Raw genomic sequence first — 288358 nt, 5'->3', positions numbered from 1 at the left:
AATCAAGAGGAACCCAAAGAGGCCCACTTCAAGACATATCATGATTAAAATGGCAAAATACCAAGACAAAGAGAGAATCTTAACAGCAGCAAGGGAGAAATGAAGTAACATACAAGGGAGCCCCACTAAGGTTAGCAGCTGACTTCTCAATGGAAACACTCTAAGCCAGAAGAGAATGGCAAGAAATATTCCAAGTAATGAGAACCAGAGGCCTGCAAGCAACGCTACTTTACCCAGGAAGGCTCTCAATAAAGATAGAAGGCCAAATAAAGAGCTTCCCAGATAAAAGAAGTCAAAAAGAATACACCTCCACCAAACCAGCTCTGCAAGAGATGCTAAAGGGACTGCTTTAAGGAAATGAAGGAAAGGCGGGGGGGTGGGGGGGAACACAGGTACAAAAATGGCAATGAATAAGTACCTATTAGTAATAACCTTAAATGTAACTGGATTAAATGCTCCAATCAAAAGACATAAAATACCTGAATGGATAAGAAAGCAGGACCCACACATATGCTGCCTACAAGAGGCCCACCTCAGAATAAAAGACCTACACAGGCTAAAAGTGATTGGCTGGAAACAAATATTCCAAGCAAATAGACAGGAAAAAAAAAAGCTGGGGTCAGCATCAGACAAAATAGACTTTAGAAAAAGGGCCATAAAAAGAGACCCAGAAAGTCACTACATAATACTCAAGGGAAGAATCCACCAAGAAGACTTAAACATTGTAAATATATATGTACCCAACATAGGAGCACCCAAATACATAAAGAACATCTTAGAGGACTTCAAGAAAGATATTGACAGCAACACAATTATAGTAGGGGATTTTAACACCCCACTGTCAAAAATGGACAGATCTTCCAAACAAAATATCAACAAAGATATTGTGGAATTGAACAATGCCCTAGATGAAATGGACCTAACTGATATATACAGAGCCCTTCATCCCAAACAAGCAAAATACACATTCTTGTCAAATGCACATGGAACATTTTCCGATACGCCAGCAGATAGGACACAAAACAAGCCTCAACAAATTCAAGAAAATTGTCATTATACCAAGCATTTTCTCTGACCACAAAGGACTGAAACTAGAAACCAACCCCAAGGGAAAAAACCCAGAACACTCAAAATCATGGAGATTGAATAGCAAGTTACTAAATAATGAATGGGTCAAGAATGATATAAAGGAAGAAATCAAAAAGTTTCTGGAAACAAATGAAAATGAACTCACAACAACTCAAAACTTAAGGGACACAACCAAGGCAGTCCTGAGAGGAAAGTTCATAGCAATACAGCCTACCTAAAAAGATAGAAACATTTCAAACAAACAACCTAACCCTATGCCTACAAGAACTCGAGGAACAACAACAAAGACAGCCCAGAGGAAGTAGAAGAAAGGAAATAACTAAGATCAGAGCAGAATTAAATGACATAGAGACTAAAAGCACAATTCTAAGGATCAATGAATCCAGGAGCTGGTTCTTTGAAAAGATAAACAAAATTGACAAGCCTTTAAGCAGGCTCATCAAAAAATAAAAATAAAATAAAGAGAGAGAGAGAGACAGAAAGGATCCAAATAAACACAATCAGAAATGAAAGAGGAGAGATTACAACTGACACCACAGAAATACAAAGGATTATAAGAAATTACTATAAAGAACTGTATGCCAGAAATTTGAAAACCTAGGTGAAATGGACAAATTTCTAGAAAAATATGATCTTCCAAAACTCAATGAAGAAGAAGCAGAAAGCCTGAACAGACCAATAACAGCAGATGAAATTGAAGCAGTAATCAAAAAACTCCCAACACACAAAAGCCCAGAACCAGATGGCTTCACAGGAGAATTCTACAAAGCATTTAAGGAAGAGCTAACCCCTAACCTCCACAGACTATTCAAAGAATCCAAAAAGATGGAAGACTCCCAAACTCTTTTTATGAAGCCAACATCATCCTAATCCAAAAACCAGATAAAGACACAACAGAGAAAGAAAACTTCAGGCCAATATCGCTCATGAACATAGATGCTAAAATCCTCAACAAAAATATTGGCAAACCGCATCCAACAATACATTAAAAAGATCATACACCATGACCAAGTGGGATTCATCCCAGGGATGCAAGGATGGTTCAATATTCGCAAATCAGTAAATGTAATACATCACATAAACAAAAGCAAAGACAAAAATCACATGATCATATCAATAGATGCGGAAAAAGGATTTGATAAGGTACAGCACCCATTTATGATAAAAACACTGAGCAAAGTGGGAATAGAAGGAGCATTCCTCAACATAATAAAGGCCATATATGAGAGACCTACAGCCAACATCATATTCAATGGGCAAAAACTAAAATCTTTTCCACTCAGATAAGGAACAAGACAAGGTTGTCCACAGTCACCACTTCTATTCAATATAGTATTAGAAGTTTTAGCCACAGTGACCAGACAAGAAAAGGAAATAAAAGGCATCCAATTGGAAAGGAGGAAACAATACTCTCATTGTTTGCAGATGACATGATAGCATACATGAAAAGTCCTATAGACTCCACCGCAAAACTGCTTGATCTAATAAATGAAGTTGGCAAAACAACGGGATACGAAGTCAATATCCAGAAATCAAAGGCATTTTTGTATACCAACAATGAAACAACAGAAGCAGAAATCAAGAAAAAAATCCCATTCCATATAGCAAAAAGAAAAATAAAATACCTAGGAATAAATCTAACCAAGGAAGTAAAAGACCAGTATACAGAAAACTATACAACACTGAAGAAAGAAATCAAGGAAGACACAAACAAATGGAAACATATACCATGTTCATGGATTGGAAGAATCAACATCATCAAAATGTCCATATTACCCAAAGCAATTTACAGATTCAATGCAATACCTATTAAAGTACCAATGGCATATATCACAGACATAGAACAAACATTTCAAAAATCTATGTAGACCCATAAACGACCTTGAATAGCTGCTGTAATTTTGAGAAAGAAGAGCAAAATAGGAAGGTATCACAATACCTGATACCGAACTGTATTACAAGGCCACTGTAATCAAAACAGCCTGGTACTGGCATAAGAACAGGCACATGGACCAATGGAACAGAACAGAGAGCCCAGAAATAAACCCAAGTCTCTATGGTCAATTAATATTTGACAAAGGGGACAGCAACATAAAATGGAGTAACAATAGCCTCTTTAACAAATGGTGTTGGAAGAACTAAACAGCTATGTGCAAAAAAGTGAAACTCGATCACCAACTTACACATACACAAAAATAAATTCAAGGTGGATAAAAGATTTAAATATAAGCCGTGACACCATGAAAGTCCTAGAGGAGAACATAGGCAGGAAAATCTCAGATATTTCATGCAGCAACATTTTTACTGATATGGCCCCCAGAGCAAGGGACATAAAGAAAAAAATAAACAAATTGGATCTCATCAAAATGAAAAGCTTCTGCACAGCTAAAGAAAACACTATTAAAAAAGACACTGTATGGGAAATACATATGTATTTGCCAATGATACCTCAGACAAGGGTTAATCTCCAAAATATATAAAGAACTTACACAACTCCACTCTAAGAAGACAAGCAACCCAGTTAAAAATGGACAAAGGACTTGAACAGACACTTCTCCAAGGAGGACACACAGAGGATCCAGAGACACATGAAAAAAATGTTCAGTATCCCTAGCTATCAGAGAGATGCAAATTAAAACCACAATGAAATACCACTTCACACCAGTCAGAGTGGCCATCATAAACAAAGCAACAAACAACAAGTGTTGGAGAGGTTGTGGAGAAAAGGGGACCCTAGTGCACTCTTGGTGGGATTGCAGACTGGTACAACCAGTATGGAAAACGGCATGGAATTTTCTCAAAAAACTAAAAATGAATCTGTCTTTTGACCCAGCAATTCCACTGCTAGGATTATATCCTAAGAACTTTGAAACACCAATCCAAAAGAACCTATGCATCCCAATGTTCATAGAAGCACAATTTACAATAGCTAGATGCTGGAAGCAACCTAGATACCCATCAGTAAATGAATGGATCAAAAAACTATGGTACATTTACAGGATGGAATTCCATGCAGCAGAAAGAAAGAAGGAGCTCCTACCCTTTGCAACAGCATGGATGGAACTGGAGAGCATTATGCTGAGTCAAGTAAGCCAGGGTGGTGAAAGACAAATACCATACAATCTCACCTTTAACAGGAACCTAAAGAACAAAACAAAGAAACAAGCAAAATATAACCAAAGACACTGAAATAGAGAACAATCTGACAGTGTTCAGAGGGGAGAGGAGAGGGAATTTCAGGGGAATTTCAGGGGAAAATGGGAAGGGTTTACAGGAAGAAGTATAAAGGGCACATGGATAAAAACTAGGGGTGGGTCAAAATGGGAGGGAGAAGGGGAGGGCTGGGTGGGTGGGTTGGGATGGGAGCAAAAGATAGAAAACTGTACTGCAACAACAATTAAAATACAAAAGATTAAAAAAAGAAAAAATTAAGAAGATAAACAAAAAATAATTTAAGCCCTCCAAATACTGAGCAGGGTGGTACTATTTGAAACCACGACTGACTGAAGAAGTTTCTCCCTTCAAGAAAGCAGAGACAAAAAGACCTAATTAGCCCTACACATAAGTAAGAATTTGAGTTTTCTGAATTTCCTTGGGAAAAGAGGAAGCTGTCTTTCTGGATGGGCAGCAAGGTGGCTGAGGAAAAGCATGGCTAAACTCAGGGGATCCTGAACTGTGATCACGGTCACCTAGAATGGTTATGAGATTTTTACAAAACTTCAGTATCTAACATCCAGGATTTGGCTATATATATATCCCATCAGTCACCCTAAAAATGGAAAACCTGCTATACTCATAGTGTTATGTTCTGAGTACTCTAGACAGAGAAGAGTAGATACTCAATGGGCTTCAATGTTGCCTTCTCCTAACTGTATAGTGAGGGAATCGTCACTAACCTCAAAAAACGTCATTTTTCTGCCCTGACCAGTGTGGCTCAGTGGGTTGTGCATCATCTCACAAACCAAAAGGTCACTGATTCTATTCCCAGTTAGGGCATATGCCTGGGTTTTAAGCCAAGTCCCCAGTTAGGGTCGTGGTGCACGAGGCAACTGATCATTGTTTCTGTAACAGTGATGTCCCTTTCCCTCTTTTTCCCTCCATTCCCCTCTCTCTAAAAATAAAATCTAAAAAAAAAAAAAAAGGTCATTTTCCTCAACTCATTATCTAGGAAAATTCCCACACAGTGGAAAGGAGGGCCTGCTGAAATTCCAGCCTGTGGAAAGGAACTGGTGTGCTTAAGGGATTCTGTGATCAGAGGGCTGGCAGAGTCCCAGAGCCCTCCCCTCTCCCCCACTCCTAGCTCCCAGCAAAGAACAGGGCACTCAGAACCTGGGACAAGAGGCTGAGTATCTTGGGGGCATCAGCATTCACCACACTCAAAAACAAAACTTAGGGACTGTTCAAGGACAGTAACCTCTTAAGAAGTAGAAATCTTCACCATTTTTTCCTGGTTGCTTCCTAGGCAAAAAGCTGGCATTTTTCTTACAGAAAGTTCCAGAACCAAATATTAGGAACATAGACTTGAGTCATCATAGTGAGCAATCGTCTTAACATACACTTTTGGGTGTTACCAGGGTATCAGAATTAATGACAAAAGTCACTGTGGGGAAGTGGGGGAGGGTGATAGACAAGAATGTCCCTAATGCCCTGAGCTTTGTTAACACACTGATCTAATTCCAGCTAAGATCACCCATCCTCCTCTATGCTTCCCTCCCTTCTCTTCAGTTGTTTGAAGGGTTGTTTGTTTTTAATGTAGACACTTATTAAATTAAATCAAATACAAAATTAAGTTTAAAATAATTGAGATTTAATGTATTGATTTAGAACAAGAACTAAAATTAAAATACATTTTGTCCTTTAGTCCACTGGCTTCAAAGTGTGGTCTCCACCGGCATTCACTTGAGAACTTCTAAATGCAAATCCTTCGGCTCCATCCCAGACCTACTGAAGTCATCCAAAAATTCTGAAGCACGATAGTTTTGAAATCAGTGTTCTAGTCCAGTGTTCCTTAATCCTGGCTGCACATTGAAATTACCTAGTAAACTTAGAAGTGTCATTGTCTGTGTCCCATCCTCAGAGATTCTATTTGATTGGTTCAGGGTATGGTTATGGATGTGGGAGTTTTTTTAAGTTTCTCTTGTGCTTGTAATTAGAAGTCAGGACTGAAAGCCATTGGTCCAGCCCACCTAATGTCATCTGGGCCTTTACAGTCAAGTATAGCCACTGAAATCAAATACACTCTTAGGAGTGTGAGGGTGGGAGAGGGACTAGTCTCCCTCCCAAAAACATAAAGAACATAAAGAACATCGTGAATTTCTCATGAGCAAATGCTCAGTGAGCCACCACTGTCTTCTTCTCCAGGCAACCCAAGACAAAAGAATGGACGCAGAGGCTCTGAAGAGAATTCACTGTGTATATAAATGAGGGCATCATTTCTAACATCAAAATACCTGATCTCTTCCAACTCAACATCTAGAAAAATTCCTATGCGGCTAAGGCCAGGGCTTGTAGGAATTCTGGTGTCTGGGATGGAGCCAGAGTAGATTGCTCCCTGCTTCATGCTAATGGTCCAGAAACCATGCTCCGGGGAAAAACTCTCCTTCTTTCTGTCGACTGATTCCTTGCAGACTCCCAGAGCCCACTCCTTCCCCTCTTCCACTTCTACCTCCCAGTAATGGCGACCAGAGGAAAAGCATGGGGTGCCCAGGACACAGGGCATAGCAGCAAATCTCTGGGGATCTTCCATCAAGTTGTGGCAGATCTTCCCACAGTGGACTTTCCTTAGATCCTCAGATAGGACAAGACGAGAGTTTGCAGTGACGGCGTCCAGAGTCATATCCTCCTGGAACTTCAAGAACTTCTCTGTCACGCACAGACTTTGGTTCAGGAGGAACTGGTGCTGTTTGATGAGAAGTGAGAGTATACTAACTTGCCATTCTTCCATAGGTGGTTTCTCGTTTACTCCTCGACATATGGGGCAGATTAATTTCGGATCTTCCATTTCCTGCAACCAGTGTTGCATGCAATCATAGCAGAATATGTGCATACAGGAGAGGGAAATGGGACGGTTGAAAAGCTCCAGACAAACTGAACAGCTTGCTTCATCTCGTAGTCTTGCAAACATGGTTTCTCAAGGTCACTCCTTAGCAGTCAACTGAACTGAAATGGCCCTTTATTGTCTTCTAGGGGCAATCAGGAGCCTTCAGTACAGTGTCTGCTCTTGAACAATCAGGCCGTACCTAAATACAATACAAAAATTAAATAATATAAATCTTTATATAGTTTATACATGAAAGTGACACTAAGTCACCAGAGGATCACAGTAAAGACAAAATCTATGAGAAAAACTATGAAAACAATCCAAAATCTAGGTGGTCACAAGAGAGAAAGAGGAAAATGGACATCATCTTTTCAAGTAGGGCAGTTTACCTTGTCTGGAGACTTCGAGGGGAAGTTTTATCTGTGGAAGCTAAGTCCAGCTGGGTCTTTAATAGGTTCTAGGAGTACGTCTCTGCCCCTAGTCAGTATTCCTTTGTAGGTCACCTGCAGTTCAAGAAAAAGAATTTCCACATTTAGATACAATTATAAAGCCAATCCTACCCTACTCGTCACAGAAAAGTGCCTCTAAGGAGCCCTCAAAATTTCAAAGAAAATTACCCTATATGAGTACAACTAGCCAAAACCACTGCAAAATGAATGATATGCCCATCATAGAATCGGTTTTAAGGACAAAAACCTGGGTTACTAGAGCAACCTGGAACTCATCTCCACCCAACAAATACTTATTAGCCTTCCATGCTCCCAGCCTCAGCTAGACTCTAGAGCTACAGAGTTGTATAATGAGAGATGGGATATCTACCGAGTGTAATGTGGAATCTTTGGAACCCCCCCACCCCGTTTCCTGACAGGGCCTAGCTGAGCAGCAGCAGAGATAACCACTTCTTCAAATCCCTTATCACCGGAGAGAGAAGATGGCGTTGGAGTAGGAGGGAACAGATTCCACTTCACCCTACACATGGGAGAAAATCCTAGCCAATCTATGGAGTAAATGAGCAAACAACCAACAGTACTTCAGCTTATATGAAATTAAGAGACCAAAAATTGTAGCCGACACCGAAAAACCAGATGGTAAGGAGAGTGCTTCAGGACAATAAGGTCCCAGGGACCAGCGCAGCTGCAGCCCCAGGCCCGGTGCCCACTGGGTCTGCCATAGAGTCCTTGGGAGAGAGCCAGGGCAACTGCTCCCTCCCTGTCCAAACAAAGTCTGAGCAGCACCGGGAGAAACGTGGTTGCTTTAAGTTGCAGAGAGGGGAATAAGGACTAAGTAGCAAACAAATAGGGGCTGTGAGCACCCACCGAGTCTGTGGATGCTGGCAGAGTTGAAAGTTGTGCAGTGACAGGCCCTGACCCCAATAGTCACTGATCTGGCTGGAGAATTGGGCTGTGCGAAAGGCCAGGCCACTGTATGGAGCAGCAGGCTTGAGTAGGAGAAATTTCTCAAAAAGAAAAAGTGAAAAGAGAAACACTGTTTGGGGAATTCTCCTACAGCAATTGCTCCGGCCTCCCCTCCACCCAGCTGAGCAGTGATCCTGAGGTTGTGCAGAAGGTTGTGCAGAAGACCCTGTGTATACACCCCCATAGCACTGGGAAGGGTGTGTACCCGTGGGACCGAGGCAGCCTGGCCGAGCGTGTGCGTGCCCACACCCCAGCCCACAGCAGTAACCCCAGGGGGAAAGGCCTGGATCCTACACCCAAGGCACCGGGGAGAGGCTCCAGGATAGCTCCAGGGAGAGTACTTGCAGGCTGACTGAGTGCAGATTGGGGAGGAAGAAAAGCCATACCAATTGCCCCTCAGCCTGCTGCAGCCAGCAAGACCAGAAAAAAAGGTGTGGCCACTTTGAAATCAAAAGGCTTTTTTATCTTATTCTATTTTTATTTTTTTAATAATTTTTTATTTTTTAATTTTTATTATTTTTTATCTTTCAATTCCTTTTTTCTCTCTTTCCTTCTTTCTTGTTTTACTCCTTCTTCCTGTCTTTCCAATTTTATCTCTTTTTCCTTTCTTCTGCCTTTTTTTTAACACCTACAAATGAGACAAAAAATAAAAACCCTGGAACTGTAAAAAGACCAGAGTTGGACTCAAAGAAGGGGTATCACAATAGCTGAAACAGTGAGAAAAATTTCGCTGCTATTACAGAGAAACTGCAACTTATTGCATATTTGTATTAGTATTTGTTTTCATTATTCTTATATCTTATATTTTAATAGTATTTTTGTATTCCTCCTCTTTCGGTATAGTCTGCTTTGTTTGGCTGGTTATATTGTATCATTTGACAGGTTTCCCCTGATATCTCTTTCAGAGTATATTGCTAATTTACTGTCCTTCACAAAACTTGAGTCCCATTAACACACTACTCAAGGTCCTATACTCCTTCTTCTTTTTATCCAGATCACATAGATTCTGTCATATGAATGTTGCTCTAATATTATTGTAAATAATTGCTGTTCCATGAAATTGTAAGTACTTCACAACACCTCCCCCCTGCCCCCCACCCACAGACCTTAGGCCACTTCAGTTTCCTGAACTCTATTCCTGTAGTGGTTAACTCTATTCTCTCACACACTACACTTATTTGCTGTCCTCTACTCTCACCTTACCTCAGAATCTGACCTCCCAAAACCTCACTGCTTTCTAGATGCAACTCACAATCCTTCCCTCTGCAACAAGAGTCTTATCTTCTTTCCATCCTTTCTAAAAATCAACTAGTTGGGTCAAAGATCATGGTTAACACTATACATAGTTAAATGATCTCCTATCTCTTCTCTACTGGCTGCTACTGTAAATATCATAGAATACTCTCTTACTGTCTTAAACCATTTTGCCTTCCCCCTCCAACTGATCACAAAAAAGAGTAGGTGGAAGCAGTGAACACCAGGATACTCACTGGAAGAGGAAATCCAACAACAAAGGGACCACTAACAGATAACAACAGAAGAAGGTGAAGGAGGGAATGGAAACCACACAAATCTCAATCCAGGACCTACCTGGAAATACAACCAAATAGTGGAGAAAATACCCAGTACAAACAACTGAACAAGAGCAAGAGAGAATCCTCAAAACCTTGTACACATGGAAGAACCACCTTCAACAAAACCTGCCCTCACCAGCACAACAAAATACAAGAGGTGGTGGACATAGTGACCCTCATTTAACCACCTGGTGGGAAGGAACCACCAAAGAAAGACCCAACAACAATCAAAACACAAACACAAACACAAACAGAGAGCCAACTTAAATGACAGCCCAAGACCAGTGAGCTCAGGAGATCAAGGAAACTGCACCACTGAATCTCACAGGTATTCTACCACAGAAGTTCACACCATAAACCCAGGGAGCCAGAACAGATCAATTTAAGAAGCTGAGGATAACAAGAAATGACTCAAAAACAATGGGAAGACAAAGAAACAATCCCCAAATGAAAGGAAAGGAGGAAGCCTCACAAAGAATGCTAAATGAAATAGAGGTAACTCAACTGACAGATATTGAGTTCAAAGCAATGGTCATCAGGAAGCTCAATGAGCCCACAATGAGCTACCAGAAACTACAGGGAAGCTACAATGAACTCACCGAAAACTATATCAACATGAAAAAGGAACTACAAATTATCACCAAGGGCCAAGAGGAAATGAAGAATACAATTTCTGAACTGAAGAACACAGCAGAAAGAATGAAAAGCAAGATCGATGAAACAGAAGATCGGATCTTCGAGCTAGAGGACAAAGTAGAAGAAATCACCCAGAAGGAGCAATAAAAGGAAAAGAGGCTCAAAAAGAATGAAGAGGGATTAAGAGAAATGCAAGACAATATGAAACATAATAATATCCATATAATAGGGATACCAGAAGGAGAAGAGGAAGACCAAGGGATAGAAAACCTATTTGAAACCGTAATGATGGAAAACTTCCCTAATTTGATGAGAGAAAAAGTCACACAAATCCAGGGAACACAGAGATTTCCAATCAAGAGGAACCCAAAGAGGCCCACTTCAAGACATATCATGATTAAAATGGCAAAATACCAAGACAAAGAGAGAATCTTAACAGCAGCAAGGGAGAAATGAAGTAACATACAAGGGAGCCCCACTAAGGTTAGCAGCTGACTTCTCAATGGAAACACTCTAAGCCAGAAGAGAATGGCAAGAAATATTCCAAGTAATGAGAACCAGAGGCCTGCAAGCAACGCTACTTTACCCAGGAAGGCTCTCAATAAAGATAGAAGGCCAAATAAAGAGCTTCCCAGATAAAAGAAGTCGAAAAGAATACACCTCCACCAAACCAGCTCTGCAAGAGATGCTAAAGGGACTTCTTTAAGAAAATGAAGGAAGGGGTGGGGGGGAACACAGGTACGAAAATGGCAATGAATAAGTACCTATCAGTAATAACCTTAAATGTAACTGGATTAAATGCTCCAATCAAAAGACATAAAATACCTGAATGGATAAGAAAGCAGGACCCACACATATGCTGCCTACAAGAGACCCACCTCAGAATAGAAGACCTACACAGACTGAAAGTGATTGGCTGGAAAAAAAATATTCCAAGCAAACAGACAGGGAAAAAAAAGCTGGGGTAGCAATACTCATATCAGACAAAATAAACTTCAAATAAAGGGCCATAAAGAGAGACCCAGAACGTCACTACATAATACTCAAGGGAAGAATCCACCAAGAAGACTTAAACATTGTAAATATATATGTACCCAACATAGGAGCACCCAAATACATAAAGAACATCTTAGAGGACTTCAAGAAAGATATTGACAGCAACACAATTATAGTAGGGGATTTTAACACCCCACTGTCAAAAATGGACAGATCTTCCAAACAAAATATCAACAAAGATATTGTGGCATTGAACAATGCCCTAGATGAAGTGGACCTAACTGATATATACAGAGCCCTTCATCCCAAACAAGCAAAATACACATTCTTGTCAAATGCACATGGAACATTTTCAGATACGCCAGCAGATAGGACACAAAACAAGCCTCAACAAATTCAAGAAAATTGTCATTATACCAGACATTTTCTTTGACCACAAAGGACTGAAACTAGAAACCAACCCCAAGGGAAAAAACCCAGAACACTCAAAATCATGGAGATTGAATAGCAAGTTTAAACAATGAATGGGTCAAAAATGAAATTAGAAAAGAAATCAGACAGTTTCTGGAAACAAATGAAAATGAATTCACAACAACCCAAAACTTATGGGACACAGCCAAGGCAGTCCTGAGAGGAAAGTTCATAGCGATACAGGCCTACCTAAAAAGATAGAAACATTTCAAACAAACAACCTAACCCTATGCCTACAAGAACTCGAGGAACAACAACAAAGACAGCCCAGAGGAAGTAGAAGAAAGGAAATAACTTAGATCAGAGCAGACATAGAGACTAAAAGCACAATTCTAAGGATCAATGAATCCAGGAGCTGGTTCTTTGAAAAGATAAACAAAATTGGCAAGCCTTTAAGCAGGCTCATCAAAAAAAAAAAAAAAAAGAGAGAGAGAGAGAGAGACAGAGAGAGAGAGAGACAGAGAGAGAAAGGATCCAAATAAACACAATCAGAAATGAAAGAGGAGAGATTACAACTGACACCACAGAAATACAAAGGATTATAAGAAATTACTATAAAGAACTGTATGCCAGAAATTTGAAAACCTAGGTGAAATGGACAAATTTCCCAAAAAATATAATCTTCCAAAACTCAATGAAGAAGAAGCAGAAAGCCTGAACAGACCAATAACAGCAGATGAAATTGAAGCAGTAATCAAAAAACTCCCAACACACAAAAGCCCGGAACCAGATGGCTTCACAGGAGAATTCTACAAAGCATTTAAGGAAGAGCTAACCCCTAACCTCCACAGACTATTCAAAGAATCCAAAAAGATGGAAGACTCCCAAACTCTTTTTATGAAGCCAACATCATCCTAATCCAAAAACCAGATAAAGACACAACAGAGAAAGAAAACTTCAGGCCAATATCGCTCATGAACATAGATGCTAAAATCCTCAACAAAATATTGGCAAACCGCATCCAACAATACATTAAAAAGATCATACACCATGACCAAGTGGGATTCATCCCAGGGATGCAAGGATGGTTCAATATTCGCAAATCAGTAAATGTAATACATCACATAAACAAAAGCAAGGACAAAAATCACATGATCATATCAATAGATGCGGAAAAAGGATTTGATAAGGTACAGCACCCATTTATGATAGAAACACTCAGCAAAGTGGGAATAGAGGGAGCATTCCTCAACATAATAAAGGCCATATATGAGAGACCTACAGCCAACATCATACTCAATGGGCAAAAACTAAAATCTTTTCCACTAAGATCAGGAACAAGACAAGGTTGTCCACAGTCACCACTTCTATTCAATATAGTATTAGAAGTTTTAGCCACAGTGACCATACAAGAAAAGGAAATAAAAGGCATCCAACTGGAAAGGAGGAAACAAAACTGTCACTGTTTGCAGATGACATGAAAGCATACATAGAAAATCCTATAGACTCTACGAAAAAACTGCTTGACCTAATAAATGAATTTGGCAAAAACAACGGGATACGAAGTCAATATCCAGAAATCAAAAGCATATTTGTATACCAACAATGAAACAACAGAAGCAGAAATCAAGAAAAAAAATCCCATTCCATATAGCAAAAAGAAAAATAAAATACCTAGGAATAAATCTAACCAAGGAGGTAAAAGACCTGTATGCAGAAAACTATACAACACTAAAGAAAGAAATCAAGGAAGACACAAACAAATGGAAACATATAGCATGTTCATGGATTGGAAGAATTAACATCATCAAAATGTCCATATTACCCAAAGCAATTTACAGATTCAATGCAATACCTATTAAAGTACCAATGGCATATATCACAGACATAAAACAAACATTTCAAAAAATCTATGTGGAACCATAAACAATCCCGAATAGCCGCTGCAATTTTGAGAAAGAAGAGCAAAATAGGAGGGTATCACAATACCTGATACCGAACTGTATTACAAGGCCACTGTAATCAAAACAGCCTGGTACTGGCATAAGAACAGGCACATGGACCAATGGAACAGAACAGAGAGCCCAGAAATAAACCCAAGTCTCTATGGTCAATTAATATTTGACAAAGGGGACAGCAACATAAAATGGAGTAACAATAGCCTCTTTAACAAATGATGTTGGGAGAACTAAACAGCTATGTGCAAAAAAGTGAAACTCGAGCACCAGCTTACACCATACACAAAAATAAATTCAAGGTGGATAAAAGATTTAAATATAGCCCTGGCTGGTATAGCTCAGTGGATTGAGTGCGGTCTGTGAACCAGAGTATCGCAGGTTCTATTCCCAGTCAGGGTACATGCCTGGGTTGGGGGCCATGACCCCCAACAACCGCACATTGATGTTTCTCTCTCTCTCTCCTTTTCCCTTCCTTCCCTCTCTAAAAATAAATAAATAAAATCTTAAAAAAAAACTAAAATGTAAAAAAAAAAGAGGTTTAAATATAAGCCATGACACCATTAAAGTCCTAGAGGAGAACATAGGCAGGAAAATCTCAGATATTTCATGCAGCAACATTTTTACTGATATGGCCCCCAGAGCAAGGGACATAAAGGAAAGAATAAACAAATGGGATCTTATCAAAATGAAAAGCTTCTGCACAGCTAAAGAAAACACTATTAAAATAAAAAAGAGAACCAACTGTATGGGAAAACATTTGCCAATGATACCTCAGACAAGGGTTAATCTCCAAAATATATAAAGAACTTACACAACTCCACTCTAAGAAGACAAGCAACCCAGTTAAAAAATGGACAAAGGACTTGAACAGACAGTTCCCCAAGGAGGACACACAGAGGATCCAGAGAGACATGAAAAGATGCTCAATATCGCTAGCTATCAGAGAGATGCAAATTAAAACCACAATGAAATACCACTTCACACCAGTCAGAGTGGCCATCATAAACAAAGCAACAAACAACAAGTGTTGGAGAGGTTGTGGAGAAAAGAGGACCCTAGTGCACTTTTGGTGGGATTGCAGACTGCTACAACCAGTATGGAAAACAGTATGGAATTTTCTCAAAAAACTAAAAATGAATCTGTCTTTTGACCCAGCAATTTCACTGCTAGGATTATATCCTAAGAACTTTGAAACACCAATCCAAAAGAACCTATGCACCCCAATGTTCATAGCAGCACAATTTAAAATAGCTAAGTGTTGGAAGCAACCTAGATGCCCATCAGTAAATGAATGGAATCAAAAACTATGGTACATTTACACGATCGACTTCTATGCAGCAGAAAGAAAGAAGGAGCTCCTACCCTTTGCAACAGCATGGATGGAACTGGAGAGCATTATGCTGAGTGAAATAAACCGGGTGGTGAAAGACAAATACCATATGATCTCACCTTTAACAGGAACCTAAAGAACAAAACAAACAAGCAAAATATAACCAAAGACACTGAAATAGAGAACAGGCTGATAATGACCAGAGGGGAGAAGGGAGGGAATTTTAGGGGAAAAGGGGGAGGGTTTACAGGAACAGGTATAAAAGACACGTCGACAAAAACTAGGGAGTGGAAATTGGAGGGAGGTGGGGAGGGCTTGGGGGATGGGCTGGGATGGGAGTAAAAGACAGAAAAATGTACTTGAACAACAATTAAAATAAAAATTAAAAAAAATCACCTATCACCATTTCCAAAAAAACCCCAACAAATTGAGATAGTGCTTGCAATGTAAATGTGTTTGCCTAACCCACCTTTGAAGATTATCTAAGAAAACAATTTCACAAAAGAAAAAAATGCTACCTCTTTAAAAACTTATTTGCAATGTTATCTATGCTCCCAAATAATCTGAAATGATCTAACTATATAATAATGAAAGGATTCAGTTAATTATAACACAGCTATTGAAAGTGGTAGGTATGTTAAAGTGAAAACCCAGAAAAGCCTTGAAGAAAATGTTAGAAAATAAAAAGGAGCTATTTTTTTTTAAGATTTTATTTATTTATTTTTAGAGAGGGAAGGGAGGGAGATAGATAGATAGATAGATAGATAGATAGATAGATAGATAGACAGACATCAATGTGCGGTTGCTGGGAGTTCTGGCCTGCAACCCAGGAATGTACCCTGGCTGGGAATCGAACCTGGGACACTTTGGTTCCCAGCCCGCGCTCAATCCACTGAGCTACGCCAGCCAGGGATAAAAAGGAGCTATTTTAAAACCATATACAGTAGTTGAAAACACAGAAAAATACAAATACATATAAAAACGACCTAAAGTTAGTATGTAAAAATTTAAATGGTTATGTTAGAATGGAACATGAATAAAATTCCCTGGTATTGAATAAGATGAATTCTTTCCCTCCCGAAATCCAAAAGTAAAGGCATTGGAAAGATAAGTTGTAGGAAAGAGAGAGAAATGGGGCAGGGGAAACAGCCCAGACAGAAGCAATCCCTTACCTTGAATTAGGGACTTTCGGCTGAGGTTCTGAAGGTCTGAGGGCTGAAGGTCTGAACTCCACACCACCACCTCTCCTGGGCCTCACTTCCTCCTGAAGTGTGTTTGAGCACACAGACTCTGCATTTTTATAGTCCTCCAGACGTAGTCTCCACCCACACTCAAGCTCTGGACCCCACTAATTGGATCAACTAAATCCACTAAATCCAATCAAGTAAACTTAATCCTATTTCTTGGCCAACTTGAATCCACTGCCTGTGCTCTTTTTTTAACTCTTCAGATGCAATCAACATTTAATATTATACGAGTTTCAGGTATACAGAATAGAGGTTAGACGTTTATATAACTTATGAAGTGATCCCCCATAACTCTCATACCATCTGACATCATATGTAGTTATCTCAATATTATTGACTATATTCCCTGTGCTATATTTCACATCCTTGTGACTATTTTGCAACTGCCAATGTGTACTTTTAATCCCTTGAATTTTTTCACCCAGCTTCCCAACCTCCTCCCTGTAATATCTTAATACCCACAGTACAACATAATAAAAATGTGCACGAAGACTTTTTATTTTTAGAGTAATTTTAAATTTTCACTAATGTTTCTACAAGGTAAGATTAAATCACAAAGTAAGTTCAATTCCATAGGTTCCTGATTAAAAATAAAATGGACTTTCACGCATGCTGGTAAGATAAGAGGCTTGCAAAGCAAATTGGGCCCTTCTGGTGCTGATTCCCGGGTGGGTAGGTTTGTGTACGTTCTAGGACCCTGTGAGTCTCTCCAGTGAACTCTCCTGTGATAATGGGAGTTTCTCCCACCCCGGCAACCCCCACAGGTGTTTTCAGTCAGAGGTTTTGAGACTTTATTTCCCCACAACTGGAACCCTGGGTTGTGTAGTCTGTCTTGCTCCCCAATTGTTCCTCCTGGTTTATCCACACAAGAATGTAGGACCATCCCGTCCTCCAGCCACCACCTTGCTATTGCCACATGTCTTCTCTGCCCCAGCTGCCTGTCTCTGCCCCTCCTACCACATGAGGGACTCCACCCAGAGCCCTGCCCCCTGGCCATCGAAGACATAATCTGCTTGGGGAGGAAAGGTAGCCAATCTCTCAAAGGAGAAGGGCCTTGAGAACATTCCCAATGGGCTTTTATTGAGTTTAATTTGCATAGGAATGCAGGGAAAGATCATCAATCATTGTCAGGCAGTAATAATCAAACAATAGATAGCATTCAAAGAACTATGAGGGCTTATTCTGAGTGAGGGTCAGATAGCTAAAAGGGCCATAAAACTTTGGGAAACAAATTCATTTTATGTTTGGACCCTTATCAGAAAATTGAGGGCATTCTTAGCAAAGCAGATTTCACAGGATTTTATGCATTCTTTCTTAGGCCTGATCGACCTGGGGAACCACCCATTCCTGCCCAGGGCTATACCACCCTCTGTCATTGTTTTAGGCTTAAGTCAGGTGGGAGGAGTAAGGCAGCCAAGAGATTACGAGACTTCTTACAGACAGAATGAGTATTCAGGCTCTGTCAAAGCTGAGGGGTGAGGGTCTATCACCCCTTTTTCCTATAGTCCCCAAAGTCCTTCCCTGATGCCCCCATCACAACCATGCCTGTCTAGGCCTTCCCTTTCTTGAAGAATCTTACCAGCCATTGGCTAACTAGACACCTGTCTAGGTCCAAGCAGGGTGAAGTAAAGGGGGCAGAGGTAGTACCCCTGTTGGGAAGATAAGTTTTGTCTCCTTAGTGGCTTATGGTCCCCAGCTCTCTCACTGAGCCTTAGCCATGGGAGGCGGGGGGAGGTTACAGCTTCTGCAATCAAGCAGAGCAGTTCCCAACACTACCAGTCTGGATGAATATATCTTCTTTAACTCCTTGGTTGTCAGACTTCCATACAGTTTGATTTTATGGCAGTTCTAGTTGGTTTTTGTTTTTAAATTGTTTGTTGTCCATTTTTTTTTGGTTTCATGAGGAAGCAAAGCAACCTATGCCTCCATTTGGCCAAAAAGCCTAATGCTCATTTCTTAAAATAGCTCTGAAAGCAATGTCAGCTAATTTATGTGAAAGGAATGGAGGAAACTATTATAACCTTACTTTCCTATCTAGGCCCTCCTCCCACCTAAAACTTTTGCAATTATCTATGACTATCCATGACTATAAGAAGTGTCCAACAAAGATGAGTTGATAGTTTGTAATGAATTTATTTATTAATTCAGGTATTCCTACCACAAATAATATATCCCATGCCCCTATGATAGGTGCCAACAATACACCTAAGTGCAATGTAAGGGTTCTGTAATTCTGGAACTTAGAAGGATCTGGGCTTACAGACATGGATGCAAAAGGGATTAGCATGTAAATGCAAGTGGTAGCTAGGAGACAGAGAAGTGATTGGCATGGCCCATGAAAGCTGTACAGAGTGAGAAAGGAGGGTCTAGGGCAGAACTCTGAAAAACACCAGCATTTGGAGGAAGACGAAAAGCAAAAGAAGTTACGTCAAAGATGGTGAAGAAAAACACCCCCCAATAACCAATTGCACAATTCTGGAGTCCAAAGGCCTCCAGTCCAATGGAGACAACTCTGAGAATGCCAAGCAATGCAGCCTTACCGGCCTTGGGTATCAGGCCAGAAAAAGCCAGAGCTAGGAGTTCTAGGAGATTGTGGAATTGGCCAGAGTCCTGAAATCTAAATGAACAAAGAAGTTTGGAAAAATAAATATGATGTAGTATATTTATGAAGGGGAAAGGCCAGTCAGGCCACGCACACTGCAAAATAGAGGTCAGAGCAAAGCCCCCAATCTAAGGACACAAATCCAGACAGGAAGGAAGATTGGCCAAGGGTGAGTGTGGGTGTGGCTGCTTAAATTATAAAGTCTCAGTGTAAGTAAGGACTATACAGTTTATATATAATATCTCTCTTTTCCTCAAGAACTTATTCTAGGGAAATTCTTTTTTAAAAAATATTTGTTACTGATATCGACCGAGTTCTCCTTTGCTAGTATTAAATAATGAGCAGTACATTTGAAATTGTCTTTTTGCTTATTAAGTAATCACAGTTTTAAAATTTTTAGCAAAACTACCCAGATGCCTGTCTCTTCTGAAATAAAATATTTAACTTATTTTTCGCACCCTTTTGGGCTATTAGAAAGTGATAACTAAGGTTTGGGTGAGATATTATTCAAAAATATAAAAATGTTTTAATTTTTATTTTTTAGAGATTTTATTTATTTATTTTTAAAGAGAGGAACCTGGTCCACAACCTGTGCATGTGCCCTGACCAGGAATCGAACAGGCAACCTTTTGGTTTGTGGGACAGTGCTCAACCCCCCTGAGCCACAGCAGTCAAAGCAGAATGCAAAAATGTTTCAAAGTAATCAAAAACACAGTCGACTAATTAAACATGACCTTGCAAGTGCACACTGAAGCCCAAATTAGTGTCACTATAATGTTGAAAAGTCAAACCACAAAGTCCTGGTAGATTCAGTATGTGCTTCTGAAATGTCCAGAGGGCTATCTGTAGGTTACCCAGAGTGATCTTGTTCTAGGAATTAATAAAATATGAAGCACACGGGGTTCAGCACGTCATATAACAAAGATTATGCCAGGTATTGAAGAAAAGTTTTGAAGTACATATTTTTATACTAAATTTTAAAAGCTTAACGTTCTTTAATGTCAGCGTGGTTCAGATTACTGCAGTTTACTGTGCTGATTCAGCAAAACCGAGTTCTTCCTCTACTGGGCTGGAAAAAACATTCACATCCAGAGTCAAATGTATCTCAGTTGCCCCAGCAAAGCTGAAATGCTCCAGAATCTGTGTTGCATACAGCCATCTACCGGGTCTTTTGTGGAACTGCAGCCCCAGTCTTCATTGTTTATGATCTTCACCGTGGTGGCAAGTAGAAACCCAATCAATGAGCATTCCTTGCCTTTGAGCTTGTGGGAGGTTTTATACATATTTTTTAAAAATAAAAATGATAGATGCACACTTATGCTGTTATATTCATTGAGAGACACAGGATGATTTTAAGAATGTTAGGAATAATAGGGTAAAATTAGATAAAAAATTGTTTCACTGGGAGCAAATCAATTTATAAAATTTATAATCACCTTTCTTCAGATAGAAATCATCAGATAGAACAGACAAAAAGGTATTCAGGGTTATTTTTAAAAATCAAACTCAAAAGCATACAACTTTAATTAAGATGACTGAATTATGTATATGCGAAAGGAAAGAAAATATTCCTACATGTCTGTTTTATTTGCTCTTCTAGTATTATCAGGCATCAATCATTCAAATATCAAGAGTCTACAATTGTTCCATCCTCTCCTATTTTTTCATCAACTTCTGGTCATTTCTCGGCAGCAGTGAGGCCAAAGGAAAGGAGATAACACATAATCTCCGTGCTGAGCTGTCACGCCCAGGCTTCTTAGTCAAGCTTGTTGGCAATTCTGAGAGGTCGCTAGGAGAAGAGATTTTGAAATTCAAATAGAATTCCATTATGGATTTAATTCACTAAGTCACTAATATTACTAACTGAATACTGGATTTCTTTTTTTTTCTTTTTTTCTTATTGACGTTCAAATATGGTTGTCTCCATTTTCCCATCACCACTTTCCCCGACCTACCCATGCTCATCACCTCCCACCCTCAATCCCAACCTCCCCCCTCCTTGGCTCCATCCTTGGGTCCCTCATTCATGTTCATTTATGTCCCTTTCTCTTCTTTCCCACGTTATTTCCCTCTTCCCCGCCCCGCTAGTTACTGTCAGTTTGTTGTTGATTTCAATGTCTCTGGCTATATCTTGCTTGCCAGTTTGTTTTGTTAATTAAGTTCCACTTATAGGTGAGATCATATGGTATTTGTCTTTCACCACTTGGCTTACTTCACTTAGCATAATACTCTCCAGCTCCATCCACGCTGTTGCAAAGGGTAGGAGTTCCTTCTTTCTTTCTGCTGCATAGAATTCCATTGTGTAAATGTACCATAGGTTTTTGATCTACTCATTTACCACTGGGTTTCAATTTAATAGGCAATTATAATCTGTGCCTACTACATAGTTGACACAAAACCTGTACCTAATACTAGTGACACCTGGGTAAGACCAAATTTGCAAGGTGTTGGCTGGCTGCTAAGACGCACTGTGTATTAGCAGAGAGCCTGAAATGCCACAGTTCTAAATACATTCTTTTTCTGATATGACAGGCACGGTCTTGTAAAAATTAGGGTGGAATAACAATGTAGGACAATATCTTGAGTGGATAGGTGACAATTCAGTCCCTGGGAAAGGGAAGCAATGGGGAAGAAACAGTCACAGCAGCCCGGAGGGGAGGAGAGCAAGGGTTTGGAAGAGAAGGGAGGTGTCACTCCTGCTGGGCGATTTTGTTCACATTGGTTCTTACTCTCTTGTTCCTCAGCCCAAAAGACTGAGAGGTCTCCATTACAATTTCTTAAATTTATTATATGAAAAGGAGGAGCTGTTGCACTTTTCTTTATTTTTTGTAAAGAACTTTTATAGGAAACACTTGTTTTTGAGCCTTCAGATTGCTACAGATCTTCCAAAAACCATTTGAACTCCCATTTTAAGGAAACCTAACATTAGCCAAGGTAAGGTTGTCCCTTAGGTCATGGAGAATAAGGCCAAAAATCTGTGCTTCAGCTATTGTGGCCATTTGTTTCCCCTCCAGACTAACCAACATTTCAGAACAAACCAGCTCCCACACAGTTAGAGGAGGCTTCAGACCCCTCCCTGTGACCATCTACGGCTCTCACTCCTCAAGGGACAGAACAAAATCACCCAAAGTGAGATGATGAGGGAAATTTTTCATCCTTTCTCATGCTCTGCATATTTATTTACGTCATCTTCCTGAATCATTTTCAGGAATGGCAAAACCAAGCAAAATGTCATTTGGGCTCCTAATTTTAAACATCTGCCAGAATCATGCTCCTACAAGCCAGAAACCCTCCAAGCTTCCTGCCTTCCCCTTCCCTCGGCGTGTGCTTGCCCACATTGCTCAACTCCCACAGCCACCACCACCCCGCCCCCGCAGCTGACTCCACCATCATCCCAGGCTAAGACACACTTTTGTTGGCCCCAGTGGCCACAACAGCCTCCTAACTGGTGGCCTTGCATCTACTCTATCCCCCTTCCAATCTTTCTGTTAGACCCACCATTCCCTGCCCCTTGGTTAAAACTCTTTAGTGGATCCCCATGGTCCTTAAGATACAGGCCACAGTCTCTCCATGTAGGTCATGCATTGCCCAGTGTCTGGACATGATCTATGTCTTCCATCTTAGCTCTACCACTCTCCCCCTTCATTGTCCATGCACGATCCTGCAGTCAATTCTGTGACATGCTAAGCCACTCCTCCCAGGGTCTGAGCACGTACTCTTTGGGCCTGAGAGACCCCTCCTTCCCTTCCTCCTTGATTGATTTCTCCTCATCCTTTAAACAAAGCTTTCCCTGAGCCCGAGCCCAAGCCTCCTTCTTTTGATAAACTGCCTCATAAAATCTTACTCTTTTCCTTTGAAGCACTTAGCATGGGGTTATTATTAATATTGTGTGATTATTACCAAATAATAAAATTATTTAATGCGATTATTTGTTTGTAATCTGTTTCTCCTAGTAGATGATGAGTCTCATAAGGACAAGAGCAGATTCTGCTCACTTTTACACCCTGAGCCCCTGGCCAGGGTCAGCTTCATAGATGTGTCATCTATGCAGTTGCAGAGGAGGTCTGGAAAGACACTATACCCAGTTTAATGCTCTGCTGCCACTGTCTTAAAATTCTTAATTGTTTGACAAGGGGCTCTCCACATTTTTCCTTTGAGCTGGGACCTGCAAATTATGTAGCTGGTCCTGCAAGCAGCATGATATTTGACACATAAAAGGTACGCAATAAATATATCCTCAATACGTAAAGAATAATTATACTTAGAATGATTAATATACAGCTGACTATGCAGCCAGTCTTACAAAAGATACAGACTCATGAATTTTATGTGCAACGGGAGGGATCTTATCCGTGGATTCACAGAGCAAAATCAGTAACATATTGAAATCAAAGGCCTCCAAACCCTGAAGATTGTGTCCATCTGATCCTAGAAGAATTTATAGACATCCAGGCTTCCCGATAACCACTCACCATCTAGCCATCCATCCATTCATTTTATGTAACAATAATTTTTCAAGGCTCTACTATATGCCACAAAGTTTGATAGATGCTGAAGGTATGAAATACAATGTCATAGAATTGGCTCAAGAAACTCACACTCTAAACTGGTAGCCCTGCTAACCATAATTTTAATGTGTAGTAGGACTATGTTTGATGTGGGGGGAAAAGAACATTTGAATCACAAGAAGGGAGCCTTTCATTATGCTCAAACAATGAATAAGGAAGCTAGCAGGACACTTTGTTTGTAACTCCTGCATGCAGTATAACATAGTCTGGGTAACGTAAGAATCATGTATATGTGTGTTGTCTGTTCCCTGCTGGCTCACAGTCTCCTTAGCAACCAAGAGGGCGCATTGTACTTCTCCATCCATCTCCCCAGTGCATGCACAGCACAGTGCCCAGCAATGTGCTATTAAGGTTCCTATTGAAATGAGTTGAATTAGAGATGCTTTTTGAGAAAGAATATTGATACTTCAAGTACAAGTAGCAAAAGACTGAGTGATGGACAGGAGGAGAGTCTTTCAAAAGCACCAAAGAATTGGGGCACAACTTGAATGTTATCTTTCTTGCCAAAAAGCTGCTGAAATCAATTTTTATGGACCCGTGTACTGACTGTCAGACACTCAAAAATGATGACCCAACAAAAGAGTGGAATGGTCAATTTTGTGACTGGGATTCTTTTTTTTTTTTTTAAGTGAATTTATATCCAACTACATTGGATATTTTAAAAGTAAGGAGCCCCAAAGGCTTTAAAACCATGTTCAAAAACTGCCACATGTGAACAGACCCAGTACCCTAGGCTATTTGACCTATTAAAACACAAAGGTTCCCCACTACCTCAGATAGTCATGGAATTTTTCTTTCAAATTTATGAATCAAGGCCTCACTGTGAATAGGCAGTGAGGGAATTTTTTAATGAATCGCCTCCCTATTATCATGGTTCATGACTTTTTACAATGCAATTATTGTGGCACATATCATAACATAATTGAGATTCTAGAAATGGAAATGAGAGGTAATTGAAAGGACAAAGTTACTCAAGAAAATGCAAATGCCATCTTATTTGCAAATTAAATTAAAAATAAGATGAAGTGGGTGTAGGCATTGATTGAAAATTTAATTGAGAGAAATGAATTTGGAATAGTTCTGTGAGGGACATCTGTAAGGGATTCTTCTGCTCTGACACACCTTCTCAGATAATAAAGCTCTTCTTCCTGTTAGCTGAAACTTGAGTGGAAGCCAGACCAAAGGCAGACTTTTAGAGTGTGTCAGAATAGCCCGATTTATATGATAAGGCCAAATGGCAAACTCATGGATTTGCCTGGCTTTGAACCACAAGCAACAGGAAATTTTTCCAATGTGAGCTTCTTAATATTTAGGCTAAAGTGTATTTGTTTAACCTTTACCTGCTTTTCTCTCTCTCTCTCTCTCTCTCTCTCTCTCTCTCTCTCTCTCTCTCTCTCTCCCCCCTTTGCTGATTAAAACAAATAAGTTAAACATACCAAGACATTTTTGTCTTTAAATACTTTAGCATGTGGCTTTTAAGAAAAAAGAAATTCTCTTTCATATTCATGATCTCATCACCACCATCAAAAATCAAGGTGTAAGGGTCTACATTCTATTTGCTTGTCATATCTCTTAAAACTCTTTCATTCTAGAACAGCCCATTACCGCTACCACCTTTTTTAGAAAAAGTTTTGCAGAACACTGACAGGTTGATAAGTCTAGGCCAATTGACTTGTACATTCTTCCCCTTTCTGGACTGTGTCCTCATGATTAGGTTCAGGGTCAAACAGGATCATCGTTTTTAAAAGTAGACCACAACAGTATTTACTGATCACTGTATCTTTTAACAACACACAATTCTTAAAAAGAAATAAAAAATATGAGTTGATCTTTTCTAATATTTAACGTATCAAAGAGAAGAGGGAAAGAATTGTTGATTTGTTTTAGTACCAGACTCCTCATAAATGATTCACCCAGATTCACTCAAAAACTCCCTTTCTTCCTTTCCTGGGAGATTTTTGAACTTGAGAATGTAGAAAGTGATTGTTCAGTATCCAAACTCATTTAAAAGAGAAATAGGAGTAGGCGGCACTGTAAAGGAAGAATCTCTGTTGCTGGAATAAGAGACAAAATTTATGACTCTCCCACTGAATCCTCAGCCAAGTCTGCCCTCTGCACCCCCACTTCTCCTGAGATTAATACATGCTTGAATTGGAGTAGGCGTTTCCTTCCTTCTGCTCGGTGCCAGTTCTCAGAGGAAAACGTCCACTCTGCTCTTTGATTCTTGTAGCCCAGAGACAGCAATGAAAGAACCTGCTGCTTCCTTGAGTGTAAGGATTTTATTTGGGGGGCTGCAGGGTGTGTGTGCAACAGGCGTGGGTGTGAGAATGATTTTCCCCAGGGCCAGTTAGTTGGCCTGGAGCCCAGAGTAAACCATTCACCCCCCTAAATTGCTCGATGAAACAGAGATGGCTGGGGAAATCACTAAATGGCCCTGCCACTTGCTGCCAGTTTTCATTCTGCCTCCTTGGTGTGGGATGTCCTAGAAACTGATGTAGTTTTCAGTCTCCTCCTACAGGGGGAGCAAAAGATGTACTTCTCAGTGGGTCAGTAATCTGAGTGTAACTAAAATGTGAATAATTTTACCAAAAAAGCCAGAGTTGGATCTACTCCCATATTTCTATGGTCCTATATTACCACATGCAAATACACTCTCTGTTTTTAATCATTGGTCATATTACTAAGACCCGAGTCAATGGCATAGAGGAAAGTGCTCCTGATACAGACAGAATCTCTTCTGACATCTGATGCTCAAACGTAGACCCAACTTGACCCATTTTGATCTACAAATGTTTACTTTTCACATTCAGCATCAGGTTGTAAGAGAAAGAAACATGAAATAAAGCACATAAATAAACCTTAAACATGAAATCAGTATCTGGAACTGTTTCTAATTATGGACACATGAGTTGAAAGCCCAGGGTTGGTGGGGGGTTTGTTTTGTTTTTTGTTTTGTTTTTGAGCAAGAAGAAAATTTTGATCAGGCCACATGCTAAGGATTTGGCCAAGCCTTGGGTGGCCGACTGTCCTGGTTGCCGGGACCTAAGCAATGTCTCAGGACAAGGGATTTTTCAGGGCTAAAACCAGGACGGTCCTGGGCAGATGACGACAATTGGTCCCCTAGCAAGCCTGCAAGATGCACAGCCCTGAAACATGGACTGCTTGCCTGGTCCAATTGATCTGATGTTCAGACCAAAAAATTTAGAGAACCGAAATACTCACTAAATAGTGAGCTTTTTCGTGAATAAAAAAATTCACTAAACAATATCTTAACATCTAAAAGATTAATAAGCCTTTAGAAGAGTCTGTAAACTTCTGATAAAAAATAGTTAAGTGGTGATGATTTTAGGAAAAAAATGTTCATTAGGAAACTGAAGTATTTACACAGAGTTTTACTTTTCTAGAATAGCCAAATAAAAATAAAAGAAATAACATATCACAATTATAAGATTTTACTCATGTATCTGAATTTTGTGAACATTTGAGTGGCGATTTCTTCTAATTTATGATGGGCTCCACACATCAGTTTGAAATCAACCTGAGTTAGTTACAGTATATATTATTCTATTTGTATATAGAAGTCAATACATCTCTAGTAATTGTATTAATTGATGAGAAATAAAGTTTGAACTGACCTATTTTTTAATCTAATCATGGCTAAATATAAGAACAAGTTAAACAAAAAAATGTGAGTGATTCTAAAAATTGCAGTGCTTTTGAGATACTAGTGCAGTTTCAAATCTTCCTTTTCATTTTAACACCTTTTTTAAAAAAATTCTGTTAGTCATCAAAACTAGATATCCAGTGGTTTTAAAACAATGTTAGATGCTCTGGAACCCTGCTGAGTGTTCCTCTATAACTAAAAAGTTGAGCTGTCTCTGTCATGACAAATTCAGTAAAGTACATTCTTTCATTTTTCAAATACAGGTGCTCCTCAACTTAGAGTGGAGTTATGTCCTGATAAGCCCATCCTAAATTGAAAATATGGTAAGTTGAGAATGCATTTAATACACCTAATCTACTGCATATTATAGCTTAGTCTAGCCTGCCTTCAATGTGTTCAGAACTCTTCCACTAGCCTGCAATTGGTCAATTGTCTTGAGTTTCATCTCAAGTGTAATTGCTTTCCTCTTCTCACCAGAAGCAGTAGGCACAGAAGGACATATTATAAACATGATGGGATGCTAAAACACAAAACACAATGTGCAGAAATCGCTGGGAACACAGAACACTGCACACTGTCCGTGCTTTACCTTCATGATCACCTGGCCAGGCCGGAGCTGTGGCTGTTTTGCCGCCATCCAGAATCACAAGAGAGTGCCATACGGCATATCTCTAGCATAGGAAAAGGTCAAAATTCAAAATTTGCAGTATGCTTTCTAATGAATGTATATCACTTTTGCATGATCATGAAATCAAAAAATTGTAAGTCAAACACTGTTAAGTCAGGGAGCATATATAGTTCCTGGGACATTTACAGTGGAGAATGGGATATTGGTGAGCTACTATTGCAGATTGGAAGCTTAATATATTATTTTGGAATGCTTCTTTATATAATTAAATTAACTTGTAATGATTAAATTTTCTCTTTGAAATGAAAAATCCATACTAAACACTTTATATATATATTATCTGAGTTAATCTTCATAACAATGTGAAATATTATTAATCCCATTTAAAAGACAAGGGAACTGGGGCATAGGAGGGTTAAGAATCTATGGAAGCACAAACAGTAAGAGATAATCTAACTCAAAAATCCTCACTCTTAATTACCATTTAGTCCTGCCTGCAACAAACTTTTCCATGATGCTAGAGGGAGGAGAGCCCATGTGGGAGAGAAACACAAGCAGGTTGGGACGGAGAGAGCCAGGACATGGTGTTGGAGAAACCAGAGTAACGCACAGAGTACATTAAGTAGGAGAGAGTGGCCAACTTTACCAAGTGCAACATACAGACCCAGATAGATGAGGACTAAAAAGCTCAGTTGCATCTTGGTCATGAGGGCAGTTTTGGTGACTTTAGTAAAAGCAGTAAAGGAATGGTGGGAACAAAAGCCAGATACCTGCATGAGATAAGAAAGAGATAAGGAAGTTATGGGTCTAGCCTACTTTGAAAATTGGCTGAAGGGAGAAATGGCCTCAAAGCCAGTTTACTTATTTAGTAACCTCTGGAAAGGGAGAGGCAGAAGAGATGGAAGAATTGGGACAGTGACTGTAGGAATGAGATGCCAGCGAGTGCCAAGTGGCTTGGAGGTCATGACTTAGGTCAGTGGCCCAGAGGACTTGAACTTGAGAAAGATGCAAGCTATCCTCTGAGGCAGGAAGACAGATCGTGGAAGTCAGTGTGGGTGTGGACGGTACTCAGCTAATGGCTGATGAAGAGCTTACCTGGAACCTTAGTATCCTTGGTGTAAGGACGACAGCAAGGTCATTCGCTGAGACAGAAAACAAGGGCACTAAGAGGGGGTCTGAAATAGCCTACTAAGCATATGGGAAGTATTTGGAGGAGCTCGAGAGTGCAATAACTGTGAAATAAAAGCATTGATGGGAACTTTGAGGACCCAGCTAAGACTGGAGGCCAGTTGTTGACAGTGTCCCTGATCTGCCAGGTGACAAGGCTTTTCATCCAGAGTGTTCACTGCTCTGAGCATGGGAGCAGGGGAGGCAGATAGACTCAGGACTCAGTTTTGTGCAGAAGCAGTGAAAGGATGTAGTAATCAGAAGTAAGGCGACGGGCAAAAATCATTAAGATTATTCAACTATGCTATTCAGGCCAGAAATAAAATGAGATCCTTGTACCAGTTGTTGGTGAGTTTCTTCCTCCTTGCCCCTTAGTTTCTAATGCCCCCATTCAAGACTTACTTAGCCACAAGTGAAATCATATGCCTAGAATACTTCCTTGAGAGTTCAAGTATTTCATAGTTTGGAAGCTTGGCCTGCAAATGCTGCTCCCTGTGTGTAAGGTAATGAACTTTCAAGTCAGATCCTTGCACCAAAACATCAGAAACCAAGAAATGCGCACTAACCTCTACATATCCCACAAAGAAAACTGGTGGGTACGACTCAGAATTCCAAACAAAGTCTTCAGTGTGGTCCTCAGAAGGAATTTCTCTCCCTGCTTGTCACAGTCAAGAATGCATTGGCTTTGACAATCACTCTAAGGTAACAAGGTCCTCTCCTGGTTCACATCATTGACAGATGTGCCACATTTCCTCGTCTGAAACAAAAGAATCTTCAAGGTGCAAGAGAGGCTTGACATTATTTAAGGGACCCCTTTTAATTTCCAGAGAAAGAAACTGCAGTCCAAGGAGGTAAAGCATTTTGTATCAAGAGCGACGATAAGAACCTAATCTTGCTCTTATGTCGTCCTGTCCCTTGAGTTAGAACTCAACCACTTTTTCGGTGGTGACATTTCCTTTCTTTGAAATTGCCTAATGATTCTTAATCTGAGAAACTTAAAAATAAGCATTTTAAAACATTTTAGAAGCCACCTAAAGACATCACTCATGAAGTATTTGCAGGCACTGATAACTTAGACAAAGAAATTGTAATTTGCAGGTGTAACGTAACTGAAAGCAGGGATGTGTGAAGAGGCAGAATATCAGACTAACACCCTTTTCTCAAAACTTACTATTCGAGTGACTAAATTATTAAGTCAACCTCTCTTATCTCTTTTTTCCCCCTGCAGAATAGGTAGAAAAATACTATTTTACAAGGTTTTTATAAAAAAAAAATGTAGGCGAACTAACCAAGACTCTGAAATACAGGGAGTATTTAAAAGAACAGCTATTAGCATTGCTGTTGTTGTGAGAAGACTGCTTCAACTCTCTGTGGTTACAGAGAAAACAAACGGATTACTTCCCAGATCAAAAGCTTTCAGGGGGCTCATAGCTGGCTTCCTCCAAATCAGCAGGGAAAACTTCATCTCTGAGAACATATTCTTTCCATTTGAGACTTAAGGACAGTAAGTCTGCAACATCTCCAAATGCTAAGGTTTCAGTTAAAGATGTTTTATTTGCTTTTTAACCACCAATGGTGTGTGTGTAGGTAGTTGCTCCCTGCACTTACCTGCCTTTCCTCTCTGCCTCCCAAATCAGGAGGGAGGCACTCCCAGCCCACCTCATGCCCTCCCTGGTAACACTCACAGCTTGCCTCTCTCACCGCACCTAGCACCGTTGTTGGGTTTTGTCCATCTTCCTCAACACATCATGAGTGCCTCAAAGACAAAAAAAATAATCTCACGCCTATTAGTATTCACAGTCCTTAGACAGGTAAGAACTGTTTGTTAGTGATGAATTCACAATAGCAGGTCCCGTCCAGCCTCGCCTGTGCTTGTGCTCTTTGGAACACTCAGCTTCAGTCCTTGATTAGCTAATGGGCACTTCAGCTGATTAAACCGAGGCCTCTTCACACAGATCATTGACGGAGGTGGACAGGTGGTGGCACTCTCTGCTTCTCTTCCATCCAACGTCTCGATTTCCAGCTAGTTTCTTGAGGACAGCTAGTTCTGGCTAGTTGCTCTGTCCAGTGAGAAGAAGCCTTGAATAAAAAAGGAATTATAAAAGAACCAGGCTGCTGTTACCCTGGCTGGTGTAGCTCAGTGGACTGAGTGCAGACAGTGAACTGGAGGGTTGCTGGTTTGATTCCCAGTCAGGGCACATGCCTGGGTTGTGGGCCAGGTCCCCAGTGGGGGTCACATGAGAAGCAACCACACATTGATGTTTCCCTCTTTTTCTCCTTCTCTTCCCCTCTCTCTAAAAATAAATAAATAAAAATTTTTTAAAAAAAGAAAGAACCAGGCAGCCTAGCACATATTCCAGTAAAACTTAGGTGTTTATAACAGTGTTGAAAAAACTCAAATCCCTCACTATGTGAAAGGTAATTAAGTTATTAGGTCAATATGTATTGTACAAGCAGACTCAGGATAAGTTAGCAAAAGGGAGGGAGGGAAAAAAAAGAAAAAGAAAAATCCACTTTCCCCCATAAGTGAGAGTGTTCCCATAGAACGGAAAATCTTCGAAGGCATTGGCCTGTTAGGGTCCGTTCTGGAAATGTGAAAACGGGTCACTGCACTCATCTGTAAATACAGAGTCAGATAATAAGAAAACATGTAAGCTTTTATTCTTCCTTGAGCAGGAAAACTAAGGAGAAAGGAACCCTTACACGCCTGAGGTGAGAGAACCTGGACAGAGACGGGGACAGGAAGACCATGAACGGGGCTGATTCACAACCCTCCCGGGAACCGCACAGGGCCCTTTCCCGCCAGACGTGTGCTCCTTTGGAATGTAGCCCTTCTCCATCCCCTTTTTGATCCAAGTTTCACCCACACCCTTTCGGGTGGTGGAGGAGGATTGGAGTTGGCACAGTGGACCATGGCCTCGGGGCACAGGATACAACTGAACAAACCCAAATAATGAGGGGTGGGCGTGGGGGCTGAAGTGTCAGTGCCTTGGAGGGAGGCCACCACTCACCCTATAGGTCGCTAAGGTGGAGGGGGTCTGCTCACGCTCTCAGAGCAGCCTGTCTATGTAGTTGTTTGCTAATCTACCTAATCCTATCACCATCCTAATTTTATATTTACTTTATAGTAAATTTTAAAATCATTTTTGGTAGTATAGATCACTGGCATTGCTCAAGGGATACTTCTGGAAGCCTTCTAATGTCTCCAAAACCTGTAATACAATTAATTACAAGTAATTATTTCCTCTCTCTTTCCTCAATGAGAGGCTAAGGAGAGGCTTGCGTACCAATTTTTCAATACCACTGACAGGAGGCTGATCAGGCCCACTCTCAACTAAGAGATTTGCTCCCACAATCCTGCCTTTGTCAAAGCCCGTGAAATTCAAGATGATTACAAATTTCAGCTTGTCGTTAGCCCTCAGAGGTAACTTGTGAATACTAAAAACCTCACTGTTCCAGCCTGTCAAGGCCCTGAGTTATCTCACCCCAAAGCAGAATAGCTGTCTTTGTATCCCACATTTCAGGTAAATGCCAATATTTCTGCTCATCTTGCTTTCTGCATTCATTTATTGATTCACTGTTCAATGAAACACTTGCTGAGCCCTGACTGTAAATGAAGCCCACAAGATACAAAATTGAATAAAACACAACTTCTTGTTCTTACCAACTTTGCGATGTGCTGAAAGAAGATAGATAAAAAATATATTACAGTCTGATAACCAAATTGGTACGGACCAGATTGTTTTGTTTTTCAGGAGAATGACCTTTTTCTAAGTTATGAGCCCACAAACAAAAGAGATTCTAAGAGCAAAATCCCAGATATAAAGATGACTTCTTTCTGGAACCATGGTAAATTATTTTAGAGAAACTGAGAATCGGGAAGTGTTCACCTTTGCGGCTGTATTGCTGATCGAAGAAGCCCCATCAGAGGGCAGTAAACGTGGACTGATCAGGTGAAGGGCCTGCCTGCAGGACTCCATGGGCAGGTGCTAGTCTTCAGCCACGTCACAGACATTAATGTTCATGGGGTTTGCCTGCAGTTCTTTGGAACAAAACTAGGTTGATGAGATTTCTTTGTAAAAAGTTTACCCAAGAAAATCTTTTGATATAAGAATTCACAAGAAATTTATAGTGTACTTTTGTCTCTAGTTTAGAGCGAGAAGCTGAGAAACATTGGTGCAATGTGATGGTTGAAGAACAAATAAAAATATGAGAACAAACTATTATGATGAAGTCATAACAGTATACACAATATAGTACTTTGTAAATAACATCTTTATCGAGATATAATTCACATGCATACCATGCATTTCACCCACTGGAAGCAAACAATAGTTTTTAGTGTATTCACAAAGTTGTGCAACTATTACAACCATCAGTGTTAGAACATTTTCATCACCCCCAAGAAAACCCCGTACACATTTTTGCCCCACCCCCTCAGTTATAGGCAATCATCAGCCTACTTTCTATCTCTATAGATTTGCGTATTCTGGACATTTCATGTATATGGAATCATATATGTGCATGTGTGGCGGGGGAGGTAGTTCAGTGCAACAAGAAAGTTCTTGGCAACGTGACTTCATGGCCAGCTGCTAACCCATCCCTCATTGGCTGGGAAGATCTATAACCTGAATCAGGGATACAAACCTACAATATTCATACAAAGCCATATTAAAGAGAATTGACTTCTGCATCTTCTTTGCCTTCCTAGAGAACCCATCACTCATTCCTTCAACAAGACCTGACATGATTTGTCCATTTTCCTCAATTCTATTCTTCATTGGATAAGGGATGGTAGCTATACTTTGTTAATGACATAACTTGATGGAAGCATGTCTTTGCCGGGTAGTGCTGCCTTCAGGATTGACGTTAGGGTGACAGGCCCTGGCACATTCCCAGAAGGAGGAAAGTTTGTGCCCAGCCGACTCCCTCAAGCATAGGGAGGAGGGCCCACCATTTAGGACTCATGTCCTTTCATGTTAGGACTCAACATGAGGGACTCAGCAGGTTAATAAGAGTTTTTTATGGAACCTGCTCAAAAGAAGTTTAATATACTTCTAAAACATTTTTTGAAAAAAACATTGAACCTAAAGCTGCCCATTGACTAATTTTTACTGAAGTTGAACATTATATTATGTGTGTAGTATTTGTATTTTCTCTACTGTGATTTGTATGTTGGTGACATTTTCCCACTTTTTTATTATGTCGTTTATGTTTTTCATATTATTTATAGGCTTTAATATGAGAAAAATAACATGATTGTCAAATAAGCAGCAAATTTTTTCAAAGTTTTCATTTGCCTTTGTTTTGTTGTTTATGAAATTACTGATGCAGAGATGCCCTTCACTGGGATGTAGTCAAATCTGTCCTTCCCACTACAATCTCTTTCATTGAAACATTCCTCTCTTTCATCAAACCTTACTTCACAAATCTACTCAACGGTTTCTAATGCTCCAGAGAGGTCTGGAGGGATGAGGACTGAAGAGGAGCTGTTTGATCAAGCAATTAGAATGTCTTTGATCACATTTAGAGAACAATTTCCGTGTACTTGTGAGTTTTCATTCCATATTGCTAGAGTACAAACAGCAAATACAGACTGATGTTTTAAGAGCCTTTGAATTAATGGATAGACACTATCACAGTCTGTGGACATGGGGAACCAAGAGCTGAGCCAAGGATACTGACCTCAGTCTTTCACTGTGGCAGATTTGATGTGTCTTCTGAGACACAGTCCCCTTTCCTCATGTGGCTGTGACCATCCTGGGTGACTAGTTCTATCCTCAGAAAGAAAGTCCTTGACCCTATATTAGCTGGTATCTCAGGAAAAAAGAAGTTATGTATCATCATTAGTGGTAACAAATGAGTTTGAAAGCTTTGAACCATTCATCCACATCATTTCATTTCAGCTTCAAGTGTCAAAATAAGATAGGTAGGGAGGTACCATTACCCGCATTTTATAGAAGAAGAAGAAAATGAATTTCAGAGCATTTAAGTAATTGACTAAGCCCAGTATTGTAGGTACTTCGATGTGAAATACCAGACTATATTCCTATCTGAAGAAATGTATAGTCTTGTGAGTGACACAGCAACTAAGAGTTCCTAAGAGAATACACACCAGCATCAAATTAAATACAATAAAAATACTATAGTGCATGGAGCTAATAATAGATACTGAACAGGTAGCTGAGAAAGAGTCATATCAATGTTGGCTGAATATTACATAAGTTTTCATGGAAATATATGTATTTCAAATGAGAGTTGTATTTTGGCAAGTAAAGAAAATATTTCAGACAGGAACATAACGAGAAAGAATTAGGGTGGGAATGCAAGGCCTGGAGTAGAAGGGGAGGCAATGAAGAAGTTGGCCTATGGGAATAGCCTTATCAGAAACTGGGTATTAGGCTAGAGGGGTAAAGCCAGAATCTGAAGGACTTAGAAGATCAGGTGAAAAGTTTGAAACTGAATGGTTAAGTGATGAGAACTATTACCATTGTTTTCGAAGGGGAGGGGAATAATTAAAGAAGCACTTTTTAAGAAGAGTGGTATAATAAGACCATGCAGAGCAGATAGAAGGGAAAGAAAGATAATGGAGGTGAAAAAAGAGTTAAAGTGCTAAAACCACCATGCAAATGTGAAGCGATGACATCAGTGTGATGGTGGTGGGCTTAGAAAGCACAGGAATAAATTCAGAATCACAGAGGCTGAAAAACTGCTTCCCCAGAACTGAGTGCCAGAGTGAAGATAGTCTGATGCCAGTGAATAAGGAGCAGCAAAGAGATCCATTTTATATCTATTTTTATATTTATATTTTACGTATTATATACAGTATACACTTCATATGTCACAGAGTTTTTCATATGGTAGATACGCATTACATCATACGCACACATGCACACCCTCCACCGTGCTCATGCAGCAGGCACCCCGTGAAGCCTTGTGATCCCCCTCCAGGGCCCAGGAGATGACACAGCTTAAGAGTGTAGACATGGTGACTGGGAGTGTGAGAATTGACGAGCCCTCAGATACAACGAATGTAGTTTTTTTTTTTAATTAAAGGCCCAAGAAGTAAGAATCAAGGAGCGTTCACAGTTAACAAATAGGAAAAATAACAAAGGCAATTAAAGGAACAGCGGAGGGTATAGTTTCCAATGACAACTGCACAATTACCTCCTAAAGCATTGGGTTTAAAGCCTCAGATGCACTGTAAAGGGTGTCAGCGGTGGAGTTAATCGAGAAAGCAGAGTTATTCTGCCAAAGAGACCCATTTGAAAGTGAAATGGAGGTCAAAACCCCACTCTGACATGGAAATTGGAAACTGCCAGATGTTCCCATGCTATGGTTTCGTTCAAAAAGGGCAGAATTGACAGGTTATTAACCATAGCAGCTGGCATTGTGGAATTTATGTTTTCTTTGTTATGTGAAATGTACAATCATAACAGAAGCATTAAAAACCTGAATAGGTTCAAAGAAGGGTAAAACAATATAAATCAAAGTTTACTGTAACAAAGAAAACTGACAGCAGAGGGCGCCATTCAATGCCTGGCAAATTCTCAAGGCAGACCAACTCCAAACTGAGGAACTTTTTATTTTCTGGTAATTTCTGCTAGCAGTTGAACATTTTCATACACAGGGAGAGGGAAAAAACAACTATGCATTTGTAAGTAAATCATAAACTCAATATTTAGACTATCAGGTCCTAAGGCTCCATTCTTTCTTTAAATTTTTTTTGTGCTTTTTGCTAATGAGAAACTTTATCTGAAGTTATTAATACAATTCAGGATGGTCTAGTTATAAAATGCCTCAAGACATTACAGTGATTTCTATGACTTTTCTAATGCATTCCAGACTTTTCGCCTGGTGACACAGAGAGCCTTCCCGTGACACTGCAGTACTTTAGCCTGTGGTCTCTGCATTCAAACACACAGCGTGGAAACACAAGACTGCTGTCCTCTGCAACCAGGATTCGAACACATCAGGGCCTGGAAAAAGCCAACATCTAGTGGAACACCAAGATGTCTTAACATTAAATCAAAATCCTACTCATATTTTATGAGATATTTTTAAATTAAAGTATTTTTAATTATTTCTAAAGCACACTATTCAAGGTAGTAGATTATGTGGTTTGTCCATATTTTCAGCCAGCTATTTTCAATTTATTATGAAAAAGTATGGGTAAGAGTAGGCTTTGCCTCAGGATGTTGTCATTTGATTGGAACCTTGTCCTTAGAAAGTACAGTGATTTTTTTCAAAGGACAGTTTTGCTGCTCGTCAAGTAGGGCGCTCTTTTGAACAGGGATGTATTTCTGTTCAAATGCACACATTTGGTAGCTTCACTGGCTTCCAGAAGGCATGTCCTTAATCACACCAGGAGTCAGCACATTTCGCCCGTCCGACTCAGGGGCCAAAACCAGCTCACCGCCTGTTTTTGTATGGCCTGTCAGCTAAAAATAATTTTCACATTTTAAATGGTTGGAAAAAATTTAAATATATAATATTTTGCAACACAGAAATTGTATGAAATTAAAAGTTTAGTGTTTATGACATTTTACATTTCATTAATAGAAATTTTGTACACATTTGTCTTCTCTCTTGTCATGTGAGTGTTTACACAGTATCCTCAGTTTTGTCTCTTGGCCTGCATAGTCTAAAATGTTTTATTTACTACCTAGCTCTACACAGAAAAAGTTTGCCAAACCCTGAACTATTCCAAAGCCCCAAACCATAATTTAATGCTTTTTAGACTCTTTATAAATAAAGACTTTGCCCCTTCAATGTTAGAAGCAAACAGTTTACAGTGGTGGTTCCCAAAACTGTCTATACTTTGGAATCATCTGGGTAGCTTTAAAAAATATTGACACTTATATCCCAGACCCAAAGTGGGCAACTTCATTGGTTTGGGGCATTCCCTCGGTGTGGAAAGTTGTGAAAGATGCGTAGGTGGTTCTAACGTGCAGTTTGGGAGCCACGGAGTTGTTCCTCTTGCTGATTCCTTAGCACAGGGCTCTCCACGGCTGCTCCAGACTATTCAAACTCTTCATAAGCCTTTCATTCCCACCCCCCCACCCCCCGGGCTCCATTTCTGTGAACACGTGACCACCTCACCAACTTGACTGAGAATGTCAAAGCCAAGTCATCACCCAGTCTGCATGTATTGCTTTCTGAATGGAATTCCTTCCTTAAGTTCCTTCTCTCCTGTTTAACCCTTCTAGAAGGAGTATACTCCAGTTGTTAAAAAAGAGGTCTTGAATCAGGCAGACCTGACTTTGAGTCCCTGTTCCTCTACTTCCAAGACATGCAAACTTGAATAAATGATTCAATCAGTTTGATCATTCATTTCCTCATTCATCAGTAGTATTAAAAATAACACCCACCTCCCAGGGACCTTTGCGAGGATTACATGAGATTTGCTTGCTACTTGAAGTATGGTCCTCAGACAAGCATCATCGGCATCACCTGAGCACATGTTAGAAAGGCAGAATCTCATGTCCCACCCAGACCTCCAGAATCAGACTGTGTCTTTTAATGAGATTCACTGGTGATTTGTATACACACTGAAGTTTGAGAATCATGGTGCTAGCAAGCCTTTCATTCCACTGTACACCCAGGCTGAGTCTCTTCTTAGCCCTCCCACAATGATATCCCATAGGTATGATGCTGGGGATGCCCTTGATGGTGACTTTTATGTATAAAAAAAGATTTTCTTGAGTTAAAAAAAATGGTCTGTCAGCCATGAACAGGATAATTTGAAGTCAGAAGAAACTCGGATGGGTAGAGAAATGGTTAAAAAGTGCAGGGTTACTTTGATGCAACTTAAAAAAATGATACTCCCTCTGAGCACTCATGACCGCAGAGCTGCACACCTGGTGAGCCAAGAGTCTTGTGCAATGTAGAAAAACATATTCCTCTGAGCTCCTGCTGTCTGTTTCAGAGTGCAAGGCTTGCCAGATGCACCAGGTACTCAGCCAGTTGTCCTCAGGCAGTATGTGGCAAATTCAGAGATAAGATTTGATGAGGTCTTGAACTAGGGTGTTGTCAATAGGAATGAAAAGCAAGGATGGATTCCAGAAAATGCCAAATGGTGGAATGCAATTAGGGAAAAGGTAGAGTAGAAAGCAGGCCTGATATTGTTAAGAAAAACTTCTGGGAAGAGGTGGGATTTGACTCAGACCTCAAAGGTTTGTATAACTGAGATATGGGAGAGGTAGAATCAAATATTTAATATGTTCTAAACAGCAGTGGGTTATGAGAGAGAGGACATTTAGCCAGGGGCACCAGACAGCAAGAAGGACTGTGGACTAGAAGGCTACAGTAGGGTATTGAGGAGTCTGGACTCATTAGACTACGAATATGAAACCATTTTGTTTTCTTTCGATAGCAGTGCCCATCTATGCTAGAACAAGGCCCTTCCCCAACAACAACATCTTAGCCTACTCCATGGTTTTCAGTCACTTTATTTGATTAAGACTTAATGTTATATCTCTCACATTCTTCTCCCTTTCCCCAGCCAAGGGCATAGTCTTAGCAGGTGCCTTCCCCCTTCCTCCTCTTCCCTGTAGTGTAACCTGTCACGTAGAGTTGGGGCAGGACAGAGTGAGGTGCCTATCTGCCCTTAATCACCACCCCTGCTTGACTGTGGCTCCGACATGCTTCCTCCTCCCCGATGTGCTCCCTCTAAGTCACGCCTCTAGACGCTGGCGGTTCCTTACAAAATGGGGTCTCATCCCTGACTGACCCCAGCTGGCATTGTTGTGGCATTGTTACCTTTGTCCCTCACTGAGCAATTCCTCTGGAGACAGTTGCCCCCAAACTCTAACTTTCTAGACCAGTTCCTAAGCTTGCGACACACACAGGTGGGAACCATCTCAGTGTCTCTTGAAAAGGGGCACACGTCAAAGTGGAGGACGAGAAACCCAGCAGCCTCTGCACACAGTAGTCCCTTCCACCACATGCAAATGCTTACACATGCGCATGTGTGAACACACACACACACACACACACACACACAGCGAAGGGCAGAAACAAGCACTCCCCGCAAAAGGCTTTTCTTCTCAGTTGTCTGATATTAGCAGGGAGTGAGAAATAGTGGAGGGGTGATGCCAAGTCTGCTGGAACAACTCTTCTCAGTGAAATATGCAAGGAGATAGCAGGTCCCAGTAGATGCATTCTCAGGGCTTAGAATTTGGGGTGCATTCTCAGCATTGGGTCTTAGTAATGATTCTGGGACAATAGGGAAAATCTCACTTGGCCCTGATGTTGCACTGTTACAAATCAAGAAATCTCAGAACAGGGAAGACATTTGCCTGATATTAAAAAAAAAAAAAAGGATGAATTTAAATACCAACTCCATGCTCCTTCCACTGGTTCTTGTTAAATCAACTTACCTACCCATAACTTAAAAGCTTCGAACTAGCTGACTGCAGGCGAGTGAGAGGGAATAGCCACATAGGCACAGCCATCAGTTTTTCCCCCGTGAACACTACAAACTGATACAATTAGCCATAGTGCCGAATGATGAGCCTCATTTACTCATAAGTTACAAGGACATCAACATGCTGTGTTGGTTTAAGACAAAAAGTGAAAGTCTGTCCCCATTACCCGTCGTTACCTCCGTTGGTGGGAAAACAGCACCAGGCGTTGGACCAGTGGCATCAGACCAGACCTCAGTTCAGTGACCTTGGTACTTGAGTTCTGTCTAAGAAAGAATTCAGAGCCAAGACTCAAACTGTAAGTGAAAGCTTATTTAGAAAATCACAGAGGTGGAAGTGAGCTGTGGACGAAATGGGCTCAGGAAACAAGTTCCAGAGCCAAAAGAAGGGCCCAGGGGCTTGGGGGGGGGGGGGGGGACAAGGAAAACAGGACTGAGGGAAGGGAGTGGAGACAGGTGTCATCATGCTCCTGAGAGAGAGCTGTGCTGGGTCCTCCATCCTAAGGGCTTTTTCTTCTCTTTTTTTTAAAGATTGTATTTATTTACTTTTTTAGAGAGAGGGAAAGGGAGGGAGAAAGAGATGGAGAGAAACATCCATGTGTGAGATACATGGTTGCCTCTCATGTGCCCCCTACTGGGGACCTGGCCCATGACACAGGCACGTGGCCTGACTGGGAATCAAACCAGTGACCCTTTGGCTCACATGCTGGCACTCAGTCCACTGACCCACACCAGCCAGGGCTTCATCCTAAGGGCTTTTAAGGTCGGGGACTTTAGGAGAGTTTCCAGAGGAGGACCTTGATAGACTATTCATCAGCTTTCCAGGTGTGTCCTTTCAGGGTCAATCTCCACCGAGTGGTTGGCCTCAGGGCAGAGGGTCACTAGTTAGTGCAGCCCTGGCATCACTTGTCTGGTTTTGCTGCTTTTCTGGGCCTGGGGCTGAAACACAACTGAGGCCCAGATATATTTGATGTGGGTCAGAACTTCCTTGTTCTGGGGGCTTAATGCTTAAGGGCTGTGCTCCGGCCCCCTTGTTTGTTCCTCCCCTGAGGGCATCCAACCTGCATGACTGCCGACATACCAAGGATGAAAGGTCAGGGGAGGGTCCACACTGCAGAGCCAGATAGGGGAGCAAAGGTTACCCTGGGGGTGAGGTCCTTGTTTTCCCAGCATTGCCCATTACTAGGCACCTGGGGCTTCCTGGCCTGGTGACCTTCTGTACCTGGCGCATGGCCCTTACTCTGCTCATGTCTGTCTAACTGCCTTCCACACCCCACAGACATTGACTTGTTGAACCCAGGGCAAGTGTTAAATGCCATTAACATTTTGAGCAGCTAGTAAATGAGAAAGAACTTTCCTTGGGAACACTTCTACCTACATCAGGACATTCCAACCTATAGCCATGGACAGCTCTACGAAAGACAGCTTCCTGTGCTGTCAGAAGGGTCAAGCTAGAGATTATCTTAACTAAACATTTATTTTTAAGTTAGGCTGGCCTACAAGCAAAGGGAGAGAGAATGTTCTGCCACTAGCGAAAGCATTTGGTTCATCTCCAAGGAACAAACCAAGATCATTTGCAGATACGTTGGGAGGTAAGAAGGACACTGAGTATTTACATACTTAAATCTTCAAGTTACTGAATATTTATGCAATGTTTCATTTTATTGGGGATTAAAAGGTTTCCCTGCATGGGAGACACTAGTCTGAGAAAGCCAGTGCATGGTGGTGTTCACAATCTGGCCCACAAATACCACTGGGTCAGATGAAGGTGCTTTAGAGGCGATGCGAGTCAAACGTTATTACTTCAGCGAGCAAGTATTTACTGAGCACCTCCATGTGCAGCTCTGTGTGGGGGCTGTGCTTTATTACTCAACATAGCTGTACTTTGAGCCAGACATATTTTCTCCCCATGTTTTCTAAAGGCACACTGGAGAGATATGGTGGTTCGGCCAGATCCTCGATGCTTTGTCCATCCCTGTTTCGCACTGGTCCGTGCTGAGTACCTCTGATCTTCGGTGCTTGCCAGATAAAAAGCCTGCTATCTCTTGCTTGATCTAATTCATGTTAAGTTGGGAAATTCTTGTTTGCTTCAATTAATTCAGTCCAGTCTAGATTTTTTAAAAAGGAAGGAAGGAAGAAAGCAAGGGAGCAAGGGAGGCTAAGGTTAATTCAGCCCTTAGGTTTATAGCTTAACACATGGTTTTTTGAAGTGGAATTAACATGCCATTCTACAGATACTCAATTTTGTAAGGGAAGGAGCCCCAGAGAAATATTCAAGCATTACTGTTAAAAGAGCCATCACTAAGTACCTCACTGTGGTTAAATGGTGCATTTCCCTCATTTTTATATGTGTCCTCTTCCCCTTGACAAGTGGTGATCAGTAAATATGTAATGGATGAATGAAAAAATAAATGTCCAAAGGCACCCTGAGTGTTTACATGTCCACCTGCAGGCACAAATGATCCGTGACACCTGGTGAAAGGAGACAAAGGCACCAAGAAAAGGCTCAGCAGAGTGCTGGTGCTACCCAGATGAGACATGTTTGGCATTTTAAATGTACAGCAGACACAATAGAAGTTGCTGTTGCTAGAAGATCTTTCTCGTGACCTGGACTAATGAAAATTTAACTTGCTTTCTAGAAATAGCTTAGCCCTGTTTAATACAAAGAGCCAAGAAATCAAGCATCTTATTGGAAGAGATTTTTTTAATGCAGAAAGTAGCAGGGAGAAGACAGGCAGTGGGGAAAGAAGAGAGAAAGATAGATTTCTTCCTTTAGAGCTAACTGCGGAGTACAGAGACATAAAATAAAGAATACACCTCTTACTTGAGAGATGGTGTTACATTTGAACTAATGCCACCTATAAGACATCAACTTTCTGCTAATGTCACAGAGAAAAGATGAAGAGCTTCCAGTGGTTTGGGGGCAGCTCAGCGATGACCAGGAGCCTGCAGTCCGTTTGCCAATTTTGTTTCAGAAATGGGAGAAGACGGAAGTGAAACAACAAAATTTATGTTCCCCCTTGGCCCACAGCAGAAACATCAAGCTCCAGTGTGAGAGAGTAATGCAGCAATATCATCCCCTCAAGTGTTTTGTTTCCAAGCATGTGTCTTCCTGCTCCTAGGGCACTCATATGTACCAGACAATGCAACCATAGATAATCCAACTAATGGGCCTTGTTATGGCATCTGTGTTTCCCTTTAAAATAACTCAGCATAAACAGCATGCGTCAATTTAAGTAAAGCCTCAGGTGCAGTCTGTTGTCCAAAACAGAAACTCCCACCCCAGGGATGGTTAGTAAGCTGGTTAGTTAGTAGTGAGTTGGGAGGCCCACACTCCAGAGGCCAGCACTGGTCTTCAGGTTTCTTTTATTCTATTCCTATCAGAGGCCTGGGAAATTAACACAAAGAGTATTAGGAATAAGCTTTCTGTGATTAACTTAATGACACTCTAGATATATGGAAGAGCTCAAATAAAATAGTTTCAAGAAACTTCCTACCCTAAAATAAAGACCTAAGGTGACCTCTGGCCTGTGCCCCCTGTCCTACATCGAGCTGAAATTGGGTCAGAAGACTTCTGTTTGCCTGATATCTACTCTCAGGGTAACAGAATCCTGCCTCCAGGAAATGGTTGCACCTGCCTCAATTAAACCTCCCATGTACCATGGAGTTGATTCACCTAAAGACAGAGAGCTAGGACCTCCTCAGCCTTTAAAAGGAGAGAGAGGAGCTAAACTTCACCTGCATCACACTATTGGGATCTCCTATTGTCTCCCCAAAATAAATTCCAAGTTGTGTTCCTCCAAAATGGCCCGAGTCAGTTTACAGCAGATAAATCGTTAACTTTAATAGGAAGAGCTGCCACTGCTTTCTAATGTGCTTTTTGAGTGTTGAAAAGTACAGCTCAAAAGAGTGATCCTTGAGCACCAGGCCCCTCAAGCCTGAACGTCGACCATCCCAGCTGCTGATTGCAGGGACTGTCGCAGCTGTGACTTTGGCCTCATCTTCATGATCCCTGACACAGTTGGCTTCCTGCTGTGAATGCTGCTTTCAGCACTTCAGCCTCTACTGTGATTTCCTATCTTGCACTGTTTATATGCTCAATATATCTACATATTTACACGCCTAGGATATTAATATGGAAGATTAGCATAACGAGGAACATTAATGAACATTTTAGACAGAACGTATTCCACTAACGTGAGCCTTGACTTTCAGAAATGTCAAATATGCCATCAACAATTCGACTTTAAGCCATATTAAGCACAAGGCATCAATGCAGTTGGTGTTCAGCAAATTCACTTTCAGCTGAGACCAAGTTGTCTCAAGTGGACCAAAACTTTGGGATAGAAAAAACTTAGGCAAACAGTATTTGATTCAATATTTAGGTTTGGTGATGGCAAATCGACTCAGCACAACTAACATTTTTAAGCATATTTCTTGAGAGCGTCTCAAAACATTTAACCAAGGGATTTTATTTCTTAATTTTTAAGGCATTGCTGTGCTCACTTAGCAGATGAGTAAACTAAAGAATAAAAATCCCTACGCTCAGTCTTCCAATAACATATGAAAGGACAAAGACCTATATGAAAGTAGGACTCTAAATGTATTTTGTTTAAAATACAAATCATAAAAGTAGATATTCTTTAAAAAATCATTAGTGCTACAGAGATAATAAAGAAAAATATCACTAAACTGCCTCACCCTTGCCCTTACCCATTTCTGCTTTCCAGTGTCACCCAGTTCTCATTCTTTTAACTATTTTTTCTAATATTTATACACATTTAAAAATAATATATACATGCTGCTATTCTTACTTTATGCATTTTACACAGTAATTTATTGGTTTTCTATTATGGAAGTTGAAGTTTCTACCAGACTCTTAAGCCCATCAACAAGATTAAATCTATACAAAGACGTTAGAATAAGAAGGGAAAGGAGATTTGAGGAGAATTCTTTGGAGAAATTTCCACTTTGACAACCCATTTCTTTTCCACCCAAAGGGCAGGGATGCAGTGTCAGCTTCAACTTCCTTTGCTTCAGGTCAAAAGACGCCAGGCTTCAAAGTGGTCATCAGAGGAATTCGCACATGGGCCCTGCAGTGGAACACAGAAAACATGTCTCTACAGTCCAGGAAATCCTGAAGGAAAGAGAAGCCAGCAGGCTGCTTTGGTAGCAAGACACAGAGAAGCTGAGCCTCTGTTAAGAAGAAACTGTGCTCCTCTCTGACAACAGGTCAAAGGTCTGTAAAACTCAGGGGTCGGGTGTAGAACCTGTGATGGTATCGTGGATACCACCTAAGGTGACCTCCAATGAGTCATAGTCCTGTACAATCCCCTCTCACAGAACAGGGGCAGAACCTGTGACTTGCTCCTAGCTGATAGAATATGGTGAGAGCAACTAGATGTCACTGCCTTGATTATGTTGCACAGTATGCCAATGGAATGGGAAGTTACCACCTTAATTAGGCAAAGATGATGGGATAGTCACTCCTGTCATTATATCACATTATATGGCTCCCTCTTTGCAAATGGCAAAGAGAGATTCTCCTTCTGTCTTTGAAGGAGTAGCTGCCGTGCAGTCAAAGGGCCTACAATAAGGACACATGGCAAAAAGTTGCAAGTGCCTCCTAGGAGCTGAGAATGGCCCTGGCTGATGGGTAGCCAGAAAACAGGGACCTCAAATCTACAGCTACACAGAACGTAATTCCACCAACAATCACCTGAGCTTGGAAGAGGACCTCGAGCTCCAGAAGGGAACATGGCCCATCTGACCCCTTAATCACAGCTTTGTGAGACTCTGAGCAGAGGGCCCCATTTCTGACCCATGGAAAATGAGGTAATAAATGTATGTTGTTTTAAACCCCTAAAGATTCCAGTCATTTTGTATGCATCAATAGAAAGCTAATATAAGAGGAATGCTATTCTGAGGTGATATCAGAAAGGATCCTGTCCAGAGAACAATGGGCCCCTCAACAGCAGGAGGGCTGTGGGGTAATCATCTAAAACCAGAAGCTCATTAAAGAATCTGAGTGTCCTGCCACAGGACAACATGCACTTGCCCATCACCTCAGTGGTACCTGATGATGGGGTCTCCAGGTCAGGGCAGGAGAGGTGGACTGTCTGACAAGTACAGAGACCTCAAAGCCACTAAAGGCCATTGCCTAACCCAGAGGATGTTAGTAAAACAGTCGTCCAGAGGGGGGAGAGTCCATTTATACAGTATTTGCCTATCTCTGTGATGTAGATACACCTTCCTTAACTGATCTCAAGCTGCCAACCATTTAACAACCAGCTGATTATTTTCCTGCTGTTTCACAATTGGCTCTAGGAGCCAGTGCTCTAGCACCCACTGTGCCTCGACTTCCTCCAGCCTCTCCCTTTGACCCTGGAGGGCTCAGCCAGCCTAGCAGAGGAGGAGTCGGGGAGAGAGCAGACGTCAGACCATGAACAATAGGAACAATAGGTCTCCAGTGGGGGAGGGGGCAGGGGAGAAGAAACTTAACAGTGAATGGAGATTAATTAATGCCTCTGACTTGTCTGTTAGAGAGTTGAGACTCCATATTTGTGACCTAAAATGTAGAATTGCCTGTTACTACAAAGGTGGGCAAAAGGTCATGAAATCTACCCAGATTTTTATACACAGGCTCGCATGTGCACACACACTCATACACAGGCACTTAAAATGTACGAACAAAGTAGATTTTCTCTGCAGGTTAACTTCAAGACAGAGATAAAAATAGAGTGCTATCATTTTCTTTTTGCTTACTATTTCTAAATAGTCTCCTCTTTTCTCAAAATGAATGAGGTCACTCATAAATTCCAAAGTTCTAAATAGACGAATGAATGATTAAATGGAAAGTCAATTTCCTAATGTGTTTCTCTTTAAAAGTGCTGTCACTGTGCCAAGAAGCCCCCTGCCTAACACTGTTCCCCCAGTTAAGCCCAGCCCGAAGGCATGCTGCTGTGAGACCTCTCAGGAGACTCCAGGGAAAAAACCATCCGACTTTAAGGCAGTGAGAACTGAGTGTCTTTGCACACCTAAACAGACCTGGCAGCTACGTGGGAAGACACATCAGACTAAACACGAATATTTGCTTCAGGAAGCTCATCAGATGCAGAAGAGAAAAGAGACTTAAACACTGCATGAATCTGGAATCAAGATGAATCTGTACTATTTCCACTCCTAAGCTCTCTGGTGAGTTATCTGGGAGCAGTTTGTGCAGTTACCATGGATTATGCTCCTTTTAGGACACCCACCAAGGAATCAAAGCCCTGAGATTTCCCTCCTTGTTTGCCAAGTTCTGGAAGGACATCATTTTGAGTTACACATCCAACAGCTGGGTAGGAGCTGCACATGGCAGGTGTTCTTTGTACACATGATGATGGCACTTCTCACACTAAACCCCTGCCTCTGTCGATTCCACTGCTAGATAGAAGGGCCTCAAAAGTAATGAGTTTCTTTGAAATACAGGGGTCTGGCACAAATAACGCCCCTTTTTAACATAAAACCTTTTATTACAAAATCATAAGCGTGGAATTCTGTAATATAACAATATCACACTCAAGCACACCATGTGACATTTTAAATGAATTTTCAAATTAAAACTATAAATTATTCCACCCATATTGCCCTACTAACCACACTCAAGCAGGTGTTACTTCTGCTGGACTCTCTGTTTATATCTTCATAGAATTTTTGGACTATCCTTGCTTTCAGATGCAAACTTTAATTCTCACTTCACTAATAAAATGGAAGCAATTAGAAGAACATTTCCGCAGGCTTCTACCAAAATATATGCTGCCCACATTCTCTGGGTCCCCACCTCCCCCACAGATGAAGTTTCCATTCTAAGGGTCAGCCCCTTCCTCTGTGCACTAGACCCCTCCCTCCCGCCTAACCAAGGATGTCAGTCCACCAGTTCTTATGTCTATATCCTCAGTCATTAATTTTTCACTGACTTTTTGGATCATTTCTAGCGGGATTCAAACATGCTATTATTTGTCCCATCTTAAAAAGAACATCATCGCTTGTTTTGATCCCACTTTTCCAACCAACACTCTTCCTTCACCCTCCTTTGCAGCAAATTTCCTGTCAGTCTCTACCTGTTTTCCTCCTTGTGTCTTCAATCCACTCAGTCAAGCTTTTGTCTTCACTCTTCTAGTGAGACTGTTCTTGACAAAGTCATCAGTAATTTCCAAGTTACTAAGTCCGATGGTCAATCCTACTGTCAGCCAAGCATGTGACAAGGTTGACTGCTCACACTCCTCTACGTGGTTTCCAAGATGACACACTTCCCATTGTCCTTCTTTCTCACTGGCCACTGCTTCCCAGTTTCCCTGATTGGTTCTTCTACTTTAGGAAAAAGACTTAGAGTTGAAGAGTCCCAAGCTCAATCCTTGACCACTTCCCTTCTCCATCTACGCTCACTCCCTTAGTGATCTCGTTAAGTCCCAGGATGTCCTCATCATGTATATGTGGATGACCTGCGAATGTAGATCTCCAATGCAAACTTCTCTAGGTTCACACAGCCAACTGCCTCCTCCATATCTTCACTAGGATGTCTAACCTCTCCAATTTAGTAGATCCAAAATGGAGCTTGACCTTGTCCCCAAACCTGCTCCACCTGCAACTTTCTCTATCTCACTTGGGGGTAGGGGCAACTTTATTCTTCTATTTGCTAAGGCCCAAAACATTAAAATTATCCTTGGCTCTTCTTTTTCCCTACTGTGCCTGATACAACCAGTCAGCAGATTGCACAGGCTTTACTTTCAGAATGTATTAACATTCTGACCACTTCTCGTCAACCCCACTGCTCCTAGATGGATCCAGTCACTGTCCTCTCTCATCTAAATTATTGCGGTAGCCTCCGAAATAGCCTCAACAGGCAGAGTAATTAATTTGAAACATTAGCTTCATCAGTCCTCTGTGTAAAGCACTACAGCCCTCGGCATTCCCCTGCAGAATAACTGCCTAAACAGAGACATTGCAGGTTCTCTAGGCTGTAAGGCCAGCTTCCTGAGTCAGAGAGGAAAAGCTGCTTCTACTGGTAAAGTAAGCAGAATTTAGATGTTCAGTTCTTCAGCTACATTAGATCCACCTGCATGTTTCTATCCCAGTTTTCAGGGTCTACTACTTGCCCATCCATGTTATAACTTTAACACAAGAGATCCTAAGAGGTTTGGAATTCAATTCACTGCTTGTGGTTAGCATATTGACTGTGTCACATAGGTTTCATTATACAGTGTTTTTCTTGTCATTAGTTGTTGCCTAGTTTGTAATTGGGTTTGATATCCTTGTTAAACCAAGATAGCCTGGTTAAAATCCTTGTTTGAAAGAGTGCTTTTAAATGCTAAATGTGTATGTATGTATACATGTACATTTATATGTATATATTTACATGTATACATGTGCATATATACATACACACATTTTATAGGTATATAAAGGTATAATACATATATACACATTTTATAGATATATAAAGATATATATATATATCTTTAAATTATTCTATTCTTGTTAATGTCTGCTTTTATTGTCCTGTTGTGAGATGATATGTATGTTTTCTTCTTTCTTGACTATATTAAGGTTTATTTACATGGTCTCTCTCTGAGTTCAATCTTTTTTCAATATTTTTTTTACCAGCACCTTTTTCTTTTTTAAACTTGCTGCCATATGTGACTAACTTGGTTTGGGTTTGAAGTGTTGTGTTTTTTTTCCTGTGTATTGAAATAACTCTAGAGTGTTTCCGTTTCACAAGAAGCTTGCAAGTACAGGATGGCCATATGAAAATCTTGCTGGAAATGTATCATCTGTAAATTTTCACTTCAAAGCAAAGGGAATGCAAAATGAAGATGTGGAAATAATTCCCTCATCTATAAATATTTAATAAGCTTTGGGGTTCATGGTTGTCAAGGGGAAAGAAAACTTACAGTATTGTATTTATAAATAAAATGCACAAGTTTTATGCAATTGTCTGTGTGAAAAGCTGCTCAACCTAACCATTACATTCCTTATACTCAGAATCATTTTTGCCTTATTCACTAGTATATTGTTCATTGTAATTATGAAAGACAATTCTGGCTATGGTCCCTGAGCAATTGTTTGTTAAAAAAAATTTAAAACTCTATGTAGAAGAAATGTCATAGGCAGAATCTGTCTGTCCTATAGAAAAGTGATTTTGCAACACTTGGAGTGTATGAGAACCTCCTAGGCCATAATTATGCAGCTTACCTGACTCATTGCATCAGATTCTCCCAGGTGGGGCCCAGGAATGTAAACTGAAAAACTTGCAAATGAGTTTTTCAAGACAAGTTGATAAGCCCTACACAGACAGATGCTTTTTTCTTTCTTAGTTTTTATTTTGGAAAGTATTTGATTTATGGACAGATTTTTAAAGAAGTACCAAGTTCCCACATACCTTGCATCCAGCTTTCCTTGATCTTAACATTTTACATATCCATGGAACACTTGTCAAAACTAGGAAATTAACACTGATGCATTGCCATTAATTTCACCAGTTTTTCCACTAATACTCTTTTTCTGTTCCAGGATCCAATCCAAAGGACCACATTTAAGTTAGTCATTGTGTCTCCTTAGTTTCCTCTAATCTGTCAAAGTTTCTTAGTCTTTCTGTTTTTTTATGACTTTGACACTTTTGAAAAGTACTGGTCAGATATTTTGCAGACCATCCCTCAGTTTCAGTTTTTCTGATGTTGTCTCATGATTTTGGGAAAGAATGCTCCAGAGCTGGCATGCTGCACTCATTGCATTATATCAGGGATAATAATGTCAAAATCACTTATCACTGGTGATGTCAGCCTTGCCCATGTGGTAAAAGTGCTGGGGTCAGATAGATTTCCCCTTCCCCACTCCATGCAGGGACAATCTCGCTTCTCTTCTAATTACAATTTGTTAGAAAAGAAGCACTAAATCTGGCCTACACTGACAGCAAAAACTAATAAGCTGATTTCCTGGAGAGGGATGTGGTATCCACATCTATTCTTGGGAATTCTTCTCTAAGAAAAATATGCTTTCTCTTCTTCATTCATGTTTGTTTATTTGTTTGTTTATCCGATCTGTTCTTTATATTAGTATGAAACCAAGGATTTTTCTTTTTTAGTTTTTGGAATTATAATCCAATATTTTAATTGCTAAAATTGTTCTACTTTGGTCATTTCAAGCTGCTTCAGGTTGGCTCCTGTGTTCTTTTTGACATGCTGTTTCTTTTTTTTAAATTTTCTTTTTTTCCAGCACTACAAACACTTCAGGAATTTTCCTCACCCAGGACTAAAAGCAGACATTTCTCCTTGTGTTGGAAAATGACATCTAAAAACCAAGGCCAAGGTGATGAGTACGCTTTCTGCTACTGGAGTTTCACTGCTTCTACGCCCTCTCATAGGACGGAGCTAGAGAATATATGTGTGTACACTAATTCATGTACACACATATTTATAATTATTTTTGTATCTATTTGTTCAAATATTAAACTAAACATGAGTTCATACTGATGTTTCCACTCCAATCCTGCACCACAGGGTTTGTCCCAGCATTCCCCACTTCCCTTTCTGTAACTGCAGTCCCTGACCATGAGAAACCTGGATCCCATCACCTACAATTATTTGCATATTTATTTAGTCCTTTTGTACTTGTAGTTTCAATCACTAATCCATAATTCTATAAGACATAAATTTACTAACTAAAGCACAGTGTTTATACATAGTTTTGTTGTTTTTAGCTTTGTGGAATCTAGTAAAAACATTATTTTCCAAAGTTTCTTAGGTCAGGTTTTTCTAACCCCATTGGTTTCTTTGTAAATAATATATTTTTTTTGCCTTGTTGCACAAGTAGCATGTACTCCATGCAGAAAATAAGAGCAGGTAAAAGGGAAGGAAATACAACTCATCTCGATACTGTGACTCAGCAATAACGTATAACCATTCCAGAGTCATGTCCTGATAAGATTCATATTTAAAAAGACCACCCCAGTGGCATGGAGAGAATACGGTGGAGGTGGAGAGAAGAAGGGAGCTATTGAAATCAGAAATGCTAGTTGGGCAGGTAGAACTATCTAGGCTGAGAAATGATATGTGACATACTGAGAGTAACAAAAGAGGACGGTGGATGGATTTGAGAGGCATGTCAGGATAGAATTGTCAGGATTTAGGTGAATGGTTGAATATGGAAGTGAGGAAGAGGAAGGAGTTGAAGAGCTCTGACAGTTTAAGATGGAATGGACTTACCAACCATAATGACACTTACCAATGTCCACATAAAACACAAAGCAGAAGATAGGTTTTTACAAAGAAAGCATTTCATTTTCGGACCTGTTGAGTTTGAGGTGCTTCAGGTCTCCCATGTGGAGTAGTTCAAGAAGTTTGTGCCCATTACCCAGAGGAGAGAATCAAGCAGTAGGCAAAACAAGTAAAAAAATAAAAAGGGTGTGGTTCACCCCAGCAGATTAGGGGGAATGACTCAGGGGGATTTGTAAAGCCGAAGACAAGAACAATTGATACGGTTGTAAATTTCGATAACATTTGGTATTTAAGCAAGAGAAAAAGGATCAGCAAAGCAGACAAATGAGAGGAGGAAGTGGTCCAAGAGCTAAGAAGAGAACTAAATGGGAGCGGTGTCTAGAAAGTAGAAAGTGTAGCAAGCTCAGAGAGTGGGGTGGTCAACCGTGTCTGTCAGCGCTACAGCCACAAGTGATGAGGAGGTGTCTTGGGCCTGGAAGAAGCAAGCAGGGATGCTGAAGTAACACATCAACTCAAGAATACAAGAGGGAAAAAGGGGCTGCAACACAGTGTGGTATCTTGAGGGGAAGTTATCATAGGTGGAAAGTATTGTTTTCTGTCTTTCTCTCCTTATTAGGATGACAAAACTGAAGGCCAAAAGGGTGGGAGATGAGAAGGCTCATAGAAATCTGACTGGGCCAGCTGAGTCTCTTGCCCTTTAAGTTACCTCTGTAGCCCAGAGGCCTAGTAAAGAATAATTGTGAAATGTGAAGAAAACCAAAGTTCTTAGTGTGGGTTAGGTGAGGGCAGAGCTGACAGAAAATATTGTGAGCCTTCACAATTTACATGTGAGCAATGCAAGAAGAAATAAAGAAGATAATTTCTTTAAAATGGTGTTTGGGGAAGCTGTTATTATACATTATTAGAAAAACAGTTAAAAATTCTGGGATTGCCCTGGCTGATGTGGCTCAGTGGATTGAGTGCTGGCCTGCAAAGCAAGGGGTCACTGGTTCAATTCCCAGTCAGGGCACACTCCTGGGTTGTGGGCCAGGTCCCCAGTGGGAGATGCTTGAGAGGCAACCACACATTGATGTTTCTCTCCCTCCCTTCCCCTCTAAAAAATAAATAAATAAAATCTCAAAAAAAAAAAAAAAAACCCACAAAAACAAAAACAAGCAAGCCCAACTGTCAGAACATCCTTCAAAAAAAAAATTCTAGGATTACCTGAAGAAAACCATAATTACACAACATTGTGCTTTTTACCTATGGTATCATTTTTTTTTACTCAGTCAATTTATAAAGCCCAGATGGTTGAAGAACAATAATACATTGTATTTCCTCTAGGTTTCAGATATGTAAGAACTTTGAGTATGGATGGAAATCCAGTTAACCAGTGTAATACTCTGAGAACCATCTAAATCACAAAGAATCTACATTTCATTTTTCACCTGGGAGTAAATGTTTTAGATTCTTCTAACCAAACAACTTCAACATTCATGCTACATTTTATAGATGAATGTATTGAAAACATAAATAACACCGAACTGAAACATGGGTGGTTTATTTTTTGAATGGCTCTTTAAGAATAATAATAAAGTTAGTCACAGAAGTTAATTATTTCCTTTGTGATTACAACCTGGAATTTCTTTTAATGTAAACAAAGATACATTTATTTACAAGTAAAATAAAAGGAATCTTTTAAATTAAAATAAAATCACTGGTTTAAATTCTACATTCAATGCATATGGAAATTCTATACTCTGTACTTTGTATACTACCACACTATACCATACGTATTATACTATACTATGCTCCATACCTATGACAACGTAAGTATATTCTGGAGAAGAGCCTTAATGGTGAGGAATGAGAGAGAGTCTCAAGTCCCAACCCAAGTTCTATTGCCAAGTGGCAAGTCACTTGCCTTCTCTGGATTTCTGTGGGAGTGCATTTTATGCATTCTTTAATTCCAGTCTCCTATATTAAACATGTTTAAATCCATTTTCATCTCTGAAAAGCAGAGAGAAAAATCTTTTGATGAAAAGATGAAGGCAAAAATAAATTCATCAACTTACTAAAGATAAAGAATAAAGACATCAAAAGAACTAGAAATATAATAGAAACTCGCAGTTCACACCAGCATAGCACAGTGGCTAATAGCACAAGCTCTGAATTCGGAGTGCCTGGGCTCAAATCCAGTCTTTGGCACTTACTCGCTGGACCCCTGGAGCATTATGTAACATCCATATTCCCATCCTAAAAATGGGCTAACAATGGACCTTACTGCCGAGGGCTGTTGTAAGGATTGAAGGAGTTAATATAAGAAAAATGCTTAAAAGAGCCTAATACATGTGAAGTCTCAAGAAATGTTAGTTGCTCATATAATTTGCACTTTTTTCGTCTTTAACCTTTAAGGGTTTGAATTCCTTAAGTCAAATACAGTGTAGAACTAGTGTTCAAAGAATCATTCAACCAGGAATAGATCCAGATTTTAAGTGGCCTGAAAATTATGCAATTTGGGAGGCCTCTTTTAAAGAACAGGAACACAGAACACAATTATGAATTTTAAATGCAGCAGAGCCCCTGTTAGAAGCCAGACATTGGAGAAGCCTGAAGTTTAAGCGTCATTAGCATCCTTATATATCCCCTGCTGCCCTCCATCATCACATTATAGAACATAGCATGTTGCTATAACTTGGAAACTCCCTCAGTACTCTTGTTGTAAAACAGAACAAATGTAAGAATTCTATAATTCAGCCACAGCATAGTCCTAACTCTTCTGAGAGGTTTTTGGATCCCCTACAGCTCAAGGCTAAGAGACTCACAGAATGCTTGAAGTTGGAAGACCAACTCGATGTTTTTGTTATTAAAGCATGCTTTATGTGCAGGCCCAGAGGCTAGCTCTGGAATTGCTGGGTCCTGAGAACCAGGAGGAGCAGGCGGGGAGTTGAGAGACTGCCAGGGAGCAGGGCCCCAAGCAGCTGTGTGTGGTGTGTGTGTTTGGAGCCAGCATTCTCAGACCGTTTTCTGGGAGGGCTCCAGTTACCAAACGCCTGGGTGAAGTTAGCTGTTACTTATTCCAAAAGAATAGAGCTGAGGAAGGAAAAGGGAGAAGATAAGGGTAAAAGAGAAAGAAAGCAAAAGGTATTTCCTGTCTTTCCTCTTGAAAGGCAATGCGGCATGTTCCCTAATGGCTTCGCTCTGACAGGGCAAGACTCCCTTGAGGATGTCGCCAGCCAGCGGTGAAGGGAGAGCCAGCCCTTTGAGAGCAGGAGCAAATAAAGGCAATCAGGGAGAGACTTTTACATGTTTTCTTTCTTTCTTTTTTTTTTCTGTTTTCCTTGTAAACCATCCATAACCCTGGCAGTTGTCATTTTTTTATGTACACTAAGCAAGCTTAATCATGAATATACTGATAGAATTTCCTTTCCTTAGGAGGGTGGGCAATGTCAGGAAGTGGGTGGTCTTATGCAAGAAGAAAAAGAGGAACATTGGAATTATCTTTTATAGCTTATCTATAAAACTCCTCCTTTGAAGAAGGCAGTGCAGTTCATGATTAACACAGACTGGCTCCGTTACTTTATTAGCTTTATCCTGGAAAATGGGTAAACCATTTTTTTTTCTTTTATCTTCACCCAAGGACATTTTTTCATTGCTTTTTAGAGAGAGGGGAAGGAAGAGAGAGATTGATATAGAGAGAAGCATCAATTGGTTGCCTCCCATATGCACCCAGACAGGGATCTTACCCCGACCAGGGATCGAACCCTCAACCTTTTGGTTATGGGACGGCACTCCAGTCAAGGAAGCCACACCAGCCAGGGCAGGTAACCCTTTCTTAATCTTAGTTTCCTTCTATGTGAAATGAGGAGAAACACGGTGCCCACTCATGGGAGTGAGGAGAAGACAATGAGAGTACAGAAGCCAAGCTCCAAGCAAGGCGCCTATACCTGCTAAGTGCAGCTATTATTTTGGTGACTATCAGGCATGACTTGATATTTTCTTAATCCAATGTACCAATTACTTCACTGATCAAGGGAAATATGGTTCAAAGTTTTCTTGAAAGCAACACATACTAAACTTTTCTTCTTCTTCTTTAATGTTGACTTTTTTCTTAAAGTGTAAACTTGTTCTTTTAATTTTTAAAATGTGAAAAGTCACCAGCTAAAGGCCCCCAAGTTGACATTTCTCTAGAATGCTAGCTATTGCTGACATTTCTTTAAGAAATAATTCCCTTGATAAGAGCATAATGCTTGGAAACTTATTGTTAACATCTTATTAAAGCAGTAGTATATGTTGAAGTTTCAGTCTTCCTGAAACCCACTCTTGGAAGGACATCCAGACCAGTTGTAAAAGAAAGTGTGGTGCTTGGACCTGAGGGGGTTATAATTTAATAGAGCCACTGGCTGTACACAGAATCACATCAATAAATGTAACCGAAGCACATAAGCAAATATTTATGCATAGCTGAGCCCAGCTGCTTAGGTTTATACAGGTGCTAAATAATGTATCAGAGAAAGAAAAATTAAGAAAGTAGTGGTTACCACAGTGCTTGGCAACTAGAATACAAAAAATATAAGTTTTTTTTAAAATATTTTATTTATTTATTTTTAGAGAGGGAAGGGGGGAGAGAGAGAGAGAGAGAGAGAAACATCAATGTGTGGTTGCTGGGGGTTATGGCCTGCAACCCAGGAATGTACCCTGGCTGGGAATCGAACCTGGGACACTTTGGTTCCCAGCCCATGCTCAATCCATTGAGCTACGCCAGCCAGGGCTAAAAAATATAAGTTTTGAAATTGCATAGAACTACACACACACAGCCTTCATGGCTGCAAAATGGCATATTGACATTCAGGAAGCTCGGAGACTAGTAAAGAAGAAAGGAATTCCAAATTATGGGAAAAGCAAGTATAATGGATCAAAAATGAGTGGAGTTAAAGTGTTGTTGACAACTATTTATGACTAACATTTGAGCACTTTCACTTAACAGGAATAGGGCTTTACGTGAATGATCTCATTGAACTCTCACGACAACCAAAAAAAGTTGTGTTATTGATACTCACATTTTACAGATGAGGAAGTTGAGGCTCAGGAAAACTGACTTGACCAAAATGTGGATGTAAGAGTCAGAAACTGCCTCTACTGGGATTTGAACCTAGGTCTGTCAGATTCCAAACCTGCCCTCTTAACCTATCCCTCTACTTCCTTGCTGAAAAGATAAGAGAGGTAAAAGGGACCATTTTAAAAATAGACAGTGGGATGAAAAACTGTTTACTGAGCCCCTTAAAGTCCTAGATGAAGATCCTGGGCTTTGGCTTATTCTACCAAACCAAAATGTATAGAAGAAGTAAAAACAGTAAATTTGGGGAAGAGGAGCCTGGGTAAGGAGAAGCCTGCAAGAGGGGCAGCAGAGGCACATACCCATCTTCCATCTACAGCAGGGCTGTCACACTCCTTTTCACGGGGGGTCACATCAGCCTCATGGTTGCCTTCAAAGGGCTGAAATAATTTTAGGACTGTATAATTGTAACTACTCCTAAACTGTTAAGGAGTTGAAATTACATTCGACCCTTTGAAGGCAACCACGAGGCTGATGTGGCCCCCGGTGAAAATGAGTTTGACACCCCTGATCTGAAGCAATACTGCCAAACTCTTCCTTTATTACTAAGAAAGTTGTTTTTACCTGAAAATGTTATCTCCCTAACAAACACTGCAGCCCTGGCTGGCGTAGCTCAGTGGATTGAGCATGGGCTGTGAACCAAAGCATTGCAGGTTCGATTCCCAGTCAGGGCACATGCCTGGGTTGCAGGCCATGGCCCCCAGCAACTGCACATTGATGTCTCTCTCTCTCTCTCTTTCTCCCTCCCTTCCCTCTCTAAAAATAAATAAATAAAATCTTAAAAAACACACACACACAAAAAAAACACTGTAGCATCACAATACCACACAGTAGAAAGTGGACCATCTCAAATTTGCATGGAGATAACCAGAGAGAGTATCAGTTTCCACTTGGTGACCTGGCCAATTGGTAACTAAACTGGAGAAATATCTGCTGCCCTAATAATTACCCTATCCTGTACTCTGCTCTCAATGAGTTCCCTATATAGCATTCTCTTACTTACCTATTAGGATGAGTGTGAGTCTCCGAGAAAGGATGGACCTGGATTCAGTAGAGTCCAGGCTTGAACACCTGTTGGCTTTGTGGCCCTAGACAAGTTTCATAAGTGCTCCAGGGATCATCTCTAACATATACATAATAATTCTATCTTAGTGCATTGGAGTGGATTAACTAAGATGATACATGTGAAACAGTATAATGCTTGGCCCACAATAAGCATTCAAACATATCAGCTATTGTTATTAAAGATATTATAAAACAAGTAAAGCTCTTTATAAGCTCTTCAAAGCAGTCAGAGGCATCCTTTCTCTTTGCTACTGAAATCAGTAATGTTATTCTTATGTTGGGGACACAAAAATCTGCCATTTAGTATTTTTGTGTTAGGTAAGCACGTTTTTGCTGTGACTGCAACTTACGAGGTCTGCCCAGAAGGTATCCAGCCATATAATGTGAAAAATAGAGACATTTATTCAAGAAGACACAAGAAACATTGTGCATTGGACAATGACACCTCAGTCCTCTTCAAAGTAGGCACCTTGGGATCTCACACAGTTCTCCCAATCTCCATCAGCTGCCCCACTGTATTTTCCTGAATCTCATCAATAGTCTGAAGTCTCTTCCCTTTCAAAAGTGATTTTTGTTTTGGGAAAAGCCAGGAGTTGCAGGGCACCAAATCTGGCCTGTAGGGGGACTGAGTCACCTGGGTGTTTTCACCAAAAAACTCTGCACAGGACATGAGGCATGAGCGGGCATGTTGTCGTGATGAGGCTGCCAGTCACCAGTTGCCCATAATTGGGGCCTTCTGAACCATCCAAATGGTTTCCATGGAGGAATGTTCAAGTTTAACACAAAACATGATGCAGATCTGTTGCTCTACTTGCTCATTTTGAATGTGATGGCCACGCAGTACTCATGCTCACTCAGTGGCGTCTACTGCCCCCACCAACTAGCACAGTGAAGTCGTCATTGTTCACATAGACACATTCCAGTCCAGTCTCCTTGGCTACCAGATCACATCGATGTCACACAAACTGATCTTGTTGTATTAGCAATGTCTGGGCTTTTTCCAGATAGACCTCGTATCGTACAGTGAACTCCAGTCACCAAATCCTGCAGCTTCAGTGGTCACAGGGGAGGGGAGTCAACCACTGCTAATTTGAACATTTCCTCTCAGGCTTTTTGTTTCCCTTTGACTTCCTGTAATGCTCACCCAGAAACAATTGCAACCAGGGTCGGCAGCACAGTTTAATGTTTGGGTGCTGTTCAGTCAAAATGATGTGGGGGTGCAGGGGAGCGTAATCTACTGCAGCTGTTCATCATTACCCCAGTAAGCTGGGGAAGCCTCCCAATTAACCTTCTCGTGTAATAAAGCCAGTCAGGACATGAAAACAAGAATTTCTCATTTGCTGAAATGATATTTAGCTTGTAATTGCATTCTGGGAATGTTGAACCAAGTAGAAAACATTAAGAAAATTGCCCTCCTCCCCACAAATTTAAGCTTGGTGATTTTTTTTTTTTAAGGAAAAAGACGAAGAATGTCATTTGGTAGTCTAAGCTATTTTGTCCTGATTTCAAGGTAAAAATAGAAATATATATCTTTTGATGCAACATAATACACTTAAAACATGCAACTTGGAACCTGAAATAAATTAATGGAGCACATAAACATTTTCATCAGTCCTTGTGGCTTCATAACTTAAATAACAGAAATGAATTTGAAAAATGTATTTTCCTTACCTATATGTTTTATCTTTTCAGAGAAAGAAAATAAATAAAATGTAGTGCTTGTATAAACCAGGGACCCGCCACACATCACCATAAAAAAATTTATAAAGCCAGTCAAACGATAGCATTTTTTGAGATCTTACTGGGTACATGTCACAGTGCTAGGCTGGATGGACAATATAATGTTAAGGGTAAGAAGATTAAACTTCATTAACTTTATCTCTAATAGGCCCTCAGATATTTATTGGAATGAAGAATTGAGTTTAATGGCACTGAATTGAATTAGGACAATTATGAGACACTGTTACTGTACTTAAATCTCTAACCTAGCTAAGGAATTAAAATACAAATGCATGAAATTTTAAATAATACAACTGATTTTGAAATAATAGTAGACACAGAGGAGCTGCAAAAATAGTACTTGGAATTCCATGAACCCTTTACCCAGCCTCTATGGTGGCAACTCACATGATGGTGGTACAATATCACACTCAGTTTTCACCTGCCACTCATTCGTGTGCATACTCATGTGTGCGTGCTTGTGTGTGCACGTAGTTCTACACAAGCTAATCCCATGTGTAGATTTGCGTGACCACCACAACAATCAGGATTCAGAACAGTTTCTTCATCATGAAGAAAACCCTTCAGGCTACCTCTTTGAAATTGGGTACCACCAGGTTGCTGTCCTCTGGCAACGACTAATCCTTTCCACATTTCCATTACTTTTTTTTTTAATAACCTCTTTATTTTTTTGATAGAAAACCACAACAGAAAATCCTTAGTATATAACTATGTAAGAATATTTACATCCATACAATCAATAAATTCTTCAAATTTGTGTTTAAAAATAGTTTGAGTATTAGTTACAGGAGGGCCCTGATGGGATTATTCTGTGACTGGTTCACCTTTATAACAAACTCAAGACATGGCCTGCAGCATTGCCCAGATCCGACGTAAGCCTTCTTGTCAAACTGTTTCAAAGGGTTTGAAGTTTGAGCATCTCCTCCACCGTGATCCTTTTCCCATGAAGACATGACAGATGTGGCCCAGTTATATGTGTACCCCATTCTGGGTGTTTTGTCATCAGATAAGCAAGTGTGACGCCACCCATTATGCAGAGTGAGGCTCCCAACCATCCAATGAACAGAGCAGCTCCTAGTTCATACTTTTGATCAACATAGAGAGGATCAAAGAATTCCATTGTGATTTTGTTTACATATAGGGAACAACTGGTCATTGAGCACAGCCCTGACAGTATGGATACAATTCCAGCCAAACAAGCAATTTTAGTTCTGGCTTTCCCTAAGCCTCTGACCTTGGGGCACTTCATTCCAAATAGGGCAATTATGGAACCATAAAAGCCCAGGCTGAGAGCGGCGGTCGTAAGTCCTCTACGTGCCTGGATGTAACCAGTCACGTTGTGCTGAGTGTTTTCTTCTGTCTGTCCATGGTTGTAAGGTTTCTTTCCAGCAGTGTGCAGTTGGTTATTCAAGATGATTTCTCTACAGTTTAGCTGTAAGTCCAGATTGGTCCTGGGAGGAGGTCAGTGTAGCTTCCACTTACTCCTCTACCATCTGGGATCTCTTTTTCTATTGTTTTTTAACTTCAATAACATTATTTAAGAATCTTAGAGTATGCAAACTTTCAAGTCTGGCTTTTTTCACTAAGCATAATGCCCATGTGATCCATTCAAATTTTTTTTGCATATGCCAACAGTTTACTCTTTTTTATTGCTGAGTAATATTCCATAGGATACACATATCAGTGTCCGTGTAACCATTTACCAATTAAAGGACATTCAGTTTGTTTCCAGCTTGGGACTATTACAATTAAAGCTGTTATGAATATTCATGTATAAGTTTGTCAGTTTAAGTTTCCACTTCTCTGGGTTAAATGCCCAGGAGTACAAATACCAGGCTGTGTGGTGGTTGCAGGTTTATAAGGAACAGCCATACATTCCTACCCTCACCGCCTGTTTGGGAGAGACCCAGTTGCTCTGTGTGCTCTCCAGTATTTAGGTTTGCTACTATTTTTTTATTTTAGCTATTATGTTAGGTGTGTAGTGATATCTCTCTGTGGTTTTTAATTTACTTTTCTTCAATACATATCTATAATTTAAGAGAAGTTTCAGGAGAGTTCATTAATCACCAAATTATGTGGGCAAATATTTTTTTATATTTTGGTAGCTCCCAATACTGACTTTACATAGATAGAATCACCTTAAAAGTTTTAAAACCATTGGAAAGCCCAAACTGTACCTTAGACCAATTAAATCCAGATCTTTCAGGGTAAAACCAGGCATCATTACTTATTTGTTAAAATTACCCAGATAATCCTCATATACGCCAATGTTGAGAACCAGTGCGGAATCTAATTACTGTGTTATTACACCAGAAATATAATCATACTGAAAGCCTTTTGCTGGCTCCATATAACAAGTACTGCAGATAAAACCCGATCTCAACGTCAGACTCCCCCAGATCTTAGTCCCTGCCTGCTCCTCAAGCCTGATCAATAGCCACTTTCTGTCTCCCATTTCATTAGCTCTGGTAATAACAAATTATTTGTAGCTTGTCATATATTATGTTCTCATAAATTATGTTTTGCATTACATTTTATGCAAAATTTCTGCAGTTAGAACCTGAAATGTGCATTTTTATCAAGTAATCCAAATAATCCTGAAAGACACTATTTCCACAAGTTACAAAGTGATTTACTTATTTGTTTATTTCTCTGTTCTTCACTTAGTCACTCATCCAGCAAATATTGAGTACCTCATATGTACCAGGCACTGGAGAGAATAGCTTAGGGTGCAGCGGCGAAAGGTCCTGGCAGACAAGTAAAGATGTAACAAGCAGGACAGGGGTTAAGGGAACTCACAAAAGTGGCACACAGGTACAGAGTCTGTAGGTGTAGCTTGAGACTTGAAGGATAAGTAGGAATTAGTCAGGCAAAGAGAATCCCAGGAAAGAAATAGAGTTTTTCTTAAAAAGCATGCTTAGCCCTGGCTGGTGTGGCAAAATGGAGTGAGTGCTGGCCTGCAAACCTAAGGGTCACTGGTTTGATTCCCTGTCAGGGCACATGTCTGGGTTGCTGGCCAGGTCCCCAGTGGGGGGGCTCATGAAAGGCAACCATACATTGATGTTTCTCTCCTTCTCTTTCTTCCTTCTTTCCTATCTTCCTAAAAATAAATAAACAATATCTTTTAAAATAATAAAAGAAAAAATAAAAGAGCATGCTTAAAAGCTAACAATAAAATGACATGTCTTATTCAGAAAAGTTTTATGACTTTTGGTATGGCTGGAACAGCCATACTGGGGAAGGTACAGAGATTAACAATGAATGTTCAAGTGCTGTAATTATATTACTTTTTCTAATAAAGTAATACCAATACATGAGAATCAATGGCTGTGATTGGGTTAAGTCACTTTTCTTAATCAAACAGGAAATGCTAATTGCAGCTTGAAGCACTTTGTGAAGATTCAATTTGGAACTAGCTCTCATTTCATTCAAGTCTATTAACAGCATTTTTTAAAGCTTCCCACACTACCCAGGGGTGGTTGGCCTCAACTTCAGGGTCAAGAGAGTTGCTTTAGGCACTTATTTCAGACCCTAACTTTCATGGGAACTAAGTACTCTCTCTTAATGCAAGTGTTCATCTCTGATGGAGGAAATTACTCTGCTCCCTAAATAACACTAACACTCCACTTTTCAGATCACTTCAGCTGTGCTGCTGAGCAGCCAGTGCAGATGTCCTTTTGCTGCCTGACTCAGGGACTCAAGAAGCTGCCCCAGGGGATTAAAACATAACATCCAAATTGAATCAGCTTAAATTGCTAAAACCACCACAGTCTTTTATGGGAACCAAAGGGAGACAATTTCTTCAAATTAACTGTTGAAAAATTTATCACGAAAACTAAAGAGGAAAATAAAATAAAATAAAATTTCATTTTCAAAGTATAACTTTTTTTTTAAGGCAAGTCTCATCTCACTGGGGAGCCTCATTGCTCCAAAATGAGTTTAAGTCACTTAGGGATATTTTAATTTGATTCATGTTTTGGCAAATTTATGAGCTACAGATCATTTCCTGAAAATAAGACATTTGTGTACAGTCACTGCCAACACTGGGGTAAATTTCACTGTATTAGTAAAACTGTCCGAGCTCACAATTTAAAAAAAAAATTATTCCAGATGCAATGGAAGGACTTTTCTCCTTCCCCTATCTCTGTGAGAACAATGAAAATGTGGTGCCCGCTTGTGGGGGCAATTCTGCAGCGGGAGACCCTGACTTGGACGTCACCGGTGACCAGCTACAACTTAGGACCTGCCTCCGCCACCACCACTGTTGACGTACACAAGATGTCCAAACCAACAAGAATTCTTATGAGTTTATTTGAGCCAAACTGACAATTGCCAGGAAGCAAAATCATAAAGGATTGAGGAAATGCTCCAGAGAATGGCAGCTTTGCACCTTATTTTATATACTACAGTCAAAGGAGGAGGCACAAGAAGGGTCACATGAAATTAATTGCTGATAGATTAGGGAGGTGGAAGAAAGCAAAGAGCAGTGAGGGGAAGGGTCTCTGAGACGGGATAAAAAATAAAATGAAGAGATAAGTACTTCATTCACGTTGGTGGGTCCAGGGTAGTTAACAATGAAAGGTTTTGTGGTCTCTTCTCTGGTGCAGTGATTATACCCTGAGGGGTCTGGAAAAAGGAAATCAGCCTGACCTTCCAAAGGTGTGTTATCATAGATGCAAAAAGACAATGGACAGGCTCAGTTAGGGTAATGATTGACCTTTGTCAACACAGACTCTGGCCTAGGACAGCACTACCCACTGTGACTCTCTTTTAGTTAGGAAGTTTTGAGGTTTTTTAAAAGATTTTATTTTTACAGAGGGGAAAGGGAGGGAGAGAAACAGTGATGGGGGAAAGAAACATCCACCAGCTGTCTCTGCAAGGCCCCCAAACGGGGACCTGGCCCACAACCCAGGCATGTGCCCTAACCCGGAATCAGAGACACTCAATCAATCCACTGAGCCACACCAGCCAGGGCAGTTAGGAAATTTTTATTTCAGACCATCCTATGTGGTTACTCTAGGTCTCTGAATTTGTAAGGCCACCGTGCAGGCCTCTCCTGAGCTTGTCAGTTTTAGTATGTGGCCTCTTTCTGTCCACACCACAGTTTTAACTAAGCACATTTCTGGACATGAGACCATGTAGACAGTATAGGGGGAGGTCTTGTGATAAATTTGAGGGTATTTCAAGAGACCACAGAGCAGGACATCAGAAGTCAGGACTATTTTAGAAAATCTAGGGCATATGGTCACTGCTGCTGCCCTCAACCAATTTACAATCTAAACCACGTTGTCGTGGAAAGGGATGAGTTGAAAGGAATATTAATCCTTGAACATGTAGTAAGCATGGTTAAGAATTTATATCCTCAACCAATTATCTTTTGCTCCCTTCAGCAATTTGCAAACCTTTGAAGGCTCAGAGCTGTAATGGACATCAAAAAGGCCCCACCGACCAGCATCTCAAGCTACTCATCTTTGCCACATTATGGAACAAAATGAAACACAAAACTCTCTTAATGAGAACTGAACTAGAAATGGGTGTCTGTGTGTTGTGTGCATGGGTGTGTGTTGGGAGACGCCAGAGCTTGAATACAACATGTCCTTATTAAATATCTTAAGCCAATTCCATCCTTGGCTGCCCTTTTCGGGAAGCAACTCTGAAAGGCCAGCCCTTGGATAGCAGAAACCCTGGCACTGCCCGGGGACAGCCTGAAAGTCCTTCTCTCCTGCTACCAGTCCCTGTTCACCCAACTTTGGTGCTTTGGTTAATATAAAAATATCTTCCAAATCACTGCCAACCTGAGGCAATTGGTCTTCCCACAACTCCTACATTTTGTCTCTTCCCCACTCATCTCAGAAATCAAATAAGACAGGCAGAGGCATAGCAAATTTCAAACTACCATTTGCCATCCTTCCTCCCCTCCTCTCTCACCCCCAACAGTTCTGAGTCTTCGTCCTCTGCCCTAGAAGTGTCTTATTCCCCCCCCTCCCATTGTCCTCTGGCAGCCAAAAAGATTGAATGTGACTTGAAGAAATAACATTATATTATGGAAACATCCCTTTATTACGACAGCTGACAACATATGTTAGTGTGTGTGTTCATTCTTTAGATTGCTATGCCATTTTTAGGACAGAGAGAGGGTTTGGATGCAGTCTTCATGCTATTTTTCAAATTGTGTATGCTCTGGAAAAAAGGCAAAGCTTGCTGTTTCCAATTTTTGCAAGTTTATGAGGATTAGGGAGTATTTTCTCCACCCATGATTTAACAACGGCTTTGAAATTTGCCTGGTAACTCCTAACAAGATTTTGATATTATAAAGCCCTAGTAATCTCTGAAAAGAAAAAGCAAAATATAGCTAAAATATAGCTAATTAACAGGATTCCTTCCAGGGAACGGCAAGGTACCTTTCCAGGGTCCAGCTCAGCAAAGATAGGAAAAGTGTTCTCATCATTGTGGCTAGTTCAGGCCTTCAAGCACCATTGTCTTTTTGCAAGTGTGAGCTTTCTTTCAAGCTCACATATGAATCCCTGGCATGTTTATAACCTGGCTGTACTTCCCTGGCCTTCCCTTCCTTTCTCTTTTATAGCCCTCACTCCTCTCTTCCATGAGAACTAAGCTGCGGGATGGTGAAAGGAAATGATTTCATCTGGGTGGAGAGGGAAAAGTTGTAACTTTCATCCCAAATTGTGTGTGTTAAATGTGCTGTGCAAGCAAAGCAGCTGCTGAGCAGCAGGCTGTCTCTGTGAGGGGCGGGGCCCTGCTGCCGCAGCTCCCTGAGGGACAGAGCAGCACAGAGTGGGGAGGGACAGGACCAAGATTCTCAATTCCCTTCATCCTGCTGTCCTTCCCCTCTGTATTTTAGCAGGAACATTTCTCTCCAGAAGAAAACATTTCATTCTCTGCTCTGGCTCCCATAACTTATCTCTCATATACTTTAGAAAGGGGTAAGAAACTACTCATCTTCTCTGCGTTGGTCTGTGCAAAGTATCTGTTTCTTAGATTGTTGCATAACGTACTGATTCTGAAAACTAATCTAGAAATATATTCAGAAAATAAGATGCTTTTAAAATCTTGGATCTGATTCGATCTGCAATGAGAAAAGCACAGTGAATCCTCAGAGAGAAAAAGTATTGCAAGGCATGTGCTATTAACTCACTCTTGCTCATGCTATTCTTTACCCGCAGCATGCTTCATTGGAGGCATACATGCAGAACACATTGGAATGGCCAGGGTGTCAGGGTCCTGGGAGCACCCACAGTAAATGTCGTAAATGTCTGTGGGCTTCCAAGGACATGGAGTCAGCCTCTGGGCTCACCAAACCAAGCTACTAGGGAGTGCAGATTTGGAAATAGCTGTGAACTTACTACTTTGAGTACCAGTTTTGTTTGTGTGTGTCTGTTAATCCTTTTTCGATGGAGATTTTATTTTTTTATGGAGATCTTTTAATATTTCCATATATCTCTGTCCTCATAAACAGGACATTTGCATTATTTTAATTGTTAATGGCTAGGGTTTTTATTATAAAAGTTTACCATCTTACCCACCTCTTTCCCTCAGTCAGCTCATTTTTTTTTTTTTTATTCTGTATGTTCCTGTAGAAGCCAGAAGAGGAGACCTGAGATAAGCTTCTATAATGTATTGATTTGAGGTGACTAGGGGCCTTTCAGAAAGCATTGTGACATTATGGTAAGAGCCATGTCTGTTTTCTTACCCTTGTGTACCCATGTCCTACCATAGAGTTTGACCCCATAGTAGGTGCTCAATAAAATAGTTGTTGAATGGAATGTTGCATTTTAAAAACATGTTGCAGAATAGCAAATATAATGTAAAAAATCACATTTGTTTTATGTGTTTATATATTTGTTTAGTATATATGCATATGTTTGTATATGCATGGAAAAAATTCTGGAAGAATACTCAGCAAATTAAAGTAGTTATCTTTGGGGAGTGAGACTAGATGGGAAATAGAAGAGAAGTACATCTGCTTTTATTGTAATTATTTCTGTATTCTTAAATTTTTATATGTTGGGAACCGCCTTGACTGGTATCAGAAGCTGAAACCCCCGCCTAGGCTAAGGCTAAGGGAACGCCCTTGGAACCGTAAGCCAGCAAGGAGACAAGGACTTGTCTCCCTGGCAGGAATGCTGCTTCTGCTGCTTTATTCATAACTGAACCCCAAAAAGCTTGGTCGGTTAGCCAAAGATGGGTAAGATTCCCCACGGGGGGAACGACCTAGGGCAGACACAATCACTTTGGGAGGCCCCCCCAAGGGAAGAATTTGGGGGGCTGCAGCAAAAGAGGGTGACGGACCCTCGCTCCTCGGCTGTGACATAGCCTGAGCTCTCAATGTCTGGGAGAAAATCTCTTGGTTGCTTTAGTTCCCGTGCTAACCCTGAAACAATGACAGGGTGGTGCAGCTCTGTGCTGAAAGGGGCAGATTCCCTGGGTGATCAGGCCTAAGAAAGAACATGTAAATTACTGTGAAACCTTCTTTGTTTAGAATGCTCTCAGTTGAATGAGAGGGGTCCAAAGAGGAAGTTTGTTCCTCAAAGTCTTACAGCCCTTTGACCCCGACTCAATAGACCAGCAGAGTTCCTTGTTTTCTATAGTTCCTTACTTCCCCCTAATGAGTACTGTACTTTACCTGAATTATTATGCAAAATGAGCTCAATAAAAGCATGTATAAACAGTAAATCGGGGCCCTCCCCACTAGGGGGGGTGGCCATTTCGTTCCTACTTCCCCACAGAAACTAGTTTGTCTCTGTGCATGTTTGTTTGTTTCTCCCGTGTTTTTCGGCGAGCCATCCACAGCGTTCCGTGGTCACTGCTGGCCGGTGACCCACGCGCAACATTTATATGCATTCATTTTTTGCTAATTTTCATGTCAATAAAAGATATAAAATCACTGGAGAAAAGGGAAGAAGAGTGCAGAACGATGAGTTAGCCTTGGCAAAGGTCAAGCCCTCTTCTCCTGAAGGATAATAGTGAACGATGATAAAGTTACACAAAAGAGAAAAAACTAGGGAAACCAACTGTGTGTCTCAATAAAGTAGGAGCCAGTGTTGTCCATGAGACTGAGAGCAGAGGTGATGGACTGGCATCTGAGAGAGGTGGAGAGGGTTCAAAACATGGACTCAGCTTTAGAGCCAGGGAGACCTTGGAGACCATTCAGTTCAGCCACTCACTTTACAAAAGGCTTTGCCAAAGGACACACAGTTTGTAAGTGATGGTGTCAGTCTAGTACAACGGCTTTTAAAAATAAGCAAAAATGATTCAAAATGGATGAATAAACGGATTGCTAAGCATTTCTGAGGAACCTGGTAAGGTTAAAAGGAAGGACTTGTGGTAAAGAGTCTGCACTAAACTCTGGCATTCCAGATCAATGCCAAGTACCCTGTGAGCTGGGGCAGAGGAAAGGAGAAATAGGAACTGAATAGGCAAGCCGGTAAGGGAAGGTTGTGATGAGTCTTGAGAGGCAAAAAAGTGTTTCACAACAATAATTAAATAAACAGATTGAGGAGCTGGAACTTGTCAGCTAATGAGAAAAATTCTGAGCTTAGGAAAATGACAGCAAAATGGGAGAATGTTGCATTGATGATTGACAGATTGGTCTTTGGACTGATTGATTCAAATGAGTGACAGGCCACTTGGTTGCTCCACTTTCATTAGAAGAACCATAACTATGCTAATGTTATGATTGGAAAGTGGGAGGAGGTGTTGCTCCATGTAAAGGAAGTACCCACCAGCTTAATAAGACATGAAATAACATCGGTGAATCAAAACGTCTGCTGGTTCCCAGAATCTTCGGGATGAATCCTGACCTACTACTTTGAGCAACCTTAGCTGCAGTCTCAGCCCTCCACCAAGGCAGTGGCTGGTTAAGGCTAAACATCCTGGAAGTTGTTTCTGGAACAGAAGCTCAGCCACCTGACCAGCCTGTTGATCACCCTGCTTGCATTGTGCCTTCTGCCCAGCTCAGCATGGCTGCTCCCAGACTGATGTCCTGCCACCATGTCCAGCAGGACGGGCAGTAGACCACAGCACATGGTATTGTCTGGAAAGGGATCGGAGGCAACTGTTTAAGTTACTAGAAGAGTTGGGACTAAGGAGACAGAAGACACAGAGAATGTTCTTCTGATCTCTCTGTGATTGCTTTGTGTTTTAATGCTCCCAGCCTGTTGCTTTTTATTTGAAACTTTCTTTTTCTTTTATAGTTTATCTACATGTCTGCATCACATGTAGATCTGAAGGGCTGAGTTTGCCTGTGTTCTGCTTTAGCCGTATGTACTACTCAAAGCCACCTAATGGTCTCAGATTCCTTGCTGTTTTATTGGGTTAAATAAGAACATTTTTTGTGAAGACTGAATTCTACTTAGTCTACTTAGCTTTTATATAATAGATTACATACAATCTGTGAGTAAATAAGGAGTCCAAAACCCCAACTTTCATAATAATAATTCAACGTGTTCCTCAGCATCTTGCACATAAGCAGATGTTCTTTGTTCTATTCAATTTAGTTGGGCTTGTTTCTGCACTTGGCCTTGGGCTTATGAACTTCACATACATTTTGTTGTAGTTTGCCCTTTTATTTTTGCCAATTGTATTTATACATTTAGCATCTTCACATAGAGCAAGGATGAAATGATTCACAGCTAAGAAAGAAATAGGGGCTAACAGAAATGAATGGGATTCAACTTTTTGAACATTATAACTCAATAAATATTTTTTTGAATGCACCTGCAGGTGAACTAAGGACTAGAATCCACTACCCTTTTCTGCCAGTAGAGTCACAATTTCCTGTTGCAATGTCCGATGACGTTTGCCTGGTCTTTTGCCATCTCCAGAACTACCAGATTTGATGGCCTATTGTTGTATAAAGGGCCAGTGAAATGCTGTATAATAGAAGGGTGAATCAAGGACAGGAGACATAGTTCCAAATTCTTTTCCTTTTGTGGTCTCCAGCAGCATTTATTATTTTTTTTCCTGGGCTATGGTTCAGTATCTGGCAGAGTTCAAAATAATAACTCAATTTCTTTTCCCTTGGTTGCATTTCATTTGTTACATGACAAAGCCACAGGTTTTTCTAAGGCACCTAAAATATCACTTCAGCCACAAATTACCAGACCCTGGACTTAATTATTCCAGCATGGAAGGCCACAGAATAGTCTTCTTGGTGTTGCTTTCTCAACCATCCATCTGCTCCTGGCCCTGGCCAGAACAGTCAGAGCATCTGGGGATCTTTTCTTTCCTAGAACAGGAGAGCTTGATGCTGAATGGGACCCCAGGCTAATCTTGTCTCCCTTTCCATTTTATGCAAGAAAAGCTGGAAGGCCAGAGAGTTTAAGAGACTAGCTCAAGGTTGTGACTAGCAAGGGGCAGCTCTGGGATAAGGACACCAGGTGTCCTTTTCTCCACCTTGTGCTCTTTCCCAGGCCTTCCATGGAGCTGATGGTCATCACTCATCGGAATACCAGGTTAAAAATCACAGTAGACATTTCCCAAAGGATATCCAGCTGTATTAAGCACAGTAATGTCAGAGGGCCCATCTCTACTAGCCAGCTGGAAGATATGCTTATTTCAAGGTCTTTGGTACATAATCCTATTTACCCAGGAAATCTCTTCTCTTAGAATACAAGCCTGAGCCATGGCAAGCTTAGCTCTTCAAGTGTCTGTGCTCAGGTATTCTAATTAATAGTAAGAGAGAGAAAAGAAGGCTTCTTTTTTATTCAGTTGTGTAATGAATTAAATGTCTCCTTCTATTCCATGCTATTTCCCATCATTCACACAAATGAACTTTGCGCAGTGCTTCAGTCAGTCTGCCCTTGCCCTTGCCTAAATATGCATGCGTCTTCCCACTCATATGCTTATGTCTATGTTGGTCCATTTGCCTGAAATTCCCTCCCCCAGCACTCTCCACCTGTCTTCCCATACCTAATTCCTATACCTGTGTGGAGATCCAGGTCCAGTCTATATGCAATGCCTTCTTTTCTCTCTGAGCTCAAAGAGATCTTGTCCTGCTTCTGCCCCCAGGAGCAGTGGATACGTGCCTATCTTGAGCACTGAGTTGAATTGTAGATATTGCTAATACCTACATGTTATACATCTTCCTTGCTTAGTTATAAGGTTATCTCGTAAAATTATCCATAGCATTATCCACAGTACCTTACACAGTGTATGCGTATGTAGTACGGATGTTATGATTTTTCAAAACAAGTCTTTAAAAAAAAGTAAGGGATACAATGAAAGAATCTGATGTAAAAGGAATCTCAAAAAAGAAAAACTTGTCCAAAACTAAACTCTTTGTTGTCTCCTTTCCCCCTGACCTGCTCTTCCCATGTCCTTCCCATTCTAGTAATGGCAAATCTATCGTTCAAGGTTTGCTCAGGCCAAAAACGCAGACATTAGCCTTGAGTACTTTTTTCTCTCATTCCCCATATCCAGAAAATCTCATTGGTTCTACATTCAAAATAAATCCAGAATTTGATGGCTTCTCACATCTGATGTTAATATCCAGGACCAAGCCACCATCATCTCTTACCTATATTATTGCAAACACCTATAAATGGTTTCCCTGCTTCCTGCCCCCTCTCTTTCCCTGTAGTCTATTCTTCACAGAGCAGACAAAATAAGTCAGATCATGGCACTCCTCTGCACAGAACCTTCTGAATATTTCCCATCTCACTCACGGAACATCTTTATAATTATCTCAATGGTCATATATTATTTAACCACGCAGTCCCCTATCTTTATAACTTTATCTCCAACTACTCTTTCCCTCTGTCAGTTCATCCAGTTCTTCTTCAACAAGGCAAGCACCATCCACCCTCTTCAGGCTCCATTCTCTATCTTTCTTACCCTGCTTTAGTTTTCTCTATGGCACTCACCATTTGACATATTTCTCTTCCCTGAAGATTTATTTCTACCTCTTTCCTTCCCTTGCCTCAACTAGAATGTAAATCATGAAGACAGAAATTTTTGTTTGATTTTTTCTTTTCTGTATCCTCAAAGTCTAGAACAGTGCCGATCAGCAAAGTAGACTGTTGGGAACCACCCTGCCTGGTTTCAGGAGCTGTAACCGCCCCCCATGGCTAAGGCTGAATAAGCAACCTTCAGACCAGAAGCCACTAAGGAGACAAAGCTTATCTCCCTGGGAGGAGTGCCACTTCTGCTCCTCTTTTCATAACTGGCCCCCGATGCTTGATCAGCTAGCCAATGACAGGTAAGATTCCCCAAGGGGGGAGTGACGTAAGACAGGCATGATCACGTGGAGACCCCAGGGAAGGACTTGGGGGGCTATGGAGAAAAGTGGTAATGGACCCTCATCCCTCGGCTTTGACAAAGCCTGAGTCCTCATTCTGCCTATGAGAAGTCTCCTAATCTCTTGTCTGCCTTACTTCCCCTGCCTGGCTTAATCCTAAAACAATGACAGAGGGCAGTACAGCCTTATGCTGGAAAAGGCAGGTTTCCTGGGTGATCAGGCCTAACAAAGAATACATAAACTCCTGTGAAATCTGCTTCACTAAGAATGCTCTTAATTAAATGATAAAGATCCGGGCAGGAAATGAGTTTGCTTCCCAGAGTTTTGTTGCCCATTAGCTAACAGACCCTGACTCAGAATAGGCCCTCAGAGTTCTTTGTATGTTATCTATTGTTTCATCCTTACTGACTGACAATGATTAATGAATTTTACTTGTATCCCTGGGCAAATTTAAAGCCAATAAAAACCCTGTGAAGGAAGGATAGGGTTGCTCTCCTCTTGAGAGAGTGGCCAGGCCACTCTGAGGCACCCTCCCCTTGAGAGAGTAGCTGTGCCATCCCTTTTCCTCCACAGGACTCAGTAGTTCATGTGAATGTCTCATGTCTCATCCATGACACTGTGGACACTGTGGGCTGGTGTCTGCACCAGTAGACATTAGAAAGGGATGATGAATAATGAATCTTATTTAGCGTGTTAAGTATTCAGGAGCTACAGGCCACCTAAGGGGTGTGGTAAACAATCATTGAGAATCTTTCCTCTACAGGCCTGAATCTATACATTTGAGCTCTTAGAATGAGATCAGTTTCTCATTCATTAGAGAAGCAATAACTGTATATGCTTCAACTCCAAACTGTTAAAGTTCTATACAAATTCAAGGTATTACTATTGTTATGCTCTCCCTACATCTAATTTTTAAAATATATTTTATTGCTTATACTATTACAGTTGTCCCATTTTTTCTCCCCTTTATTCCCCTTCACCCTGCACCCACCCTACCACAAGCATTCCCCCCACCCTTTTATTCTTGTCTGTGGGTCATACATATAAATTCTTTGGCTTCTCCATGTCTTGTTGGGAAATGCCCTGCCTGGTTTCAGAAGCTGTAAACCACCCCCCCCCACCACCACCCCACACTCCACATATGGCTAAGGCTGAGTGAGCGACCTTTGGACCATAAGCCACTAAGGAGACAAAGCTTATCTCCCTGGCAGGGGTGCCAATTCTGCTCCTTTTACTTCATTCATAACTGGCCCCCAATGCTTGATTGGTTAGCCAATGGCGGGTAAGATTCCCCAAGGGGGGAATGACCTAAGACAGGCATGATCACATGGAGGCCCCAGGGAAGGACTTGAAGGGCTATAGCAAAAGGGGGTGATGGACCCTCACCCCTCAGCTTTCACATAGCCTGAGTCCTCATTCTGTCTGCAAAGATTAGAAGTCTTCTAATCTTTTGGCTGCCTTACTTCCCCTGCCTGACTTAAGCCTGAAACAATGCTGGTGGTGGGTACAGCCCTGTGCTGGAAAGGGTGGGTTCCCTAGGGAGATCAAACCTGAGAAAGAATACGAAAAATCCTGTGAAACCTGCTTTGTTTAGAATGCTCTCAATTAAATGATAAGGGTCCAAGCCAAGAAGTGAGTTAGTTCCTCAAAGTTTTATGGCTCTTTAGCTATCTGACCCTGACTCAAAATAGACCCTCAGAGTTCTTTGTATGTTTGATTCTTACTGCCTGATAATGATTAATGAGCTTTACCTGTATTCTTGTGCAAAACGAACCCAATATAAGCTTGTCCAGGCAAGGGTCTGGGCGCTCTCCTCTTAAGAGAGTGGTTAGGCCACTCTGAGGCACCCTCCCCTTGAGAGAGTAGCCATGCCCTTTTCCTCCACAGGACTCCATAGTCAGTATGAATTTGTCTCATGTCTCATCCATAATATCATGAACACTGCAGGGTGGTGTCTGCATCAATTTCTTATACTATTCTTAACCTCCCCCTGTCTATTTTCTACCTACCATTTATGCTTCTTATTCCCTGTACCTTTTCCCCCATTCTCTCCCCACCACCTCCCCGCTGATAACCTTCCATTTGATCTCCATGTCTGTGATTCTGTTCCTGTTCTAATTGTTTGCTTACTTTGTTTTCATTTTTGTTTTTGTTTTTAGGTTCAGTTGTTGATAGTTGTGAGTTTATTGTCATTTTGCTGTTCATATTTTTTATCTTCTTTTCTTAAATAAGTCCCTTTAACATTCCATATAATAAGAGCTTGGTGATGATGAACTCCTTTAACTTGACCTTATCTGGGAAGCACTTTATCTGCCCTTCCATTCTAAATGAAAGCTTTGCTGGATAGAGTAATCTTGCATGTAGGTCCTTGCCTTTCAGGACTTTGAATACTTCTTTCCAGCCCCTTCTTGCCTGTAAGGTTTCTTTGGAGAAATCAGCTGATAGTCTAATGGGAACTCCTTTGTAGGCAACTCTCCTTTTCTCTTACTACATTTAAGATTCTGTCCTTATCCTTAATGTTGGCTAATGTAATTATGATGTACCTTGGTGTGTTCTTCCTTGGGTCCAACTTCCTTGGGACTCTGAGTTTCCTGGATGAAAAGTTTTCTTAGGCTCCGCCGAGGAATAAATACTAGTCAGCCACAAAGTTAGGCAGTATAGAGCTTTATTGGGGTTTGCGCACCCGGGTGAGGTTCCCCGGCCCACACGGTGGGGCCGAGGAAGTTGTGCCCAAACAGGGAATATGGCGGGGTTTTATTTTGGGTTGGCTCTCTCCGTGGGAGCTGGGGATTGGTCCCTTTTGAACAAAGCGACAACATATTATTGGTGGTTCTCTTTGGGCTCAGGTTGCCATGCATATATCTGTTTTGGCAAAGCCCGCCATTTCGGCTCCCTGGGTTGACGTCAGCCGTCTTTTCCAGGTTGTAGTTCAGCCGCCATTTTGTGCTACCCTCCCCATCCTGACACTGGACATCCTGGGAGTCTATTTCCTTTGCCAGATTGGGGAAGTTCTCCTTCATTACTTTTTCAAGTAAGTTTTCAATTTCTTGTTTTCCTCTTCTCCTTCTGGCACCCCTATGATTCCGATGTTGAAACTTTAAAGTTGTCCCAGAGGTTCCTAAGTCTCTCCTCATTTTTTTGAATTCTTGTTTCTTCATTCTGTTCTAGTTGACTATTTACTTTTTCTTCTGCTCCTAATCATTGATTTGAGCCCCGGTTTCCTTCCCTTCACTGTTGGTTCCCTGTATATGTTGCTTTATTTCACTTTGCATAGCTTTCACTTTTTACTCTATTTTGTGACCATACTCAGCAATTTCTGTGAGCATCCTGATTACCAGTGTTTTGAATTCTGCATCTGATAGGTTGGCTCTCTCTTCATCACTTAGTTCTATTTTTAGAGCTTTGATCTGGGCCATATTTTTTTCTTGGTATGCTTGTTATTCAGTAAAGGGCAGAACCTTAGTTATTCATAAAGGCAGGGCAACCTACATCACTGCATTGTGGCGCTCTATGTGCAGGAGGGGTCAGAGAGGGAACAATGCCACTCACTGGGCTTTTGCCAGGCTTTCAGTCACTTCCCCCACTATCCATAAGCAAATTGAGCCCTTCTGGTGCTGATTCCCAGGTATGTGGTCTTGTGTACTCTCTAAGACCCTGTGCATCTCTCCAGTGAACTCTCCTGTGAGCCTGGGAGTTTCTCCAGCTGCCACAATACCCACAGGTTTTTACAGCCAGAGGTTTTGAGGCTTTATTTCCCTGTGCTGGAACCCTGGGTTGTGCAGTCTGTCTCACTCCCCAGTTGTTCCTCCCAGTTTATCCATACGCAAATGTGGGACCACCCAGTCTGCCAGCTGCCACCTCACCAGCTTGGTCCTCCAGCAGCCGCCTTGCTGTGTCTTCTCAGTCCCTGGTAGGAGGGGCAGAGATGGCTGCCTGTCTCCTCCCCTCCCACCAGTCTGAATGAATATTTCTTCTTTAGCTCCTTGGTTGTCAGACTTCCATACAGTTCAATTTTCTAGAAGTTCTACTTGTTTTTTTTGTTTTTAAATTTGTTCTTGTCCTTTTGGTTGTGTGAGGAGGCAAAGTGTATCTACCTACACCTCCATCTTGGCTGGAAGTCATCTAATTTTTTTTCTAAAATCAGTTGATTTCCTAAAGTGAGCACATCCAGCATGCATTTTCAAGAGGATAATGGAAGGGATGCAAAACCAGGCTATAGAGCTTTTCAGTTAGGATCTTACAGACTAGTTTCTGCTGCCCCCTACACAAAGCAGGTTAGAACATATTTAACCCTCCATTCTGATTACATATCCACTATGATGACAGCAATTCTTCTCTTAACCCTTCTCTTAAGTAGTCTTCTCTTCCCTTTGTAGTGCTATTTCTAAGCTAGTCTTTCTTGAATGTTACACAATTCTTTTTTTTTAAGATCTTATTTATGTTCATAGAGATGGGATGGAAGGGAGAGAAACATCAATGTGTAAGAAAACATCGATTAGCTGCCTCTCACACACCCCTAAACAGGGACTAGGTCCACAACTCAGCATATGCCCTGACCAGGAATCGAACCAGTGACCTTTCAGTTCACAGGACAATACTCAACCACTGAGCCATACCAGTCAGCGCTGTTGCCCAATTCTTAATTGTATCATTTTGTTATCAAATTCTAGGAGCTCCTGTTTTATAGTGATCTCATCACTGAGCTAATGGATGTTGACACATCTGTTCTCTGTTGGTTATATTACTCCTAAGGATCAATCATTTCCCTTCAGCTTGATTAACTAATTATCCTAGTAGATGGAAGAGATGACCACATCTGAGGTCATCAATAATCCTGGTTAGGGCCATTCTCTTTCATCTGTTTGTTCCACCTTTTACTCCATCAAGCTGAACCACTTAGATTGGGAAGCCCTAATTGCAATTATTATTCCCAAATACTCCTTGAGTGCCCCCAACAGTTTTTGCCCCTGACTTTGGGACAATCAGAGCTAGTGTGAGCAAAAAGGGCTTCCCAGCTTCCTACTGGTCTCACTGCACTGCCCTCCAGGCCAGTCCCCACCCACACCAGATGATCCTCTCAAAATCCAAATCTGAATGCTCAGGGCTATTCACAGTAACATATTATAGTTACATTGACCTGGAGGAAATTTTTAAAATATTATGTACATTTGATTCATTTTTCTAAGAAACTAATAGATTAAACACATAAGATAGACTATGTAAATATATTTTGTATATACAAAATACATAAATGCATGAAAGTTAATGAAACACATGCATACATTGATGTAAGAAGTCCGAAGTATTTACATTCACACATTCTCAGTGTTGGAAGTCGTTGCCCCCAGTGTGGTGTGACTCCCAGTGACCAGTATTTCCCACTTCTTTGGTATCTAGAACTTCTGATTATTCTATGATTAAAATATCTAGTACATTTTAAATTCTTTAAATACAGATATGATCGGGTCAGTCCTGGGCTTAAATTTCTTACCTTATAAAAAAGTGATGACAAGTTTATGATGAGATCGTCAAGGAGGCAAGCAGGAGCAACCCCTGCTGGGTGGTCAGCCGTGAGGTCCCTCGCTGACCGCCCAGCGGCAGGAAGCTAAGGTGGAAGAGGCCATTTCTTTCTGCTCCCACACGCCTCCTCTCAGGCTGAGCTTCTCCTCTGTGAAGGATTCTGGGGGATGTTCAGGCTTTGGGGGAGGAAGAACTGCAAAGGTGCTAGGTGAGGATGGGGACCACCTAAAAGTTGTTCTCTGCTGTACACATTGTGCCTATAAATAGATAACAGTACCGTATTGTGCACTTCAAAACCAGTTAAGAAGTTGTATCTCATGTTACGTGTTATGTGTTTATTTTTTAATTAAAAAAAAAGTTCCTTCATCCATTCGTTTTCTCAGTTTTTTGTTCAGGATGTAAATATGACTGTGACTCGCTCACCAGTATTCAGATTTGTATTTGGGAGGATCCTTCTATTGCACAGGGGCTTGGACTGCAGGGCAGGGCAGAGGGACCAGTAGGAGACTGGGAAGACATTTCTTGGCACACAACTCCCGTTGCCCACGCAGCCCTGAAGGCGTTGACTGTGCACTGTGAACAGGGGGGCTCAGCTAGCATTTGGCAATCACATAGTTTCCTCGCCCCTCCTGTGGCACCTAGTCTCTGATGCCTTTGTTCTCTGCATTAGCGGTTCTTCCTGGAGCACTGTCCTTCCCTCCTCCTATCAGATAGGACACAGAACAATTGCCCCCTTTTTTCTGAAACTTTTCCTGACTCCCCCTAATCAAGTCTAGGTAAAAGGTTTGTTCTGTACATTTTGTTAGCAGCATGCCTAGACTTTCCTTTTGAACTGCTAATCACTTTGCATTCTTTAGGATCTACTGGTCTACTACCAGTAGGGTCTACTTATGGTCAGTCCTACCAGACTCTTCACTCCTTGAGAATTAGGATCGTGATTTTAATAATTTTACCCTCAACATGTAACATGCCATACTGTGTTTAATAAGAGCTGATTAAGTAAATGGATGGATGGATGGAATGAATACAGGGAGCACATGCTAAAGACGAGGCTGTGACGAGTGCCATAATCAGGAGAAAAGACATATACTATCAACCTCCTGAACAAAAGCCTGAGAAACGAATGCTCAAAAGAACAACTTTTAGGCATCCTTGCAGCTGCTGCCCTTCAGATCGTCTGAGCTATCTGAGTCTTTCACAGAGGAGAAGCTCAGCCTGAGAGGAGGGGAGTGAGCTGAAAAGGAGACATCCTCTTTCACCCTCCTGCAGCTTGATTGTTGGCAAGAGATTGCAGGGCAGGGGATTGCTCCTGCTTGCTTCTCTGACCACCAATCTCATCATAAACTTGTCACTAATACACAACCACCCCCTCAACAATCCTCTGGCTAATTATGTCCAAGATTAGCACCTAAACATCCAAAATAGCATCTGATGTGACTTTCTATTTACAGAAGGGCACACGGGAGGCATTAACAACACCCTCACTAGATTCCTGGATGCTGTGGACAAGCCCAGCCACCAAGTGCTGAAGGGAATGGGCAGACTTGATAGTCATCTGCTGATAACTGCACTAGGAGACTCAAAAGGGAATTCCAGCAACTTCTTTTGATAAAGCCTTCAAACCACCAGATCTGCTGCTGCCAAAAGTAAAAATAGCTTGGTCTAGCAGGAAAAGCATTGGTCTGGGAGTGAGAAGATGTGGGGCCCTCGTTTTGCATGAACTGGCTCAGTGTCCTTGCCATTTAACCTCTTAGCCTGTCTGAACATCGGTGCTGTCTTCTGTGTACTGGGGATGACGGGGCAGACTCTTTCCATCCTGGAGTAGGTGGGAGTCCCAAAGGAGATAATGGACATGAAAGCACTTGGTGACTGCCTGGCCCCAATCTCAGGAAAGCAAGGGAGGGTCATGATAAGAAAGCAGCCACAGTGGAGACACTCCCCAGTTGTTGTTTTAGCAAAAATAAAATCCTCCCACATTCAGGCCTCTGATGGTCTGGGAGTGGCTCTTTGCTGTAAAACAGTCAGCCATGCTGTCCTTGTGTGCGTGTCCTGGGATCTGTGGCTGCCTCATTCATGGTTAGCACAGGGGAGGCCCACGTAGCAGCCAGAAATACGAACAGCTATTCTCAGCAAGTGGGAGGTTACCCAAGTCACAGGATAAATAAACATGGCTATTTTTCTTCTTTAAAAATAGTTAGTCTGTTCTTTTTTAAGTCTTTAAAATACAGTATGTTTAAAGAGTATATAATGAGCACTATTTGTCAACCTGTATTAACACTTTATTTATATTATTTCATTTGCTATTCATAATTAACTCAGTGAAAGAGGTATCATTATCCCCATTTTACAGATAAGGAAACTGACATTTAGAAGAACTAAGTCATGTGTCAAGGTTCCAGAACTTCTGTAAGCAAATCTAAGATGTATTATTTCATTTAAAAAAAAAAAAAACATGCTCCTGTATATTATGCTGTTTTGCCTCAAAAATAATGATAGTATCTGCAGGAAGAAGATGAGGAGGAAGAGTTAGAAGCATATACTTAATCAAAAAAAAAAAAATCCATAGGTGTTGGACAAATATATTGCTACTCACACCACCCAAGCCTTTCATATAACCGGAGCTCACCACCTTGAGCAGGAGAGGTGGCCCTGGGTCAGATTTAAAAAGTGTGTGATTGATTGACAGTTAACAAAGAAAAGGACACAATCCTTCAGAAAACAAAAATGAGAAGAGCTTTTCTGCACTACAGAGGTCTATATCTGAAGTCATAATATGATGTGTACAATTATCATCATCATTATTACCACTTAAAGTTCTTTCAAAGGGAGAGTGGGACAGGATGATTGAGAATCATTTTTCCTCATCAGAGCCTGGCCATCTGTCTCCCAACAAGTGTCTCAGAGAACCAGCAGTGGGTGGAAATGGGGTGACGCAGTAAACCTGACAAGCTCAGGGGAGCCCTTCATGGTGGTCTTACACACTCCACACTGAAAGTAACCACACAGGATGGCCTGAAGTAAAAATTCTTACCTGAAGGCCAGTCATCAAAATTTAGGCTTGTAGCTTCCTTAGCAAAGGTCAATCTTAACTAGATGAGACTGATTGTTATCTTCTTGCATCTAAGATAACATGCATACCTTTGAAATGTCAGTACTCTTTTCCAGGCCCCTTAGGGCACACCCCACCCAAGGTATCAGAACAGAGACCACAGAATCCTTCATTGTTACCTTATTCCCAAATACCAGCTCCACGGGATGTAAATGTTAATCATTAACTATCCTGTACCCACCCAGGTAAAGATGTAAAACAAGTATCTCTGTCTCTCCACTCTACTTTTTATCTGATCCCAGAAATCTCCCTGCTTTGCTTTCTCCAGCCCCTTTAATCAACCACCAATATATGTCATGTAACCCTCCCTCCGTCTTCTTTGGTTTTAATGTACAAAATAAGCTGCAAAACTGACGCTCTTCAGAGCATTTTCTCAATCCACTGAGATGTTTGCTTCCCAGAAATTGTTGTCAGTTTGGCTTCAATAAACTCATAAAAATTCTCGACAGGTTTGGACACTTCTTACAAACAAACCAAACATATATTTTTAAGTTCTTTTATTTAACTTAGTGAATTAACCAGTTTATATGGAAGAAAATCATCATAATTAGGCTTACTGCTTCATTGTAACACTTTTTATATATTAAAATGACTTTACAAACATTTTGGGATATATGGAAACTTTGGGCTTGTTCCAGCTTTGGCACTTTTGTATCATGCCATTTTATCATTTACCACAGGTGACTTTAGCATCAGATTTACCTGGGTTTTACTAAATGTGAAACAGTACCTATCGTGGGAAATAGTGGAGATGGAATTAAATGAGGTAATTTATGCAAAGTCAGGGTCACATAGAAGTAGTCAAAAATGGGAGTGCCATTTCTCCTCCCTCTGAATTCAGGGCCTTTGTTTTGCGAGTTTCCAGCATTGCGGATGGAAAAGACAGTTATCATCAGTGAGGTCTGCATTCAAACCTCCAGTCAGCTTTCTCCCAGCTGTGTGACCTTGGACAAATGTCATAGTCTCTCAGAACTTCCCTTTTCTTCTGTGAAAAGGAAATCATAGTCCTCTTTCACAGGAATTTTGTCAGATACTTGGCATATTTATTTGCCAAGTATCTGACATGTGGTTGGTACAGAATAAATGGTTGTTTCCTTTATCCTTAGATAAAATGACTGTTGTCCTATAAAATAGAGCTAATGATTAGGTTTTCTGAAAATGCTTTATTGCATAATTGCGAGTGATTTCAAACACCTGGAAACTTACTTGGATATCATTATATGTTTGTCTCATCTAATCCTTTTCGTCAGGTTTGGGTCTGGTGGGAATGTTTAAAACTCCATTAAAAAGTCAGTGTAAGCTGAGATACCTATCAGCTGTAGTGGCCACTGACCCATCCACAGGGGTAGCCAATTTCTCCCCAAAGTCTTGGAAAGGTTACAGGACTCAGAGAGATGTAGTAGGCAAGAGATTACAGGCCAAGAGGAAGAGGTAGGGGCTGTGGGCAGTATATTTGACAGGCTCATACACTGCAAGCCTTGTTCCAGCCCCTTACAAAGCACCTCTTTAGGATGAAAACAAGATGTTCTTTGTAAATAAAAGTTCATGCATTTAAGTAATGAAGTCATTTTCCAGCACTGCAGTGAAAGATATTCTTCTCCCAAGTCCTCTGGGTGAGGACTGTTAGGAGGAAGAGGGGTAGCCTGTCAGTCTCAGGAGAAGATATTTGCACAAAGAGTGCAGAAGCCCATCTCTAAAAACTGAGAAACCTTGTTCAAGAAAGTGAGTGTCGTTCCGCTCTGCATCTGAAATCATCTACCTCTAGCTCCTGCCTCCCAGATCCCTTTTCCACCTATTTTCCTGCAAACTAGGGGTGGGGGTGGGGGGACATAAAAGATCTATATAAATATAGATAAGACATCCCAGGCACCTTGGATAAATAAATAAGAGATGTGAGGAAGCAATCACAAAAAGCTGAATATTCATCTGGGTTCTTTGGAGGGGCTCCAAACTGACAGGGGAGGGGAGGCCTCAAGGGAAAGCCCGACCTCAGTGTGTGAAAGGCCAAGTTGGAAGGGGAGGGCCTGGAAGTAAAAGGTAAAAAGGGAGTGGTGAAAATGGGTGTGGGACGGGAGCCAGGACAGCGCAGCCCTCAGTCAGACCGCCGCCCGCCCCGCCCGGGGACAGGAGGTGGCCGGCGCTGGCGGGGCTTGCCCAATTCAGTCTGCCTTTTGATGCTCAGCTTTTGAGTTCCATCCATCTGTATGTTCTTCAGCCAGAACCTCTGGAAAGAGAGAGAGGCAAACCGTAGGGAAAGAGAGCAGAGAGAAGGAGGGAGGGAGGGAGGGAAGGAGGGAGGGGAGAGAGAGGAAGGGAAACTCACAAGCTTACTCTGCTTACTCTCTCACTCCCCCACCCCACCCCCTTTTTTTTTTCCTAAGTTGGTCCTTGGGCTGTCTTGCCTTGAGTTCCCACATCTGGATACTGCAAAGGCAGAGGAGGTAAAGTTAGTGAGGCATCTTCGGACCACGGAGGGTCCCATCGAGGACAGTTGCCGAGCCCCTGAAAGCCCTGCTGGATGTCAGTGGACTGATGGCTTTGAGCTCAGCCTGGTGCTTAGTCCTGCCTCTGGGGCTCCTCTGGGGCGCTGCCGGCTCCCGCGAGGCTCAAGGGGACGACAAAGCTTTTCCTTTTGACGTTGAAGAGAGCTCAGCAGTTGGCAGACACGACCCGCCTGAGACCAGCGAGCCGCGCGTGGTTCCCGGAAGGCTGCCGCCTACTGCAGAGGTACGGTGTTCCTGCCATTGTCACCCCGCGGGGCACCTGCGCCCCGCGGGCTGTGTTAGCCGCACTCCCGTCCCTCTCCTCTTCCCTCTCCTCTTCTTCCCTCCCCTATCTGCCTTGAGTTGCACCTGGATCAGGTCAGTTCAGAAACTTGAAATAAAGAGTTTGACTTTCTAAGTTGGATATAGACCCTATGAGTTGAGAGCTGAGGCTTTGGAACATGTCACCTTTCAAACTGGCAAAAGTGCGTATGTCCTGTGTACTCTGAGTCAGCCTGCTAGACTGTCACCGGCGGCTGCAGTGGCACCTCCAGGGCTTTCTGCTCCTCGGGTGCTCCAGGAGAGCCATTTTTGTCCAGCCCTGGTGCGTACTGCCCGTGCCCTGTCACTGGCTTCCTGCTCCTCTGTGATGTTAGGATAGAGCGAACAATAAAGCAGGACCAGTCCTTGTGTCACAAAGTAAACAAAAGATCCCCTGCAATGGGGGAGAGTGAAGGGGTGCCTGTGGGTGACAGGGCACTAAAGAAGCTATTAGGAAACTGCAGAGCAGATGCCTTATATAGACCTGAGCCATTATAGTCCCAGAAACAGGACTTACACAGAAAATTGAGCCCTATCCCAAAAGATATGCTGTTGATGATATGCTTATTTAGAGTTGTTTATTGTAACATCTTACGAAAGCTTTTAGATTGAAAGTGTACACAAAGTGTACATCCAAGTGTACACTTGGGTAAAAAGATGAACCCAGAGTAAGTGATTTAAGAGTCCCTGAGGCAAAACAGACAATGAACAGCACCTCCAGGGTGTGGGAGATGCTCAGTAGGAGGAAAATGAAGTCACCTAAGTTCATGGGAAAGGAAGGAACAATTGATCTAACACACACACACACACCCTATAAGGATGGTTACAACAAGGGTAGAACCAAAGCTGTTATGTGGATTGACACCATTTCCAACAACATAGAAGTCTGGATAATTGCTGTTAATTCTACTAATTGTTAGTATAACTGTAGTTATTAATTACTACTGATAAAATAAGTTGCATGAAGATGGTGCTTCTCCAGGAGTGAGCTCTACCCACGCCCCAAAAAGAGGAGATGTGGGTAGGTCCAGAGCACAGCAACCTCCCACTGTAAGGCTGAGCACAGCCTCCCCGAGAAAGGGGGCAAGGCATCTGGTCACCTTAGCGCTCAGACAGGGGCCCAGCCAGAGGCTCCTGGGAAGTCCTGAGAAGGCATCACTTCTCTTTAGCCTTGGGTGCCACCCTGGGTGGCATTGTCTCCACCTGTAGCTTTGAGCATAAAATGTCCCTGAATGCAATGCTTGACTTAAGAGTAGAGAGTTGCCAGAAACAATACAAGCTGCTCAATTAAATTTGAATTTCAGATAAACAACAAATAGACTTTTTATGTTACAAATATCACATGGGACATATTTAAACTAAAAATTATTCGTTGCATATGTGAAATTCAAATATATCTGAGCATCCTGTATTGTTGTCTGCTAATTCTAAAGAGACAGGCATGCATAACATTTTGTAACTTTCTTCCCGTAAAACATAACAAAATAATTATTAGGGAATGTTGAATTTATTAAGACCCTGAGAAATTTCTTATGTATTTGTGTGTTCAGTGAAATGATAGGAAGATGGCACACTGGAGAATTTACTTGTAGATTTTGCAGTCTAATGATCCCAAGTTCAAATTTCAACTTATCTGCTCCATATGTCGGGCAAACTATAGATGCACAAGTTACAGATTAAAAAAGGTGAGGAGTAATTAATGTCTACTCCACATTTCATACAGTTTTTGTGATGAAATTAGCTAAAATATAGAGTGCTTAACACAGTTCCTGACATAGTATAAATGCTTTATAAATCCTAAGTATCATTATTATTATAAAATACATGGATGAGTGGATAAAAAGAAACACTTATCTGGGAATATTTCTCAGAACTTAATTTTTTCCATGCTGTTTTACTTAATATTGCTCATCTCAGTGTCTGTCCTTCCAGCCAGGAAGAATGTCCTATAGTGAGTTAAATTTGTAATACTGTCAGAGTCTTACAGGTTCAGAGAATCAGTTGAGGCCTTTCATTTAGGGAAACAGAAAGACATTATTAATCATTCCAGGAAGGTCAAAGTATATGATGTAGAATGGGTTGGATTGGGTAATTATGTTCCCACTGCATAGTTTCACACGATGCCTCCAGTTAGCCTGCAGTCCCACAGGATCCCAGAGCCCCACCGTTGGGTTTCCCATGCTCTTTATAGCCAGTGTGGGGACCTTAAACCAAATACATTCCAGAGGTTTAACAACATGGTACAAGCATCCTACTGAGTCACTTCAGGAGATTGTATCTATTATCCATAGGGGAGAAGAACACAGACACATACAATACATTATCTGTGAGAGGCTGGAGATGTGAATGGAGGGACATTCTAAAAAGACATTCATTTTATTTGAATTAGATCTACATGAATGGTTATTCCTCAACTCCCCTTCAAAGGGAAGGAAGAAGAGTACTAAAGCAAACAGGCAGCACTGGGAGGCACTTGGTGAAGGCCTTTTAAATTCCCCAAGCTCCTCGATAGCAGGGCTTGTGTCCTCTTCACCCTGGTCCTCAACCTGTGACATGGACTTCGGCACACTGTGGTGCACAGTGACAGTTAGGGGAACAAACACAGGAATTACGCATTGAATGGAAGGTTGAAAAGCACTGTCTGTGCAAGGAGAAAGCCCCCTCCTTTCCTTCCGAAACAAGTCCCAGCTCCCCTCCACCCTGCTGCCACACAAATAATTTAGAAACAAGAGTACATGGGTAACTCGGTGCTCACTGGGATGATGTTCTCACCTTCTGCTTTTTTACAAGCAGTTTGTTGAGTCCATTATTTGCTGAGTTTATGGTGAGAATAGTGATTCTTAGGAGATGGAGGTAGGCAAAGGAGAAACTAGGCAGTTTCAAAAGTATATTCAGTGTTCTGATACTTCACATTTAAGAAAATAAAATCTTTATTGTGTCATAATCACTATAGCAAGTAAAACTAGGCAAACGTCTTGACCATATGGATGTGCAAAAGAACTAGAGGGTTGGAGATGGAAACAGTCCCCAAGGAGAGGCTGTCAGAGTGTTCTTGGAAGGAGTGACATTCTGTCTATCAAAATGGAGCAGGACTTAGAAACAAGGTCAAGAACACTAGGCTGGAGGTCCACACTGCATGGCTGCAAAGAAGCTACACAGAGACTCAGAAGGAGGGTGTGGGGACTCCGCTGGAAGGGCAAGGTAGGAGGCAGGCGGTGGAGGGCCGAGGTGCTGTTACTGGCTTTGGCAGATAATTGAGAAACTAAGGGATGTAACTGACAATATGAGCAAACTTCCCCAAGAGGAGAAAACTGGAATTTATCTCTTGGTAATCTGATGGGTGTTGCTGTTGTTGTTGGCTTCCATCCAAGAAAAATCTATTGCCTTGTGAGCCAAATGTGCCAATGTACTCCATCCACACTGGACAAACTTACCTACTAAATAAAAACAAAGACTATGAACTAGACTAGTTCTGAGGGACTTTTGTTCTGGACTCTTTCCGTAGTTGATATATGAGTCCAGTGCTCCAGCACAAACATGCCTGGCCGCTAAAAGGTTGCAGAACCTTTCTTTATTGAAAGCCCAGTTTAGATCTCCTTCACTCTCTTCTTTCCTTTTTTGTATCCTGGCCCCTTACTTTGAAAAAGGCCATGTAAGGTCATACTAAGACCTCCAGTCACTGGCTTGCTCAAAACCAACAAGCAGGTTTTGACCCTTACCACATGCAGAGCAATAAAGTAGGTGCCAGGAGGGACAGAAAGCAGGCAGTCACATCCCTACCCTCAAGGAGTAAGCATTCTGAGAAAGAAAAATATATACAGAGCCACTATATAAAGCAGATGAGTCAACATTCTGTAAGAGAGGCTACAACATAAGTTCCATGAAGGTAACAAGGAAAAGTATTACTCCTAAACCACACCAGTAGGGTACAGTTACCTACTCACCAGACAACCAAGGAAGCTTCCTGGAAACATTATTTTAGAATGATCAGAATATTGTCGTGGCAGTGGTAATAATAATAGCATGGCCTATAGCTAACACTCATTGAGTATTTATCATGTACCAGACACTGGGCTAAGCACTTTCCACGAGTTATTTCCTTTAACCTTCCTGACAACTCAACAGGACTGATACAGTTATTTTCTCATTTTGCAAACATGGAAACTGAGGCACAGAACTTTTGTCCTGGCACCCTACCTGGTGAGTAACACAACTACAAAAGGGTTTATGAAAGTAATTTTTACTGTGTAGGAGTATCTAGGAAAAGGTAGTTAGGTAAATAGAACTCTCTACAGTTATAATTTCAGTCAAAGTTTTAGGAATTTCTTAATACGAAGATATACAAAATGCTATTCAAAGAACATTTATGTTGTGCTTGCTGGATGAATAGCATTTAAGTAGCATAAATCTTAGGATGACCAAATAATTGAGATAACTTCCCTTCCTGCCCTATTAACTACTTCTTAAACTACTACTCAAATAAAAAAGGAAACAATGAACACTTATAGACTTCTACTATATCCCATGGACCTACATGCATTATCTTATTTAATACTCACAGTGAAAATTATACCCATTTCACAGATGAGCAAATTGACAGGGATGGTCTACAGCATGGATTATTGGTCTAGTCTGAAAAAGAGACTTATTTTAACACAAGTGTTATTGCTATGGGGTTTCCGAACTCCATTCTCGTTTTCCTAGCCTATCACTGGGTCTCCTTGATAGATTTTTCTTCTTTTTTAACTATAGAATTTTCCTATATCTTATTTTCCTTTTATAAGCATGTTCTAGTATGTTTCCCAGCATAATACTACAGTCTATGTTAGAAGCTCAATTCAAAATAAAAACACCTACAGCAATATATACAAGGACTATCTTGCAGAATTTATTATAAAATTCCTAGAAAATAAAGAACAGCTTTTGCTATTTTCAGGGTCCTCTGATTTAACATACACACAAAAGGGTTTTTTTAGTTGTCATAAGTACATATAACATAAAATTTACCATTTTAACCATTTTCAGTGACATTAGGTACATTCACATGGTTATACAACCATCACCACCATCCATCTTCAAAATGTTTTTCATCCTTCCAAACTGAAACTTGGTCCCCATTAAACAATAACTTTTTATAAACTCTTTCCCCCAGGCCCTGGCAACCACTATTCCACTTTCTATCCCTATGAATCTGACTACTCTAGGGACCTCATATAAGTGGAATCTACAATATTTGTCCTTTTGTGCCAATATTTGTCCTTTGCTTCATTTCACCTGGTATTCCCTTCAAGGCTCATCCATGGGTTAGCATGTGTCCAAACTCTTCTTTATTTATTTAATTGTCAGTATAAATCCTATTTTGTTTATCTCTGTACCTGCCAATGGACATTTGGGTTGTTTCTACCTTTTGCCTACTGTGAATAGTGCTGCTCGGAACATTAGTGCACGTGTATAAGTTTGAGTCACAGTGTAAGCCCTTTTGGGTATACACCCAGAAGTGGAATTGCTGATCATATGGCACAGAGAACATTAGAAAACTCAGATTCTTAGAGAGGCCAAACAAAACACATCCCATGAGTGATGGAGCCAAAACAACAGGAGAGGAAGGGGTGCCTCTTCCAGAGGGGCAGCGACCTCTCCATGTTGCCAGCTCTTCCGTTTTATCCAAGAGAAGACAGAATCTAGATTCTTAAGGGAAATTGTTGACTCAATTTTTTTAAAATGCTCTGTGGGAAGTACATCTGATGGCCCAATTCAGCCTGAGGCTTGTTTATTTGCAGTCTTGAATTAAAACGTTTGGAACTCACCTTTCATCAAAGGCACAGTGTGGGCATCTAGCCAGATGAATGTGCTATGAACCCAGCTCCACTACTTTCTAGCTGTTTGACTTTGGGCAAATTTGTTCATCTTTCAGAGGCTGCATTTGTGTGATTGCAAAATGAACAGGAATGTATTTGCCTTGCAAGATTGTTGTGAAATTTAAGTGAAATAATATGTATGTAAGCTGCCTAACTCCAAGTCTGCCCTCAGTTCTTTCCCCCTTCTGTCCTTCACACCTCACCTATCTTTCTTCTACTTTGTTTTTATTGCTCTGCAAGTTAAGATATGTAGTATCAGTCTATTTTTATTTATTCTGTAAATTGATTCCTTCCCCCTCCCTTTTTTTTTTTTTTTTTTTGCTTAGAAATTTGTGGATTATCCAGCATTGCAGAAGAAAGACTGTAGTTTTTATAATCATTGTATCCCTAATGGCTCTTTGAACATAGCCTTGCACAGCAATAGGGAGATCTGAGCAGTTAAGAGAAATGAGTTTTTCTAAATCCTCAAAAACCAAAAAACAAACAAAAATAAAAACAAACAAACAAAAACTATCTTTGATATGACAAGGACTATAACTTCTTTTTCTTTCACAGTTAAGTTCTCGAATCTGACTTGTCCCAGTTTCCTGGAGTATATAATGCCAAAAAAACACTTCTCTCCTTTAGGGTTTTTTCTGCTCAAAGTAATTATATAAATATAATGATAGCAAGACGTAATTTTGAGACATCTGATCAATTAGAAACCATTAAAATCAGATTGCCAATACATGATTTGAGTTCCAAAACTTAGCATTTGCAAACAACTACTTACTTGTTTTCTAAAACAAGTAAATCTGCAAGTTCATCATGATACATGACCACAGAGAAGAATAGTTGTATATCTACTCCAGCATTTGCCAAAGCAGAGCAGCATTTTTTTCAGTGGTTTCTCTTTTTGCTCCTAGTGTGGTAAGGTTAAATTCTGGGAAATGGTTTACTAAAGGGAAGTTTAACCACAGATGTTTGTAATTCCAACTTAAGCTTCCCATCAAAGTCTTAATGAAATTCAGCTGCCAGCAGTTCGGCTCTGCGTCGGAGTCTTTTTATCATGAGAAACTTGGGGAAAACGGCATTCCAAGCCTGAATGGTAGTGGGAAAATGTTCATATACAAACCCAAGTCCTCTGCATAAAGAAAAAAGTACATAAATAAACAAATTCTGTTTAAAAAACAAAAGGAGCGAGGGGTGGTTAGATGTACTTTGAGTAATATGCAATATGACCCTTTTTTCACTTCCAGGACTTTCTTAGTCCGTGTAACATATTCAGGTGGAAGCTAGTGAGCCAGTGTTTACCTAAATGCAGTCAAGGGTCTCCATTTATGACCGCATGAGAACTGATAGTTGGAGAAATCTCATAACAATAACAGCTACACTAGCCCAAGACTCTTGCAGCCTAGACCCGTAATCCATGCTGTATACCACAGTTAAAAAGACCCCTGAGCATAGTGCAGATTTTGTGTATTAATATTTATTTGGAAATTATGCCCTCCAATAGATGAAGTGGCATGATTACTTCAACGGAAATCAGGGAGTCCAAAGATCAAAGGTGTTCTTACTAAAACTCACTTCAAACATGACTGTTACATGCAGTACTGCTGCCTATTTACAAAGTGAACTGTAGCATGGCATACTGAATGAAGCAGCTCTGTAAAGCCACATATCGGCCCCCCAAAATGCACAATATAAACAGCAGCTGAAGGCAACAGAAATGTCTAGTGAGCCTCATACGCTGGGGTGCTAGGGCTGCAGAACCATCTAGAATCACGAGAGCCAGAGTACATATCCAGCATCTTAGACTTAAAATTGTGGCTGGCCCCTTCTTCCAAAGCAGTTATTCCACACTGCCTTCCAAGCTTCACGGCCACATGTGTGTGATTCCCCTAGGCCAACAGTGATATAACTTGACAAGCTAAGAGTGCCCTAAGTGTAACCTTCCTTCCTGTTGATATGACATGAGTCCTGGGAGCATCAGAGTGGTTCTGTCATCTGTGATTCTGTCAATCTTCAGACCACAGGTGAGGGGTGAAATGCCCGTCATTTGAAGATCGAACAGAATCTGAATGCCTGGAGACAGACGGGTGTTTCTTTGTGGTGCACAATGAACTGCCTCCTTCTGTTTTGTTCCCTTGGAATTGCTCTGTCAAGGTCAATGCCAGTAGAAACCCTGAAGTTCCATTCATAAGAGACAAGCCCTGAAGCCTCTGCTGCCTCACAGAATTCAGCATAAAGGGGGCCTGTTTGAATGCAGAGCCAGTGGGTGGTTATTATTGGATGTATAACTCGATTATACCCTGCAGTTTAGAGATCCCATCCCCTCATTTTGTAGGTGAGGAAACTGAGTTTCAAGAGGGAGTTGGGGTCCTTCACTCAAGGAATCAAAGCTCATTAGCAGCAGTGCCAGGAACTTCCAGCCTTATGTTCTTCCACATGAAGAACTTAATTGTTTCAGTGAACTTAATCATCCTTAGCTTTAGAACTGGAGATAATTAAGGGAAAATATATATTTTTTAAAGAGAAAAATTGTTTACATCTAATGTACCATTATTTACTTTCCTCTTTATTGTTTCTACTTGTCCCTAAGTTGATTCATCGGTAGGAGAGTCTCACAGGATGGAGTGAAATGAGACAAGCACTGCATTGTGAGTCTGGAACTGGCTAGTCTGGCTCCTGGCCTTGCCACTACCAACCAGATTGCCTTGACTAGTGAAGGGAACCTTGGCAGGTCCCTTCACCTCCCAGGGCCTCAAATTCTATAGATTAAAAACAACAAAGAAAAACAAAGGTTACTACTACCAACAAAATTATATAATTTAATAAATAAATCAAAATGTATACTAATTAAGGGGAAGCTGGCTTAAGGAGCAGAATCACTCAGAGTCACAGCTGCTATTCTAGTTAGAACCTGGAGATTTGGGAGCCCAGAGCCTGAGGGAAATACTGGCTGATATGGAAGGGCTGTGGGGTGTGGCTGTTGTAATGGAATAGTGTTTCCTGCTTCTTCACAACCCCAGGTGCATGGCTGAGGATGGCTTGTGGGCCAGAGCAATGGCCCAGCCATAGACATGAGCCTTTCCAAGGTGACATACCAAGAGGCATCCCAGATAGCATTAGCTGCAGACACCTAAGGGTATCCAATGAGTGTCAATAGTCTCCCACACCAGGGTTCCTAGGTGCTGTCACCTGCCCTATCCAGACCATTCAGGATGACTCTGAACACAGAGAAACAGGAAGGATCTCAGTGGAAGAGGTAAGGGACATGGAGAACTACTGAGAGGAGGCTCATGTCATGCATCTCATAGCAGTTAAGTGGCATATGACAGAAGGTCAAGAGAGGAGAATGTGTTTTCATGCAGTGCAGAAGAAAGAGAAGGCTGGTGACGATTGATTCATGACACACATCCACTAAAATCGTGGTATAGCATTCCCAGTCTGGCTGTCCACTGAGCCTTCATGCTCTAGACTGGACAGAAAGCAACATTTGGAAGCAAATATTTTCAGGAACATTTCTGGATGTCAAAATGGTCACGGAATGAGGGAACCTGCCCTGTTGTGTGAATGCTCCAATTGCTACTGGCTGTGGGGAAGAGGAGTCTAAAGTGTAGTGGCTGGAAGTGTGGTCCAGGATGGCAACATCAGCAGCACAGGGCACATGTTAGAGATGCAGCCTCTCAGCTCTCCCAGATCAGAACCTGCATTTTTTAAAAGATTTTATTTATTTATTTTTAGAGAGGGAAGGGGGGGAGAGAGAGAGAGAAAGAGAGAGAGAAATATCAATGTGTGGTTGCTGGGGGCCATGGCCTGCAACCTAGGCATGTGCCCTGACTGGGAATCGAACCTGCGATGTCTGGTTCGCAGCCCACACTCAATCCACTGAGCTATTCCAGCCAGGGCAGAACCTGCATTTTCACCAGATCCCCAGGTCTTTCATATGCACACTGAAGTGTGAGAAGCGTGAGCCTCTAAAATGCAGCTGGGTTTGAATTTTAATGGATTTACAGGAAATTAAGAATACAGGAAAGGGAAGCTGTTTTGATATACTGTAACTATAGGAAGGCCTAAAATATAAAACGAAATCAGGGCTGTGTGAGGCTAGTGAGGGACTCACAGGCCCACCCAGGTACTAAGCACTAGCCTCTGGCCTGAAAAGTTATACTTTAGAATTTAAAAGAAAAAAAAATGCTTCAAAGCAAACTGTTGCTTCAATATCTCTGAAGAATCTGCAAAGGTTGTATCACTCACTGGCCTACCCACAGTAGGTACTCAGAAGCGGTTTTAAGGATAACATGAAATGATAGGGAAGATTTCCTACTCCTACCTACTTCCCCTAGACTAAAATACAACCTCTGGACACCATGTGTCCTTGAGGAGAGGGGAGGGGAAGCAGGGGAAGAGTTTATTTGTGGAATCTGCTTGAAAATAGGGTGTTGCTCATACTCTTCAGGAAATAGTGGGATTGTAATGTTTTTCTTCTTAACAAGGGAGGCTTCCTGATCAGGTTAATGTATCTTCAGGGAGTGAGGAGTATGGTCTGCGGTCCTAGACTAGAAAGATAATGTTAGAAGATAAGGAACAGCTAGTTTCCCACAATGGACATTGCCCAGGCTAGTCCTCAAGCTGGTACTTTTCTAGAGGAATTGAGATCTGCAGGAAAGTGCTCTGAAGTCAGGGTCTGGGCCTCCCCAGGCAACAGAGGAGGCCTGGTGATCTCCTGGCACACTCCAGGTCTCCTTGACACAGCCTCAGCCCTGAGAGGGCCCCTGGCTGTTTTATAACAGCCTTAAAGAACAGCAACTATCCCTGAACCTGTTCAGAATCGATAACTGGCTGATTTCGAAGATCCTTTGACCTTTAATTCCTAAATCCTTCATTAGCACTTGCTGTGTCCAAGGCATTGTTCTAAGCATTTTGAGTATTATTAGTTCATTTATTTCTCATAACATAATAAGGAAGACACTACTATTAGCACCATTTTACAGATGAGAAAACTGAGTTATGTATAAGTTGAGCAACTTATCCAAGGTCACAGTTTAGGAAATCTGGCTTCAGGATCTTAAGCTTTGTCCTGTAAAGACTCCAACAGCTGTGTTTTTAAATCTCAGGGTGTCTTAGACTCCCAGCTCACAAGACTCCTCACCCAGGAATGCCAGTGGTCTCAGTAGATCAGGAGTCTATGAAGAACATTTAAATTAGTGCTAAGCATTAGTCATTTCAGTGGAATCCTGAGTTTACTTTAGGGACCTACTACTTAGAAGAACTTGAGAGAAGGATAAGAGAAGAACTTGAAAGGGAGTAAGAGCAGCACCTCAGAGGAAATGATTGGACAGAGTGTGTCAATCATAGAAAAAGTGAGTGAAAGTTTAGAAACAGTTTACTTTTAAAGTTTTTTTTCTATAAATGACGATATTTTTTGAAAAAAGGAAATTTAGCAACAGAAAGGATTTATCAGACCTAAAAGAAACGGGCTGTTAACTCCTTTCTTGGAAATTTTTAAGCACTGTATGAAACAATGTGTCTGAAATAAGTGAGTTATTGGCTCATTGCACGCTAAGAGCTGAGTGCCGGAGGCACCACCCGAGGCACCCGTGATTCCATGTGGCTCAGTCCCAGGTAGTCTCTGCCCTCCTGGACTAGGAGACCAGCTGTGGGAGCGGTGAAGACCATTGTTAACTTGGGAGGGGGAATGTATTACAGTGGGGGTTCCCCCAAATTCTCATGCCCAAGAATCTCTACTATTTCTTCTAGTCCTCTACCCTTATGTTTTGAAATATTTTGCCTAATGTATTTGTTTGCTAGGGTTGCCATAATAAAATATCACAGAGCAGGAGGCTTAAACAACAGGTTTGTATTCTCACAGTTCTGGAGGCTAGAAATCCAAGACCAAGGAGCTCCCAGGGCAGGTTTCTGGCGATTGCTGTCCTCCTGACTTGCAGATAGTTGTCTTTGGTCCAAGGCCTCCCGGGGCCTTTCTCCTGTGTGTGTGGAGAGGGAAAGACATCCCTGGTGTCTCTTCCTCTATTATGAAGATACTAGTTCTATCAGAATAAGGTCTTACCCTTATTTATGACCTCACTTAACCTTTATTCTTTCTTTATAGGCCCTATCTTGTATATTGGGCATTAGACTTTCAAGATAGGAAACAGGGGTGAGAGGATGTGCATAATTGAGTCCATGCTGACAAAGAAAATTATGCTAATCAATAACTCATTTTTTTAATGAGGCAAAGTAATTTATAACTGCAAAAGAGAGTTTCTGGTAAAATAAGATAATCAGTGTTTTCTTTCTGTATTAACTTCAAACAAAAAGCAAAAGCAAACAAAACTTAGCATTTCATCTAAATATGAAAATTTAGCATTTCATCTTAGTTGTATATTTTCAAAGGGTATGTCACAATTAATTCTCGTTAGATATTTTAAAATATGAAAAATAGGGGGTTGGGCCCTATATTGTCACTTCGTATTCCTGAGGTGACTTGATTAATTAGCATTAATATATTCTCTTATTTTAAAAAAAGTTACCCACTACCTTTTTTAAAGCAAGTGCCATGTATTCTACAAAGGTGAATAAACATGATCAAAGAGATAAAACAAGTGCATTGGTAGTGTAATACAACTAAATTGGTGTGTTATTAGAAAACATTTAGAGGATATAGAAGGAAGGTCCACTCCTGGTGGGAAGTTCACAGGCGACTCATGGGAGAGGTGGCATTTTAGTGGAATCTTTAGAATGAGGAAAATTTAAGCTGAGCAGACTGGATCAGTAAAGACAAAAGATGCGGGATTTCTTCTCAAGAGGCATATAGTCTCAGTGGGACTGAACAGCAGGAAGCCATGGGAGATTTCAGAGCAGAAAAGAAACTCATGAGAATGGCATTTCATCAACATTGATCTGGGAACAGGCTGTCTGATGGACTGGGCAGCAGGCAGCAGAGAGCGTGGCATCGGGGTAACCTGTGCCGTGCTCCAGAAGGGAAGAAGCAGATCCCAGAGTCATTGAAGAGATTCTATCCAAATGACTTGCCATGTATTTGGAGAGCAAAAATGATGGAGAAGTCCAGGTGTTTATAGAAATATATTACATCATGGGGCAAAAAAATCTCTTAAGAGAAATTTTAACATATGTCCTATTAAATCACTGGCTTTCAAGCTAAGATTTCATGCAAATGACTCAGGTATAACTTGGGGTGGGAAGGCTGAACACTAGGAAGTTGGGGTTCTGCTTCCTTCAATCAGAGGATCTTTTAAAATATGTTTTATGGATGAGTTCCATATATGGTTTCACTGGGGTGGGGTGGTAGCGAGGAAAATTTCTCTGTTCTAAAATGTTCAAGAACCATTATTATGCTGGGATATCTCAAGCTGATATCCTAAATCATGACAGTTCTCCAAATTGTTACTCAAAATCTTGTGCAAACCAGTGTCCCCCAGGCCATTTCCCACAGTACACGCACCGCCTCAGGCCAGGATTTAGCGCTGGTAACTCAGAGCTGCCGATCCTCTGAGCTCCTCTGTTGTGGCTGCAAACAGGAGCTAGCAATCTCCAAACAATTGTTGCTCTCCGGAGAGGTATTTTTATGCTTCCTGTTCCCTGTCTGAGGATATTTTTGGCCCTTTCTTAGGAAATTAGGAGATTCTATTTTTTGTCTTACTTATTACCTGGGAGGGCTGAGCAAAACAACAAAGGAATTTTGGAAAAAGGATAGGGTGGTAGTGAGTAGACCAGACAACTGTTATCTTTTGATCCTCATAGGGAGTGTTAGGATGTTCGCTTAGCTCTTGCTTTTCTAAACCAATTAGTCCATCACCTTTAACAGCATCTGATCCTAAGACCTAAACCACAGTTTCTTACCTGCACCCTGAGCTAAAAACAAGGTTGTTCCTAGTCTCTTTCCCCTCCATCAACACGGTGTTATACCTGTCTGTGGTCCTTTATCTCCAAAAGTCAAAATGCTTCCACTATAAATGCTATGTCTATTAAAAGGGAGAAAATAAATATTAAAACAGTATTTTATCTTTTCTTTTTCATTTGAGTGAAAAAGTAACACCTGAACATTTCAGTGTCGTGAAGGCAAGCTGCAGCTTGCTTTGTTTGGCTTTATGACATGTATGCAGAACACCAGGGGAGAACTGATCTTTTGGTGGATTAGGAAAGCTTTCTTTATGTCTCAACCCATAGCTTGAAGTATTTAGCATTTAAAAAGCTATTGATATTGGACAAATGTTATTCACAACTGCCGAGTATTGGAATTTGCATTAACTACTAACTCAGTTAAAAATAATGTTAGTACTTATAAAGCTCCCATAGATTGTAAGGTATATTTCTACAGACTTCCACCTTCATTCCTCACAATTGTCTTACAAACCAGGTGATTATTAATCTAATTCATGAAACCATGGAGCTGTTAAGTCATATGCCCAAACTCTCACAGCACGTAACCTTATTGATACAGAGAAAATTTTATAGAATTCTAGAATGTTAGTGTGGGAAGAGCCTAGAAATCATCACACCACTGACGTCATTGAAAGAGGAGCAAACCAGAGCCGGAAGTGTAGTCACTTCCTCGAGGTTTTTAGAATTGGAAACAGAACCAAGTTTCCTGGCACTTAGGTTGGTCTTCTTGCCTTTGTGCACCATAGCAGGCTTGCAGAACAAACAATAGGGGTGAGGACCACCCGGTGATCTGTGTGTTGGGACATTGAACAGGCTAGATGAGACAACAGTATATCCGTGTTTACCTTCTTGTTATGTCATATGGCACCATCTGTGCCTGAGTCTTAAGTAACTTAACTACTAACATATTAGAAGTTCTCTAGGCCTTTGGGTCATTATGTTTATCCCACTTTTGAATTTAATTTATAACCACATTATTCATGCCTTTTCTTTTATTTCAGGGATTTTTGCTTTGGCCTCATATGGTTATTGACCCCTGAAACTATGCTTTCAGCATATGTACTTAGAAAGCTTTCAAGTACAATAAGATTTTAGAATTTCCGGCTAGAGTTTTCTCTTGGTAATGTAAAAATAAACAACACGTACTGGACCTTAAAAGGAAGAAAGAAAGAAAAAATAACCACTTCAAAAATGAACAACAATGTTTTTGTTTTAAAACAATAGGAAGAACTAATTTCAAACATTGCCTAATACATAATGTCGGTTTTTGCCCCTACATACCATCTTTTAGGTTTCCATATAACCTCAGAAACTTTGCAATCATGTACCAAAGAAATTGAAACATGAGAATTAATGAAGAATATGAAATATGTGATAGCACCAAAGTGGTCTACCCTGGCAGTCACAGCCCACTGAAACCTTCCCAACCAGCCTTACAACCATTCTCCATTGTATTTGTGGAGTTTCTCCATTGTATTTGTGGAGCTTTTTCACTGCTGATTTCAAAGCCAAATCCACCAACTCTTCTAATAACAAGGAAATACATTAATACCTGTTTCTCAAAGAAAATCTGCCAATTCCCAACAAACCTACTCACATAGTTCATAAAATCCAGGGACTGCCCCATGAATAACATCTGCTTAGACGAGTCCTGTGTCTAATAAAGGGTAAAAAACAAGAAGGATTTCAGGGGGTTAGGGAAGCCCGCATAGGGTGAACAAGATAAGAAGGACTTTGGAAGGCTGGGCAGCTCTCACCGGCTGCCCACTCAATGATTCGTTTTCAAAGTGTGGGCACTGCCACCCCCGGCCCTCTCCCCTAGTCTCTGATATGAGGAGGATCCTTGGTATGGTGAGAGTAATATACTGTATACAAGGCGATATAAATGTCTTCATAAGATCAGAGTAATAATCTCTGGAGGGAAGGAGAATACTCTTTGTAAGGCGCTTAAAATTTCTGGGTTTTATTAAAGGGCTGGGCACTTTTCTACTCTCAAAGAGTATTTGTGATTATTTTGGCAGATGAAGCACATTTTTTCTGTGACCTGTGTTTTTAGACTTGCAATATATCAAAATGTTCAGTGGAAATAAGCATTTTGTTGGTTTTATTCCGTAGAACATTTTTTTTCTCTGCTCTTCCATTTGATTATTTTGAAAACTAACAACTGTTGGATTTTTTTTAAGCTTTATGATATTATATCTTCATCTCAGGTTATTTAAACTGTTTTGATTTTTCTTTGATCACACTCTCTTTTCTTTTGATCTGCTAACATGAACTCATGTTAATCTAGAAATGGGCTTTCTCCTCAAAGCTGAGTCAGTATGAATTACCTATGAGATTAGTTCAAATCATCTAAGAAATTTACAAATTTTGTACTGGCTGATGTGGCTCAGTTGAGTGAGTGTTGTCCTTCAAACTGAAAGGTCTCTGGTTTGACTCGGGATCAGGGCACAAGCCTGGGGCATAGGTTCTGTCCCTGGTCAGAGTGCCATCAAAAGGCAACCAGTCAGTGTTTCTCTCTCTCATCAGTGTTACTCTCCCACTCTCTCCCTCTCCCTTCCCCTCTCTCTAGTAAATAAATAAAGTTTTTAAAAACTTTTACAAATCTCAGAAAAAGGAAAAAAACTGAAATAGTAGATGAAGCTTTAAATGAGAAGTGTTTTTGCTCTATATCAGCTGTTCAAGAACTGGGCTATTGACAATAGACTGTTGAAAAACCCAAACACCAGGTTCTTGCTTTAATTCTTGGTAGGTGCTAAGTCAACTAACTCAATTTTGTAGCTACTCAGAGAGCCACAAAACTAAGTATTTCCACTACCATTCTTTTGCTCATCTCACTTTGGACAACATAAATTAAATAGCAGAATAAAAAAGGATAAAATAAAAATATTCTCTTTTTGTAGTTGAATGACATTCTCCCTATGCATAAATTATAATTTGGAAATTATGGCCGATTTTCAAATTCCTATATTTTAAGCTGTTGGAGAGTCACTTATAAATCCTGGTGACCACAAAGAACTAATGTGGCTTCTAGGCACACCTAACTCTTATTTCAGGAATTAGGCCATATCTTCAATATTATCTACAGAAGTATAGAAAGAGAGGGGTGGTATCTCTTCATGAGCAAGCTGTTAAGTCGGAAGGTTGCTAAAGACAATAAACAAGTGTAATCGCTGATATTAAACTAATCCTTCCAAAGAAGATGCCAGCAAGTAGGAAAAAAGTAAGTCCTGCTGGTGCCTTTATTGAAGAAAATTACCAGAAAAGGAGAATGCCATTAAACAATTAAAAATGCCTTATGTTTTCCAGCCTTTCAGCTTCAGCTTTCCTCCTTCCAGAAAATCCTGCTCCCATGCCACTTCTTCCAAAGAAACATTCTTCACTCCACCACCCCCACGTTAAAAGTAACCTATCTTCCTTCTTAGTCTCTCAGCATTTCTCTGTGCCTCTCTTATATGATCATTCTTAGCACTTTCTACTTCATATTACACATGCACCTTAAATGCCCTGTAAACTCCTGGAGGCCTGCAGTGTCCTTAACTCATCTTCTCATTCCCCAGATTGCCTGGCCAAGTGCCTTCAGTATCAGAGGTGCTCCAAAAAAATAAGTTATGCATTCTTCAGTTACTTGTTAAATGCCTGATGTGTGCCACACCCCGAACCCAGCCCTAGGTAAACAGTGGTACGTGAAACAAAGAGAGAGAATGAATGTGTGACCATACCAAGTACTGAAAGCCAAAATAGTGCCGGGTATTCTGCTGGTAGCACATACACTACATATGGACATAATTTTGTCATACAATTCTGATGAACAAATCGGCTTTCAGCTTGACATCAGTAGGGAACCATGGTGTTCCTAAGCTATTCAGTCCAGGAGCTCTGCACCCCAGGCGAGAATGCCTTTTAAGCTAAAAGTGTTGTCTTTCCCACTGTATATGGAAAAATTGACCGTGCACTTTCATGGAGAAGATCTAGCTAAGAAATGTTTATATTGGAACAAGCCCCATCTCTAAATCTGGGCTTGTTGCTGAATGGTATTTTGTTTCCTTGGATCAGGGAAGGGGTCTGGAAACATCTGTAACGAGAGTATTGTTTTAAAATCAGCATACTTTCCCCCCCTCAAATGACAGATAACAGAATTGCTTTAAATCAAACATTCTCAGCCTTCCCCATCCATTTCCTCTCGTAAATGTGTATTATTTTGTTGTCATTAGAGCGGCAGTGCGTAGAACAGACCTGTAGTGCCCCAGGCGCTGCCACCTCCTCTGCGGTCATTTTCCCTCACTTCGGTGTGTGCACTTTAGCTGCCTTTTGTGAACACTCTGTAACACAGCGACTGTCTGGATCCCACCTTTACTTGCAGGAGGCGGGGCGGTGGGGGGGGGAGGTTTTAAAGCTACAAACAGATAACACCACATCGTGAAGTGATTCTGAAACTATGCTCCAGAATTTTTACTAAAAAGAAATTTGCAGATTATATATGACATTCATAAATGTAAAATGGAATGCAATAAAGGTGTAAATTAAATAGTATTTTACCAGAATCATAACATGAAATCTTAGCAGAGGGAAGTTAGGGAGAAAAATTGCAGGAAATAATTCCAAATAACAAGCAAAGAATGGAAATTCTGTGCCAATTTTGAATATCACTCGTGTTCTAAAAAAAATAGAAGTAGCTTACAAACACTTCATGATATTTTAGTTAACATTTTGTTAGTATAGATTTACACTTGTTGGAGAAGCTTCTTTTTTTTTCCTTTCTTTTTTTTTTTTTGAGAAGCTTCTTTTTTTAATTGGTCCCCCAAGTTAAGGAGCTAAATGTTCAGGATGGTAACTCATTTGCTTTGCTTTCTGTGAGCAGTTAGTGTTTGATATATTTATTTATGAGCGATTTAAAAATGGGCCTGTCAACAGAGTTTCTGAATAGATAACCCCTCAAATATGTTGATCTTGGTCTGAAGTTTCATTCTTCTAGACTTTTAAGCCTCAGGAGATGTAACACATAATAAAGATGTAAAATATTTGTTTAATGAATTCTACTGCTCATGTTTTACACAGAAGGACACTTAGAGTAGAGTCTTATTGTCATTTGTCTTACAAAATTTGCTCATAAAATACATCCCTGGCAGTGTGCAGGGTCAACACTCCTGTCTTGAGCCCATCGCCAACCCTCTGAGGGATCTAACCTACCTAAGTGTGGAAGGATGAAGCAGTTGGTTTCATGGCTCAGTCAAAATTGGAGTGATGGCATTTTATTAGTGCATTTGTGGGCCCTAGTTTTCCTGTTAGGTGGGACGAGATATATGTCAAGCCGTCATACCTTCCGCCCAACCAGACATCTGCTTCTGATTCACAAGGGGAAACACCTGCACACTTGCTGGTGCATATTTCACAAAGGGGCATCCTTTCCAAGACTCATTGTCAGATCCCTTAGCAGAACAAAGGAGGTGTCAGGAACACAGCTGGATGGCATACAGTCAGCTTTAATAAGGGTTGCCTTCTCTAATGACTAATCGGTATTACTTCCTTGCTGTCCTCTATATCTGCCCTACACAGAAACTGTTAAAAATGGAAATATCAGTATAAATTATTATAAATTAAGAATAATTGCCATATGTCAAACCAAGTAATTACTGAGGAACAATGTTTCCTGCCTTGACTGAGACACACACACAGAGCAACCCTGAAAAAGGCTTAAAAGTTTTTCCTCTCCCTTTATCCACCCTTGCTTCTTTTTTTTTTTTTTTAACCCTCAACCTAGGATATGTTTATTGCCTTTAGAGAGAGGAAGGGAAAAAGAGCGAGGTACAGAGAGAAACATCAATGTGAGAGGAAAACATTGATTGGTTGCCTTCTGCACACACCAAGACCTGGGAATGCACCTGCATCTTAGGTATGTACCCTGACTAGGAATCGAACCCACAGCCTTTCAATGTACAGGACAATGGTCCAACCAGCTGAGTGATCTGGCCAGGGCAATCCATTTCCACTTCTCCACCCCATTCCACTACTCTTTCCTTATCTCTGTCTGAGGAGAGGTAGGTACTAAGACCTTTTGATGATCATGGTGGCACTCATCTGTAAAAACAGGGGAGATGGTACTAATGGAATAAATTGAATGATTTTGATAAATCTGATAACCATGAGCGAGCTGATTTTTATCCCAGATGTACCTGGGAAAGGCAGACATGGACAGTGTGCCTGCTTGCAGCCCAGAAAGGATGTGAGCTATAGCATGACCCTGACAATTCTCAACATCATTTTCTTCTTCTTCATCATCATCAAAAAGTGTGGTTTAGTGGAAGGAATACTAAGGGTGGCATTAATCTGCTGTATGTAGATGACTTTTGGTGAGTTCCTTACTTCTCTAAGTCTCAGTTTTCCCAAATTCGAAATGAAGGGTCAGAGGAGGTAACCACTAAGATCCTGGCCAGCACCGGAATCCTGCAATTCTGTGATGCCAAGATACATTCCACACATATTCACTAAGTACCTGCTATGCAAGGCACTGAGGATATAGTACAAAATCAGACAAATTTAGTTTCTGTTCTTTTGGAGTTAAGTCTTCAGAAGAAGAGAGGCAATAAGCCAGTAACCTCAGGGGTCATTGTGAAGCTGTGTGCCATAGAGAAAGAAAGAGTTACAGCTCACTGAAGAGCTACCAGTTAAAACAGATGACCCTGGCACAGAAACATCCAAAAAGAAGGGAAGAAACTAAGAGCTACTGAAACCTTTCCAGGCCTTTCTTTTGGACTGTAATTGCACAACATTAGTTGATCCTCACAACCACTCTAGGAGATAATATAGATCACTGCTGTCTTTTCAGAAAGGGGAACTGAGACCTAGAGTTAAATTACCTGGGTAAGGTGGCCCAGTGGTGAGCTGGAATTGGAATCCAAACATGATCTCATGTTTCCCCCTGTTCCAGTTGTCTCCAAAGGATGTAACCCTAGGGAATGATGGCTGCTGTAAGGAATAGATTGTAGTGCATCCCATCAATGCACATAGGAGATAAATCAGTGAGGTCTAGAAACTGAGGATATATCCTGAATTCAAGCATATTTGGAGAAGTTTGATTCATTCATTCAAATATTTATTGAATGGCCAGATGCATGGCTGACAAATGGGGACTTGAATATAAACACACATTTGTAGTTTTCTTAAAATGCTAAAGAGTAGGTTTTCATTATATTCTGGCAATTTGGGCTGCAAATTCTTTTAAAAAATTACCTGAAGGTATGTTTTATTGGGGCAGGGAGGTAGAGGAGAGGATTTGTAAATTGTTAGAAGAATAAGGAAAAGAATACATCTGAAAGGCAATTCTCCTCCTGCCTATGAAATGCTCTTAATTTCCTTGGCTTACCAATGAATTTACCATATTACATTCAGAAACCTATCAGAATTGATTATTTGAAAGAGATCCCACCTTTAGGTACTCTGTCAACTGAACAGGGGGAATAAGCAACTTTTTAAAAAAAGATTTTATTTATTCATTTCTAGAGAGGGAAGGGAGGGAGAAAGAGAGAGAGAAAGAGAAACATCAATGTGTGGTTGCTCGGGACCGTGGCCTGCAACCCAGGCATGTGCCCTGCTTTGCTTCGGAGCCCATGCTCAATCCACTGAGCTATGCCAGCCAGGGCGGAAATATGCAACTTTTAAAAAAAGATGTTACAAATTATGATAGAAGAATCCAAATATGTGAAGTGCAATCCATCTTTAGATCCTGCCATTTTAATCCCTAGATGGATAGAATTCAATTTGTTAGCTCTTTTCAGTCCCGTACAAGCTATTCCAAAAATATGTCTTGCAAGGGGCATATATATTCATGCTTTTTACTGACTGTGGCCGCTAATAAAATTACTTAAAATTCTGTTGTCACCACCAAATTAATGTTTGGAATAATTACAGCTAAAAAAAATCTTTTTTACTTCAACAAAGAATAGTTATTGCCCAGGAGTTGATTAAATTTATACGAAATGTAAAGTTCAGTTCAGGCTGTTGGAGGAAGTGATGGGTATGGTTATGATTTTGCCTGTTTTTGGAGGCTCATGCCTGAGGAAGGCTGAAGAAAAGGCTCCCCAAGGAGGTGAAAACCACAAAGGAAGGTCACTGCTCTCCACCAACAAAGATGGTGGTGAGAAGTGGGGCCATAAGGAAGTGCGATTAAAAAGAAGCAGGGTGTAAATAATCCTAAACTTTAGGCCTAGTTCTAGCTCAATCCACACAACCACAGAAATGTCTGGTATCACCTTGAATAATTTCTAAAAAAAATTGACTTTGCTTCTGTTTCAAGGTTTAAAACCATCCTAATGGTAAATTAACATTTTTTAATGAGCCTTCAAAGATTTGATAAAAAGCAATTTGATTATTTGAAAGAGGCCTTAGCCTAGGACTGTCCGAGAAAGAAAGTCAAGCAGATGTGATTTCACATATCTACCAGACCATATGATAGTCCCCAGATAAGGAGCTGGCAGGTCCTCTATTTCCTACCATTACTTCAATACCCGCTCCTGCCACACCCCTGAGAATGAGGGTATGCTGGTTATTCTGCACCTGCCCGGGTCCATTCCCACTGCATTTGAGCTCTGCCTGCCTGACTACATCCTTGCTCTGTCTCCAGAGACTGACCTGTGCAGACTGCAGCAATCAGGCTCCCTTGCTGAGCCAGAGGTGGGCAGTCTGCCCAGTTGCCTCTCTGCCTCAGCTCTGCCTCTTGGGCAAACGTGTAACCTCCCCAAGACTGCAGCTCCCATGGCAGTCTCTTTTCCACACCTCTATCCTCTCCCTGGGTTAGTATAACAAGCTTTCTTTGCTCCCTGGGCCCCAGGGGTGATAGGACTTTGTCCCCTTTGCCTCTCCATTCCTTGCTGCTTTAACCTGCCCATGATTCTGCAAACTATCCATTTGTTCTTTTTCATCACTCTCTTCACTTAAACCGTCTGAAGTGAATTCTCTTTCCTAATGGGCCACTGACTAACTGACTGACTGACTATGTCAATGACAACTCCTCGTTCAAAATCCGTGACTTTTTCCATTTCCTTTCTGGTGGGGAAACCCTTTCCAAAAACGCCTGCTGCAACCAGCTGTTTCAATTCACAAATTATTTTAACTTTATGTAAGGGAATAATGGAGAAAAGACTATGCCAAAAACAATTAGCAAACTATAAGAACTAAATCTTAAACTCCACAATTCAGCTTCATTTGGTTTGAATTATTGCATAATATTTCCCTGTTCCCCCATTTCAGCTGCAAACCAGCTGGAGAGGGCAACCCTTATTCGGCGTTTGCGGGTCACTCTGCCATGTTCTGCCAGTGCAACCAGGGGTGGTTGGGGCTCCCATTATACCTGTCTTGGTCCCTGAGGAGACAGGGGTTTCTGTGTTTGGACCCCAACTCCCCTCTTAGGACAGAAATCTAGCCCGTAAGCCCTCTTGCTTGGATTTTAACATTTTAGTTTCTCAGGCATCAAACAATGGGAATATTGTGCACTGTTTTACCTTTGCCTAAAATTAGTACATCCCAGCTAGAATGAATAAGTACCCCAGACATCCCCCAGGTTGCACAGGTAGCCTGATACACGCTTTCATTGAAACAGATACAGACATGCGAAAGGCTTCCACAGGGGATGTGGTCGCTGCTGGCTGTTAAAATGAAAAACAAAGGAAGAACAAATTAAGAAAGGAATGTTCTCATGCTTGTTTTTTTTAGCTGTGTGTAATGATAATAATACATAAAATGAATAACAAGGAAGTTAGGGAAATCATACACAACATCTGAATCTATTGTCAAGACCACATTAGTCACTTCCTAGACTTGGTGTTTTAGAGACCTCACCAGGTCTAGACATGGAAATCCAATATCCAGCCAACCTAAGTGGGATCTTTTGTTTTCCTTTTCTCTTCTCTTCCTGTATTTCTCTCTTGCCTTCTTTTCATAAGCATTTTGTCCCCTCCATGTAACTTAAGAAATAAAATATTGCCCATATAATTAAAGCCCATATACCCTTCTTCAATCTCATTCCCCTCTTCTGCCTTCAATTGGCCTGATTTCTCATATTCCCATTCATTTCTTTATACTTTTTTATATGTGTGTATCTATATACAATGTGTTGCCTGTGTATCTGTATACAGTGTGTTGCCTAGTATTATTTTGCATGTTTTTGAATGCAATGTAAATATATTGTTTTTGTTCTGCAGCTGGCTTTTTCCCTCAACATTATATTTAAAAGATTCATTCATAATTGGAGATCTTCATTTGTGAAATCTACCAAATCGCTCTCCAAAGTTTATACATGATTTGCCCTCACTTGGCTCACTCTTTACAGATTCAAATCTATTTTGTCAATGTATTTTCAGTATCTACTTGCTATTTGCTAAGCACTGTGATAGGTGATGAGGATACAAAAATAAATAAGACATTGTCACTCTTCTCAAGTTGTTCACAGTGATTTCAGAGAGTCAGGAGTGTAAATTAAAAATTGTAATAGCATGTTCCATGTGCTCTAATGAGGTGTGTGCAAAGTACCATGTGAGCACAGAGGATGTGCAAGTGAGTCAGCGACCAAGGAAAGTGTTCATAGGTGTTAGAGGGGAGAAAGACACCGTAAGTCTCTATGAAAGTGTGTGCAAAGTCAGGGTGGGCAAGATAATGGCATATTTGGGTGGGGGAGGGGAGAAAGGGTGGTTGTACTAATTAGAGCAGAGGCAGTAGAGGTTGACCCTAAAGAGATAGTTTGGTTGGATTAGAAAAGAGGAGCCTTGTAAGTCATGCAAAGAAATTATATGTAGTCGTGTAGTCAATAGAAAACCAATGGGAGTTTTGAAGCAGAAAAGTAGCATAATAAGGACTTTTCTTTAATTTGGTACTTAACAGTAGACTTGGAAGAAAGAAAGTCTGGTGAGTAGAGGCGATTATAATAATACAGAAGCCAAACACCATTGTCCTGAACTCGACTGTGTATTGGGAACAAGGTGCAAGAATTATCTTGGCAAACATCTCGAGGTAGAGGGTAAACTCTATGTGGCACTGGTTTACAAAGGATCACCACAGTCTAACCTGCCTGGAGGGAGTGAGGAGCACATTGTGTGTAGAGAATTTAAAGGCAATAATAAAATTTACTAAACTCCAGTCTGCATTTCATTATCACCCTGTGTCAGCAATTCTAAACAATGTCAGCAACAAGATTCTCCTCCCTGAAAAATCATTTGTTGTCTAAGTTCTAAGCAGTTGTGGTTACTGCTCAGCTTTAATAATATAACAAATATATAAGTTTCAAATGAGCATATTCTGATCACTTAACCTTTAATAAACATCGTATTCTACACAGAAATTAATTCAATGAACTTCTAGTCCTGCCGTTCCCCAACAGAGACAGAGGTATTAGTTTAGAAAGTAAATTTATAACAGCTCAGAACTACATAAGATTATTTCTGACTTAAAACTCTACCATTTAAAAACCATAGATTTGAAATAAACAATGATAGCACCATATTGTGAGTACTTAAATTTTGTCATTCTATATGCACAATGTTCTCTGATTTCTGCAGGGTTCACTCTTTTGGAAGTATTTTCCAAAACTACAGTAATGCAAAATACATTAATAAAATTTAAAATATTAATCTATTTTTCCTTTTATGTTCTATACTATTTATCACTAACTGGGATATCATATAAGGAGAAAATAGATTGGGGAGAAAATACAGAAAGGTCAATAAAGGACACATTTATTTCCATATGCCTATAAAAGCAAAGATGGACTTGTCTACATAACAAGCACTGTGAACAAGAATGTGGCATGAAAGAGCAAGATCGAGGATAGTGGAGAGATTTGAGAGTCCCCCAGAGTATATGTGGAGGGTGAAACCATGGGAGAGGTCAACAGCACGAAGTATGTACCCAAAATGTATATAGAGGAAAAAAGGGACATGGAGCTTATCTTGGAGAACAACAAAAGGGACAACTGTGGAAGAGGAACAATCCTCTCTTCCTCCTCCCACAACTCCCCCTAGAAAAAAATACTGAAAATGATAAGCAGGAGAAGAAACCCTAAAGTGAGACTTGTCCTAAAAAACAAGAGAAGGGAGAATTTTATGGACGGACTTTCAATAATGTTAAGGACTGGAATGGTGACAAATAGTATTAGAAAAGCCAGGCCACAAAGACACCAGCCAACAGTTTGCCAGGGCAGTTTCAGCAGCACGATGGAGGCAGAAGCCAGACAATAGACAGAGGTGCAAATTGACATGCAGGGAACACCGCCAGTGTGACTGAGTTCTTACTCAAGAGGCTTGGCTGGGCAAGAAAGGATGAAAACAAAGGGCAGGCGGAGCTGAGGAAAGGTGTTTTTAGTATCTGAGCCCAGAGGACAAAGTCAAGACTCATCCAACACAGGATCCAGCACCTAATTGTACTCTGCCTCTTCTCACCCCTGTGGGTGCAAAGAGATACATGGATCCGGGTCTACAGACCACAGATATGTATGTCCCAGGGCACAGAGAAAGGATTAGTCTTTCCTAAAATGAGAAGCACTACCTTGTCTGAGGTGGGCACAGGACGTTAGAATGAGTCAAGGTGAATTTTGAGACGAAGAGAGATAATGTGAGATCTTACATCCAATGGCCTTATTGTCTCACTAAAAGAGGAAGCAAGGTTATCTCCTAAGAATAAGTTGGTGCATTAGAGGTTGGGGATGCATTTCTCCTTCCCTACTAATGCACAGTAACATCTCTTCAGTGATGCATAAACCCTGAGGGAGAGCATAAGGAGACAAAGACTCATCCTGACACTCACTTTTGGCCTTGCATCTTGTGTGACCCAGGATGAGGGTAGCACTGAAGTGCATGTGGGTTCCACAGGACAGAAGCAGGTGCATCCACTAACGGAAATGAATGGAATACCCCAACCAGAGAAGCCACCCAAGGAAGCACCGCTGCTTGCCCTGGGCACACTCAAGAGAATCCATTGTCAATGGACATATAATTAAACCTCCCAACTTCTTTCAAAAAGGAAAGGTGATTTAAGCAGATTTTTACAAGAATATGGGCCACTTAAGGGTCATGATCAAATTAGAATATTTATGAAAGCACTTAGTGCCTAGTGTCTGTCAGTAAATATTAGCTGTTATTATTCATCAAAACCCAGAGGAAGGTGACAGAGATGTCCATCATCTCACAACTTTGGTTCCTGCTCTAAGTGGTTAAAGAGTCATAGCAAAATCCCCTGAATGCCTGAGGCTCTGAAGCTGCAGCTCTTCCTTTCTTGGAAATGTGTCCAGGGCATTTGCACTAGTAAGTTAAATTAAACTGAGTCACTTTTCAGATATAAAAAAAATCTGGCAAAGGTTATGTTGTGTAACCATAGCTTGGAAGGCGAGGAGTGAAAAGAACAAGCCAGTTATGTGGGGTAATGTGAGGAGGACCTGAAGCTCAAAGCCAGATGTTCAAGGGAGATTTTCTTTTTTTTTTTAGGAAAATAAGACACCACTAAAGCCCCATTATGTTATATAAGTGGCAATCATCACTATAAATGAGCAAGTTAAGTGTTTTAAGTAACTTTTCAAAAAGAAAGTTTTAAAATTTTTTATCATAATTCATGAACATAATCACCCCAAATTCAATATTTCATAAGGAAAGTCTTTATGGCTTTCTGGCCCTAAACTTTCTCATTTGATCCTTTTAGTTACACAACTAAAGGTAGCTATTTATTAGCAAGTATGGTAAGTACTTCATCACAGGCTGTCTGTTGGTATCTATGGTCCAAATAATCATTTGATTGAGTGCAGGATTTGAGAGCAGTTGAGATCTCTGAGCAAAACACTGGTTTTCATGCCTGAGGGAATATGCCCAGGGCCCATTAAAAGTGCTGAATAATGTCCATGTAAATACCACATAAATGCCATGATAAATGTCTCCCTACTTTTCAAAGGGACCTAGCTTCACTGTCAAGACAGCTCTGTACTCTTCAGAATTCCCCAGGACCTGGATTATTCTCTATTTCATTCGGTAGTTATATTGAGAGCTGGAGTGTTTTTGCAAGATTGCCCAAGGCCTGGCAGACACAAATCTGAAGCAATAAACCCAAAGGAAGATCCCAGAACCAACTAGGAGAAACAGGCACCATAGTTTGTGTCCAGCTGATGCGCTAGCTTCACTCTGCCAATCCTAAGAAGAAATACCTTTGAACTGGATAAACCTCTGAGAAATGTTGAAACTACTTTCCTCATAAAACTATGCTGAAATCACTGTCAAACTCCAAAATTTGACATCACCTACTGAAATGTGGGGAATTTCAATTTCACAAACAAGAGCTTAAAGAGACCCAGGGGAGGCTACATGGGAAATTCCCTCAATATCCAAGTAAAATTAATCAAGAAGCCAACTTTTTGCTAACTAGAGCATGTTGTGCAATACATTTAACTTATTTTGGCACTTTGAGAACAGCTTTCTATGTGAACAATCAGAGCTTGTTAAGCCCCACTTCAAAAAATATAGAGAGCCAAACTTATCAATAGCTTAATTCAGAACTGCTTTCCATCCCGCTCTGTCTTCTATTTTTATAAACACAGAAAAAATGGTCTGTGAGATGCCAACCCATGTAATAAATGCATATGTTCTCAGAAGTCACTCCTCTCCAGCAAAGGCTAAACTGATATTTTTGAGATTAAATTGAACTATGGATCCCTACTGGAAGATTCCCAAATGCTACCTAATTCTTACGTCTGCCCACCTTTAAGCAGATGGAAGTCAACGTTATGCAGGACCCATGGACTCTGAGTAAAGGCACAAAGCTTTAGCTCCTAACTGAACATAATATTTATATTAGGGTGACTAAATTTTAAGCTGACTCACTTAATAAAACAAAAATTGGAATTCACTAAAACTAGAGCCAAAATCATTGTTTCCTAGGAACAAGAGGAAGTGGATTCATTAAATACAAACAAAAACCTAAGCTTGAAAATGAAAGCTCCTTGAATGTGTGTTGTTAAATTTGAAGAATACTAATTTGGAAAGTAGCAATAACTCAGACACAATCGAATGAATTCAGAGAGGTTTGTGTTTTTCAATGCTTTCCACATTGAGCCTCAGTAAATTAAAGCAAAAGTTGATGAATAAAATTCTAGAAATCTAATTCAGAAAGCAAAGTGAGTTGATATTTATAAAGTGTTTGTAGATCCTTGGTTGAAAGCACAATGCAAATATCTATTCTAATTATAGGTCAAATCCTACTAGAATGGGCACCAGGACTGTAGCGTGTGCTCTTTGCAATGGAATTTCAGTTTAATTCATTGTTGTCTGCTGAAGCTGGAGATCAGGGTCTGGTTCTCTAGGACACGAGTACCTTCTTTTAGAGATCTCCAAATGTGGCTCACACCCTCAGAGGGCAACTTCAGACTCCTCCTAAATCCAGTCAGTTTTTGCCACTGTCAGTTATTGGCTACTTTGTTTTAATGAGTGATTGGAGAGCATAGATTTCTAGAGAATGCTATTAGAACATTTAAGTTATATAATCAATCAGACTTTTTTTTAAAAGGAGATTTTTTAAAAAACTATATTTTATTGATTATGCTATTACAGTTGTCCCATTCCCCCCCACCTTTATTCCCCTCCACCTTGCACACCCCCTCCCACCCACATTTCCCCCCTTTAGTTCATGTCCATGGGTCATGCATACAAGTTCTTTGGCTCCTACATTTCCTATACTATTCTTAACCTCCCCCTGTCTATTTTCTACCTACCATTTATGCTACCTATTCTCTGTACCTTTTCTGCTGCTATCTCCCACCCACTCCCCCACTGATAACTCTCCAAGTAATCTTCATTTGTGTGATTCTGTTTCTGTTCTAGTTGTTTGCTTAGTTTGTTTTTGTTTTTGTTTTAGGTTCAGTTGTTAATAGCTGTGAGTTTGCTGTCATTTTACTGTTCATATTTTTTATCTTCTTTTTCTTAGCTAAGTTCCTTTAACATTTCATATAATAAGGGCTTGGTGATGATGAACTCCTTTAACTTGACCTTATCTGGGAAGCACTTTACCTGCCCTTCCATTCTAAATGATAACTTTGCTGGATGGAGTAATCTTGCATGTAGGTCCTTGCCTTTCATGACTTTGAATACTTCTTTCCAGCACCTTCTTTCCTATAAGGTGTCTTTGGAGAAATCAGCTGATAGTCTAATGGGAACTTCTTTGTAGGCAACTCTCTCCTTTTGTCTTGCTGCATTTAAGATTCTGTCCTTATCTTTAATCTTGGGTAATGTAATTATGATGTGCCTTGGTGAGTGCTTCCTTGGGTCCAACTTCTTTGGGACTCTCTGAGCTTCCTAGACATCCCGGAAGTCTGTTTCCTTTGCCAGATTGGGGAAGTTCTCCATTGTTTTTTCAAATAAATTTTCAATTTCTTGTTCTTCCTCTTCTCCTTCTGGCGCCCCTATAATTTGGATATTGGAACATTTAAAGATGTCCTGGAAATTCATAAGCCTCTCCTGCTTTTTTTGAATTTTTGTTTCTTCATTCTGTTCTGGTTGAATATTTCTTTCTTCCTTCTGCTCCAAACCATTGATTTGAGTTCTGGTTTCCTTCCCATCATTGTTGGTTTCCTGTAGATTTTTCTTTATTTCACATAATGCAATCTTCATTGCTGCCTGGGTCTTTTTTATGCTGCTGAAGTACCCAGTGAGTTCCTGGAGCATCCTGATAACCAGTGTTTTGAACTCTGCATCTGATGGTTTGGCTATCTATTTGCCGCTTAGTTGTACTTTTTCTGGAGCCTTGAACTGTTTTTTCGTTTGGGCCATTTTTTTTTTCCTCTGGACATGCCTGTTCCATAGTAATGGGTGGAGCCTTAGGTATTCACCAGGGCGGGACAGCCAATGTCTCTGGCTGTCTGTGGGGGAGGGTTCAAGAGGGAACAGTGCCACTTGCTCCACCCTCTGCTGGTTTTCAGTCACTTTCCCTGCTTCCCACAACCAAATTGGGCCCTTCTGGTGCTGATTCCCATGTGGGTGGGTTTGTGTACATTCTGTGAGACCCTGTGGGTCTCTCCAACTAACTCTCCTGTGAGGCTGGGAGTTTCTCCTGCTGCCGCCTCAACCCCCACAGATGTTTTCAGTCAGAGGCTTTGAGGCTCTATTTCCCGGAGATGGAGCCCTGGGTTGCGAGGTCCATCTCGCTCCCCAGTTGTTCCTCCCAGTTATCTGCACATGAATGTGGTATTGCCCAGTCTACAAGCCACCACCTCATCCGGTCTGTCAGCTGCCACCTTGTCCACCCCAGTCCTCCAGCCTCTGCCTTGCCCCAAGTCCTCTCCATTCTGCTGCCTGTCTCCACCCCTCCTACCAGTGTGAATGAATGTTTCTTCTTTAACTCCTTGGTTGTTGGACTTCCATATAGTTCTATTTTCTGTCAGTTCTGTTATTTTTGTTTTTAAATTTAGTATTGTTCTTTTGGTTGTGTGAGGAGGCACAGTGTGTCTACCTACACCTCCATCTTGGCCGAAAGTCCTCAATCAGGCTTTTTGATGGAAATTCTGAAGCTCTCAGAAATTTAGTGTCTATGCAAAACTAATGGCTTGTGGCCAGTTAAATAACTCCTGTGACAACATTTGCAAAACACAAAGAGATTTTTGTGAAAGTTTTCCATGTAAATTGATATTACATAGTTTGGTACTATATTTATTTAATTACCCCAAATGCCTTTTAGAGTTTTCTACACCTAAAGGGTGCATACTATACTACAAAAGAGCATGTGTTAAAAAGGATGAAGCAAAAAAGAAAAATGAGAGAGAGAAAGAACTCATGGAACGAACTACAGTGTGCTTATTGCAGGGAGGAGAGGAGTGGGTAGAGGTAGAAGAGGGTATAGGGAGGATAAATTGTAATGGAAAAATACAATAAAATTTTTTAAATCTAAAAAATGAAAATACAAAAGTGTTCAGTACAATGAGAGTAGTATTGGTTTAAGTCTATTGTTCTCAAGGGGACTTCAAATGAAGACAAAAATGATCAATCAGCTACATAAATGTCATTCTCTTTGTTAAAAAACAATTTTACTTCATTATAATGATATGAAATAATTAATATTATGACTGCATGATAGACCTCTGGAAATAATGCCCCCTGCAATGATATGAACATATATGTGCAATGAACATATATTGTCACTCAGTTCCTTTAAATATAAGTGGCACATGGGCATACCACACTGATTTACCCTTGAAGTTTCATCTAGTTCTAATTTCTATAAATATAAAATTGGTCAAGTAAATATACATTGATTTTTACTCCAAGCCAGACATCACACGAATCATAACCAAGTAAGCAAATGGCAATTTTCATTCTTATTCTTCAAAAGTAGAAGTAAATATTTTTGATTAATCCCATCTTAGTGTTAGAGCACAAGGCAAGCTGTAATAATAAGGTGGCTTAATAATGGAGAACTGTAAGAGGTCTGTGAATGACTTAGTGGCAAGTAATTAATTGGTCAAAATAACAGTTTGGCTGAAATAGTTTAAAAAGTAAATATTCCAATTCAATGGTTTTCATATATTAATAACTATATATTTTTAAGCACGTATCTATTTTTAAGTGTTTTTTCTGGGGCTTGTAAAGGGGAAATTTTATATTTTTTATTCATTTCAGCCTGTGTTGGACTGTAGCACCTAAAAACTGATTGTAAGACTTTTTCTCTTGCTCACTTACAAATATGTAGGTATACACCATCTTTGTTTAGTAAATTCTGGAGACTATTCCAAAATAAAGCAGACACTCTTTTCTTTGTGGGGGGAAATAGTCAGCTTTCGTGGGCCTCTAAAAATACAGGTCTTAGAGTTACTTACGAAAGACACTATTAACCAGGAGCAAAGCTAAAAAGGTCTCTGCTATTATTCCTGAAAATATCTACCTTTTAACTAACAAAGGTCAGTTTTGCCAGTTCCTAGAAAATTTCAAGAAGAGATTCAGTAAAAATTAAAGAACTTTCTGGAGGAAAAACTAACAGCATTTCTAAAAATAAAAAATAAATAAAAAAACAAACTTAAACAGCTCTTCCTAGAGAATACTCAAACATTCTTGAACTACTTAACAATTTACCATTCCAAGGAACACTAGAGTTCCACAGCACAAGGTTGTGGGGATTCAGAAGAGGCTTTCCCAAAATGTGGCATTTGGGCACGTAAATTTTTTTGAGCCAAAGGCAATCAAGATACTTCAAGCTCATAGCCACATTTTACCTTTTCATTAAAGAATTTAAATTAAGAACCTTGCTCATAGTAAAAGTTATAAGCAGAAAGACCGTTTTATGGCCTATCTAGAGGGCAGGGCACACTTCTAATTGCTGAACATTTGCTCTTCTTTTTGTCCTGTGTATGACCTTCCTTCCCTGTCAAGCCCCAAGGCTCTCACCTCATTCCTTAGCTCAGAATATCCTTATTACTCCATTTCTCACTGTCTCTGAACCTCTCATGCATGTGGGGTCTCTGACTCTCTTGTGTATGTGGGGTTCCCATATGTATGAATGCAATTAAATGTGGTTATTTTTCTCTTGTTGATCCATCTCATGTCAGTTTGGCTACTAGATGAGCCAAAAGAACCTAGATGTATAGAGAAAACTTTCTTCCTCTCTCACAAGGTCCAAGGTATCTAAGTGTGTGATAGATTCTAGTTTTGGTATCAGAAGCTTCCCATGACTAGGGTTTCCATTAGTCTATGTGGTGCCTTTATGTGAGTTTAGAAATGGTGACTTACCTTTGGATAGATGAGTTAGAAAATATGGTACTTTCAGGTGTGCAAAACCCAGCAGGAAACAAGTTGGCCAGGTTCCCACCCCTCTACCTCACCCTCTTGGCAGAAGTTGTGTGCTTCACACAACCTTATTCCTGCCTCCCTTTTTCTTCCCATCTAATACAGTATAAGAGACCGGAGCCATGTCATCCTTCAGACAAGGTCAGAGCCTTAGGCTGGGGAGTGAATAAGTGGATAATGTCAGATTCTGAGAGTGAAGTCTCCTCCTTAACTAGACATAACATAGAGATTTCATCTTGCACACAGTCCAGTCTATGCAGTGGCTGCCTGGACTGTGTTGAGAAAGACTGGAGACCAAATCCAGGACAAGCAGTGAGCAGTGGGTGGATTAGCTGTATAAAACATTGGTTTCCAACAGCGCATATGCTTCCGTTTTCCTGTCCTGATCCAAACCATTAAAATAGCAAGCATTTATTGAGCAATTAACATATACAAGTCACTGTGACTGATGCTTTGAACCAGTTCTTCCAAATCTGGTCACACACTGGAATCTTTGAGGTACTTTTAAAAATACAGATCCTTTGGCCGTGACCAATGTGGCTCAATTGGTTGGGCATTGTCCTGCAAAGAGAAATGTCATTGGTTCAATTCCTGGTCAGGATTCATGCCTGGGATCCTGGATGGGTTCAGTCTCAGATTACGGTGTGTATGAGAGGCAAACAATCAATGTTTCTCTTCTTTTTACCCCTCCCTTTCCCTCTCTCTAAAAATAAATACATAAAATCATTTAAGAAAATACAAATCCTTTGTTTTATTCAGAACTTCATGGAGTTAGTTTACATGTTGGATAGCTTAATTCTCTCACTGTGAAAGCACTGGTGGTACTGGAGTCACAGGCTCACAACACCTGCATCTGCACACATTTGTAGCTATTGTATTCCTGATGATTTGCTGGGCTCTGTCTTCTATAGTCACATTCTAGCACTGACATATTGAGTTATGATGCAAAACCAAACAATTTTCCCTTGCTTTACATGGTATTTTTGTACTTGGAAAATGCACTGCCTGTTGAAAGCTTGCAAAAACATTTGTGTTTAATATGAAAAATAAAGTTAGGTTGTGGGTTCAGAGAAACAGACTTTTAAACTAAAGAAATACTCTGTCACCCGACATTCCCAAATATTGCAGGATGCAGGATAATTCCTTATTGTGTGGGACCCTCAAACATTGCACCATGGCCAGCATGCCCTCCTTAGGACACGCCAATGTGTCCCACATTCTTCCAGAAGGTTCCCTAGGGCCTATAGAAAACAAAAAGGTCCTGTTTAATTTTCTGTAAACTAAAGCTATTCTAAAATCCAAAAATTACCAATTACTTGGTTTCTTTTCATCAGTTTTTTTAATGTTGTGACAATTTTATTTTTATTTTTTAAAAAATGAGTCTTGACTTAGCCAGGGCCTCAGAGATATAAGGGATTAGCCACTGTCATATTCAAAGTGATGCATTTATTCAGGGCAAGTTTTAATTTTCTATGTCTTCTTCAGAAGAAAAAGCCACAGGAATGCCTAAAAGACTGTAAGTATCATCACTTTGAAACAGCTTTACAGACACTTGATTCCTTGAGCCAAAGGAGTTGATGGGTCCTCACTGTAGTTGGTGGGACAAGTAGATCTCATGGACTGCTCCCAGGCATCACCACCAGACTCCCTGACACCACAGTGTGCTTTTCTCCTGCAAATTCACCTCCGATCTCTGCCCCACTCATTGGAACTCATAGACCAGAGACCAGAACGGTGCTTACAGAAGATGGGGTAGAGGAAATGGACAGAGGTTGGTCAAAGTGTACAAGCTTCCAGTTGTAAGATTAAAACATCGTGGGGATCTAATGTACAGCACTGTGGTTAAAGTTAATAATACTGTATTAATCACTTAACAATTGCTAACAGTAAATCTTAAATGTTCTCAAAACAAAAAGAAATGCAGATTATGTGACATGGCAGAGATGCTAGCCAAAGCTGTGATGGTAATCATTTTACAATATGTATATCAAATTTACACATTGTACACCTTAAATTTACAGAATTTTATATGTCAGTTATATCTCAATAAAGCTGGGGCAGAACAATTAATAAAAATTTTAAATTTTAATACGATATTTATTGTATTGAAAAATACTGATTCTTTGGCTTTAACGTCAGAATTACTGAACCAGAGGCTCCCTAGATACCTGTAATTTGGTCACTTAGAGAGCTCAAAAACCACCCTTTGGCAGCGACTGAGATGACTAATTCAAAGTTCCTCACTACTTCCATTCATTTCTCTTATAATTACAACTCTCCTAATGTCAAACTGCAAGAAGAAGCATAGTTAACATAATCACATTAATTTTATGTTTTATGAGCAGGATATATTTTTAAATAAAATAAAGAAGTTTAAGGTACACACACACATTCAGAAAAATGATACATATGAATGTATATATATTGCATAACAATGAAAACCTGTATTTTTATATTTTGAAACAAAAGTAAAAAATGTGAAATTAGATAGTCTAAATTAAATGCTTCCAGCTACAACTTTAGCACCTTTCCCCCTCTTTTGTTCTCTAGTGAAAATTAAGAAAAAGGCTTACTATCACCCACAAACTCTCCATTATAAATTATAAATTTGTTGTCCTCTGCCTTACCATTATCTCACTTAGTAAAATGGCATTTCTATGTCTTTTCTTTATGAGTTAATATCATTATACTGTATTAAATTTCTCCAAATGGAATACATTACATTTTAGTTTTAGGATCCAAACTGGTGGTGTTTTTATACTGTGAATGGTGTCCAGTGAAGTTTTTTTCTTTCTTTACAGAGGAAAAAAGTAAGAGGAAATGGGTTTGCATAGCAGTCAGAGGGCCTTCAGCCAGATATAATGAAAATTTCCTGGTAGCCAAGACAGTATACAAACTACAGCGAGTCGATGGGGGGCGGGGGTTTGGGGGGGGAAGTGATGTGAAATCTCCTACTTTGTAAGTTTGAGGAAACAACCCAGATTCTTATCTGTCTGGAATTCTTTAGATGTAAATCTGTCTGGCGGGTAGGGAGTAGACTTCCAAGACTTTAAGGCCATTTCTGCCTTATGTCATCAAGACATTCCAAACAAACATAAAATACATATCTATAAACCATTGCATAAACCAGGAACAACTTCACAAAGTCTCAGCCAGAGCACTAGTGTCATTTGGGGAGGGCAATTCGTGGTCGTGCAGGCCGAGGGGTGCGTTGGAAGGTGGTTTAACATTGTCACAACCCAATCAGCACCTCTGGGTCTGATTGTCTCTTCACTAGAATGAAGGAAGACAATGTGTTCCTCACAGAGTTAAGAGGATAAATGGAATGTGTGAACAGCACCCACACAGGATCCACCCTCTAAGATTTTAGGACCTGAAAAGATAAAAACTTTAAGAGCACAAGCTTGTAAGAGAAACGGGTCTCAGTTGTTACACCATAGCCAATAATTTCTGAAAACAATTTTTATAGGGTGCGTGATGCTATTCCTCACCCCAATAGTCGTGGTTTTGTTTCCTTTTTTGTTTCATTTTGTTTTGTTTTGAGAGAAAACACTAACATTTCTTCTCTTTCACTGTTACCCGAAGTCTTCTGATTCTCCCTTGCAATGATGGAATACTGTTGAAGTTATTCCTGTTTTCCTGCAGAGTGAAAGAAGAGATGAAAATATTTGTAACAAAGAAATTGAATATATATTATCTGTCACTGAATGTTAGTATATATATTTTAGTATGTTTTGTAAAGAAAGGTTTGGATGGTTTCATAATCATCTCCCCTTATTACTCTTAGAACATTGTGACCAAAATTGATCTTCTCATAAGGAAAATGCTTGTCCTGTGTCTGTTTCAGACCTGTGGCGCTGGATTCTTCCTCGCCCACTCAGGAGAATGTTTGCCCTGTGACTGTAACGGGAATGCCAACGAGTGCATGGACGGCTCTGGACTCTGTGTGGTAAGTTCGGGCCCCTCATCATGTCTCACGTATTTCATTGTCCCTTTGCATCTTGGGTGGGAATGGAATATTCCTCCCGGACGTGCAAGCTACCTAGGAACAAACCGCTGCTAATCAGGCTCTTTTTTTGTACTTTTCACCTTTTCCTGTAAAACACCTCATATAAACTGCTTGGGATTGTAAGTGGCCACCAAGACGTATGACTGAATGTGCACTGTGCTCCTGGGGCAACTGCCTCACCACCCTCTGCAGCTGGCTTCCTGCGGTGGGCCAGCGAGCGACTGAAAATAACACTCCTGGGAGGAAGCCACCCATCCAAATTCCGCTGTAATAGTATAGTTTGCCATATGTTTGGCTTCACTCCACATAAACTGGGAGAATAAAACAGTTGTTTCATAGTCTATTTTACAACTTATAAAGTAGTCAGGTCTATAGATCAAAATGTTAAAAAATTAGGTTTGAACCAAATTACTACTAAAAATGAAAGTTTTGGCCTTGTGGTATTTGCAATTCTTTGATCAAACTCCCAGAAGACTTTTTTTTTTTCTCTTAACTGAAGTGAATTCTCCAATACACTATTCTTCAGTGAACTATAATAGAGACTTATGAAGGAGACCTAGAAGCCTTCTAGCAAAAAACTACTTGCTACATATTTCCCATTTTCCCTGAATGGACTGATATATAAAGTGGAAATTGAAAATTTTACCAGACTTAGCTTCTGTAGAAGTCACAGGAAGCATTTTTAAAGACCTGTGCCCTAAGATCGTATTTTCCTTTGTGAGCCAGGCTACACAGCAGGAAAATTAGGTTCTTCATGTTCCTGTGAGGCAAGAGGCTTTCCAAAGCTGCAAGAGCATTTTTGCATAAAATATAAGAATAATTAATTGAATATACCTATTTACCTCAAAATTAACATAATTGCTCTGTTAAGCAGATAATTTTGATTATAAATGGCCTCTGAGGTGTGTACATGAAGGTGTTATTTTACCCATGATTTGCATTAAGATGTAAATGAAAGCATTTTCATTTATTTTAAACCTAGCAGTTACCATTTTTCTAGGGACAGAGAGAATTAAGTGGCAAACCCTCACCGTCGCTCTCTGTGTGGTGCTTGTCTAGTCCTGGCGTTTCTGTTTTCCCCCTCCCCCATCTTCCTAAATAACCGTTACATCCAGGATGTCCTCTGTAGCAGTGTAGGCACATGCAGCTGCCAAAATCGACCCCTTTCTAATGCTTCCATCTCCGGTTTCCTGTTATTTTAATCCCAGTGACATTTGAAAAGAAAATCCCATGGATGCACTTGAACTATTAATGTACAGCTCTGATAGTTTGACTAATTAAAGGCTCTTTGTTATCTGGTTTATTAAAATATAAGGCAATAGGGACTGGCAAGTCCATTGTCAGGCAGTCAATAAGATGGAGGACAAATAAATGAAAAGGAAATAAGTTCCTCCTGCCAGTTCTTTTGGAGAACTATGATAAAGCCACTCGTAACTGACAATGACATGGTCAGAATAGGAGCTATCATGGTTTTTCTGTGACTGGACATGACCTAAGGGGACAGTTATCACGTGTTTCCTCCACAGCACCTGGGGTATATGGGTCCTAATAAAATTTGAGGATGGGCAGGGTTATAAACACTTTTATGCACACTCAGGGGAGTTGCCAAACTTCCTGCAATTTGTTGCAAAACAGACCATTTTTTAAAAAAAGAAAAGAGAAAGAATAACCATCCTATTCATCCTAATGGTTGTTCCTCCACTCCACACTACCTGGAGGCAAATACTTTTTCTTACTAGTTAAGTAATATATGCTCAGTGTAGGAAACAAACAAAACAATAATACAGATATATATTGTACATGAAATTCAAAGGGAAAAATCTTATCTCCCAGAGCTGAAATATTAATATATTCTTATTAATTTAATTTACAAGGACTGAGAATATAATTTGTGTTTAAGCACAAGTGAGGGAGCAGAGGAGGTTTGCCAACATAGAAAAACTATGTTTTGAAGTTTTTTTTTCTTTTATTGATTCTAGAGAGGAGGGAGGGAAGGCAGAAAGAGAGAGAGAAACAGCAATCGGTCGCCTCCTGCACACACCCTGACCAAGGACCTGGCCCACAACCCAGGCTTGTGCCCTGAGTGCTGATGGCAATTGAACCAGTGACCTTTAAGTTTTCAGGATGATGACCAACCAACTGAGCCACACCAGCCAGGGTTAGAAAGAATATGATGCCATTTAGTTGACAAATACATTGTCCATGATACCCGTTTCCTTTTGCATCCCTATTGGGTCGAGCTGGGCCCATTTCTCAGCTCCTGCCTTGTAGCCCCTGCTCATCTCAGCTCTCAGGGAGCCAAATAAGCAACAGCTCCGCATGGACACTTCCTTGCAGCTCACTGGGCACCAGAGTTTCACTCAGTTGTTGCAGTTCGCCTGGCCTAACTATGTCTTCCATCTTACATAAGCAACTAAAATTAAAAGGCCTTCTTTTATTTCATTTTATTTTGTTTTTATTTTAAAGGCTTATAACGCCTCTGCTCTGTCCTCCCTCAAATGTTTCTAATTCTTCTTCCATTCGAATGTCCAATGTCAATTTGACCTTATATTTTACAGACTGATTTTAAGGAACTCAGCCATTTGACAATAAAATTTGTAGTTACTATTTTGGACATATGAAAAAAGCTTAGAGATTTTTTTTTTTTTTTCAGAAGAGGAATGATAACTTTTCAAATACAGAAAGGTGGCTAAGTAAAAAGAGGCTGAACTAATGAAATCCAGCTTGCATGGAGTGTCTCTCCAAAAGGCCACCTTTCATCTTATCAGAACTGGAGCATGTTGGGCTAAGTCTGGTAGGCAGTGCCCCCAAAGCCAGGCAACTCTAGTGGGTATGGCAGACTCCCCAGGAAAGCTTCCAAAAGGATGAAGGAATTAGGAAGCAGATAGATGGCTCGTGGTAGGAATGCCTACTCCAGACTTTCCCTTCCCTGATGTGTCTTCCTCACTAGCAGTGGAGACACCTCTCAAAAACAGAGCCTAATCAAGGCACCTGCCTTTCTAAAATTCTTCAGGAACTTCTATTCCAGCCCCACTGAGCTTCTCTCTCAGGGCCACCTGAACTCACCCTGTGCTCTCACACTCTGTGTTGAAACTTGCTCCCCTGTTCTCTGCCTTGGAGTTCTTCCTCAACCTCCAAGTCCTAATTCAAATGTCACCACCTTTATTAACCTTTTCCAACTTCTCAGGAAAAGCTAGAACCTTTCCCTCTTTGTCCCACAACAAGAATGTACTTAATACACACCTCAGTCTGAGCACCGACACTATATTATTCTTTGTTATCTCTGTTTCCTTCACAAGTCTGTGAGCTGATGGGAGGAAGGAACCAGCCTTTCTTCATTTTAGTAATAGTCACAGCTTGTTATCTGTCAGGATATCTATCAGCTTAATCCAGGTTTGTCAAGTGAATGAATGAATTGGTTGATAGAATAACTGAAGTTATTTTAAATCAAAGAAAAAGCCTTTGATTTTATAATTTAGGAGACACTTGGGTCAATACTTCAGGAAAAGGTACTGCCTGTTATGCTAGATACTCAGGCTCAGGTTCAATGCTAAGGAACTAACAATGTTACGTCTGCTAGGTGTTTCTAGCCAGACACTTGCTTCTCAAAGTTCAATCTAGGCCAGAAGCATTGACGACACTTTGAAGCTTGTTAGAAATGCAGGCACACGGGCCATAGCCCAGACGTCCTGAATGAGAACCTGCATTTTCACAAGATGCCCAGGGCGTTCGTGTGCACACTGAAGTTTGAGAAGCACTGCTCTAGACAGAGCAGCATTTCTCAGATTTTGGGGACTGATGAATCCTTTATACTTATAAGAATTATTCAGGTCACCAAATGGCTTTTGCTTATGTGAATTATATCTACCTATATTTTCTGCATTTGAAATTTAAAACGGAAAATTTTTAATATCTTCCTATTAATGTATTTGAAAATAATAATAATATACCTGTTGCATGTTAGTATTTTTATAAAAATAAATGTATTTCGCAGATTGAAAAATATTTAATGTCTGGTTTAATGGAAGGCAACTGGATCTCGTGTCTGCTTCTGCATCAACCTGTGGTGACATCTCCAGTCTTGCAGCATCTGGAGAACTCCACCTTATACACATGAGGAAACTAGAGTGCAGAAGAAAATGAAATCTTAGTATTATTATAAAAATAGTCTTCACCTCCCTGGGCATACCTTGATAACCACAGATCTGGATAGACTATTGTTTTGCACAAAGCATGTGACAAACCACACCAAGGCTAACCTGATCCCTCAGGCCTTCTTCCTACATTATGCTGGTATTGTGGCCAAGCCAGCAAGAAACATCACTTTCCGTGTGAAGGAGACACAGCTAGTATCCAAATGTCATTCCTAATACTAACGTGCAATCCATTGCCTGGATAGTAGCTTTCTTAACCACTGGCCAAAGATTAGAATGCTTTTTTTTATGTTTAAGTGAGGTCAGTTTTATTTAAAAATAGCTGTTCTCCAACAGCATACTTGCTGCTTGTTGTCATTTTGTTTTCTGGGTTTTTAAAAGGGAGAGCCTTGAAGGTAAAGGGGTAATTGCAATATCAGAGTAAAAAATTTTCAGAACTACAGGAAACATGATAGGCCATCTAACCTAGATCCTCATTTTACAGCTAGAGAATAGAGACCCAGCAAAGGTCTAGTGACTTGTTCGAAGTCGAACGGCTAGAAAATTGAACAGCTAGGCCCTGCTTCTGGCACTCTCCCTGCCCATCTGCCAGGCTGTGCATCAATGCCTTTTAGGGAATTTTGTTACAAACCCTTTTAAAGGAGGCAGATGAAGAAAGTCAGTGTTTGCACACTGAATATTTACAGGTTGGGAGATTTGGTAGCTTTGCTCTTGAGGGTAGCTGCCTCCTGTGGCTGCTGTGGCAGGATTAGAGCCCTGACAAGGAATCCAAGGCATCTGCTGAGCCATAAGGGACAGAATTGGGGATTAGCTCATTTTTTGCCACTTAATAGGCATTTCAGGCACCAAAAAAAAAAAAAAAAATTCCCTGCACAGATGGGCTTCATGTGTCCAACAAGGCCTCAGACAAATTTGACCCTGGTTACGAGTAGCCTGGTCGGATTGCTCACGGCATAGATTCCTGGCAGCTGGTCAAGGCTCGTTGGTTTTCCCTGGGATGAGAGATTGCCACTGGTTTTCAGTTGCCTTTGGGTTTATGCTAATTTCTTTTATTTGTGCCAGGCACTAATTGACTAATTTATTCTTTGTCACTTTTTCATTCATTTTTTCCCCAACAAATAAATATTTACCGACAACTGACTTACCATAAGATACAGTATTAAGAACTTTGAGGAAACGATGTTAACATCCTGTTGTTTGCACATCGTACTTTATTTTTCAGAGTTTCTAATTGATCTGTCAGGCAATCTGAACTATCCCTTAAATTCTGTTCTAACATACTTCTAATCAGGAGCCAAAGATGACCGATTTAGTGTGCAAAGGGTGTTCAACCAGGATGGCTTCTTGCCCACATTAGGACTCCTCTTTTTGACTGGTGTGTTGTACTTCATCTGAAGCTCAAGCTGTTCATATAATTGTGTGACATCTTCTCACATATTCATTTTGTGACACTTTTGGAAAGGAACGTTTCTCTAACACACTGGAGGAGACGTGTAATGTGGGAACAAATAGCCTCACCTCTGGAGCCAGATTGCCTGAGTTTGAATGTCACATTTGACACCTGTCATCCCCATGACATTGGGAAATGTACTTAACCTCTCTGTGCCTCCATCTCTTCATATGTATACTGGTGGGAAAATATAACTTTCCTTAGAATTATTGTGAGAATTAATCTCTGTAAAATGTTTACAGCGGGGCCTCACTATTATTCTATTTTGAACCTCAACACATAACATAAAGACAAAAGAGCTCAGAGTTCAGCCTCCTACTACTTCATCTTGCCTTCCCCAGGCTTCCTCCACAGAGCACTGTTTGGAAAAAGAATTTCTTTGAAGCTCTCTGCATAGGTCTTACCAAATTCCTTACCAGGAATTGCTTAAACAGGAGTGTGTCTCTTCAATGGGATTCTGATTCTAATAGTACAATTTTTCACTGAATACCCTATTCAATCTCTAGCCACTCTGATGACTATAAGGATGAAAATGCTATAATACAAATGGCATTGCCTTGTGCAATCCCAGCCAGTCCAGTTGGAGAAAACTATCAGTGAACTAGCATCACTGCCTCTTATGGAGAAATAGTCAGAAACCAATCCACTGTCTTGACAAAGAGCTATGAGTACCTACCCACTCAAGCTGATGGCAGTAGTGGTTAAAGATTAGGTGGGAGCAGATGATAACAGTACAATGTAGACAGTGGTAGGAGAGGAGTATCAGGGAGGAATTCCTGGAAGTTCTGAGACCAGGTAAAGATTTTGAATAATGAACAGGCATCTGGCAGAAGAATCAGCCTGTTCTGTTCTTTCTTTCTAATGACCCTCACAACAAATGGAGAAATCATACCAATAAACAAGCTTACTATTTCTTATATGTCACTATCCAAGATACCAATCCATTAGCAGAAAATTCTTTATCTACCTTCTACTCCTTTTATGCTTCACTATGACACATTTGTTCTTCCAAGCCCATAAATCCTTAAATTGTTCCCACTGTCATGGGTAAGCACCAGAGAAATTTTATTTTATTTTTTCATTTCATATTCATTGCAAGTCAGTAAGCTGATGCTACTACATCATCCAGAGTTTGATCATTCTGATTATCATTCTGAATTGAAATAAGTAACTCAGGAGTAATCCCCTCTCTCACAAACTCTAAAGAGAGTCCCAGGCTGCCAGCACACACACGAAGTAAAGGATGAAGCCATGCATCATCAGGCACGCTTTGTAGCACTGACTGGGCAATGCGGCTCCTTTCCAATGACCCGTACCAATGCACACCATCTCTTCTGTCAAGCCTGCCGTCATCTTTGCTAGAAGTATTACTTGGTTCCCAGATTCACTGTCTATACAATTTCTTTTATGTACTTTTCAATTTTCCTATCTTTTGTCTCATAGAACTGCCAGCGGAACACGACAGGAGAGCACTGTGAGAAATGTCTAGATGGTTATATCGGAGATTCCATCAGGGGACCCCCGCAGCTCTGCCAGCCATGCCCCTGTCCCCTACCACAACTGGCCAAGTAAGTCCTAAAGGAAGATGGTTTCTTCTGCTGCTCATCCCCCTCTTTTTGGCCCTGTCCAGAGTTCTGAGGTTTTTTCCATAGTTAAAATTGTGTACCTCATGTTGAGATGAAACTGGAAAAAGTACTGAAAGGGTCTTAGCCTTAAATACACCTTCAGGAAAGCTTAATCACATGCAGTATAGGTGATGACTCTATTCCCAAAATATTACGATGAATAATAAAGTTAATGAAATGTCCCAAGTTTTATAAGCAAAGTTAGTCTCATCTTTTCTTGATTATGCCTTGACCTAGAGAGATCACAACTGTTAATGCCAACAGATTTATTATAACCCAGTATTTTCAATGGGAGTGTTTCTTCTGACTCTGACAAAGCAGACATTCCCTACATAGGCTTTTCAATAAGAATTAAAACACAGATAAACAGAATGCATGCTTTAGGCTAATTACTTCATAGAAGATCTCTAAGAAAACTAATTTTCAACTCTGGTTATGTTTTGATGTGAGTGAGAAATTAAAGAGAATAGACATGTATCTTAATGGAAATAATGATTTTTTTCAGGTACCTAATATATATATAAATCCACTAGTCAAGTCATGATTGTATTGGCTTTAAAATGACCAAATGTAGAATTAAAATGGTGTAGTAGTGTTTCATTTTCCAAATATTATCCAATTCTCCAGCTTTTTTAATGCCAACTCAATATCCTACAATCAATTCAATCCTGCCGCTAACTACCCAGAGTTAGTGCAGACCCCAGAATTTAAGGACTCAGCCCCACTGCAGAAGCCAGCCAAAATGAGGTCCCCAGGCTTTTCTCATTTTTTCCAATTAACTACAAATTTGGGGACTCCTCAGCCCCACTTAGGTTTGGCAATTATCTAGAATGAGTTACAGAACTCTGGAAAGCGAGTTTTATTATAAAGGCTATAACTCAGGAACAGCCCAACGGAAAAGGTGCATAGGGTGCGGTATGGATGAGGAGATGGGAGGGACTGGAGCTTCTGTGTGCTTGCTCTCCAGGGGCACCACCTTTCCAGCATGTCAGTAGGTCACCATCCCAGCAGCTCCCCAAACCTTGCTTAAAGAGCTTTATTGAAGTTCTATTACATAGTCCTGATTGATTAAATGATTGGTAATTAAACTCAACCGTCAGCCCCTCTCCCCTCTCCTGAAGTCGTGGAGCGATGGGGTTGAAAGTTCCAACCTCCAACAGTGTGGTTGGTTCCTCTGACAGACCAGCCTCCATCCAGGAGCCATCAAGAGTCACTTCATTATCATCAACTCTGCTATGGTTGAAAGCAACTCATTATGAATGACAAAGACAGTCTTGAAATTCCAAAGTTTTAGGAGCTCTGGACACCAGAATCTGAGTCAAAAACTATAAATATAAAGTACTTGAGGTAGACAGAGTAATGAAACTAGTTTAATAACTGTGCTCTGGCAAATAATAGCTATGTGATCTCAGACAAGGTCTCAATTTCCACGGGATTTGGGGTCCAGAAAACTAGATTCAGATCTTTTTCTATTCATTGATGTTTTCAGCCACTCACATAGAGCTTGGACTAGGATAATATGTGTGGACCATTTAGGTTGGTGCCTTACACATGGAAGGTATATGGTAGGTGTTGGATTTATTAAATTCATACTTTATATTTTTTCTGACACTTATATTCTGCTTCCTCCATGTCAGGCACTGTTCTAAGAGTTTGGATGTAATATTTACTTGGTGGCTGTTGTAAAGATTAAATTAAAAAATGCATGTAAGATAAAGAAAAAAGGCCTGAATAGCTGCCACACATGTGCATGCATACACACACTTTCTTAAAAAGAGAAAAAAGATGACACCAAATATTCCCTAATTTTTTGTCCTTAATTGAATACCAATATTGACGAACATTTCACCTAATAGCTTGTAATTTGTTCAAATCCTCCGATGGCTCTGACAGCTGGTGAGGAAGTCAGACATTTTGCAGCCCCACCTTACTTTAAAAATCATTAAACTGTCTCAGCTGTGCTTTGCAATTTTTCATGTCTGATGATATTAACAATGTGTGCAAAATTGATGGTACTGAGAGTGAGAGTAGAAAACTCCAGCATTAGATGTTCTGTTATTTCCTCTCAAGTGCGACCAATTTATGAGCTCTCTTTGCCTCATCTAGGGGTATTGTTTCATTGTTCACTGATATTCTGTTCTCAAACATCAGTCTTAACCACACCTAATGACATGTTTAGCATGCTGCTCTCTTACTTATATAGTCATTTTGTTAAATATATTTACCTCCAGCTTCCCAATAACAGGTTTCACTCATTTGCCATGTAAACAAAGAGGCTGTATAGCATTAACTGTTCAAAACAAGTTTAGAAGCTTTGAACTGCAGTTTATTTAGAAACAAACAGATGATTTAGAAAGGCAATCCCAAATGCTAAGTGTATTGTCTGACTTTTGCACTTCTTATCCCATTTCTATGACAAGACTTTCTTATCTAAATTATTTGATGTCAAAGTCTTGAGACAAGAGAAGAGACTCTTGAACCCTTACTTCTGTGGATTGAGAAGTTTTGTCTGCATGCAATCAACAAATATTTATCAGCCACTGAAGTGCCAGTCATGTACCAGTCACTGGTGACGGCGGTGAAGAAAACCGTCCAAAAGTCCCGCCTTTATTAAGATAGGTCAGAATACTGCAGCGCAATGAAGCTCCTAAAGCAAATGACCTTTTCCCATTTGAGCCAGATTATCCAGTATTTCACTTGATTAAGAAGCTATTATGAAGGCTGCTAACTCGTTTAAATAATTGAAGCAGAAGCTTGCCAATTGGGTAAAACCTTCTTGCCTTGAAAGAGGAAAGTTTCCATAGGCATCAAGGATCACCATTTTTACCATATTCTTTCTCTCTGTGAGTGGATCCCAGTTCCAAAGAACAATCAAAAGTCTTAGAGAATGTGCTGTGCAGTTGGGAATGTATTCATAGACATGAAAACTGAAGTATCCATAATGCAGATTTAAGATCGGAAAACCTGCTGGAAATTAACACAAAAACAGAAATACATCACCCAGAAGTAAAGGACATATGTGGGGATGTGGAGGAATTGGGAAGGGTGTGAGAGGCCTGCTTGTGTTTTGTTTTGTTTTTTGTTTTTGTTTTTTGTTTGTAGTGGCAATAGTTCTGCTTCTTGAATCCCTTGTGGTCAAAAAACTGGCTACAAAAATGGGGATCGGAAGGTAGTCTGTGATTGTAGAACAGGACAAATCCGCCTGTATCCTACGAAGTTCTAGCCTTTGACCTGGACTTGTTATTGACTTAGTTAATGGATCTCAAATGTTAATCAAATATATTATCAAAAATCAGCTATACCATTGCCTCCTTCATATTTTTTAAAATTCATATTTCTACTTTCTATAAAAGTGAAACTGCGAGTACTGTTATTTAAACTCTGAAAGGCACCAAGTATGAAGTCTAGATTACACTTTCAAAGATCTGCTGTTTGAGCCTACAGACCCAGGATTTGGATTTCAAGTTACAATAGCCACATTGGAAAGCAAGGAAATAATGTCTGAGGGAGTTTAGCAAACAAACAGTGCTGCCTCTATTTTTCTTTAAGTTCCCTGTGGGTTTTCCGAGAGCAAAAGGCTCCCTTCCTCTTTGAAAGGGTGCCATGGTTGTTATTGTGGCTGAGAAAGGTGCAGTGTTTTCATTTCCTTAGCTGAGACAGACTTTACTCTGAAGAAAATACAAACAATGAATGCTGATGAAAAACAAAAAGAGGAACCCTCAGTATCTGGTGTTGCCTCTGAGTCTCCCACCACAGACACAAGTGGTCATGCAGCTACTCCCAGGGACCATTTGCACAGAATTCATTTATTTATTTTGGGGTTGGCCAGACATCCTCCATGTCTGCTAGTAGCTATGGTAATGGCTCCAATTAAGGGAAATGTCATCTGTATGAAACAGCAGGACATTAGCTCAAGGCAGACGACTCCAGACACCAACAGATGTTTCAGTCCTTCAAGCAGTAGGCAGGCTGCTGGGTGAAACATCTTCAAAGAAGCCTGTGTGAGGGTTTGTTCGTGTTCTGGACTCTTAACTGACAGTGTTTCTTTAAGCAGGCTAAGGAATAAGAGCAAGCAAAATAAAGAGTAAAGACCAAAGACATGTACTTTTGTGGGAATGTTTTTAATCAAACTGTTAGGGAAAATAAATTGTGGGTATTACCTTTCACTGAGAAGCACATATTGTTTTCTGACTGATTGTATAAATATCTTCAAACAAAGCAAACACATCCATTTGCTTTCCTCCAAAAGCCCATTAGGGTAAAATTGCTGAGACATGCAGGAATGTGAGAACAGCAGATCATAGCCCATTGATTGCACAGCACCTAGGCCAAAACTAATTTAAAAGTCTTTAAAGCTTTCCCACCCACCTCATATGGGTGGGTTCATGTGTCGATATAGAATTTTCCAAACATGAGGAGAATAATATTTTATTTCTCCTGCCTCAATATTTAAGATGGTTATTTATTCTGCTGAACTAATATTTTTATTACTTTTCTGTCCTAATTTTTATTATCTACAACAAAAAAATGAAGATGAAGAATTAAGAGAGGGGTTTCATAGACTAGAATACTTTTACTGTGGGTCCTATTGCTTGAGTACTTGCTTCGTGACTTTAATCAACTAAGCCCGTCCCTCCATTCTCCATTTCTAATCTTCAAGGTACACATAAAAGAAATTAAGGTTCCGTGAAGATTGTATAGTTTAGAATTGGTTCATATCCTTGAAGACTGGCAGAGATCTGGGGAAGAAAAAAGGGTGGGGCAGACTTCCAAACTTATATACAAAAGTGACCAGAATAAGAGGAAATTCTCATATAAATCTAAAGTTGCAGGCAAAATTTGATTGTTTTATTTGTCTTTGGAATATATATGGTTTTCCAATATTCCCACTGCTCCAAGGAAAAAATAATGAAATGCCCCTATGAAACCTGGAAAATGATTTCACAAATGGAGTGGCACTTTCTGGCTGAGACTGTTGGTCTAAACTTTCCTGAAAGCAAGAAGATTTATTTAAATAAAGCAAATGACCACGCTCATTTGCAGAATGTCTTTTCAATGATTTATGGAATTGACTTCTAATATTCCCTTACAATTCTAGTTTTGCAGAATCCTGCTATAGGAAAAATGGAGCTGTTCGGTGTATTTGTAAAGAAAACTATGCTGGGCCTAACTGTGAAAGGTAAGCTAATAAAACATACTCTTTTCTTTGTGGGTCAAAGGAGGCCTTCCGTTTCTTGCACTTATCACCTCTGCCTTGGTCCCCTTCAGTAGGCCCTGAAGTGTGTGCTTGAGAGAAAGGAGTGGGTGATGGTGCTTCAAAACCCTGTGGGGGCGCTTTCTTAATCCCCTCCCCCAGATACAGATATAACAACATGCTCCCTAGGGGTCCAGGCCAGGGACACATCAGGATACATGCATGTGGAAAGATGTAATGAGTATGCATATTTTAAAAAGATTTTCTGGGTGGTTTTGGTAACACTTACCTCTCTATCACTGAGAACCAATAGTATAATTAATAGAGATTCCTCAACATATAAAAAGTGAATCCAGTTCTCTATTAGAGCAATACATTGAAAATACATTGAAATGCACTGAAATAAAATGGAAGCTTGAAAATATATCCTCTATCAGGACAATCTACTGAAATATAACATTCTTTACACCACTTCCTCTTCTGAAAAATGAACACATTTCATGAGGCTTTGTTTCTGAGTCCCTGTTTGGTATTTACACTAACTCTTTTTGGGGACTTGCTCTGGGCTCTGCTCAATCAAGAAAGGCCTTGGTGGTTAAGGACCTGAGGCTCCCTACTGAATTATTTCTTGGCAAGACATTTCCCATTCTCCCTACCTGTCAGCTGTTCACAGTTTTCTATAATAAAGTGGATTTCACTAAAAAAGCCTCACAAAGAGGTCTTATAATTTTTAAAAGAAACACCGTTAACGTTGGCCTCATCATTGTGTTTAGGCAGCACAATGATATGTGGTGCCATAAAGACAGGGAGGGAAGAGTCAAGAGGGTCCAGTCAGACTTGTAGTCCGACATCAGCAGTGTGGTCTCCTCACAACAACACACTCCCTGCCGCCCTGAAGGTGACTTACTTGGCCTCGGGCTCAAAGTGTAAACCTTAAATTATAAGCCATCTCACTTCCAGAGAAGAAAAATAAAATACCTTCCACCCCTCAAAAATTAGTTCTGCAACTCTTAATAAAAAGTCACAATGTCTATGGTACAGGGAAAATCTCTGTACTCAGAGGTCATTGCTATTATGATTATTAAATGTGCAAAATGTGAATAATTCTTTCCCTAAAGAGTTGTGTGGGAATTTTCTTTTTCCTTTCTTTCCTTTTTCCATTTTTTCACTCTCTCTCTCTTGCTGTAAAGTGGGGGGAAATTAAAACCTGAGGGCCCATATTAATTTTATCCTCTAGAGATGATCAGATTACCTTTGGTTGATTGTTTGTGACACATTCATGCTGTATTTCCTTGGGGACCCAGTAATATGAGGCACTTGATTTACTCATTTCCTGGCTCAGTGGGGGTCTGAGAGGACTGTTAATCAGCCAGGGATGGAGCTTTTACTCCCTGATGTCCAAGGTTAAACTTGATTTAGTCTGGTAAGGATTGAGCTGTATTACCAGATAATGAATGTTCAGTGGCTCCTGTGAGGGGAATTAATGGCCTTAAATAGATCCCTGCCAACCTCATGCAAGAACTTCCAGAAGTGAAGTAATCTTAGCCTCAAAAGCTCAGTCCTGCAAAATCACACAGGGGTGCAGCTAAAGGTTCTGTCAGCAACAGTGGTGGACCTGGCACAGGAAAACATGCCCACCTGAGAGGTAAGACTGTAGATGACAAATCTCCCAACCCACATGAGAGGCTCCTGGGACCTGCCATTACCAGCAAGGCCAAGTGGGACTTGGTGCTTGTGATGGACCTGGATCAACAGGCGGGAGGAGGCAGCACTAGTTTGGGAAGTGGAAGTGGACCCTAACTAAGTTGGTATCTCAACTCTAGCCCTTTGTGATCCTCCTGGGCAAGTTATCTTGACCTCTAAGTTATTTCTACATCTCCAGAATGGAGAAAATGAAAATACCCACCTTCTAAAACTGGTTGTGGGGTGATACTGTCAAGTTTTTAGTATGGCACCCAGCACTTAATAAAGGCTCAATGAAAACTAACTGGTGACAGTACAGGTCGCTGTGGTCCTTCTCCAGTTCCCGCCACTGGCACAGTGTGTGCCTAGGACATGTTGGCTCATTTCCCTGAATCTCAGTTTCCAGAGCTAGAAATTATGGCTTTGGAGTAAATATTGCCTTTTACTGATTGTCTCTTGCGTCCCCATTGCTTTACATTCCTCATCTCTCAGGCTCACAACCCTCCTAAGAGGAGGCATATTTTGTCATTTGGTAGATGAGAAAACAGAGGGTAAGGGAGGTGATGGGACTTGTCTTAAGTCACATTACTGCTATGTGGAGGAACCAGGATTTGCACAGTTTAACTTAAACATCTGGACTCTTCCCTTCCCCCTATTGCTTTCCCCAAATGTCTTCCTATTTTTAAACATTGACAATTAATGAATTAGATGACTCTCTGATATGCAGGAGAAAAATCGTTGGTCTGTTACTAATTTCCTTCTACAGGAGGCTATACCTGCAAAGGTGCTAGAAGTAAGCGTCCCTTCTAAGTCCTTTTACCTGCGTTGGGGTAGGATCAATTCGAGCAACTTTTTCTTCTCTGCTTCTCTGTCCACCCTTCCTCACACCCAACACTTCTAAAGAGAATGTACTGAGGTCTTTTACATCAAAAATTGACTTTACAAACCAGGGGATTCCTCCTAAAAATGGAAATGACCACTCAGCAGATTGGTGGAGTGGGTAGGGATGCAGAAACATCTGAGACATGATTTATTGTTCTCAATGAAAGTCAAGGCTAGGGGAGGAGACAAGCCTGAAAACCATCCATTACAAAGACAGAAAAAAGAAAATGTTAAATAGAAAAACAAGCAAAGACTCTTCAAGAGTGTAGTAGAAAGAGTGAATTCTTTCCCATGGAGAGCCAAGATCATTTAAAAAAGGTGGTCTCAGCTGCTTTTGATTTGTGTTTGACCCTGGAGAGGAGAGAGAGTATCTGTTTTGAGTTTAGCAGCCAAGTTGCAAAGTTGTCCCAGTTAAACTTCACCTAATCTATGCTCTCAATGTACTTGTGAACTTGGACTTGTCCACAAGATTGTTTCAAAATATGCAGCTGATTACATGGGTATCTATTTCAAACAAAAATAAAAGTCCAAACCAAGAACATTCTGGGTGTTTTCTGTACATAGAAACAATTTAATCAAGTGTTGATCTTCAAATCTGACTGTGTGTGAGTATCTCCTGAAAACCTTCAGATTCCTGGGCCCTCCTCCAAATCTCTCCATGCCCCCACTGTAAAAGGACCCCTAGAAGTGAGTCCAGAGGCCTGTATTTTGACTGTGCATTGCATTCTCCCACCAGTCCTCCCACTGCACTGTGAACTGCTGCCACGTGTCAATCTTCAACACCACACCCACAGAATAAAACAGGTTTCTCAAACTGTGGCTCCAGGACCCTGGTATCCTTGAAAATATTTGTGAAGTTTTATGGGTTCTCAGTAAATATTAATTTTGTGTTTAATTTCAGTGATAATCTTGATTAAAAAAAGTTAATTGAACATGTTCTGAACTTGCTGTACAATTTTATAATAAACAGCTGGGAAGAAAATAATAGGCCTAAATGTGTCAGTGACACATTACAGACAACGGAGGCTGAAAGGCATGACATCAAAGCAAATGGAGTTATCACATAGCTCGGGGCAGCATATGTGTGCTGAACTCAGACAGTCCCGCCGTGTCATATCACAAGTGGCTATTTGCTTGTAACAAGACATCAGCTATTATATTGAATTAACACTGTTAATTTGAATTTGATTAACTTTACTTTTTTTGTTTTATTCAGAAAATTCATCTTGGATTTCAAGATCTTAAAAGCCACAGACATAAGTAGTTTCTACCTATGTTTGAAATATTTAAATATTTAAAGATAATTTAAATGGACACAGGACAAAGTATTCTATAAAATGTTTGTTGTATCACAGGGATTCCTACCACACACAAGTTTGAGAAACGCGGTCTAAAGCAAAAACATGAGCCTCTCACTGTACCGTGTAAAACAGCTCAAACACTTGTTTTCCCAGTGAGGTCAATGTTTCTTAGCCTGCTCTGGCCCCTGCCTGTCTCTTCCCAAAGTCCTTTTCCCACCTCACAATTTAAAATTCACCTGTTGCACCTGCTGCTCTCGAAATCCACTAGACCAACGGTAGAGCTCACCACATTGTATTCTGATGATGATGGTAAAAATGATGGCTAGCATGTATTGTATACTGTCTGTCAGGCCCTAATGTAAACACTTTACATACAATGATACATTTAAGCCAAAAAAGATCCTATGAGGTCCATTTTTATTCTTTTACAGAAGATAAAAAGTGAGATACAAAGAGGTTAAGGCATTTGCCCAAAAATCAGAGAATTTTTAAAAGATCTGGACTATTAAACTATGAGTTTTTCAACAAAAGTAGCATCATTTCTTCAGCCACTCTTTCCCCATCACAGTATCGTGTGTGGTAGGCACTCAGTTATATTTGTTTCCATAATGCTTTATTTTTTTTACTAAAACAACAACAGTACTTTTAATGTCCATTTAAAAGACACTATGTAGTGAAAAGTCAGTCCTTTCTTCCCCCATGTGACCCCTCACTTCCTACCTCATGCCAAGAAGTAGAAAAGGGTTTCCCAAGTTACTGCCCTCTAGCTGAACAGAGGTTCCAAAGAGAAGTTATCTTCTGATACAAACAACCTTAGAATGTACAACCTTAGAGATAAGAGATTTTCAATTCTCATCCCAATGTGATCTTTCCTCTGCTCCTAAATAGTACATTTCAAAGATGATGACCCTGAGGTTGAGAGCCATGTGAAGGTTTAATCGGAGGTCACAGAGGCAGTTAGTGGTAAACCTGAAAACAAACCCACAACCCTCCATATTCAATCCAAAGTTTTCCATCAGTAAAGGTATATGATGTCAATGTCTCATTATTCCTCATTGTCTCTGATGGCAGCTTTAATAGTATGCCTTTATCCGTTCGATTTTGCAGTGGAGTGAGAGACATGCTAAGACCAGGTGAGCATTTATTATGTGGATCATGTTGTTTAAGGATCAGAAGAGAAGAATGGGGCAAATTAAAGCAAATCCCAGTGGACCTTACAACCCTAACAAGAAAGGTTAATCATAACATCATAAGAGATGATGATGATAACAGTGACAATGATTTTGATGTTGGCTTTGATGATAGAAGAGTAAAGAAGAGGAGGAGAAATTTTTTTCTTTTTTCTTTTCTCATTTATCAAGGTTATTATGACTCAGTGATTTATTTTGATTCTTTCTATGGGTACTAAGTTTTTCAAAGTTCTGTTATCTGTAAAGAATGCTTCTTATGTTTCCCTACTCTCTGCCTTGCTCCACTTCTGGATTCCTATCTTGTGACCTTGATGGGTTGCTTACATTTTCCTAGTCTTATGTCCTTGTCTTTCATAGAGAAGCAGAGAGCATTTATATGCCACCTACTATGCAACAGGCACTTTTGTTCATCATTTAATTAAATCCCAGTGACAGCTACAGAGAAAGACTTCTGTGCCACCTGTGAGTTTTGGCATCCTCAGTAAAGGCATTCACTGACACCTGTGGGGCCCTGGGAGAAGAGGCAGAGGAGAGGAAAAGAGCTCCAGAAATTCCCAGAACAATAATTATTGGTAGAAATTTAGTGTGATTTCAAAAAAATATCCTTTTGTTTTCCATTTTGCCCAAATAGCATAATCACTAACTGAAATGACAACATTCATATGCCACAATTCTTTCATTTAGACTCTGAATTTCTCAGCTCTATTTCCTCTGAGTGAATCAAGTCACTAATAAAGCTAGAAATTAGGTTATGGAAGAAAAAAAAATAAGTGGGACCAAGATTCTGGGTACCAGAGCTCCAATACTGACTCTAAATCCAACTATTGATCCTTTCATATCCTTTCTCATTTTTTCTTTGAAGTCAGGAATAGGATGCATTGATATCATTTGATTATTCAACTGTTATAATCATTAATTGATCACTTACTTAATGTATATGAATGCCAGACTTATGGAGTAGAAAGAGGATTAAATTGGGAGTCCATTAATTGGTTTGAGCCCTGTAGCAATGAGCAGATTTTTAGCTTCTCCACGATCTAGTTTCCTTATCTATAAAAGTAGGGAATTCTATGAGACTGTGAGTCAGAAACCTAGCTATGTGAGCCTATAAAATCTGCAGGGTTGAACTTTGGACTATGACTTCAGAGTTGCCTCTGAACTACCATCAAAAACTGTTCTCAAAACGCAAGGTAACTTAAAGTAGGTTTCCACTGTGATTGAGATTCTGACTTACAGGATAGAGAATTGGGTTTTTCTCTTGTGCAAGACCAGGGTACAATCTATGGAGATCAAATACAGTGGAATTAAACAGAGAAAAGAAAGTAACTGCCATCTGATTTCTGTGAGCTTGAGCAAGTCCTTTTGCTCCTGAGACCTCAGGATCCCCAGCTACACATTAAGGTGACAGATCTGGTCCCATTTCAGTGAGCCCAAGAGTCTAATACTCTGTTTGGTGAACTGTAGCAAAGGTTAGAAATTCAATCCAGCCTCATGTTCCGTAGAGGAATGATTTATGCTGGCTTGAGGACCAGAGGGCCAGTAAATTAGAGATGCAAAGACATGAATGAGTATGAATGCAAAACTAATTAAACATTTTCTCTTGGGGATGTCTCTTTGTAGGTTGTGTAGCACTTAAATACAGTCTTATCTTTATCATAGACTTTGATTTCTACAGTTCATGATAGTATGTATAATTGTGCTTAATTTGTTTCCTGTTCTTTCAGTGTATGGTCTATGTGGTTTTCCCTCTTCCTGTCTCTCTGTGCCTTTCATAAAATAGCCATGAATTGTCCCTCTGTTGGATGAATTCACTCATTCATTTATAGCAGCAGCGCTGTGATCCAGCATGGAGTGAAGGAAAGAACATGAGGGTCAGAAGGTCTGGGTCTTGCGCTGTGACTTCCTAGCTATGTGAGCCTGGGAAACCAAAGTAATCTCTCAAGTTTAGAATGTCAGGCCTGTGTGGTCTACCTCCCGGTTGTCTGTGGTAACTAAGGAAACTCACCTAAGTGAAGCTATGAGTTACGAGGCAAGTTAAGGATGTAGAGATTGAACATACACAGTCATTACAACTACACCAAAAACCTGAGACATAGGAATAAAGGTTGGAAGATTGTATGCAAAATGCTGAACAATGATTTTATTAGGGTCTTGGGATTACAGGTGTGTTTTGTTTTTGTTTCTCTATTTTTCAAATGTTCTTTTTTTGTGTGATGTGGTTCTTGTTTTTATTTCTTTTTTGTTCTTTTTTTACCTTTATTTTTTTATGCTTTTTTATGCTTTTTTATTGCTGTTCAAGTACAGTTGTTTCCATTTTTTCCCCGCCACTCCTCCCCCATCCCAGCCATCTCCACTTCCCACCCTTGATCCTAACCCCCTTTGGTTTTGTCCACGTGTCCTATATAGATGTTCCTGAAAACCCTTCTCCCTTTTCCCCCCTCTATCCCCTCCCACCTCCCCTCTGGTTACTGTCAGTTTGTTCTTAATTTCTTGATTATGTTTTTATTACTTTAAATGGGAGCTTTTAAAAATGTAGCATCTTATTACTACTGGCCAGGTGTTACTAATTGCCTTGGAAAGCTCTCCCTTCCTTTCCATTTCCAAGGCCAGTGCTCTATCCCAGGCCCTCCACACCGCAGCCAGTCTCCCCAGAGAGACTGCAGTCCCCCTTGCACCCTGAGGCCAACCCTGGCTTCCTTACTTTCATCGCATTCAAAAACCTTCACTGGCTCTTTCTTTTTCTCTCCCGTGTCAGAACTACCTCCTGTGCCTGAACTTCAGTCCCATGATAATATGATTGCACATTCTTTCCAGCCACTCCCGGAGAATCTTCAGCTCCAGTTGACCAATCTTCAACACTAGGTTAAGGTCTACAGCAGAAAGGAGGCCACAGCCAGCCAGCAAACATGTATAGTTTGGCTCATACAATATTGTTACAAAGTTTGAGCCAACCTTGAAAAGTTGAGATTTCACATAAAATCCAAATTTTAATTTCTCTCTTTAAAAAAAGAAAGGCATACAGGTCCTTCCTTCCCTCAGGGCTACAATCTGGCAACAGTTGACAGGAGCCAAGTAGCAGCTGGCCCTTAGATGGAGTCTGCAGTCCCGCCACCCACAGCAGGGCCTTTCCTGGCCCACAGAGCACCTTTGGGAAAATTGAGAAAGGCATTTCTTCCTCTGAGCAGAGGCAGACCCACCCAGAGTGCACAGGTTGACAAGGCCAGCAAAAGTGGGATGGGTTTCAGTTACCGCTCTCCAGCAGGGCTAGGCTGTCTTCTTAAGGGCCCAGCCAGCGTGACCATGGGCACCAACTGTGCCCCCACAACAAATGCAGTTAGGTGGCTGGCCTCTGTGGGCTCAACGATATAAGATGTTCAGAAGAATGGCTACCTAGGCTCCAACTCTGTTGATCTGTGGTACGCTCTCCTATGCCCTCTGCTTTGTCTCCACATTGCCTTCCCTCAGTCACAATATGACTGTCAGAGCTAAGAGCACTACCTGACTCCTTATTTACCTGCAGATGAAAAGAATGCCATCCCATAACCCTCAAACAAGAGCCCTGAGCTTTACTCCAGTTGAATCACTCTTGAGCCAATCCATTTCATGTTTAGGTTATCTGATCTACAGCAAGGCAAATGGTGACTTTAACCAGTGTTTCTCAACAAACATATTATTAACATTTTGAGCAGGAGAATTAGCTGCATACTAGTGGTGGATCTCATTGCAGTCTATTAACATACCTGGCACCACCAATCATATGCCAGCTGTGCACTCCAGTTGTTGGGATGACCCAAAATGCCCACATACTAGTCACATCCATACACTCCTGCATCTGGAGGTTTGGCCAAACTGAGTGGACTATAACTGAGTAAGGAGGGGTGGTTTCTTAAAAAAGTCTAGTCTTATTAGAAGATGAGAGATGTGGATAAATTCTGGGAAAGCAAACCATGAATATTAAGTACCCTTTTTTCTAGGTGGGAAAGATAAAAAGGAAGAAAAGCTGTGGCTGCTAAATTTTTCACATGTGATTCCCCTTCAGATGTGCTCCTGGTTACTATGGAAACCCCTTGCTTATTGGAAGCACCTGTAAGAAATGTGACTGCAGTGGCAATTCAGATCCCAACTTGATTTTTGAAGACTGTGATGAGGTCACTGGCCAGTGCAGGAACTGCTTACGTAACACCACCGGATTCAAGTGTGAACGCTGCGCCCCCGGCTACTACGGAGATGCTAGGATAGCCAAGAACTGTGCAGGTGAGCAAGTCAAGGGGAGAGCTTAATCATCCTTCAGTTTCCTCAAGTTGTCAGAGCAAATATCTCAGGTAGAATATAAGAATTGACTCCAGTTAGACTGAAATGTACACATTTTATTCATACTTTTTCTAACCCATTTGCCACATAGAGTGAAGCTCTTCAGAAGTCAAGTTAAATTGCCTTCCTCTAGAAATAAAGGAAGGCTGAGACTGAATATTTCTTACTCTTTTGTGACTTTGAGGGGAGGAAGCGTGAGGAAGAGATATTGTACCCTTGTGGCATGATCTTTTTGGGAATCCCCTCACTAAAACAGAGTCCCCCTTAAATAGACTTTAAGAAGTGAAAAGTTTCATACTGAGAAGAAAACACATGTGAACTGCAGAAGTCACAATAAAGCAAACATGTCTACAAGAAAGCAGTGTGCACAGAGGCACAATACCGGGATGATGCAGGGAAGAAAGGAGCTCTGTGTCCAGCCCGACTACAGAAGAAACGCGGGCGTCAGAAAGAGTGCTGGCAAAATCAAGGCCTTAGACACCGACGTTCTCATTCTCAAAACATTCCTAAACTCAGGCTTAAACTACATAGAAGCAGAACAATCTCAGAAAAGAAGCTAATGTTTGAAGCAATAAAGCATGATCTTGCTGAATTGTTTAATAAATCTACACTTTGTGACACATGAAACGGCTGAAATATAATAAACGCATTGCCCCTTAAGCTAAATTTTTATGATTTTTCTGTAAGGACAGTTAAGAGGTAGGAGAGAATCACAATTCTATTTCAGCTTATTTTAACATGGATAGCTTAGGAATTCCTTTTTAAATATTATGAATTTATTTCTACTCTGAAACACAGTGGAAAATGAACAGACTGATGAGATGGGGGTTTTGTTTTTGTTTTTTCCCAAAAGGCTTTCTTGGAAATCATCAGTAAATGAAAAACGGGCCCTCGGGTCTTCTAAATTTATGTAAATATGTTCCTAGTTCTTTCCCTGATATTATTCTTGCATCCCACGGATAGCTCTCATTTGGAGGTTTGGGCTCAGCCTTGCCAAGGGTCAAGCACTGTGGAAGCCAAGATTCGCTCTTGGGCCTCCTCACTCTCTCCTTGCTGGGCTGCTCCTCCCTCACACCTGGCAACGATCAACCCTGCAGTTGGATTAAACTGGAGAATCAGTCTGCAATGAAAGGCCGGCTTTCAGATTCCAGTTGAATAATGGGCTCCATGACTATCTCGTACCTTGTGAAATTTACTCAGCTCTTTCTGGACTGAAGCAGTTGCACAGTCATGTCAGAATGCCCCCCAAATTGGGAAGGGGGTCCTAGGAGTTTTAAATTGCTTTTGCCCCATGGTCATCTTTGAACATCTCACAGGGCTGGGGCTTAACTGGGTGAGGGGCACAATCTCTATATTATAGAATAATTAATCCCCATTGAGTAGTTATATCTGATAGCCAATATTTTTAGAAGCCATGAGAATGCTGCCATATTTTAAGCATTAGGAAATAATTCCCTAATCTTTTGTTTTTGTTTCCCACAGTGTGCAATTGTGGGGGAGGCCCCTGTGACAGTGTAACCGGAGAATGCTTGGAAGAAGGTTTTGAAGCCCCTACAGGCATGGACTGCCCAACCATAAGTAAAAATAACAGTACATGATTAACTAACCCCACTTTCTCTAATGTGCTGCAGGTGTAGGATTAAGGAGAGCTATACAATACCTTCTCTCTAGAAACTGTCTGAGTTCCACCCGACTTGAACCCTGTCTGTGCCTCAAACAAAAGGACCCTAAACAAAAAATATTCAGTCGTCTCCTTGATTTCAATTAGCACATAGGTGATTTATATTTAAACACCTCTATTTTACAAAACTTATTTTCTCAGGTCTTTAAGGTTAGCATCTTACCTAATGGGTAAAGGCAAATTCAGAAATACAATTCCCAATGCCTGAGTTTATTTTAGCTCCCTTTCCTCTTCAGGCCACCAGATAATACGATATACAGACAATGCTTTACAATTCTGAGAAAATGAGATGCCAAGAGATTTCTGTGGCTTTTCCCAAATCACTCCAAACCTGAAGTGACACCAGAAATAAAATTTTCAGGCCTTATGAAAAGGATTATGTCCTGGAATTCTCCTTTACTCCTGTCAATCAAATCATGAGCAGTCCTGATGGTATAAGGATCTGCCAGAACATTTCAAAACAGGGTCCCAGAACTGCTCTTAATAACTTTTCAAGTATCCTTCAAGCCCTTAGTCTAGAATAGTCCATTATTGATTCTCAGAAGGATTTAAGGAAAGCTTTGCCTTAGAAAGCCTTCTATCAAGAAAGTAATTAATATTTACCTTTACCTAGAATGCTTTAAAGACTGTCTTAACATTAGGTATCCCCTCCCCCAAACAAAAGTCTCCCAACCTCTGAGTCCCCCTGGGCACAAGAGATTAATATTACACATGAATCACACAGTAGAAGATGGCACAGACTGTTAGGCACAAGCAGGGCAAAGTTTACACACTCATGCCGTAGGTGGTCCCCTAAGCAAGGCCACTTTAAGGACATCAAGATGCCTGCCTGGCCCATCATCCCCTCCTACCCGATGTTCCTCTGAGAATGGATATGAGTAAGACCGTGTTAAACTTCATGTAACAAATTAACATATTAACGCCTATTAACACTTCAGTCTCCATTTATCGGTTCTCTGGAAGAAAGCACAATCTCTTTCTCTCAGTCTGGGAGAAAGAGATTGAGAACAGGGAAGTTTCAAAGGGTATCCCTGTGAATGTGCCCAAGGGGGCCCTGGGTCCCTGCAGGGCGATGGCAGTGGTCAGAAGAACTCTGTAGGGAGCAACAAGAAATTGCAGTGACCCCAACAGATAAGAGGTCAGGCCATGGGGAGGCACAGAGTCACCCGTGGGGTGAAGCCAAGAGGTGGTGCTAGAACCTGAATCAAGGTGAGGAAAGGTGACAGGGAAGGAGGAGTGCCTAGCAAATAGCCATCTTCACCTGCGGCACCAAGCGAAAGCCCAAAGCCGACATGAAGGGAGTCATCACAGAGGGCTGTGCAGCACCGAAGAAAAGTGGGCGGAGCTCTGCCCTGCCTGCCCACCTCAGATGGCTTGCCCTTTTCTGCTTTCTTTCTGTCTCATTCAGCACTCGGAATTCGTGTTAACCTGCTTTCCCTGCTGCATGTGTCATGTGCTTTTGTCATGTTTTAAGTGGCAGCAGTGCTTGGTGTGAAGTTTGGCTCATCTTGGGCTCTTCTCCACTTTGAATACAAGGACTGGTTCTGTGGCCCAGAATGGCACCTCAAAACGCAAACATGAAAATAGCATTAACTAAGGGAGTATGTAGAGTGATGTACTTAAAGCAGCCTGCTTCGCAGCCAACTCTTGATTCCCAGGAAATGACGTGCCCGTCCTACCTCCAGGCTGTGATAAGTGCATCTGGGATCTGACAGACGACCTGCGGTTGGCGGCGCTCTCCATCGAAGAAAGCAAGTCTGGTCTCTTGAGTGTGTCCTCTGGTGCCGCTGCCCACAGACATGTGAATGAAATGAACTCCACCATCTACCTCCTCAAAGTAAGCAGCGAGAGTGTACCTTCTCCGTGTTTTCCTTCTGCTTCCACACAGTCGCTCCTGCTAACTCCTCTCCCTTTTGGTATCTGAGCCTCAGGGCTGTATGACAGATTGTGAGACCTGGAAAATTATGAAAAGTTAATTGTAAGCATGAGCTTCAGCCTAAACCAAGAGCTGCCATCTATAAAAGACATTACTACAGACAATGAAATGACTAAAAAGCTAATATCAATGTACAAAGCTACTGAGGAATGTGAAACACTCATTTCCTTGGTGAAGCTGTACGTTGCTCATTCAAGTAATTACCACAAACTTACCATTACCTTAGCCTCAATTTTCAATGTTTTGAGGAGTTTCTCTGGAAACGTCTCTGTCTCTCTGTTTCTGCCTCTATCATTATTCTTTCGATCTCTATCTCTACCCCCTGCCCTTAGCTCTCCTTCTCACTATTATACTTCCTCTCATTTTCCCACACTGCACACACACTCTGTTTATCCTCACAGGTCTGGTGATTAATCTCTAATAAACAAGTGAAAGGCAGGCAACAGACTAACTGCGCTTGTGTATCTAAGCTTTCAGAAGTGGTTTTATTTTCTACCTCTAAATCATGGGCTTCTATCACAACCAACAGATATTTTAAAAAAGACAACAATAACAATTAGCTAAAAGGACAATAGAATTAATACCAACACACTTTTTTGTTAGTTTAGTACAATAGTTAAGAGCATAGACTTTAAATTTAGATTGCTTGCCTTCAAATAACAGTTCTGACACTAGTTTGTAAACTTAAACTTAGGTAAATTATTGAACCTCTTTATTCTTCAGTTTTCTCGCGTGGAATGAGGAAAACTATTGAATCATCTTGTGAACAGTTGAGAGATTTAGTGTGTTGATATGTGTAAAGCAATTAGAACAGTATCTAGCATAGCAAGTGCTCTTTAGTCTACTTTTTGGAGATGCAAATGACATACACAGCAACAAGCCAAATACGCAAAGTGCAGAACAAACAAAAATCACAAAATTGTAGAGCTGGATGAAACCTTAGTGAGCCTCCTATTCCAAACTTAGAAATTGTTCTAGTCCAAACTCATCTGTTTGGACACATGAAGGCACTGTTCTCAGAGGAGTCACCCAGGCCTCCTGATACCGCTTGAATCCTCTTTCCCCAGCAGTACAACATCAACGTAGATAATTTCAGCTGACAGGAAGGCCATGCCCAGACCGATGCACTTACTCCAAAGTAATCTGAGGAAAGCAGCATTTGAACCAAACTCCTCAAAAATGAAAAAGAAAGGGACAAATGGTCTGAAATAAAGAGAATTGTTCTCCTTATACAAAAAAGAAAAAAAGAAGGAGGAGGAGGAGAAGGAGGTGGGAGGAGGGGAAGGGGAAAGAAGAAAGTAAATATCTAAACTCCACTTACATTGATCTATGCGGGTTGACCATATTTCTTCCTTCCAAAGAGATTAATTTAGGCCTTCCAAAATTGACATCTTAAAGCACAGACACCCAAGACCACCACCAGTCTATTTTGTGCATTTGTGCCAATTAGAAAAAGGTGCCCTTTCCCCATGGCCAGCACATCCCAGACCTGGGTCTCCACCTGATGAGCAGAGCTCAAAGAATTTTAGCCCCTAGGGCCCCGAGAACCCTGCTGCAGACCCCAACCTCCATGCCAGCCTGCCACAGCCCGCAGACCCCACTACGTTAGGGGCAGAGGTTCACATTCTCCTCTGCATCCTCTAATACTGGAAGACTTTTGTGTTCATTTTTTCAAACCTGGTGTGTATATCTACTGATTATTTTCAAAACATTTTTTTCCACAGACAAAATTGTCAGAAAGAGAAAACCAGTATGTCCTCAGGAAGATACAAATCAACAATGCTGAGAATACAATGAAAAGCCTTCTGTCTGACCTAGATGAACTAGCTGAAAGGGTAAGCAGTCCTTGTCTGGGCCTGACTTCAGAGAAAGGATTTAGCTGGTGTGAGCCTAGCTAGTCACCAGCAATTGAGGCTTAACACAGCTCAGAAAATATGCAGTGACTCAAGTACCTTAAAATAAATCAAGGGTATACTTAGACTCTACTGTTTCTTCCTATTTTGACTGGTTTCCTTAAAAAACTGGCTTTTATGGGGAACTTTTAAAAAATATTTGCTGCTGGTTAATATGGTTGATACGTTTCAATTAAGATCATTGTTTGGGTGTTTGCCTTAGCATTTTATTATTAAGAGTCATAGAGCATCCAGATATAAGCTTTACTCTACAGAATATAAAATGTTAATGTTTGCTGAAGGATGAATGAAATTATAAAGGGAAAGAAGAAGAACTGTGCTGAGAAAGCAATTTTGCACTTTGACAGGGAAAAAACTCACTTTCCACCCTCACCTTTTACCATATTCTAAAATAAAATTCCAGACAGATTAAAGACTTAAGTTTAAATCTCGAATTCACAAGAAAACAGAACTAAATATTTATTAAAAATTGAAATGAAATAAAAATACATTTAAGTACAGCATGAGGAATTACAATAAAAAGATATAATAGATTGACAAGGTAAAAGTTCAAATACCGAGTAAAACAAATAAATAAATGAAAAAGTCAACAAGACTAAGAAAAATATTGAGGGAAACATGGCGTGTACAATTGAGCAGAGTCAATGTGAGAGACTATTAAATACACTCCCCAAAAAGCTAGTGGAAAAATATCTATTCTCTGTAGTAATGAAAAAAAATGCAGTTAAGTCTCAAGGCACCAAATTTAACATATTAAAACATTTAACATGTTTTTTATCCTTGTTGTGCTCCACCAGTGCCGACCAGAGTACTCAGGGATTTCTGCTTTTCTATACTGGTGTTTGACATAAACTGTTGAAATGCTTTTCAAAAACAATTCTCATTTTCCATAAAAATTAACTTTGGTAATCTCTTTTGACCTTGGAGCCCTTAAACTTCTAAGAGATTAAGCTTCTAAAATATTAATTGCATTAATTGGCTCCTTGGAAAATTCAACTACTTTGAAATGCATATGAAAATTTTTCTTGCTTCCCCTGCAATGCCACACATTAATCCAACTCTCAGCATTTGAAAAGCAGTGAGATTTCTTAAGTTTCAAAGGAGATACCAGGAAAGAAATCTTATGAAAAGCACATTGTGATTTCATTTTGGTATCGGGCTGGAACTTGCCAAAAGTGTCTCAATTTTTGAGGAAATGTTCTCACCAAGATTAAGTCCTCCCACAGCTCAGACTCGGTGTAACAAATCATTTTGTTGCGTAGTTTTTCAACTTTCGATATAAGTTAAATGCAGGCTTTCATAGGGAGAAATAATGCGAGCTTGAAAGTAATATCCTGGTGGAAAAGGCTCCTGGGCAAGAAGACACCACCACCAACACAGGACGTTGATGAGAACGCTACTGGACGGTCACCCAGCTGTTTCCACTGATTTTTACTGAAAATAGGTCCTTCTGACTACAACCGTTCTGACAGTACAAGAACCTGCTGAAATATTTCAAAGTAAATGCCTAGAATTTTTCATAAGGACTTCTCAAGCATCCTCAAGCCCTTAGTCTAGAAGAGTCCACAATTGATTCTAAGAAGCATTTAAGAAAAGCTTTGTCTTAGAAAGCTTTTTATCAAGAAAGTAACTAATGTTTGGTTTTAAATAGAGTGAGAGATTTCACTGTAGATTCCCACAGTGATAAAAATCACACTAATGCTGCTTCTTGAACTTCAAAATAACTCTGTATACAAATTACCTGTCACATGAATCTCATGTACCCCAAATCTCACAAAATTTATATTAACTGAAAGTTATTGATTTTGTCCCAACCATATCCAAGTTCCCTAGCCCCCTTTTAGGAAATCCTATAGCCCTTTCCTACACCCTGCTTCTGGCACCACCCTAAAGGAAGCCCACGCATTCAGTGAAAACAGATCTTTAGGCCCTGACACATGTGGCTCAGTTGGTTGTAGTGTCATCCTGTAGACCAAAGAGTCACGGGTTTGACTGCTAGTCAGGGCACGTACCCAGGTTTTGGGTTCAATACCAGGTCGGCACATGTACAAGCAGTCAACCAATTGATCTTTCTCTCTCACACTATTGATGTCTGTCTGTCTGTCTCTCTCTCTCTCAAAGGAATAAAAAATGTCCTCAGCTGGCCCTGAGGCTGGCGTAGCTCAATGGATTGAGTCTGGGCTGCAAACCGAAGTGTCACAGGTTCGATTCCCAGCCAGGGCACATGCCTGGGTTGCAGGCCACAGCCCCCAGCAACTGTACATTGATGTTTCTCTCTCTCTCTCTTTCTCTCTCCCTTCCCTCTCTAAAAATAAATAAATAAAATCTTAAAAAAAAAAAATCCTCAGGTGAGGCTGAAAAAAGAGAGAGATTGATTTAGGAATAGAAGGAAAGTAGGTCACCTCCACATATCAAAAACATCTTAGTTTCCTTTCTGATTCTGACAAAAAGGCAAGACAAAAAAATAAAAATATGTTTCAATTTCAAAAGAATTACTTAATACCTGGTATAGAACCGCAATTGTGCTAGGTGCTACAGATACTGAAATAAATACAATAAAACCCCTGGTCTTAAGTCTAGTAGGAAAATGAGACACCTAAAAAAAAAGTATAGCAGCATTCAATAATCGAGATATGATGCAGCCTAAAAAGATAGATAACTTAGATAACTCTAAGGAAGAAACAGTGAACTGATTCAGCAGGGGTCCTTTAGGGAAGACTCCTCAGGGGAGATGAGCACTGACCCGTGCATTGAAAATGACTAGGAGTTTGTCGAGTACTTCCAAGCAAGGGAAAATTACCGCAAAACTGGGAGATATAAAGCAACACTTTGTATTCTTGGCCTTGGCCTTCTGGAAAATTAATTTACGACAAGAAGCAGGAGATAATGCTAAAAAAAATTCTCAGAGGCCAGACCATGAAGATCCTTGCCCACCATCTGGGAACATACAAATTTCATCTTGTGGATTTTGGACGATATTGAAGCATTTGCTTAGAACAAGGAGCTTATCATATTCTGAATTTCAGAAGCATTCCTCCTCAGTAAGGAGGCTAGACTGGAGAGTAATGACTCTGAAAACAGGGACACAAATTAGGAGACTGCCACAGCAGTCTAAACCAGAGTGGCTGACAGCTTCGTTGTCTTCACTTGAAAAGAATTGCAGTGAACAGGGATCAGCTGAGACCTGGGAGTGAGGAACAGGAGGAGGGCCCGAATGGCAAGTGGAATAAAAACAATCTGGTGATCAGTGGACAGGAGGATAAACAAGGAGGAAAACCTCTGGCTTGGAGAAATGGATGACTAAGACTAAAAACCCAGAATGGATTCCCTTGGACATTTTAAGGATGAGGAATCTGTGGATAATGTCAGAGATCTGAGTCTGTTGCTCAGGGAAGAGACCAAGGCTGGAGAGGTATTTGGAAGTCTTATTGTTTAGCAGGTGGGCAAATCCACAGAAGTAGGTATCACTGTACAGATTCTGAAGTGGCACACCAACATTCCTACTATTGTTTTGTTCAAGACCGTCCCTGTTTATGCTTATCTCCGGGAATGGTTATTACAGGCTCCCCCCTTTCACTCTCAAAAGTGTCCCCATTTAAACAATAAAATATATAATCACCCTAGATGGATTTGAGTATTATCCTCATTTAATGTGGTTGATTTTTTTAAATTAATATTCTAGGTACATTACTCGCCTGGCTGGTGTAGCTCAGTGGATTGAGTGCGGGCTGCGAACCAAAGTGTCGCAGGTTCAATTCCCAGCCAGGGCACATGCCTGGGTTGCAGGCCATAACCCCCAGCAACCGCACATTGATGTTTCTCTCTCTCTCTCTATCTCCCTCCCTTCCCTCTCTAAAAATAAATAAATAAACCTTTAAAAAATATTCTAGGTACATTACTCTTTATGTACTTTATGACAAAAACTTATTGTGACTTTTATATCAAATATGTAAATGGAGAATTCGCTATTTATGTGAGTAAATGACTACTCTGTTTGCAGCGTAAACCATTAATTGATTTATGGTTATGAAATAATTTTTTAATTTCAGCTTTTCTTAAAGCAAGGGGCACCTGTTTTACCGTGTACTCATTTCATTAATTTTCTTCCATAAGCAAAGTTACATAAATAAAGTGTAACATTTACATAAGTATGCATTATAGCCAGTAATCTTGCGGTTTTAAAGTAATAGATGTTCCTCTTTGCCCCTGAGTCTTTTGTTAAGTATAAACAAGCGCCCTCTGGTGTTTGTCAGAAGGAAGCAGTTTTCTTAGAGACAACATCCTCCAGCTGTCTTTTATTGCTTCCATTCAAAGTTTCCATAATGAGTTAAATGAGCACACTAATAACAACAACATTTTTCCTTGAAGGATGAAGCCGAAGTCAGAAATATGATGTTGTGCTCTGCAAATGTAACTCAGTTTAAACTAGATCAAAAATCAACGTAATTTTTTTAAATGTTCTAAATGGTTTTGTTTATATTTTTAAAAAGGCTGAGGTGACATCAAGAATAATATTCATCTTATTTTATGCATCATCTAATTTTAAAATGACCACAAATTTTGAGTCACTGGAAAGCATTAGAGCAAGCCAAGAGAAAGCAGGGAATTGGATGAAGGAACACACTGACTCAGAATGCCGTGTCTGTTCAGAGAGCCCACTGTTTAGGGAGGGACCGACGGCTGCGTTACTGCTGCGCAGGGAGCTTCACTTGGAACGGATCTCGGACTTGCCTGATAAAGAAGCCTCTAGGGCTCACGTTTCTTATGCTACAATTTCTGCACTCTCTTCCCTGAGTAGGGGCCACTTGCTTAGGTTATTCCGGGAAAGGTAAAAATATTCCAGGTAGAATCATAGCATAATTTTCTGGCTAAAACACTGGATGAAAGGAGAGAAGTCTGAAATGCCTACTTCCCTGCCCTGGGTAAACTGCAGTGGGTCGACCAGCACTCTGTGTGGTGGATCACGCTGCCATTCAGGTACCATAGTCCTTAGTGACAGAGCTGAGTTAAAAAACACACACACAAACAAACAGCACCAGATGAAACAAGTGGGCATCTCCCAAGTGCCTGACTGAAGGAATTCTCCTCCTCTTAAATATAACCCAAGAGCAATCTTCTAATGCCAAAAGGAAGTGCACGTCCCCCAGGCCTTGCACATTGACCAGCATCCTGTCCTTGAACCATTTCTTGGATCAGCTCTGCTCTTAACACACAGACAGAAATACATACATACGCACGCACCCCCACACATCCTTCAGAAGCAGCATTTGAGTTGGGATGTCGTTTTAACAAATACTATGTGGGAACTCTGAAACAGAAGGTCCCAAGTTGAGAGAATGGAGTCAGCTTCTCAGAGAAGAGCCCCATTCATTCTGAGCCAAATCTGCTGGAACAGTTTTTTGTGCACAAGGGCCATAGAGTGTTGATGAGAATCTGGAGGGCAGCACTGAAAACAGCATTGAGCCCAGTGAGCACAACCCTTTGAATTTCCGTGGTGATTCAGTTTCACCAGCAGCTGGACCACCCAGGAGCCATGAGATGCATGGAGCGCTTCAAGATCTGCCTACTTTCTCAGCAGTTTTCCCTTTGAAGCTTTAAGCTCTTTAGTCAGCACAATGTCAAACTGATCAGCACACGTGGAAAATCTCCTAGTCTGGCATTTTGAGATACAGTGAAAATTCAAAGGGTAAATTACCTATGAAAGCTGGTCAGTTTGGGTTGAACTGTGACTGATGGCACAGAAGTGGCGTTTGATCTTCTAGCATTCTGTAATCCTAAAGCTGGTCATCACATCAGCCTTCCTGCGTGGTTTCTGGGACCATTTTATGTGTTACAGAACTTTCTTAAGTCAGGGAAATTTGTGCTTATAAAATACATTATACCCACCCGCCCCCACCTACACAAAGGCAATATTCCTTTCTTGTAAACTTAATTTGGTGTTTACACGGATTATTTCTAGGGAAGTCAAGCCTCAAGAAAGAGCCAACTGGCTCAGAAGGAAAGTACGGATACCATTAACCATGCAACTCAACTTGTAGAGCAAGCCCACGACATGAGGGATAAAATCCAAGGTAAATATATCCTCTTCTGGTCCAGTTTGATGTCAAGGAATCATTCCTGTTATTAATAACAATAAAAAAATAATAGCTACTGTTAGTGCTTACAACTGTGCCAAGAACTGTTGTTAGGGTGTTACAGGTTTGAACTCACGTAAGGTCTGCCTTTCAACTTTGTTTATCTGGGATTTCTAAATACTCAACCTTGCTTACAATCTGTAAATTTTCAAGAATAAATGTACAGAATCATTCACTTCCCAGGCCTTTTACAGAAGTGGAATGCCAAAATGGCTTTTTGGCAGAAGAAATTGTATGCTATGGTGTCTCTAAAATGCAACAGTTGAATAGGATTCATATTTTTCTTGATTATTTGTAGCAAAAACACCGCCTTTAGAGTGGCAGTAAACTGTCTGCTAACCCAACTAGTCCTGAGCTGTCTCTGATGCTCTTTCCCAAGAACCAGGCAGGCAGCCTGCTCTCATCTCCAATCCAGAAGAAGAGCAAAGCTAGGGGTTGGGGGGCAGGGGAAGCTTTGTGGTAGATTTTACCTTCTGTCTTGTGGGTTCACTTATTTGTGCTCTAATCTCTGGTAAGTACAGGTTACATTTTAAAGATTATTTTAACAATGCATTGAAAACCAGGCTTCATTTACCAACAAAAAACAGGCAATTTTGTTTGTTCTAAGACACAGAAATTTCTTGCGTTATAGTCTGCTAAAAAGCAGTATGTGTGTCTTTCCATAGTTTTTATTATCCTAGATATTAAGAGCTAGACAACATCAAGTGCATCTCAGGTCACAACAGCAGTAAAGGGACCCACAGTAGGAGAGCCATATTTTTATACTGAGGTATGGGGAGGGCATGTTCCAAGAAAACAGATATATCAAGCCAAAATTAATCATTTGCTATATTTCCTTTGGTGCCTATAACGCACAACAAAAACAAATGGCATACATTTGAAACACTTCCCACTCCCCTCATCATTATTGCATGCTTTTGCATCTACCAATAAAATATCCTTTTCCTATAACATTTTAGAGTAAGCATTGATTTGTTCTAAAAGTAAGGTTGAGCCTGGATTAGCTGACCTCATCTAATTAAGAAATAAATGTCCCTCTAGGCAGCACACAAAGCCAGCATCCTAGTAAGCCAATCAGAGAACATAATTCACCTTTGCTTTCGTAACTCAAATTTTTATTCGAAAGCATTTTATTAGGAAAGTTTCTAAGCCCTCTATTTGACCCTTTAAGCCAGTGCTTTTCAAACATGTTTGTCTCATGGAACACATAAACTAATACTAAAATTCTGCAGCCCACCCAAAAAAAATTGGTTTGCCGATCTGACAAAAAAAGGGTATAATTTTGATTCATTCACAGCAAATGACTATTGTTGTGTTAACTGCTGTCATCTTTTTATTTGGCAATCTAAGGGGAAACAGGTCAATGTCCCTGACTGAATAGTGCAGTATTGCATGTTTTAAAAATTTTGTAGCACATCGATTGAAAATCACTGCTTTAAGCATAAGAAAAGATTTTTTAAATTATGAAAGAATGTAAATGGGAAACAATAATTTTCATCAGTTTTTACCTTTTTATAATAATGTATGAACAGTCTCCAAAGGCAAAAATGCTATTGTCTACATTTCCTGTTTCTAATTCCACCAGAAGCAGATAAAATAAAACAGACCAAAACTGTAAATAATAACATTTTTATCAAAACCAAAGAATTTAGCCTTGCAACTGCTAGTTCAAAGGGGAAAAAACCTGTTTACTTTATTTCAGGAGTTAGTGTTTTAGAATTTCTTGAAAAGTGAATGCTTAATCCCTTCATATTTTTAGCACATCTAGGTGTCCCTATGATGTTCTCAGTAATATTTCTAGCATTCAATCCTTTTTCCTCACTTGTCTCCCTTCCTCCCCAATTCAGGAATGTTGCCCAACACCAATAGTGTGTCATTCCTACTCCCAACTGTCCCTCAGATAACTACTGGTGACCTTCAAGCTATTAGCCATATAAAATACAAGCCCTTATTTGGTGTGATTTATGTGAATGCACTGTTTGTCTGGCCAACCACATAGATCATAATAAACCAAAGACACACAATTTCACTTATGCCAGGAAGATAAAATGCTTCCTGGGAAGACAAGGTGGAAATTATAGAACTTTCATCTGATCACATGTAACGAACACAGGGAGTCAGAGAACTCCTCAGCTCTGCTGGTGTTTAGACCACTCACCCAGTCCCTCTGAACCACAGTGGGCCTTCCAATTCTAAAATTCTCTATCCTACTTTTGGGCGTGGAGTGAAAATGATCCATAGTCAAAATAACACAATCTTGACAAACAGTCATACTACAGAATGAAAATAGCAATAGCAAGAAAAAGAAAGGCATGTCAGAACAAATGCACAAACCTTTATATTATATCTAGTCTGTAAAACAAAATGAAAAATTCACTTCAACAACTATAGTATACTCTCATGTTGATTTAAAGCCTTGATAAACCCTTGGCTAAAGTATAATTAATACATAATTAATAAAGTATACATTAAAGTATAATTAATATCTCTAATACATCCTACATATGACAGGAGATACCTCAGAACATCTTCTCCATGTTTTGTGTGACTTAAATGTTTATGTTTTTTAATGACTGTGGAAACCAGGTACTGCTGAAATCAGGGCAGGCTTTGCATTAATCCCAACCCCATTCTGAAGACCCTAATGAAAAGCAAAGAGGAGTGGTTTCCTTAGATTTTACTTCTCCCTGGAATAAATGTTGAACTCAGATGCTGGATTCAGTATTTGCACTATGAACATCAGTATGCTGTCTTTCAATGAGTCTCTCTTTGAAAGAGAGGACCATGTGAGGACCAGCCCTGCCCTTTGCCCTCACTTGCCCATGTTTTCAATGTAAAAATGCCTAGTCATCTCTCCCTGCTGTCTTCATCATGCCCTTCCTTTCAGAGATCAACAGCAAGATGCTCTATTATGGGGAGGAGCAGGAGCTTAGCCCTGAAGAAATCTCTGAGAAGCTGGAGTTGGCCCAGAAGATGCTGGAGGAGATTAGAAGCCGTCAACCATTCTTCACTCAACGGGAGCTTGTGGATGAGGAGGCAGACGAAGCCTATGAATGTAGGTGCATTCAACTCCTAGGGCCTAGCACATCTCTGCTTTTTCTGTGGGTCCAGGGCAACATTTGGCCAAAGCAACCAATTCCCAATATTCAGAGCTATTTCGAACTTACCCATGGCCTCAGGGAATCATTCAGCACAACTTGACTAGATGACCACGGGTTTTACATCCAGGCCCACCCTTAAGGTTTTGAGAAACAGCTGAGGTTCCACAAGGAATCTATCAAACTTTTACTCCTGAGAAGAAGAAATGAGGACTTAGCTGTTGCTGAAAATGTATAAAACAGAGGAGGGAAGGCTAATGGGAACCAATTCCCTGAACTACAGTAAGTAAAATTATGTTGAGAAGCCAGTAAATCTACAAGTTCAGCAACATTCATGTTCCAAAGTCCATGAATGACTTTTAATGAGTTTTAACCTCAGTGGGAATTTAATATTTCCTTTAATGATGCATGTAGACATCAAATCACAATAGTATTAGTGAACTTCTGAGTTGGTTCCTACATCAGTTATCAATTAATCAATTACTGTCTAACAATCCACCCAAACATATTCATTTAAAACAGTAACTATTTATTTGCTCACGATTTCACGGGTTGGCAACTTGGGCTAGACTCAAGCTGAACAGCTCATCTCTGCCCCATGTGGCATGGTTGAGCTCACTTACATGTCTGGGGCCTTAGCTGAGATGTCTGGGCCTCTCCTTCCACAGCTTAACCTCAAGGAAGCTAGGTGGCTGCCTTCCAAGATGGCAAGAATGGAAAGTGTGAGGTCTCTTGAGGCCTATCCTTGGAACCCAACAATGCTGTATCCATTCTATTGGTCATGGCCAACCCAGATTCAAGGGCTAAGGATATAGACTCTACTTTTGATGGGAACAATTGCAAAGCATTTGTGTCCATTTTAATCTATACAACTAACAAAAGAAGCCACCGGTTTGCATATCATATTTTAACTGTTGCTGTTATCTCAAAACATTAAATTCATTGATAATTCAAAATTATAATAGTTATTAATCCCACCTCTAAATCTCATTATTTTATGCATTAATAAGGAAACATATTATTATATTACCAATTTGTTTTTAATATATCAGCCTCCTTTTTAATTCTATGCATTTTATTTTACGCATTTAAAAAACATCACAAAAGGGATTTACTAGATTACACCTGCACAGAAAGGATTAGGAACACCTGCACTGGACCATTTCCCTGCAATTGTCACGATCAATTTCTGCTGACAATTAACGTAAACACTCTAGAAGAGGAATGTTCTTGAGAATGCCTATTATGATAGCAAATGAACAAAGTCAGAGTAAAGCCAAAGTAGAATCTCAGGTCCCATTTCTGAGTTGGGATGAAGCCCGCAATGAGGAAGGCTGATGCTCCAGTTCACAGCCAGAGGCTTCCACGCTCCTTGCATTTTTTGGAGTGTAACGGGACTGCCCCAGGGAAATGGGGCCAATCACCTCTCCCACTCAGCCACCTTCCACGTAGTGACAGCATCTTCAACCACTTTCCTCACTCAGCCATGAACTTGTGTCGTCTGCTCATGGTGAAGAAAGAAAATACAAAACATGAACAAGACAGACTGATATTCTCTGGAGGAAAAAAAAATTAAGGTGCCTGGTCAATGCATGTAACTTTGATCAGAGAACTAAAGCATACACAAAGTTTAAGAATATACCATTGCCATTTCATCTTCTTTTCACCCAAAATAATGATTTAGGTTTGACTGAAAGGAACCAACTAAAAACAGTTAGCTGGAGAAAATACAAAAAAATGAATGGTCATAAACATCACTTGTCAGTAACAGACAAGGTAATTTTGGTTATTTTAATAGTAACACTATAATATATCTAAAGCCCCTTTATATGGTAAAATTAGGAATAATCTGGGCAATAATCAGCATAGTATAATGCCATGGCTTCCACCTAAAACATAATCTCAATAGGAAAGCTGACTTTTGGCTGCCATACCGTCCAGGGGCTCTCCAACCCTACAAAATAGTATATATTTTTTTACTTCAGATATAAAACATGGGCTTATTTTGTGAACACCATCAATCTCTATTGCTAAAGAAGTCATAGCCTGACAAGTTTGCATCTCTAAATGCTGATGGAAGGGGACGACACAGCAGAAGCACAGACTGAGTTTCCGTGTCATTTTTCTTCCCAGTGTTAAGCCAGGCTGAGAGTTGGCAGCGACTATACAATGACACCCGCTCTCTGTTTCCTGTGGTCCTGGAGCAGCTGGACGACTACAACGCTAAGTTGTCAGACCTCCAGGGATCACTTCACCAGGCCCTTGACCACATCAGGGATGCGGAAGACATGAACAGAGCCACGGCAGCCAGGCAGCGGGACCACGAGGTACAGTGGACACTAGAACTGTCAATGCATTTCAGGCATAAGCAACACCCCACAAAAGTGTGTCGAAAGGGTGCAGTCGGTATACAATTTTTAAACTACTGGCACATTTAAATGTGCCAGTATTTAAATTCACATTTTAAAAACATTTGTACATACATTTTGCCACTATAATTTGTTCATGTAAATGTGTACATTTAAAATCAAGTTGAAACCATGAAAATTGCTTAGATTTTGCACTGATAAGAATGCAATCATTCTTGGTGTTTGAGTTCTCCTATATGACTGTGTTGCTCTTACAAGTGATTAATTATTGCACTGTTCTTGTGCCTAACTTTTATATTTTTATACTGACAGCACTAGAACACCAGAACAACCCAGAACCATGTTCCTGTGAGGCTATGCGTACTTTTTGGAAAGGCATGACAAATAAATCTCACAGCCTGGCTGGTCAGCAGCTGCAGTCATAGGGAGTTTAATTCAAGCCAAGGTCATGCAAATACAAAGATGTGAGGAAAATCCCAGATGTGTCCATAGCTTGCAAAGGCAGTTACCCCTGTGCGGCCAGGATTTGTGTGTGCACACAAATCCAGAGCTAAGAACAGCTGTGGTCACTTGTGTGTTCCAAGCAATGCATGCACTCACACCACCACTGAGAGGAATCCTCTGATAGAAAGACATGTGCATATGTTGACATACTTATGAATGCTAGAATGAAAAATTAGGAAACTATGAGCAACTTCATTAATTCACGTATGTTTATTTTTATGGTGGGCAAAATCAACTTAAATTGGGCTCTTCACCTGATTTTCAGTCATCACTGCCTCTTGGTAAGCCCTTGTAAAATGTCCTAAATAAAAGTGAATTACATATATCACCACCATTTTCTAATAGCAGCAATCCCTCGGCCAATATGTTTTAGAATATTAATGGTCAGGATAGCATTCTTTGTTAAGCAAATGCATGATTACCTTATGCAACAAAATTGTAAGTGTAACCAAGGTAATTCCTTCAAGTAGATTTCAAGACAGTTACTGAGACGCATCCTTATTGTTGAATTTCCCTTCTTTCTCACCTCCCACATCTAGTCAACCACAGGATCTTGCCAGTTTTACCATAGCATTATTTTCAGTTCTGTTTTCTCTTTCTCCATAACTTCTCCAGCGTGGGAGAAGTTATTTCTCAACCAAAATAGCCTCATCCTCTCTCTCCTCCATTTCTGCTCCCTTCCAAGCCATCCTCCCATCCTGCCCAAGTGGGAAGTCCCTCCCTCTGAAGTGCTGACCGCTGTTGTCCTTTTGCCCTTACTAAAAGGCTTCATTTTTGCCTTACAGCCTATACAATGCCTTTAACACTACAGCTTTCAACCATTTGTTGCAGAAGTTTTCAACCTTCTGTGTCTCATGACACACATAAACTGACTACTAAATTTCTGCAGCACACCAAGGAACATACTGTTTGTGGCCAATCTGACAAAGCAAAATAGGTATAATTTTGATTCACTCATACCTAACGACTATTTTTGTGTTAGCTATTATCTTTTTTTTTTTTCCAATTTGGCAGTCTAAGAGAAAAGAGGTCAGTGCCCCTGACTAAATAGTCAGGTATTGCATGTTTTAAAAGTTCTTTCAGCACACTGATTGAAAATCACTGATTTAGTGAATCATAAAATAAGTTTTGAGTGCTTGTAACCAACATTTTTTTGAGGAAAAAACATTTCTATGTTTTAGTTAGGTATGATTACTGGATTGCAACATATTGTAAAATACATTGTTTTCCTGTGAGTCATGGTTAAAAAAAAAATTTGAAAGATACATCCTACAGGATAGTCTATGCTGTTTCACGTGGCACATGGAAGTCTCTCCGAGGGGCCCTTGCCAGCCTCCTCAGCCGTACCTCTTGCCATCTCCCTGCTTCACACATTCAGTTCAGCAATAGCACTCTACTGATAACCCCATGTGCCTGAAAGGCAGACTTCTTTTCTCCTTTACCTGGATACCCCCAGGTATCACCTCCTCCAGGAGGCCTGCCCCACTCTTCTGAATTAGCAGGAGCACCAATGCAGCAGTCCTATAGGATGCCTTGCATTCATCTCTTTCTGCACCGTGACCAAGCTCTTAATGGATCTGTCTCCCCAACTCAACTTAAGTATTATAACTTCATCAGTTATAATAACCCCCAAATTCCAGTCTTTATACAAAACCAAATAAAATCACTTTGATTGGTGCCAACAAAAATCGCACAACTAACAATTACATATTTATTTCATTTCCTACTCCCAATACCAAAGGGTTAGCACCATGATAAATATCTTTATCAAATGAATGTAATATTCTATATTTCAAAAATAGGTTAAATACTCTTTACAAAGCAACCATTTAGAGATTCTCATAAGCTTAAACTCTGCCTTCCCAGGACTGTTTCTATTATTTTTTTCAAGGATCAGGAATTTTTTTTTAAATATGTGAAATGGATACTGAAGCATACAGAATAATGCTATATCATTTTCATAATTATTTGTTTCTAAAACTTCCTTTTGTTCAAGTTGGCCATCTTTCTGTGGGAATACCTTTACTTGTTTCAAAGTTAATTTTACTCATTCTAATGTTATTGGGGAAACCCTTAAACTTGAAGCATATTGTTTTCTAGCTACTACAAACCAACTTATCCTGCAGTGCCATAAACACATGGCTTTGAAGTTTGGCTGTGACTTCAGGGTGTTAGCAGTTGTTCCCTTATGGCAACCCAGAGGCAAGGGTTTCCAGATGGGGTTATAGCTCAGACTCTGTAAAAATAAAAATGCTCTGAGACAGCTAAGTAAATATCAGCCTTTTTATCCTCCTTTCCTTATATACTTTAAAATATTGCTTTTGTGCAGAACTATATAACTACTTCTCCTTGTGAAGATAAGAATAATTAACCCCAGATAGTCACACTGTATTAAGCTTGATAGATACCGAGATTTTTAATGTTCTTGCATTATGAGGATGTTCAAATGGGATTCTTTTCTGTTCCTAGACCTTCGTCTTCCCCTGCAGCAACACGTTTGGAGGAGATGGACTCCATCTTCCCTTCCACTAAATCAGGAAAGGCCTCAGGCAGTCAGAAAAACATTAAGATGAACTTAGAAAGTTTTAATGTATATCCTACTATATCTGGGCTTCTCTCATTATTCCTGGGATATCCTAGATTATACCATCGCTTACATATTTCAACCCCAACTCAAATTATTGTATCTAAAGTAACTTAAAGTCACTTTTTACTCAGATTGTAAAATGAGTCTTACTTTTTCCTTTTAAAGTTTCATTTTGTGTCGCTCTCAAACTCTGAACTCATTTGAAGCTCCATAGTATTTCTTCACAATCACAACATCCAGTAGTGAAGGTGGAAATTAAAGCATTCATCAAGAAATATATTAGCAACTTGGGCAATTTCCCTTCTCAAAAATTCTGAGCATTTAACATAATGAGCTCAGAGTGGGAGAAAGCAAGATCACAATTTTGTGCTTTGATAGTAAGGCCATTTTAAATTTTATAAAGGACGTTAAGATTGTTTTGTCTATGCTTTATTCCCATGCAAATGAGCTATTTGTGCCCCAAGTTAGCACATGATAAACACTTTTTGAATTCGTTCATTTTCCTGTTATTGCAAATGGAAAGCTTACGTTCAATCCTGTATTCATAATTTCACTTTATATTCATGAAGAGTCAAGTGTTAACTCTGAAATAATAACTTTTTAAGTAATAATAACAACCACATGTTTCAAAGCTCCAAGGTGCTTCCTTTTGTTCTCTCCATGTCGTAAATGAGAAAACTGAGCATTCAGAAGGTAGAATTCCCCAAAGTCACACAGCAATTAGGTAGGTGGTGGGGCTGAGACTGGAACCCCATCTGTCTGGGTGCAAAGACAACGAGTTGACATTGACCACTCTGTCCGATGCTTTCTCTAAAGCCACCTTCTCATCCTCCCTCCTTTGCTCTTCCTTCCTGCAGAAACAACATGACAAAGTGAGGGAACATACCGATGGGGTAAACGCTTCCCTGAGGATGTCTTCGAACTCTCTGATAATCCCTCGTCTGACCCTTGCAGAACTTGATGATATAATAAAGGTAAGAATGCATGTGACCTGTTCAGTTTTGTACTGATAGCTACTGATAGAACAGCAGCTCTGTGTCACAGAACAATTGAATCCAATTCAAATCTATCAAGTTAGCTGGCATTATAAAAATAAGATCAGGTGACTGATTTTTTCAGTTTCATTGAACTGTGGCCACTACCCATATATGGCTACTTAAATTTAAATATAAATAATTTAAACTAAAATTTTAATTCCTCAATCACATTAGCCATAGTTCAAGTGCCAAGAAGTGCCACATGAGGCAAGTGGCTACTATAATGCCCACTCCAACAATTCTCTGGCCACATGGAGACCTCCTCCACTTCACTCATCCTTTTTTCATATCATCTCTGTATCATCTCTTCCCTCTAAGCAGCTAAAATTATCAATATAATCATTATATAATCACAGATGTCATCTCAGAAAGTTCTGTTAGAAGTGCAACTCAGGAATATCCTAACTGAACTCATAAGTTGTGTGTGTAATACAGCTGGCTGTCAAAAAATAAAAGTCATACTTTTTAAAGTAGAAAATTTCCAATAAAATGTAGTGAAACAGGCTGTCACCAAATTACTCTTAGCTGATCTTTACTACTTTTGAAAGTTATCTGATCAGCCCTAACTGATAATGGCTCAGTTTGTTGGAGCATCATTCCATAAACTGAAAGCTCATGGGTTTGGTTTCTGGTCAGGGCACATGCCTAGGTTGCAGGTTTGGTCCCTGGTCAGGCCAGGTCAGAGTGCATACGAGAAGTAACCAATCGATGTTTCTCTCTCACGCTGATGTTTTTTTCTCTCTCCCCCTCCCTCCCTTCCCCTCTCTCTAAAGTTAATAAACATATCCTTGGGTAAGGATTTAAAAAAAGTTATCTCATCACCATTCATTATTTCAGCACCAATCTCCCTATCTTCCTCTCCATCCCTATTCCCATTACCATCCTTAGAGAGATCAAAATCCAGAGGGATGAGCCCACCAGCTCTCAGACCTCCAGCTCCCTGAAGTCCTGTCCCACAAGCTTTTCCTCCCACCCACTCCTGTAATGCCAGTTATGGCCACACCCAAGTCTTGTCATCAACAACAGTACCTCTCCCCAAATCCCAGTTTCAAGCACTTCCTTCCCATAGCACCATCTCTGAACTCACTCAACTCTAGAATGCCCACTCCAACAATTCTCTGGCCACAGGGAGACCTCCTCCACTTCATTTATCCTTTTCTCATATCATCTCCTCCCTCTGAGCAGCTAAAGTTATCAGTATAATCATTCTTTGCAAACATCCTTAACTTCCATGCTATTCCCCTACTGTACTCACCTAAGAATTCTAACCCTGTTTCCCCAATAAACACAAGTACCCCCAGCATCGTAGCCACACCCAGTGCTGCCAACGTAACTGGTGGAAGACCCACCTCCTGTTCTATCTGTCTGGCTGGTGAATTTGCTTCATGCTTCACTAAAAAATTAAGAACAAAAAGAACTCCCCTCATATTTCCTCCCCAAATCTACCAGCTCACCTGCGTCTGTATCAAGACTTCTACTTTTCTTCCTGTAATAAATAATAAAGCATTGCTTCTTCCATCACAGTCCCATCCCACCATCTATTTTCTAAATCCTACCCTTCCCCACCTTGACAGCAAGGTAGCATGGTGTGGCTCCTGAAAGCATTCCCCCTCTGATTCACCCAGTTCTTACCCTTCACTGGATCATTACTGCCAACATACAGACATGCCTAATAGTCCCTATCTTCTAAAAATTAAAAAGAAAAAAAAGCCCTGGCTCACATTCCCTTTAATGCCTGCCTCATTACTATTATGAGCTTCACAGCAAAATATCTCAAGTCATTTACAGTTGCCATTTCCACCCTCCAGCCCCACACTGTCTACTGTACTCAACCCACACCAAATGAGAGTCCATGCCCCTCCACTGAGGCTGTGCTTGTCCAAGGCGCCAGCAACCTCAACGTAGCCAAAACCATGGTTGCACTTCTCTCCTCGGCATTCTCAGCCTTGCACTGTGAACCTTTCCTCCTTATTTAAAGATCCTGTCCTGGGTCCTCCCATACCACACTCAACCTGGCTCGCTTCCCACCTCATCAGTCATTTCTTCCCAGCCTCCTTTGCTGGCTCCACTACTGCACATCCTCTTGGTGGTAAATATTTCAGGCTCTGCAGGCCAACTGTCCTTCCTTATTCTTTTCTTGGTTTCCGTTTATTTTCATTTTTTTACAATTTTTTTAAAATGTAAAAACTATTTGGGCTTTGGGCCATACAAGGCATTGGGCCGGGTTGACCCCTGCTCTGGACAATAAATGGCCCACTACTCAGTCCTGGGCCTCTTTGTCTATTCACACTCTCCCGCTCGTTAATCCCATTGAACCCCGTGACTTTATAAAATAATTATGTGCATTATTCCATGATTTATACCTCTGACTCCAATACCTTCACCGAATTCCAAACTCTTTTTTTTTTAAAGATTTTATTTATTTATTTTTAGAGAGGGAAGGGAGGGAGAAAGAGAGAGAGAGAGAGAAACATCAATGTGTGGTTGCTCGGGGCCGTGGCCTGCAACCCAGGCATGTACCCTGACTGGGAATCGAACCTGGGACACTTTGGTTCGCAGCCCGAGCTCAATCCACTGAGCTATGCCAGCCTGGGTGAATTCCAGACTCTTGTATGCAAATGCTTACTTGATGTTTTCAAGTAAGAACTCTGCATGGCTTGTAGCAAAACTACAATTTCATCTACTACTCTGATATATAACAGGCATATCAAATGTAAATAGTCTGAATAAAATCTGCTTTGGTTTTCTAGTATTCCCCACCTCAGTACATAGCACAACTCATTAGCTAAAATCAAAATTCTGGAGTCATTCTTCATTTCTGCTTTCTTTTTACTCCCATTTCAATAAGACCTGTTGGCCCTACCTCCAGAATAAATGCTTACCCTCTTCTCTGCTGCTACTCCTCAGTCTAAGTCTCTTCATTTCCAGTGTGATCTGCCTCCTACTGATTCGTTTGCCTCCACTCCTGCCCCTCAAGACTCATCCTCTGCAGTAGCAGAACAGTTCTTTAAGTACATAATCAGATCACGTTATTTCTCCTACATAAAACCTCCAGGGACACTTAAAGTAAGAAACCCCTCATTTTACCATGGCCCAGGAGACCCCAAGTGACCTGCCTCTGGCCCCCCCTTCTGACCTCCTGCCCCACTGTCTCCCTCACCCACTACACTCCAGACTGTCACACCCCAGCTCCTCTCTATTTTTCTAACACACCATATTTTTTTCCTACTTCAGGACATTTTTACCCGCTGTCCCAACATTTTCCAATGGCTAGTGTTCTTGTGACCATTCAATCTAAGTGGGCCTCTCACTTCTGATCACTCTCCAACACCTCTCACCTGTTGTATCTTATTCAATAGGCTTTTACTTCCTGAACTTAGCTTGCTCACTTATTTTATCACTTGTTTACTATCTGTATGTTCCCAGCAGATTGTAAATTCCTTGAGAACAGAGACTGTGTTGCAACTAGACATTCGATCTCCTAAAAGAGTGCCTGGCACATAGTAGGCACAAAATAAATATTCTATGAATGAGTCAATGAGTAAAGGTAGAATGTCCATGGCATTTTTTCTGTTTATACAATTAAAAATATTTTTTAAGTATTGATCCCCAGGTGACCAACCAAAATGCTAGAGGTTTAATACTGCCTCCATAAAAAGAAACCCTCTGTGCCAAGAAGTATATTACATTCTGGGAATGCAAAATAAATTAAACATAGTTTCTGTCTCCCAAGATTGTGTAATCTGGTGCGTGCAATATTCAAATGAAAGGGTTACTGTAATGAAGTATGTAGATTTAAAACCTATGTGACCACACTGAACTCACCCTGGAGAAGCTAGGGATAGCTTCGTAAGGGAAGTGATATTTGAGATGAATGTGGAAGGATGCATAGAACTTTTCCAGATGGATGATACAGAAAACAAGGGAACAGTATTCTGCAGACAGAGAAAATAGTATGTGCAAAGACACAGCGGCCTATGTAGTATGGTGAAGAACGGTGAGAAATGAAATTGGTGTGAGAGAAGGGGGTCAGTTGATGAGACATGCTAAGGAGTGCTAAGGAATTGAATTCATACCTGCAAAGCAATGGCTGGTTTTGAAAAGGGAAATAACATAATCAGATTAGCCCAATCAAAGGATCGGCATTCCTGCAGGATGGCAGGGAATGAATTCGAAGACTAGAAGACTGGGCTCAGAGAAAGGAGTTAGATTTCTTGGGAAGAAAAGGACTGAGTCAGACCCTGAGGAACACTGGCTTTTAAGTTCTCCTTCCTGACCAGAGAAATAGGAGACTGACTGGGAGAAAGCAGCGACACAGATGCTAGCTTAGTTTAGTTTTCAGGTCAGAGATGGCAGAGCATGTCTGAATGCTAGGAAGAAATGTGTAGAGAACAAGGAATTGAAGATGCAAGGGAAATAGATAAATATTGATATCTACTTATAGAATTGTAGGCTTATGTTGACCTGGCCCGAAATTGACTGAACTGTATAATGGGGAATGATAGAGATTACCTTTTGATGCTCCCTGGGGAATATGTTTTTAAGTTTTTCTAAATTAAATTCATTTTAAAAAATATTTAGAATGCATCGGGGATTTATGCTGAAATAGATGGAGCCAGAGATGAACTACAGGGAAAGCTGTTCAACCTAAGTAATCTCAGTCATGATTTAGTCCAAGAAGCTGTTGACCACGCACACAACCTTCAACAAGAGGCTGATGAACTGAGCAGGTAATATCCTGGTTTTAGAAATGCAGATATCTACATGGGCTGATTAACTTATTTTTATTCAATTCCATATGCCAGAGTTACTGGGATATAATGTTAGCAGATTGGTTTAAAGATTGGATTTGTTCATTTATTTGTTTACTGATGGCTAGTCTGAGAACCAATAAGTTTTTATTATAATTGCTTTGGGGAGGCAGTTTTTCAATTTTAAAAAATCTGTCAGATCATAGACCTGTGTTTGGGGTGAAGGAGGTTCTGTTTTACAGTTATTAATAGAATGACCTAATGCATTCACTTAAGGTAATAACTATTGCAAAAAATATATCAAATAAATCAGATCCCTTTACAAGATCTAAGTCTATCATTACCATATTTATTTCATAGGCATTATTAGTTTTCTACACTTAAGTGTCTTAAATAAAGCTGGTTGGAAGTTGGCAATACAACTGACTTCAGGTGAACACTCTCAGCACACCACAGTTCCCAACAGGATCTGTTCGATCTCGACACCTATTAAGAGAAAAATCAATGGACAATTTCCCTCATAGCATTTAGGACAGAGTCATGCACCCCTTGGGCAGTCAATTAATGTTAATTGAAATGTGCTGAAAAATTGGAATTGAATTCATGATCCTGAAATAATAGATAAATAATGAGATAATTATAGAGAAAGGACTGCAAATCTGGCAATTAGGAGCAAGAATCAGTAAAGGTCATGAACAAAATAAGAACCAATAGCAACTTTTGTTCAAAACTTAAATCATCTTTTTATTCCTGATTGTCAAAAATTTCAGATATCTTTTCAAGTCTCCTGAGAATTGAGAGAGAGAGAGAGGGAGAGAAGTCACATAAAGTCTTGGTGTGTGAGATGGCACTGTATCCAGCTCTGTGTCATGCTCCCAGAAAATGTGCTTTTGATGAAGCCAATAAAATGGAACTTGGATGAAATACTGCTTAGATAATATGCTATATTGGCAGAATATTATTTTTGAGACCCAGCTTGTGATACTCTTCAACATTCCTTTGTTATTGTAACAACCAGCCTACTGATGGGGACCCCCACACACACCTCTCAATGCCACTCTGCAGCAATCAGTGTTCTAGCACGGCTCTAAGTTACGGCATGCTTTCCATGAAATGTGTTCAGGAATATCAATCACCCCGAGGTCCCTTTTGTGTTTAGGATATTTCTGACTAAAAATATGCAGGGCACCATCCAAATTTATAGGCATATTTCCTTTCAAATGTGTATTTTACATACCCAATGATTTGCCTGCTGTGCTTCAAAAACAGATAAACATAATTCATCAAGAAGCTTCCATTTCAAAAGTATGTTTCATTTTGTATATTTGTATAGTACCTGTTTTGTGCCTATTTATAAAAGCAAATAATGAAGGCTTTGTTTCAAGCTCCTTGGTACATCTTACCACTCTAGCTCGCAAAATTTTAAAATATTAATAAATAGTTGTAGCATTTTATTTCTTTTATCCCTTTGTTTTAAAACTTCCTTGGTTTTTACTTTCTAAGCCATTTCTGAGAACAAGGGGTTGCAGGGAGGAAGAAGCAGAAAATCAGAATTATCTCTACAGAGCATCGCTGCCCTGTGATGTTCATGCGCCCTAGGTACTTTTGGTTCCGTGGGCTCCTTCCCTCATAAAAAGTTAAATATTATATATCATGACTGCAATAATATAAAAACAAAACTGTATGGAATTTCCTCAGAACACTAAAGATGGGACTGCCTTTTGACCTGGCAATTCCAATGCTGGGATTATACCCTAAGAATCCTGAAACACCAATCCAAAAGAACCAATGCACCCCAATGTTCATAGCAGCACAATTTACAATAGCCAAGTGTTGGAAGCAACCTAAGTGCCCATCAGTAAATGAGCGGATCAAAAAACTATGGTACATTTACGCAATGGAATACTACTCGGCAAAAAGAAAGAAGAAACTCCTACCCTTCACAACAGCATGGATGGAACTGGAGAGCATTATGCTAAGTGAAATAAGCTAGGTGGTGAAAGACAAATACCAAATGATCTCACATGTAAGTGGAACCTAATCATCAAACAAACAAGCAAGCAAAATATAACCAGAGACATTGAAATAAAGAACAAACTGACAGTAACCAGAAGGGAAGAAGAAGGGGACAAGTGGGGCGGGGGGAAGGATCATCAAGGAACATGTATATATAAAGGACACATGGACAAAGCCAAAGGGGGGTAGGATCGAGGGTGGGAGGTAGGGATGGGTGGGGTGAAAATGGAGACAATTATACTTGAACAACATTAAAAACATAAAAATAAATTAAAAAATAAAAACGAATGTAATCATTATACTCATTTTTTCTTCTGCTAAAAAAATTAAGATGAAAACATTTCTGTGGGCCCCTACTATGCCTCGTGGATAAGTCAGCCCTACAGCAAAGGAGCCAGAATACTAATGGCTTTGAACAATGAAAGAGGAGGAAATTGTCAAGGATACACAGAGGAAGTCAGTCAGAGCCTTAGAGAGCATACAAGAAGTGAAACTGGATGCAGAAGACTGAGAAACCATTCACTGAGCTCAGCAGGTCAGGGCATTTGAAGCGATGAACCTGGGATCTGATATCTCAATACTGATCACAGAGAATCTTCTGGAAGTTACTGCTGAATTAAGAAATGTTACTCGCCAATGTTTGAAACAGAAAAAAAAATGTCAATCTAGTAGATTTAAAACTGAATAAAATTGAGACAAATAACTGAGCATGAGCCACAGAAAATGGGATGGCATTTATGTTATAAAGGAAAAAGAAGTATATGTCAATAAAATGAATTATTGACTAGTTTGAAATTACAATTCAGGAAAGACCTTGCTATAAAAATAAATCTGGATGTTTACCAAATGCCAGGCATGGCACCAGTCATTTCACATGTTTTAACCCTGTTATACCTCACATCAGTCCTCTGAGACATATACTGTTATCAGGCCCTCTGTGAGTGTTCAGTGCATTATGGGTACTCAATATATGTTAGATGAACATTACAGAAGCCAGAAAGGGGCAAAAGCAGAGATCACGGTGTATAGGGCAGAGGTCGGGGAGGGTATGAATACAGCTGTGTGCTTCAAGGAGGCAGCTGGGCCTCAGGAATGAGACCAACCTTATCAATGTGTGCCTTGGGCAAGCAGTGTACCCTCTCTCAGAACCTTACTTGCTTCTATAAAAAGGTCACAGATGTGTTAAGAGCACATATACGCTCCGTGCATGTTATTCCCCTTCTTAAGGAAAAATATGATCTGTAATATAAGGGAAATAGGGCCATATTAGAAAGGAGGAAAATAAGGTTGAATCAATAGTGAAACCAGCTGATACCTAACACTGTGCTGAGGTTGTACACTGCCTTTGAGACCCTTAGTTTCTTCTATGGAGAGGGAAATAGCACGGGTGATCCGGGTTGTAGTTGGAGATGATTGTGGGTTCATTCCTCTGCCTGACTGCCACCACACATAAACTCTGGCTTGAAGAGGTGTACAGGGTTGTTTTTAAATCATTTCCTTTTCTTGTGGCTACTGCCAGGCAGGCAGCCACCATGGAGCCAAAACAGAGTGGTTTTGGAGTCACCAGAGGCAGAGGAATGCAAAGGAGATGTGCCCTTAGGAAAGGAGCTTATGAAAACCTTCTCAAGCCAGGCGACTGTGAATAACAGGAAGCGCCTGGGGTCCTGGCAGTGTCCCGTCAAGCCCCACAAATGGCCCTGTTTCCCAAGGAGATAAAATAGAAAAGTAATGACAAGTTTGTTCATTAACAGGAATTTACACAGTTCAGATATGAACGGGCTGGTTCAGAAGGCCTTGGATGCTTCAAATGTCTATGAAAATATTGCCAATTATGTTAGTGAAGCCAACGATACAGCAGAATTGGCTTTGAACATCACTGACCAAATTTATGATGTGAGTGTTCCTTTATTTTAAAGTTAATTTATATAATGCCTTTTCCCAGCTATGACCTTTCTGTTTCCTAATGTCATCTGTTGAGCTTCCAATGTAACAAAATGGTAGAAAGCAGAACTAAAAAATCATTTTATTTATGTTATGAATGTTTCAATAGTGCAAGTTCTTCAAGATGTGTCCTACTCCAGACAGCAAATGCCACTTTCTTGGACAGTGTTTTTTTAAGCCATGGTCCTGAATAAAACATATTTAAGACTAGTTCCTGGTGATAGAGAATATGCTTATGCATATATTCAGATTTTTTCTCTTTTTTTCAATTTATTTCCCAATTACAGTTGACATACAATATTATATTAGTTTTGGTGTATAACATAGTAATTAGACATTTATATACCTTACAAAGTGATCAACCCTATAAGTCAAATACCCACCTGGCACCATACATGGTTATTAGAATGTTATTGATTAAATCCCTATATTCCCTTTACATTTCCAGGACTATTTTTATAACTGGCAATTTGTACTTCTTAATCCCTTCCACCTTCTGATTTTTTCAACTCATAAGTTGTTTCTTGATGGCTTCTACATGACAAGCACTTTTATGGGACCTCAGCCAGGGACTATTCCTGGTTCACTGAGTTTTCCTCAAAAAACATTTATCTTGAAAATGCCAAGGGCATTATTGTCTCATGTTCACATTTGACCTTGCTTTTGAGCTATGAAATTGAACCTGTATGAATTTTGCTTTTTTTTTTTAAAGATTTATTTATTTATTTTATTTTTAGAGAGGGAAGGGAGGGAGAGAGAGAGAGAGAAAGAGAGAAACATCAAGGTGCGGTTGCTGGGGGTTATGGCCTGCAGCCCAGGCATGTACCCTGGCTGGGGCTCGAACCTGGGACACTTTGGTTCCCAGCCCACGCTCAATCCACTGAGCTACGCCAGACAGGGCTTGAATTTTGCTTTGTGTTTAGCAAATAAACTGCATCATTTATCCTAAAATCATGAATAGCTCTTCTGCAATCATTCTTACTTTCTCCACTCAATTCCTTTGTAGGCTGTGAGTGGGATTGATACACAAATCATTTACCATAAAGATGAGAGTGAGAACCTCCTTAATCAAGCCAGACAACTGCAAACAAAGGCAGATTCCAGTAAGTATCTTCACTTTCCCAGCTTCCTTCAGATTTATAACTGCTTCCTCCTTTCATACAATACTCTTGCATGTAGACAGATTTCAAAATTCTATGATTAAAGAATAAATGATATTTCAACTGCATTAGACATGAATAGTTCCTGCTCAGAGTCAAGGCATAATAAAGCAAAGATTAGATATTTTAAAATAAATTGTGCGTTTTTAAAAAGTCCTTTCATATAGTAAAACATGTGATAGATATTATTTTATGTTTTTAAATCTTCACCTGAGGATACATATTTATTCATTCTAGAGAGAGAGAAAGGGGGAGAGAGAGGGAAAGAGAGAGAAACATTGATGTGAGGCAGAAATATTGATCCATTGCCCAGCGATCAAACCTGCTGTACTTTAATGTACAGGATGACACTCCAACCAACTGAACCACCCAGGCAGGGCCATGTGGTAGATATTCTTGCTAATCAATTAGACTGATGAATACAAACTTACCATAAATGCTAATTTTTACAGAAATAATGCCATAAAATACACATAACACTCAAACTAGATTGCATATAATTCACACTTTCTTGGACAGTTCAGGAGTTTCCTTAAAATTTTACCCATGATGACCCGTTCAAGTCATCACTGTGAGTTGGGACGGTAAGGTACCTCAAAGCTGTTTGGTTATTTACACTTTCTTGTAGTTTGTGTTCAAGTTTACTGCAGTTAGGACAAGCCTAATGACCATAGAGAAAGAAGCACTTTCAAAGGCTGGTGTTTGTATCTGCTAAAGCAAGTACCTCCAAGTGTGAGAGGAGAGGAAGAAAAAAAGGGAATAACTTTAGTCAATTTTGAATCTTGCAAGTTACTCTTAAAAACAATTGAATTGATTAAGAATTTCACTGAACATTATTCATCTCTGAGGTAATGAATTCATTTCTAAGGATATTCGAGCATTGACTAATGAGACTGGAAATCCATTATCTAGCTAACTTCCAACTACCACCTAAAAACAAAGGCCAAGTTTGAAACTGAAAACTTCATGGAATTTTATCAAAGCAATTAATCTCAAGTCTAATTGTGCTTTTATTTTTTACAAAGAAATACATAGAAAATAAATGCACTTGTTTTTCATATGCAGAATATTAACTATTTAATTACCGTAAAGCAACCATTAATTTATGTTTCTGGGTAAAGAAAGGCAATAAAATGCTATTAAGTTTCTCAGTTCTAATTAATTATATAAGTCCAGTCTTGAAAATACTCTTTAGAAATGAATTAGAGTATGAGCAGTAAAGAATTTGATTAGTAGTACAATGTTTTAAAATAAATGTTGCCATATGTATGTATTGCTTTTGTTTCATGTGGTGTGAAGACCAGAATATGCAGATCTTCATGATTCAATGACTTAAATAGTTTATTCTCTTTTGTAATTTGCAAGGTATTTTCTCAGCCCTGTCATTATTGACCTCATGAAAGCAATTTTTCCACTTTGGGAATATCTCTTCTAAGTTCTGTATTTTGTACACAGATAAATCTCTCTGCATTGGTCTCTTCGAATATATTATAGATTTGGTCACCTACTTCATGATTTTGTTTGGTTAAATCCCTTCATTTATTTATTTGTAAAAGGGACACCGAAGGACAATTAAAACTGTGTGGTTAAGAACTTGTCTTTCTTTAAACAATACACATTTGTGATATAAATCCAAATTTTCAAACTGAACCATATTCATCTACTGAGTTACAATGTAGTTTCAGATTACTATTAATTTATATCCCAATGACTTTCAATGATCAATCATCTTTATTTTCCAACTTTCCTTTTCTTCATTGTCTGTAGAAAATAGCAATCTATAATAAACTCAGGAAGCAGCTATTTAAAGGAATTGTCTATTGAATCCATTTGTAAAATTTAAAAAAACATTTATGTAAATCATGAGTTCCAAATAGGACATACTATTTATGAAACATTTCTTCTTATAAACATCCAGCCCAAAATAGATTTTTGTTCTCCTATTTTTATCAAGAGCTCCAAATATAGAGTTAAATATATTCTTTCTCAGTATATCAGCCAGTGTTTTTTGAAGTCACAGGATCCAAAAAGAAGAGCTAAAAAGATTTTTTGTACCACAATATTCAAAAAGTAAAGCTAAAAAAGGGAGAGTGTAATGCAACTAAAAAAAAATATGTTTAAGTCCCTCATTGAATTCTGGGAAATTCTCGGGCACTACCCAGAGGAAATAAGAAAGAAGTGCTGGTACTGTGGTTACATTGTACTTGGTGACAAAATCAACTAAGCACCACCCATTGTATACCCATTATACACATGTGGGAGGAAAAGATAACTGAACAAAAAAACCAAGCACACCAGACTATACAATAGAAAAGAATAAGTACCCCATGGGACAGTATAAGTTTATTTATAAGCCCACTGGAAAGAAAGAGTATAATGGGAAATGAAAAAAATATTTTTCTGTTCATTGAACAGCATAAATTCCTTGATGATTTGTAAATTAAAGAAACATGAACCCAACATTTTGGAGAAGTTGAGTTTTCAGTTCAGATGACAAGTTTTATTCCATCTTAACTTGTCTGGATTTGGTCCAAGATAACCCAATTTAAGGACTATGTTACAAGCATGCTTTCAAGAATCATTTTTTAAGAAAAAGACTATCAAAAAAGATACAAGAACAAATAGAAAACCTGATAGAGAGTATATACATGCATAAGGTATAATAAATTTAATCAGTAATTAAACCCTTCCCAAGGATTAATTACAAAGAAATCTCAAGTCTCCGATGGCTTCATCAATGAATCTTCCAAACTTTTTAAGAAATAACACCACTCATATATAAAATCTTCCAAAAAATAGAAAAAGAGGAAATGCTCTCTAACTTGCTCTATGAGGTGAACAAAACTTAGGTACCAAAATTGGACAAGGATATTATAAAACAGGAAAGTTATAAACTAAATTCTCTCATAAAAAGATATAAAAATCCAGATATAAAAATCAAGATATCAATAAATCAAATCTAACATACATAAAAATGATAATATGTGACCAAGTTAAGTTTATTCCAGCCTTTAGTTAGTTTAAATTTAACACTTAGAGCATCAATTGTAATTCACCACTCTTATAGAATATAGAAGAAAATTTATACAATCATCTCACTATATGCAGGAAAATTATTTAACAAAACTCAACACTTATTCATGCTTTAAAAAAACCTCATGGCAAAATAGACATAGAGTTAAGCTTTTATAATTTAATAAAGAATAATGAAAATAATATTCAGTAAATTAATACTAAAATATTGAAAACTTTCCCACCAAGAATGAAAGCAAAACAAGGAAGCCCCACATTACCAGTTTAGTTCTATGTATACCAATTAAAAATTAACTTTTTAAAATAACACCATTTGCAATAGCATAAAATACCTAGAAATAAAGCTGATGAAAGATGCTAAGATCTCTACATGGAAAACTCTAATACACTACTGAAAGAAATTATAAAATTTCTAAATAAATGGAGATCAAAACCAGAATTTAGACCTAAAGATGAGTGATTAAAACTGTATTAATTAAGACAAAATCTCAAATTTGTAAAAATGGCAATTTTGAAAAAATCATCTATACATTCAATATAATACCAATTAAAGTACCAGCACTACATGCAGAAAAATTCTAGAATTTCTATGGACATGGGGAGGGGCAAGAATAGCCAACACAATCTTGAAAAATAGAAACAAAGAGAAAGACTTAAACTACTAGGTATAAAGATTTATAACTACAGAAATGAAAACGGATACAAAAAATAAAAAAATTATAGTAGGGTATTATTTTTTAATACAATTTCAAAACAAATACAACTAACACACTGATATAAAATTCAGAATAGTGGTCATCTTTGGGTAACCACAGAAGGCCCAGTAAACTACAGAGGTGCTAATAATACCTTATTCTCTTCATCTGGATTCTGGGAACATTTTGTGTTTGGTTTGTGAAAATTTATCAAGGTGTGCATTTATAATGTGTGGTCTTTTCAAGATGTATGTTGTGGATCAATTAAAATTTTATTGAAACAACTCAGAAAAAAAGAATTATTCTTACATAACCAGTCATCGCCATAAATATAGATGGGTCTTTTCAGCTCTTAATCAACTGTGCTGCTAGGTCTTATTAGTCACAACAGTGCTATATTTTTCAGTCAAAGAAATTAGCCAGTATCTCTATATCTTTTATGAGTTACTTTATGGCATCTGAAATTACTCTCAAGCAGCTACCCAGTTTCCTGCACTCCCGTACCTCTTAATTGAAATGCCACTCTTCAGAATTGGTGTTCTATGATCATGCCATATTCAGAACATTGCAGATGACTCCATGGTACAAATCAGAATTTTTTTGTTGAAATGGATATCTTTTCCTGGCATCCTGGCCCTACTGGAACTTCTTTCAACTTCTTCTCTACAGGCAATGTTGAGGCTGTGGCTGACACCAGCAGGCGTGTGGGTGGAGCTCTAGCAAGACAGAGTGGCCTTAAAAACAGATTAAATGATGCCATTAAGCAACTGCAAGCCACAGAAAGAGGTAAGGATCAGACAGAACAGACAGAACTTAAGCCTCACCTGTTTGTTCACTGGTATTAAGATTCACCTTTGAGGAAGGAGTAGGTGATTCCTTGCTTATAGACTGTTTTATAAGTAAATATTATTTTCTGGTGACAAAAGAAACTATGTTCATATCACACACACACACTCCAAAAAATAAATTCTGAAAAATAATGATAAAAGCTGTAACCACACCATGTAGGGGTGACCATTAAATTTGAATTTTCCTCCAGTTGTTTGTACACGTGTGTGTTTTTTCATAGAATCATACTGTTTATATGTACTGTTCAGTAATCTATTTTGTGAACATCCTTCTTTATTAATAAATATTCCCTAATATGGTTATTGGGTTTCTCTGGCCCCAACTGTAAACAGCTGGCCTCTGTTACATGCCACCTCATTCTTGCAAGCAAGGAGACCAGCGAGCCAAATGGAGAAACAAGAGCGCTCACTCATGTTGCCTAATCTGAGACTACACTGGTATTTTAGAAAGACCTGATTGGAAGCAGATGTGCCTTCCCCAGCATGGTGGAAGGTAAAACATGACCTCTAGCTAGATGTGGACGCTTCACTACACAAAGCAAGTCTAGCTACACCAAAGCCCAGGACAGGATAGTGTCATCCATTGAGAATCCCTGTTGTCAGCACCATCAGAGCCACCACATGCTAGGCACTGGGCTGTGTTTTTCATATATTATCTCACATGGGAAAGTATCACCATTAGCTTTAGGCTGATGTGAATCTTGAGGCTTGTCAAGGTCAGGGAATTTGCTCCAAAAGGCACAGTCCCAAAAAGGAGCAGACCCAGGAGTTAACACTACTTCCATCAGAGTTTAGAGCATGTAACTGTTTCCCCATTAAAAAAAAAAATGGAGCTGCAATCCACCTGACTGATTTTTAATTCTTTTTTTTTACAGAAATAATGCATGAGCATTACAGAAAGATTAGAAAATATAGATTATGAGAAAGAACAAGAGAAGAAAGATATTTTATTTTCTCATTACCTAGGAAAAATATTTTGTTGTAAACATTTTTATATTGTATATATAGACTTCTAATAAAAATTGACTTCATTATATATGCTCTTTTGAAACTTGCTTTTCTTATTCAAAAATACTTTTCCTTATGAATTTACTCTGTACTAGAGCATCATTTTTATAGCAAAAATTGTTCCACCTAGAAGAAAGTGATATTTACAATAAATTTCAGACACAAATATTGTATGAGTTAACTCTCATATGCATTTTTCTGTGGCTTTCTTAAACCAGGTCTCTAATTTAAAGAAATAATAATTACTCTTTTTTTTAAACTTACTTCTAATTGGCAAATATTTTAAGTGAGCTACATAATTTTAATGAGACTTTCGAGTCTTTCAAACTTACTTATTGATATTGCTTACAATATTCTTGTGCACCTAACTTATACCATAAATAACATATATTTAAAGATCTTAGTTTGGCTTAAAAGCTCTAAGTTTAAGATCTGTTTTACCCATTGATTAAAGGGCTGTTAATGTTCCCAAGAAACGTCCTGCTTCTCTGCATAGTGACTGTCTTTGTGTTCTGTGTGAAGGTGACACTCAGCAGCGCCTGGGTCAGTCCAAGCTGATCACCGCAGAAGCAAACAGGACCACAGTGGAAGTCCAGCAGGCTACCGCCCCAATGGCTCACAATCTAACCAACTGGTCACAGAACCTTCAGACTTTTGACTCTACTGCTTACAACACTGCAGTGGACTCTGCCAGAGATGCAGGTATCCCTTAGAAACACCTCAATTTGCATCCAGTTGAGGAATTGGCCATTAAATTCAGCACATAGTTTGTTAAGAAGCAATTTTCTTTATTTGAGTTTCAGATTGGAATACTGTAGAAGTTAACTTAGAAAAGGAGAAAAAGTTTTTTAAAGAGATTTATTTACTTGTTTATTTATTTTAGAGAGAGGGGAAAGGAAGGAGAAGATGAGAGACAGAAACATCATTGTGAAAGAGAAACATTGACCAATTGCCTCTTGCACTCACCCCAACTGGGAACCAAACCTCAACCCAGGCACATGCTCTGACCAGGAATCAGACTGAGACCTTTTGGTTTGCGGGACTATGCCCAACGAACTGAGCCACTCTGGCCAAGGCAGGGAAAAAACTTTTCCTCCTTTCATCTATCAATGTGTGTGTGTGTACACAAGAAATATATATATATATATTTCATATAAACACTAAATAGATTGGTTAAAAGTCATAATTATTTTCTATGTGAAATATGGTAGTATTTGTTTTTATGAACGTGAGCCTGACCCCCTCAGGAAGGTCGATCACATGTTAGGGTGAATAATCTTCACAATCTTGCTTTCAGGAAAATAAGTTCACTAAGCAGTAACATTGCTTTATGCTTATTCCAAAAAAAGCAGGTTGTAACCAACAAGTAGTGAATATGACCAAACATCACTGAAGATTCTCACCAAGGACAGTTTGTCGGCCAACTGGAACACAAATTTATAGCAATGAAAATTAAATATTTGGATGCCTACCTAATTTATTTAGTTTCACAAAGATGTTTAAATCACATCTTACTTGGGAAATTTTCTTTTTTCCATTCTCACATTTCTATTGCCTTAAATATCAATGTCTTTGTCATGACTAGAACTTTCTGTTCTCAAATATGGTTTCATGTTTGTGTTTTTTTTATTTTAACTTTATGTTTTAAATTACAGTTAGCATACAATATTCAATTTAGGCGTACAACATAGTTCATCTGTGGTTTTGCAGATCATATTACCTTTACTTCCATCTGAATTAAGAAATAACTTTATTAATCCATATATGATCACTAGAAATTTGATCCAAAGTTGCAAATATCCATTACCGTAACTTCTATTGTTCATTTTTTAAGTATATAGTCATGAATTCTTTCATGTCCCCACTCACTTCATTGCTTTTAAAACTTGGTCTTTAAAGAGTTGCCTACATTACATTCAACATTAACATTTATAAAAACATCATCTCAGAAATATTTACTAAATCTGTGTTGAATTTCCCCCTCCTTTTTCAGTTCTGTTTGTGCTTTCAGTGAGCATTCAGAACTAGCACTAATTGAAACAGTTTCAATTACTCTGTTTTCCTCAAATAGCATTTTGTGATTCAAAACAAGTGAAAGAGCATACCATAATGTAAGATACTTTATAAAGACTCTCATATAAGGTGGCCTCCTTTCTCTGAGAGAAGTTAAGGGCAGAGGAACCTCTTCATATATATTTCCATAATCAAAATTTAATATAATGCTTTAAATATACTTTATTACCTCTATTTTTTAAATATCATTATATTATAAAATGCCTATTATGACCAGTGATCCAAACAACAAATATTTATCTCTTCATTAATTAATACAATAAACTGATAGTTGCTATTATTTTACTTAATCCCATTCTCTGTGCTGGAGAAGCATCTTGTTTCCTAAGTACAGAGTGGAAGTATTTCCTTGCTCCTTACGGACGTAATCTCCTCAATCTGAGTTTAGTTTGGTTTCAGTAAGAGGCTTGCTCTTGTCCAGCTGCTAACTCTCAATGACCGTGGCTCTGCCCTTACGTAGGAGAATACCCATGAGATACTAATTTTGAGTCCACTGCTTCTCAAACACTAGTGTGCATCAGAGTCATCTGTGCCCCACTCCCAGAGTTCCTGATTCAGTAGATTTGGGGTGGGACCAAACAATTTGCATTTCCAGCAAGTTCCCTGGTGAAACTGACACCATTAGTCTGGGAACCACACGTCTAGAACCACTGCTCCAGTTCATGAGACTTTGGACAAAGGTGTGCCATTCTCCATGTTTGGGGTTTCTTTCAACAAGCTGTATCCTTATGGTTTATGCTCTTTTCTCTGTGTATCTTATACATCAAAAACAAAACATAACCTAAAAAGTCAGTATGATCTGCTTGTACCATCACCTTTGTTGGGCCCATAGCCCATAACAGCCCACACTCCCCTTGGCACAACTACCACTATTCTGGGTGCTCCCTTATCTCCTCCGTCCACCTCTGTCCCTGCCAGGCCCATTGCAGCAGCAGTGTGAGGTGTGAGTGTGCGTCCTGGAACACAGCCTTTCCCCCTCCTTGTGCCCAGCATTTTTAAGCTGTTGTATCAATTATATTGGAAATGCAAACAGAACCTATGCTGTGTAGTGAAAAGAACATCTGCATATTTGTTGTGGATCCTGCTTTTCAGATATGTACTCTATAAGTCAGCCTGTTCTGCGTACATTTATAAATTGATATGTGCTATAAATATCACAAAATAGGAATCAATTATGCCTGGAGTTTAACTATTAATTTTACAGAATTAAAAATAATTTCTGCCCTGGCTGGCGTAGCTCAGTGGATTGAGCACGGGCTGGGAACCAAAGTGTCCCAGGTTCAATTCCCAGCCAGGGTACATTTCTGGGTTGCAGGCCATAACCCCCAGCAACCGCACATTGATGTTTCTCTCAATCTCTCTCTCTCTCTCTCTCTCTCTCTCTCTCTCTATCTCCCTCTCTTCCCTCCCTAAAAATGAATAAATAAAATCTTAAAAAAAATTTTAAAAATAATTTCTTAATAGTTCTACCAGAGGTAACATGTTTGTCTCTTCACCTGATTCCTGAAAGCTAGTTAATAATGAAATATTTACTCACATGATTAATTTTTATTAACTGCAGTAAGAAATCTGACAGAGGTTGTCCCTCAGCTCCTGGATCAGCTTCGTACAGTTGAGCAGAAGCGACCTGCAAGCAACGTTTCCACCAGCATCCAGAAGATCCGAGAGCTCATTGCTCAGACCAGAAGTGTTGCCAGCAAGGTAATCCATAAAAGGAGTCATCATCATCAGTCACTCAGTGACAATGAGAACATGAAGAGCAGCTTCCAGAGACGTGTGTACTGTATTATCCAGCTCTGGAGTTCTCAGCTCTCTCTGTTCATCAGAATCACATGAAGAGCTTTGAAAACTAAACCCTTTCCTAGTCCCAGGCTCAAAGCAATATACCAGGCTCTCAAGAGAAAAGGTTCAACACCTGTATTTTCTTAAAGCTCCCAGTGATTCTAATGTGTAGCTGAGATCTAGGACCACAACTTAACCTAGTCAACAAAGCTCACAGAGCAAAAGAAATCAAGTATAACCAAGCACAATAAAAGACTCATTTATTATTATTTTTATTATTATTAATTAACAGTTATTTTAGTGTAATTGCTATGTAGAATAATCTTGCCCATCCAACCTTTTTTTTTTTTTTAAAGAAATTTCTCTTATTTTTTTTTAATATTTTATTTATTTATTTTTTAGAGAGGGAAGGGAGGGAGATAGAGAGAGAGAGAGAAACATCAATGTGCGGTTGCTGGGGATTATGGCCTGCAACCCAGGAATGTACCCTGGCTGGGAATCGAACCTGGGACACTTTGGTTCCCAGCCCGTGCTCAATCCACTGAGCTATGCCAGCCAGGGCCCATCCAACCTTTTCAAAGAATTTTGTGGCATAACACAGAGGATATGAAGCTTTTACTGACCCTTCCACAGGCTTAACTGAGGAATCACATGCCAGTTAAACTGAATAATCTCAACAAAGACCCTATTCTGAGCTGCTTGTACAGAAGCAACACAGCATCACCATACTAGCACCAGCATTGGTAGGAATTACCCCGATGCAACAGCTAACATTTACAGTGTGGCAAAACACGGCTTGTTCTTGGCCTTCTTTTTAATTTTTTCTTTATTGATTTATAGGCCAGCAGCATTTTTTACATCCAAATTATAGGATTTTCTCAATTGAGAATTGGCCTGAGCAGACAATTAGCCTGAATTACTGACAGAAATAAGAGTTGAAAATCAGCTATTTTGTAATGAGGGAGATAACAAGTGGTAAATACACCTGCCCTCTGAATGATACATGGTAATTGATTCCACATCACAAATTACTTTTTTTAGATACCTTGGAGAACATTTCAAAACAGGTTTATTGTCAAGAAATGACATTTCCAAAGTGGGGTTCTCTGTGAGTGCTTTCTCGTAATTTTATTCGTATAGAGTAGAATCTGGGAGCCTTAAACACCTCAGATCATTTTCTAAAGCGTCTTGGCAATGACTGTGGAGCCCACTAGGCTTCTCAAAGTGAGATGCTTTCTGTGCAGATAATACATCCTCCTTCCACTCTCAGTTTTTACATGAATTCCACACACTGCTTGATTATTTATTGAGATGTGTTGATGTCTACTCAACTGACAACATAGGACAGCTGCACTCTAAGCATCTGGGAATATAATCTTGAGCTCACTCACCATCACTATTAACCAAATCAATCTTAATGAACTGATGTAGATACATCCAGTCATTCAGAAATATTTGTATAAGTGGCATGCATATACAGTCTAATCTGCTTATGAATACTCCGAAAATCACCTCAAATCAGACTTATTTAGCATATCATATTGGGCCTCTTAGAAATACATTTACTGAGTTTTGCTTTGTTGTGATGCCATTCTGAGAATCGTTTTAAAAAACATTAATCAACTCATCCTTAGAATCATTACAATGATAGCACCAGGTCCTAGAAAGCATTTTTATGCTTATCATCCTATTTCATTCTCGCAACAGATTTATTGTCCTCGTTTTACAGATGAGGAAACTGCAGGTTAGGTGACGTGTTTGTGATCACGTAACCAGGAAGTGGCAGAGCCAGGTTTCTAGACCTGTCTCAGACTTCAGAGCTGGGTCCAGACCCCTCCTAATTGTCCAGACTCGCCCATGCTCTTCTTTTGAAGACCCTGGGGACAAATTCCTATCTGTACTATTACCCAAGATTAGTTATACTTCTCCTGACCAGTTCGTTGCTGTTAATCTTATAGACCCTGTGAACTGTGAAACTAAGTGTCCCTTCAAGCTGCTAAATTCACCCTGACCAAGTATGTAGTTCATTGTGGAGTTCATATTTATAGTCATTCTTAGACTTACTTTGTCACCCCATTTTAAATTAAAATATTTTATTACCATCCACCTTAAATCCTTTCTCCAACAAGGTGAGGACACAAGTAAACAAAGGCCCGGAGGAGAGGAGGGCTCAGAGGCGCATCAGGAATGAGGGAGGCCCACTGAGAGCCATGGGAAAGCTCTATGCCCATTTCTGCCGCATACTTTTAATGGAATAAATTTTGTAACTCCAGATCCAAGTCTCCATGATGTTTGATGGCCAGTCCGCAGTTGAAGTGCACCCTAAAACCAATGTGGAAGACTTAAAGACCTTCACGTCCCTGAGCCTGTACGTGAAGCCTCCTGTCGTGAAGCAGCCAGAACCGGCTGGGACTGCAGACCAGTTTATCCTATACCTCGGAAGTAAAAATGTAAGAATGTGAGGTTTTATTTGTGTTTTTATTCTTATTTTTCAATTACAGTTTACACTCAATATAATGTTTGTACTAGTGTCAGGTGTACAGCATAGTGGTTAGTAATCACATACTTGACAAAGTGTGCCCCCTGATATTTCCAGTACCCACCTGGTACCATATACAGTTAGCACAATATCATTGACCATATGTTTTATTCTACATCCTGTGACTATTTTGTAACTACTAATTTGTACTTCTTAAAAAGAGAGAATAATATTAAGTAGAAAAATAGATGTTTCTCCCTTGCCTTACAACAAAGCTACCTAGGCCAACAACAAAATTCCCATTCTGATAACTCAAAAGGTATAGATTGTTTTAATGCCCAGACTAAAGTAGTGAGTTAAAGGCAAGTAATTCTTTCTGTGTGGAATATTTCAAGGCTTGCTTCATATCATCTTCACACTGCTAACTTTGAAGTTTCTGAAGGTAGCATTTCAAAGACCTTCAGAATACAGAAGCCTATTCCGTTTGATGCTGAACTCTGTTTGAAGAAGCATAGCAACTGGTATTGCCCGGCTGCAGTATGTCCCTGGTTAACTAAGCAAGGTTAGCGCACACTCCTGGCAGCCATCAAATGTCCACAAGCCTGAAGTTGCTTGCCTCCCTGTCCAAATGCACGTGGACAAGCTCAGGGGGACTGCAGACTGATACCGCCACAGGGAGGAGGGAAAGGAAGAGGCACTGCCCAGTCTAACAGTAACTTTGGTAATAATTCATCCAGACACACCTTGATACAGCCAAGCATTGGAATTGCTTATTGTTCTTTAAAGAAATGAAAGCAAAAGATGATATTTATTCATTTGGATTTTATTTAAGCAATGTCTTCACATTTCAGGCCAAAAAAGAATACATGGGTCTTGCAATCAAAAACGATAACCTGGTGTATGTTTATAATTTGGGAACTAAGGATGTAGAGATTCCCCTGGACTCCAAGCCCGTCAGTTCATGGCCTGCTTACTTCAGCATTGTCAAGATTGAAAGGTAAAGTGAATCCATGACACAGGGCTTGTGTGCGCATTTTATAAGATACAAGTACATACACACCACTTAACAGTCTTCCTGTGGATGTTGTAAGTAGCATTTTCCTTCCTCTTCTTCCTCCTCTTTCTTCCATTATTCCTGTACTTCTTCCTGAATATCTTACTGAAAAACAAAATATGAGAATACATAGTCATCATTTTTTTTAAAGATTTTATTTATTTTTAGAGAGGGAAGGGAGGGGGAAGAGAGAGAGAGAGAAACATCAATGTATGGTTGCTGGGGGTCATGGCCTGCAACCCAGGCATGTACCCTGACTGGGAATCGAACCTGCGACACTTTGGTTCACAGCCTGCGCTCAATCCACTGAGCTATGCCAGCCAGGGCTTATAGTCATCATTTTTAGATACCAATCTGATTATTAGATCTTTTTATCTGGCCAACCCATGAATTAATTCAGAGATGGAATGTCTTTTTTGCCCTTCCCATTGATTGTTGACATTCTACAAATGCTTATGAGTATGACAAAATCAAATCACCAATTCTGTGACAAGGTGACATTAACACTGTGGCATTAAACATATGTCTTTTCTGCAAATTATTAGTCTAGTAAAGAGTGTAAATTCTTTATCTCAACAGGGTAGGAAAACATGGAAAGGTGTTTTTAACAGTCCCAAGTCTCAGCAGCACTGCAGAGGAGAAGTTTATTAAAAAGGGGGAGTTTGTGGGGGATGACTCTTTGTTGGATCTGGACCCTGAGGACACTGTGTTTTATGTTGGTGGCGTGCCTTCAAACTTCAAGGTAAGCTCTCCACCTATATTTTGGCTTATGGCAAATCTACAATAATTGTTTTCAAAAAATTCATAAGACCTACAATGATTTGGGGATGGGATAGCAATCTTGATATTTTAAGAAAGAATTGAGCTCAGTAGGTAGTAGAATTCCAAACCAAGATCTATAAATCTGGTCTCTATTGCCATATTTTCATAGTGTCAAATGCATTCAAGCTATAGCTAACGCCTGAATATCAGTTCATTTCATTCTGATACATGCATATGTTGTTAATGTTACTACCGTCTATGGCAGGAGTATCTGTACCTTGTGGATTTGTATCTTCAGGTTCACAGATGACGGTTTCAAAAGCTCAGTTATCTCAACTAATATAAGCATAAAATAAAATACAAAGGAGGGGGTGGAACCTAGGGAAAAATGTTAGACCTGATGAAAGGCAAATGAAGGAAAAGCCCAAGGAGATGGGGAGTCAATCTAGGATTCAATTCCAGGACTTTTACTAGTCCTAGGCACATTATTGAGCCTGAGAATTACTTTCTCTTTATATGAGAACAGGAATAACTACTTCCAAGAGCTGGTATAAGGATTGATTATGGTGATGAATTCATTGCCCAATGGATGACTAGCACATAGTATATGCTCAATAAATCTCACCTTCTCTAAGATATGTACAACTGAAAAATCATGATTTATCTAAATGGCTTGGCATAGAGTAGACACAAACTCAGGGCTAGAAAGATGTCTATACCAGTGGGTAGATCTCCTAGACCTGCTATTTGTTAAATTGCCTGTTCTGTGTCTTCCTGGTGAAATGTGATCATGCGACGGTTGACCACGCTTTGCCTGTTGCACAGCTTCCTGCGAGCTTAAACCTGCCCGGCTTCACTGGCTGCCTGGAGCTGGCCACTTTGAATAATGATGTGATGAGCTTGTACAACTTTAAGCACATCTATGATATGGATCCCTCGATATCAGTGCCCTGTGCCAGGTAAGAAACTGTTGAGTACGGAAGACTTTGAGAGCCATGCCAGAGCAGTGGATAAGACAAGTGTGAGCCCATATCTAGTTCTCAATCTTTTCTTTGGGGAAACTGGTTTTGAAGCTGCATAATAGCCTGCAAAACACTTTTCAGATTTTCTCTTCCATAGATGAACATGAATAGTTATAGTGTTAAACTATTTGTTTGCAGCATTGATTTAGGATTCCAGAGACTGGGGTTTCACTAGAGACTTATGTTCTCTTAGCACATAGGGTAAAGAAGAAATCCATTAAAAACAATTCATTTACCTTACCTGTAAATGCTTCTGTATGTCACCATTCAGACCTCACGACCTCACTGAAATCCTGGAAGGTCCTGGAAGATGTCATGAGATGGATTAAAAGGGCCTCCCTTGAAAAGCACAACATTGCAATACTTTTATGATCCTTGTGTTTTTATTTCAGAGATAAGCTGGCCTTCACTCAGAGTCGGGCTGCCAGCTACTTCTTTGATGGCTCCAGTTATGCCGTGGTGAGGGATATCACCAGGAGAGGGAAATATGGTCAGGTGACTCGTTTTGACATAGAAGTTCGAACACCAGCTGACAATGGACTTGTACTTCTGATGGTCAATGGAGTAAGTGCAAATCAAAAGTCCCACATTTTCTCCTTTATTTCATTTACTTTCTGCTATGCATATCTCTAGGAAACTTCCAAGGTTGTGTCCAGCTGAAGTTTTAGTTTACACATCAAAATTGGGTTATTCTGACTAAACTGGATGTCAGCAAAAGTAAATGCAGCCCTGAAATGCATTTCCCTGCACTGCATTTTATTAAATACTGCATGTATATTAAATATCTCCTCTTTAATACACTGAGGAAATTTTTAAAAATCAGTGCCAAGATAAAGAAAAACAGTGTGTCTACAGAAATTTAACACTGGCTTTTTAAATTATCTGCCCCAATCAGTAAAAAATAGTTTGAATGTTTACTATATATGAATGTGTGTATCTACATCTATATCTATATCTATATAGTTCTTTATTATACCATATATGAATAGAATATTCAATATTATGAATAAAAGACAACTTATATAAAGATAATATTGAGTAAAAATAAATGTTATTTTTAAATAAAGATGAAATTAAATAAACTCATTTATTTGTTAATGTTACAAAATTATTCTTAATAGCAGTATTCAAACAATGCAATTAAATATGTTTAAGCATTTTTGAAAGTCTCATTAACCAATTTGTGGTAGAAGGATTCAAAGTCTTGTCCAAAGTCTAGTTTACTTCAATTTTAAGTTTTATTGGCTGTTATAACTGGACAGGATACCTCATAAAGGTAAAGCTATAAGAAGTTTACCACTGGCTTTGCTTACTAACTCATGATACCATTTTTCAGTCTCAGTCTCATTCATCAACTGGCAAATTTAAATTGGTCTGGTACATTTCCAGCATTTCTGATGTCAGTCTTGCCAGCTAATTATATATTGTGTCATTTTGTACACTTTAACAAAAGAGTTCAAAACCACTGGAAACTTCATCTGGAAGATTTTTAAACAGGTTAGAAATTTCTTCCCAGAAGTGTTTTTAATAGTGCAGATACGAATGTTTTTATAAGGACACTCATTGTGTTCATCAACAAGTTCACTTCACAACAGAAAAATTTCCAAACATATTTTTTTGAAAACCATCTCTCCAGTGTATAACTTTCTTCACAAAAATTTACTATCTCATCAACTGTTTTAATACACCCACCCTGAAATTATAGATCACATGTTGTTTTAAATAATGAATAGGTTTCATACTACTGAAAGACACTAGTCATCACAGATGAAGGTGAATAAACTTAGAATAATTCATTTTATAAAGAAAAATGTGTAACTCTCTTTAAACATCAGCATTTTTAATAATTTGCAGGATGTAATCTGCAAACATCTATGTGTCTCAAAATACTGTCACTTACTGTGTCTCAATAGAAAATCAATGTAAATATTCCATTATTTAAATCATCTCACCTCTAAATGCACATAACCAAGCTCACTTCAATAAACTGCAAGAGGCTCAAAGCAAAGAAATGGGTGAGGGGCTACTGCCAGCCTTCAAGTGTGGAGCTTCATTTCACCCTTTAAGCCTCATATGATGTGTGAGTCCCATGAAACCCATTCATAGGACAAACTGAAGGCCCAGGGTCAGTCCATGGGTTAAATATGAAAAGTTCGTTTCTCTTTATAGTTTAGAGTGTTTAAATGAGTATAAATAGAAGTTGAAATATTCCTTTCTATTCCCCAATGGATTGTTGTCCACATTCTCAGGAGAATGCAAAGTCTACTCAGAATATCAATTTCTGTAAAACAGGGACTTTGCATAATACCTTATCACTCAAATCCATTCAATTCTTGTGTCTATGAACTGTCTTCTGAAACGAGCAAGCCTGACTAGTGAGTATTATAGTGTAAGTGTAATATTCAAGTGACTATTACAGAATTACTCTGGTTCTTGAACATAATGTGGTCCAAGTGAATAATAATTTCATATTTATTTATAAGAATTCAGTGCTTCAGGATAACACAGAAATGGCCTTCTTTTTTATATCCATATTTGCTGATAATTTTTTAAGGCTCTTTTTGGTGCCCCTTGGAATTTGTTTTAAATATCACCAATGTTCCTCTTAAAATTAAATGCAATCACATATATTGGCTTGTTATAACTTTCAAAAGTTGCCTGGAGAAAAAGCAGTTGAATGCATTTGGCCTATAATACTCTGTTTTCAAAATTTTTAAAAGAAAAGGAGACCTGACTTTGGTGGTGAACACACTAGGATATTTCATGTAATTGTATACCTAAAACCTATGTAATTTTATTAACCAATGTCACTCCAATAAATTCAATACAATGGAAAAAGTTAAAAACTAAAATAAAAATTAAAAACTAAAATAAAAATTTTTAAAGGTCAACAAGGTAAATGTATAATTTTATTAATTCATAGAGTAAATAAAAAACAACAGAAGATAGTTATTTAAAATTGTATGTAAGTATTAACATTCTGGTATATTAATATGAAACATAACCACTGATGTAGTTATAATTTTAAGAACTTCATGAGATATCCTTAGGCTTCCAACAATTTCAGTAATATAGAATACAGTATTATTTCTCAAATTCAGCTAAATCTGCACTTTTATAATAGCAGATGCTCACATTATAACTTCCTTTTCTCCACAGAGTAGATTTTTCAGCCTGGAAATGCGCAATGGTTACCTGCACGTGTTCTATGACTTTGGATTTAGCAATGGCCCTGTGCATCTTGAAGACACTTTGAAGAAAGCTCAAATTAATGATGCAAAATATCATGAGGTACAAATCATTGCAATTTGAGTAGTTACTCTGTTTGATTTGGTTTTGTTTGAATGTGAATCTATTGCTCTAATCAGATGTTCAACTGAGAGAGGTGGGAAAATGACTACACTAAACACCTCTGTATCTAAAGACTGACTGAAGGACTCGCATCTGCTTAACTCAGGGATGATATTTGCTTTAAAAAAATGGATGTTTTTGTCATATTGACCTTTCTAAAAAGAGTCACTGAAAGATTCATTGTAGTTGCTTAATTAACCAAGAGGCCCCTGTCATGCTCACTATCTTGATTACAGTGACACTCCTGTAGAATCCTTCTGTACATTTGTTGAAAATGCCAAAGGGTAGTTATATAGCCATTCGTTTACTTATCCTCTGAGCCCCACTAAATACAAAAAGAGTACCTATAAGTAAATAGAGAATCTCCTTTTAAACCATTTATCCAGAACTTAGAAAATACCAATATAGTTCCCTTATAAAGAGAACCCACAAGGAACACTCTTTAGTCTTGAAACGGATGTGTAGTATATATCTATTTTTATTAATAACTACTTTAAGTCTACAATTTAATAAAACGTTCAAAAGGCATATCTTTGAAGTTGAACTGAAATGCAGAGAGAAATAAGAGGCTACATTTCTCAGTAAGTCTATAGCCTTCATGAGGACAGTTTACAATAAAAGATTGTTTTAACTATTTATCTGACTAGCATTTTTGCAGATTTGTTAAGGCTTCTCAGTGTGTCACCGAAAAGTAACACCTGGTAACATGCAGCCTAGGTTCCAGGAGGTACCTGTTTATAGTTCTTTCCCAAATCTCCTCAAAGGGACCAAAGAAATCAACTGGTCTCATGACAAATTTTCCCTGGACTAGCTCCTTTCCCATATAGAAATCCTTCTTCAGGAAATGTGAATTTCTGCATGTCTGTGATTAAAAAAGGAAAACCTGTTCTCCATTTTGTAAACAAACAAGCATAAGAACATGGAAGTCCAGCTGTTTTAACCAGAATAATTAAAATATACAGTAGTCTTCAAAAAGTTGCATGTTAACCAGTGGTCAAGAGTTATTATGCCTTATTTTTCCCAGATCTCAATCATTTACCACAATGATAAGAAAATGATTCTGGTGGTTGACAGACGGCATGTCAAGAGCATGGACAATGAAAAGATGAAAATACCTTTTACGGATATATACATTGGTGGGGCTCCCCCAGAAGTCTTACAATCCAGGTAAGTTTTCTTTGTTAAGTGGTTGCTTGTTCCTAACAATGTACTGGCTGAGTATTCAACACCCAGGATAGGTCTAGCAAAAGGTTTAAGCTCCCTCACTTGCTACTTCCACACGTGTGCACAGGCACATGCACACATGCATGCACTTTGGGCCCTCTGCAGCCAGCCCTCATGACCCCCTTAAATCAGTATCGGCTAAATGTGATCTACGGATTTCTTTAATTGTGTCCCTTTACTTTTGTTTTAGTCTTCTTTTAAACTTATTTGAATTCTCAAATAGCATCTGAAATTAAAAATTTTAAGCTTATCCAAGGGGTTGTGAATTATGTATGGTGAAATATGATTCTAACATAATCAAAAATTCACTGTCTCTTGTTACATTTAATTCATAGCATCAGAGACCTGAAAGACTGAGGGACAACTTTAAGATATTCCAGTCCAGTGGTTCTCAACCCTGGTTCTCTTTAGAATAACCTGGAAAGCTTCCATAAACACCACTGTCCATGACCACTCTCCAAAAATTCTGAGTGCTCTGAGATAAAGCCACAATATAAATATAAAATTAAAAAACAAAAACAACAAAAAATAACCCTTCCCCAACCAGGCAATTCTACTGAGCAACTAGGGCTGAGAAATGCTAATAGAGTTCACCCTCTCATCCAATACAGAATCCATATCTCCATTAGCCCTCACACCTCTCTTTGAATAAATGTGATGATGTATCTATGATTAGCTGTGAATGCAAAAAAAATCAATTTTAATGACTTCAATTTTTATAAAGCTTTTCCTTATATTGAATCACAACTAGTATAATCCCCCTTCCATGTCACAATGCTCCATATGTTTAAAAGGCTCTCCAAGATTCCTCTTCAAACTAAATAGCCTCTTCAGTCCTTCAACTGTGCCACACTAGACCTTTACCCACCATTCTTGCCAGTATGATCTTGTTGGTGCACAATATAGGGACCTGTTAACTCCTTAGCTTGGCTAGTGTTCATCTAAAATACATTGAAGACATTGTAATTTGAATAAAACTAACTTCATTCAATATCCAATAATGTGTTCTTGGGTACTCCTATATACTAGGCATGATAATAGGTGCTAGGACTACAGTACTGAGAAAAATGCCATCCCTTATCTTATAGATAAAATATTTCTTACTTTCCTAATAGTCCCAAGGCCCAGCATTCACACTAGCATTAGTTGATTAGAGTGTGTGACAAATTAAACCAAGGGGATAAGTTTACAACCCAAGTGGATTGGTGGAAGACTGAGGACTGTATTGAGATCCTCACTTACCAGTTGTGACATAAGAAATTAATGTTTCTTAGTTTACTTTGATAACTTATACCATGTGAAATTGCCCAGAACTGACCATTTTTACCCTTTAAATAAGTCAGTTATAAATGATTAGAAATAAAATTAAATTACATGGCCTGTGTACATAGGGTAACATCGTCCTCACAGCTAAAGAAGTACATATATAAAGAGGTACATGTATCATTAGAGATTTTTTTTTCAGGACTCTAAGAGCACACCTTCCTCTAGATATAAACTTCAGAGGGTGCATGAAGGGTTTCCAGTTCCAAAAGAAAGATTTTAATTTATTAGAGCAGACAGAAACCCTGGGAGTTGGCTATGGATGCCCAGAAGACTCTCTTGTAAGTACTGATCAGAATCTTTTTAATAATAATAAATAATAGATATAAAAGTTATCGCTCTCAAAAGTTGTAAAGCTCTTTTCAGCTTCTTTATAATCCTAGCTACACCTTGGGCTCTGTTCTGCCACCATCAGAAAGAATCATTAAGCCAGGAAGGCCTGTGGGGTTTCTCTGGGACTGGTCCAGTTTGCCTCAGTTTTCCAGGGGTGGGGCTTCCAAAGCTCAGAGAGGCTGTGTGAGCGTCTTTACTCACTCAGGGTAGAGGAAGTAAAGAAGTTGAAACCCCATCTGTTGTTAGAGGAGCACAGAAAGAAGGTTCACTTGCTTCAATTTCATTATAAACCAGAAGTTTAACAAAAGACTATTAATACAGAAACTAGCAGACAAGACCTCTGGCATGTCAGAATATGCATTTTAAGCATTTGATAATTATCACAAACACTAAATTCACTCTTTCGACACACAGATATCTCGCAGAGCATATTTCAATGGACAGAGTTTTATTGCTTCAACTCAGAAAATATCTTTCTTTGATGGCTTTGAAGGAGGATTTAATTTCCAAACGTTACAGCCAAACGGGTTACTCTTCTATTATGCTTCAGGGGTAAGTATTTGTTTTTCCCCAAGGAAACGTCTTTGTGATGTTTGTTTTGTCTATTAAAAATACTTTTAAGCCCTGGCTGGCGTAGCTCAGTGTATTGAGCGCGGGCTGGGAACCAAAGTGTCTCAGGTTCGATTCCCAGTCAGGGCACATGCCTGGGTTGCAGGCCACGGCCCCCAGCAACCGCACATTGATGTTTCTCTCTCTCTCTCTATCTCTCTCCCTTCCCTCTCTAAAAATAAATAAAATCTTAAAAAAAAAAGAATTATATTTAAAAAAAAAAAAAAAAAAAAAAAAAAAAAAACTTTTAAGCACATGAATAGTGCTTAGAGATTTTTTTATTCAGATTCATTTTGACTCACATGTACACACACAGAATACCTCATTGCGTACACTTTATAAAATATTATATATATTGTACATCAGAGGTTCTTAACCTAGGATTCATGGACCCTAACCCACTCCTCAAGGGGTCCTGAAAAGAATTCAGGAGGTCTGTAGATTTGGGTGGGGCTAAATTGCATCTTTATTTGTTCCAACTAAAATTTAGCATTTTCTTCAATTGTGAATGTTGACAACAAATCACAATAATATCAGCAGTACCTCTAACTTTTTTATTAATGGAAATCATAAGTAGTTTTCACTTCACATTTAAGTTATCACAGATATCTCAAAATATTATTTTTGCTCATAGCTACTTCTAAATTACAATAGTTATTAGATCTGATGCTAGATTTTATTATTTAATGCCTTCATAAAAAGTACATATATGACTCTACCACAGATTTATTGTTTTGGTATCTTAAAACTGTATTTCAATGTAATTTGTTTCCTTTGAGTTCTTACACATTTTCTTTTATGCATATTAAAACATTATTTCATGAAGGGGTCCATATGTATCACCAAACTGCCAAAGGAGTCCATGGCAGAAAAAATTTTAAGAACCATTTTATGTTAAAAACAAACATACATGTGATTTACGTTATAAATAACTAAAAAGAATGTACTTCTCTCTTGCATTTGCTGAACACTTGGACTCAACTTCAAGATACATTATTTCAAGAATAAAATGAGATCTGTAGAGGTTCAGTGATCTTGGTCATCATCAGTGGATGCACTGGGGGACTAGGTCATGAAAAATATATGTAATTTATGACAGCAGCTTTCACTTTTCGTGCTTACTACTTCATATCTATCACATACATATTGAATTTAATTTAAATCAATAGCATCTATGAGAATCTACCCAAAGCACTTTTTAAGCCCCCGGTCACCTAACCTGCCTCAGGTTACCATGGTTAATTAAATAACACTTTTGGTCCCCAAAAGAGTAGTTACATGCTGGGCTAACTGTAGAGTTTGGTGCCCATATTGGGGAAGAGAAGCAAGATTATCATGTTGCCAATATTTGAAGACAGATGATAAGAAATTCAGAAAAAGAGATGTTAAACTGCTTTTTAAAGTATTTCTCTTCTGCCTCTATATATCAAAAATGTAAAACATTAAAAAAGCCAAACTAGCAAATTAACATTTGCCTCATCACCTTGCTACATCCTCAGGGAGATTCCAATATTGCCTTGTGCACAGGGATTAAAAGTGAGACCTGGTAGAGTAGAAATGCCTGAGTCAGGAAAGTAACTGACATTAAGACAACTCTCAATATGACAAAATCACCAGAAATGTTCAGTTCTAAATATAGTTTTTTCCATTAAAACATGTATAATTTTATAGGTAATATCAACAAGCAATTAAGTATTTTGTTTTTGTTGTTATTAATAGGAAGTATTTTACAAGCAAACTTCCTTCACACTGGGTATTCCTTTAAGCAATAGCATTAAGTAAATGTTGAAAACACGTTTACCTTTTGGATACATGGATCCCTGCTTGAAAACCCGTGCTTGCCTTTCAGTCAGACGTGTTCTCCATTTCGTTGGATAATGGCACCGTGGTCATGAACGTGAAGGGAACCAAGGTGCAGTCAACAGATAAGCAGTACCATGACGGGCTGCCCCACTTCATCGTTACCTCTGTCTCACCCACAAGGTACCACTCCTCCCCATGTAGTCTTCCCATCGAATGGCTTTGTACGTAGGGCAGGATTCTGTCAAAGGACCACTCTGAATAATAGGCTCTCCTACTACTTTTCCAATGTTAAAAAAAATATATTGGAAGGAGTTATTTAACTCCTGTTTTTAAAAATTGCTCTTAATATTCAAGACACGCAAAATAAGTCACTATAAAATTACTTAACATGAATATGAAGGCTTTTCCCCCCAGTAAAACTATGGGCTATAATCTCCTTGAGAGAAGTGCCTGGATATAGTACTCACTCAGTGGAGGACAGTGATTGGCACATAGAAGGAGCTCAGCAAAAACTGGTTCCATTTAGTTTTAAATTTGGCAGTTGAGAATGCCACATTGATGGCAGTATTTTAAAATCTTTAATTTTATTGTTAAAATATATACTGAATTTCATTTCCACAATAAGAAAACTTTCTGGGATAAGACATGAATCTCCCTTGTAGATTGCTCCTACATGCCCAGTTCCATGGACCCCTCCCAACATAGTAAAACATTAATGGGCCTTTTCTGGACTCCATTTCCAATCAGAATTAAAACCATTTAATGTGCATTTTACAGTGGAAATGCTCTCCCACAAATGTGTTTAAATGATCACCATGAAGTATGTTCTGGGGGTTTTTTCCATCAAAAAGGAAGACAAAAACAATGCTGATGACTAGTCATCTTAACTTCTTGCTTTTATGGGTTTAAATTCCAGTCATGGTTTGGAAGTTCTTTACTGTGTATGGAAATATTAATCATTTTATCCTAGGCCTCATAAAGAGTCTAGAAAACTACTGTTTCTTTATTAACCAGATGTCCCATTTCAATTCCACGAGAAAACCTGCAACCTTGAACGCGAGGTAGAATGTTAGCTGTGTGGTGTGTAAACAAGCCTTGTCCTTTGCAGATATGAACTGATAGTAGATCAAAGCAGACTCGGGAGTAAGAACCCCACCAAAGGGAAAGCGGAGCACACACAAGCCGGTGAAAAGAAGTTTTACTTCGGTGGCTCACCCATCAGTCCCCAGTACGCTAACTTCACCGGCTGTATAAGTAATGCCTACTTTACCAGGTATACTTTTATTTTTTATAAATCTGCATGAATGATAAAGAAGATCGAGTCAGTAATGAAAATATTTACATCATTGAAACAGAACTATGAATGTGTCAGAGGCGTTAGGGTAGTGTTAGAAGCTTGCATGTGCTTGAGCAGCTGACATTCCTGGGTTTGCAATTAGATTTTCTTGCCCTTTAATTTCTGTATGACTTGGTGAAGTAAACCTTTGTTATTTAACCTGCAAAATACAGATAATAGTAGTGACTACCTGGTACGCTTGTTACAAGGATTAAATGAAGCACCAGGCATACAGCGAGCTATAAACATTAGATGTGATTATTTCTGTACTTCTTATTAAAGCACAGAGCAACATACTCAAACCCTTGTTAGAAGTTTAAGAAAGCGTTCTTAATTTAATGCATGACTTTAAACAAAGACATTAATCCAGGTCCTTAGCAAAGACAATGAGGACTCCCTGAGTACAAGAAAAAGCAAGGGAAGAATTTCATACAGATTAATTAAGACAGAGGTAGCCCCAATCATCCAGAGTGTGGTGAGGAAAGTCATGTTCATCTGTCAGAGTGTGCTGGTACCAGGCACAAAGTTATTAGTAAATTGGTTAAATGATCATATCAAGGATTCTGATTAAGGTAGCAGTTGATGGATACAGACCCATCACACACACACAAAAAAATTTAATGGCTAAAGTTCTCTGACTTCCATAGTTTTTATCATGTAATTCTGAACAGTATTTTTAAATCTTTTTTACCCCATTCTTACAAACACAGGTTGGACAGAGATGTGGAGGTAGAAGATTTCCAGCGGTATTCTGAAAAGGTCCACACTTCTCTTTATGAGTGTCCCATCGAATCTTCACCGTTGTTGCTCCTTCACAAAAAAGGAAAAAATTCCTCGAAATCTAAAACAAGTCAGAATAAAAAGGTAAAAGATAATGCTGTGCCAAGTTCCCAATTGCCCTTAGATAGTCCATGCATACGACTTTACATGCTGATGCTTCGGAGAGTTTACCCTAGTGTGCAAAGACAGGATTCTTGTAGTAGCAGATATTCCAGTTTCCAGCTTTGTCGCATCTATTCTTGTTCCTTAAAAAACAGTTTGAATCAGCTTTTACCCATGCTTCCAACTACTTTTTGATAGCATCATACATTGCTCCATACTTAACAATTTTATATATCATGTTATTAGTACCTTTATTCTTTAGTATCATTTGCTTTTGTTCAGCAGTCTCAGGCTTTTGTCGTAATCATGGATATTATTAAAGTTTCTGATCTTACCCTTGTTTCCCCCTCTTTCTCCTCCACTTCAACCACTCACATGTACAATTGATCTGTGTCAACTAGAGCTGCCATCTTAGCTTCCATTATCAAAACCTTGAGTTTTTTTAAATATATTTTATTGATTATGCTATTACAGTTGTCCCAATTTTTCACCCTTTTCCCCCCTCCACCCAGTACCCACCATTCCCTCCAGCAATCCTCCCCCTTATTCATGTCCATGGGTCATGGGTATAAGTTCTTTGGCTTCTCCATTTCCTATACTGTTCTTTTTTTATATATAATTTTTTAAAATTTATTTTTAGAGAGGGAAGGGAGGGAGAAAGAGAAGGAGAGAGAAACATCAATGTGCGGTTGCTGGGGGCTGTGGCCTGCAACCCAAGCATGTGCCCTGACTGGGAACCGAACCTGCGATGCTTTGGTTCTCAGCCCGTGCTCAATCCACTGAGCTACACCAGCCAGGGCTTTATTTCCTATACTGTTCCTAACATGCGTCTGTCTGCTGTGTATCTACCAATGTGTACTTCTTAACCCCTGCACCTTTTCCTCTATTCTCCATCTTCCCCCTTTTTACTGATAATCCTCCAAATGATCTCCATATCTATTATTCTGTTTCTGTTCTGCTTGTTTGCTGACTTTGTTTTTTAGATTCAATCATTGATACTTGTGAATTTATTGCCATTTTAATGTTCATAGTTTTGATCTTCTTCCTTTTCTTAAATAAGTCCCTTTAACATTTCATATAATAATGGCTTGGTGACGATGAATTCCTTTAGCTTTACCTTGTCTTGGAAGTCCTTTATCTCCCCTTCCATGATAGCTTTGCTGGATAGAGTTATCTGGGTTGTAGGTCCTTGCTTTTCATCACTTTGAATACTTCTTTTCAGTCCCTTCTTGCCTGCAAAGTTTCTTTTGAGAATTCAGCTGCAAGCCTTATGGGAACTCCTTTGTAGGTAACTTTCTTTTCTCTTGCTGCTTCTAAGATTCTCTCTTCATCTTTAACCTTTGGCATTTTAATTATGCTGTGTCTTGGTGTGGTCCTCTTTATGTCCATCTTGTTTGGGACCCTGTGTTTCCTGGACTTCCATGTCCATTTCCTTCACCAAATTAGGGGAGTTTTCTTTCATTATTTTTTTCAAATAAGTTTTCAATTTCTTCCTCTTTCTCTTCTCCTTCCAGCTCCCCTGTGATTCAAATACCAGTATGTCTGAAGTTGGCCCAGAGGCTCCTTTCCCTGTCCTCATTTTTTTGGATTCTTTTTACTTCTTGCTGTTCTGATTGAATGTTTTTTTCTTCCTTATGTTCTAAATCATCAATTTGATTCTCAGCTTCATCCACTCCGTTGTTGATGCCCTGTAATTTTTTCTTTATTTCACTTCATTTCAGCCTGAGTCTTTTTTATGCTGTGGAAGTACCCAATGAGTTCCTTGAGCATCGTGATCACCAGTGTTTTGAACTCTGCATCTTATAGACTGATTATCTCCATTTTGTTTAGTTATTTTTCTGGAGTTTTGTTCTGTTCTTTCATTTGAGCCGTATTTCTTTGTCTCCTCATTTTGGCAGCCTCCCTGTGTTTGTGTCTATATATTAGGTAGAGCTACTTCCTTGTCTTAGTAGCATGGCCTATTGTAGAAAGTGCACCCATAAGTTGGATAGGGCAGAGCCTTAGGTAGTCACCAGGGTGGGGAAACCCATGTGAACCAGGTTGATCGAGTCTCAGATTAATGTTGCTGCTCTGTGGCTGTGTGTAGAAAAGAGCTCAGAAAAAGGACAATGGCTGATGCCTGGCCTCTGGAGTTTTGTCCTGGAGGAAGCTGTCCCCAAGAACTCACCCTAATGCCAGATACTTCAGTTTCTCCCCATATGCCACTCATGCCCTTTCAGCTGGTTTCCTGGGGCTAGAGCCCAGAAGGAGTGAATCTGTGTAAGTCCTAAGTCCATTGCAGTTCCTGTAAGAGGAAATGCCTGAGAATCCTGCAGTTTCCTCTGCCACTCCAACCCCTACTGGTTTTTCCAGCCAGAAGTTATGGGGACTTTTCTTCCTGGCACTGGAACCCTGGGCTGGGTGGTCTGGTATGGGGCTGGGATCCCTTGCCCCCTAGGTATCCCTCTTGATTTTTATCCACCACATGTGGGTGTGGGATTGCCCATTCCACATCTCCATGTCTCTGCCCCTCTTAACTGTGTGGATGAATGTGACTTCTTTAATTTCTTGGTTGTTGGACCTCCATACAGCTTGATTTTCTGACGATTCTGAGTTGTAATTTAGTTGTGATTTTTTTCTGTGGCTGTGTGAGGTGGTGACCCATGTTTACCTACATCTCTATCTTGACCAGAAGTCCAAAATCTTGAATTCTTTTTTTTTTTTAAGATTTTATTTATTTATTTTTAGAGAGGGGGGAAGGGAGGGGGAAAGAGAGGGAGAGAAACATCAATGTGTGGTTGCTTCTCATGTGACCCCCAGTGGGGACCTAGGTGGCCCACAACTCAGGCATGTACCCTGACTGGGAATAGAACTGGCAACCCTTTGGTCCACAGCCTGTGCTCAATCCACTGAGCTACGCCAGCCAGGGCTTAAATCTTGAGTTCTTAAATTGCATTCTCTGACTACCACTCTTTCTCATTCTTTTAGCCTAACATTTCCCACCCATCCTTCCCTGTGCAATTTTAACGATGTGCTCAGGGGCCAGTGTTTCCCCCCAGTCCGAGCCACTGTCATCTCCCATCTGAATTACTGCAACAGTCTCTCAGCAGGCCTCCTCGCTTCTGTCTGGCTCTCCAACAGTCTCTTCTCAACACAACTGCCAGATTCTTATGAATATATTATATTATGCCACTCCTCTGCTCAACATGGACCCCAACTTCACTTAGAATAAAAACCCAAGTTCATCAAGATACACTATCACTACAGGTCTTATATTATCCTTATTCCCTCACATGTTCTTCCCCCCACACTGATTGTCTGGCTATCCCTAGAATGGACCATGCACACTCCAGCTTTAAGGGGTTTACTTGAGCTTTCCTTCTGCCTAGAGCACTCTTTCCCCAAATATCTGCACAGACAACTCCTTCTCCTCCTCCTCCCCTTAGGATTGCTCAATTCTCATCTTCTTAATGAGGCTTACTTTTAACCCTTTACTTTAAGGTATACTCTTGTCTTCCTTCCACAACACTGTCACCAGTGACAATGAAGTCCTTTCACAGAGTCACAAGGAAAGCATTGCAGGGCCCTATGTATGGGAGGATGGGAGGTTGTGACGTGGCAGTAAGATTTATTGAAGCAGCTGAAGCAAACACTGGGGTTCAGCTCCAGTGCCTCATCTCCATCTGTCTCACCATAAAAAAATGTCTAGCCTTGTCTTCATCAACTCCAGTACAACGGCCAAGGTCCAAAAGTTCTATGCCATTGGTTCAGCCCAGTCCAGTCTTTGTCACCATCTGGCTAACTTAGTCTATGTTCCCGGCTGTGTTCCAGCTCACTGTATACCCAAGCCTGCATGGTCTGTTGTGGGCACCAGGTGGCTGCAATAGAGAGAAAATGCACCAGCAGACACAGCAAGCACATATTACTGAGAGAGAGAGTTTCTTTGTTAAGCTGGGATTATACTATCTCGGGTTTGGGATGGATGAGGCACGTCTTCAAACTAAGCAATCAGCATCCCAAGCTTTCATGGGCTTGCATTGGATCCTCCCCCTAACCAATTCAGATCCTAGATGAGGGTTCTTTCTGTGTTCCTTCTACAACCTGAACCTTTTCCCAGGCTAAACAGACAAACCTTTATGGTCACCATCTTAGCTGCTTCTGCAAATGCCTCGAAGTAGAATTTTACCCCCTCCTGTGCCCTCTTAGCTTCAACTGGGCATGTGCCCACATGGGGAATGTCTCCTTTATTGTTTTATCCCTCCCCATGGTGATCTTTAGAGAATGGACCAGTGGTCCCCTGGGGAGTGTGTGAAGTTGTAACTTCCTAGTGAAGCAGGCCCAATATTGAATTCAGCTTCCCAGTTTATTGGCTTCTTAATGTGTGATTCTTTTTCCCCTTTCTTTTATTAATACCTAGCTACCTACACTAATAGTGCTACTGATTTCCTTTGCCTTTTTCTGCTTGCTCTTTTTTCCATAGTATTTGTCATATTTTAATTGATTATGTACTTTATTATGTTTATTATTTATTGTCTGTCTCCTCTGCTAGAATGCAAGCTACTTTGTTTTATTCATTGATACATCCTAAGAGCTTAAAACAATGTACATAATGGGTCTTTAATAAATATTAGCTGTCTTCATCATAGAGTTGAGATAAGGATTAATGAGCTAATGCATGAAATGCTCTTAACACAATGCCTGGTATAGAGTAAACATTCAGTACACAAGCCATTATATGTTTATAAAGCCTCATGAGTGTTTCTGGAGGTCAATTCCTAAAAGTGGAATTGCTTAGACAAAGGGAATTACACTGTCACAAGTAGCATTTGAAAGAATCTATAGTCCCTCACAATTGCTAACACTAGATATGTTCAAATTTTTATAATTTGGTCAATTTAATGATCTCATTTGGGTTTTTAATTTGTATGTTCTTGAATGCTAGTGAGGTTGAGCATATTTTCAGGGGAGGAACTAATTTCTTCCTAAAACTGGCTTTGGAACCACCAGCAGAGGGGAATATGCCCACCAGCTTCTTGGTTCTGATTGTTTTACACTACCCATGTGTTTGAGGTTATGTAGGACCCTTCTTAGAATCCCTGTGAAACTTTCCTTTGTTACATGATTTCTTTATCAGTGTTAATAATTTTGTTCATGTGTGATAAAGTCTTAGAAGTTTTTCAGAATTCCTTCCTAAATTTCACATGAAAGGTTTTATGAAGTGATTCAGGCAGACAAATAATTTCAATAGTTTTTATGAAGGATTTTGCTAAAGGATACTTGATGCGTGGGTCACCGGCCAGCAGTGATCACGGAACACTGCGGATGGCTCCATGATACGCGAGAAAAAACATGAACAGAGACAAACTAGTTTCTGTGGAGAAGTAGGGACGGAATGGCCACCCCCTCTAGTGGGGAGTGCGCCAATTTACCTCCAAACCTGCTTTTATTGGCCTCGTTTTGCATAATAATTCAGGTAAAGTACATTACTCATTATGAGGAAGTAAGGAACAATAGATAACAAGGAACTCTGTGGGTCTATTTTGAGTCAGGGTCAAAGAGCTGTAAGACTTTGAGGAACAAACTAACTTCCTCCTTGGACGCTTCTCATTCAACTGGGAGTATTCTAAACAAAGAAGGTTTCACAGTAATTTACATGTTCTTTCTTAGGCCTGATCACCAGGGGAATCTGCCCTTTTCAGCACAGAGCTGCACCACCCTGTCATTGTTTCAGGCTTAGGTGGAGCAAGGAAACTAAGGCAACCAAGAGATAAGGAGATTTTCTCCCAGATGATGAGAACTCAGGCTATTTCAAAGCCGAGGAGCGAGGGTCCATCACCCCCTTTTGCTGTAGCCCCCAAAGTCCTTCTTTGGGGGGCCTCCCATGTGATCATGCCTGTCTTAGGTCATTCCCACCTTGGGCAATCTTACCCGTCATTGGCTAACTGACCAAGCTTTGGAGTTCAGTTATGAATGAAGTAGCAGAAGCAGCGTTCCTGCCAGGGAGATAAGCTTTTGTCTCCTTGCTGGCTTAGGGTTCCAAGGGTGTTCCCTTAGTCTTAGCCTAGGCGGGGGTTTCAGCTTCTGATACCAGTCAGAGCAGTTCCCAACAGATACTTTGAAGGATTTTTCAGAGGAGACTAGAAAATTATAATGGAATCTTACTGTAACCTTTATATTTTGATGCTAAAAAGTTTATTCTGAGAATTTTTTAGCTGAGCACAGCTCAGTGGATCATAGAAAGCAGGTTAATATCATAGGCTGATGGAGAACATCAACCTTCTAAAGCAAACAGTTTATCCCTTCAAATGGAAACAGCCTTCTGTATGAAGCTGTCTACCTAATGTAGTTTCCCAAACAAACATTCATAGCTTCAAGGTTACAATCAATGGCTCTTGGAACTATTAACACAAATTTTTCAATATTGTAAGGACCTCTTAGTCTTTATGGTAAAAAGTCTTAGAAGCTCAAGTTTGTAATAAGATACAGAATCAGTATAGATCTTATCTACATTATTTAGTAATTAAAATGACAGTGTTTGCCAAGCAAAATATAGCCAAAGACACTGAAATTGAGAACAGGCTGACAGTGACCAGAGGGGAGAGGGGAGGGAATTTCATGGGAAAAGGGGAAGGGTTTGCAGGAACAAGTATAAAGGACACTTGGACAATAAGGGGGGTGTGGAAATGGGAGGGAAGTGGGGAGGGCTGGGGGGTAGGCTGGGATGGGGGGAAGGAAGTAAAACTGTACTTGAACAACAATAAAAATATATCTATTTAAAAAACTATATTTATATCTAAAAAATTAAATTAAATCTCAGTGTTTGCTAACTTCTCCTATATTTTTACCCTTGTATCAATAGCTTCTTAAATAGCTACCAAGAAAAACTTTGGCCTCTAGTTTAAATTTTTATCAAGGCTCAATGATGGCAATTTTAGCTTTCAATAATTTTCTTAAAGATTTTATTTATTTATTTTTAGAAAGAGGGGAAGGGAGGGAGAGAAAGAGGGAGAGAGACAAATATTCCATTTTATGCATTTATTATAATGTATTTAACCACTAACAGACTTTCAGTTGTTTCCAGTTTTCTTTCTTTTATGGATAAAGATCATAGTACATTAATCTTTGACCATATTGCTGAATAAATTTTTAGGATGTATTCCTAGAATCAGAATTACTGGGTCAAAGCAAATTATTTTCCAAAAAAGTAAAAGTGATTTTATATTTCTTCAATTGTATATAAGAGTACCTGTCTTACCACCTATGTTCCAGCCTGAAAGTTTTTTGTAATTTTTATGTTTTCAAATTTAATTGGAAAATTATCTTCTCGTTTGGTGTTTAATGTGATAACAAACATTCTCTGCATTGTAATAGACTCATTCTCAGATATCCGGCTAACTCTGCCCTCCTTTGAGAACTGACGCCTTACCTGCCAGGGAGCCCCAGTGTTTTAGGTGTGTGACTTCATCTGCATTGATATGGATGATTAGGCTAGGGTAGATCATGTCAACTAAGCTGTGCCATCATGTTCTGTTTGTGGAAACTCAGAACCCAGAGAGACTAGTCTAGGCTGGTCATTGAATAGAAAACATGTAAACCTAAGAGCTCTGTGTTAATCCTTAGCAGGGGTGTCCAACCTGTGGCCCACGGGCTGCATGTGGCCCAGGATGGCTATGAATGTGGTCCAAAACAAGTCATAAATTTAATTAAAACATTATAAGATTTTTTGTTTTTGTTAGTGTTTGTGTACTTAATGTGTCACCCAAGACAACTCTTCTTCTTCCAGTGTGGCCCAGAGACACCAAAAGGTTGGACACCCCTGAATGCTACAGAAAAAGAAAGTTGCTTTACAGAGAAAGAGAAAAAGGCAGAAAGCTTTCTTTTAGATAAAGAATAACAGACATTCTGAGAAAAACAAAGCCGAGATACCAGAACTCCCAGAAAAGGAGTGCCTTGTGTCTTCCTAGCTTTCCAATTCCTGATTCTCACCCCTGGTAGGACCCCACTATACTATCTTCTCTTAGATTGTGTTCTCAAGATACTCCCACATCCCTATAACATACTGCCCTTTTTTTCTTAAGTAACTTAAATAGTTTTGCTGTTACCCAAAACAAAAGAATCTTCCTAAATTGAAATTAGTACCACTAGTTGGATTGCAACTAATAGACCCTCAGAGAAGTAAGTTACATGGGGAAGGTCAGAGTCTAGTAGGGTTCAGTGAGAATCCCCCCCACACACAGACACTTTAGGATAAAAAACTGTCTTTGTACTATGTGGTAGTGAAGTGATTAAATTATAACCTCTCTTTTTTATTAGCACTAATATTCAGAGCATATATACAGAGGATTTATAGTGTTTGGTTGCCATATATAAAGATATCAGTGTTTATTAATTTTTGTAGAAGGCAAGAGAAAGAACCTAGTCCATGTATTCCCACAGTGAAGCACAGAAAGGCAGAGAAGATAAACTGAGATTGTCATGGTCCAATAACCTTAGGCTTTGCTGAGCCCCTGTAGCCTAAATCCACTGTTGCTCTCTTCCCCTAGTTAAGTGGATGCACTGACTGAGAAAGAGTGAGATCCTCCCATAGGGATGGAGAGAATGAGGGACAGCCAGAATTGGAGCAAGACCTCAACCCCCCCCCCCCCCGCCCCGCCCCACCACCCTCTCACCCCCACCTGCCAGGCCCCACGCAGAGCATTTCCTGTGCCCTTCAAGGAGGCAAAGATAATCGTATCTCCCATTCTAAGGCATGTTGCTTCACTAAGATTGAATACAGCATGGAGTTTGGGGAAATTTCCCAAGTGTTGTTAGAGGAAAAGTCTCCCTGAAGCCCCACTCCGTCCTCTTGTGCCCATTGGCTTGACGCTAAGGCCATTGTTCACAGGCGAGGGCCTGGGCCAAAACACACCAGTGACTGCATGTATTTCCTCCATCCAAGAGAGAAACCTCGTTCTGCCGCAGGAATCAGGTTCCGAGTCCTGACTACTAACTATGAGAGGAAGGGAAGAGGAGACATGGAACGAGGAGGGCTTTTCCTTAGGATGGGTCTCTGAGCACCACCTCACTTCCTCTAACCAAACCGCCACTGTGAGAGTCTCCCCTGCCAGAACCAGGCTGGGAACTGTTGTCAGAGCAGAGCACTGGCACAGCTGCTCTGCCCTCTGCCCTCTGCCCTCTGACCACTGCACTTGGATTTTGAGAGTAATTCTGGCTTTTGCCTGAAACTGTGATTTTGGGGTGAGGTCCTATCTTTTACCCACATAAAAGTAAGAATTTTGTTGTCAGTCCAAAGTGTCACATCTCCTGGAAATTTTTGTACTGCTTTGTTCTTCTAGTACAAACCTTCCTAGATATCTAGGGCTGGGATGGATTTATTTTTATGTGAATAGTTCTTCTGACATTTCAATAGGGATTAAGGAGGGGTGGAAACTAAAAGTGTACATTCATTCAATAACCTGGAACCTGGATTTTTTTTTTTTCCCCTATCTAAGCCTGTATCTCACTTATCCTGGCTCTTGCTGAGTTCTCTAGTTCTCCTCACTACCAAACATTTTCTCTATCTGCCATTTCCTATGTTATAAGCTTTCTTCTTAAGTGGATCAAATCTGGCAACTCTCTGCTTTTAAAACCTTTGTGACTCCCCATCACTTAAAAAACAAAACCCCATCCTCTAGCAAGTAATCCAAGCACCAACTGTGTCTTCCAATTTATTGCTTATATGCCTATCCTTTTAAATAGATTTTCAGTTTCTTAAAATACAAGAACAATTTCTTACTCACCTTTCTATTCCCTACCACACACTGTCCAAGGGAGCTTACAGAAACATTGATTTTTTTCTCCTTCACTTCTGCCTAATAGGTAACCAATAAACATTTGCTTGAATAAATGAATAACTGCCTGAATGATCAGATTTATTTGCATTTGCTTTTGCTTCAGAAAGTAAGACTAAATAATCATTAAATAGTAACCTATAGTTTCACAACTCTAAATTTTAAAATGAACAGTGCAATTTTAAGAGCGCAAGATAATTTTGTAAAGTTGTTCTATATCCTTCACATAAAAGTGTGCTACATATCTTATCACCAAAAATATTCTTAAATATTTTGAAGACATTTCTAAGTATTTTACATGCTTTTTACACAGCATGTATAAATAATAATGTGTGTGTTAAAGTGATATCATTGCCTATAATATGTGGATTTTATTGATTGATGCTTTAGGGTTATTTTATTGCCAACTTTGTTGTTCTTCACCATTGGTTAAGATGTGCATTTAATTTAAATGATAGAGCATTATCCCTGTAGCTTCACTTTAACTCTGCTTTACTATCACAGACTAGAATTTTGGATTTGTTAACAAGTTATGTTGCTGCTGGTTGCTGTTGTTGCTGCAGCCACTGCTGTCATTTGCTTATGGTGGTGAGCATAAATACCACTTCATTAATGGGAAATGCACAAATAGTACCTGTGTTAATTATTTTATTGTTGTTATTGTTGTTAAGGAAATAACAAATGAATTTCTGCTACTAGTATGTCACTTTTATCCCTTAATGTTATTTGTTTCCTATTCTTATAGGGAGAGAAAAATAAAGATGCACCTTCATGGGATCCTGTTGGCCTGAAATTCCTAGAGAGGAATGCTCCAAGAGACTCCCATTGCCACCTCTCCAACAGCCCTAGAGCGATAGAGCATGCCTATCAGTACGGAGGAACAGCCAACAGCCGCCAAGAGTTTGAACACTTAAAAGCAGATTTTGGTGAAAAGTAAAGTATCACTTTATTTTTCCCGAAACTTAATACCATGACTGGGCTTCATCTTAATTCCACGCATCATCTTTTTCCTATAGTATGTCCTCTCTGGGCCACCTTAATCATATTATTTTACCATCAAAATAAATAATAAATAGTATACAATTTATGCTTTCTGATAAATTATATTCTCTGTGACTTTCTTCCCAAGAGGAGTATAAAGCAGTATTTCTCCTAGTTTTCTTGTGTCTTGCCAAAAAGAATAGACAATCAAAGAAAGGAAGATGGGGCAAATTTCAAGGCCTCATCTAACCTTGACATCACCTTCTGTCCCCCATACAAACTGCTTTCACATTATAAATGGGAATGCTTCTGAACTGCTAGAAGGTTTATAAGGAAAGACACTGAAAATACAGATATGCTTCCATCTCTATTGGCCCTCGGGCTATCTCTGAAGCCTCTCATCCCTTCCTGGTATTTCACAAATCTCTAGGTTATTTAGTATTATTGAAATTTCCCTTAAAGCATTAGCATCCAAATATTCTTATTTAGGTCTTCTATGTAGCTGTTTCAAATACTTATACAGGCAGTGTATTCAATAAGAAACCCCTGCCTAATGCCTTCTAATTTGCTATTTACCTATAGAGAAAAATCAGTATTTTGTATTATTCAAGAATAATTTAGAAGTTAACCTAATAAATGTGTCTTATCTATGACCTGGAAAGTTTTCATTTCTATATACTTTGGTAGCTGTGTTTAACATGTGATATCCATCAATTAGTTTTTACTGGGAAAAAAATGAATCTGTATTTTAGATAGGATACAAATCATGTTGTTTTTAGGCAAATTTCTATATACACATTAATTACTCAATAGTAGTTTGTCCACATGAATAAGCTTCCTGAACATACAGATTTTTGCTAAACTAATTGCAACCACATTTTTAAAGGAAGGCACAATATGATCCTTAACTGAAACATTTCCATAAATGTGGAATTTATCTTGGTTGTATAAGGAGAAGGATTTACATTTTTGAACTAGCCATGCTTACCCAATACTCATTAATAATGCTAAGGGATCATTAGAAGCAATGCTGCTTGAGAGTAGATAACATGGCTCCTTATTGCTTTGGGAAGTCAAAGATCACCGGCAGTCTCAGTTTACAGGTAGTAAACTTCTTCTTTTCCTTTACCAGGTCTCAGTTTTCCATTCGTCTGAAAACACGTTCCTCCCATGGGATGATTTTCTATGTCTCAGATCAAGAAGAAAATGACTTCATGACGCTATTCTTAGCCCATGGCCGCCTGGTTTTCATGTTTAATGTTGGTCACAAGAAACTGAAGATTAGAAGCCAAGAGAAATATAATGATGGATTATGGCATGATGTAAGTTGAAGGCAGAGAATATTAGTACCTGCAAATACCCACCACTGGCAAATGAGCTGACACTGATCCCCTACTGTGAATTTCTCTGGAAACATCTATTTAAAAATTATTTCTATATGCTCATAGTTCAGTTTCAAGAACTTTTATTAATTTCTTATAAAAATCCTGAAGCACACTATTTAAAAGAGATACAGGTCGAATATAATTTTCTGACCAATCAACTTTTTTATTTTAATGCAATTATTTTGACCAAAGAATCAATGGCCAACACAAGCTGAAGTTTGGTTTCCAAGAATTTTTCCCTTGATTTTTTTCCTACTGCCTATAATGTTCTAAATATTCAACAATTGGTGAATGTCTTTGATGGACTAAGCTATGGAAGATACAAAGTGAGAAGTATATCTGTTAAGAAGACAGGATATAACAGGGAGAACTACCTAAGTATTGAAGGGAGTCACTGTTTATGGATTGGAAAGACTAAACAATATAAGCTGACTTAAAATAAATTGCAATAAATTTAGGAGATAGCATGTGGGCTGGCCAACTGGGAAGAACTCTGTTAAATATAAGCTGTATTCAGAAATTAAGCCTGTAACTTTCAGTCAAATGTTAAAGGAAGAGACAAACTTTTGACCTTCAGAGAAGGACAACTTTTTCTAAAGAACTGCTACAGATTTTCCACAGTATTGCAGTAAGTTGGGAGGAAAGGCAACATAGCCTTTCCCCTAATCCTGGAATGTACTTGAGATGTGCTGTTTTCCTTCTCTCCATCCAGGTGATATTTATTCGGGAAAAGAGCAGCGGCCGATTGGTAATTGATGGCCTTCGAGTTCTAGAAGAAAGTCTTCCTCCTACTAGAGCTTCCTGGAGAATCAAAGGACCTATTTATTTGGGAGGTGTGGCTCCTGGAAGAGCTGTGAAAAACATCCAGGTAAGCCAGGCTGTGACTAGGTGGAGTCATTTAAAGCTGGAAGATCACTTAATCCAGCCCTCGTTGTGTGATTAGGAACCTGGCCAGTGTGAATCTATAGTTCTGCTGGAGATGGGATGTCAAAGTGAGTGCAAAGTTAGGAGTGATCTTTCAATTCTATGGTAGAGGTGAAATTAAAAAAGTTTCAGAGGTATAAATTGTCATGAAAATTTATGTCTCAAGAAGACACTGATTATTTCAGCTAGTGCCCATACTTTTAAAGTAAAAAAAAAAAAGTCCTTTCATTATGCATTATTGGGTGAAAAAAATCTTTCAGGCAATTATGTAAACTATCATCTCATGTTTGTTTCTTACACACACACACACAATTTGTAAATGTGCAAGGAAATATGGTTACTGCTAAACAGAAGTGAGGGTATAGTAAGAAGCATGTTATTTTTATAATTTAAAAGTTTAAAATATTATAATTTTAAAAAATAGCATTAAAGGGAATGCATGAAGGACTAAATTTTTTCTTATATCAATGTAGCTTTAACATAGAGAGTAAATACATTTCTGAGACTCATTAATATATGCAGATAAAGCAAAAAAGGGGAGGTAGGGTTTGTGTTTAATTAGATTTTAGGTGAGTAGCCCTTTTTTTTTATGAAAACCTCTTTAAAAGATTTCCAAAGCAGTGTGAAATCAGTTATCCAAATGGGCCCAGTTTCATGTCCTGTGTTATAAATGTTCAAGCACAAAAACAGCTATGAAGCCAGAAATGCAAGCTTTCTGTTTATCTAACTGTAGTATTGATTTAACAGTTAAAATTTTCACCACCCCTCATCAGTGTTAGGTGATCTTGGGCATAGCTGTCATTCTTAAAGGAAAAAGAACTAGGATACTTCTAATATTCAATTTGAAACCACAGCTGCAATTTATTTGGTCATGGCATATGTAAAAATTTTCATAGCTTAACTATTTCAGGCTGACATTAATCAAAAACAAACTTCCAGCTTCAAAGAATTAGTTAAAAAGCAACTACCTAGAAAACTATCGATCATTCAGATAGCTGAGATAAATTAGGAATTGCTTGGTTTCTTTCAAGATTCAAATCCTTTCTTTTGATTCCCTTTGGTGCATCTGTGTTGAGAAAATGGATTGTAAGAAATGTCTCCTTCTCGCAGATAAACTCAGTGTACAGTTTCAGTGGCTGTCTCAGCAACCTCCAGCTCAATGGGGCCTCCATCACCTCGGCTTCTCAGACATTTAGCGTGACTCCTTGTTTCGAGGGTCCAATGGAAACAGGAACATACTTTTCAACAGAAGGAGGATACGCAGTTCTAGGTAACAAAAACTTGTGTTGAAAACATGAATCATGAACCACTTCTTTCCCAGAGGTGGTTCACAGGGGATTGGGGCTGAGTTAAAACATCAGAATGCCAAACTCTCCCAGTTCTAGCAAACAGCCTCTTTCCCCAAAGACCACTTTCTCCCTTCCCACCTCTCCAAACAAGACACCCGTGTCCATGCCTGTTTTCCCCACCAGAGCTTCTCCACAGCTGCTGAACCTCCAGACATAGACCATTGGGCTCCTTTAGAATTTGCTGTGCTGCTTTGTGGTCTGCTCCATATCAGCGCTCGACAGCTAGTTCTCTAGGTCTTCTCTGTTCCCTCAGAGCGTGCATGACCCATTGCCCCTGCTGAAGGAAGTTCCACGTCCTCCCTTGCCCTGCAACAGCAGCAGATGGCACTAACCTGCAGAAATTTTATTTCTGAATTTTTACTCTCCTTGACTATTACTCTCATTCATTCAACAGTTTTTATTGTGTGTTTTCAGTATGACAGTCCCTCTGCCAGGTGATGGAACATAATAGTTCTAAAAATAAGTAAAATCTTAACAGACTACACACCATCACCATCGAATACATTGCAACATTCTTTAGCGCAACCATTAGGTGTGAGCATCAGGGGAGGTGTGGGGAAAGAGGACAGAAAAAAGGTATGAAATGTTCCACACGTTCCCTGCTCTCAAGCCCCTGAGGTACTTTGTACGTCCCCTTGAATAAAGACATTCCAGTGCAGCCAAGTGAACCTTCTTAGACCTCTGCTGTGTCCAGTGGAATAACCAGAGGAAATGTTTTCTCTCTCGTCCAGCTCATGATTTTACTTTCCTTTCCTTTTTCCCTAGTAAAACACCTACACTCACATTTCTCTATCCTTCATTAAATTTCAGTGAGAAGACACAGAGATATGGACACCTTAAATTGATAGCAACCTGTACAATTTATGTTCTCCATAAACGTTAACTATTAATAGCAGGAAAAATTAAAAAGTGATTTATAAGAAGACACATCAAGTGAACATTATTAAGATGCCCAGTTTTGCATGAGTCTCTTGGAGGGAATGGCTATTCTTCAGAAGAATTCATTTTCTTTCATCATTGCAATAGATGTTCCTAACTGCCTTTGCTGAATGTGCTTATAAAATGCTCCGCAGCCCTGAATCAGTTATCTTTTGTTTAAGAATTGCTGTATAATACAGATCTGATCAAGTCAGCTTTGTTGTTTAATGAATTCAAAATAAAATCTAACTTCCGTGCTTGCACACAGAGCCCCTCCACACTCACCTTGCCTCCTCCTCCCTTTCCAGGGGACAGTCTAGCCACACTGGCCCCCACAGTACTCTCCGAACATTCCAGCCTCTGTACCTGTTGTGCCCTTCCCTCCTTTCTCACTTTGGAGTATTAAATGGGCCTGCTAGTTGGAATCAATTCCCTTCCCTGGAACACTCACAGCCATAGCGTATTTTCAGCGTGCTGTCCCCACCCTCCACCCCACAGGAGTGATGTGCCAGTACCTCCGTCTTCCACAGAGCTTTCCACAGTGTGTTTGACATGGAAAACGCCACTTTCTACTTATCTGCTGAAAAATGTGTCAAACTTTCAAAAACAGATACAAAAACATATTATTACAAAATCACACCATAGTTATAAACATTAGGTTGCTGTTCTTGAGACCTAACTACTATTTCTTTCCACAGACGAGTCTTTCAACATTGGATTGAAGTTTGAGATTTCATTTGAAGTCCGTCCCAGAAGCAGCTCTGGAACCCTTGTCCACGGCCACAGTGTCAATGGGGAGTACCTGAACGTTCACATGAAAAACGGGCAGGTAGTGTGTCAGCAATTGTTTTAACAGTCTGCCTCCTATGGCCTTGGATTCTACATCAAAAGCAGATTTATTTTACAGAACGATTTCATTAATTTTTCCTAACTGGAAGAAAAAAAACACAGGGAAGCTAGTGCATGAAATTCAATCAAATTTATATGTTGGGAATTGATTTGTTTAGAACAAAGAGGCATAAAACTGTGGCATAGATTTAAAAAAAAGATCATTATAACCACATAATTAAAGAGTTTTAACAAAAGAGATAGACCTTTTTAAAACAAATGGAAACAACAAACATCCGCAACCATCAAAACGAACAAACACTAAAACATGTATCTATTATATATACCAGGTAATAAGTATATTAATTTTAAAGCTAGAAACAAATATTGTTACAATCAAACATCAATTTCATTCTAAAATATTACCAGAGAACATTCATGAGATTACTCAAATATAAGAAAAAGGAACGTATTATATTTTATTGGTGTCCTTAACTTGATCCATATAATTGATTTTTATTTGAGTTCTGATCCATCCTATTAAAATGAATCCTTATGTGGTGCTTACTATGTGCGAGGTGCTATTCTAAATGCTCCGTATGCACCAATTCATTTAATCCCCTCGGTAGCTCTGTGAGGCAGGTGTCATCATCCTCACCCTTGTTTTACAAACGAGAAAACCAGCACAGAGTGGCAGAGCTGGGGCACCAACACAGCCAGTATGGCTCCAAAGTCCATGCCCTTCACCATCACCGTAACTGCTTTGTGTAATGTCTTTAAAAGTTAAAGGAATTAATTCTGTTATCTTATTATAGCCCCTCCCCATCTGTCCTATCATCATTTTGTTCTCTCTCTTCGGAGCATTCAGTTTAAACTATTGCTGCAGCCTACCGCAGAGTGACCCCTTGTGTTCAGATTCCATAGTGTGTATGGATGTTGTTTAAAGTATTGCTTCCCTGGGAATCATTTAAGAAATGTAGTTTTATCATGATAAAGGGAAATGAAATTAAGATGTACAGTGTGCCCTGTCTGTTGCAGGTCACAGTGAAAGTCAACAACGGCATTAGGGACTTTTCCACCTCAGTAACGCCCAAGCAGAGTCTCTGTGATGGCAGGTGGCACCGGATCACAGGTGAGGAGAGCTGCGCGCGCTGGGTTTGCTTTGTAACGAGCGTCTCCTCGCCCACCTGTGGAGTGGTGTTTGGCAGAACTAAGACAGTAACTTACGTGACGGCACAGATGATAAATGATAAATGAGAGTCTAGAGTCTGCCAAGAAGAGAATCAAATGTTACTGTACTAAAACGTGTATATTGAATCCACATGTATTTGAAAAAATATGAATGCTGCCAAGATAGTCTTGGGGAGTTATTTAAATAATACATAACGTATGGGACAAAAACATGGCAGTGTTTTAAATATTCCTAAATATTTACATGAAAAGAGTATCTTAAATATCCTCCTTCAGAGGAAAATGTCACGATGACTGCTTGGCTAGATGTTGATGTTTTCAACGACGTAGAAAAAAGTGTGGGTTTATTCTGAATAAAAGCTATTCCTGTGATAAATCGGCCCCTTTCACATGGAAATGGGTTCCTGCAGCACCACCTGTGACCATCTCCGCCCTGTGTTCTAGTTATTCGAGACTCCAATGTGGTTCAGTTGGATGTGGACTCTGAAGTGAACCACGTCGTTGGGCCCCTCAATCCAAAGCCAGTCGATCACAGGGAGCCTGTGTTTGTTGGAGGTGTTCCAGGTAAGAGCTGCTTAAAAAGGACAAGTTCCAAATCCAAAAACAATAACTTTTCACTATTGTTGTTACGATATTAAGAATTGAGCTATGTGTTATCATAATTTACCTAACAACTCTAAGGACTTTATGTGCAATGTACTTTCATGGGGAAAAGTACACTGACAACTGTGACTCCTCCCCACAAAATAACACCTAAGAATTAGACCCCAGCATTCTAATTCATAAATATTACTCTCCCTCTGCCGGTTTTGCCTATTTTTTTTCTTTCCCCTTTACGTAGCCAACTCAAATACATACAGAGAAACACACAGTATTTTATCGCTAACACAAAGAACACTCATCTTCTAATACTGCTCTTGGGTCTGAGAATCTTGGAGGACTAAAAATTTTACAATAATTGCTACCCTTGCTTAGTAAGAAAGAAGAGGATACACAGCTCTCCCTGTCCAGATTAGGCCGAATTTCACAGACAGTTGTTCCCATGTAGCGACATCTCCTAAGAGAGGTCCCCAGCTGCGATTCTGTAATCATCATGAGCCCCATCGCTGCTGTCATCTGCCAAGAATGCTGTATAATCCAGGATGGCGAGAGGACGAAATTTATGGACACCCCACAATTGTTTTAAACTTCAGGCGCAAGGACCACAACCTTTTACTGAATGTGTTTGTTTTCAAATATTTCACTAATTTGGAAAAACCGAATGCTATATACAGCTGAAGAGAAAGAAATAAGAAGATAACGAAGCTTTTACATCTGGAATTTGGTGTGGAGTTTAAGGGAAAACATGTTGTTGAAACTAAATAAGCCTTGCCTCCTAACTAGGTTACTTTAGACTGACACATGTAAAGGCAAATAATGCTTTAATTAGAAGAGTGAGAAACCACACATAAAATTATACATCTGACTTTGGGTACTCCCAAAATAGTAATAATTAAATTTTCTTCTGCTTGGTAAAATGTAAATTTTTCAAACACTAGTATTGACGATGACAGTAACCCACAGATGAAAGAAATATTTGGGGCACCCAGAAGCAACCTTCCTCTCCTTTATTTTCCCACTCCCTTCCCATCTCCATTCCCGAACCCTCTCCACCTGCTTCTGGTTTCCATTCTGAAAGGGAATCTTGGCAAAGGCCACCACTACATTCATGTGGGTACCATGTAGAAAATGTGTCACATCATTTCTTACATTGCCTCACATTGTTTCCATTCTAGAAACCACAGTATAGTTTTAAAAAATTCAAATTTCCTAAGGGCCTACAGGATCTAGTTGAGCACAGTGTGCAAGGTCCTTAATCATCTGACCGCTCTTTGCCCTGCCTTTGGGTCTTCCCACACCTTCTGGGACTTGCAGTTCCCTGAGTGCTCAATGATGCCTTCTGCTCCAGGCCTTTGCACAAGTGCACAGGGCCTCGTTTCTAGAAAATGTTCTTCTGTTTTTCCTCCCCTAGTACCTTTCAAAAATCAAGTTCTCCCACTCCTCTCCCAGTGCAATTCCTTGTTGACCTTCAGGACTCGGCTCAGACTTCTGCTTGCACGCACGTGCCCTTTCTCTCCCTGGGATACGCTATGCATACCACTGTCACAGCATTTATAACACAATGTTGTTGAAACTAAATAAATGTACGCTCCTTGCTGCCAAGGAACTGACTTCATTCAACATACAACAGAGGTCTACTAAGCACTGTGCTAGGTTCCAGAAGATGGACAAAACAAGCATAGCCTTCTTCATGGAAGTTATAATATTTCTTCTTTACTTTGCACTATATCATGCAAACAAATATTTGTCTGATTTGTGTTAGTTTTTAAAGTCTGATCCCAGCATTACATACTGTCTTCATCGCTCACTACAGCACTGGCTAAGCTCCGCAGACTGGGTAGGCAAGATGCACCTGAAGCCAACTTCAGCCTGCCTGAGACACATAATGAATAGCAAATGTTAGCTAATGAGCCAGCACGCAGGAACTAGCAGGCCAGGGGGGCCTAACCACCAGCCCACAGCTTTTATTTCCTTCCAGGAATCATGCCAGCAAACTTAGAACACAAACAACTTTAATTTAAGCTGAATGTCATTAATTGCATCATTTTAAGCTGTTCAAGATTAATTCCACCAAAATTACATCAGAAATTGGGGCATGAAAGAAAATAACTAAAGGAAATTAGACATAAATAAAACCCCTACATGAACTGAATTCCCCTGGAATCCCAACCATTTCTCTTTTACCACATGAAACCTTGGTGACATTATTTCTATTAATAAAGTTACTGTATTAAAATTCAATGAGACATATACCAAAATAAGTCAACTTTACTGTATGATAGTTTAAAAATCAAAATTAGAAGTAAAACAAATTTAATATTACCAGCAGAGAGAGAAAAAGAGAGAGTTCTGACCATTCATTCCTCTACTGAAAATCCTACATTTTTCTGTATATGGCCAAGCTTTCAATCTGAAGAATGTTCATTCTTAAAATCATGTATCAATTTTATTAATCATTTACATTAGGCTTCTGGAGCACTTTATTGTCTTTACCAACAATAAATTGTGTGGTGAAATATGCACATCATAATTTCTGTTTGAATTATTTCCTCTAGATGATGTCCCCATGAACTAAATGGTATAACCTTGGGCAGAATCAAAATCCATGTTCTAAAACTAGTCTCCAAAATGGGTAGAAGAAAATAGATATTTCTACCCTTGTAGTCTTTCCTGTTCACTCGTTTTTATTCTGATGATATATGTTGATCAGGCTTGAAGAATATATGTAGTCACACTAATCTAGAGAAAGAGAGAATTGATCTTTCAGGCCCCTTCCAAATCTAAAACTTTATAATTATTATAAATATGAAATGCTATTTCGATGATTTACTTTCAGTACAAAGCTTCTGCATATTCTTAACCCATATTGCTTAGAAAACTTATTACAGCTGCTTGATGTTTAATTTGCTAAGCTGTTTTATGTTCCTTCCTGACTTACTGATTTCCAAGTGTTTTGCCTCTCTTATCTGCTATTGCTCACAAAGCTATTTGTACATAATAATAAGCTTTGACTAAATGGATTTTAATTTCATGATCTTTCTTAGCTCTCTAAATTGCTTTAAATTATATTTCTTCTATCACCCCAGTACATTTAATTGTGTCTGTACAATTAATAAGCATAAGGCTTCTTCTAGATCTCTAATTAAGATAAGGGAGGAAAGTTCTCCTGGCACCTCTGCCCACACGAAGACTAGGCTAGTTATACTCTATTTATAGTTCTTAAACCCAGAGCTCAAAAAAATTAAAATTTGGTTTATTTAATTATTTTCTCATTATATTTTATTGGCTTGGCAAAAATGTGGGGGCTTAAGGGTGAGCAATAATGATATGAATTAAATAGAAATATTAACCAAGTCTAAAAATAGTATAGAAGCTAAAATCTACCCCCCACCCTTCTCAGCAAAAGACAAAATAATTGAAGCTCATGTGAACTCCAAAAAGCATAGGTAGATCCTAAAAATTTACCACTGAGGCATTATGTGTAAGTGGCAAAGTGCAGCCTTGTAAGGCAGCTAAAACATGCTTAGAAATTTGATGGTGACAGGCATGGCAAACAAAACTTTATAATTACCACATGTTCAAAAGCAGATTATTTTCCTGAGAAAATTAGTGAATAACTACATTCCATGTTTGATGCATGTATTGTCTTGATGTGAGCAATCACTATGTATATTTTTACCATGAAGTATTATCTGGACTTGGAAGCCTGCAAATGAAATCCTGGATTTCTTTCTTTCTTCAGAGTCTCTACTGACCCCGCACTTGGCCCCCAGCAGACCCTTCACAGGCTGTATCCGTCACTTTGTGATTGATGGGCGCCCAGTGAGCTTCAATAAAGCAGCGCTGGTCAGCGGCGCTGTGAGCATCAACTCCTGTCCAGCAGCCTGACACAGCAGAGCGAAGACGCCCAAGTACAAAGTTCTTCAGAGCACTGAAAGAAACACGAAGCCAGCCAGGAGGAACAACAACTCTTCCTCCGGGGGAAGCTTTCAACTGGTGGGGCAGGGCTTAAGTGAATCATCAGGGACTGGATGTTTATTATTTCTCATTTGGGTTCTTACCTTGGATCCAGACTATCTGCAATGTATGAAAACTGAATGAGAATGAGTGTTAAACTTACTTGTATTACTTCCTGCTGGTGAAATTACTGTTCCTGTTTCTAATAAAATAGAAGGAATTCTAAATAAACACTGGCACACATTTTTAAAGTGTGGCTAGAGTCTCAGAGTCATCTTTTCCTTCAAAGGTAACTTTCAATCTAAACCAAAATATTTTTGGTATACTTTTCTTTATTCCTAGAAAGATTTTTCTAATCTATATAAAATCTAAATTTAGAAAACAGATTTGCTTTTAGCACTTTTGTTTGGTTTATAAGTATCATAAGAATATTTTTGGTTTATAGCCGTTATCAAGCTTTACTAAAGTAAATTTCTAACAAATCATTAGCAAAATTAAAGTATAATTTGATTTTTTCTAGATAATGAATAAGGAATTAAACTACTCTTTTCCTTATTTCTTTAAAATAAAAATAAAACTGTACATAAGGGGAGGCTCCTATAGAAATCCTCACAAACATTAAACAGAAAGAGTAAGACAAAATAATAAATTTGATTTAAAAGTATAAAAGTCCCTTTACTAAAAATTTTCCTACATATCTGTAACACAACTAGTTTTATTTCTAAAATTGTATAACCTTTTTAAAATATATATATTAATAAAGACTAAAAAAGAAAAATAGACTTGAATAGCTGGTAGAATATTAAAATACAGAAACTGAAATAAAAATTATACATGTAAGAATAATTAAACTCAAAAACAAAATGAGGGAAAATAGGCCCTCATATCAACAAGATTAATGATATGGAAAAAATAACTTTGGAGCAAGGGTAGGGAATGAAATATTTTGAGGAATTGCTAAGGGAATAATATAATCCCTTACCTTGGAAATGTTATATATATATATACACTTAAATTCCCTTGCTACCCTTCTGTCTCAGATACATTAATAATAATGTTGAAGACATAAATAAAAATAGCTAAGATTAATTCATAGAGGACTTACTAAGTGTCAGGCTCCATGATAAGCTAAAGTTAATTTCATGTGATGATCATACTAATCCTATAAGGTAGCATTTGCAGATGAGAAATCTAAGACTTCAAACAGTAAAGTAACTTGTCAGTCGTCATTCAGCCAGCATGACAACTGGCCGAAGAGCCAGGGTTTGAATGAGGGACAGGTTGATCACACCCCTCGCTTTCTGCCTCCAGAGGACTATCTGCCTTCAGGCCAGCTCTCAGCTAGTCTCTAAAGCTGGGATCACAAACCCAAATGTCCATGCAGCCACTGAAGTGCCGTAAAGCAGCAAAGCTGGTGGGGTGTGACTGAGCAAATCAATAGGGCACTGGCCATAGCTGTCTAGAAACACAACAGGTGCTCAATGCAGCTGTCACCATGAAAGAACACGAGTCCTTTTTTTTAATGTATTTTATTGATTATGCTATTACAGTTGTCCCATTTTCCCCCCTTGACTCCCCTCCACCCTGTACACCCTCTCCCACCCACATTCCCCCCTTTAGTTCATGTCCATGTGTCATACTTATAAGGAAAGAACACAAGTCTTAAAGGGCTGGAATATCCAAAAGAAGCTGGAAATATGAAATGGCAGAGTTTGAGGGTGGGAGAGGCAGGAGGTGGAAATGACCTGATTTTTCAGTTGGTAACTAAATTAAAGCACCAGCCACCAGAATAGGAAAATACCAGACTGACCAAACCAAACCTGCTTAGCCATATAAGACTTTGGGGCTAAAACTTCTGAATCCAGGAGTCTAGGACCTTAACTCGTACAGACTGGAACCCTTGCTTCAAATACACCAAACCCTCACAACATTGACTCTTTAAGACCTAAACAGTAAGGAGTGGCTCTGAAACTGTCTACCACTTTCTTTTCCAAAAGAGTTCTTGGGGCATCCTGGAAGGCCACTCTACCCTCTCATTCTCAGCAGGAGCACAAAGCAAACCAAACTAGCCCAGCTGCAGATCCTGATTGGACCTCCAGCAGCTCTGGCAGGCATGCGCACAAACTCACATATACACAGACTAAACCACAAAAATTCTTCTACCTCCTCCAGAATGTAGGGAGGAATTTGCAGAGTTAGTCCTTTATATTCTTATACTTGGCAAAGGAAAATCTATTGGCCCATATACCTCTTATGACCACACGATGACTTTCTGAAACTTTGAACTTAACATTTATAAGAGCTTGATTTAATTCTTAGATGGGACCCTCATCTTCTCCAGCTTCTATCTAGGGAGAAAATAACTAGATCTTTTTTCTTTCAGTCAAACAGGATATGGGAAGTTCATATAGAGAAATATGGATTGGGTGCTCCTACTATCTTGACCAGTTATTTTCATGGTCCCTGCCACTTCAGAGCCCCTTCAGAATGGAAGAGGCCTCCCATAGCCCCAGTACAAAGGACTGACTGTGTCCACCTCCTCCTCTCCTGGCCACAGCTGATTAGATGGGGGAACCATCCAATAGATTCCCAGTGAAGCAACACCCCATTATCTGATGGTATGAAAAGGGAAATTCCAACAATTTAATATTTTCTCTCAAAATTTTGAATTGAGAAACATCAAAAGAATCAAACAGTAAAAGCTAAAGCCAAAATGAAACTCTGAAAGTATGGTTTTAAGTGTTTACCGCAGGCACATATAGACACATTTTTTAAAAAGCATTTTCCATTCTGTAGACCTAGGAGAATATATCAACCTGCCTTTATCTAGTACAAGCCACCACAGTTCTCAGCCCAGAGTGTGTAGGAGTGGGAGGAGGACAGATTTCAGCAGATACTGGAACACATTTGTCTTCTGAACTCCCACGCCTTTGTGTGCAACATGGCAGTAGAGGGTGTCAAGTAGTCTTTCCTGTTTCCATAGATTTGTGGCTACAGCTTATAGCTGGGACCATAAAACAATAAATACACCACATTTTAAGTTCACCAAACTGAAGTGTGGAGCCAGTCCCTTCTCTGTTAGGACTGACTCAGGGAAGCCATGTCAGCACAACCAGCAATGTGACACTACATGTCCCAACACAACACACACACACACACACACACGCAGAATCTAGAGACTACAAAGGCAACACAGGAAGAGGAACTGTGCAGAATGTAAGCTCCACAGATTTTTGTGTTATGCATGGTTGTGTTATAAAAGCCTAGAATAGTGTCTGACATGTAGATATATACTCCACAAATATTTGTTGAGTAAATTTCAGGAAAGCAGAGTTTTCACGGAAGTTATCCCTTTACCTCACCTTCCTAAGCAATCACTTAGAAAGTGCCTGGGAGTCTGAGAAAAAGAAAGTGGATTCCCCTGAGCCTCAGAGATCTCTGACTTGCTTGAGGGTGTGGCAGCGTGGTGAGGGAAAAAATGGCAGCACCTAACAGCAATACAGAAGCACTTCCTCATGTCTTTGGTAACGTTTAAGTCCTGAGAAGTCTCAAAAAGTTGGGAAGAAGGTTGACTACCATGGATGAAGCCACTTAGTTTATAAACTTCACACCAGAGGGCACCATTCCCAGATGACACTGTTAGGGGACAAGATGGGGTGGGCAGGGGCCAAGCTGAGATTGAGGGATGAAAGTCTGATATCAGTTGCCAACAAAGCATGGGACGGGGAGGCACACACTTAAGAGGAATGTAGTTTGACACTACCCATCAGAAGCAGCAGTTGATTCCCTCGAGAAGTTTCTGAAATGCAGTAATGGTATCTGCTTAGCATTAAGTCCCATAGTGAGTTTACATACTGAGTGTACAGTGTGTTAGATCAGCCACCTCAATAGACCATGTTTCAAATGGTCATGTGCTAAGACAGCTGATTAATGAGCTGATGTCAACCTGGAGGCAGATTATAAAGGAATGAGGCTGTGGGGTTGCCCTAAGACCTGTTTATAACAGTCCCTTATAGAAAGATCATATCTAGGAACATAGTCAATGTGCAAAACCGTTTGTTCAAGTCAGAAGCTTTAGAAGACTAAAGAATTCATCCATGTTAGAAAAAAATCTCATTTATCCTTTTAATGTCTTTATGAACTGTAGTAATGTCCCCAGTCTCATTCCTGATATCAGTAATTTGTCTTTTTTTTTTTTTTCCTGATAATTCTGTCTAAAGGTTTGTAAATTTTATTGATCTTTGTAAAGGACCAGCTTTTGGCTTCATTGATTTTCTCTACTATTTGTCTTTTATGTCATTGATTTCTGGTTTTCATTATTTCTCTCTTTCTGCTTATTTTTGGTTTAGTTTTTTCATCACTCCTCCTGCTCTCTTAAAGTAAAACCTCTGATCATTGACTTAAGATGTTTCTCCTTTTCTGATGAAAAAAATTAATGCTTTCTAAGCACTACTAAACTGCACTCCATGCATTTTGATATGCTATGTTTGGATTTTCACTCAGTTCAAAATAGTCTCTAATTTCTGCATCATTTCTTCTTTTATCCATGGGTCATTTGGAAGCATCATTTGATATCCCAATATTTGGAGATACCCCAGATATTTTTCTTACTGATTTCCAATTTTTTATGGAACATACTTTGCATATTCTGCATACTTTGCCTGCTATTCAATTCATTGAGACTTGTTTTGTCCCCTACGTATGGTCTGTTCTTGGTCAATTTTCCACATGTGCTTGAATAGAAGTACTGTTGTACTGTCATTCTACCAGTTGTTGACAGACATTGAAATCTCCAACTGTAAATATGGAGTTCTTTCTCTTTTTAATTTCATTGTTTTTATTCATGTACTTTGAAGCTCTGCATAAATATTTTTGTTATGACCCCTTTATCTTCTTGAAATGTCTCTTTATCCTTGGTAGTATTCCTTCCTCTAAAATCTTGTCTATTATTAATGTGGCTACTCCAGCATTTTTTACTTAAAAGCCTTTTTTAAAAGATTTTATTTATTTATTTATTTTTAGAGAGAGGGAAAGGGAGGGAGAAACAGGGAAAGAAACATCAATGTGTGGTTGCCTCTCATGTGCCCCCTACTGGGGACCTGACCTGGCCCAAACCCCAGGTATGTGCCCTGACTGGGACTCAAACTGGTGACCCCCTGGTTCAATTCACTCTGTCTACTGAGCTACTCCAGCCAGGGCTGACTGAAAAGTCTTGTCTTCACAATATTATTTGATAGTTTTAAAGATATTGTTCCATTACCCTTTTATTTGCATGTTTCTGATGGAGAGTGTACTCTCATTTTTATTTTTGTTTCTCTGAATGAATGTGTCATTTTTCTCTGTCAGGTTTTAAGATTATTTCTTTATCATTGGTTTTCATATACTTTAATTGTGTGGTTTTTGTTTGTCTTCTTTTCTACATGTTTATTTTCCTAAGGTTGGTTAAGCCACTTGGATCTATGAATTTATAGTTTCCATCAAATAGGAAACAATTCAGCCATTATTTCTTCAAATATTTTTTGTCCTCCCTCTCCTCCTGGAAAGCCACTTACATACAGGCAAAAGTAGGTTTATAGTTGTTCATATGGAAAACAATACAACACCTAATAAATAATACAAGAGTAAGCTGTTTCATGTAATCACAAATGTAAACCTACTTTTGTCTTCATCCTTATATATTAGACCGCTTCATATTAAAATATAATATTTATGCTTTTTTCAGCCTTTTTTGTTGTATTTTATTTTCTATAATTCGGAACTGTGTCTTCAAGTTCATTAGTATTTTATCTCCAGTATCTAATCTACTTTTGATCCCATTCAGTTTATATTCTTTTTAACTATTTTTTATTGATTATGCTGTTACACTTTTCCCAATTTTCCCCTTATCCGCCCTCCACCCTGCCTTGCAACCCTCCAGCATCTCCCCACCTTAGTTCATGTCCATGGGTTGTACATATAAGTTCTTTGAGTCCTCTGTTTCCTATACCATTTTTTATCTCTCCTTGTCTATTTTATGCCTACTAATTATGCTTCTTCTTCCCTGTACCTTTTCCCCGCTTCCACCTCCCCACTGAAATCCCTCTGTGTGATGTGCATTTCTCTGATTCTGTTCTTGTCTGGTTGTTTGCTTAGTTTTTGTTTTTGTTGTTTCTCTTTTCTTTTGGGTTTATTTGTTGATAGTTGTGAGTTTGTTGTCATTTTAACTGTTCATTTTTTTATCTTCTTTTTTCTTAGGTAAGTCCCTTTAACTTTTCATATAACAAGGCCTTGGTGATGATGAACTCCTTTAACCTGAGCTTATCTAGGAAACACTTTATCTGCCTTCCATTCTAAATGAAGGCTTTTAGATCCAGCCCGTGCAAGGGCTGGATAGAATAATCTTGGATGTAGGTCCTTGCCTTTCATGACTTCAAATACTTCTTTCCAGCCCTTCTTGCCTGCAAGATCTCTTTTCAGAAATCAGCTGATATCATAATGGATACCCTTTTGTAGGTAACTCTCTCCTTTCCCCTTGCTTCTTTTAGGATTTTATCTTTGTCTTTAATCTTGGGTAATTTAATGATGATGTGCCTTGGTGTGTTCCTCATTGGGTCCAACTTCTTTGGGACTCTCTGGGCTTCCTGGACTTCCTGGAAGTTTTCCTTCACCAGGTTGGGGAAGTTTTCCTTCATTATTTGTTTAAATCAGTTTTCAACTTCTTGCTGTTGTTTTTCTCCTTTTGGCACCCCTATGATTCAGATATTGGAATGTTTCAGGTTATCCCAGAGATTCCTCAGCCTCTCTTCAGTTTTTTGGATTCTTGTTTCTTCATTCTGACCTGGTTGGATGTTTATTTCTTCCTTTTGTTCGAAATTGTTGCTTTGAATCCTAGTTTCCTTCCTGTCACTTTATTTTGGGTATTTTTCATTCGTTCTGTCATTTTTCAAACAAGCTCAATCACTTCTGTGAGCATTTTGATTACCAGGGCTCTAAATTCTCCATCAGATAGGTTGGCAATCTCCTCACTGTTTAGTTCTCTTTCTGAGGCTTTGCACTGTTCTTTCATTTGGGCCCTATTTCTTTGTCTTGGCACAGCTGATATGTTGACCTTAGGTATTTACACAAAGAAGGACAACCCTCTTTGCTGCGCTGCTACACTACCTGTGGGGGAGGGGCCAGAGAGGGAATAGTGCTGCTCATCTGCTCATCTCTAACACACTTTCCAACGGACTCAAGACTGGGAGAAACTCCCACTGTGGCAACCCTGCCATAGCCCACAGTCAGCTCTGAGTCCCCGTTTTCCCCTAAAGTCAGCCCCTCCCTTGCAGCCCAGGGAGCTCCACAGCCAGCCCCCGCCCCCACAGTGGGTTGTGTGGCTCGATGCTGCAGTTTTTCTGAGTAGGCTGCGTGGTCCAATGTCTTACTGGTCTGGTTGTTCTGGTTGATTTTTTTCTTTAATTCCTTGGTTGTTGGAGGTCCTTGCAGTTTTATTTTCTGGCGCTTTTGGTTGTTTATTGATTTTAGATTGGTTGTTATCCTCCTTTTGGTTGTGCAAGGAAGCAAAGTGTTTCCACCTATGCCTCCATCTTGGCCGGAACTCCCCCATTCAGTTTATATTCTTATTTCAGATATTGTATTTTTCATGTCTGAAAGTTCAGATTGGGTTCTTTCTATACCTTCCATTTTTCTCCTCATCATGCTTTTATCCACTACTGTATTGTGGTAGCTTGTCTGTTAATGCTATCATCTGTCAGGCTGTCTGTTTCTGCTGACTGATTCTCTTGACTTTAGTTTGTATATTCTTTCTTTATCCCATATGTGGTAATTTTTTATTAGATACTAATCATTGTGAATTTTACATTTTTGGTGCAGGATTTTATTATAGCTCTTTACATTTTGAGGAGGTTTTTTTCCCTCCTTGGATGCAGTCTAGTTACTTGAAAATAGTTTGATCCTTTCAAGTTTTGCTCTCATTAGCACAGGTCCAGAGCTGCCTTCAGTCTAAAGTTATTCCTACCCCCACCCCACCCCCACTGAAATAATATCTTGCTGAACTCAGTACTCCATGTATTAAAAGTTCTTTCCACTGTGGTTGAAACATAAATTACTCCAAGCCTTTTATGAACTCTGAGAATTTTTCATCACTCCTTTCTCCTGTCCTGTTATTCTTTCCCCCACCTGAGGCAATTACTTTTCTGGATTTTTTTCTCCTCCTTTAAGGAAAATTAAATTTTTATTCGGCAGATAATTAAGTTACTTGGGGATCACCTTGATTCTCTCAAATTTCATTTTTAAGCTTCGTTCAAGTTGGTATACATTAGCTTTTAGTCTAGTGCAGACTCATACCTCCTACTAAGGCATGGTTTTTCTGACGTCTCTCTACTCGATGCCCCACATGTTTAACAAGGTCTGTCCTCTCTGGCTGGTTGGAATTCAAATGCCTCCCAGCACTGTGTGAATTTTTCTAGTTTATACATATGATATATTATTACATATCTTATTATTACATAGTATATATGATATATAAAACTCATAGAATTTCTCCATTTATAAATTCCTGGCAGTTCTCTTTATCACCTCATGCAGTATATATGCATCTACATCCATATAATTATAAACTAATAATTTTTTCACTTTCAAAGGCTTATATGTGTGTATACCTTCAGGAGCTGCAAGGTAGACAAGAAACTAGAGGAACTGTACCTAATGCTAAAGTCGGTCTTTTGTAGAAAACCAGTTCATTGGATGGACGAGGGCAAACATCAGGAGGAAAAGAAACCAGGCTGAGTTTCTTGGGACTATTCCAAGAAGAAAAAGAGAAACATGGAGAGTTGGCCTAGACCTCAAAGCTGATCCTTGAATCTAATCAAACAAAACTCCATCTGAAGCTTCTCCATACAAATGATAATTTCAAGATGACTGGCTGGGCCTTGAGGCACAGTGTGATGATGAGCCATCATTTTTTCTAAAAAAAAAATGGGGCTAGAACCATACCCTTTACCTTATTATAATAAATGTAACCAATAACCTGAGCTCCCATGTGCAAACACTTTATACACTTTGCAGGTTAACCATGGACTAAAAACTTTTTTTTGGTCTTTGGTATCCTTCCAAAATGCACAATTCACAGAGCTTCATTTCTCCTCTCCTATAATTATTCTTTCGCAGAGCATATCAAAAGATATCAAGCCAGTTTGAAACTGGCTTAGGGTATTCAAGTAAAAAGATTCAGCTAAACAGCAACTCAAATATAAGCAAAGGAAATAGGCCTAAAGCACATTAAGCATTTAGAATGGACCCTTCCTGCATGATAACCAAGGTGGAATAAGCATCCTGAAGTATTATCAATGATCCACTGAGAGCAAGATGACCTCTAAGGTACTTTCTAACTGTGAAATATTATTCTGTCGTATCTATCAAAAATAACTGATGGCTTATTACTACACATTTTACAGACGACATTTCCATCTTTTCCTACTAAAAATAAATGTTTCAACTGTTGTCATCATCCAAAGGTGCCACCGCTTTTATTTGTTTACCAGATCATAAGATGATACTGACCCACTACCCTTGACCTAGTCAACCTCTACGAAAGACTTAATGATGCTATTTAGGATGCATTTCCTTGCTGCTTTGTGCAGGCAGCTTTCGCATAGTCGCGTAAACAGTGATGGGAACATCAGTTATTGTCAGGCAATGACTTCCATGGCATCTTCGGAGCTGTCTAAACAGAAGAGCAAGTGACATGTAGTTAGACACTAAAAGGGAAACTTTTTCAGAGCACCTAAATTTTAGTAAATGTTCAACCGTTTTAAATAATTTTGATATCTTTGAATATCACAAAGTAATTATGACACAGTGGCAGTGATGAGGCAGACAGTTTAGACTTATGTTGCAAGGAAGTTATAGTTATTACCACACATTTAATCACAGGGAATTCATAACCTCAAAGATAACCCTCCAAGTGTTCATTTTGAAAAGTACACTATAATTGCTAAATGGCCAAACATTTAAAAAAGGAGGGTGTGCATAGTTGTTAACATGAATGATAATACTAAGGCAATTCATACATATATGCAACTTAAAATCACTTCAGTTGAGTCTATTTAAAAACTAGGATATTTGTGGAAAATATAAAACTGAACACATTATTCCGTATACTGTTCAAATGTTAATGGAACTTCAGGTTCAAAAGAGCACTTAAATGACATCTAGTCCCAAAATGCATCTAGTGCTTGAGATTCCTTTCCAGCATTTCCACCCAATCATTATCCAACATTAAACATTTTAAAGACAAATGCTCAGTATTTCCCAAAGCAGCCACTTCCACCCTTGAACAACTCTGATTTTTAAAGTACCTATCTTACTAAGCTTAAATGTGTATTCTAAAAATTATCAGTTTTTAAAGAAACCTAACATGTAGTATTTGACATTTTACTATGGTAAGCAGCAGAAAAGTGGAACAAATTCTAGTATAGTTTTCTTCAATTTGGCAAAAAATTATTTTGTTTTATAGAATCTTCATGTTCTCTATCATTCTCCACCAAAGTCAAAGTGACACTAAATCTAAGATCCACATCTTCGTATTCAAGATTTGCTTGTTTAGTCGGAATTTATCTAAACATGAAACTATCAACAAAAAAAAAAACAAAAAAATTATTTTAAAAAAATAATTGTCCTATCATTAAGACTTACAAAGACTTACAGAGGTATAAAATACATACTCTGTGCTAAGAAAACCTGAGATCTGTTAAAACCAATTTAATAACAGCAATGTCCCTGGGCTCTTTTCTTGCTAATATTGAACCTCTGCTACAGCTCATATCGATGACAGCCATTACACATTTCCTCAGCTGGCAAGGTGAGAAGACTTTACCTGGCTGGTGATATCTCTTTCCCATTACAGGCAACGCTGGACCTCAGGCCAGGTCCCAGCCCAATTGTAGAATCTCCTCCTTCCACTGGAAACCTCCGTGGCTGAGTCCCAAACCGAAAAGGCATAATTCACTGAAAACCTAGATTAGAAAGCTATAATAATGGATGGAGGTGGGGGGTGAGTTATCCTCAGATAGTTGTTTGGAATTTTTTAATGTTAATATTGATATTTTGTTACAGGCATATTCCAACATTCAGAAAATGACATTAAAATATATATAAAAATAAATTCTATATTATACAACTCTTCTTACCTATGATATTAGTCTTACAACAAATACAGAATGGCCACTAGTTAATAAAACTGTGTCCTATGGTTAACATAACTGAAGTCCATTTTTGCTGTGTGAAAAAAATTTAGTTTGCTTTTATGGTTATTGCCATCAATAAGCTAGAGCCCTTATTCTGACCTCCTACTGCCTCTCTGCCTGTCTAAGCCCTTGTCTTCCTTTGAAGTACAGCTGAGTTTCACGTCATCACGGTATCTTCTGCTAACCCTCTGTTCCTGGTCATCATTCATTCCCCACTGCCTCTCTATATTTACAGTGTATTAGTTAAGAAAGTCCTGGGAGAGTTGAATTGACTATGTGATCTTAGGCAAGGTACTTAACGAAGTATGCTTCCCAAGGATAAATCAGGAATAATAATAGCATCTACTTCCAGGGCAGTAGTGAGGATTGAATAAGATAATACATGTAAAGTGCGGTACCTAACACAGAGTTAGTGCTCAATAAATGTTAACTATTATTATTCGGCAGATGCTACTGAGCATTATTAAATATATACACGTATATATTGTAATCTGTGTGTAAAAATACACACACACATACAGAGCTATATAAAATAAGCTCTTTACTGCCTACTGTTGTCTCTGCTTGGAACCCTTCCCCACCCCAGTGCTCCCACCCTTTATTTGTTAGAGCCAACTCATTCATTAAGTCTGAATTCATACTTCACTTTCTCAGAGGAGCCTTCTATAACCCCCTCCCATTATGTAAGTTTTAATAGCATACTTTATTTCTGTCTTGTAACAGTTATCATCATTCTAATTTAGGATTTCTCAACTGTGACACTATTGACTTTGGGATAGCATATTTTTTGTTGGGGAGGGAGGAGACTTCCTGGGCATTGTAGGGTATTTTGCAGCAGCCAAGGTCTCCACCTACTACATGCCAAAATTGTACACCTCTCCCAAACTTCTGACATTCAAAAATGTTTCCAGACATTGCCAAACAACATCTAGCAGAGAAGGAAGGTGGGGGTGAGGGGTCACCTTCTGTTGCGAACCAGGACACTAATTTTTTATAAATGTTTTTGTTTAATCATTGTACCCACACCGCATTCCATGTCTGCCTTTGTCACCATTGGCTGACTCCTTGATACCTGGAACAGTGTCTGGCACATAGCAGATAATTAACAACTCTATCTTATGTAAATTTGCATGTCTTCAGTAAAAGATAGGGAAAATGGAAAATGTCTTACAACTGTTTCTTGTGCTCAGTTTAGTATCCTATGCCTAGTAAGTAAATGTTTACTGTGGTGATGATGAAACTAAATGAAGTTTAAGAATTTGATTATTATGTAACCGTCTTTATAGACTGTGTGTCAATTATCAAGTAAGAATTTACGCTCAATGACAAGTTAGTAAAATCTGTGGTTTGGTATAGCTATCTTATGTAGATATTAGGTTTTAGCTATCTTGCTCAAGGATGCATAGACTTACCAAAATAGGCTGAGTCTGATTCCTGTAGAGGTGAATAAATCAATTGCTTCTACTGACCTTCCATAGAAGCCTGAATTGCTGAAGGAATGATGATCAAATGTTCCAGTGACACCCAGAAATTGTGACATCAGACGATTCTTTTACATAGTTTCCTACCTGCTAAATAAGAAAATGTCACAATTCATAGCTCCAGTAACAACCTAGGATGTAGCTAAAAATTGTGTCTCCAAAGTTTGTTTGAAGGTTTTTTTTCTTATTGTCACTGCCTTGTTTATTTTTCTAACATGAACAATATTTTAATCTGTGAATGAATTTATCTATAGCTATTTTAGACCTACAGTCTAATCAATCTGCACAAAATCTCATGAGATTCTTCTCACTTTGAATCCCATTTCCTCTCTATCTTCTACACTTTCCTTTAACAAGTACCACGGATTATAAATCCCAGTCTACTTCTATCCTCCTAGCACTTCAGTGGCCTCAAACTACACCTTTATAAGTCTCTCTATAGCCCCTACTGTGTATGATTCTTTACAGCTCTCTCTAGTACCTGGACTACCTCTTTTTTCTGTTTCCTCAAATGAGCCTTGAAATTCCCAAGGCTCTTTTCCAAATGAAATTCCAAACAACTGCAACAATGACGGTTGAGAAAGGAAGACTACATCTTGCACTGTCCTCTCCTGTTCCCTGGGCCCTGAAGTTCTCTGTTTGTAACATCTTTGCCAAAGGAATGATAATCAACTGTCCCCATAACACCTGCCAATTATGACACCAGGAATTCTTTCACGTAGTTTTCTACCTGCTAAAGAATAAAATGTCTCAATTCTTAGCTCCAGCAGCAAGCTGAAAATTATTGTCTAAACTTCCCTCCCTCTCCCAATTTCTGAAACAACAGCAATCTTACTGAATGTAATACTTAAGTTTAACACTTAAGACAGAAATTTACTCTTCAATTAACGTTTTTAAAATTTTCCTAGCTGATGACTGAACTATTAAATGCTAGCAAGCATTTTTACATTTAATGAAAATCTTTTTTAATACCTACATATAATGTTAAGTTCCCACTGCTCTGTTTTCATATGATTTATGTTATAGGGAATTGGCACTTTACATACTTAAGTTGATATTAGACAAAAATCTTACCTCTACCTTCTTTTTCTCACTAGGGTGCTATCAGTGAATAGATGATTACAGTTTTATCTTAGAACAACCATTTAACTGACTGTGTCACAGTCAGACACATTGCAATAACTGCTGGCCATTGTTAGCTACTGTATCCATCATCAGGACCTAAAGATTTGACCCCCAGGATGGCAATTTTTTTAATACTTTAAAAATAAAGATTTTGACATCAAAATTAGATTTGAATTTTAAAACCATATTAACTATGAGACTTTGTGCAAATCACTAAAAAGTTTGTTCATTATATAATATAAATCCCTTCATGTAGAGTTGTTTTGAGGAATAAAAAAAAAATCTAACATGTAATAAAGCCAATGTCTGGGATATGAAAATCAAATCAGCATATTTTCTTTTGCATAGTTCTTGAAATCAGAGTGCTGAGTCATGATTTTACTTTCTAGGCATCAATGTATCTATAAACTACAAAGTAAAGTATCTGCATGTGGAATATTCTTTAATTCTCCTTCTTACCTTTTTTTTTTTTAATAGCTTATTTGGCACAAGCTGTACCAAGTTTCTTTTTTTAATATGGGTGATATCATGAAACAAACTAAACAGTAGCTTTAATCATGGAATTTTCCAGCACAAAAAAATAACTTAGAAGAAAACAAATGAACTTGACTCTCCAGTAGATCTTCACAGAGAAATGAACTAATAAGTGAAATGTAAATAATGGGGGGGGGGGGGAGACAGTGAAACCTCTAAATATTCTCCTTAATTCTCTTAAGTCCAAGAATAATAATCTTTCAATCCTTAGCATATTGATTCACGACATGCAGAAAAGGGGTGGTGTTCGAACGAGTCATCTCCTAAGAAAATAGATCCATTATTAGAATTGACTCATACAGCAAGTAATTGCTGAGGATCCACCAGCCAGGCATGTATTTAAAGCTGAAAATAAAATACTGAACATAACAAATACATTGTCTCTCCTAGTGGAGTTTAAAGGTTAGGATAGGGTATGTCCTTGACTAGGACATCAAACCTAAATCTAAAGGACAAGTAGGCATTAACTAGATGGAAATGGGTGGGAAGAAATGACAATGAGACAGTTGGGGAGGAAACAGCATGTGCAGAAGTCATCTGCCCGTAGAGAAGACGGCAGAAGACCTGAACTAATAATGGCAGAGAAAATAAAGAAATCAAGTCAGAAAAATAAGTTGAAGCTAAACCGTACTGGAACATAAATCCAAGTTAAAGATTCTAAACTTTATCTTACTCGGAAAGGAGCCCAAAAAAGAATCTTAATCTCTCAGGAAACACATTTAGGTTTTACTGATTCTTCTCTATTAATTTTCTGTTTTCTATTTATTTGATTTCTACTCCAATCTTTAATATTTACTTTTTTCTGTTTAGTTTGGGTTTAATTTTTTTTCTAATGTCTTAAAATGGAAGCTTAGGTCATTGATTTGAGATCTACTTTCCTAACATAGGCATTTAATTTTATAAATTTTTATCAAAGCACTACTTTACCTTCATTACACAAATTTTGAAAGTTTGTATTGTTCATTTCCTTCATTTGAAATAACCCAGAGACTAAATAAAATAATGTAGTTTTTTAAATAAAAACTACATTATTTTGTTTTCAAATATTTAGGAATTTTCTACCTATATCTCTGTTATCAGTTTCCTACATTCCATTCTTATCAGAGAACATTTTGCATGGTTTGAATTCTTTTAAATTTATTGACCTTTGTTTATGGCCAGAATACATTCTGTCCTGGTAAATAATCTGTATACATTTGAAAAGAATGTGTATTCTGCTGTTATTTGGTGAAATGTTCTAAACATGTAATTAGTTGGTTCATAGAGTTGTTCAAGTCTTTTTCATTCTTACTGATTTACTGGATACCTGCTTATGAAATATTGAAGTAATGACATCTCCAGTTATAATTATAAATTCATCTGTTTCTCCTTTCTATTCTGTCAGTTTTTGCTTTATATATTTTGAGGCTCATCATTAGGTACATAAATATTTAGTAGTATTATGTCCTCTTGATGAATTGAAACCTTTATTATTATAAAATACCCTTCTTTATCCCTAGTAATATTCTTTGCTCTAAAATATGCTTTGAAAAAATTATTAAATAAATAAATAACAAAATAAAATAGACCATGCTTTGTTTAAAATTTATACAGGTACTCTTTATTTATTAGTGTTAGTATAATGTATTTATCTTTTCTATTTTTTTTACTTTTAACCTATTTAGTCTTTATATTCAAAGTGGCTTTTTAATAAACAGTATATAGTTGGATTTTGCTGTTTTATCTATTCTAACAATCCCTTGCTTTTAATTAATCAAATCTTTTTGCTATTTACACTTAAGGTGATATAATTAAACTTAAACCTGACCTGCTGCCATTTGTATTTGATTTGTGCTGTCAGATCTTTGTTCACTTTTTCTTATTATTCTGTTCTTTTGAAGCAACTGAGTGTGTTCTATGACCTATTTTATCTCCATTTCTTGTTTATTGCTATACAACCTTCATGTGTTGTTTTGCTTTGTTTTGATTTGGTTTTGATTATTTTAGGCTTTATAATATATATTTTCACTTTTCAGTCCGCCTTCAGTAACATTACACCACTTCCCATATACTAAAAGAACCTTACAAGAGTATATTCCATTCCCCCTCCCAACCTATTATTTTTGTATTATTCTGTCATATGTAAAATAATGAACATTTTAATAATGAAATGAAGTAAAACGTTTTACTTCTACCTATAGCATAAACCCCACAACATTATTGGTTTTTCTTTAAGCAATTATCTTTTTTTAAAAGACATTTTAAAAACCATTAGATGTCTTTTATATTTATCCACATATTTATCATTTTCCGTTTTCTTTATCCCCTTGAGTAGATCCAGATTTCCATCCAACATCATTTTACTTTTACCTGAAGGTTTTCATTTAACAGTTCTGCTCTCTGGGCTATTAATTCATCCAAATTTTGTATGTTTTTACTTCATCTTCATTTTTGAACAATATCTTTGGTGCACATACAATCCTAAATCAACAGTTTTGTTTCAAGTACTTTAAAGATTTTGTTCCACTGTTTTCTGGCTTACATTGGTTCCAACAAGAAAATCTGCTGTTATTCTTATCTTCATTTTTCTATTTCTAGTACATCTTTTTTCTCTAGATACTTTAATATTTTCTGTTTATCACTGATATTAAACAATTATATTATAATGTGCTTGGTGAAGATTTATTTCTGTGTCTAAAATTTCACTGAGCTTCTTGGATCTATGAGTTTATAATTTTTACCACACTTGGAAACTTCTCAGCCATTATTTTTTCAAGTATTTCTTGTTTCCTCCTTCTAGAACTCCCATTACATGAATACCAAGCTGCCTGAAATTGTCCCATAGCTCACTGAACCTCCTTTTTATTATTTTTATTTTCTCTGTTTTATTTTGGATAGTTTCTATTGCTATGTCTTTAACTACTCTTTTCTTTTGCAATGTCTAACCTGCTCTTAATTCCATCCAGTGTATTTTTCATCTCATACATTGTATTTCTTATTTCTAGAGGTCTAATTTTTGTCTTTTATATTTGTCTCTTCTTAATGTCTTTATGCTTCCTTCTACCTTCTTGAATATAAAAAACTATATTTATAAGTTGTTTTAATGTCCTTGTCTATTAATTCTTTCATTTGTGCCATTTCTTGGTTTGTTTTTACTGGTTGATTTTTAAAATCTTATTATGGAGTATATTTTTCTACATCTTACATATCTTGCAATTTCTTATTTGATACTAGACATTGTAAGTTGTACATTGTTGAATGTTCAATTTTATTTTTAGTCCTCTAAGTATTTTCAAGTTTTATTCTGGGACACAGTTATTTGGTAACAGCTTGATCCTTTAGAGAATTGATTTCATGAGTTCTTAGGCTAGATCAGAACAGTCTTTCATCTGTAGCTAATTTTTCTCCACTAATGAGGCAATATCCTCCTATGTATTTAACTCAGTGCTCCCATGTATTACAAGGTTCTTCCACTCAAGATACTGAGAATGTGAACTAGTCCCAGCCCTGTGAGAACCCCAGGAATTATTCAGCCTGCTTCTTTCCAGTCATTCTTTCCTTAGCCTTGGGTAGTTTCCACATTTCTACTGATCAGTATTCAGTATAAGGCTCACCAGGAATTCCCTGAAGATCTCCATGGATTTCTCTTTATAATCACTCATTTCTGGGACTCTTCCCTGCAAATTCTAGCTGCCTTGGTCTCCCAGAATTCTCAACACTGCCTTCCCAACTCAGAGTAGCTACTTAGCTGTGTCTGGGCCATATTCATTAAAAAAAGGTCACTCAGTCCAGCCCAGACTCAAGGGGAAGGCCTATACAAAAATAGAAGACAGAGATCATTGGGTGTCATCTTGGAGTCTGCCTGGCACAGATGCTATGCTTTGGTGTCACACTTGAGAATGCTTATGGTGTACTTACACATGTTCATCAAATATTTCTGGGTTTCCCTCTTTCAGAAATTGCAATTCCTGGCCCCCTTATGATTATGTGGAGCCCGCTGACTAGTTCAGGCCAGTGAGTTAGCAAAAGCCATTAAATGCAATGCCAGACCCTCCTGAGTTGTCCTCTCTGCCACAAAACCAGGAATGAACCAAATAGTGGCAGCTCAGCAACTTAAGTACCAGAGTGACGGTAACATAAATCACAGCCACCAGACACCCTCCCCACAATGGACATGTATTACATGCAAAAAAAATAAACATTTGTTGTTTTACACCACTGAGCTTTGGATGTTGGTTGTTACCACAGCATAACTAAACTTATCCTGACTTATGCAGACTTAGGTCCAAGTGTAGATACTGCCATAACAACAAACCTAATATATATGTAACTCTTTAGAGCAAATGGTCAAGCAGCAAGTGACATGGAAATTGTTCTTGGAAGCTGAAAGGATAGCTAGGCATCTATGTTACTCAGTGGCAACCTATTGGAAAAACCTTTGAAAAATCTTGTAATAACCTAGAAGGCAGATGATTTACTAATGAACTTTAATGCTAAGTGAAAAGGTTGAAAGAATGTTGGTAACACTTTGGTTGCTATTGCGATATTTGTCAAGATATATGTAAAAGAGATAGGCTCAGAAGACTATACTTTCAGGGATCATTTCTATAGTTCTTTAAAAGAGATAGGCTCAGAAATGCAGTGTGCAAGCAGAATAAAAATGAGTAGAGTACCCAGAAATCCATACTATATTTTATGACAACTTGAAAAACTATATAGTTTTTAGAACACATTTTACTCCCCCATGGAACTTTGTAACATTTTTTTCATATCTCCCAGTACTGACTGTCCTATACATGAGCCTAAATAAGCCTAATTGCGTTTTCTCCATGCCCATTCCTTTTGTTTCTTGAGTGGGTACCTAAAGAATTCTTTTTTTATTCTGAAAATTGAGTAATTTAACCAGGATATATACCTTAATGTTGACTGTCCTACATAAATTTTCCATGGAATATGGTGTATTCTTTCAACCTATGCATTTTTATTCCTTTATTATTTTTTATATCAGTAAGAATATTTCTTTTCTATTGGCCGTGTTCTCCATTTTAGGGGCACTTTTTAATTTTACATTGAACTATATTGTCTCTTATACATATATTATCTTTTAAGAGATTTAATGTCTTTTTCTTTTGCTTCACTATTCTCCTTGATTTTTTCAAGACTTTCCTCTACATCATTAATTTAAGTTTAAGCTCTCTAGTTTTCTTCATGCTTCTAATTATTTACTAGTCCTTTAAGGTGTTCTGGCCTTCTATTAATTTCCTTTGCTCTTTTATCTCCATTTGAGTTCATTTATTCATCAAATATTTATCAACTACCTACAGTAAACCAGGCAATCTTCTAGTTAGTAAGGAACAGAGTGAACAAAACAGGTAAGATTCAGCCCTCACAGATCATACTTCTCAATATATTGCTAGCATCTTTAAGTCCCTGTGTTATTTAATTCATATTCTTATTATTAGGTTCCTCTAAAGCACAAACAATATATGAAGAATTTTGTTTTTTCCCCCTTAAGTAGTTTTTATCCAGGTCATATACTTCATCCATCTTTTGAATGCCATTTTCCTTTCTTCCTTCTTTCTTTCCTTCTTTCATTCCTTCCTTTTATAGTAGTAGCCTGCATAATTCTCCATTTTTTTCTCTTGCTCATATTTAACATTAAATTCTGCCCAATCTGGGTTTTTATGTTGTTGGGGGTTTTTTTGTTTTTGGCTTTGTTTTTAGTTTTGGTTTGTCAGTCAGCTATTGCTCTAATATTTCAATTTTTGGCTTCAACTAAAATTATTTTACTTTCTCATAAGACTGTGGATAATCTCCTATTCAGCTGATCTCCACTTGCCTCACCTGGGTATGCCAATGATAACTAGGACTCTGCATCTCAAGATTCAGACTCAGATATGATCCAGGTCTTCATTATTTTTGCAAACAGCAACCAATTGAGGCAGCTTTTCTTAGGAAAAATAGCAAAGTCCAAGAGATGAAAGCACATCTCAAACCCCTTTTAGTTTCCAATAAATAAATAAATAAAGCCCCTTCTAGTTTCATACCTGACTTCATGCCATTGGCCAAAGGAAGCCACATGACCAAACCCAGAGTCAATGAGGCAAAGATGTGTACTCTTCCTACTCTACTATACCAGAAGGTTCTGCATAGTCCTGTGCAGAAGGGATGGGTAAAGAATTTAGAACAATAACTCAATCTACCATACTCTACTGTTGTGTGGGCAAGTTCTCCTTCTTTTCCACTTATCTGAAACTTGTTCTTCCACTTACAACTAGAGCATGAAAGTTAAGTCATATTTTCCTTTTCATTGTGTTTTTATTAGAGGAAGTACTATATTAGCAAGAATTCCCCTAAGCTATGTGTAGCTTTCCAGGATGCCCTGGGTTCTGCTTGCTCTTCTGAGAGTAGGTTGAATATCTTAAATGAGGTCTCAGTTCATTTCTTAGGACTGAATTCAACTGCAGGATATGCTCAGATTTATGACTTCAGTGTGGACTCCTGGAAAACATAAATTCTATCTTAAATTTCTTTTGCCTCTACTGAGGTCCTGAAGTAGTGGTATGTAAGGTTCTACCTTGATTTTTAAACAGAATTGCCTCTCAGTCTTATTCTTTCCAGAATAAAGTTATTAATGAGACTTGTTAGGGCTTTCTTAATTTAACTTCATTCCCATGTAAGATCTCTGGAGAATAATGACGGGGAGAGAACCACAGCATGAGCGGTGGAGCTCTGCAGAGGCCAGAATACCAGAGAAGATGGAACCATAGATCACCAACTCACACCTACAAACATCACTGTCTACAAACTGAACCAAACTTTGCAAACTTTGGAAGCCCCAGACTTTGGGATTTCAACATCAAGACTTAAAGTGAAATGTTGGAGGTGTCTGATTGCACCTCCACCGCTGACTCCACTGACTTCACTAAAAGGTAGTTAAGAGCAAAATCCAGCAATCGCAAAAAAAATTGATTAAAAGTTGCCTATTAATCACAAAAGATTTAAGTACTAAGGTGAAAAACATCCAAATATAAATGTGGGAAAGCCTCAAAGCCATGAACCACCATTGCAACTTCAAACTTAACAACTATCAGAAAAACATGGTCACAACTATTATTTGTCCTGGTGAAGTAAGGTGTTCTAATACCACACATTAATTGCACATATACTTTAACTCTTTTTTTTAATGAAGACTTCCTAGAATTTTATACCTCCTCCAAATTTTTGTGGAAAATATTAATTTCATTTTTTAAATGATTGAGTTCTTGGTTGAAATCTAAGTTTATCAATAAGGGTTTACAGTATTCAATGTTTGACAATTTTAAGGAGTTAGTAATTTTAAAGAATGTATTTTTTTTCGATCTTTTCTTTCTTTTACCTGTCTAAGCACTGTATATGAATCAAATGCCTAGTTTTAATTTCATCTCTCTGAACAGCCTTCTGTTGACTCATTTACACCCTCTTCCACTGAATCCTACTGCATTTAGCACCACACAATGTTTTAAGTCACAATTACTTGACTACTTCGTGTGTATCTTCAATTAGATTGTAACTTGCTTGGAATCTATGTCTTAACTTCTTTTGAATCTCCCAGAGGGCCTGTAAGCTAATGTTGAAAATCTACAGCTTTGACAAACACTGATTGGGTCTCTAAAGCGCCATTTTGCAAACCGCCAAGTTTCGGTTGCACCTTGCCACGCCTACTGGTCTGAGGTTTCTTTGTGCTCACCAATCTTCGTTTCCTATTTAGAACAAAGGGCTTGTTGGACAGAGACACTAACGCACTGACCCGAGGAACCTGCAAGAAGGTAATTTGACCCGCTGCGCAGGGTGTTGAGCCTATAAACGAAGGCTAAACCTCTAAGGAGAGCCCACCAACAGTTATAAAGACACATGTTTTAAAATCCTACTCAAAGCTTAGTTACCCGCCAGTTACCCTGGCCTCGGGTGCTGCAGATGCTAAAAGATGTTGATAAGGCAGCGAGGAGCTAAGGTCCGAGACCCTGTCGCTATGGTAACAACCAGACGCAGGCGCACTTGGCGGCCTTCGAGTGAGAACCTAGAGAGTGGAGACGGCAGCAACTTGCGACAGCAGAGGGACTTACGGCTGCCCCGCCCCCGGGAAGCGCCGTGGGCGGGCCGAGGAAATACAAAGGGTAGCGCGGGCTCTCGCGGGCTCTGTGCAGGCAGACCCGCAGTATGACCCAGTCGGTGGTCGTACAGGGTAAGCTGAACCGGGAGGGTGAGGACCCAGCCGGCGCTGAGCCCAGGGGCCTTGTTAGCCGCCTAATGTCTGCTCCTTTTCTTCCTCTCCCGGATCGCAGTCGGCCAGTGCGGAAACCAGATCGGCTGCTGTTTCTGGGACTTGGCGCTGAGGGAGCACGCTGCGGTCAACCAGGTACCCGCCCTGCCTCCGGACAGCCCTCCTCGCCTGTCACTGCAAGGTTTACTCTGTTGAGCTTTTACCTGATGGATATTCGTTGTATCGGACCTTATCAGCAAAGAGCAAACGTTTTTAAACGTATTGCTCGATAGACACATAGTAAACTGAACTGGCAGAGACGTTTCCCTAATTCTCAGGGTCTCATCTTTATCAGCATTCTTGTGAAGACCAATGAGATAGTATATGTGAAAACACCTTGTAAATAGTTAACGTGTGGTATTCCTTGATTGTAAAAAAGGCAACTTGTGGTATTCCTTGATTTAACCAATCAGCATTTAAAATGATCACCAAGAATTCAGAGGAAGCTCTCATTTGATTCTGCAGTCCTATGAGGACTTCAACACTCTTCCTTGAATTTAAGGCATAGGTCTCAGGGCATTTACTCTTCTGTAGATCGGAAGAATCAGTCAAAGCATTTTATGATAATTTGCTTTTACTTATCTAACCACACATCAGCCTTTACAGAATTATGGTGTTATTAAATTGAAAGGACTTCATTTGGGAAAGAGGCAAAACTTAATCAAACGTTGTAAATATTTTCTTTCTTTTTAGAAGGGAATTTATGATGAGGCAATAAGCAGCTTCTTTAGAAATGTGGATACCAGGTAAGTTGGTATTAAAGTCTATCACATACTGCAGTGATTTTCAACTAGTATTCCGTGGCATATTGGTGTGCTGCAAGAATTTTTAAAACATGCAATAACTGACAACTTAGGGGCACTGACCTCTTTTTCCCTTAAGTTATCAAATGAAAAAAATGACAACAGCCAACACAATATAGCCATCTGGTGTGAATGAATCAAAATCGTACCTATTATTTTTTGCCTGATCAGCAAAAAATACATTTTTGGTGTGCCACAGAATTTTAGTAATTAGTTTAAGTGCCATGAGATGAAAAAATGTCAAAATCGCTGACATAGCATAATGATACTTTTCATGTCAACAGATTGAACCAGAATTCTTCAAAGGACAAAAAAATAGTTGATAACTGTAAAGTTGTCTGGCATTTTTGTTTGCTTTTCTCATTAAAATCGTATTTCTCATTCTCATATCATTCTTCAGAGCAGGACAACAGGTTTTCTTTTGACTATATTAAGTAACAAAAAGAAGCTTTACCTGGCTGGCGTAGCTCAGTGGATTGAGCGTGGGCTGGGTACCAAAGTGTCCCAGGTTCGATTCCCAGCCAGGGTACATTCCTGGGTTGCAGGCCATAACTCCCAGCAACCACACATTGATGTTTCTCTCTCTCTCTCTCTCTATCTCCCTCCCTCCCCTCTCTAAAAATAAATAAATAAATAAAATCTTTTAAAAAAAAAACAAAAAGAAGCTTTAGTGTGCCTTCTTTTAACTTGAAAGTGTAAATAAAGTTTTACTTAAAAGGAGTGCTAAAAAGTGCTCCTAGGTATCTTGTTAATGCATCCAGTAATAGCTAACTTTTGAAAGAAAAATATATTGTTTACATTTATGTTATTCATGGTTAGGAATATTGGCTCTATGAATAGAATGTGTTGAAAGGGAGAACGCTGTCAGATTACTTTTGTTTATTTAATAAAGGGTACATGTAGTTATATATCTCTATCTGAAAGTAATTTGACATTCAAGGTTTGTTCATAAGCTCTTTTTTTTTTTTAATCCTTACCCAAGGATATGTTTATTGATTTTGGAGAGAGAGGAAGGGAGAGAGAAAGAGAATAACATCAATGTGAGAGAAACATTGATGTGAGAGAGAAACATTGATCTGTTGCCTCCTGTATATACCCTGACTAGGGTATGAACTCACAACCTAGGTATGTGCCCTGACCCGGGATCAAACCCGCAGCCTTTTGGTGTACAGGAGGATGTTCCAACTGACTGAATCTGGCCAGGGCTCTTCATAAGCTTTCAATCTTAAATTATTAAGATCATGCATCTTCAAAACACTTAAAGCTAAACTGGTGGTTTGAACTGAAAAAATGCATACTTAATATCTAATTTGAATTAGTTGGTTGGGTATTTGCGGAAGTTATCTCCAAGTTTAGTCCTCCACTTGGTGAATTCTAGAGTCTGACCCTTAGGCTTGCAAACTCAGAAACCTTGTTGACAACTTGAGAATGGGTCCAGTGCTGTCTAGTACAGGCAGATACACCAAACTAAAGGCAGAAAGTCAATGTCATCAAGTCTGTCACAGCCTGTGTCACATCTCACTTCGGCCATTATAGTGTGAATGCAGGTAGTATATAAACAAATGGGTGTAGGTGTTGATACATGTTTAGTTATAACAGGAAACCTTGTTAATGGTGGTTTAAGTGATAAAGATATCCAGTTACTTCAGATACAAATCAGGAAATTGAATGTTCTAGGTTTGGAGAAGTGCCTTAAAGACCAAGATTCTGTCTATCGTTTCATTATTCTTAGTGTTTTGACTTTTTGCCTCTATGTTTATTACCTTACAACTGAAATGGCAGCTTCCAATCTAGGAATCACATTCATGTTCATGTTCAAGGTAGGAAAATGGAAGAATTGGCACCAACTGCATCTCCTTTTTACTAGAAAAGCGTCCCAAAATACCTTTCTCTTCTCATTTGACAGAACTGAATTACATGGGCAGCACTAACTACAAAGGAAGCCAGGGAAATAAGTCCCTCACTTTTTTAGCCTTAATGGGAGGTAGGCATGGGAGATGATTTGGAATGGTGACTCCTGTTTTATCTTTTGTGTCTGTCTCACCTGGCCTATAAGTGGCTTTATTATATAAATGGAAGTCAACTTCAATACCTGATAGCTCTAATAGCCATGGAAGATCTTATGATTTTTTTCCTTATTTTTTATCTTTCAGAGTGGTTGGTGATGGTGGCAGTATTTCCAAGGGGAAAATTTGTTCTTTAAAAGCACGAGTAAGATATATATACTTGGCATCTTTCATTGCATGTGTTTTTAAAATAACTATATTTCTGTAATAATCATGACAGTAAATTTTAACTTCTCGAATTCAAAAAAGTACTTACTAAGCCACATGTAATATAATTAAGCAGACATTTGTGTCTACCTGAAACTTTAGGGGGAATATTTTGTGCTTAAAGTAAAAACACTGCATATTTACCATTTTTTCCTAAATCTTTCAGAAGAAATATGTCTAGATAAATGATGAAACATTTCTTAACTCTTGCATTATTATGTATTAAGTACAGACCTCTTGAACAAACGTATTTTCAGTCAGTAGCCCATTCATTCCAACAACACTTCTTTTCAGTGATTGTCTACAACAAACTTTTTTTCCAGTTATTAATTAGTAACCTTTGACTTTAACACAAGTTTAGATGCCAAGGAAGTGACTGAGGTGATAAGGATCAGATCTGGAGTACTGGCTAAAAGAATGGAAAGCAGTAGTGTTGTACCTGGGAACCGTTTTGTATCTTTGTTGTCCTTGAAAAACAAATTTAGGACAGAGACCATCTGCTTGTAAGCTGTTAGCATAATTAATCAACACTTGGTATATTCCATGCCATAGACAGTGCTAACATCCCAGTCCATATCTTACACAGAAAAAGAAGTGTTGATATTTCCTATACTGCTCCCAATTTGAGCTCTTTCCTACTGCCATGTCAGCAGGCAAGGTGGAGGAAACTATTGGAAAAGAATACATCAGTGTGTTTCTGTAGGCTTTGATTTGTCCTAGAAGGTGCTCTTCCACTTCTCCGTGGGAGCATTGGCATTACAGGGCTGTGATTACTGAGGAGCCTAGGCTTCAGACGATTTGGTTGTTGGGCCCCTCCACTGTCTCAAGGATCTGAAGTTGAGGCAAATACTCAGAACTTGGTAAATTTTATGTTACAGTTAAGGGAATGCTCAATGCCAGAAGGCTATCACCAGGTGGCTGCGGAAGAAAATAAGAAACATCAAATTCTGGAACAGTGGTGACACCAGACTTGGGATTGCTAAGCAAGGAACCCAGAGTCATTTCTCCTAATTTTAATTAATTTCCAAGAAAAGATCAGAATAGTTATGTAATCCGTCAGGGTTTTAATGCTAAGTGACTGTGACAGTGATGATGTTTCCAAAACTGAGGTTGAAGTGCTTGAATGTCAGCCTGTTTTCTGTTGGCTGCTGCGTTTGCCAGGTTGCAGTAATGGAGGGTATGGCCTAAATATGTTTAATCTCGGTCACCATTTCAGAGACAGTAACTAAATGGTTTCTTCAGGCCCCCCAAAAATGTTTAATCTTCCACAAATGATTTCAATAAATCTATTTGGAATAAGGCTACTATATGGTAAAAATCGCATATTCTTAAAAATCCCTAAAATTACCAGTAAATACCCCTATATTGCCTTGTCTATGTAGGGCATATGTATATTTATTATTGTATGTAAAGGAGCACGTTTATAAATAATTTGAGTTTTTCTAATATACTGCTATAATAATACTGTGTCAAATAGTATTATACAATTAAAATACAATGTTTCTAATATACTGTGTAATACTATTTTAATTGCCAGCTACAATAAAATAATTAACTACATAAATAGTTGAATTCACAAATTGTAACTCCACTGAAGTCAGTATTCTAGAAATATCAAACTTGACTCTCTTTCTTCAATAAGATGGTACAGCATATAGTTCAGTGGTTAGGAGTCCATATTCTGCACCCTGGCTAGCCAGGTTTGAATCTCTGCTCTACCACTTACTAGCAGGGTGATCATTGCCAAGTTATTCAACTTTTCTAGGCCTCAGTTTCCTCAATGTGTAAAGCAGGGATAGTTATAGTACCTATACGTAGGGTTGTGAGGGTTAGATGGGGTGGTACATGTAAGTACTTAGAATGGTGGCATATGTAGTAAGTGCTGAACATTAATGATCACAAGGGCTAAAAACGCCCATAAACCTGGCACTTTTCTCTGTGACAGTGAATTAGTGTTAATAGCTTTATAGTATACCCTAAGATTATTTCAGAATGTTTTCTTCAGCTTTGCTGTATCTATTTAACTACTGCTTCCCCTCACTATAGAAAATATGGGAAGTAAAGCACAAGACAGTGCAGGTACAGGGTATATAGTGCCCTTGCCAATCTATCTCTGCTTACATTTTGCTGTATTTCCTTCCAGTCTTCTTTATTCTTTCCATAATTAATTCTATGTTTTATATTCTATTTTTCCTCTTAGTAATGGAGATTCTCTCCTATGTCAGTAAAGTTTATGGTAATGAATTAGATTATGAGTTACTTGGGGGAGGACTCTAGTCATCTTTGTCATCTACCTAGTGCTTTGGCTTTGCACACTTACTGGCTTTAATTGGACAATTTTTGTGATTCGGGCAGCATGGTCACGCCTAGTGAGCAAATGCGTTAATGCACCTTCCATTGAGACTTTTCTCTGGTTAAGATTACCTTATACATTTCTGAGACCATGTTCTCAAGAAATTTAGTCACATAGACACATGAATGAAAGAATAGTTAGAAAATCAGTTGAGGGGATTATTTAGTTCCTTCCCCCCACCCCCCCACCCCCCCACTTGATAATTTGGAGTATGGTAAGACTTGAATCTATCTTTTACTGGGTTTCACCTTTCGAGCAGAGTGAAATTATTTCTTAAGTTTTATATCAGAGCCTACATAAAGATTTAAATAAAGATGTGATTAAGCTTAAATTATAAAAAGAACAATGCAGCTTTTAGCTCCTAAGTTATTTTCATTTACAGAGTGACTAACTCTAAAGAAAAATACGCTGATTCAATTTTATTTCTGTTCCTCAGGCTGTCTTGATTGACATGGAGGAAGGGGTAGTAAATGAAATTCTGCAGGGACCTTTGAGAGATGTATTTGATAGCAAGCAGCTCATCACGGATATTTCTGGCTCAGGGAATAATTGGTGAGAATATGCTAAACATTAAAATGAGCAGTATTTCCTTCACTCTAATAGGTTCCGCTGACATGAAATGAGAATGCAACTTGCCATACCTAATTCTAGGCCTTTCAGCCATCATCGTTTCCTTGATAAATGGTAGTGTTTCAGAATTTTTAGAAGCCCCCTATATCCTACTTCTTTCTCATTGTTTTAAGAAAAAGGTGAATCATGAAAAATCGATTTGCTAAATTCCCTCGTTGTCAATTGAATCTTGCATAATGCTAAATAGTGAAAAGTTATAAGTAGTTTTATAAACTGTTCACTTACCTGTATTATTTGACTCTCAAGTTCATCCACTGGTCAGATTTAATAGAATTGTCACAGAGATGCCAGCCAGACCAGTGTCCCAGCATTCAAGCTCAGCCAAGGCTCTGTTTGGCCCGTAATTACAATGGCTGTGCCTCTGTAATGGTAAAAAGCTCCAACAGTGATCATTTAAATTTTTACATTTAGACTTGTTTAAAACTTCAGTAGCTCCTTGCTGTTTGTAAATCTAATATTTATTATTTAATTAATAACTACTTGCAGTCCATCACTTGAGTGCATAATGTGTAATGATGTATAATTTTACTAAAGCATGAATTTGAATCTTGTGTTCTGGGAGAGTCTCTTGGGGAAAACCAGCCAGTCACTAAATGAGTCCACCTGACCTTCCAATTGGCTTTTCTCTGATCCTGAATAACTTATTCTATAACTTTTGAGTTATACCTGACTGCATATTGTGAGAAAATCATGCTTATTTTTTAGTTCATCGTAGTGCTACTTGGAAATTTGGGCAGGTAAAAGGCTTGCAGATCCTGATGAATATTAGTTTTCTACTGTGTGCCCTTTCATCTAGTAATAACATGATGTGACCAGTGCTTTTCTCCTTTTAAACGAAAACTGTTTAAAATTTTTTGTCTTTCTGCTGACCATGTTGTGACCACATTCTGCTTTTTATATATAAAAGTCACTGCAATTATAGTTCTTTAAATGGAAATGAGAAAAACTGTAAAACTAAAATCTTTTGTTGTAATTATAGCTTAAGAAAAAATAAGAAAAATTTAGAAAACCATAGTTTACTATCCATTGATAATGATCTATATCTTATCAGGATATCTAAGGATTATACACATATATTTGCAAAATTTTCTACCTAGTATCTTTGAGATATCATGATTTATTGATATGAATCAGGGATCAGAAATAAAATCTTGAAATAATGCAAGGAATTTCTTTAAGCCTATATTCTTTTTTTCAGGGCTGTGGGGCACAAAGTGTTTGGCCATCTTTATCAAGAACAGATTTTAGAGAAACTCAGAAAGTCGGCAGAGCACTGTGATTGTTTGCAGTGTTTTTTTGTAATACATTCCATGGGAGGAGGTAAAGCTGTTCATTTATTTGCCTGTAACAATATGAAAGTGCAAGTGGGAGCTCATTTGTAAACATAAGTCTTGTTTTCCATCCCATGCCTGATAGAGAACTGTTAAGAGTGTGTGTGTTTATGAATGTGTATACATAACAGCTTTTTATATTAATTTATTAAAGTGTGTCACTAGTACTATTTAGAAAAAATACACCCTTTTAAGAGTTAATACAAAAAAGTCAGTAGAATGGAATCTGAAATTTTTCTTCTATGTTTAGTTTATTTTGTAAATTTCCAGCTACATTTCAGTATATATGAGCTTTTGGGAAATGCTGGCTTTCTCCTAAGAGTTTGCTTGTGCATTCTTTATCCTAACTAGAGCTAAGTATTTCTGGTATATTCACAGGTAGACTTGTAAAAAACTATCCTTTCTATAACTACCTACAAAACTTTGTTGTGTTCAGTAAGTAAAAGAAATCATTTTAGTGAACCTTCAGTCATTCCTCACGTGGTAATGAATCGCCTTGGCCTATAACAAATGATCTGCATGGCCCCATTTCCCGGGGATCCTGTACTGTGCAAGTGAATCTTTTGCTCCCTGTTCCATGAAATAGAAACAGATCATAATATGCTAATTTCATAATAGGATTAGGTGATTTTAAAAGAAAAATTTGCCATGCTTTTCCTTCAAGCTGAGATTAAGATTTTATATTCAGCAGGTTATATACAGTTGACTTTATAGATATCTATTATTCATTGTGATCCATTTTACAATTAAAGTCACAATTGCTATGTAACATGCTTATGGAAGACCATCATAATCATTAAATTAAGAACCAAATGTTTTTGTACTAGTATAATTAGCATGCAAGTTTGAGTAAGTTTTTCTAAAAAACAATTTGAATTATAGTTCATTTTGGTGCCTTTTTAATCCCTCTATTACTCAAAATCTCAGAATATTATAACTCATAATTCACTGAAAATAACAAAAATATTTGAAATAATACTGAAAGTAAAAAATGGAGGTCTCCTTTCCCACATTCACTCCCTAGTGTCTCCTCACAGGTTACTAAGCTGACGATGTCATTCTTCCAGATTTTTTCTATGACTTTTAGAAGTATGCACGTGCTGTGTTTTTACATAAACAAGATTATGCAATATGTATTATTCTGTAATTTTTTCACTTTATGTTTTTCCCAAGTGTCTTTCATTATCAGCTGTCTCATAGAATTCAATTGCATAAATAGGTAACAATTGTGAAAGTGAGTCTTCAGTGATGGATGTTCATTTGGGGTGTTTAGTTATCACAATCCCCAGTAAACATCTGGTACATATGTCTCTGTTCATTTGTGCCACTATAGCTGTAGGCAATATTCCTAGAAAGGAAAGTGAGATCAAAGAATATGTACATTTTAACTTTTGACTGATTACTAAATATCTTACATTATTGCACCAATCCATATTATTAGCAACAATTTATAAAAGTTTACTTCCCCACACTTATCACCATCACAAAGTATTATGAGACATAAATCTAATATGTTCAAAATTATACTGTTTTAAATTGCATTCCTTTAATTAGAAGATAAGTTGAGCATCTTCACATCTATTTTCCACTTGGTTTATCTTGAGTTAGATATTTATATACTTAGCCCATTTATTAGTGCATTCCTATTTTTTGGTTGTTGATTTGTGAGACCTCTTTATTAAAGAAATTTAGTCCTCCATCATATGTGTTGAAGACTTTTTCTTAGTTTGCCTTTTTATTAGTTTATGGTTTCTTTATATATGTATAGAAATTTCGCTTATTTTTCATGGAATCAAACTTGTCTTTTCTATAATGGCTTTGGTTTTGTATAATGCTTAGAAATTCCTTCTCATTAAAGATTAACCAAAAAAATCCCCCTCACTTTGATCCAGTATTTTTAACACCATAGACTCTTACTACTTATCTATATGTGTTAGAGCATTGGCTTTTAACTTTTTAATCAGAACAGCATGAAATATATTTTACATCACAACCAAACACACACACAAACATATACAAACAGAGGACTCAAAAAACATTACCACCTACACCACATGCAACACATTGGTATTTCTACTGTTATATTTAAAAAAACAAAATACTGGTCCTAACCTAATAAATTAGTTTCATAGACCACTATTAGTTCACAACCTATAGTTTAAAAAACATCAGCTTAGAATACTCCAGTTTTACCTCTTCAAAGTTCTTAAAAATTTCTGAATTTATTTAAATGTAACTATGTGTCAGAAAGTTATCTGAAAGGGATTCCTAGAATTTCTGCTTTTAAATAAAAGCAGTAAAAAAGTAAAAGTAGTAAAAAAAAGTTTCCTACTTGAAAATATTGTAAATTCAAGGTAGTAATGCTCAATTTCAAACAATTTTAACTTAGTGTTTAAGTTGCTTAAGTCATGATAGTATTCTTCATGATTAAGTTTGTTGAGGTCTGTCCAGAAAGTATCCATCTGAGTAATATGAAAAATAGAGGCATTTATTGAAGAGGATAAAAGATACAAGAAACATTGTATATAGGACAATGACACCTCAGTCCCCTTCAAAGTAGGCACCTTGGGACCTCACACAGTTCTCCCAATCCCCATCAGCTGCCCTATCATATTTTCCTGAATCTCATTGACAGTCTGAAATCTTTTCCCTTTCAAAGGTGATTTTAGTTTTGGGAAAAGCCAGGAGTAGCAGGGCACCCAATCTGCACTGTAGGGAGACTGAGTCACCTGGGTGATTTGATGTTTCTCCAAAAACTCTGCACGAGACATGATACATGAGCAGGCACATTGTCATAATGAAGCTGCCAATCACCAGTTGCCCATAGCTGCAACATTCTGAGTCATCCAAATGGTCTCCACGGAGGAATGTTCAAGCTTAAAGCAAAATTTGATGCACATTTGTTGCTCTACTTGCTTACTCATTTTGAATGTGACAGCCACACAGTACACATGCTCACTCAATGGCATCTACCGCCCCCACTGACTATTACAGTGAGGTCATCATTGTTCATGCATGCACATTCCAGTCCACTCGTCTTGGCTGTCGGGTTATATCAATGTTGCACAAACGGTTCTTGTTACATTAACAATGGCTGAACTTTTTCTGGACAGACCAAAATGTTATGATAGTTTTCATTTTTTATAGTTGCCTAATATCAAGTGTAGTCTGAATGCTGTCTTATTTGAATTTTTTATCCTTCATTCTGTTCTCTTGGCATAATAGAGATATAACTTAACTGTGAAAACAAGTGAAATACAGAAAGCCCTCCCAACCTCACAGTAAGAATCAACAGATTAAATTTAGAACTTCAGTCCTCACTACCCATGTTGTCTTCATTTCCTTATTTGAAATTAGATTAGATAATGTATAATCACAGGTGTAAGTTGAAAATTAAAAGTTCTTAATATATATTTCTACAAAAAAGTAAAATTCCAAGTTCCTCACAGTTATATTCTGAACCATTTATGCTGTTTTCTTTTTGAAATTCAACCCTCAGGAACAGGATCTGGACTTGGCACATTTCTTTTAAAGGTGCTTGAGGACGAATTCCCAGAAGTATACAGATTTGTGACTTCAATTTATCCTTCTGGTGAGGATGATGTCATAACTTCACCTTACAATAGCATCTTGGCAATGAAGGAACTCAATGAGCATGCAGACTGTGTGTTGCCCGTTGACAACCAAGTAAGAAATGACATTGTAATTTATGGACATATGCATATACAGTCATTCCTGTGTTACGCTTATGTGTTTATGTGAAACATTCTTTACTCGTCAGCTTTCCCAGCTAAGAGAAAAAATAAGTTTAAATTGTTTTTCTTTCTCTTTCCTTCCTGGTAAAACGTCATCTGTATCCACTCTTCTTAATAGCTTCTCTCCAATATTTTTCTTTTAAAAGTCTTTATTTGACATCATTAGCAAAATTGACCTCATGGTGAATTCTGGAAAGTTGGGTACAACTGTAAAGCCAAAGAGTCTGGTTACCTCGAGTGCTGGGGCTTTTAAAAAGCGGCAGGAAAAGCCCTTCGATGCCATGAACAACATCGTGGCAAATTTGCTGCTCAACCTAACGAGGTAATCCTAATGATGGTGTTCACTGTGCATTTGAGGATGTTGGCAATAGCATTTTGTTTTTAGTTATTCTGAATTGTCAGAGCTTCTTTCATTTTTATTTTGTCTACTGGTTTCAAATCTTACTGTGATAGACCAGTGTTTTAATTTCTATGACTCCAAAGGAGTGTTTCCCCAGATATATTCCGTGGCATGTTACTAGGTGTTAATATAATAAAAGGTTTTATCGTAGATACACTGGAGAAACACTTGGTTAGACAAAAGTAAACATTATTTTTGCTGTGGAACATCTTAATCTATAAAACCAGTTAATCTGTACCTCGTCATTCACTGGTCCACAATATTTCCTTGTCTTTGATCGAAAAGATTATCTTGGCATTATTATATTCCAAAATATAGAGCTTATTAAGCAGATGCCTGAGGAATTTAGTAAAGATTACAGAATAAATAAATAATTATTGACCCATATGTGTTTAACTAGGTCTATAGTCTGTTTTTAGTAAGATATTTTTATATATGTAATGAGCAACTGTAATGCTGTGTTGGTTATGCTTCAGATAAGCCAGAAATAAGAGTTACTATAGAAGTTGTATTATACTTTAAATATATTTATACATCATGTTCATGATACTAAATTTCACTAATACAGGGGGAAAGAATATATGTTCTCTACTAAAGAACAGGGGATGAAAGTATTTAATATTTAAGAACATGCCTGCTGAATAAATCAAGCTACATTTAAAGTGTATAACTATACAATTAATTTTTTCTCATGCTTTACTGTTAATTTTTTAGCTCTGCAAGGTTTGAAGGATCCCTTAATATGGACCTTAATGAAATCAGCATGAATTTAGTTCCTTTTCCTCAGCTACATTATCTTGTGTCAAGCCTAACACCTCTGTATACACTGGCAGATGTTAACATTCCTCCTCGAAGGTGAGCTGTAGTAACTTTATTCCAGTTACTTGAGAACTTGAATTACCTTTTTAAAAAATGTAAGAGAAAAGTTTATAATAACTCTACTTCTTCGTATCACTTTTTTATGAGAAATATATAAAATACAGTTGATGACAGCCATTTTTCCATTGTATGAATGTGTCTTTATTTAGAAGTCATTGTTTAAAAAAATCAATATTAAACTGTTTGAAATTAAATCTAATAATTAAATATCTAGGCGTATGAAAATTAATATATAAGATTTAAGGGCCTTGAAGTTTGACATACTTAAGTCTGAATCCAGTTCTCTCACTAGTAGCAAGTTTGCCACTATTTTTGTTTTTCTTTTTTTAATATAGTTTATTGATTTTGCTATTACAGTTGTCCCGTTTCCCCCCTGCACTCCCCTCCACCCTGCATACCCCCTCCCACCCACATTCCCCCCTTTAGTTCATGTCCATGTGTCTTAAGTTCTTTAGCTTCTACATTTCCCATACTATTCTTACCCTCCCCCTGTCTATTTTCTACCTACCATCTATGCTACTTATTCTCTGTACCTTTTCCCTCTCTCTCTTCTTCCCACTCCCCTGTTGCTAACCCTCCATGTGATCTCCATTTCTGTGGTTCTGTTCCTGTTCTAGTTGTTTGCTTAGTTTGTTTTTATTTTTGTTTTAGGTGTGGTTGTTAATGATTGTGAGTTTGCTGTCATTTTACTGTGCATGTTTTTTATCTTCTTTTTCTTAGATAAGTTCCTTTAACATTTCATATAATAAGGGCTTGGTGATAATGAACTCCTTTAACTTGACCTTATCTTAGAAGCACTTTATCTGCCCTTCCATTCTAAATGAAAGCTTTGCTAGATAGAGCAATCTTGGATGGAGGTCCTTGTCTTTCATGACTTGGAATACTTCTTTCCAGCCCCTTCTTGCCTGTAAGGTCTCCTTTGAGAAATCAGCTGACAGTCTTATGGGAACTCCTTTGTAGGTAACTGTCTCCTTATCTCCTGCTGCTTCTAGGATTCTCTCCATTTTAATCTTGGGTAGTGTAATTATGATGTGCCTTGGTGTGTTAATCCTTGGGTCCAACTTTTTGGGGACTCTCTGAGGTTCCTGGACTTCCTGGAAGTCTATTTCCTTTACCAGATTGGAGAAGTTCTCCTTTATTATTTGTTCAAGTAACTTTTCTACTTATGGCTCTTCCTCTTCTCCTTCTGGCACCCCTATGATTCAGATGTTGGAATGTTTAAAGATGTCCTGGAGGTTCCTAAGCCTCTCCTCATTTTTCTGGATTCTTATTTCTTCATTCTGTTCTGATTGAATGTTTCTTTCCTCCTTCTGGTCCATATCGTTGATTTGAGTCCCAGTTGCCTTCGCATCATTGTTGGTTCCCTATGCATTTCCCTGTGCATTTGCCTTTATTTCACTTAGCATAGCCTTCATTTTTTTCATCTAATTTGTAACCAAATTCAGCCAAATCAGTGAGCATCCTGATCACCAGTGCTTTGAACTGTGCATCTGATATGTTGGCTATCTCTTCATCACTTAGTTGTATTTTTTCTGGAGCTTTGATCTGTTCTTTTTTTTTGGTCTCAACACGTCTGTTACATAGTTAGGGGCGGAACCTTAGGTGTTCACCAGGGTGGGGCAACCCACTTTGCTGCGTTGTGATGCTGTGTGGGAGGGAGGGGTCCTAGAGGGAACAGTGGCACTTGCTCCACTCTGCTGGATTTCAGTCACTTCCCCTGCTTCCCCCAAGCAATCTGGGCCCTTCTGGTGCTGGTTCCCAGGTAGGTGGGTTTGTGTGTGTTCTAGGACCCTGTGGGTTTCTCCAGCAAACTCTCCCGTGAGGTTTGAGTCTCTCCTGGAACCTCAGTCCCCACAGGTGTTTTCAGTTGGTGTTTTGAGGCTTTATTTTCCCGTCCTGGAACCCTGGGTTGCTCAGTCTATCTGGCTCCCCAGTTTCGCCTGGTTTATCTGTGCAAATGTGGGACTGCCCAGTCCACCAGACCCCTAGTGCACCTCACCCTTCCACAATCTGCTGCCTGGCTGGTTCCTCCCAGCTACCCGACTCCACCCTTCCTACCTGTCTAGATGAATGTTTCTTTAACTCCTTGATTGTCGGACTTCCACGCAGTTCAATTTTCTGTCAGTACTGGTTGTTTTTTTGTTTCTAAATTTTTGTTGTCCTTATTTTGGTTGTGCTAGGAGGCACAGTGTGTTTACCTACGCCTCCATCTTGGCTGGAAGTCTATTTTTAGTTTTTCTCATCTGTGAAAATGAGAGTCGAAGCATCCACCTCATACACCTATTAGGTGTATTAAATAATGTTAATTCTGTACCTAGTTCATTTTTAGCAAATGAAAACAATAAGTATGCAAGTGTATTTTTTTTAATTTCATATTTCTAATGTAAGAAAAGGTAAGTATCCCAATAATTATAAATGCCTGCTTAATAGTTTTTTCTGTTTTATGACAAAAGATGGATCAAGAATTAAGTTTGACCACTTGTTGTTTAGCAGTTAACCTTTTCTGGATTTCCTTGACTCCACAAAAATGCCAGAAAGCACATACACACCAAATTTTGAATCCAATAGCAAAGGATGCATGAATGCCCAAAGCTCACAATCCCCAAAGGGAGATCTCTAATCCATCTCACTATAGGATAATCAGGATAGAATGTAGGCTTCATTGGAGGAGATTTTCTGTTGGTGTTCACTGCTGGGTCTCAGTACTTAGAATCAAGCTTGGTACATAGTAGACATTCAGTAAATATCTGTTGAATGAATAGGTAGCGTAGTGTGACTTCTGTAGCTCTTCGCAGACGTGATGCAAATTCAGCACAGAGCTCTGGCTAGAGATATCTAAGGATCCTAATCATACTTGTATTGAATTAAATGGGGCATGTTAAGGACCTGCAAGGCTGTGTACTGTTAGATGTGAACTTTGTTGGTCACCCCTGCCTTCTGCTCTTTAACTCAAGGATTAAAGAATGAAGTTAGAAGACTCCATTCACTTAAAAGTGTTCCTTTTTAGGAACACTACTACAGAGTTCCATCTTTGATAAGAGAGCCTAACATTGTCCTTTGATGGTTTCCTCTGGATTATTCCTAATTTATGATGTATTTTACAGTGATAAAGTAATCTCTTAATATTGTCAGCTTTTAATTAGTTTTGATAGTTGTGATACAAGAAGTAGATAAGCATCCTGAAATAAGTAATAACGACGCAAGTTCCCAAAATCAGTACTTCACAGAGCTCACTAATGATACAGTTAACATTTTGTTGCTGAAATCACCAATATATTACAGAAGATTTTTATTCCGAAAAATAAGATGTTATATGACCTCCCCTGTGTTCATATTCCATTAAAGATTGCTGAGAAGATTACAGCACAAATTACTATCTTTCCATTTTATAGTTATACAGAGAAGATGTAATATTTTGTATAAACAGCACCTCTGGATTTGTTCTAGGTTGGATCAGATGTTTTCGGATGCCTTTAGTAAAGATCATCAGCTAATTCAGGCTGACCCCAAACATAGTCTGTACCTCGCCTGTGCCCTCATGGTTAGAGGAAATGTCCAGATTTCAGATCTTCGCAGAAATATTGAAAGGTTTGATTTTATATATATATATTTTTAAGATTTTATTTATTTATTTAGAGAGGGGGGAGGGAGGGAGAAAGAGAGGGAGAGAAGCATGGATGTGAGAGAGAAACATCGATCAGTTGCCTCTCACATGCTCCTAACCAGGGACCAGGCCTACAAGCCAGGCATGTGTCCTGACCAGGAACAGAACCCATGACCTTGCACATTGTGGGATGACGCCCAAGCAACTGAGCCATGCCAGCCAGGGTGGTTTTATACTTTTCTCAAGATAATTAGTTATGTGTATTGCTTATGACAGTGGTAGCACAGTGGTTAGGGTGGCCTGTTGCCGAATTCTAGCATTACCACTTAGGTAGAGTGTGAGTTTGAGCAAGCTACATAGCCTCTGTTAGCATTATTTTCCTCAAATGTAAAATAAGAATAATAATAGTACAAAGCTGTTATTTACAAGTACTAAATCATGTATGAGACGTTTCATTTCCTGAAAGTGTTAGAATACTTAACTATTATGTTTATTACCACCACTACTACCACTCCACTTCTAAGTTTCTGTTTTACTATTTCTTGACAGTCTGCTTTTAAGAAAACTGCTCTGTTGAATTACAAAGTGAAGAAAATGATAATACCTTCATTTCTTTCCATCCCCAGATTTTCATGTTAAGGAATATGTTTCTAGCTTTCTGAATCACCATCACAACTAATCCAATGTCCTCTTACTAAATATCCCTAATTAACTGTCCAGTTAGTAGACTGTACCACTACACTGCTCATAGTAAAAAACAGATAGCTTACATTATGAACTAATGGTATCAGTAGTAGTGTCCTAGTTTAACTAATGTGGGCTGCTGTAATAATGGCAGGCATTTTTAGTACCTTAATTCTTACCATAAGTTTTTGTATCTCAGATTAAAACCTTCTCTACAGTTTGTCTCCTGGAATCAAGAAGGCTGGAAGACCAGCCTGTGTTCAGTGCCTCCCGTGGGCCACTGCCATTCATTACTAGCATTAGCAAATAACACATGTGTGAAGCCCACCTTCATGGACCTGAGAGAGAGATTCACGAGGCTCTACAAGAAAAAGGTAATTACTTATAACAGTATGTGTTTTTTTAACTATTTATGCTATATTCCACTATATGTTTGTCTATTTAAGATGTGTTCCCAAGAATTATGTTATTACAGTGCGAGTTCTCCTATCTGCTATGTTCATTGTGCTGACTGTAACTGAAGAGGACAGGCTTACTAAGACTGTCTAAATGAGAAGTCTCATGAGTTTATAGGATTTGAGTTCTCATTTCTCTTATAAATCTGAGTGAACTATCATTTTAATAAAGAATGTTTACATTATAGGGTAGTTGTACATACTAAATTTCCTGAAAATAGTCAACATAATTCAGTTTTTTTTTAATTTGTAGGCTCATCTTCATCACTATCTGCAAATCGAAGGGATGGAGGAAAGCTGTTTCTCAGAAGCCCTGTCGTCTTTATCAGCACTCATACAGGAGTACAGCCAGCTGGACGCCACGAAAAGCATGCCCGTGGAAGATCTGCCTAGACTGAGCGTAGCCGTGTAAAACAGAAACCCAAAAGACGCTTTCACTTTTTCTTAATTTCACATGTTTTTGTTTTTTTTTTTTTTTTTGTCATCTTACCTTTCTGTTTCAGAATCTTTGTAATTCAGAAAGCCTGGTTTGTGTTTTTCATATTAGGAAGTATTTTCCTGTGAGAGAGTTGTTTCATTTCATGACCAGTTGTTGGTAATACCACTGTGTGACATTAGTAAAGTCCTAGTACCTTAACTTCAAATACTGTCTTCAGATATTCCCTTTTTCTAAAACTGAGAGAGTGGAGTGCTTCAGCATTTTACTTTATTTATAATCTCATATTTAGGCATTTATACAGTAAGAATCATGGCTTCAATAAAAATTTGTACAGATATATTTTTACATTTATTTATAATTTATGTTTTCATATCGTTTAAATTCTTCTCATTCTTTCAAAGTAAGTACAGGGAGTTGAAAACCACAATATAAATATTTCTGTGAAATATCCACTGGCTTCAGGGATAGTTTTTATTACAGCTACTGAGGTTTTGTTTCTTTGGATAATCTTGTTTGCACTGCACTCCACAATTTACATTTGTAATATATATTTGTTTTAAATTATTTTTAAGTAATGCTTTGTTATTAAGCTAGCTGATTTTGTAATAATAAATGTCCCTATTTTTGAACAGCGCTACTTGTTATTATTGTTTTGCTTGTCACTGTACAAACACACATTATAAAGCTTGACATCTTCCTCCAAACTTTACAGTAAATGGCTATCATCCTCTGGTGAAAGTCTTCCAGTTACTATAATCTCCAGTTTTATCTTTAACATTTATTTATTTTTAATCATAATTTATATTTTAAATCTGTATGTGGATTTATCATTTCAGGAAGTAATTTTTAGGAACAAATTATTTTCAAGCTGAAATAATTCATTGTGTGCTTTCTTCAGTGTTACATGTTTTAAGTTCCTTTTATTTTCAAAGTAAGGGTACTCCTCTCAGTCTTTGTCTTGGAAATTTTGTTTTTTATAGTATTTGGTATAAAAACATTAAATTACAGTTGTCAACAGGAGCCAATGAAATTACATTTTCTCCTTCCCAAATAAATTGTAATGAACTGATACTCAGCATAGGGCAGTGGAAATTATAAATACATATACAGTTTAAGCTTGCTCCTGTTTAAGAGCTAACCCAGAATCCTGCTCACCCTGTAATGGTTACATCTGAGCAGTAGTACCTGGGCTACATTGTTGAAGCACAGATCAAGTGTTAAATTTTAATATGCTTTTTATACATCTTTAAAATATTCCAGATTTTATAAAGTAAATGTTTTTTATGCCTTGTGTGGTTTTTCTATTGTATATGGTAAATGTAGGTGGAACAAAGGATCTGTGTATTATATAATTAGAAAATATATTTTAAAGTTAAAAGTTTAATTTCTTTCAAATTTTATATATTTTTGTAGGAGAAACTTTTTAAAATCTAATGCCTTAAATACAGCCATCTGTCAATAGGTATTCTTACCATCTTAAACCATTAAGGAAGTTTCACCATTTTTTAAAAACCATTTTAACTTTTTGATGTGATGACAGGGTTGACTAACCTTGAGTTTTCCCCCATGTGCTTAACTTCATAGAATCTTGAGCTCAGAAAATACATCTCCTGGATCTCTGCAGTTTCTTTGACATACGCAGGATGTGATCCACAGCATCTTCCATTTAAAGGACCCTTCATTGGGGCAATCGAATTGAATGGTAATCATTTTAGACTTATTGGGAACACAGCATCTCTTATCCAGACACATTCCACAGAAAGTGGGTTTGTAACTTTGAGTGCTTGAACATCCAGAAAAGACTAATTTTTCAGCTTTCAAAAGTTGGAAAGTAGGTTGGCACGTTTTTCCTTTGGGGATCTAAAAAGATACATGACAGTAATATCTTTAAATTTGATTATAATAATGATACTGAATAGAACATTTTATAACAAACACACAGATATAAGTTATTTCCAGCACATTGTTTTCTGCCTGTAAAATCCTCTCCCACCAGAGGTCTGTCTGTCCTTATTCTTCCTCCACCGTGTTATAGAGTCCACTCCCCAGTGGTTTTTGCTACATTTCACCTAGCCCCAGAATAAACGAAAATATCAAGAGCCAGGTCTTATTAAATGTTTGTTTACCTACAAATCAGCAAATTGCCTTACACAGCTCAGACATTTCTTAGTGGATGAATAGGTGAATAAATATCTTAATCCCTTTAAAATCGAGTTGTTAACTTCTAATAGGAAATAACCTAGGGATGAGAGGGATTCTGTAGCATTTCTGAAAATTACTTGGGACAGCCATCCTGTACAGCTCTAGAAGTAGGACCAACTCCAGTTATGGAGTACATTCTACAGAATGTTTGTTTCATTATGGTCTCAGCAAGCTCACCAAGCACAAGGCATTTTGGAAATGGTATAGTTCCCTCTCCAAGTTGGTGATATATAACTAAGATCAGAACTTCTCTCATGTCCATAATATTTATTTTTACAATTACATAACAACCAAAATCTTTTATCCATTGCTTTTATTTCATGCAAAACATTCATATAGAAAAAAAGTTAGAATCTAAAAAGAATCTACTCTTAAAAAAACAACATACATGGTACAGCAATTCAGACTGACCATGACCCCCACTTTTAAGCTGTTAGAGTATCTAACAGGTTAACATTATGTCCCTGCTTGGTGAAATTCTCACCACAAAGTGCAGTTAGAGTAACATCTGCTGTCCTCCCAGATAGTTTGACTTTTAAGAGTTATAATATGGTGATGGATGGAACCAAACACCATCCATCCCTCCAAAACACATACACACACGCTTTTCAGGAATCTCTTAATACTGAATTATAATGAAGTTAAATCTAAACTTTACCTTTACTGTCTTCAATATATTACTGTCACAGGGCTGAATGTAACACAGTCTTCTCTCTTTTCTCATCTGACATTTGTTATTCTCATTGGTTACCCTATTAGAAATTCCCATCCCACATGTTCTGGAGCAAGGGGTCCACTTTGTTGCTTGCACAAGACATTTTCTTTTCCAGATAAGTGGGAGATTCCTATAAGCTAAAATAAAGGGGGAAAAGTACATGTGTATACATATATATACTCATGTAGACAGATCATCTTTAAATCATTTCAAGCTAATAGTTAATAGATCCGAACTTGTACTTTTCTATAATGTAACTCAGAATCAAATAAGCTTATGATCTAATTCATCGTTCTCCTGTGCCCCAAATTACTTTTCAGTCATGTGTCACAGTCCATTTACTTAGGAGGAATAAACTTTTTACCTTTGAAAAACTGAACAGATATACCCATTTGCTGCTTTCTGCTTAGGTTCTGATGGGTATATCTGCCTCTTCTCTGGTTCTTGCCTCATGCTTGATATTTACACCAGACATTAAAATACCCATTAGCAGGACTAGGGAATTTAAGATGTCAATTAGATTGATGTGGTTTAAATGTTAAGTTTCATGATCTATTAAAATCTAAAATAGAACAGTTCTATTTAATAATTAAACTATAAATAAAACTAATTATTTTTCCTCTGCTTGTTTTTTTAATCTGGTCTTTAATAAAATAAATTACACCTAATAATCTAAATGCTCATATGCTAAGACATGGCAAATGTGTAATCTTTTATTCACACAGCTTAACATTCCCTGTAATCCCAGGCTTGTGGTATTCTCTCCATTGGCTAGCCATTTCAAATCACTTAGAGGAACACTTGGGGAATGAATGGATTGATGGATTATGGATGGGTAGGTGTGTGGTTAGATAGGTGGAACCCCCGCCACTGCCTGCTCCTTAGGAGAAACAAAGGGGCTGAAGGGGGTAAATAATGAAAATATCAAGAAAATATAAAGAGGGCATAATACTCTTCCATCTTGTAAATCCATTGGGATCCACTTGTTCTGCTCATGAATAAATCTGGCCTTTGGTTGATTTTAAGCAAACTATATATTGATTTATTATCTCAAAGTATTTCCTAAAATGGATGCTTTGGGAATAAGGTTGTGATGTGAGTTTGTAATTGAACATTGCAAAGTTCTGACTATATTACATCAAAAAGTCAATTTAAAAAGACCCCCCAAAAATGCCTTTGTGATAGGAAATATCAGTCACTTTGAAGCATGTGCTATTTTTAAATAAAATAATCCTTTGATACCATTTTTGGTGTTATTACAATAGGATCTTGCAACTGCACATAGAACTGAGGGAGAGGAAGCAGAAACGTGAAGATACCTGGAAGGCAGGCAACAGTTTAAAGACCTCAATGCAGGAAGCAGATTAAAAGCCTGGCACGCATCTGCAATAAATAAAGGGAGGTTCAATTATTGTATCACCAATAACTCCACTTAAAGTTAAGCCAGGAGCTGCAGTTCAGGAATTTGCTGAACATTCATTAACAAGCAAGAAAACTAGAAGAGATTTTTAAAGTAGAAGTTTAGTGTTTGGTGAGCCATAAGAAAAGCATGGGACATCTTGTCATTGCGTGCTTCACACTGACCAAACAAAAGCTAGATTCTAACCATAAACCACCTGGAATTAACTATGTATATAAATTACTATCACAAATACATCTTAACGTATGTATTTGTCACTGTGCTTAACTTTAAAAGCCAAACTCCTGTTTGGACCTATAAATTCAGTTTTATGGTTAAGCAGAAGAGAGATAACTAGACTGAACATATACTTCCTTAGAAACACACCTAGGCCCAACTCTGAATTACCAGAGAGATTTTTCTTGGGGTTTTTTGTTTTGTTGTATTTTCTTTTCTTGTATTGAAGCACTAACCACTGAGAATGACTGTCTGACTGACACTTCCAACCAGGTTCCAAGTGAATCCACTGAAACTGCTCTCACTCTACAAATCAAACCAACTTGAACTGTACCCAAAGGTCTTTGTTTGTGGCAAACTGCTGCTTTAAGGGAGTCTGTCTCACCAAAGAGGTTCTCAGAATGTGTATTGAGCCAATCAGGCCCAATGCAGAAAAACAACTGCTCTTGTACATTCTGAAAGCAAGAGTAATTTGGCCTGTAATTTCAGAAGTGTTCAAGCAGCGGCCGTGTCGTACTGTTCGCTGAATAACTGTGTGGTATATGCAAATTCACTACAACCTATTAATCTTTTTTTCAAATTAACTAGTGTAATCAAAATCTCTGAGGATGTTGTTTACATATAGTTTTTAACTTTCTAAAACTCATTTCTCTGATTAAAGTTGCTTTTATTAATTATCTACATAATACATGAATTCTGGAGTTTTTAGCATAAATATTGGGTATTTCCTAGGCAGCTTTCATTCACTAAGCTCTAAATTAAAAAAAAAAAAAAGCAGTGATTTCTGGATGAAAACATGGATGTGAATAATAACCAGGCATCAGTTTTGCACTTTTTAAGTCCTCCATCGTGTGTTTCATGTGATGGCATTTTTGAAACTCCTGTCTCCAGAACACCCTAGCACTGAGGTAAGACGCTAACTCAGAGCAGGCCAGAAGACACAGTATATGAATGTACTGACACTAAACGGCCAGACATTCAAGATGAGAGAGAAAGACTCTCATTCCATGTTCCCCGCTACATACATACCTGTGGAACCTACTTAAGAATGCCTATGGGTGTGTTTATTCAGAGAGAAAGAGGTTGATAATTAAAGGATAATTTTATGTCAGTAGTTTTCTACTTTCAGAAATATTTATAAATTCAAAACATGTTCTCAAATATTTCTAATCAATAGCCTTCCATTTTGGTTTTTATCATATAGAAAAACTGCCTTTGAAAATTTTTAGAACTGGGTGGTTCACATTTCTTGCCCCCAAAATAACAGTATAAATGAAAGTTTTTCCAGGGTACATATGAACAACATTTGGTCAATTTTCCTGAGAAGAGGATGAGTGGGAATAAGCAGAGTAAGAGTTTTACTGACCTAGTACAGCTTTTAAAAACGGGAATATTTTAGGACTTCTGGTTAAGATGGCAGCACAGGTAAACATAGCTCACCTCCTCACACAACCACATTAAAATTACAACTGAAATACAGAACAATCATCACTCAGAACTGTCAGAAATCTAGTTGAATGGAAAACTGACAAGTACAGAATTAAAGAAACCACATTCATCCAGACTGGTAGGTGGGGCGAAGATGCAGAACAGGCTGGTCCCACATCCATGTGTGGTGGATAAAAATTGGAGAGGAATATCTTGGGAGCAAGGAGTCTCAGCCCCACACCAGGACCCACAGCCCAGGGTTCCAGTGCCTTTTGTAAGCAGAAGATAAGTCCCCATAACTTCTGCTTACAAAAACCAGCGGGGATTGAGTCAATGGAAGAAACTTCTAGAATCCCAAATAGTTCCTCTTAAAGAATTCACACACAGACTTACTGAAACTCACTCCCTCTGAGCTCTAGCACCAGGTAGCATCTTGAAAGGCACCAGTGGCAGACAGGGAGAAGCTGTGAAGTGTCTGGCATCAAGGCAAGAGCTGGGGGACTGCTTTCTCCCAAACAGAAAAGTGGGCAGAGGCTCTTGTCCCTTTTCGGAGCACTCCTCCCACAGAACCACAGAGCCAGCAGGTGGGTGCTATATCTGAGAATCCATCAGCCTGGCCCACACTGTTGGCCCAGCCCTGGAGATCCCCTGCAACTCTGGCCCACCCAACTTACTGACCCACCCAAACTGTTAACTGTGACTTTTCCATATGAATGGCTAGTCTAGGCTCATGTTTCACAACTTCCTAAATCCTCTCAAACAAGCAACAGCCAGCCTTAGTGAGCCCCCAGCCTCCATGTCTCTTGCTAAGTGGCCCCAGGCCTGGCACTAGCAACAGCCAGCCTACATTGGCTTTACCTTGGAATCTTCAAGCCCAGCACAAGTAGCAGCCATCTCAGATTGCTTTATAGCTCATGCAGTATGTCCCTGGGCAAAACAAGGATAGAGGCTGACCTTGGCCTGTACCACCCAGGAAACCCCAGGGCCTGCACATCCAGTGGACAGCTACAGGCCATGGTGGAGCACCAACACCCTGCTCCTGCACAGCTGATCCTCCACAGACAGCAGAGATTGGTGGTCAGTGGTCACAGCCAGTCCTTGCAGCTGACTGGCTGGGATAAATCCCTCCCATTGACCTACCAACAGCAACCAAGGCTCAACTACAGAAGGAGGGGGCACACCTTGAGTACCCAACGTGGGTGATAGGGGAGGCTGTGCCACTGGACCCTGTAGGACACCAACTACATTAGGTCGGGCTACCAAGACACAGAGTCATAGTAGCTCTACCTAATACACAGAAACACAGGGAAGCTGCCAAAATGAGAAGACAAACATGGCCCAAATGAAAGAACAGATCAAAATTCTGGAAAAAGAACTCAATATAATAGAGATAAGCAGTCTTTTAGATGCAGAGTTCAAAACCTCAGCAGCATAAAAAAAGATCCAATCAGAAATGAAGGACATACTAATTGAAATAAAGAACAATTTACAGAGAGACAACAATAGAGTGGATAAAGCCAAGGCTCAGATTGATGATTTGGAAAATAAGGAAGCAAAAAACAACCAATCAGAACAACAAGAAGAAAAAAGGATCCAAAAAAAAGGATAGTGTAAACAGCCTCTAGCTTGAAGTTGAATGTTGGACAACTTCAAGCATTCCAACATTTGCATCATAGGAGTACCAGAAGAAGAGAAAGAGCAAGAAATTGGAAATCTATTTGAAAACATAATTAAAGAAAACTTCCCTAATTTAGTGAAGGAAATAGACGTGCAAGTCTAGGAAACACAGAGAGTCCCAAACAAGATGGATGCAAAGAGGCCCACTCCAAGACACATCATAATTAAAATGCCAAATGTTAAAGAGAATCTTAAAAGCAGCAAGAAAAAGAAGTTAGTTACCTACAGGGGAGTTCCCATAAGACTGTCAGCTGACAGAAGAGAAACTTTGCAGGCTAGAAGGGATTGACATGACATATTCAAAGTCATGAAAAGTGAGGACCTACAGCCAAAATTGCTCTACCCAGCAAAGATATTTAGAATCCAAAGCAAATAAAGAGCTTCCCAGACAAGAAAAAACTAAAGGAGTTCATCATCACCAAACCATTATTATATGAAATGTTAAAGGAACCAATTTAAGAAAAAGAAGATCAAAACTATAAACAATAAAATGGCAAAAAAATACATATGTATCAACAGTTGAATCTGTAAAAACTAAGTAAACAAGAACAGAGACAGAATTGTGGATACAGAGAGGGTTTTGATGATTGCCAAATGGAAGGGGGTTTGAGGGAATGGGTGAAGTTGGTCCGAAGGTTGTGGGCTATTAAGCTGAAGGAATGGGTGAAGAGGTGAAGGGATTAAGAAGTACAAATAGGTAGTTATGGAATAGCCATGGGGATGTACAGTACAGTATAGGAAGTGGCGTAGCCAATGAACCTACAAATAACCCATGGACATGAACAATGGTGTGGGGATTGCCTGAGGGAATAGGGGGTACTGAGTGGAGGGAAGCAAAGGGGGAAATATCAGGACAACTGTAATAGCATAATCAATAAAATATAATTAAAAGTAAAAACTGGAATATTTTACTGAAAAAATCTAAAAGAGTACATAGTTTTCTTTTCAGGTACTTAGACTAGACCTGCCTGAGGCAGAGGCTAGTAAGACAGCACACTCAAACTAAATCCTACACCGACCACCAGTCAGGAAGTACTTACTGAGCACCTATGGTACATTAAAGGGACATGAAGTAAAACCACAAAGAAGTAATACTTGAGAAACAGTTCTGCTTGTGAGCACCTGGCATTGTTTTGTAGGTTGTTGAGAGCTGCTGTTGTAACGGGCCCAGGCCACAGTATTTTTTATCAGACTTCTTTCCACCTTTAGCCCCAGAACAATGACGGTCAGTCAGCTTCGGTATGAACAAAGGTGTGCATCCAATGGTCCCGCTCACACAGAGGCAGCTGAACAGGGGATTGGGCTGAAACACTTGGCCATTATGGTAACGTATCCTGTTGAACTCACATCCCACAGCCACCAGGTCTGAAAAGAGAATAAAGCAAAATCACCAAAGAAGCCATAACTGATAGTCTAGACCTCCCACTTCAAGCCATTGAGGAAATAGCTGTCTCCTTTACAAAACATAGTTCTCAATTTCCTAGGCCCCATCTGGGACCTCCTTCACAGAACATCTGTAAGAGGTGAAAATGAAACACTCACTACACTGTGGGGGTCTATCAGCCTCAAATGGTCACTTCCAGAATTAAGACCAAGTTATAGGATCTGTTCTGGAGTAAATAAAAAATACGATGAGTATAGCAGTGAGATAAAGATCATAAATCTGAGAGATGAACTGGCTGGTGGCTGGTGAGACTGAGGTTTCCCCAGATGTGCAGCAATAGCCTAAGATATATTCTTAGGAAGTTAAGACACATGAATGGCTGAAAAAATGATAATTTATTTAACTGCGGCACTGCATGGTAACTGATTTTTTGTCGAGAGAATCGGAGGAAACTCTCTCCTCCGCTGAGGGGGATTCTTGATGTGGAGAGTCAGTTTTCAAAGGGTGGCCAACTGACTGGTGGTGCCTGAGGCCCACCTCAGAGAATCCGCAAGGTCAGAACTCTTTTTTTTTTTTTAGATTCTTTTTTTCCCCCCATGAATTACTTTATTGTTGTTTAATTACAGTTGTCTGCATTTTTGCTCCACCACTCTCCCACCCCATCCAAACCCACCTCCCTCCCTTGCTTCCACCCTCCCCCTTTTTCAGGGTACTAAGATATGACTGACTTTTTTCACTGTGTTAATATTTGCACTGATGGTGCAAAAGAAATGGTGTCCAGAAGTGCTGTTGGCACCTTAGAGCAAGCAGCAAACTGCACAGGCTAATCGCTGTATTTTTCCCTGCTGTGCACTTGTACATAAGTGTACTTTAACAAAACAAACAAACAAAAAAGGTAGTTTTACTTAAGAGCGCCCTTGATAGCACAATAAAAACTAAAATTTTCTTAAATCTTAAGCATTAAATATATGTCTTTTTAATATTCTCTGTGACAAAATGGAAAGTATACATAGAGCATCTCTGTCGATGTACTGAAGTACAATAGTTACTTTGAGGGAAGGCACCTGTGCTGTTCTTTGAGTTGTGGACCAAACTAACCACTTTTTTAGTGGGAAGTTCACCTGAAGAAATGCCTGATGACAGGTAAACCATGGTTATTTGGACGGGGGTATTTGGCAGACATCTTGAAAATGAACAAAGTGAGGTTGCAACTTCAAGGAAAACAACTGACAGTATTTATTGCCAATGATAGAGTTCAAGCTTTCAAGAAAAATTAGAATTTTGGGAAACTTCTATCTATCTCTGGGAATTTTATAGCTACTCAATGTATAGAATTTTCTGGCAAAATTAGGATTAATTAATGTCATTTTTAAAAATATTATATAACTACATATATCATTTGGAATTTCCACAACCCATTGCTCCAAATTGATATTTTCCAAATAACCAATGCATAGTACAAAATTATGCACACATTAAATGCCCATTCCAAGTAGATCTTAGATAGACCAATGTATTTTAATATCACAGTTTGACATTGATGTGGTTAATTGGTGTGGTTTTAGATCCTAGTATGTAACTAATTTTTAAGAAATTACCACTTTTCAAGTTTTAATATAATATCAAAAAAATATTCACAATCATCTGAAAAGTCTGTTAGAATATTCCTTCCTTTTCCAATAATGTATCTATGTGAGCCTGGATTCCCTTTCATGTATTTCAACCAAAACATCCTCTAGCAATAGATTGAAAGCAGGAGCAGATGTGAGAATCTAGCTATGTTCTGTTAAGTTAGACATTAGATTTGTAAAACTAAAACAATTCTATTCTTCTCACTAAATTTTTCTTTGTTTTAGAAAATAAATTTTTTCATAAATTATATAACATTCCTATTAATTTGCAGTGTTTTTGTTACTTACTAAATGAACTAGCAAATATTTTTAAATTTCCAATCTATTAAATACCAATAGAGATAACTCACTTAAACAAAAGTTCTTTGGGTCTTTATTAATCTCTTAAAAAAAAAGAAAAAGAGGGGGTGTTCTCAAACCAAAAAGTTTAACACCATTTGTCTATATCATGAATCAGCAAATTTCTGTGAAGGGCCAAATAGTAAATATCTTAGTCTTTACAGACCACCCAGTCTCTGTCACCACTACTAAATTCTGCCATTGTAAAACAGTCACCGACTACATGTAACTGAATGGGTGTGGCTGTGTTCCAATAAAACGTTATGTATAAAATCAGGTGAGAGCCAAGATGTGCCCCTGAGCTACAGTTTGCAAACTCAGTTATAGATTATCCCCACCCCCAACCTCATGGCTGTGCTGTGTTAAAATACTCCATCACAGTATGTGAAATCATTTGTGAAAAGATCTGTCTGACACAATAAACTTGGACTCTGTGAGGGCAGGGTCTGTATCTCCCGCAACCAGACCCTGCTGTGTTCACATCCTCAGCTGTGGATCACTACGTATTGGTTAGGTTAATGAAATAACCCCTCCAGCATTGTTTGGAAGAAAAGGGGGTCCCAAATGCCAGAGTCTGACAGATCATGTCTTCCTGTTGAATTTCCATGCATAACAACTAACATTTTGGCAGTCTACTGCATACCAGATATTTTGCTAGGTGTCTTGGGTTTGTTTCATTATTTTCACTTAATCCTCCTAGAAACTTGATGAAATAGGAAGTACATATGGTATAACTAAGGCACATGTTATGTTAAACAACATAACATGACCCAGGTCACCCAGCAGACAGAGCCCAGAGCCTACATCTTAACCGATATGATAGAGTGCTGACGGGGCAGCAGGCTATTCAACCTGAACAGCTCTGCACCTGCAGCCCAGCTCCCATCATGCGCTCAGATTCCGTGCTCACAAGCAAGTTTTCTGGGAGTTGTTCGCCTTCCCACTTCGGCTTTTCTACTGAGCGACTAAACTGCCCAGCTAACAGACTCTCTTACCTTAGAAATTTATTTCTTCATCCTAAATTGGTATCCTGCATTATTATCAAGATGTAAGTTTAGATGGTCTCAGTCAAACTCCAGAGCTAAGGCCCATAAAGCTGAGGGTCAGGGTGTGATTGGGGTGCTCCTACCTTCTTTTTTACAAATCTATTTGAGTAAAAAGTATGGTAACTTGATGATAAATGGGGAAAGCTGAGATTAAAACAGTATGTCTGAATACCAGATGTACATCCTGATATTTTAAGCAAGATTACTTTTTAGTTACAGAAAAGGTTGAATTCAAATTGCTTTTGACAATATTAACAATAGCTGTCATTTTGTAGCATTTTAAGAAATTAGAGTCTTTATATAATTCCTTGTATTTTAATCATTAAAAGCAATTGTGTGAGAACTGCAAGATCACTTCAGTGCAATTAAAATAACAGGTTTCTGAACATGTGTAAACATCTGTTAATTTCACGTGGTATCTAATATGACAAAGCCAGTCCCGTTGGTGCGTGAAAACTAAAACCACCTTATAGTTAGCAGACTAAGCTGATTATTCCAAATGAACAGTTGCAGAAAAAATATCCTGTCTACACTCGTTTTCCAGCAGGTCCAGAAGAAGACACTTACATGCACACACTCCAGTCTCATACCTAGGCCTGTCTGCCGAGTAGTCACAATACAGCCCTTTGTGTGGGTCGCAGAGGTCAGCTTCATTGCAGATGTCCCCTGGTTGCTTGGCACAGATTTTACAGCATCCACAGCCATCCCTCACCAAGCTCACTCCAGGAGGGCAACTGGGCTTCGGAGGGCATTTACAGGGCCAGTGACAAAACTGTTTACGATGATGCACTTCTGATACTTCTCCAGGCCTTCCTTCGGGCGTCACGTCTAATGGTCCAGTACCCTGCACCCTGCAACAAAACTTCAGTTGATAATAAAGGTAATGTTAGAAATGATTCCTCAAACTAATTTCCCAGGCTTTATAGAAATAGAAGGTTTCCCCTAGATTGACAGAATACAGTATGGTAAATATAACAATAATATGTATCAGTATTTGACAGTCACTCTCACCTTAAACCTCTTCCTCAGTTCCCAACACATGACTTTCTCACTCCTCCTTTCCCACGGATTGCTCCTTCTCAGTCTCCTTTGCTGGTTTCTCCTCCTCCTCTTCATCTCTAGACACTGGAGCCCCCTGTGGTTAAGACCTCTAAATATCTTCCCTCACTACCTCTCATATCTCCCACCCAGACTTGTCTTTGGAACTCAGACTCAAACTGCCTACTTAACAGATCCGCACTTAGATATTTGATAGGTGTAGCAAATTTGACATGACCAAGGATAATTTTCCCTTCTGATATACTTTTCCATATATATCCCTATTTGAGCAAATGCCAGTTTCATTTTTCCAAAATACCTTGGAGTCTGGTCATTCTTGACTCCTCTCACGTTTTATTCCCCATCCCATCAGTATATCCTGTTGGTTATATCTTCAAAATATACCCACTCTCATTATTTCTTAACAACCCCACAGCTACCCCAGTGATCCAAGCCACCATTCTCTGTCACTTAGGTGATGGCAATTGTCTCCTAAAGGTTCTCCTTGCTTCCCCTTTTGTCCTCTACATTTTCTACCCAGAAGAAAGCTTCTTTTATTTTTTTAAAGGCAAAAATAAGGAAGTGGGATTACATCAAACTAAAAAGCTCTACACAACAAAGGAAATAATCAACAAATTAAAGGGCAACCTACATAACGGGAGAAAAATGTATGTAAACTATATATGTAATAAGGGATTAATACCCCAAATCTATCAGGAAACTCATACAACTCAATGGCAAATAAATAAATAAACCAGTTAAAAAATGGGCAAAGACTTAAATAGACATTTCTGCAAAGAACACGTACAAATGGCCATCAATACATGAAAAGGTGCTCAACATCACTAATCATCAGGGAAATGCAAATGCAAACCACACTGAGATACCACCTCACACCTGTTAAGATAACTATTACTAAACAAAAGATAAGTATCTGTATGTAGGGAAAAGAAAACCCTGATACACTGTTGGTGGGAATGTAAAGTGGTAGAGCCATTTTGGAAAACAATATGGAGGTTCCTCAAAAAGAACAATAAATAAAATTACCATATGGTCCCCCACTTTCACTTTGGGTATTTATTCAAAGGAATTGAAATCAGGATCTCAAAGAGATACCTGTACAAGGAGGGACCCCCCAAAGACTTTATTAAAAATTGTGTATTTATTCTTACATGTTTTAACTTCAATCACTTTCAAAGTACTCTCCATTTGCTGCAATACACCTATCAAGACATTGTTTCCTCTGCTCAAAAGTTTTTGAACTTGTCAATTTTGACACCTTTTAGTACATTTTTGTTTCACCTCTTCCACATTGGCAAGACATTTCCCTTTGAGGAATTTTTTCATCTGGGAGAACAAAAAAAAAAGTCACTTGGGGCAAGATTGGGTGAATAGGAAGGGTTCAGTATGAGGGTTGTGCTGTTTCGCTCAAAAACTGAACACACAGCAGGGTGTGAGCAGGTACACTTGTAAATCACCCATCATGAAATGGGCAAACACACTGAGTCTTCAAAAAAAATTCACTGAAGCCGAACACAGCCTCTCCCAACAATGCCAGCTGGTGCACTGATACAGATGGGTTCCTAGAACATTCACCTAGCAGGGGAAGCCTGTACTATAAGGGGCCTCCCCTCCAGAAGATAATTTGGGGTCCTCCCTCATACTCCGTTCTCCCATGTTCATTCACTGCAACATTATTCATGATAACCAAGACATGGAAACAAAATAAATGTCAATTCATGCATGAGTAGATAAAGAAAATGCAGTATAAACATATAGTGCAGTATTTCCTTCTCTTTAAAAAAGGAAATCCTGCCATTTGCAACATCATGGATGGACCTAAAAGACATTATCTAAAGTAAAATAAGGCATATACAGAAAGACAAATACCGTATAATCTCACACATGTGGAATCTAAAATAGACTCAGAAGTGGAGAGTAGAAAAGTGGTTGCCAGCACTTGGGGAGTAGAGGAAATGAGAAGGTGATGCTCAGAGGGTAGGAGGTTTCACTTATGCAAGATAAGTAAGTTCTGAAGATCTGTACAGCAAGGCGCTTGTCATTATCAATACTGTATTGTATACTTAAAGTTTACTGAGATCTTAGGTTGAATGTTCTTACCACAAAATTAGTAATAAAGGGGGCAGGAGGAGACTTTGGGAGGTGATGGATATATTGATGGCCTTGATGGTGATGAAGGTTTCACAAGTATATACTTATCCCTGAAATCATCAAATTGTATACATTAAATATGTTCATCTTTGTACATGCCCATTATACCTCAATTTATGTCACTCTTGCTCATGGCTTCCCATTTCAATATAGACAGCTCACTACCCTCCAAGGCCCTGCAACATCTTGTCCTCACTCCCTGTCTCACTCTGCCCACCACCACTCACCCCCTTGCTGGCTTCACTTCGAACACACTGGCCTCTCTTGGTCTTTAAATTCTGCAAGTATGTTCTTCCCCCAGGTGTCTCTGTGCCTCACTCTTTCACTTGCTTCAGGTCTGTATTCACATTTATCAGTGAAACTGTTCTTGACCACCCTTCATAAAATAGCACCCTACCCCAGCTCTCTCCCCAGGGACCTTCTTACTACCTACTTTATTGTACATTTTACTTGCTCATTTTCTGAGCTGCACATCAAGAATTTGAACTTCTTGGGGCAAGCTCTTTGCCTTAGGCCTGTCTTGTCTGTAATAAGTACTTTTGAATGAAAGAACATGGTACTGCCTATGTGCCAAGTACCTTACATGTATATATCATCTAACCTTCACAACAACAGTGTAGAGTACTTACTACCCCCATGTGATTAGCATAGTAATGGTTCCCCAAAGATGTTTATGCCCTAATCCAAGGGGATTCGGAGAGGATTTAAGAGTTAAATGCCTTAGGTGGGGTAAGGGGAAGACCTAGAGACTCCATGAACATGAGCCTAGCTGGGAGGCCATGGAACCTGGCAAAGAGTCCCTCGTAACCCCAGCTGAACCTGTGCAAAATTAAGAAGTAGGCGCTCATTATTTTTAGCCTCACTATTTCTACTCCCTTTTTGACTGTGTTTTCTTCTCCCTGTTCTTGGTTTTCATGACACCAGGCCCTTCCAGTTCTACCTATACCTCTCAACATATGTTCTTAATCTCCTTTGCAGGAGATGTAGACTTATTGGTGTTTCTTGACTTTAATGTATTGCTTTCCTCACTTGCACACTGTCTCTTGGAAATCTTATTATAGGGGAACTCAAAAGTTAAAAGATTTTAGCTTCAGTCATAGTTGATAGGCTTAAGTGACTAATGCATGTGACAGCTATTATTGCAGGAACTGGAATGCATGACCCCATGATTCCAGGAGTCAACCAGCAATTCTGCCCCAGGGCAATGGTATCTGAACCATTGTATTCTAGGGAGGGGACAGTCAATTACTCAGATAAAGAAGTACTAGGAAAACCCTGCTAGACTACAACTCATCAAATTAACTTTTTTTTTTCCAAACCTCTTACCTACCACTTCTTCTCCTTATAAGAAGGTGGGTTTGAGATGAGATGTGAAGACAGTTTTTTAAGTGTACATAACCCACTGTCTTCTCAGATCATCGGCATCTGAGTAAAGCACTCATAAAGACTCAATTCTTGTCTCTACTTACTGGTTCTGGTAGTGACAGGTTCCAGTTTCATTACCTAATCACTTGCCTTCAATTCCCACCCCATGCAAGCTTCAGAACTAAATTTCCATCCAGGACTTCTCTACTGAGGTCCAGACCCATACAGCTGACTGCTTACTGGACATCTCCACCAGAATGCTCTACAGGAAAAACTCATGTCTGAAACTCATCCTCCCCTCCCTCACCCCCAGACAGCTTTTTCCAGGTTTAGAGTTAGAAAGCTAGGAGTCATCCAGGCCACCTTCCTCTTCCTCACCTCCCACATCTATTCAAATGACTAATCCTGCTTGTTGTCCTCATATCCCTAGAACTAGTCACTCTTCCCTCATGTTCACTGCTACTAAGTACTATTGCAGTAAGTTCCAGACTGATCTTCCTCCCCCAAGAATGACTTCTCAGACAAACCTGCCACATTGCTGCTAGAGGGAGCTCTTTAAAAAACCTCTGATTATATTATTCCTCTCCCTACAGCCCATCAGGGCTTCCCCACTGTCTACAGTATACAGTCCAAACTTCTGAGAATGATATCTAAAGCTCTGCCCATGCAGGTTCATGCCTTTCTCTCTAGCCTTAGCTTTCAATGCACTCTCCTCCTCTGCCTTCTAGTTTACTAGACTCATGGGTTGATTTTCTCCTGCATGGCTTTCTTCACATTGCTCCAATGAAATGCCCACTCCTAAAACTTCCCACTTGGGCAAACCTGTTTATCTTTCCAGCCTAGAAGCATTTTTATACAATCTCTGAGGTCACAAGGTAACACTATTGAAAACCAAGGATAAAGAGAAAAATCTTCAAAGCAGCCTGAGAAAAGGAAAGCATTATATACAAGAGAACAATACTAAGAATGAGATCTGACTTCTCATCAAAAGAAGAAGAGAAAGGTGTCCTTTAGTAGGATATACTGTGGTACACCCAGACAATGAAATGTTATTGCTAAAAAGAAATGACGTATCAGACCATGAAAAAAACATGCATATTACTAAGTGAAAGAAAGCAATCTGAAAATTCTACATACTGTATGATTCCAATTAAATGGCATTCTAGAAATGGCTAAACTACAGAGAAGGTAAAAAAAACAGTGGTTGCCAGAGGTTGAGGGAAGGGGTGAGTGGGTGGAGCATAGAAGCTTTGAGGGGCAGTGAAAACACTCTGTATATACTGTAGTAGTGCATGCATATCATTATACATTTGTCCAAACCCACAGAATGTACAACACCAAAAGTGAACCCTAAATAAACTATGGACTATGGGTAATGATGTGTCAACATAAGTTCATCAGCTGGAACAAATGTACCACTCTGGGCGGGGAATGTTGACAGTGGGGGAGGCTGTGCTTGTGTGAAGGTAGGGGGTGTCTGTGAAATTGCCGTACCTTCCTCTCAAATTTGGTGTTACCTTAAACTGGTATAAAAAAAATTATCTTTAAAAAAAGAGGAGAACAAAACACCCAGAGAAAATGCTGAAAGAAAAAAAAACTGTCACTCTGGAATTCTATCCTCAGTGAAACTATCTTTCAAAAATGAAGATGAAATCAAAGACATTTCCAGATAAACAAAAACTGAGAGAAATTTTTGCTAGCATGTCTACCTCACAACAAATACTGAAGGAGTGTCTTCAGTCTGAGGGAAATTGCGATAGATAGTAATTCAGAAATACAGGGGGAAAATAAAGAGTCCTGGAAATGACAAAAATGTGGATAAATATAAAGAATTGTCTGTATTTTTTCTCTTTAGGTATTGATACTTTTCCAAATCAAAATCTCAAAACAAGAGCCCTGGCTGGCATAGCTCAGTGGATTGAGTGCAGGCTGTGAACCAAAGTATCACAGGTTCAATTCCCAGTCAGGGTACATGCCTGGGTTGCAGGCCATGACCCCCAGCAACCGCACATTGATGTTTCTCTCTCTCTCTTTCTCCCTCCCTTCCCTCTCTAAAAATAAATAAATAAAATCTTTTAAAAAAAATCTCAAAACAAGAATCATCAGAACAGTGTGATGGAAAATGAGAGCATTGACGACAAAGCTGAGGTTCAGTATGGCTCTGTCATCTTAGGTCTTTTTCTATCACTTATTTGACCTTTGTGCCTCAGTTTTCATCTAAAAAACAACCACCATACAAGGTTATGTCGAGGATTAAGGTGACAACTGAAGTGCCTAGCACAGTGGTTAGCACCTAAGAGATGTTCAATGAATAGTAGGTATTATTGGAGCTTTCAAAAATTTATAATGGCAAAATAGCACTCCTGTTGCTTTATGTATAACACATTTTTACTGTTGCTTTAGCTTTTGTGTTGAGCACAGGTATCTATGCCGTAGCTCTCACCCCACAGAAATGGCAGGGCTTTCCCGGAGACTGGTGGGGTGAAGCCCGGCAGCCCACTGCGCTTCCTCCGAGAGGAAATGTGCCCTTCTGCGAAACAGGGCTGCTGAATGAACTGTGCCAGTGCGCACGGTTCTTGCTGTGCAACTTTTAAGATCTTAAATCTCTCCCTATGTAATATGACAAATTTCAACCCCCTCTTTTCTAAGATGCATCTACTACTTACCACCCCAGTCGAGTGTTAACTCACAGACACATCTATGTTTGCTAAATCACCAGGTTTCAAAAGCTCTGTCTTCTATGCTATCAATAACCTTTGCCATTGTAAATAAATCCTCAAGTAATTCACCCTATTTTAATCTTCTTATTAAAATATACTAAGGCAATGAATCCATCACATGAAATTAAAATTCCCTTTGGTTTGTTGCTTGGAATATTTCAAAGTCTCTGTGAACTGATTTCCTTCTATGAAAAGTAAGAAACACATAGGTTGAGAAAAGGCAAAGTCATAGAATGTTTTCAAAATATAAATGTCTGTTGCAAAGGGCTCCTTTCCAACAGGAACAGGCTTAACTGAAGAAAGTGGTCAAAATCACTTTCTCCAGTGGCTCTGTGCACATTTTGGTCATGACCGTGGAAAGTCAAGCCCCGGCCGGGAGTCCAGATGAAGAAGCCCTGTTCACTGCGCTGGGCAGGGCTGCTGCCTCCCAAATGCATGCACAGTGTTACACTCCAGGAAAAATATATATGTTACTAAAGTTTTGGAGCTGTTCAAACATATCGAAAGTCGGATTTAGTGGCATTACCTGAAAGGGAAAAATGTTTTCCATTTCTTCCCTGAAGCTAATAAACTGAAACAGAACTTTATTTGGAGAGGAAAATGGCTCCCTATTTCTCATGAAGTAGTTCCACAAGGAATTTACCTCCTCCTCTTCCCCCATCTTCTTCATTCCTATTTTTGACCTAAAAAAAAAAAAGAGGACTGCCGTAGTCTCCTGAAGGGAAGGAGTAAGGAGAGGAAACTTACCTGTGACGGAGCAGCGAGGAGAAGGGTGGCGAGCAGGAGCCCCTGCATGTTCCCAGGACCACGCAGCACAACCAGGGATAGGAGGCCGGGAGCCCTCTGGGCCGGCCTCACAAAGCTCCCCTCTGTCTCCTCAGCAGAAGAACTCAACACGCCTCCACCTCCCTGGCTACTGAGTTTGTGCTCATACTCTCAGACTCAGCTTTGGCTTTCTCGGACCTTTTTAAATACCTTGTTTACTTTCACAGGACTCTTCTCATATTTACCTCTCGTGGAGCGTGTCAGGAGGGTGTGAGCACTATCCCCCAGGGAATGAAGAGGGGTAGTTCAAGTGCTGACTTGTTTTTGAGTACAGATTCTACCTGTTCCTAAAGATCAGAGCCTGCCTCTGGGCAAAGGGTAAGGTTAGATGCATCTACCCTCCTTACTGGCTGCCTCTGGGGTCAGGATGTGCCCTGCCCCAGGCACGCCCAGTGCTGCCTTATTTTCCCGCTGGGCTCTCAAGCACAGGGTGCTGGCCTGGTCTCAGCCTTCAGCACTCCACCCACACCAGCTTCGGTTCTCTGTCACATCAACAACAGGTTTCCAAAGGCCTGCCCTGACTCCTCCAGCTTCTGATTCTCCCTCTGCCGCCCCCACAGTGCCTTGGACTTAACCTCTGTCACAGCTCATTTCTCATACCAGGGGGGTTATGACTGGGGAAAATGTAGATGGAACAGGTACACGGTCGGGGTTCAGTCCTGTCCTGGACTCACTGCTCACCTTGTTTCCATCCAAGGCAGTCACAGCTGCATGAAGACAGTGAGCGAAGCTCACTCAGGCCTGTGCCGAGGGTCCAGGGAAAAGCAGGGCTTTCTGCCATCAGTGGGGAATCTGGGGCCCTTGGAGAGCCAGGGACTCCACAAAACATGCAAACAAACTCTAGGCAGCTTACTAAGTGGTTAATTAAACCATTATTATACATACCAAAAAACAAGAAATACTCAGTGTGCTTTTATGGTGTCATCTCCTTACCCTGCCTCCCTAATAAACAGGACAAACCCCAAGAAAGGTGTAGTAAAGCAAAGTGTGTCTGTTTTGGTCCAATCTGATCAACTTCTTTCTAGTTTAGCTTCGTTTGATCTTTAGCTTCCCAGCCTCTGTGATTCGGGCACCACACTGTCCAGGAGGATGGATCATGTCTCGTTCCTCACTGGTCCATCAAAAGCAGAGAAGTCTTCCCCCAGGACTAGTGTCGTCTTCCTCTGTATCCCTCCAGTCCCTGTTCTCGCTGTTCCAATGCGATGCCGCACACATCCGCGCAGTGATGGACTCAGGAGATTCATGCTCCTCCCGTTTGCCCTCTGTGAAATATGGGCAGCAGCAGCCATTGTTCTGGAAACAGCTTCTCACGCTCTGTAATACCTCTGCCACAGGCAGGGAAGGTGGTGTAATCACCGCCTTTGCCTCCCGGTAGGAAAGGAACAGCTTCATTGAGAACTAACTTGTAGAACCTCCCCTGGTGCACAGAACTGATGGGCTCTGGGATACATGCCGTTGCACGTGTTGAGACACCTCCAGCCACGGACGTGCTCTCATTAAACCATTCCAAACCTACCGAGGATGGACTGAGTGAATATAAGGTTCTCAGAGGATGGAACTGCCACCCCTCACCTTACACAAGAAGAGCGATCACAGCGCACATCCTGCTCTAAGCACTTCCCTCTGTTACCTCATTTCACAGAACGCTAACCTGTCTAGAAACTCAGTTCTCGAGTATTCGGCTTGTGAGGTCCATTCTCAAGTAGACATGCTACTGAGCATAACTAATATTTACATCCTGTTTTATAGTTACAAGGAAGTTTCATAGGTATTATCTTTTTTTTTTAATTTCACAGCCCAGTGAGGTAGGCAAAAGCCGTATTACCATTGTCGCCTGGCAGATTAAAACCTTAAAGTTGAATGATTGTACTTGGTCAATAAAACACCCTTAATCCCTGCCCTCTAGAGCTGTGTAATCTGCTGGGTGAGAAGACACCAAACAAATAAAAACACTAAGTAGCCACCTTAAATTGAACAAAGGCCAATAATAAAGAACAAAAAACTGGAAGGATGACGGGTAGGAGCTAATTTAGATTAGGGGGCACAGAGGGCATCTGTGAGGAGTATCTCTTAGGGAGTTGAGAGATCCAGCGCTCTTTCCACGGGCAAAATGCACACTTCTGTTGGTGACAAGCTCCACCTGCACAGAGCACACCCAGGGCCTGCAGTCACCCTAAGAGGAACATCATCAAGCTGGAACATTCCCTTCTGGTTGGATGGGCCGTTTAGGGCAGGCAGAGATCAGAAGCCGCACCTGTCGTTGGCACAGTTAGCCCAGGATAAGTTCTTCTTTCCTGTCCTCTCTTCCTTCTTTTCCTTTCTTATTAGTTGTGAAGACGGAGCTATTGTCAGCCGTGAAAAGAGACATTGTTGTCACTATCCACTGACGGTGTCCTATGAGGGAGGGTCAGTATTTGCATCAGTGACACTACAGCTATAGTATTAGGTTGGCCAAAAAGTTCGTGTGGCCTTTTTTCTGTAAAATAAAAGACACATTTTTCGTTTTTGCCAATGACTTTATTAATTTGGATATTATGAGTATGTCAGCTGTCTCCTGTGTGGTATAATGTTGATTGTTCTCAATTAATGTCTCGATTTGATCACTGTCAACTTCAACTGGTCTACGCGAGCATGGAGCATCGTCCAGTGAGAAATCTCCAGCACAAAACTTCACAATCCTCTTCTGACACATTCGATCAGTCTCAGCACCTTCTCCATACACTGTACAAATCTTTTTTTGCATTTCAGTTGTGTTTTTACCTTTCTTTAAGTAGTAAAACATAATATGCCGGGATCAGTGACTTATGATCACTTATGATCACAGGAAATGTCACATATTTTCTTCCATCTTCAACATGCCTACACAAAATCCACCAACTTGGATAAGTTTTTTTTTAATGTATGCTGATATGACTGACAGCTGTCACAATATAATCTAACAAAATAGTTTCAAATGAGGTTAAAGTCAACTAAGTGCTACTAGAGCCATTGTATGAAAAAAAAACAGAACAAACTTTTTGGCCAACCTAATACTAGCAACTACCCATTAATGAGTGCTTGGGGTGTCCCATCATTGTGCTGAGGACTGTGATGCTCACAGTACTCACAGAACCCTCACAGAACCTCACAGAAACACGACCAGACATGTACTGTTATTACCATCTTTGTTTTATTAACGAGGGGAGCGAAGCAAGGCCGCGTGGATAGCAAGAAGTATTGTAGAACCAAGATTCCAAGCATCTAATCCCCCTGCTCTGCTGCCTCTCTGCATGACCTACCATTTACATCACAATCTGTAGCAGGATGATTTATTTTACTAATTTGAATTGTATTCTCAACGATTTTCTTCCTCCTGCTCTCTTCTACAATTCTAATAAGTTAGTGAGGACTTTTATATTTTTCTCTATTCAGTCTCCAAGCAGAAAAAGGAAGCCGCTGGCATGCTTTCTCTCGTCTTTTAGGGAAGCGTGATCTCACTGAAGAGGTGATGCTGGGAGAGGAGAGAGGGGAGGGAATACGAGGCAGCCAAGAGGAGGAGGAAGAGAGTGAAGCCATGGCTGGGTGAGGGCTGGACATGCAGGCTGTGCCCATGGCAGTGACAAAGCCCAGAGGGACCCAGTGTAAACATAATGCTCCCAGGAGACTCACCCAGTGCCAGCGTTCCTCAGTGGCAAGTGCCAACGAACTCTATGTGCGCAAAGCTTTTAGTGTCTGCGCACACGCGTGGGCAGAAAGCTCAGACAGTGAAGACCAGAGAGGCCTGATCCTTTCCTAGGTACCGGGGAGGCCCCTCGAGTGGTTGTTCAACCTCTGCTGGTGGTGATGGTGGTGAGGGCGGGGAAGGCGTGTAGAGCACCAACGACAGCTTAGAATACATCTATCTGTAGATGGAGGCGGGGAGGGCGGTTCAGAGCCAGGTTTCATTTTAATTTTAACTTGAATTAAAAATTCATTATTTAAATTTTTCATTTTAATTGAAAGAAATAAGTATTTCCTACACTCTTGGATTTTGTGGAATCATAGTCCTACTTGCTATAAAATACCATAAGTTTCACAAAATCACCATTTTCTTTGAGTGTATACTCTCCCCTGAAAAACCACAGACCTCAGATTCAAAACCAGGGCTGGGGACCTCTGTCCCATCAGCTCTGGCTCTCTGCCGACTCCCCGGGGTCTGCAATAGATCTCTGGGAACTCAGGGATTCTTGCAGCCTTCCAGCTACTGCAGGCCCAGCAGTGCTGAAGGACGTTCACATGGCAGCTGTTAAATAAAAACTTGTTGATGATTTTAAATCACCCTATAACTTCCAAAGTTA

The 288358-nt window shown here is 39.3% G+C and overlaps 5 protein-coding genes and 1 long non-coding RNA gene across 15 annotated transcripts; 3 read left to right on the top strand and 3 right to left on the bottom strand.

The window, feature by feature from the left end:
* Window positions 1-5876: 5876 nt before the first annotated feature.
* RFPL4B (ret finger protein like 4B) lies at window positions 5877-16685 on the bottom strand. The gene is made up of 3 exons (XM_028510233.2): window positions 16622-16685; window positions 7519-7632; window positions 5877-7328 (listed from the first exon to the last, which is right to left on the bottom strand). Exon 3 carries the CDS (start codon window positions 7211-7213, stop codon window positions 6407-6409), a length of 807 nt encoding a protein of 268 aa, XP_028366034.1. The 5' UTR covers window positions 7214-7328; window positions 7519-7632; window positions 16622-16685; the 3' UTR covers window positions 5877-6406.
* Window positions 16686-84885: 68200 nt separating this feature from the next.
* LAMA4 (laminin subunit alpha 4) lies at window positions 84886-223868 on the top strand. 3 transcript variants are annotated; one of them, XM_036024594.1, is made up of 39 exons: window positions 84886-84990; window positions 85170-85515; window positions 122975-123076; window positions 130184-130308; window positions 135464-135544; window positions 144655-144869; window positions 146409-146483; window positions 148293-148444; window positions 150268-150378; window positions 156416-156527; window positions 159478-159645; window positions 161822-162015; window positions 166006-166122; window positions 170767-170915; window positions 174704-174845; window positions 175900-175996; window positions 180451-180567; window positions 182160-182339; window positions 185272-185411; window positions 187766-187942; window positions 188823-188968; window positions 189605-189767; window positions 190613-190746; window positions 191202-191373; window positions 193969-194100; window positions 195185-195327; window positions 196850-196988; window positions 197455-197592; window positions 199499-199632; window positions 200561-200725; window positions 201499-201652; window positions 212225-212412; window positions 213593-213782; window positions 214558-214713; window positions 215880-216039; window positions 217735-217865; window positions 218903-218996; window positions 219500-219619; window positions 223398-223868. In XM_036024594.1, exons 2-39 carry the CDS (start codon window positions 85321-85323, stop codon window positions 223541-223543), a joined length of 5454 nt encoding a protein of 1817 aa, XP_035880487.1. In that variant the 5' UTR covers window positions 84886-84990; window positions 85170-85320; the 3' UTR covers window positions 223544-223868. The 3 variants fall into 3 exon arrangements, with proteins under 3 accessions (XP_035880487.1, XP_035880486.1, XP_028364921.1); XM_036024593.1 differs by having other exon boundaries at window positions 146409-146504; XM_028509120.2 differs by lacking the exon at window positions 84886-84990 and having other exon boundaries at window positions 85102-85515.
* Window positions 223869-233105: 9237 nt separating this feature from the next.
* Window positions 233106-245976, bottom strand: FAM229B (family with sequence similarity 229 member B). 4 transcript variants are annotated; one of them, XM_036024590.1, is made up of 4 exons: window positions 245893-245976; window positions 236250-236408; window positions 234468-234619; window positions 233106-233315 (listed from the first exon to the last, which is right to left on the bottom strand). In XM_036024590.1, the coding sequence occupies exons 3-4, from the start codon at window positions 234590-234592 to the stop codon at window positions 233198-233200; spliced, it is 243 nt and encodes an 80-aa protein (XP_035880483.1). In that variant the 5' UTR covers window positions 234593-234619; window positions 236250-236408; window positions 245893-245976; the 3' UTR covers window positions 233106-233197. The 4 variants fall into 4 exon arrangements, with proteins under 4 accessions (XP_035880483.1, XP_035880485.1, XP_028364175.1 ...); XM_036024592.1 differs by having other exon boundaries at window positions 236250-236405; window positions 245893-245969; XM_028508374.2 differs by having other exon boundaries at window positions 245882-245968.
* A 95-nt stretch (window positions 245977-246071) lies between these two features.
* On the top strand, window positions 246072-264390 carry TUBE1 (tubulin epsilon 1). 3 transcript variants are annotated; one of them, XM_028509282.2, is made up of 12 exons: window positions 246072-246180; window positions 246281-246354; window positions 246952-247004; window positions 249215-249272; window positions 252124-252239; window positions 253516-253637; window positions 257148-257335; window positions 257550-257725; window positions 258518-258658; window positions 262130-262270; window positions 263170-263344; window positions 263679-264390. In XM_028509282.2, exons 1-12 carry the CDS (start codon window positions 246156-246158, stop codon window positions 263835-263837), a joined length of 1428 nt encoding a protein of 475 aa, XP_028365083.1. In that variant the 5' UTR covers window positions 246072-246155; the 3' UTR covers window positions 263838-264390. The 3 variants fall into 3 exon arrangements, with proteins under 3 accessions (XP_028365083.1, XP_035880479.1, XP_035880480.1); XM_036024586.1 differs by lacking the exon at window positions 246072-246180 and having other exon boundaries at window positions 246354-246477; XM_036024587.1 differs by lacking the exons at window positions 246072-246180; window positions 246281-246354; window positions 246952-247004 and adding an exon at window positions 248208-249045.
* A 764-nt stretch (window positions 264391-265154) lies between these two features.
* On the bottom strand, window positions 265155-284892 carry CCN6 (cellular communication network factor 6). Of its 3 annotated transcripts, none has more exons than XM_028510524.2 (5): window positions 283965-284739; window positions 276490-276784; window positions 272645-272887; window positions 266725-266918; window positions 265155-265724 (listed from the first exon to the last, which is right to left on the bottom strand). In XM_028510524.2, the coding sequence occupies exons 1-5, from the start codon at window positions 284010-284012 to the stop codon at window positions 265443-265445; spliced, it is 1062 nt and encodes a 353-aa protein (XP_028366325.1). In that variant the 5' UTR covers window positions 284013-284739; the 3' UTR covers window positions 265155-265442. The 3 variants fall into 3 exon arrangements, with proteins under 3 accessions (XP_028366325.1, XP_035880482.1, XP_035880481.1); XM_036024588.1 differs by lacking the exon at window positions 265155-265724 and adding an exon at window positions 268101-268164 and having other exon boundaries at window positions 266839-266918; window positions 283965-284892; XM_036024589.1 differs by lacking the exon at window positions 266725-266918 and having other exon boundaries at window positions 265645-265724; window positions 283965-284891.
* On the top strand, window positions 265442-269524 carry LOC118500309. The gene is made up of 3 exons (XR_004902874.1): window positions 265442-265566; window positions 268047-268183; window positions 269196-269524. It is a non-coding gene; the product is annotated as an uncharacterized LOC118500309 (long non-coding RNA).
* Window positions 284893-288358: the final 3466 nt, after the last annotated feature.

Source organism: Phyllostomus discolor, chromosome 4 (genome assembly GCF_004126475.2).
Source record: "Phyllostomus discolor isolate MPI-MPIP mPhyDis1 chromosome 4, mPhyDis1.pri.v3, whole genome shotgun sequence".
NCBI lineage: Eukaryota > Metazoa > Chordata > Mammalia > Chiroptera > Phyllostomidae > Phyllostomus > Phyllostomus discolor.
Note: the sequence above shows the minus strand (reverse complement) of the source record. Positions and strands in the feature narration are given on the sequence as shown.

What these genes read in the sequence shown, in the direction of transcription:
- RFPL4B (XM_028510233.2), bottom strand. Translation starts at nt 7,213, where the DNA reads ATGTTTGCAAGACTACGAGATGAAGCAAGCTGTTCAGTTTGTCTGGAG.
- LAMA4 (XM_036024593.1), top strand. Translation starts at nt 85,321, where the DNA reads ATGGCTTTGAGCTCAGCCTGGTGCTTAGTCCTGCCTCTGGGGCTCCTC. An exon ending in GGCTGCCGCCTACTGCAGAG is followed by an intron (nt 85,516 to 122,974) that starts GTACGGTGTTCC and finishes TGTCTGTTTCAG; the next exon opens with ACCTGTGGCGCTGGATTCTT. An exon ending in CCAGAAGTGTTGCCAGCAAG is followed by an intron (nt 185,412 to 187,765) that starts GTAATCCATAAA and finishes TTGTAACTCCAG; the next exon opens with ATCCAAGTCTCCATGATGTT.
- FAM229B (XM_036024590.1), bottom strand. Translation starts at nt 234,592, where the DNA reads ATGCCTTTTCGGTTTGGGACTCAGCCACGGAGGTTTCCAGTGGAAGGA. An exon ending in AAAGAGATATCACCAGCCAG is followed by an intron (nt 233,316 to 234,467) that starts GTAAAGTCTTCT and finishes TCTTCTGTTTAG; the next exon opens with ACAGCTCCGAAGATGCCATG.
- TUBE1 (XM_028509282.2), top strand. Translation starts at nt 246,156, where the DNA reads ATGACCCAGTCGGTGGTCGTACAGG. An exon ending in CCAGTCGGTGGTCGTACAGG is followed by an intron (nt 246,181 to 246,280) that starts GTAAGCTGAACC and finishes CCCGGATCGCAG; the next exon opens with TCGGCCAGTGCGGAAACCAG. An exon ending in CGAGGCTCTACAAGAAAAAG is followed by an intron (nt 263,345 to 263,678) that starts GTAATTACTTAT and finishes TTTAATTTGTAG; the next exon opens with GCTCATCTTCATCACTATCT.
- CCN6 (XM_028510524.2), bottom strand. Translation starts at nt 284,012, where the DNA reads ATGCAGGGGCTCCTGCTCGCCACCCTTCTCCTCGCTGCTCCGTCACAG. An exon ending in TGAGACTGGAGTGTGTGCAT is followed by an intron (nt 272,888 to 276,489) that starts GTAAGTGTCTTC and finishes TTCTCTTTTCAG; the next exon opens with ACCTGGTGGCTGTGGGATGT. An exon ending in AACCTACAAAACAATGCCAG is followed by an intron (nt 266,919 to 272,644) that starts GTGCTCACAAGC and finishes CCTTTATTTTAG; the next exon opens with CTTATAGGAATCTCCCACTT.